The sequence below is a fragment of the Carya illinoinensis genome, chromosome 6 (genome assembly GCF_018687715.1).
Source record: "Carya illinoinensis cultivar Pawnee chromosome 6, C.illinoinensisPawnee_v1, whole genome shotgun sequence".
Taxonomy (NCBI): Eukaryota; Viridiplantae; Streptophyta; class Magnoliopsida; order Fagales; family Juglandaceae; genus Carya; species Carya illinoinensis.
Genome location: NC_056757.1, coordinates 3,959,527 through 4,247,884, shown reverse-complemented (window position 1 = coordinate 4,247,884; position 288,358 = coordinate 3,959,527). Strand labels below are relative to the sequence as shown.

The following is a 288,358-nucleotide window of genomic DNA, read 5'->3' as shown; positions in this document are numbered from 1 at the left end:
GAGGAAGAAAAAAATTTAACATTTCACTCTTTCTCTTTTTGTATTTACCAAAACTTTAAAATACAAATAAATAAGAGGGAGAAAAAAAATTTAACATTTCACTCTTTCTCTTTTTGTATTTACCAAAACTTTAAAATACAAATAAATAAGAAGGAGAAAAAAAATTTAACATTTCACTCTTTCTCTTTTTGTATTTACCAAAACTTTAAAATACAAATAAATAAGAGGGAGAAAAAAAATTTAACATTTCACTCTTTCTCTTTTTGTATTTACCAAAACTTTAAAATACAAATAAATAAGAGGGAGAAAAAAAATTTAACATTTCACTCTTTCTCTTTTTGTATTTACCAAAACTTTAAAATACAAATAAATAAGAGGGAGAAAAAAATTAAAACTTTAAAATATAAATAAATAAGAGGGAGAAAAAAATTAAAACTTTAAAATACAAATAAATAAGAGGGAGAAAAAAATTTAACATTTCACTCTTTCTCTTTTTGTATTTACCAAAACTTTAAAACACAAATAAATAAGAGGGAGAAAAAAAATTTAACATTTCACTCTTTCTCTTTTTGTATTTACCAAAACTTTAAAATACAAATAAATAAGAGAGAGAAAAAAATTTAACATTTCACTCTTTCTCTTTTTGTATTTACCAAAACTTTAAAATACAAATAAATAAGAGGGAGAAAAAAAAATTTAAACTTTAAAATACAAATAAATAAGAGGGAGAAAAAAATTTAACATTTCAGTCTTTCTCTTTTTGTATTTACCAAAACTTTAAAACACAAATAAATAAGAGGGAGAAAAAAAATTTAAAATTTCACTCTTTCTCTTTTTGTATTTACCAAAACTTTAAAATACAAATAAATAAGAGGGAGGAAAAAATTTAACATTTCACTCTTTCTCTTTTTGTATTTATCAAAACTTTAAAATACAAATAAATAAGATGAAGAAAAAAATTTAACATTTCACTCTTTCTCTTTTTGTATTTACCATTATAGCATTTCTCAAAATACAGAATTGCATGTATTTATCTTTTGTTAAAGATTAGTCAAAAGTCTGGACAAGATTATTAGCTGTTAAAATTTTAGATAAGTGGCAATAAATGCTATAGAATAAAAAATTCTCTTTCACATTAGATTTTCAAATTCGATAATCTTGATTCCATCCTTTAAAATTCTCGAGTAACTGTCGTGAATTTTAGAAAATAAAAAAATGCATATACTAATCTTTTGATAATTGAAAACTACGAACTATATCATTCACAATGACTCTTGTTGGGTGTCCTAATTGGTTATGCAAAATGGTAGAAAAAGTTTTGACTCCAAAAAAAGTAGTGTGTTCATGTTTGGACTGATTGATGAACAAGCCTTTCAGGTGTATCGAGTCTCATAAAAAAACTCAATTAGTTTGATTTTCCTTCACAAAGAATGTACCAACAGTTAAAAAAAAATGATAAGTATTATCATAACATAATTTTTGTATAGATATAAGATTGGTAAAGGCTTGTGGGTATTAAAGGTCATGTTTTAAACGTAAATGTGAACCATTAAAGAGAAGAGTTGAAGAACTAGTGTTTTGAATAGGAAGAGAGGAGCCATTTCCCACAATCATAGTGTCTTGTCCTTGGAATGGTTGCTTGATGTTGAGATTGTCTAGTGTTGTTCTTATGTGCCAACAGTCATAGTGTCTTGTCCTTGGAATGGTTGCTTGATACTGAGATTGTCTAGTGGTGTTGTTATGTGATTGTTGGCAGCATTATCAGCATACCAAGTTTGAGCATCATCTTCAACATAAGTCGCATTTGTTTGAAATATCATGGTTGCAAGGTTGAGTGGGAGGGTGACACTCTTAGCTAAAATCCATTTGATGATAGCTAGTGGGAGGGTTTGATGACTAGTCTTCCCACAAATTTGGTAGGGTACACAACTTGGAAGCTAGTAATGGATTTAGGTTGCTGAGAAGAATATGTCTACTTAGAACAAGGTTGCTGTTGTTGCTTGGGATAGAAAGACTTGAAGGAATTATGAATTTTTTTTTTTAGAAGGATAGGATTTACCCTGCTTATTGGAAAATATGACAAGATGGTTGGTTTAAGATGGAATGGTCTTGTAATGAGACTCATCAAGCAATTAATGCCTCAAAGTTCAATAACTCAAGTTGAAATGCTTCAAAGGTCATGCGTCTATCGAGTGGCAAAGGAAAAATTTGTTACAAAGACAATACAAACTGGATGGAGACCACTAATAATATAGGAGATGAGATCACCATCTTCAAGAGATTTGCCCACGATAGCTCGTTGGTTAGCAAATTTCTTAGCCAGCTGAAGATATGTCATGCATGATTTTGACTCTTGGCAGAGAGTTTGGATTTGCCTTTTGATTTCAGCTATGCGAGAACTTGAATGTTAAGCAAGCCTAGTAGCAAGTGAGGTCCACACTTGCTTTGAAGTGTTGAGACCATAGACAGTGGAAAGGTCACTTTTAGTAAGGGTGGCATCGATCCAACTTAGTATAAATTGATCTTTTTTGGTTCTTAGGACAAAGGTAGGATTTAGTTGGATTGTGGGATTATCTTCGAAAGTATGGGATATTGTGTCGAGGAGCCTCACAGGATTCTGTGCCTTCTACGATACCAAGGAGTTCATAGGTGCGCAAGAGAAATAGAAATTGGGAAACGCAAAGCAAGTAGTTTGAGGTGTCAAGTTTAATGACGATAAACCATGTAAAGTTGGAGATAAAGGAAGAACTAAAGGAGGAAATTTCAACCATGTAGATCAAAATTGGTGTAGACCATGTGGCTCATGATACCATGTAAGAAAACAAGAGAATAATGCCAAGTAAAGCACCAATCTCATTGATATGCTGAAGGTGTTTATATACACAATTTCATGAATAATTACATCAATTGAGTAAATGCAATAATTTATGTACAACTCATTTATCAAGCCATAAATGGAAACAAGGAATTACATACAATCTTGCTATGTAATGGTAGAATCCTTGATAATAGGTTGCTAAGTTGGTTGTGAAGATCTTAAAGATTGAATATGTCATAAGTTAGACTTGTTTGGAGACATGCTCTCACATAAATCATGGTCTTGAGAATCTATAACATTAACATAAAATTGGTGAAGAAAGTCCAAGGAACAAAGTTTTAAATAAGGTGCGAAAAGATTGTTCAATTTAGACTGATTTAGCAGTTTAGTTTGAATAAGTTGAAAATTGAACCGATTTTAGTAATCGCTCTCTAAACTAGTTTAATCAACTAATTCAATCCAACCAATACAAATTTGTGTTTCTTTTTTTAAATGTATTGGAGAATGAGTTTTTTAAAATATGTTGTACAAAAATATTATAAGACTAAATATATATTAACTTTTTGATCTTTGTTAGATAAGAAGCTAGGGTAAGAAAAATTAAACGATAAAATATGAATCTTTTAACTTATTTAGTTGAATAGAAAAAACTAATTGTGTACAAAATACTACCAATTTCATGACCTTGTAACTTAAAGAATATATCTTCTTCATAAATGAGATATTATTTTTTGTTTATAATAACATCAAATTGCATTTATACTATAACAAGTACAAAAGATATTAATACATGAGCATAGCACTTACATAGCAACATCTAAAATAACGCGATTATAAATAAATCCAGCACATTGATGCCATTATTGAACAATATCATCCACAAAATAAACATGTCGTACAAGTAGGTGAGCGCTTCATTCCCTTATTGACACACATGAATAACATCAACCTCTTCAAATATGTGCAAAATACTTTAAATTTCTACAATCACAATCCCTTATTTAGATAAATTGTGATCTTTAGAACAAATAGCTTCAATAACTAATCAAATACAATCAAATGCCATATGAGCTGTAACCCTCGAAATGCAACCAAAACTTCAATGTCATCTAAATCAAAGATGCCACCTTATTCCTTTATACTTGAAGCCAACAAAACTAAACCTTGAAAATCTCGTAAAGTAATCCCTAACACCAACCAGAAGAAATAACACCCCTTAACACCAAATTCTATCTTGTGGGAAGACTTTCCTTATACGCCCTCTATCCAAAATTCTAAACCTTATTTGAACAATTTAGATTTCAAAACTTTCTCCAAAATAATTTCCACTTAGCAACATGTGAACTTTCAGCTTTATCATTTTCAATAAATAAATTCAATGTTGTATGGTAAGTGTTAACTAGACTTAGTAGTATAATAACCATTTTTAGTATCTTTCCAAACAATACGGTCTTCAACATCTTGATGTAACAAAGGAAGTGACAATATTTGCTCAGCCACTAAAGATGGAAAAGTTGTACAAACTAGATCACAATCTCAAGCACGAAAATTTGGATTTAGCAATTGATCAACTGTGTCACTTGGATGAAAAACTAATGAAGATGATAAAGGTGAGATGATCATGTCAATGGGATCCATTTATCATTCATAACACTAACTCGAGTACCCTTCCCAACATGCCAAATACATCTAGCCAGCAAAATAGGCTTGGTTGCAAAGATGCTTCGCCAAACATAAGAAGGCCTACTTCCCAAACTTAAGTGCAAAAAACCTACACTATGAGAATATTTGATACTACAAAATGAGAACAATTGAAATCAAATATATCATATTTTACTCTGATCTTTAATACATAATTTTAAATACTTGAATTGTATTATATTTACTTTTTTTTAATATGTTTTTTTTTTATCAAAACTAAGGTTTAAAATTATCATCAAATATTTCTAGATTCAACAAATTGAATCGCCCAATTTATTGAAATGGTCCTATCCTAATTTTAAATTTGATTCCCATTTTTTTTTAGAGAAATAAACCATTTTATTGATATAAATCTCTACAAGAGAGATTCAATACAATGAAGAGAAGACTCCAAATCAATGATGACATTTGAAATAGTCAATGCATCTTTACCAAGAGCATGAGCTATTGTGTTGAGATCTCTTGTAACATGATTGACAGAGCAGCTAGAATATTTAGAAAGCAAAACTTTAATATCAGAAATTAGCATGCCTTTGTTGTTCCAGTTGTCTTCATCCTTTGATAGTATTGATAACCAGTAAAGCATCCCCTTTAAGAATGATTTTTTGAAAACCAAGTTCAAGTCCAAATTAACTTGGTTGCTTGAAGGACAAAAGACTCTCCTAACAAAGGGTCTGGGAACAATGATCTGTTCATCGTCATAGTTGCCATAACATCTCCCTGCCAGTCTTTAATGATGACTCCAATCCCAACTTTGCATTGTTTTTTTTTTTTTATCAACCACTGCATCCCAGTTGATTTTCTAGATGTCCCTTAGAGGTGCCTTCAATGTACTGCTATTGGGAGATAAAGAAGTATTCTACTTGGTAGGCATATGATGAATGAGTATGAGATCTTGCAACTTTTGAAGTGTTCTTCATACTAGTGTGTCTGGAGGTGTGAATACTTTCTGAAAACCAAACTCGTTCCTTCTCTTCGATGGGTCCCAAGCCATAACTACAAATTCCTTCAATTGTTCTTTGTCCAAAGATCTCATCAAAGACAATAGAGAACCTTTAATATGAGAGATGATGCAACATTTCTGTAGGGTGATGCTACATGTACGTATTCTTTTATGCAAACCGTTTTACGCACTACATGGCAGTGTTACAAGAACATTTTAGCCACAAAAATTCCTTTCTTTTATCCAAAACCCTATCGATTATTTTCGTTCTTCAGACCATTTTTGTTGCTCCATTTTTGTTTTATATCAAGCTATAGACCCATCCAAGCTCCATTTCATCTACATTCAAAACCTAAAGTACAACATCCTAACTCTGTAAAAAAAAAAAGAAAAGAACACAACTACTGGAATAAGAAATGGAATAGATAACACTGGAGGGATTTAGGGACTTGTCAGACTTAGAGAAGGACACATGATACGGTGATAGGGACTTAGGGGGATAGTAATGAGAGTAGTAAAAATGGCTTCCAGAAGAAACTCGTACTTGGGCTCTCATGAACGCCAAATTGCTATTGCTCACTCTTTCTTTTGAATTTGATATCTATTTTCTACTTCTGCTATGTGGATTGAATTTGGATACGATGATGCACATATTTTATGTTTTTATTCTAGCAAAAAGAAATGATAAATGCCCACTTTCTGAGCACTGAGATGGGTTGTATACTTACGCTATTTTGGGTAATGGAGTGATTAAAAATATTTCACTACTATTTAATATTTTATTATTATTATTTATTTACCTTTTATTATTATAATATTATTCATTATTATTCAATATTTTATTATTACTTATTCATCATTTTTTCACTACTATTCATAAATCATATGAGATTACCTCACTATCCTAACATACTCTTAGCAATTTTGTGCCATACTTAAGTGTGCTTTCAAGGCCATTTGATTGTTTTTAGAATACACAAGTTGCATGTAACGAGAACCTCATAAAAAACTATATACAAATAGCATTTTCCTTTTTTGCAGTGGTCTTGAGCATAAACCCCTTACATCTCTTGCTAAAGCACATTCACACAAAACATATGCTGTTGTTTCCTGTACTTGTAAATAAAAGGACATCTGGGGATTATCTACACTTTCTTCCTGAATAAATTCAGTTTAGATGGTAAGGCCTCATGACAAGCCTTCCAAAGGAATAGTTTCTCTGCATTTAGGTTGAGAGTTTCTAGAGCTGTCTCCAATTCTCTTCTTGGTTCATGTTCCTTGATGTTTGCCCTTTGGTTATCTCATATTTCCCCTTAAGAAAGGATGCATCAGACTTCAACTGCACATGAAGCATCAACTTTTGAATCAAAGTGATAGGCCCTTGGTTCTATTAGTTCAATCAGATCTAGGGGATTTCTTGCTTTCCCGCTTCAATCGTGCAACTTTATCAAAGACCGGGCTAATTGCCCTAAGGCAAAGAACGGATGCCACTTGTCCTAAACAGCTAACTGTAATGTCTTTACTGATGCGCCCCTTTCTTGATTTAAGAGTTCGACACCCGGTTAAATACGTCTATAGCAGCAAATCCTTCTCATAGTCTATAGCCTTTTGACCCATGGGTATGAGGCACGAATGGTTGAGCTAGCCTCACTCATAGAGCTGCGGAGTATGAGGCTCCCCGTCGCCCTCAAAAGTAGAGGGGAGCCGTAATTCGTATGCAACTTCTACAGAGTGAGAAACATTCTCCTCCCTGAGGGAGGACGAGCGTAGCAAAGGAGGGGAAGCGTCGGGTGCGCGAGTCCCAAAACTTGAATGCACGACATTCTTTCAAATTTCGCTGTGAGAAAGACGATTCCTTGTTCACAAAGTGTTTTACTAACTGTCTTTCTCACCCGTCCTACCATTCAGTATGAATGGAGTAAGGGACGCCCTTCTTTTTCTAAAAGGAATTGAAGTCCTGAGTGAACGAATTGGGCTATTGATACTGTATGGAGCCATCGTCGAGTATAAGCGTAGCTGTGAAGGGGGCTCAAGCTTATAGAGGTCACCACTCCCTGTCTCGATTCCTTGCACGTCCAAAAAAAAGATATCTTGTTTATCTATCTTTTGTCTATCTATAATTGATTCTATCTATGAATCAAGTCGAAAGAATTCGTTTTTGGGTTCCCCGAAGCCCCAAATGGATTGGATCGTTTCTGCCAACAAAATGAACGCGGAGCCCGTTCCGAATGCTTCTCCTATCTGGAAGTTCTCGCGAAGAGAATAAGACGCTGCTCCCTCTGTCTTGTAAGTGATATGCACTTCTAATTGAAAAGATATCATTGGTGGTACATCTCTATGCTAATTTATCTCCATTGCCACACTAACTTATTGGGATTTTGCTAGTTAAAGTAGCTTCTTTGTTCGAAAAAATAGTATTGAGAAGAGCCACGTTCCATTGTTTAGTGTCATGGTCAATCAGAGCAGCTACCCTTTCTTTTGCATCTTTGGACCTTATAAAAGGAGTGTTGTAGTAACCATTTATCCAACCAGATTTTGATAGATTTTCTATTATCAACTCTTCAAATTAATCATTCTTTAACTAGTAGTTTTGCTGCTAGGAAGCTCGTCCATAGAAATGAAGGTCTTTTTCCCAATTTTGCTTGATGAAAGTCTCCCTTTGTATAGCATTTGTGGGATAAGACTTTTGCAGCAAGTTAAGAGATTGAGGAGTCTGTATGAGTCTCCAACATTGCTTGGCTAACATGGCCAAGTTAAAATCCTCTAAATCTCTGAAGCCTAAACCTCCCTTCAATGTGGACTTGTTTTTTTGTTGCCAATTGGCCCAATGAATATTTTTCTCTCTATCTTTCTATCCCCATTAAAAGTCTTTCAATAGCCTATTGATCTCCTGTAGAATGGCTCTTGGGATTTTAAAAAATCCCCATACAATAAGTTGGGATAGCATGTATCACTAATTTCAGGAGGATATCATTTCTAATTTGTGAAAGAAATTTAGTCTTCCAGTTGCTTAGCGTTGATCTTACTCTATCGAATAAGCTATTAAAGGGTCTAACTAGAGTTCTATCCATTTAGACAAGGAGTCCTAAGTATTTCTCATAGGACTGTGAGGACCTGAAACCAACTATTTGAGTGATAATACTCTTTGATTCTTCTTTTGTATTGCTACTAAAAATAATATTTTGTAACATTATTATAGCTTCAAGTATTGAAATACCTTCATTGCCTTTCAGTAGAGAGTTCATAGTAAGCATGGCCTTGTATGCAACAATCACATAGTTAGTAATAAGCCTATCTAGGACAAAAGCACTCTGAGTAGGTGATATGATGGAGGGAAGGATAGACTTGAATCTAGGGGTGAATTCGGTCCGGTCCGGTCGATCCACAGGGGGATTTACGGACCGGACCGGACCAATTCGGTCCAGGGTTTTCCCACCCTGGACCGGACCGAAATGGACTAAGGATCGGTCCGGTCGGTCCCTTTCGGGGGGGTCCGGTCCGGTCGGTTCGTCGGTCCAAATATGGACCATGTGGCCCATGGGCCCAATCGGCCCAACAGTGAAATCACATTAATTTTTTATCTAATTTTATGTCAAAAAATACCTAAAAATAAAAGAGTTGAATGCAAAATAAAATTAAGCATAAAAAGAAAATTATCTATATATAATAAATTTGAATAAATGATTTTACAAGGAAAAAAAAATAAAGAAAATTGAAAAAGACCCATAAATTACAAAAAATCCATGACTTAATGTCTAAATTAATGATTTGCAAAGGACCTATGATTTCATTAAAACTTAAAGAGCACCACTTTTACATCCAAAAATAAAAAATCCAAAAATTCATGTCAAATCCTCACATAATTGCAATATTTTATATCAAATGAAATTTAATACATCTAAATTCTAATTCTATGCCAACTAAACCTCCATATTTCAAAAGAAAAGGAAAAAAGTTGAAAAGTACATCTAATTCTTAACTAAACATCCAACTAAACATGCCAACTAAACATCCAAAAGTCCAAATAAAAGGGAAAAAAAATAAGAAACCAAAAAAAGTTAAGCAAAGGACATAAAAAAAATTACAATTTACAATCCATGCATCTAGGCTGCTAGCCATAATAACTAATAAAGTGATATTACGAATTACAAGTGACTAAATAATAACTAATACAAATAACAAATAACTAAGATATGATCTCTAAACGGCAAACACTTGATCCCGTCAAAGCTTTCACCACCAAACGAAATGCTGCCAAATAGGACACAAAAATTCAATGAGTGACAATACAAAAGTAAAACTAAATTGGACAAGTCACAATTGAAGAAAATAATCTGAAATTTTAAAGAAAACAATTTAAGTTCTCACCTCATGAATTTGCATTAGATGTAGACATTGTATTTGACGCCTCCATAGAATTTTCACCCTCCTGAGCAAGTGCTATACAATAAAGGAAAAAAAAAAACAATTTATATAAATTTTCACTACATATATAAATCATAAAAGTTATAAAATGAAGTAAATAATAAACATACCCATATCCAACTGCCTCTCAAAATCTTCCACATCATCCATTATAGTCCTAAGGCTGATTGGAGTAGATGAAGAACGAAGCCAATTTTGTATACAAATGAGGCCCTCAACCATCATTGGAGATAAACTACTTCGGAAAGGATCAAGAACACGACCCGCTGTGCTAAAGCAAGATTCAAAGGCAACTGTAAAGACTGGTATTGCAAGTACATCGCGTGCAATTTTTGAAAGCACACGATATCTAAATGAGTTAACCTTCCACCAAACTAGAATGTCAAAACTTGCACTGTCTGTCTCACACTTTTCATCTAGATATCTATCAACCTCTGACTTACTTTCAAGAGAGTCCTCCGACTGCAACCGTTGCTTAAATATGGCCATTCTCTGTGCACGAACATCCACGTCTGTACTTGCGCCATCTTCACCAGTAAGATTTACATCTTCACGTGATAAACTTCTAGACTGTTGTTGTTGTTGTAAAGAGTTGCTATTCTCATCATTTGCAAGGTATGCCTCATACATGCGGGTTAAAGTATTCTTCACTGAACAACTCAAATCAACTGCTTTTGTGGGATCATGGGCATACATCACTTCCAACTCAAAGTCAAGATATCGCATCTTGTACCGAGGATCAAGAAGAATTCCAACAAACAACAACATATTCATATTATCCAAGTTGCCCCAATATTTGTTAAATTTTTTTCTTCATATTTGTGGCCATTGATCCCACCACAAGGTTTTGATTTTGACACTCCAAATCAATTGCACCGGATATTGTAGCTAACTCCGGAAAAAAAGAGTTGCAAGTTGCATACAGACCCCCCGAAAAGCGTAAAGTTGCATCATGAAATAGTTTAAGAAACTTTACAAACAACCTTGCCTTCTCCCAATCAATATTATTGGGAGCCCCCAACTTTTTTGACGTTCTCCTATTCACAACTTGCTCTACATCTTCCTCATCATCGTCATCATCATCTCCAATACTAGTAAGGAAAGCCGAATCCTCTTCTTCCAACCGTTCAAACGCTCTTCGAAATTTTATTGCTCTCTCTAACATAAGATAGGTGGAGTTCCACCTAGTTGGTACATCTAAGCAAATGCCACTTTTACACGTAATTTCTTCCAACTGTATACATTTATTAAACATACTCCACATTTGAGGTGATGACTTCACATATTTTACAACACCTCTCGCCTTTGCAATAGACTCATCAAATTCCCTCAACCCCTCACAAACTATTAAGTTTAAGATGTGGGCACAGCATCGAACATGCAAAAATTCATGTTCCAAAATAGTATCCTTCCTATACTTGGTTTTTTTCTTCAAATAAGAAACTGCACCATTATTAGAACTTGCATTATCAAGTGTGATAGCAAGATATTTTGGTCGCCCCCAATCATGCAAACACATCTCAATGGCCTTACCAAGTGTATCCCCTTTGTGATTCTCAACCAAACAAAAAGAAAGAATTCTCTTGTGTAGATTCCAATCATCATCAATAAAGTGTGCAGTAAGACACATATAATTGAGATTTTGCACGGATGTCCATGTATCCGTAGTGAGGGAAACTCGTTGCCCTTGAAGAGCACTTCTCAACTTATTTTTTTCCCTCGTATATACACTAAAGCAATCCTTTGCAACCGTAACACGAGATGGAATCGTTACTCACTTAGGGCAAACAGTAAGCATAAACTTCTTGAAACCCTCTCCCTCAACAAACCTAAAGGGTAGCTCATCAAGAATTATCATCTCTGCTAAGCTTTGTCTACAAGCATCAACACTGAATGCTATAGACACAAGTTCTCCACTACCACTTCCTCCATCCCTCTTCCAAGCTAGGGTAGTTTGAGACTTATCCGTCCTATTAAAAGGACATTTCTTACATTGTTTTTCAATATGATATTTCATGGACTTTGTACCGTTGGTCTTCGTATCACATGCATACGAAGCAGTACAATAATTACATTTAGCCCTAGGTTTACTTGGATCACCGTTTGGTATTCTAGTAAAATGATCCCAAACCATTGACCTATGTCTGCCACTTACATTGGGTGCAAGTGGAGGTAGGGCTGTACCACTTTGGGTAGGCATACTTGACTCTACATCATCTGTAGTAGAGTCTTGAATCTGGTCCATCTACAAAAATATAGATATAAATTCCTATAAAAATCCCAACTTGCAAACTTTTAGGTCTTAAACAGGAGAAAAAAATAACCTAAAAATATCAATCAAAGATAATAAATTCAAGATGATTCTCAAATAATTTATGAATTGATCACTTCAACAAACACACACTGGAAGAAAATATTAAATTAATTTATTGACACACACACTCAACATCATATCAACTGATCAAACTAATGACCATTGGAGAATAAATCCAAGGCTGACTAACTGAGCTACCTCTCAGGATTACCAAGGGGGAACACTTGTAACAATATTGATTATCTTTATTTCGCATTTTTTTAATTGGAAAGAGATGATCTTAGGAGACTCAGACTATTCACAGGAAACCTCAATGCAATAGACATCTGCATCATGTAATTCATAAAAACTATAACCATAGTTATTTGGTAGCCTCTCCAAGTACTACTCGCCTAATTCCAACCTGCACAATTACAACATCCCTGAAGAGGAGGAAAGGGAAATAACTTCTGTTCCTAACTCACTTGTGTTGAATAGGTAGATCTGCCAAATGCATGAAAAAAAACGTAGCTGAAGCATCAAAGCTCAATTGCTATCATTTTTACGAGGTTGAGCCCCAATCAAGGACTTGGGATTTATTTTACCAAGACTGAAATCATTCTATTTTTTTTTTTTTTGGGACAAGTTATATACTACTAGATCATAACAATATGCAAATTACAAAAATCCACAGCCTTGGACACAAACTACCATGCAACACCAGTAACAATTGCTCCCCCTTTCTCCTTTTTTTCTGTTTTTGTCTCCAAGAATACAAAAAAGAATAAAAAGAATGAACATGAAACTCAAACTACCCAACTTTTTAATCATTCGCATAGGATTATTAAAGTGCACACCAAATGTTAACTCTAGTTATTATATATAATTTTATTGTCCTATTCTAAACAACAGATCGGAAATAGAACAAATATAAATTCCAAATGGCAAAAAATAAGGTCGACCAATTCATCTTTGACAGTTTTTTGGATGTGTAGCAGATAATGAAACCAAAACAAGCTTACCCTCTTTCAACATATATAATTTATTATTACCTTTAAATGGACCGGCGAGCTGGGGGGGGGGGGAAACGGTGAGCTGCCGCTGCTCGTTGAACGGACCGGCTGGTTTGTGGGAACCGGAAGGGTGCGACGGAGGGGCTGCGAGCAGCAGGGTGCGACGGAAAGGGTGCGACGCCAAGGGTCTGCTGTGGTCTGAGTAGAGGTCTGATTCGGCTGGGGGGGGGAAGAAGGGTTAGGGCTGATTCGGCTGAAGTAATGGGGGGAAATGGGGAATCGATGAGTTGAGGGGGGGGGGAAGAAGGGTTCGGTCGAATATTAATGGGATAAAACGGCGCCGTTTGGAGTTAAAATAACTCCAAACGGCGCCGTTTCACAGACCGGCTCATTTTAAAAAAATAAACTGGGTTGCATGAAACGGCGCCGTTTCATGCAATCCGGTTTTAATTTTGGTTTCCCCTGGACCTAAACGGCGCCGTTTAGGTCCAAATTTACATTAAACGGCGCCGTTTTCTATAATGCCAACAGTAAGCATCCAATATTATTTATCTTCTTGGCATATAAATTAGAAAATATTTAAATTAATAAAACTAAAGTTAAGTAAACTAATTGATGTAATAATGTGGATTATTTCATTAACTCAAAAAATAATTAATTAAACTTATATTGATGATGTTAAATTGTTAATTACTAAATTATTGATTCATTAATCATTACTAACTTAGAGACATAGACTTATAGTATGTTAATGAATTAATGAGCTATATTAAACTTATAGAGGCAAATTTTTTTATATGATCATGAATCATGATTCATAGATGTAGATGTTAATAAACTATAATTAGTTAATAGTGAATTGGTGATAGGTTAGTTAATTGATATCATATATTAGTTCATTAAAATTTACATTAATATTTATAATTGCTTTATATTTAGTTATAAGTTACAACTTAGGTATTAATTAAAAAATTTATCTACTAACTTTAATTAGATCATAGATGTAGTGTAGTCTTGACTCTTGTATATGTTAATAATTAATAGTAACATAGTTAATGGTGAATTGGTGATAGGTTACTTAATTGATATCATATATTAGTTAATTAAAATTTATACTTGATTTATATTTACAAAGTTACAAGTTACAACTTAGGTATAACTTGTTTATCTAATAACTTTAATTAGATTATAGATAATAATTATATTAGTAATTAGTTAATTCACCTACTAATTAGTTAATGGTGAATTTAATCAATTGATAATAACTACTATAATATTAATTTAAATTTAAAGTTTTATATTGTTAAAATTAATGGTAATATTTTAGATGAAAATTACATAATTATTTATACAATTATTATATAAAATAATATATATAATATATTTTAAAATAACAATTTTCGTTCGGTCCGGTCCGGTCCGGTCCAAAAAAGTCACAGACCGGGATCGGACCGAAAACCGAAAATATTTTTTTTGTTGGACCGAGACCGACCGGCTCTAAGGCCGGTTCGGTCCGGTCCGGACCGAATTAGTCGGTCCGGTCGGTTTTCCCGGTCCGGACCGACCGGCTTTCACCCCTACTTGAATCTATTAGCCATCACCTTAGCTAGTATTTTGTACAGCACATTACATAGGTTGATAGGTATGAACTTAGTGATTGAGTGGGGTTCTTTTTTTACTTTTGGAATCAGAGATATGAGGGTATTATTAATATCAGTGACTCGGTGATTCTTTGCATCTGTTTGATCCCTCATGGCATTCTTCTTTATGTGCCAAGCTAGCCTCATATTTAAAAAGTCTCACCCCATTTCTAGCATCTAGCCTTATTTCTCTTATCTCAATTAGAAGAGGACTGTGGCTTAAGCTTTGAGCAACAAGAGTAGTTACATTGGTATCATCAACATTGTTAAACCATTCATAATTACCAACGCCTCCATCCAGCTCTCTTTCGTGAAAAATCCTCTCTATTATTGCTCCATGTAAACTTAAGGCCTTGGTAACGCAAATCATTTAGTCCACACAATTCAATAGCTTCTCTGAATTCCTCTATTTGTTTATATGGCCTTGGTGTAGCTCCTGCTTTCTCTTACTGGTGTAAGATTTCATTAAAATCACCCATACATAATCATGCTATATTTTTTTAGGGTCGCATTTTCTTCAACAAACTCCAACTTGCATACCTCTTTGAGGTAATTGGATTACCACAGAAACCTGAAAGGAGACACTGTTTGTCTATAATAGGATTAGAGGTATTGAGAGAAATATGGCTCTTTGAGTAAGAGTCAAGTGCTACTGCCATATGATCTTTCCTTAAGAAAGCTAGTCCTCCACTTGAGCCAATACTATCAACAACAAAGCTACTGTTATAACTTAATTTATTTCCAACTTTCTCCACCTTCTTTCTATTACAGTTTGTTTTAATCAGGAAAACAAAATGTGGGCTCTTTGTGTTTGCCAAATGGTGAAGTTCTTGAACTGTACAAGGGTTTCCAAGCCCTCGAGACTTCCTATTGAGGCAAATAATTGTTGTTAGTGGGGCTAAAAAGCAGCCTCCACCAATTGATCCTAAGTTTGCTTCTTACTAGTATGAGTTTTGTTTTCTTAATAGAGGGATCAGAATGAGAAAACACCTACTATATTTGTATTTCTTTTTTTCCCTTTCTATTTTGAACTTATTAATAAAGCATCAGGGAAAGTGGAAACTCATCTAGCATGCCTCTTCCAACTTGTTCTTTTTATTCACCACTTCAACAAGGTGACTAGGACTCAATTCAACTTTTTGGATGCTGACAGTTTTGCTAACATGGGACTCTTTTATAGTAATATGCTCAAAGATATCTATATTAATGATAGATTCTATATCCATATTTGCATGGGAAACCTTACCTGTAGAGATATCAATATCTTGATGCTTAGACCTTTCCACTTGTGCATGTATTTCCTTCCTTAAAAAGTTACCATCATGGATCACTTTATCATTTGGATAATCATTCCCCTTTGTGCTGCTTTTATTAAGGCATGGATTCTGGTTGAGAGTTGACCTTGAGTAACTGCCAAATGTAGTTAAATCCTCAATTTTCTTATTCAACAGAAGGTCCTTTGATTGCACCATAGATTGTTGCACTGATATGTCCTTTCCTTTTTTTGGTTCCTTGCTTCTCCCTGTACCGGAATGTTTCTATCCCCAATTCACCAACTGATCAACTTCCGACATGTCACAATATCTTCTGAAGCCATTGGACTGAGTTTTAGTAGGAGGTGTTCTAAGCCAAGGACCATACTGTGTTGGAGTTTCTGTTAACGATTGTTTGTCTTAGCAATGAACAACCTTTCTCTTGATGTTTTAACACTGCACAATGGAAGCAGAGATTCTGTAATCTCTCATATTTGAATCCAACCCACTTATGATTCCCTCTTACATTCAACCATCTCCCACGAGAAAGCGATTTTGTGATATCTAGAGCAATTCTAACTCAAAGAAATTTGCCCCACCCCACTCATTCTTTGTCTACATGAACCATTACAACCTTGCCTATAGATGAGCCAATTTTTTCTCCCAACTTCTCTTATCATCCCTGTCAATAGCAAGTTATGGATTTGAACCCAAAAAAGTTTTTGGGAGAAAGTAAATTCATTAGGAGAAGTAAAGTCTTCAAAATCTTGTATGACCATTAATGATCTGTCAAAGAACTAGGGTCTGCCTTCCATGATTCTCTCCTTGTTAGTCAACTCCTAGAATTCAATGATGAATTGGTTATTGTCCCACCTCTTTATAATTGATCCATCCTTCTGGTTTCCATACTTAAAACATAGTTGATTGAAATGCTTCATGGTTCACTCCTTTGTCTGATAGTATCTTAACCAAAATGCAATTCTTTCCTCTTGAGATTGCCTCATAAATGGCTTCGTCTAGGAGCTTTATTCCTAGACTTTCATCATCTATAAGTTTTAGGCCTTCCCAAAGAGTGTGAATGTCATTTTCTGCTGGGCTATAAGGAACCCATTACAAACATAAGGTTCGAGAGACTGGAAATCTTTGCCAATGCAAAGATCACTCTTTACGGAAGAGAAGGATTTTGCTTCATAATGTGTTTCCCATTTTTAAGCCTTGATTTAAACATAAAAGTCCCAAAGGTAAGGCCTTCAAAAATGTCAAAAAATAAAGAAAATATAATAAATGATAGGGCAGCAGAGGAGCAATATATTGCCTCAAAACCTCCTCAAGTTATTCCGTTATGAAAGAGTAATTAATTCCATCACAACGTGGTTAGACTTTGACCTATTTGATAGTTTAGCTTCTTCTATTTTTCTTAAATTGAGATTTTTTTTAAATACATTGAAGACTTAGGTGTTATGCCATCAGGTCACAGGTTTTTGACATTTTTCTTAAATTGAGATGATTGGCTTTAACCTTTTAATTATAATTGCATCGCCAATCTGAATGCCTGGACAATTTTGCCATGACAAATATACACTTCATATATATATATATATATATATATATACAATCAAAATTGCCATATACAGCTATAGGATCTACAAGATTTGTACATTCTATTTAAGAAAAAATGGATTTATTATTAAAAAAAATAATTTTTTATGCGGGTCACAAAATTTACCAGCATTTTTAAAAATAATTGTTCAAAACTTGCACATTATAAGACTATAAATATCATTTTTCATCAAAATTATGTGCATCTGTATATAAATATATATAATAAAAATTGTATAATCTCATGATCATGTAATCTTTGTATACCTTATGATTTGACACAATATTATATATCCTTTTACGTTTTTTTTTTTATCAATAAAGTTGATTTTTCATTAAGATTTATTTATTAAGTTGAAAAGAATTTAGAATAGTCTCGACCGAAAATGGCAATATTATTTATTTTCCTTTCTCCGTCACCAACCATTGAACCTTTAATCTTCAAGCCAGATCAGGAGGTTGGTGAATGAAAATGAGGATAAACTCTAATTGAAAATCTCAAATATTACTTCACTGTTTCCATTTGGAGTCTAGCATAAATTTCTGACATTATTTCAGTACTTAAGCTAGAATAGTGTTACAAAATATTCTAATTGTTATAAATTACTATATATTTTAATAATAAAAAATATGGATGATTCATCAGGTCATTACGAATGTAATAGCAATTTTAGGGTTTTGGACTTAACCTAACTAGCTAGCTAGTTGCTTTACTTGGGAAAATGCTAATTTGTTCTATGGTTTTTGTTTCTTATCTTAACTGTTTATATATATTTTTTATTAATAATTAAAAAAGTAACTATTAATAAATTTAGATATTTTTTTAAAAAATATTTAAAAGAAAAAGTTACACTAACATATGCCTAACGTATAGTAAACAAGGATTGCACGAAAAGTCCATCTCCTGCGCTTGAGCTCTTTCGAGTCTGAAGTCGAGTAGGGTTGAGTACCGTCAGTCTTTCGACAGACGGTTTTGGTCTCACTGATTCGTGAGCTTGTTTGTACCCTTCTAATCTCTTTCCCGTAGCCATGGTGGAGGAAGATCTTACTACCCGATGGGAACGTATCCATCTGTCGCATGAAGAAACTGATGTTCTCCAACTGCAATCCAAAAAACAAAGCACAGTAACTGTTATAGGAAAGGTCTGCGTTATTGGACATGTGCTGTCTGAAAAAGGGGTTAACAACGAAACTTTCCGAACAACAATGTCCCAGATTTGACGTTTGGATGGGTGGGTGCGTTTCAAGGATCTAAATGATCAATACTTCTTAATCGAATTCCAATCAATACAAGATAAAGAAAAAATTCTCAATGGTCGCCCGTGGTGCTTTGACAGAAGCTTACTTACTCTTCAGAAAGTAGATGAAAAAATGTCCATAAACTTAGTTCAGTTTTGATATGAACCGTTTTGGGTTCAATGCCACAACCTTCCTTTGGCAGCGATGAATGCAGATATTGGGAAAAAGCTAGGAGCCTGCATTGGCCATGTAATACGAGTGGACGTTGAATCAGATGGTTTGGCATGGGGTCGTTGCCTTCGTGTTAGAACTGCCATTGATCTACACAAGCCTCTGCTAAGGGGAAAATGGCTGAGATATGATGAACAAAGGTATTTGATTTCTTTCAACTATGAGCGTTTACAAATTTTTTGTTTCCATTGTGGTGTTCTGTTCCATAAAGGGAAATCTTGCTCTAGACCACGCTATGGAATCCAAGCAGAGGAAAAACAACCCCAATATGGTCCATGGCTTAGGGCCCAGCCAATGAACACCTCCATCTTTGACAATCGGAAGTACGGGAGTACTCAAACTACTGAGGAATACAAAAAACAAAAACCTGCACCCAATGGAAAAAGTGAGGCCGAGAACACTATGAACTAGGAAAAATACAGGGGTGAATGGAATAAAGTAGGAATAGAGGAGGTGTGTGGAAGAAATGAAGACCTTGGACCCAGGGTTGGTACTAGGACAACAACTACAGCTTTGACAAAACTGGATGAGGAAAATAATAACCCTGAAGCCATCGACAAATTACTTTCACAGGAAGGGGTTTTCAAAAGACAAGATCTAAATGGTGATGATATGATGGGGATTAATGACAAGAAAAAAACAAAACTAGTGGCTTACCTTTGGAGGATCCAGTTCTTAATTGCATGATGAAGATGGATTTAGAAAAGGACCAGAATTATGACAACTATGAAAGGGAATTCATTTCAACTACCAGCACCATACAAGCAACTAGTCAAATGGAGGGGAATTCTCTTACTGAACCTACTGGCCAACCCGAAAATGCACAAGAGCTACAACTACATGTTATCCACTCTCCGTCTGAAAAGGACCCTACAATGACTTGCAATGATAAAGCAGAGAAATTAAAGCGGGCAAATGTAAGAGAAAGGCAAGGGGACCACCCAAGGAATCTAATGCCCTTCAAGACGTCACTAATCTCCAAAACAATGCTGGCTCAAAAAGGAGAGGTCTGAGGTGTGGAAGTGAGCTGTCCCAATTACAAAAAAGACCTAAAAATAGTGGCGATTACTCTGATTCCCAAGAGCAAAAGGTAGTGGCTGGTTTCCAGCACTGCCTACCTAAATGAGTCTCCTAGTGTGGAATTGCTGGGGGCTTGGGAACCCCCGAGCAATTCGAATCCTTAGAAAACTTTCTAAGGAAAAGTGCCCCAAACTAGTTTTTCTAGTGGAAACTAAGTGCAGTAAAGTTAGATTGGATGAAGTAAGAAGAGCTCTAAAATTTGATGATTGTTTTGAGGTAGAAAGAGTGGGCCTAAGCGGGGGTATAGCTCTTCCATAGAAGGAGGAGTGGAAGGTAAAAGTGATTAATTATACCCGGTGGCACATAAGTGCCTTGGTCACTGAGCATAATTCAAATTCCCCTTGGCTATTTTCTGGATTTTATGGTCATCCCGACAAGACAAAAAGGAAACGCAACTGGGAACTACTCACTAGAATTAAGCCCGACCCAATGACCCCGTGGCTGTGTGCAGGAGACTTCAACGAAATTCTACACCAAAAAGGAAAGGTGGGTGGACAAAGTAGACCTTACAAGCAAATAGAAAACTTCAGATTAGCTGCTGAGGTGTGTGGGATCAGAGATATCCCTAGCTTAGGACAGAGATACACCTGGTCAAATAACAAAAGAGGAGTGGGTTTTATAAAAGAGAAAATAGACAGGGCAATGGCAAACAAACCCTGGCTAGACCAGTTCAAATCAGCTACTTGTAGTGTCCTCGCAACCATTAAATCTAATCATTCACCTCTCCATATCAGCATACCAGACCCGATAAGGAAGAAAAGGGGAAAAAATAGAGTTTTTAGGTATGAGGCAGCTTGGGAAGTTAGAGAAGGCAGCAGTGATGTGATAAAAACAGAATGGCATAAAAGAACAGATGGAAAAAACCTTACTGGAACAATAAGGACCAAGCTAGAACAGTGTCAAAAAGGACTTATAGATTGGAAAAAAAGCATTAGATTTGAAAGAACAGCAGCTTCCTAATCAAATATGGTCCATAATCAGTCAGTTACAAGATACAGGAGGGGAGGGCCAAGTAGAATAGATTCAGATACTGCAAAGAAAAGCTGAGACATTCCTTGAGGAAAATGACCTAAAGTGGAAACAACGGGCAAAGCAACACTGGCTGAGGTATGGAGACAGAAATACTAGCTATTTCCACAAGCAAGCAACCCAAAGGAGAAAGGTTAACTCCATCAAAGTCATAACTGGGCCTTCGGGAATCACAATTACTGAGCAAGAGGAAATTGGGGCAATCTTCACATGTTATTTTTCATCTTTATTCACCTCTTCCTTGCCAAGTAATATTGAGGTTTGTTTGTCAGTTTTAAAATCGAAAATTACTGCTGAAATGAAGCTTAGCCTGAACAAACCCTTCACCGAGGATGAAGTAAGGTTTGCAATATTCCAGATGAACCCTCTCGGATCACCTGGCCCCAACGGGTTTCCTGCCCATTTCTACCAGAAAAATTGTGAAGTTGTTGGTAAGGATATTTGTTGTTTTGCCCTGAGTGTCCTAAACCAGCAGGGGTCACTAGATGAGGTGAATGACACCTTCATTACTTTTATCCCTAAAGTCAAATCCTCAAGTAAAGTTGCTGAATATAGGCCAATAAGCCTATGTAATGTACTCTACAAAGTGGTTTCGAAAACACTAGCTAACAAGATGAAAATTGTCCTTCCCCACCTCATCTCGGCTAATCAGAGCGCTTTTGTTCTAGGCTGGCTCATCTCAGATAATACTCTTATAGCCTATGAGGTTCTTCACTCCATGAACTCAAGGATTAAAGGAAAGAAGGGCTTTATGGCACTTAAGCTCGACATGAGCAAGGCCTACGATAGGGTTGAGTGGGTTTTTGTGAAAGAAGTAATGACCAAGATAGGTTTCCCCCCTCTGTGGATTCACCTTGTACAAAAATGCCTCAATTCAGTCACTTATTCCATATTGATCAACAGGGAACCCCAACGGAGTTTCAAACCTACTAGAGATATTCGGCAAGGAGATCCAATATCTCCTTATATTTTTATCCCTTGTGCAGAAGCACTTTCTGCTATGCTACAAAAAGCTGAAGAGAGGGGAACCATAACTATTCCACCAATAGGCCGAGGCCCCACTAAGGTGAGTCACCTCTTTTTTGCAGACGACATCATTCTTTTTTGCCAAGCCTCTTACAAGGAACTCTCCAGTGTGATTGACATTCTGGATACCTATGAACAGGCCTCAGGACAGATGCTAAACAGGGACAAGTCTTCAGTTTTCTTCAACAAAAACACAAAGAAGGAGTTGCAGAAACATGTACTTCAGCTTATTGGTATGAAATCTACAGGAACTTTTGAGAAATACCTTGGCCTATTGGCAATATTGGGAAGATCAAAAGTAGCATCATTTCACTCTCTAGTGGACAGAACCTGGTCTCGGGTTGCAAACTGGAAAACCAACCAACTTTCCTCGGCTGGAAAAGAAATCCTCCTCAAATCTGTGCTCCAAGCCATCCCCCTTTACTCTATGGGTATGTTCCTACTCCCTGATTCAATCACTCATAAGCTGAACCAGCTACTCAGAAAATTTTGATGGGGTTTTAGTGAGGATTCCTCAAAAATTCAGTGGATCCCTTGGGACCAACTCAACTCAGCCAAAGAGAGTGGAGGCCTCGATTTTAGCGATTTCAAGACTTTTAACCTGGCAATGCTGGCCAAACAAAGCTGGAGAGTGATCTAAGACCCTCAATCCCTTGTAGCTAGAGTCCTTAAACAGAAATATTTCAAGGCTGGGAGTCTTTTGGAGGCAAAGCTAGGTTCGGGCCCCTCTTTTGCTTGGAGAAGCATCATAGCTGGTATGCACACCCTCAAGTCAGGACTTATGTGGAGAGTTGGAGATGGATGGGACGTTAATATATGGGTTGATAAATGAATCCCCTCCCTCCCCCTTTTACAAGTAACAACCCCCCGAGAAGCTGATTGTTGATGTGAAAAAGTGAGAGATTTAATTGACTCAGATCAGAAAGTTTGGAGAATGAGCCTTCTAAGGGAGATGTTTTCTGAAGAGGAAGTGTGGGATATATCTTCTATTCCTATCAGCAGTGGAAGTAGGAAAGATAAATTAACCTGGCAGCTAACTCCTAATGGTCAATATTCAGTTAAAAGTGGATACCACCACCAGAAACGGATGCAAGCAGAAGAGGAAGGGGAGAGTTCGAATAGGCAAGTGGAAGCTAGCATGTGGAAAAGTCTTTGGAAGATGTAGGTGATCCCTGCAGTCAAACATTTTATTTGGAGAGCATGCAAAGAAGCCCTTCCTACCCTTGCAAATTTGAAAATGAGGAAAATAGTAGAGAAGAGTAAGTGCCCCATCTGTAACCTTGAACATGAAACTTCAGGCCATGTTCTTTGGGGCTGTCCAGCAGCTAAAGATGTCTGGAGTCAGGGTTGAGTTAAAATCCAAAAGATGTCGTACCATGATGACCTCTTCTCAAAAATCTGGTCTAGGCTGATTCATAAGCTTGATAAAACTGAACTCGATGAATGTGCAATTATGATGAGGGGGTTGTGGTCCAGGAGAAATGAATTAGTACATGGAAAAGGATTTAAGCATCCAAGGGAACTTTTACAGGGAGCTAAGTCAGAAGCTAGCGCTTACAAAGAAGCCAAACTGTCCCAACAAGGCTGTTAACAGAATGCAAACCCAACTACACAGACTTGGCAACACCCAGCTCAAGGAGTATACAAAGTCAACAGGGATACAACATTAAACAAGGAAACAGGGCACGTGGGATTGGGAATTCTTGTCCGAGACTACCAAGGCAGAGTTGTTGGAGCGCAAAGAGCAAGAAGATCTAGTGCAGGAAGTCCTTTTGATGCAAAAGCACTTGGTCAAGTAACTGCAGCCATTTTTTGCAGGGAGTTGGGGCTGAACCAGATTATCCTAGAAGGTGACTCCATGAAAGTCATCAACCTACTTCTTGGGAAGGAGGAGAATTGGAGCCTGGATGGTCTACTAGTGAAAGATGCAAGGGACGTGTTGGCATGCAAATCACACTTACCGTGGTGCAAACAGAGCTGCCCATGAACTAGCAAAGTCTGTTCTATCTTTAGTTAGTGATGTATACAATGTTGAAGAATGTCCAGTATGCATTCATTCGATTGTAATCTCTGAGCTGTTATCAGCATGATTAATGAAAGTACCAATTTCATTTTCCAAAAAAAAAAAAATCGTATAGTAAACGATGGACGGCCCATATGCAGTATGACCTATTCATTAAGGAGATATATACTTCCCCAAATCCTCACATGCATTCAGAATTAAGAATCATAACCTTATCCGCGTACGTAGGGTTGACTCCGCCCTATCCGGGTATCATCATTATATGCATGGCCAACCTGCTGTACATATTAATAATTAGGAAAATAATTTGTGTTTGGGTCTGGCAATGGTTCCAACTCTTTTATTTATTTATTTAATAATTAAGTATTTTTTTTAATAATATTATAAATTAAAAAAATAAAAAAAAAATATGAAAAAAAATATTGTTTGTGACTTTTCAAATGCTACACCCTCTGTAGCACTGTCCTAATAATTATATCTACTCTTTTTTTCTATTAGAGTATTCACATCCAGTCTCTCAAAGTATTAAATTTTTCATAATTTAAAAAAATATTTAGAGATTTTATCCCAAACCATCTCCCATCCCATTTCCCATTTTGGAGTGAATGGATGGGGTTGTTACAGAGAATCTCCTAATATGGAGATTTACTGTTTGTCCCCAAACCATTATTTTAAATTTATAAAATTATTTGTAGTTAAGTTTATAAAGGAAGGTGAGAGAAAAATGTAATAAAGAAAGAGAGAGAAATATTATTTTAATAGAATAGAGAAATAATAGGGATTGAGATATAGGAAGTTTTTAAAAGATGAGTAAAATTAAAAAAAAAAAAATTTAAAAATGTACTTTTTAACTAATTATAAAATTTTTTATAGGTGTGAATGCTCTTACACTCCATGTGGACTGCAGGATTTTTTATTCTCGATGCCCTAGCTCTTTGATCATGAGTTATAAAAAAATGGGGACCCATTATCACGCGCGCGCACAAAAAGGTCCCTGTATATAAGCTGTCTGTAACTTTGGTATCACCTTTGTAATTAACCTATTATTGGAGGGATGGTCGACATTTGATCGTTAGGGATAAAATGTTTAAGGCCCAGACTGGATGACATCATCAAAAGTCGAAGAGAAAAGAAGGAAAATGCAAGACAAAACAAGAGCTGATCAAGCAAGGTAAAACCAAACACATAATTAAGAAGAAAGGTAGAAGGGATATAAAGTTGACATCTTAGAGCATTCATATTGGTTTCTTTAAATTACTTTTCATATTCAAATTTAACACATTTTATAAAAAGTTAGCCTATATATTTTGAGATTATTATATTTAATTTATAGATGTGGGATTTTTATAGATTGTACATATGAAATTTTTATTTACGTATGACATTTTATCATGATCTATGTATATATGAGATTATTATATTATAGTGTGAGATTTTTATGAATTGTACATATGAAATTTTTATTTACATATGAGATTTTATCATCTATGTATATATGATATTATTATTATATTATAGATTGTTGGATTGTGAAAATGAAAATGAATATGATTGTTGGAGGTTATTGAAGATTAGGAAAATAAAATAAAAAAGTAATTAAAAAATAAAAATTTATTAAAGAAATATAAATAATAAAAAATAATAACATTTTATTATTATAGAGAATGTGATGGTTAATCTAATGTAAATTTGAAGTATTAAGTGATTAGCTAAAAGTTAAAAAGTGATATATTATTCAAATTTTAAATATTGAGATAGTCAATCCAATGCCAATGGCTTAATGCTCTTAGCGACTACACTTAGAAGGCTTCAATAAAAGGGATTTCCTACCAAAAATAAAAGGGCTCTTGGAATGCTTTTTCTACCTTTATCATGGACCCCAAATATCAAAGCTTCTTCCTCTAGGCAATAGGGTTATCGACCTCTAAAACCAAACCGAAACATATATAGCTTGAATACAGTCCTACGTACTAAGGACACGTACATAATGATATAGAAGGGCTAAGCATAATAACATTATAGATTAACTATCACTTATTCCGCATTATAAATTAAGATCCAGACCCATTCACCGAATTAAGCTTGTCGGATTCATGAATCGTAATTGAAACTTCACTAACCATTTCCAAAATATTAGTATTTATTTAAGAAGTGTAAGTAGTTCTACCTAGAAATCTTATGTAAGAAAGTTTATGCACGGCGTGTAAAATTAATGTAAACTTCTTGTAATGGCTTAAATTTTTAATAATAATAATAGTTTAATGTAATACATTAAATCTACTTTATAATAAAAAAAAATTTTATAAACTGATGGATGATATTAAACAATGTCAGTGTGTAAAGTTTTTGTGTTAAATTTATACATAGATCAACCGTTTCTCATAATGTAATGTGATGCCTCCGAACATGAGTTTGCGCCCCAAAAACCCACAAACACTGCATGCATCTCATGATCATGATTTGGACACGTGATTGGTCCAGATTGGATCTAAATAATTGGCTAGCAATCTGCTTGTTCATTGGAATTGATTTATTTCGGTTAACATTGGCCCAGGTGACAATAGAGCTCGGACCAAGACTATGAACTCGTGTCCATGTCGGCAGTAATTCCCAACAACCAAAAAAATAATTTCCAAGTGTCGGCAGTTTGCTGGTCAATGTACAGACACGAAAATCTTAATTAGCCTATGTCGCTTATTTCATCTCTCTTTACTTTGGTGATCTTTATTTTTGTACATCTCTTCCGATTTCAGATAAGAGAAGCGCTACGCACGTAAAAGAAATATATAAAAATAAATTTATAAATTAATATAATTTTATGTAACTTATTTAATTAAATATTATAACAAAAGTGATTTTTTTGGACGAAAATTTTCACCTCAAAAAACTGTGATTTCGTTCCAAACTATTACTTAGAATGAAAAAAATTATCTCAAGATCATTTCAATAACAGTGTCTCAAAAGTTATTTTAGGATGAAAATATCAATTTCATATAAAAGAAATATCTTTTGATACAAACTTGAGCAAAATTATTCGATCGCGTTTGAGCGGAACTTTTTTTTTTTGGACCATTGAATTTTTTCCTAAAATCACATTTGAATATTACAAACATGACATTCGAATGTCAATCCTGTTCGAACGCATCATTCGTGAGTGATTGATCAATACCAGTTAGTTCAACTAAATAGATATGTGAAAATGTTTGGACAAATAATTTAATGATCGAACAGTAAAATATGTTTAAATGTATTAAATAAAAGGTTTGATTAAAGCACGATACGATTGAATGATTTGTTATGAGATGGCGTTTGAACGTTTATTTCATATTCAATGTTATTGTTCGAACGTTTAACAAAGAATATTTCTGTATCAATGTTGGAATGGTTTTACTTATTTTATTCGAACGGTAACTATTTCATTTTATCTAATAATAAAATACCAAATAAATGTACATATTAATATTTAAAAAAATATATATTACAATTTGTTAGTAAGATAATTTGTGAATTATAGTAAAATAGTTTGAGTTGAGTATTTTTTAGTTTTAAAAAATGAGAGAGAATAAGTTAAATAAAAAATATTATAAAATCAAAATATTGTTAAAATATAGTTTTATAATATTATTTTTATTTGTAGATTTGAAAAAATTGATTTATTTATTTATTTATTAAAGTTTGGGAAAGTTATAAAAATTAGTTTGAAAATATTTATATTTTAATTATGTTTGAGAATGAAATAAGATGATATAGAAATTTTGGAATGAGATCTACTTTTAAACAAGCACTTAAAAGGCTTCAACAAAAGGGACTTTCCTACCAAAAACAAAAGGGCCCTCGATATGTTTTTTCTACCTTCACCATGGACTCCAAAGATGATATCTTCTTCCTCTAGGCTAGAGGGTTATCGATCTCAACTATGGAATATTACATGATCAGACTATGAGGAACTGTACAAATCATCCATTATACTAGATTTGTCTTCCAAACATCCCGTAAACGTCGTAGACTTCATACCACAAACCACGTAAATACGTGTTATCTCATATTTATACTTCATTTGTTATTTACTGCCATAGACGAACAGAAAAACGCCGTATGGATGTGCCATACACCCACTATCGTGGGCCGAAAGATGGCTTCTTCTCCCTTTCCAGTCAGTGCAAAATTCGGCATCAACATAGCTGTCCTCATGTTCATAGTAAAAGGGACAGTCTAGCTGCCTAGCTAGCTAGGAAACTTGCCAAGTTGGCAAAAAGAAAGCAGCAGGCCGATCCTAATGTTTTACACGATACGGCCTCCTTGTTCATAACTCCAAAAATTCATCAAGGCACTGAAATTTTAGTATTATATATCTATACAGCAGGCAGATATCTAAATATCATTTAAATACAAATAATTTAATTTATTTTTTATATAAATGATAATTATTGAAAGAAAAGAAGCCTAGCTCGGCAAGTAGCTTTACCAAATATCAGAACACTCTACTTAATTAGGTGCTACTATATATTTTACATGTTAGATGTATTAATTTCTAAAAACAAGCCCAAGCATATATAGCTTGAATACAGTACTCCTACTAAGGACACGTACATAAAGATAGAGAAGGGCTAAGAATAACATTATACGTTAACCATCAGTCTCATGTAGCATTATACATTTATAAGATTCAAGCCCAGTCACCAAAGCTTGTAGGATTGATGAATTGTCATTAATACTTCACTTACCAATTCCGTAGTAATAGTATTTAAAAAGTGTAAATTCTCCACAGAAATCTTATACAAGAAAGTTTACGTACTAGTGTGTACATGATCAGCTTCATCTCGCTTTACTTTCTGGCATGCACAGTAATAATCTCGATTCGGTTTGGCGTTGAGAAAGTAAATAGAGAGAGAAAGTGTGGATTTATAAATGGAAGCGGAAGGCGCTACTGATGCAATGAATGAGTTTGGGGAAATCAGAGATCAGATAGTCCATAACTTCGGGTAGAAAGCAAATGCTATTTGATCTGGGTCTGGTCCTCATGTTCTGCTTCGCTTTCCATTACACCGGACAACATAAGGTGGCAGGGGGGGTTCACGCAGCTTTTAAGAGAACTCTGAAACTTTCACGACAGAGTTCCATTACGCTTGGATGGCAGGTGGGTGAAATTCTTTTATTCACATTGGATTATCGTTTAACAGGGGAGTTTGGTGGGAAGAAATTATGGTCGTGTTTATGTAATCAGCATGTTTTTGTAATGAATCTCTTTGGAAAATTTCCCCTTCAGTTTGGTGGTAAGCTTAGAGCCTGATCATGTCCAGCGCACTCTCCTATGTATGGTTTAGTAACAAGAACTAAGCTAGACTGTTGTGCTCACTCTATTTCATTGATCATTGTCAGCTCTTAAAAACTCAAGTTGTAGAGGACGCTGCATGGGAAGTGATTTTCCATTATAGCCATGAACCGATGAACGTAAACAATTAACCGTTCCTATATGAAATGATTTACATTAATTTCATATCGGGGCTCATTTTTTTCAGCAGAAGTGGTGATATTGAGACATGCGTTTGACATTAATTATTGAGTCCTTTCACTTGGTTTTGTTGGAAATATATTCATAATACTTTAGCATGTATAATAATATAATTTATTATATAAATTAATTAATATCAATTTGTATCATTAATTTATTATATTTTCGTTTTTTCTCCGATCTCATTCATCTATAAATAAAAATATATATTATTTATTCAATCACAATTAAAAACAGTAAAGACGTGTGCTTCAAAATCTCCCGTTCCTTCGCCCTTTCCGTCGATCTCTCGCTCTATTTTATTTTTATTTTTATTTTCTACCCTTTCAAGCAGTTATACTAGTAGAAGTTCTCTTTACCGTATTCTGGGTTTGCCTCGAGGAGACCAGGGGGCTTGTTGTAAATCATTTTAGGAGTGCTTTTTCGTTCTGATTGCATATACTTAGAGCACTTGCAAAATGCAAAATGCAAAATGAAACGGACTTTTGCCTTTTACTTAAAGTAATACTAAATCAAATTAGAGGAAACTGCTTATAATTTGTATATGCATCTCATTCAACTTGACTTTTTCAGGCTCAGTTTCAAGTAATGAACCAAAATGGCTACAACTTAGTGTTATAGCAGTTATTGTTCATAATCGAGTACCTCAATTTCAAATGGAGCTAGAAACCGGGTACTCTTCATCACCTACAACCAAGAAATATAGTCTTGGTTCAACCACCATCAAGCCAACTTCATTGGCTCTAGAAAGGTGTTCATAGGGACCTAACACAAATCCAACTTCAAAACTTTCCCCAGCATTTAGCTATACACTCTGGAAACCAACCAGCTGTTTAACTTGACTTCTATGGCTAGGTTTTTCCTTCCTTGCAAATAGCAATATCGGGTGCTTTCCAGCCATCTTTCCATTATTTTTTATGCCAATGGCCGGTGATCGAGAACTTCTTCCTCTCACATAGTTTCTCTCCTAGCTCTAAAACCAACTTAGCTTCTAGTGTCTGTGTAGCCTTTGATGGTTGATTCAACTGCAAGTGAAACTTGCTTTGTGTGACAGACGAGAAGTTGTAAGCATAATTTGAGTAGCTGTATAAGAAAAATAGGTCTAAAGATAAAAATATCACATAGATAGAGTGCAAAGCTTTTGGACAGAAATTCTAATTATATTGATTCTCTTGTATATCGTTGTCTATACAAAATACAAGGCTAGTAGGTGAAAAAACTTCCTACAACTAGCATCAAAGAATAAAACAAAAGACAAAGCATTATGTACAATCTGCACAAACACAACGGAATGTCCTCATCCCTTCGTCTACAGGGTATTCACGCTACTGCTAAATGTATGGGTCTTGCAGTTGTGCTTCTCCTTCCTCTATTTAAGTTAGCCGCTCTTCATTTCTCAATAGCTCCCTGCAAGATTGAGAGTAGATGTCTGCTACTCTCATCTTGGAAAAATGTTGATAAAAGTTAGGTGAACTTAAAGCTTTAGTCAAAACATCAGCAAACCACTGCTAACATGTTTAGTTGTGATGTTCCCTTCCAAAATTTTATCTCTAATCAAATGGCAATCAAGTTTTATATGTTTTGGTCTTTCATGAAAAACTGGATTTGTGGCTATATGAATTGTAGATTTGCTATCATAGAACAACATTGCCACTTGAGGATGTTAAACATTTAAATCCTTGAAAACATATCTCAGACAAGTCAATTCACAACTAAGGTTAGTCATTGCTCTATACTCAGCCTCAGTCAAAGACCTTGAAGCCACATTTTGTTTCTTTGATTTCCAAGACACCAAAGAAGAACCAATGAACACACAACAATCTATTATTGATCTCCTTGTGTTTGGGCAGGCCCCCAATCCGAGTCACAATAATCCTGAAGTTGCGACTCAAATTTTGTGGAATAGAACAATCCTTGGCCCGGTGCCCTTTCAATATGCCTTAACACTTTGTGAGTAGCATATAGATGAGGAATTATAAGGTTGTCCATCAATTGACTCAAAAATTGGGTAGAATATGCAAGGTCTGGTCTAGTTATAGTCAAGTAAAGCAACCGACCAATTAACCTTCTGTAAAGAATAGGATCAGCAAGCAATTCTCCTTGATCCTTAGATAACTTGAGGTTTTGATCTAAAGGAATTCTAGCCAGGGCTGAACCTATTGTATTGGAATCCTTTAGTATGTCAAATGCATACTTTCTTTGGCATACATAGATGCCTTCTTTTGACATTGCTACCTCAAGACCAATGAAGTATTTCAATTTTCCAAGGTCTTTAATTTAAAATTTATCATTGAGAGTAGCTTTAAGAGTATTGATAGTATCCACAAAATTACTTGCAACTATAATGTCATTAACATATACAAGAATGGCTATGAATGAGTTACATTCTGATTTTGTAAACAAGTTGTAATCAGCCTTAGACTGGTTAAATCCTTGTTGGGTGATGAAATTAGACAGCTTGGAATACCATTGCCTTGACGCTTGCTTCAACCCATAACTTTTCTTAAGTTTGCATAATTTTCTCTCATTTCCATCACCATAACCAGGTGGTGCTTGCATGTAGACTTCTTCTTCTAAGTTCCAAGGCCTTCTTGTTGTGTGTACCTCTTTGCCACATCAGGAGGTAAGTCAACAATATCCCAAGTGTCATTTAACTCAAGTGTTTTTATCTCATCTTGCATGACAGCACACCATTGAGGGGATTGGGAAGCTTTCTGATAGTTTCTAGGTTCGGTTTGGTTGGTTATGGATGTCACAAAAGTTTTGTGTAGAATGGACAATTTTTCATAGGACATACAATACTAAGAGGAAAAGGCTTACGTGGAAAAACATCACTTCCTTCCTTGTCCAACTTCTGAAATGGGTAAGATAAAGTAGCTTGTTGGCATATGTAATCTTGCAAATGAGGAGGAGCTATTCTTATTCTAGTGGATTTTTGTGGCAAGTGATGGACAGTTTTGGTTGGTTGTGTTTGTAGTAATGGAAGGGTTGGAATGATTAACTTCGTCATTGATCTGTGGATTAGAAATCTTGGTATCTATTGAATAATCTGTAGAATCAAGAGGTATTACACTTGGATTTTTTGTTTCAGTAGAACCATTTTGTATGGAAATATTTGGGATAGATGTGGTGGTTATTTGAGGAAATGAAAGTTGAATAAGATTTGGTAGACTACCAGATTCTTTGGTGGTGCAATCTTTGGTATTGACTTTGAATGGAAAAATAATTTAATGAAAGACAACATTACGAAAAATGAAAATTTTCTTAGTTTCTAAGTCTAACAATTTATAACCCTTATTCCAAAGGAATATCCCAAGAAAATACCATTTATGGCTCTAGAGTTGAATTTGTGCCTCCCATTCACAAGGGTAGTGGCAAAAGCTAAATACCCAAAAACTTTGAATTGAGAATAGACAGGTTTGGTCTTGAAAAGAATTTTAAAAAGATTTTTTTGTTATTAACCAACTTGTATTGTATGACCATATTTAGCCGTTATTATTGACCAGGTCTTAGCCGTCAATTAAAACTTTTGTAACCCTATATATATGGGTATATTTATAAGTTGAGATATGAATAACAATTCTCACTCGCTCATTATGTCTCTCATTCTCTCTCAATCTTTGAAGCATTCTATCTTTTCATTTAGTTTACAACACGTTATCAGCACGATGCGAAAAAAAAAAGTCTTCCTTCTGCCGCATGATTCTCGATTTTCTCTCTCCCTCCCACCAACCTCTAACTCGAGCCCGGAACAGAGCCCATGGCTGCAACACGAAAACAATCTCTTCTCTCCGCCTCCTTCTCTCACTTTCGAAGCGACGAAACAACCTCGTTGGCTCACCACGTCATTGAGAGGGCCTCTTCGCCTTCCACCGGCGTTAACCTGGACAGTTCCTCCTAAGATCTTCACCGTCAAAGACCTCCGATCTCGAGGAGGACGCCATCGCACCCCACCAAGAAGATGAGGAGGCAGACAGGTTCTCTTTCTTTTCCCCTTCGCTCTCTCTACAATTTCTTTGATCTTTCCTAGTAGGTTCCCGATAAACACGAACGGAAGCAAGGGCAAACCTAAGGGCTAAGTTTCCACTTTATCTCCATAATTTATTTCTCCGCAACCAAACGAAGTTTTGGACTTCAATAAATCTTTGTTTCGAGAAATCTTTCATGGCCTGCGCCGCCTCCGGGAAAGTCGCATGTTTCCTCGAGCTTGACTGGTGCGACGGTGGGCCAGTCTTCGCCCTGGCTCAGGCCAGCTTCGATCTCCACCGTTTGCTTGCGCAGGAACTTGACAGGCCACGATCCTATGGGTACAGACCCCTCACTACTCTCAGTGTCTTCATTACCGAATCACCAGACCCTCCATCAGGCTCCAAACCCTTCTGGTCAACATGACTTCCAAGCACCTCCATGAGAGCAAAGTTCAGCATGGTGGAGGTCAAGGAAAGAAGGCAGACACACACAGAAATGGCGTGCCTTAGTACAAATCTAAATACAGATCTAGAGAACAAGGCCTAACAGTAGCAGAGAAAACCAGCTCTTGCCCCTTGAAGATGAACTCGAAACAGGGATAGTCCAGTGTTGTCCTCACCTGGTTCGCCAGGGTCCACCCCAAAACAAGACCTCGGTGTTCACAATGACCCCGTCTACGGTCCTTCCAGATATCTGCCTCTCATTGCTTTCACTTTCTCATTATTAATCTGTTTATGATCCTGTAATTTACTATGATTCTCACAGCCTTTTAATTACGGTATCCTCATTGGTCGGTTTGATACGGATTCATGGGGTTTATATCTGTTCTAGGGGCTGATATCTCCAACAAAAGCTGAAAGCTCGGGTTTGATTTCGATAAGGATATTTAGCGAATTTTAGTGCCTTTTTGTTTCCATTTTAGGTTTTATTTAACAAGAAAGGAAAATTAGAGAGACTCAAAGACAAAGACGAAGAGGAGAAGATCAACGGGAGTAGGAGCAGTACGGTGGGAAAGGAGGACTTTGTTGATGTTCTACTGGTGGGCGATAGCACTTTAATATAATAATATAGCACAAGAAAAATATATACATGGGCCCACTCTCAACATGTGCCACTATCCAATTCTTCTGGTGGGCTACACTACCCGATGAAGACTTTGACAAAGTTTTGCATTGGAGAGTAGGAAGAGTTATTGTGTAAGGTTGTGGGACCCCCTTTTGGAATTTACTTACTATTTCCCACCAAAGATTACCCAAGACAAGTCAAGTAAGTTTATTGAAATTTACTCACTATTGATTATGTTAGTGTTCTTCTACTTCAAGTAAATTTTTCAATATATTATTTATAATCTTCAAGGTAAGTATTAAAGATTATATTCATTATTATTATTTGATAAAATTTTATATTTATTGACATAATTTACATCTCAGTTATATCTATGGTGAATTAAAATTTTCATAATTTACATTTTAGTTATATCTGTAGTCAATTTTTATTCACATAGTTTATATACAAGTTTTATTTATCTTTTATACTTGTTATGAATTATTAATTTTAAGATTCATCTTAGAATAGAAATTGAGTATTCCTGAATGATCGCTCTAAATTAATAATTTTATTGTGTATCTCATAGTTTAAATGAGTGATATATATATACCAAAAGCTCATTATGATTAATGCACCTGAAATTGCATAATTGAAATTGCGTAGATAAAATCTACTAAAAAATATATGTTTAAAATGAATATCTCGAATATGCTCCTGAAGTAGCAATATCGAGTTCTTTAAAATGAATACCTCAAATGTGCTCCGGAAGTAGCAATATCAAGTGCGAAAGTTTACAAGATATTCTAAATTTATATATTGTTTTCTAGTCGCTAAGCAAAATAATGAACTTTTGTTAAGAAATCATTAGTCACATCCTAATATATCCACATCATTCCCTGAAATGAATGATATTGGATTTATATCATTTTATTCTCTGAAATGAAGAGAATGATGCATTTTATTTAAAAAAACAAGAGATTAGACGTGATAATGAATATCTTTATACTTTTATAATTTCGGGCCAAAATGTCATATTGGAAAAACTACCAGCTTTCTTTTTGAGATGATATTATACAATTATAAAATCAAATATTATAATGCATCAAAAGTGATATGATTCAAAATATTTATATCTTTTCATGATTATCTTGATCATCCAAAATCAATTACGATAAGTTGAATAAATTTTTATATGGACGTCCATAAAAGAATCAGAAGATTTTTTTACTTTAAAGTCTTACCACCATGAGTGAAAAGAAAAATTTGTTAGAAGCAAATAAAATGAAATAATTCGATGTTATCTTGATTATCATTTGTGAACTAGAAGTTCAGATGATAATGAAATTATGGATGCAATAAAATAAAAATGTTTCATATTCTACCTGCTAAAATCCCAGCGAGGATTGAAGTCTTCGTGGGACAATTAAGAAATTTAGCAGTCTAATGAATATAAAATATGTCTAAAAACATGTGAGACCTATTGATACAAAAGATAAAACATCTCGAAAGAGAAAAATACAAATAATTTGGTATTCCTAAAGAGGTCGTACCCACAAAACAAGTAATAAGATCAATCCAAATTTTTGTATAAAATTCTCCTATATGAACTCTTGAAGAGTAAATCTCCTAAAGAGTGCCTCCTGAAGAGGTTTTTCATGAAATATCATCTCTTGAAGAGAGACGAGTACCTAAAAATAACGAGATCTTGATACATTTCATGAATATTGGAGAAATTTTGGATAGAAATAAAACCGTTGTCGACAATATATTTTCATATAAGATGGCAATTGACATTACCAGAAGTAATGAAGAAAGTGAATTAAGAACCGTCGAAGAATACTGACATAAAAATATTGGCCAAATTTGAAAGAAACAATTCCTGCAAGATTGATATCACTAATAAAATATGATACATAGAGACTTGTAGTCCAAACACTTAAAGAGGTGATACTTGTTGAATATTAGTGGATATTTGTATAAAAGAAATGAAAATGTGATATATAAGTCATGAATCAGTTTCTCGCAGACAAATCCTACAGAATTAATATCACTAGTAAAATATAATACATATGGACTCGAAGTCCAAACACCTAAAGAGGTGATATTTGTTAAATATCAGTGGATATTTATATAAATGATATAAAATGTCTGAAACTTCTAATCTGAAAATTTGATATATAAATCAGGAGTCGATTTCTCGTAGAAATAATATTGATATGCTTTTAAAGTGGTTGAAATTATATTGACCTTTTTATTAGCTTGAAAGTTATCGAGAGTTTGGATATACATGATTAATTGCATATTTATATGGATCATTGGATCATGACATATATATGAAAATTCCTGAAGGACATAAAATGTCTGAAATTTCTAATCTGAATATATCCAGAAATATGTATTATATCAAGTTTCAAAAATCCTTATATAATCTAAAACAATCCAAAAACACATGAAACAAGCTATTGTCAATGTATTTTCAGTATCTATATTAATTTTTATTACAGATTATATAGATAATTTAAATATCATTGAGACTCCAGAAGAGCTCATGAAAACTGCACATATTTGAAATATAAATCTGAAATCATTGCGGCTTCAAGGAGGAGATAAATAAAATTATTAGTTCTGAAATACCATCTCTTAAATACAATTAGTATTTCAGATTCATATTACGGTTTTGTAAGAAGTGTGCATGATTAAATAAGAAATAAAATAGAGCACACAGAACATCTACTAGAAGATAAAGACACAAATATGAATATTTATGAAATATTATTTTATTATCTTGAAACAAAATTACAAAAATTTAAAGCTCTTCGCCTCATTCTTTAAACGCTATTGTTCTCCAAGAATTTGCATGGCATCCTCATCTAAAGGAGTAGGCAATCAAAAAAAAAAGATTTAAATAAGGATTTTAAATTCCTATTCTCTTACTTTATTGCTCCTATCCTCATGTTGGACTCCAGAAGAAGTCGCTGAAGAATAGAAATATTCTCGTGGAGTTTGTCAACCCCACAAGTTTTGGATTATAGTCGCTGAGAAAATGCGATAATGGATGATGAGTATCGGGTACCGAGACTCACAAGTTTGTAGATAACTTCATTATTTGACTTATTAGTCAGATTATTATTGTATTGAATTATAGTACTTGTGGTAGAAGCAGAAACAACCGATAAAAGAGGTGCAGAATATCTCATACATTCGCCATGAGAAGATTGCTGAGCCATTGCAGAGTAAAAATGCAGAAAGAGATTGCAGAGTAAGAATACAGTATAATTATATAAAAGTGAAGAAGATTAGACGCCAATGAAGATGAACTGAATATCTCTTTTATAGAGAAAATTATGACAAAACATCTCTATTGCTTCACAGCATCTCTCATGAAGCATCTCTCATGAAGCATCTCTCTACGAGAGACAAGAGATGTAGAATCATAGTTTTGTGGCACCTGACAGCTATAGAAGAACTAAAAAATCCTGTGGTGCTTGTCTGGTCTAAAAAGCTAGCCACCGTTTTTGTTGAAAAGTGAGGTTAGCGGCTTAATTTTGATGAATTTTTCATTAGCTGTGTTATTTACAAGAACTCCAGAAAGGCACAACTCTAGAAGAATAGTGAATTTAATGTTAAAATGATCTTGAATCAATATGGTGAATTTCACTATAAAATCTTGAATCAATTTTGTATACTTATCCCATGAGTACTTAAATGGTTGCTCGATTATTTAATGAGCAGAAAGATCTATTTCGTCCTTGTGAAGACAATGAAGAAATTCTTGATCCTGAAGTACCTTATCTCAGTGCAATTGAAGCCCTCAATATGGGATTATTTTATCAACATAGATCAAGTCCATAATTAGTTGGATATACGGATGCGAGTTATCTTTCAGATCCATACAAGAAGATCATTGCAATTCATGAGAAGAAATGTAAAATTGATATCAAGAAGATACGATCAAGTAATAATATGGCAAATTTATTCACTAAACCATTACCAACTGCAACATTTAAGAAGATTGTGCAGAATATTGGAATGCGGAGACTTAAAGACCTATTATCATGTACTTTTCAGGGGAAGTAATATCTTGAAGACTTATGCTGATTGTACTCTTTTTCTTTTGCTAAAATTTTATCCCACTGGGTTTTCCTTTGCAAGGTTTTAATGAGACAATTTTAAAGCACTTGGTTGTACACATGAATACTGTACTCTTTTTCCTTCGTCATTGATTTTTTTCTACAGAGTTTTTCCTTGGCAAGGTTTTAACGAGACATATTCTTTAAATATGGTCATCCAAAGAGAAAGTGTTATAAACCAACTTGTATTGTATGACCATATTTAACCGTTATTATTGATCAGATCTTAGCCGTCAATTAAGACTTTTGTAATCCTATATATATGGGTATATTTATAAGTTGAGATATGAATAACAATTCTCTCTCGCTCATTATCTCTCTCATTCTCTCTCAATCTTTGAAGCATTCTATCTTTTCATTTAGTTTACAATATTTTGTACTTTAACAAAGGAGATGGAGTTCTATTTATAAGATGTACAGCAGGAAGAACACAATCATTCTAATATCTCAATGGAATGGAACTTTGAAATTTTAATACCCTGGCAACATTCAAAATATGCTAGTGTTTCCTCTCTATTATGATATTTTGTTAAGGTGTTTTAACATAAATTTTTTGATGTATAATCTCTTTTTCAAGATAAAATTCTTTCATGGCAATCTTTCCCCCATTGTCGTTTTGCATAATTTTGATTTTGATCTCAAATTAGGTATCAATCATAACATAAAAGCTTTGCAGTGCACTGGTTGCATTTGATTTTATTTTTAACATGTATGCCCAAATACATACACTAAAATCATCTATAAGAGTAAAAAAATATCTACAACCATCATAACTCATCTGATTATAAGAGCCCTAAACATCACAATGCATTAAATAAAAGTATCTTTCAGATTTGTGTACACTCGAAGGAAAAGATAATTTGTGTAACTTAGCCAAATGGCATATAAGACAAGGCTTCTTGTTAGGGTGTTTGGATCTATGGAAGTAAGTATCTAAACCCACAAGCACATGCATCTGATCGAAATTTGGACACGTGATTGGGCCAGATTGGATCTAAATATTTAGCTAGCTAGCTGCTTAATTGTCCATTGAAATTGATTTATTTGGGTTAATATTAGCGCAGTTGACCGTAGAGTTTGGACCAAGACTATTGATTAAGGAACCCATTAACTTATGTAAGTGTCGGCAGTAATTTCGAACACACCCAAAATAATAATTTCCAAGTGTCGGCAGTTTGCTGAATATACAGACCACGAAAATCTTAATTAGCCCATGTCGTTTTTTTCATCTCTGGTCACTTTGGTGATCTTAAATTTTGTAAGTCTCTTCAGATTTCAGAAGTGTTATAGAAATAAAATAAAAAATATATATAAAAATAAATTTATAAATTGATAATAATTTTATGTGATCAATTTAATTAAAATAAATATAACTTTACAATAAGTTGATATATCACATCAAATTATGTTAACTCTTAAATTTAAATTTATGTGATCAGCATACAAATGGGCTCAATATTACAAACTTCATGCAATTATTATCACAAATTAATCATAGCAAACAATATGTGATCATCCATCCAAGCGTATCTATCCAAATACCAAAGACTCATTAAACCTAGAATAATTAAGGAATAAAAATTATATTCTCAAGTCGTATATAGAGCAAATATAGTAAAGTGCATGCAGCTTACATGACATAAATATTTAATTCGAAATATAATTTTTAAAATTTAAATTTTACAAATTAAATCTTATAATATAAGTAATGTCGATAGTGTGTTCGATCTATACACCTGCTTGAGAATAGAATAAAACATGCAACAATATATTCTCAGCTGGTATATAACGTCCTTGAAAATAGTACTTTTGGATATATTAAGAATATTTTGAGGTAGACACAAGAAAAAGGAAAAAATATATATTATAAAATGTAAAAAAGAAAACAAAAAACAAATTAAAAGATAATAAAAAACTGTATCGGATGCTTACATTTACCCAACATTCCAACTTAGGGCCTTATAATAATATTATTTTATTTTAAAGATTATAGTTGGTAACCATGGCAATTAGAAATATGAAGTAACCCCCTCCTCCCCGGCAAGAACAGCAAAAAGAAACTTAAAGGGTGGGAAAATATGCTATAGGCCGGGAGTCATGTGAAAATGTCGTCAAAAGGTTAACCAAGAGATCACCCCAAATCACACCAAATATCTTCAACGATAATTGACATGCAGCTAACAAGCTAGGAACTTCTCTAAAAATGACAAAACAATGTCTCTTTGCTTGTCGCCCCAGATTTCCTCACTCTATTTTGGAAAACTTAAAATTTTAAAATTATTATTTATTCTACAAGTTTAAAGAAAAGATATAAATTTTATTATTTATTTTATATTTAAACATTTCTTTCTTTACGTATGGCTCAAATTCGTCCTTAATAAGTGAGCCAACGAGTGGAGTGTTTAATTAAAGAGTTTCGCGACATATAATTATTTTTATACTCTTTATCTATTTTATTGATGTGGTTGATCAAAATAGTTATTTTATATTAAAAAATAACACAGTTAATCATATTAGTAAAGAGCATAAAAAATACGTAAAAGTGATTATATAAAGAATTTTTTTTAATTAAATATAATAGAATATAGAGTCAGAACTCAAACTCAAAATTTTTATTTCGATATTATGAAAAATCATTACTTATCTAAAAAACTTAAACTTATAAAAAAATTTAAATTTTATTATTTATTTTATATCTTATCAAAAATCATCGTTCATCATTAACCACCATCATACATGCATATTACGTGCCATTCCAACTAATTTCCAGCTAAGTTCGGGATTAATGAAATTGGGAATTAACAAGAGATAGGCCAATATTTATTCATGTTAATTAGTTGTGAGATCGAGCATGTCCCTATAATTACGTAGCTGCGATTAGGTTTAAGAGATCGATATATTATAAAATGTAGTCTACATACTGTCTCTATTAGGAGATTGCTCATATAAATCTATATATTTATGTTTAAAAAAATTTTAAAATTACCGTAATATCTTTTATTTAAATGGTGTTTTTTTTCTCTAATCTTTTATCTCCATTCATCAATGAGATTACACATATAATCACTTATTTAAAATTATAAATAGAATTTCTCGTATTATAATTACCAAAAGAATTCACGAATATATAATTCATCAACGTCATGGTCCCGATCCATAAATATCGAAATATGTGATTGAATATGACATGGGAAAGAAAATATTGATCACTTTGATGACCCGTTAGGTTTCAGACAAATCAATCGTTCTTGGTCATCTGCCTAGTGCTTGTGGGTTCAGGTGGCGGCCGCCCCAATTGTACCCTCATATATATAAATATATATAATATAATTTCAATGATCAGCTGGCATGCATGTTTTGAATATGGTCAAGAAATTTTGGCCAAACTTTTCCTATGAAATTTGTCAGCGTTACAAGAAAAATAATTATTTATGATTATTTATATATAATGAAAATAATTATTTACGATTAAAATAAATTTATTTTTATAAAAAATAACTAGTCACAATTGAATAATTTTCTTATAATGAAGTTGATATGTGCCCATGAAGTACGTGACACTAGAGCTTGAAAGCTAGCCCTAGGTCGATTCTTATGACTTGATCATGAACAATCGAGGTGTGATAACAAAAATACAAGAATTATGTAACTTTTGTTTTCAATTTAGTTTCCTTATGGTTAATTTACATGTAGCATCGTTAGCATGCATATTTAATATTGACAGGAGATTTCTCATAATTTCTTATCTATTAAAAATTATTCAGAAGGTTGATCTGTTAATTATGAGTTTTTATTTTTTTATTTTTTTTTAGCTTTGCAAAAAAATACATGAAATTGTCAAAAATTTACAAAGAATATTGTGATGAAACGGAAGGTATAAGTAATTAATTCATATATATCAAAATTAGTTGATATAACTTTATGGGTCTTGATCTTTCACCTTCCTTTGTACAATGGTCTTTTTTTTCTTTTTTTCTTTTTTCTATATGAGTGGGACCTAATGAACATGACATGACCTTGGGACCCTAACTTACCCTTTACCCTCTGTAAAGTGATCTTGTTACTTGTTTTTTTTTCTTTTAATCTGTTTTGCATGTTGCTGAGTTTCTTGGTGAAAGCATATTTTCATCCATGTTTTTAACCCAATGGTGAAATTCTTTTCTAGTACCTCACTCTTTTTAGTTCAAATAAGGCTTAGTTTGGATACATTAACAGTTTTATCTCATTTCATCATTACAATTTTATCGAATTTTCAAATAAAATATAATAAACAATTCAATTTTTTTAAATTATAAAATAATAATAATAATATTTAAAAATAATATTTTATTCAACTTTCAATTAAAATTATATCATTTCATATTACTATCCAAACTACACTAGTGTTATTTTACGCTTTGAATTTATCATTCTTAATCACATCCTTATATAATATACTTTAAATATATTTTTATTCAAACAATTGATATTAAAATATGTTGTATCAATCAATATAATTAAGAATAATAAAATGTTTTATTACATAGCTACTGCTTAGTTCACTAAAATATGTTTCAATTATATAAAATGAATCTTATAATATTTTGAAAATTTAATATTTTTTAATATATTCACATGAGTAACAATAAATACTATAATAAAATTCATTTATCATAAAGATCTCTTATATTATTTTAATTGATTTTTCCCTCCATTTAATTCTTTTTATCCACAGTTATCTTAGTTGATTTTGTGTATTTTTAATAAATTGATATGTCAATTCTTTGAGTAATATTATATTATATACTCTCATTTTATTTTTATCTTAATATATATGATGTTGCATATTTATCATTATTAAATAATAAAAAATTATTAATAATAATAAATATAATTCATCTTACATGATAAGATAAAAATAAAATAATAAAATAATACATAAAATTGTCTAAAAGGTAATATTTATGTTTCTAGACATTAGAGTCGGATACAAAAATCAGAAACCATGACGGGAATTATGCGCCACAAGTCGAGCAAAGTAGTGGAGGGTGACCATCGCTGTCGCAACGGTCACTATAAGGACACGTGCCGGAATTCCATCGTTTGCCGGAATGAAAGAAAAACGGCCGCGTGAAAGAGGAGAGAGTGACTGAAACCGCGTGAAAACTATAAAAAATATGCTTTTTTTCATTTTCTGGAAGGGATGGGTCCCCATCAAACATTCCGGCCAGCCACCTGTTTTGTTCGGTCAATGCCGATCCTAGTTTTTTTAATTTTGACACTTTTTTTAATCTAATGCTATATACTTTGTGCAAATTTTGTGAATTTTTTTAAAAATAAAGTTTATTATTAAAAAATAGATTTTTTAAGATAAATTTTAGATTTATCCAGATTTATTTAAAAAAAATATCAAAATTACACAGTATAAGATTATATATAATATTAGTCAAACTAATAAAACATTCTTTCATTTATATATTTGAAATCATAATGATATTTTTATAATAATTATATTCAAAATAATTCCTAGTGAGATTTGACAAAATAAACTAATCTTTTAAATAGAAATTTAATATAATAAAAATACATGTGATTTATTATTTTTATTTATATATATATATAATGATGTATAAGATATGTATAATTAAATAAAAAATAAAAATAATAAATTATATATTGATGTATAATTTAAAAATAATAAATAACATTTTTCTCATAATAATAAAAGACTCGAGTTTGTGAATCTGTGATAGTTTGCGACCCTGACTGAAATTTGGATCGAGGACCAAGTCATAAGAATGAGACGTGTCAGTGTGGAGTCCGTAGTCAATGTGCAGACGAATGGCATTTAGCTCGTGGGCACTTATATTGACTTAGAAAGGGCATCCGTAGAGATCAATGGCTATGGAGTGGGGAGCATCAGGCGCCGCGATAGTAGAACCCCATTCCCCCACTCCCAAGTGTCCACCACTTGACTCCGCTCTGTCTTTGCTACGGTGCTACTTACCTTACGCCGTAAACCCCGCCGTAACCCAACTAGGGTTGACTTAAATCTAACCTTGGTTATTTCTTTCCAGATTTCTTCAACGAGTTTTGTTACATACAAACACAGTCGCGCACTAATCTGTGTATCAATACTGATTTATTTATATTTAAAATTTAAATTAACATTATTTTTAATAAAATCTATTTTTTGACCAATCACATCATATTGATGTACAGATTAATACATAATTATATTTGCAATTATATTTTTCCTTATTCAACTGCCCATCCTCACCTTCCCTAGGGTTATTGCCAGCTATGTCTTACCTGGCTCCTCCTAGATAGGGACCATCTCCGACGTTGGATCTATGAAGGTGACGTCATATCTTGGCTCTAGGCGGGCCTCTTCTCCATTCTACGGCTGCTATAGTTAATATTTGGTGATCGATCACAAGACCATAGGACTTTGTTCAATTATTAAACAACCAATTGACTTGTGAATTAAGTATTGTTATTTCTTTTGAATGATGCATCTAGATGGTGGAGAGGTTAGTATATCGTGGGCCGTGGCTGATATCATCATGCAACTTGATTGTAGTTATCAATTTCAATTTTGATGGAATAATTATGATATTTAGACCTCGTTTGATTATGCAATTTAGATAAAATGAGATGAAAATTTTTATTAAAAATTAAATAAAAAATATACATTTTTTTTATCTCTAATAAGCGACATTACCCGTAATTATTAGATTTACTATTTTTACCTCTCTTTTTATTTCTAGAAAGAAGGAGCTCCTATGTTAAACTTAGGACTAAAGCCTCCCGTTTTATTACTATAAAGAAAAAACATACTTATTGAATTAAAATGTCAACTGATAACGTATTCTTAATATTGAAAAGAGAAGCAATAATGCTAAGAATAATCTAGAGAAAATAATAACGTGACAAAAGATATCGAAAAATGAAGTGCCTTGATTAACTCTTTTTTCTCCCTCACATTTGGAGACTTCATTATGTAGCTGTTTTTGTCGCTGCAAGTTGCCTCATAAGCTAGAAAAGTACTTTTGACATCAACGGATTAATTCTATGAGTTTTGTCAAAGTTGCGTATTAATTTGTGTATTAATATTAATTCATTCATATTTAAAATTTAAATTAGTACTGTTTTCAATAAAATCTATTTTTTGACTAATCACATTAGATTAATATACATATTAGTATGTAATTGTGTTTGTAACTAGATTTTTTTCTAATTCTATATGCCACATAGTTATTTTACTTTTCTTCATTTTATAAATGAAAAAACTAAAGATTGATAGGCTATGTAATGAGAGTACAATAAATAGAATTTCTCTAAGAAAATATTGATGTATTATGGTAATTTATAATATTGTATTCATTGGTCAAATAATTTAAGTTTATATGGATGGGGTTGATAACGCCAATCAAAACTAATAAAACTCTATTAATATAAACGTTCAATTTGAATAATGAAAGTATTTTATTTCATTTTATTATTATAATTTTTTTAAAATTTTTATATAAAATATAATAAATAATTTAATCTTTTCTAATCTTAAAATAATAATAATATTAAAAATACTTCTAATAATATTTTATTCAAATTTTAATTTTTATCTAAAACTATCTCATCTCATTTCATTATCCAAACTGCACTATAATTTAAAAAAAGAAAAAAAGAAAAAGAGAGAGTTGACAAATCATTCATCGATCAGAAGCAGTCCATCAACTTTCTATTCACCACCTCAACATGCGGATAGAGTAATATTATATACAGTCGTGAAGTGCATAAATATCATATAATCATTTTGAAAAAAAAGTAATGCTACTCATTATCTAAATTCTCTTCATCTTATCATCATCTCATGATATGAAATTAGATAATTAGAGACTATTTATTATATTTTACTTATAAATGTATTATCTAATATCATATCATGAAATAATAAGATGATGATAAAAAAATAAATCGTGAATAAATTTATTATTAAAAAAGAATAAAGTCTATTATTAAAAATTAATTTTTCTTTTATATAAATTTTATATTTATTTATTTATTTATTTTAAAATAAATTACATGACACTTACTATCTCAACAATTATAAGTATCATTTTCCAAATTTTTATATCATACTTACATTCAAACCAGAAAATTTGTACTTAATAGACGGGCGTGTGAACACACCCACAAAATGTAGTCAAACATGCTCTGGACAGACTGGAAACAATTAATTTACGGACATCTGGCTGTTATTTAAGGGCAGGTGTCCATCCGTACTATACGTGTCAGATATTTATTGGTCATGAGTGAGCGTTGATCAAAGGATGCTCACGTCATAAATACAAGCTGGATCCTGGAAAGAGGCGGTTACAATTAAAGAAAGTAAAATGAGCTTGGAGTGAGATAATTAAGATTTAGATGTGTGGTTCAGGGAGAGAATCAAGGCCCTGGGGCTCTTATATAAAGGGGTAGGAGAAGGGGGTTCAGGGGACAAAACAAAGTGAGTCTCTTACACATAGTTATTCACAAAAAGTTCTAAGAAAAAAGCGAGTGAGAGCGTCTGCTGTACTCTGATTGTTCATCTTCTTCTCTGAATCTCTTTTCCCCCCTCCCCCACTGTAACTCCCCGCTTCTCTGAATCCCTTTCTGTTAATCATCTGTCTTTCAAGTTCTGATTTTTGGGTTTGTTTTAAAATTTACAAGAAGCAAACTTAGACGGATTTTCCGGAAGCCAGGTGTTTTCAGAATCGAGATCCAGGTTTTTTTGTTTTTTGAAAAGAAAAACCTTTTTTTCCTTGTAAGTCTAGTAGATTTTAGTCGTTTTCTTTTCATTTTTTTTTTTTTTTGGATAGGCTTGGAGGGTTATTTTTTATCCCTCAAGGTCGGTTTTTTAGGCTTATGGATTAGAAGAGGTTGTCTATTTTAAACCTCTTTGATCTTTCTTTGAAGATAATTTCTTTTTTTTCCCAATTATCTTGTTTTTTGCTTGTCTTAAGAACCGAAACCTGTTCTTTAGTTTTGTTAAGAACCAGGTTCTCGCTTCTTCTCCTTTGGTTTGAAAAATCTGTAATTTTTAAGTAGAGTGTTTTTAAGGCATATATGGCAGCTACGATGGGTTTTTATAGTAGCAGACAACTTGAGTCAGCCACCTATGGCTATGGGGGTGAGCTGATGGAAGCACTTGAACCTTTTATGAAAAGTGCTTCCTCGGTCAGCTCCCCCTCAACAACCCAGTATCCATCTTCAACCTCTTCTCCTTATAATTTCGATAATTACCACCTTTCTTTCTCCCCCTCCATCCAAACCCAGCCGGGTTTCTACCCTGATGGTTGCTCAACCTCGAACTCGACGACCACGCTGGTGTTTTCCGACGCATTCTCGAGCCAAAACCCAGTTGCTTTTGAGCAACCGGGGTCACTTGGCCTGAACCAGCTGACACCATCTCAGATCCACCAGATCCAAGCACAGATCCAGTCCCAAAACCAGCACTTTTGCCATCAATCACCATCAGCACATCAGCAACATGGTGGCAGTACCCTTAGCTTTTTGGGTCCTAAACCCATCCCAATGAAACATGTTGGGTCTCCTTCAAAGCCCACCAAGCTTTACAGGGGAGTCAGGCAGCGACATTGGGGAAAATGGGTCGCCGAGATCCGGCTTCCGAAGAACCGCACACGGCTCTGGCTCGGCACTTTCGACACCGCCGAAGAAGCTGCCTTGGCTTACGACAGGGCTGCCTACAAGCTCCGCGGAGACTTCGCCAGGCTCAATTTCCCCAATCTCCGCCACCACAGCGATTACCAGCCTCTGCATTCCTCGGTGGACGCGAAGCTCCATGCCATTTGTGAAAGCTTGGCCAACTCGCAGAAACAAGGCAAAGCAGAGAAGCCGGTCCGATCGAGCAGGAAATCGAAGCAACTCATGTCGACTATTGTTGGCGAGGCGGAATCGAAGAGTTCGGAGAACTGTCATAAGGTGGAGACATCCTCGTCGCCGGTGATGACCGAGAGCGACGTGTCAGCAGGGTCTTCCCCTTTGTCGGATCTTACGTTCCACGACTCCGATGAGCCACAGTGGGATGTTGCTTCGGAGAATTTCAAGTTGCAAACGTACCCTTCGTACGAGATTGACTGGGAGTCTATTCTTTCTTAATTTCCATCTCCATTTGTATATGGGTGCTCTAATTGTACCTTTTTTTCTTGGTTAATTAGTCTCCTTTGTCCATGGTAGTGGGTTAGATAGTTGTGTCTCGGGTGGCTGCTGCAATAGAGTTTTAGGCAGTTGCAGGGCTACTCTTTAAGATTTGTAATCTTTTTAGGTGTTCTAAATATTTCATTATGTAAATCTCCGCCATGTTCAGCTGGTCGTTTTCTTTTCCTTGCTGGACCGGGGAGAGTACTAAGATTTGTGTCTCTACATGAGTAGTTGTGTTAGTTGCAATTCAGTACTGTAATTGAATATTTTATTAATATGAACAAGTATGTTATGTTTGTCTGTAAATAGAACTTTGTGTTTTTGGAATCAAGATCCCAGCAGCTTCAAACTCTTTCTGTGCTAAATATATCTTTGCTGGATCATATGCTTCGTGGGTTAAACTGTTGGTGAAGCTTGGACATGGCAGAAAGAGTAGTTTACACCACCTAGTTTATGTGGAGTACTACTTCATAATTATGCCTCAAAGACTAATGATGGGTCTCAGTCGCAGGGATCTTTAGATACGGAGGGTGCTGTTCATGAAGATCAATACGCTAGCTTTTCGGCTTTCAATATGGAGGGAAAAAATGGAGAGCCAGGGACCCCATTGCGCAAGCTTTTCCCTGTATTTCACGTATAAAATTGTCCTCATTTTCTCTATTATCTTCACTAACACGCATCGCTATTCCTCGTGCTTATTTTAATCATTCTCATATAAATTTCTTCATGTATTCGTCGGACTTTTCAAGCTCGATCGGTTTCATTACAAAAAAAAAAAAAAAAAAAGACTTGGAAGATGCGTAGTGCTCGGGAATGATGACATAACTTTGAAAAGTTAAATTACAGGCATGTTCAATGGATCTGCGAGTGAATACAGAAACAGTCGAAAACAATATTCTCGAGAGAAATTAAGGTCTGTGAAGAATGGGCGGGGCATCCATATCAAAGTAATAGGACTGTGGACATCCACGCGCGAGAGAGGTTCAGATCTGAATTCTTTCGACGTTTCCATTGCTACTTCAAGTGCATGCACAAGAAGCCTTTACATCGAAGTTATGATCCTTATGTATGAATCGATTGAGAAAGCAAAAGGTGCACAGTTTTACGTATAATCTATTCTCACAAGATCAAATACGTACAGAATATATCTACAAAATTCTTAATTTCAAAAATATTTTTCACAAATTATTGATTTTTTTTTTTTACACTTATCAAACATCTTTATTCCCAATTTAAGGGCAGAAAAAAACTTGGTTTTTTTTCTTCTGTAGTTTTCTAATTCCACTTTTAACATGATCATGAAGATCATGATTATAAACTACGTACAACGAAAGAGGAATATATCAATATCGGGGGGTCTTTTAATGGATTCGGATGCATGATCACATCGTGGATCGATATTGAAGATAGATGCGAATGATTTTTTCGATCTTAATGGAATCTATATATATAGATATATGTTCCATGCAGCATGACTCCAATAATCTTCGCTCGCTCTTTCGATGGTGAAAGGCCGGACTTCAAATGAGAAAAATCATTTAAATTATATATATATTGTCATATCACAGACATTTAAGATAAGATTTCTGATGAGGCCTGCATGCATCTCGCTCTTTATTCTTATTCTATATTCCTATAAAACAAAGGCAAGTTCACACAGACACAACCATGAGAAAGAAAGAACCAAGAAACTCCAAACTAGCTAGGCCACATATAAGAAGTTAGTATCTTGCTAAAGCTAGCTCAGGGAAGCTGCCTGTTGGTTTGGAGGGTAAAGTATTCTTATAATAATATTTCACTATTATTTATTATTTTATCATTATTTTTTATCTATTTTTTACTCTTTTGTATTATTATTCACTATTATTCAATACTTTTTTTACTGCTATACATAGAATATCTGAAATTTTCTCACTACTTAAATATAACCTTAATCAATCTATATTTGGTATAGTCTATGGGCTCTTATCTCGACAATAGAATTAAATCTGATCAATGCTTATCCCAAAAGCTAAAGCATATTGGTATTGGCATCATCTTACTTTTAAGAAATAGATACTTGATATAATTAGTTTACTTAATTGGGCTAATATATATGCATATCACATCCATTTTAATTATAAAAATGGGTGATTGTGATGTACACTAAAGACCTCAGTACCCAATGAGAAGATGGAGATCATCGGAATCCAATTCTTAGTGAGAGACAGCTAGCTAGCTAGCATGGCTTTCATTGCATATGCACGTGGTGAGAATTTAATTGCCTTAGCTGCAAGTTGTTGATCATCATGGCTGCTTAATAATTGTTTAGTGCCCACTGCATTAAACGTCGAGGTCATGTGATTGCTTTGACTATGGTACATAAGCTAGAATTAAGCAGGATTAATCAAGATTTGTCCAAGAAGACAGACCCCTCTTGGTCTTGCCAATTTTCTTTTTCAGACAAAGTCTTGGCTCAGTTTTCTACGCAATTGTCGCATTATATATATATATATATATACACACGAGAGTAATATTACACGTCATATTATCATTTTATTTATATTTTATTATATATAATATAGTATATTTATCATTAGTTAATAATAAAGAAACATATAATAAATAATCATTCAATAATAATAAATATATCACATCTTACTTAATAAGATGTAAGTGAGACGGTAATATGATTTATAGAATTTTTTGTATATATATACTAGGTCAAAGTAACGTATAAACCACGTTTGTCTAGTTAGATCAAACGTGATTTTTACTGTATTATTTTATGATTTTTAAATTGTAAAATTTAAATAATGTACTTTCTTGATATTAATAATTATTTTTATATTTGAATTAAACTCTAGTTTAAATTATTTTATTGTTGGAGGTTTTGATTATTTTATTTTATTAATATTTACTTGTAATGTTTTTATTTGATTTTTCTTGACTTTTATTGTGCATTTTTACCTTGTTGGATTTCTAATTTTGGGTGGAATTTGTTCTAGTGGATTTTTCTTTATTTTTGGACCAAATTCCTTCAATTTTTGAGCCCAGCCCGTGTGCCTTAAGCCTAGCCCCATTTCTCCCCCAAAACGACGCCTTTTGCTCTCTAGCCCTTAGGGCTTTGTTTCTTCTTTCTTTCATTTTGCTGGTGCCGTTGCTTCCTCTTTCTTCCTCAGGAAGTTGTAGATGGATATCGCAATTACAAAGAGAGCTGTTTGTATTTACTGGACTTGGTTCGGTTAAGTTATCTCCCACGCGAACAAGAGCAGCAACAGAAGAAGGGTAGTGGACGGGACCTCCGAATTATTCCCTACGTCTCGAAGCTCCTCCACTAGGGAATTAAGGTCAACCTGGTCAAAGAGAGCAGTTTCTTATCGCTGAGATTCAAACTCAAAGTGATTGAGATGCCTGGCATAAGCATCGACGATTTCATGGTCAATTTCTTGATTAACTGCATCGTATTCGAGGAGGAACGCAACACCACCACCAAGCACTTCATGTCGTATGCTCATTTCTTGAATGGTGGAATACAAAGCACTGGAAGATCAAAAGCCCCTAAATGGTTTGGCACAATTTTTTTTGCAGATTTTAAGTTATAATTAGATAATGGAATTACACAAATAGCCACAAATGGTGGCTTAACTGTTGCTTAACGACAAGAATAAAACTAACGGTAAAACAATATTTTCTGTTAAAATAAGAAATTCCGTTTCATACACTTTTTATATATACAATATATGTTTCATATAGTCATTGTTTTTGTGCAGCAATAATACTCATCTTCATCTTATACTTTATCGTTCTTGATCAAATAATGCGTTATATTTTAAGCAGTTTTGTAAATGAGTATTGTCGGTAAAAATTACTTACTATGTAATACATCAACGTTAAAGATAACAATATTTAAGATTTAAGATGAAAAACAACATGTAACTACAACCTTTTTACTAATTCATTTTAAAGAAAACCTGGCCATCATTATACGCATGTCCAGCTTAAAAAAAAAATTTGAGAAATGATATTTACTGTCATAAAGTGTGTGTATTACTCTTAAAATAATTGAGTAAATATGTGATCTATATAAAGAAATGCTCTCAAAAGAGAACTTCATTGAATCTTGTATTTTAAAGACACTTTACATTTTGCTACAGTGATCTCGTTACATGTAGAGGATCATGATGTTCATCATTGTAAATGTTTTTAATTAAGTTCTCTTTCCTCTTCGTGCTGATTTTCTCCATTTCTTTAAGTTACCTTTATTTTCATTTGAGACCCCCTCTCTCTCGTTTCCACACTCTCTTTGCTTGGCGCCAAAGATAGAACCAGAGCCTTCAGGCCAACTTCCTTGACTTCGCTCATCGACTTCATCATCGATCATCCATTGTCTTCTGCTTCAATGTCTACTCTCACTACTGAGGTAAACATTAGAATTTTTTTTTTTTCCTTTGGTATATACCAATTCATGAAATATATGGGTAAAAACTAATAGATGATAATGGAATTACGCACAGCAATTCCTCCGTGATCAAGGCTGTGCACCATTTCTGGAGTTGATTGAGTCTTTTATTTACCTATCTTAGCTCGTGTAATATTCTGTACAACCAAGCAACATTAATATGTTCTTTCCTTTTATGATTGTATTAGCTGTGTATTTATATATTCTTCACATATGCAATACAATGTGACAGTTTTACAATACACACAACTGTGTCTCAAATCCTTATATGGTATCACGAGCCCTTCTCTCTCAACCGAGTTGATCCTCTGTTTCTTCCCTTCCGCTATGGCTCAAACACCTCCTTCTGTCACCAACTCTTGAGAGAGTTGATCCTCTGTTTCTTCCTTTCCGCTATGGCTCAAACACCTCCTTCTGTCACCAACTCAAATTCCCCCCCTCATCTTCCCGAAACTCATCTTATAGCCATCAACGCCAATGCTCAGCTTCCCTACAAGCTGACCTCCTCAAATTTTCCTGCATGGCGTGCTCAACTTGACATCCTTGTCATTGGCTATGATCTCCAAGGTTTCATCACTGGTACACACCCTTGTCCCCTGCTCGGGAGTTCACCCACTGCAGAAGTTAGTGCTGCTCGCAATCGCTGGATTCGCCAAGACAAACTTCTTCTCAATGGCATTTTTGCTTCAGTTTCTGAAGCCATTATGCTCCTTATTGCTACTTCTAGTACGTCTAGAGAAGCTTGGCTCAAACTAACTCGGCTCTATGCCAATCGTTCCAGAACAAGGGTTATGCAACTCAAGGATACCTTAGCGTCCTTGAATCGTGGTGCCAAAAGTGTCACTGATTATCTCCAGCAAGTAAAATCCACTGCTGATGAACTAGCACTAGTGGATTCACCCCTCACTAATGATGATCTCACCCTCTACATTCTAAATGGCCTGGGATCTGAATACCGTGATATTGCAGGGTCCATTCGCACACGTGAAAACCCTCTCACGTTTGAAGAGTTGCATGACTTACTGGTCAGTCATGAGACCTATCTTTATCGCCTTGAAACACTGCAACAAGCCACCATTGCTACTGCAAACTATCACCAGAAGAAAGGACCTTCTTCTTCTTCTTCATCATCTCATCGAGGCAAATTCAACAAAAGCAACTCGCGGTCTACTCAGCGATCATCACAACAACATCACTCAAAATCTTCCTCCAACAGGTCCTCCACAGTGTGTCAGTTCTGTGCTACACCTGGTCACACAGCACACCAATGCAGAAAATTTTGGAATCCCCCTTCTCCGACTGCAAATTGTGCTGCTGCTGGCTCCCCTGACAAGTCTTGGGTGGTTGATTCTGGAGCATCCCATCATATCACATCTGATTTGTCTAAACTTTCTATACATTAAGAGTATGATGGCACTGATGAGATTATCATAGGTGATGGATCAGGTTTGCAAATTTCCCATGTTAGCAATGTTAAACTTCAGTTACTACTCGTAGTGTTGTTCTTAACAATATTCTTTGTGTTCCTGACATTCATAAAAATATGATCTCAGTGCATGAGTTTACTAAAACCAATAACCTTGTTCTTGAATTTCATCCTTATCACTTCTTTGTGAAGGATCCGACGTCGGGGGCGACACTCATAGGACCATGTGACAACGGTATCTACACATTGCCAGCCTCTTCCTCTCCTGTTAAAAATCCAAAGGCAGTCTTCACTACTGAACGTGTCTCATCTGAACTTTGGCACAATCGTTTAGGACATCCCTCTCGGCAACTTGTTACCCATTTAATCAAAGCTTTTCAATTACCATCCAATAATCGTGTTTCTCACTCATTATGTACTTCATGCTCTATTAATAAAAGTCAGAAGTTACCTTTTCATGCCTCTAGTATCTCGAGTTCTTTGCCTCTTGAATATTTATTCACTGATGTTTGGGGTCCTGCCCCTCACATCTCCATTGAAGGCTACCGATACTATGTTTTATTTGTTGATCATCACACCAAATATTGCTGGTACTTTCCCATGAAACTAAAATCTGAGGTTTCAACGATCTTTCCTCAACTTAAAGCCATACTTGAAAAACAATTCTCTCTTCCCATCAAACATCTCTACTCTGATAATGGAGGAGAGTTTGTTGCCCTTCGGAGCTATCTCAATCACAATGGCATTAGTCACCTCACGACTGCCCCTCACACTCCTGAACAAAATGGAGTGGTTGAGCGCCGTCATCTGCATGTTGTTGAAACTGGCATGACTTTACTTCATCAAGCACATCTTCCACCCACTTACTGGAACTTGGCATTCCAAGCTGCTGTCTATCTCATAAATAGACTGCCCAAACCTTTACACTCTCTCAAATCTTCCTTCGAAATCCTGTTCAATTCCCCTCCAAATTACCTTAAACTCCGGGTGTTTGGTTGTTTATGTTTTCCATGGCTTAAACCATACTCTCAACATAAACTGGAACCCAAGTCTCGTTCCTGTATCTTTGTTGGTTACTCTACCTCTCAAAGTGCCTACAAGTGTCTCGATCCCCTCACTAATAGAATTTTCCTCTCACGTCATGTGCGCTTTGATGAGTCTGTCTTCCCTCATTCTTTGCCCTTCCAAAATCCACCATCACTTCCCTTTGTGTCTCCACCTCCACCTCTCCTCACACTTGATCATTCTGTGTCTCCAAGTTCCCCTGCCACGGATCTTACTCTGGAAAATTCTGGCTCCCAACACCTGTCGTCCGTACCTTGCATCAGTGTCACCCCTGGGATGTCTTCCTCTGAAAGTGCCACCTCATGCACGGCTCCATCTCTTTCTCCTGCTGATCCAGTTGTTGACACACGGCCTCCTCCACCCAACCGAATGGTTACACGCTCTATGAATAACATTCATAAACCAAAGAGGTTTTATCTTGCTACCAAGCATCCTATTCCATCTATTTTGGAACCAATTGGTGTCCAGCAAGCTCTTAAGGATCCTCATTGGCGTCAAGCCATGAGTGAGGAGTTCATTGCCCTTGTTCGTCATGGTACTTGGAAATTAGTCCCTGGTAACCCCCGTCAAAACTTAGTTGGTTCAAAATGGGTTTTCCGAATCAAACGTAACTCAGATGGCTCTATTGATCGATATAAAGCGCGCCTCGTCGCGAAGGGCTTTCACCAACGTCCTGGTCTTGACTACAAGGACACGTTCTCCCCAGTTGTAAAGCCTGCCACAATCAAAATTATTTTGTCTCTCGCTATCATGAATGGTTGTTCTCTACGTCAACTGGACGTGAACAACGCATTCCTTCATTGCAATTTAACTGAGGATGTCTTTATGGCCCAACCTGCTGGATTTATTGATCCGGCCTCTCCTAATCATGTCTGTCATATTCAAATGTCCATCTATGGACTAAAACAGGCACCGAGAGCCTGGTATCGTACTCTGCATGACTGTCTCTGTGGGCTTGGCTTTGTCAAATCTGCCTCGGATCCCTCCTTATTTATCTATCATCATCATAGCATTATCGCTTACTTTCTTGTATATGTTGATGACTTGATCCTTACAGGAAATGATTCTGGCTTCCTTACCACCATCATTGCGAAGCTTGGTGCTCAATTCTCTCTGAAGGATCTCGGGCAGCTTCATTTTTTTTTGGGTGTTGAAGTTATTCCAACTTCTGATGGTCTGTTTCTTTCTCAGCACAAATACGTGCATGATCTTTTGTATAAAACAGGCATGGAAGGTGCTAAGGATGTCACTACACCTCTGGCCACCTCCAGTCGACTTCAACTCAACGATGGTTCCAGCCCAGCTGTTAGCACTACTTACAGAAGTGTCATTGGTGCCCTTCAGTACCTTGCTCTAACTCGCCCAGACATTACTTTTCCTGTCAATAAGCTGGCGCAATTCATGCACTCCCCTTCTGAAGTTCACTGGATAGCCGTCAAGAGGCTATTACGCTATCTGAAACATACCATTTATCATGGGATCCAGCTTCGTTGCTCGTCTACACCTCAACTTCTCGCCTACTCAGATGCTGACTGGGCAGGGAGTCTTGATGATAGAACCTCTACCTCAGCATACATTATTTTTCTTGGAGCTAATCCTATCTCCTAGTGCACTCGAAAACAACGCGCTGTGGCTCGTTCATCTACTGAAGCCGAATCCCGAGCTCTCGCCAGTACAACCTCTGAACTTGCTTGGCTTCAATCTCTTTTTCATGAGCTTGGGGTTCCCTTGAAGACACCTCCAAAAATTCTCTGTGATAACATTGGTGCTACGCAGCTGAGTCTTAAGCCTGTTCTTCATTCCAAGATGAAGCACATTGCCATTGACTTACACTTTGTCCGGGACTATGTTAGCAAAAGTCTTCTGCAAGTCGCTCATGTCTCTACTCATGACCAGCTTGCTGATTTTTTAACCAAAGCCTTATCACGGCCACGTTTTCAACTTCTACAGTCCAAGATTGGTGTCACTGATGGGAGCACCATCTTGAGGGGGTGTAATAGATGATAATGGAATTACGCATAGCAATTCCTCCATGATCAAGGCTGTGCACCATTCCTGGAGTTGATTGAGTCTTTTACTTACCTATCTTAGCTCGTATAATATTCTTTACAGCCAAGCAACATTAATATGTTCTTTCCTTTTATGATTGTATTAGCTGTGTATTTATATATTCTTCACATATGCAATACAAGTGTGACAGTTTTACAATACACACAACTTTGTCTCAAATCCTTATAAAAACTTTCTTGGAATCTCTGTGTGTGTCTCACTCTCTCCAAAATGCATGAAAGCACAATTTTTTTCTTCTTAGATATGGGTCTAGGAGTTTGCGTGGTATGTGATTGTGGGATTTTACAACATATGGAGAGAGTTTGCATCTAGGGATGTATGTTATTTAACAAGGAAGAAAGATCATGAATCGGTGCCCAGATTTTACAAAAAAGTGACAAGTAGTTGTTGCAGTAAAGTGAATGTAATATTAGGGTGAATGGATGCTTATATCTTGGTTTTTGGTGTAAAATTAATTATATATATATATGTATATGAAAATATTTGGTTAAACCACACATTTTACAGGAGGATGGCTATTCCAATTACAAGAACTGTCCCTTGCATGCATTTTTTGTCACTAGTTTTTGATAAAAAGTATATTGATTTTGGTTTAATAACATTTGCACGATCATTTTGTGTCAACTTGTTGAGTAACGTAGTGAAGCTGTCAAATGTAAGGAATTTCCCTTGGGTTGCGAATAAGACACGTTTTGCAAAAGTTGATGATTCGGACTTGTGGTTCTATTCTTACACGATTTGTTGATTTCATTGAGATTCCATATTCTAGTCTGTTTTCATAATGATTTGTTGGTTTCATTGAGTTTCTATATATTGATGATCGATCTTTTTTTTTTGTATGCGAAAAATATTCTGTTTCATTTGGGATTCTATTTCCTCAGTGTGGTGGGTTTGCTGGATATTCAAAGATCTCAAGTATTATTATAACTAGTTATTTTTTAAAAATTTCCTAATTTTCTTTTTTCTTCCTTTGTAACTGTCATCTTCTTTCTATTCTCTCTTCGTTTTTAAAAACTCATCCTGTTCAAAACGACCAAGGAAAGATTATATAAAAAAAAAAAATAGTAAAAGAGCCTATATGCCCAATTTGCTAATGGGGAGAAGAAACCATACTACAAGTGGGAGCTCCTATTTTCATTGTGTGGCTCAAAGGATTTTATTGGAAGCTCTGTATTAGCTGAAGCTGCTATTTTATGGAGGGCTATGGAACTAGCGGTAGAATTGGATGCCAAGAATGTGAAGGGGATGCCCAAAGAGTAATTAAAGAGATATATGACAAGGAAGCTCCATGTGCATGGATGGGGTAGCTAGTTGAAGACATAAGATATGGAGTATCTCATAGACCAGACTGGACGGTGGGATTTATCTATAGTGAAGGAAACTATGTGGCTTATGAGTATGCAAAAAGGGCATTGAGGATGGAAGGTGAATGCTATTGGATTGGAGAGGGACCTGCAGATGTTTATCCTATTATTAGTAGATAAATGCTTTGTAATATCCATGAATTATAGTTTGATGGGCGTATTGATGCATTGTATTTTTGAATGAATGAGAAGTAATTGTTGATGATTAAAAAAAAAAGTTATAAATAATTATGTATTACCTTTGCTATTTTGTCCTTTTTACTCTTTTATGATAATGGAAGTGGTTGGTTCAACTTTGGCATATATTACTCCATATATTGATTACCTCTTTGGCATTTATTTTCTTGTTATCTGGTAGGGACGAGCCTCTAAGGTGATCATGACGAACTCTCTTTTTTCACAAACTTTTTATTATGCAAATGAACAGAATTTATATAAAAGCAAGCATGTTTGAATGTTTCTTGCTATGCTATGGGTTGCTGTGTTGGTTGGGGTGACTCCAATCGATCTATATATCTAAAAGAAAGCATATGACCCCAATCGATTTGTATATACTTGCAAATGTGCAAGAACTCCGTTGTATATATGCTTAGAGAATATTTTTCTTATATAATATTTTCTTTTTATTTTTTGAATTAATTTATATTTTAGTTTAGCTTATAAATTTAGATTAATTTAAAATAAGAAATAATTATGTGACATTATATATGAAGAGATATTGCAAATATCAAAAGATATGAGGATCGGATATCATTAGTAATTAGATAACATATTTGAAATAAATAAAAAATATTAAAAAGTATAATGTTTAAATGATATAAAGAAAAAATAAATAAGTTGATAGAAGATATATTGAAAAAGTCAGTATAATAAAAAAAAGTAAATTTTAATAATATTTTTTAAAAGATAGGATAAAAAATTTATTGAGAATGCCCTTAGCCATAGCGCATGGGCCTTCTTTAAACCCTAAACAACAGAAGTTTGAGATCAAGAGAATCCCATGACTGTTTTATATCTTTTGGGCCGACAAGTCGACAGTACTATTGTTTATGGTTGCATTCGGATTAATTTGTCAACTTATCTTTGAGGGATCATGAGGACTATAGGAAACGAATTTTATTAAGCTTATGAATAAATAATATCTCACACGAGTTCCAGTTCTATATGTTAGAATTACAGTTATTTTAGTTACAGTAGTAAGGGTAATATTGTGATCTAAATACATGAAGTGATGACAATTCTGTCATGGTGTCATTACATCTTATTTGTGAATCATATATGTGTTACCCACGTGCTTCTTATTCCTTCATTCCTCTCACTTTGATTCATCTCAATTACTTCTCATTTCTTCTTATGTTCTCTTACTCACAACCTGTAACATCCTGCTCTCCACGGTTAATAATAAAGTCATTTTTAGAATTCTTAGGAAATCGAAATGCTATTATTGAACTTGACTTAAAAAGATAATTTGTTTTTTATTTTTAAATTTTGAATGAAGCGTCAAGTACATAGATTCCTTATAATAAATAGAGTCGTTTTGTATTAAAACATTGATATCATAAATGAGAGTGCGTAGAAGCATTTATCAAATGTTTTCAAAATCTGTACCATAAATATCATAACTTAAAATCTTTTTATATGATTTAGGCCACTGTCACGTCTTCTTGGACTAAATCTTGTCCTGCAGCATTTCTTTCATAAATATTTTGACCTAGGATGGTTTAAAAACATAAAAACAAATCCATTATAACGTAAACATACTTAATATAAGGTTTTGATAAATTATTTCATGCTGAAAATTAAAATCATGACTATTTATAAATATGCTAATAACATGCCTACCTTTTTTTTTTTTTTTTTTTCGTAAGACAACCTGCTTTTATTCCTCCTCACTTAAGGTGGAGGGAAACACCTTATTACAAAGAACTTCATGCTAATAAAATCAAGAACAAAAAAAAGACAACATTATAACCTTTTAACCAAGACAAAAAATAAACAGCCAAACTACACTCCCTTCATGATATACAAAATGCCCATCTTATCAGTACGAATCATCCAAAGACTACCAGGGATATGATCAGTCGACTGCCATGAAGCATTTCACTTCTATGAACCCAATCTTGCAAGGCAATATGCAGGAGAATTCCCTTCTCTATACACATGCCTAATGGTGAATGTCATGTCTTGTAGCAGAATCAACAACTCATCACAGTAATCTTCAAGGTACTAGACCAGGCAATAATTCCTTTTGATCTAGTTTACCACTATGCTAGAATCCAATTCCATCTCCACTTATGAAAAGCCTAACTGATGAAGATGTCTCACATCATGAAGCAGTGCCATGGACTTTGCAACATTACTAGATTTGTGACCAATAAAATCAAAAAAAGCATATACCAGATTGCTTGAGTGGTTCCCAATGAGTTCACTGACCCCTGCTTTACCTAGATTACTTCTACTACTCCCATCAACATTTAACTTAACCCAACCCTCCTTTAGTCTCTGCCATTTCACAATCTGCCACTGCTTGCTTCTTCTCTCCTTATAAGTCACTAGTAGGTCTTTTAGGATTTGTTCATCATGCCAAGACAAAGGCTTCTTGGCAAAGATTTTCTCACTCAGCTTAATGATTCAAAATTTAATACTCTGCCAAACCTCGCCTATCGTTTCACATTTACATTCCATCCAAGCTTTGCAGCACCGAGACTAGAGCTTCCATGTGACAATTGATGGTATAATACCCATCAGCTGCCCCTTTGTTAATGATTTAGATGCTCGATGAAACCAAGCTTGAATTTTTTCTTTCCATGTGACATAATGGTGTTGAAGTAAGCCAATATGAACTGCACAGAGTGACCATATCTTTTGAGCGAGCTCTCCTGGAGCCAAAACATGGTCTAAGTCCTCATAAGCCTCTTGCTCACAACAATTACATTTAGAAACAAGTGGAATGCCATTTCTACATACTCTATCATCCACACTAAGAGCATTAGGGAAACTTTTCCACACAATGCTTACCATATTTTTTGGAATAATAGGATACCACACCCAGTCCACCCAACAAACTTTTGGTGCCCGTACTCTTACACATTCCCAAGCACTTCTAATGTTGAACTTGCCATCTTATTTTGCTATCCAGATCAACATGTTAATCCCTTCCTTTATGCTGCTCATTTCTCTCATAATCTCTTCTACCTTTTGAGTATCCACTAGCCTAACCAATAGCTCCATATCTCACCCTTCCTCCAAATGGCTATCTTTCACTTTAAGCATAGGCCGGGAGATGTTACGAATAACAACAAGAGGTTCCTCACCGAACCATTTATCATGCCAAAATGAGGTCTTCCTTGCTTTTGGCCTCCATTTTGAATTTTCCACCATCCCTGAAAGGCACTTCAGAATATTTTTTCAGAAACGTGACCTTTGCTCCTAACTATTAAGGAAATGTAACTTCTTTTAACACATTTGGCCTTAAAGAAATTAGACCATAAGGAGTTTTCCGTTAAAAGCTTCAATGCAAGCTTTATATGAAGTGCCTTTTCCACACCTAGGAGATTCCGAAGACTAATTCCTTCTTCTTGAATCAGTATGCACATGCATGATTTATTTTGGCTAGTTTGACTTATTTTAGCTATCATACTAGTCTACACACTTAATTCTGTGTGCAAAATTGTGCACCGACCCCACATCCAATGATAGCAAAGGGAGCCGCTTATAGTATTTTAGTATACTATGGTGGACCACTCTTAGCTCATGGTACGCACATCTACCCATAAATTGCATTGGTATAATACATCCTAATAACATTTGATTAACTGTTCTAAACTTATCTTCCACCTAGATTTTATGTAAGTTTACGTGTCTTATGCAATGTAAGATACATGATATGAATAATACATATATAACTATAATATGTGGAATGAAACGTGATGAATGACGTACTTGCAAATATCATCACATACGTGATATATAAACTCTAGCTTCCAAAGAATTGACTTTAATAATAATATATATTACTAGCTAATGTATGCTAATCTTAGTTTATGATCAAGCTATTTACCTTGCAGTGTTGTTTCATAAAATGTTTGACACAAAATCAATCATGGTGCTAGACTGGGAGGTTTATGATTTTTTTTTCCAAATAACACGCAAAAGTGAGATATTTATAGAGAGATTTGGGAGAGAGTGACGACCAATTTGAGTTAGACTCAGTTAATATATGTAGTAATACTAATTTGCTGAACACTCAGTCGTGATCATTTAAAAAGAGAGTTTGAATTTAAAAACATAATCTAGTAATGGTTGATCTTTAAGTTCTAAAAGGAGTCTTACTCGTTCAATAAATGATTAATGTGATTTAACCTAATTATTGAGTCTAATTAAAACTCCTAATCAATTTCAATAATTTATTACTCATGGGCTTATCCAATTTGGCTCATTAAATCAAATTTAGGTCTAATAAAAATTATTAATATCTCGACCTTAAAATTATTGGGCCGAGTCGTTACACAACCATAACATTATTTCTCATACAATTAATTAATCGTGTATAGAATCCATAGATTAGAGGTTGAAGTTTTCTTTTTCCTTGATCGAACATGCATGGTCAAAAGAGATCATTAGTTATTCTTCTCAAAGAATATAAAGCGAAATAAGGACATACAATATCTACCCAATTATATAAATATAAAGAGATCATATCTTTGAGATTCTTTTTTTTTTTTTTTTTCTAATCAAGCTTGCATATATATTAATGAACTGAAGAGGAAACAGGAGGGTCTTTGCCACTATCTATAGATACAATATTGGAAGGTAAAATAGCTACTGGAATGCAACCAACAATACCGTTGGTTGCTGCCCATTGCGCCACAAAATGCGCAAATCGATTTTGAGATCGATTAATTTTTTTAAAGGACCATCCTTGATGAAGATCTAACAGAGAAACAATATCATCCAGAATTGGGGATATTTGCCAGCGAGAGGATGAGCCTTGGATGGCTGAGATAACAATGAGAGAGTCACCTTCAAATGAGATGTTCGGAAACCTGGAGACATTTGCTCTTTTGATAGCAAGTTTGGCTACAAGTGCTTCAGCTACTACTGGAATTGATGTTCCTACTTTTTCTACCCATACTTCTAATACTTTTCCTTGTGAGTCTCGGCATATCGCTGAAATCCATGAAAAAGAGTTTCTAACTGCGGCATCAAATGAGATACTTATTACATTGGGTTCGGGCTGCTCCCAAGGTTGATTGATCTGATGAGTACTCTTCATTTCCCAGGCCTTTAGATTTTCCTGATAGGAGGAATTTAGTAGTTCTGCTGCTTTCTGCAAAGGTATGGCTTTTTGACTGTGGACTACCTCATTTCTCATTCGCCATGTGAAATCCATAATGAGAGCCGCAAAAATTTGAAAGGGATGAACATCATGGGGGTTTAGTCCCAGTTTCTGATTTGGATTGAGAATAAGAGTAATCCATTCCTGAGTAGTGTTGGTGACCACTGAGGAAAGATTTAAAGGCCATCTACTTTGCCTCCACAAGATTCTTGAGATTGGGCACTCTATGAAGAGATGGAACAAAGTTTCTTCTTGCTCATTGCATAAAGGACAAAGGAGAGTTGGCATGGACGATAAGAATCTCTTCATAATTCCTCTCGTGGGTAATATATCCCATGCAATTTTCCACAGAATGAGCTTATGGCGATCATGAATTTTTAACTTCCAAATCTTTTCAAAAGCAGTAGTATCCATATTTGAGGTGCTTACGTGGATAACATTGACACTTTTTGCTGCCAGATGATAAGCTGTTTTGACTGAGAATTTCCCATTGTGGTTTTTGATCCATATGCGGCAATCCTCTCTTAATCTTGTGCTAGGAAGTGGTATCTTCAAGATTTCTTGTATGCTTTCGTGTCTGAAGAAGAGTTTCAGTTTTGGCAGATTCCAATTGTGGGATTCTTGGATGATGAAATCTGAAACTTTGAGAGATGGAGATAAAACCGTTATATGACTTAGTGCATTCGGTCTGAAATTTTCAAGGGATGGTATCCAAGGATCTATCCAAACACTCACTGTTGTTCCATTGGAGATTTGATAACACATACCTTGTTCCAGCAGTTTACGAGTTTTGAGCAAGTTTTTCCAGAAGATAGAATCCACTGCCTTTGGGGTTACCTGCCAGAAAGTGTTTGTCTTCAGATATTTTTTTGTGAGGAGCGAGTGCCATATGTTGGTGTTTGCTTGGCTTATTTCCCATCCTATCTTGGCCAGCAGTGCCAAGTTCATATTTTCCATCAATCTCAACCCTAAGCCACCTTCCTTTTTCGGCTGGCAGATCGACTTCCATGATTTTAGATAGAGCTTGTGCTTTTGATCTGTCTTTGTGCCCCATCAAAAATTTTTGAAGCTCGTATTCATTGACTTACACACCGAATGTGGTAAAAGATGAGTCGACATTTGGTATGTGGGAATGGTACTAGTCACTGTTCGAATAAGCATCGTTCTTCCTGCTTGTGAAAGTAACTTTGATCTCCATCCTTCTAACTTGGAATTTATGTTATCCAATAGCCCCTTGTAGCTTTCTCTTTTGGATCTTCCGAAGGAGGTTTGGATGCCAAGATATTTCATTTTAAGCTTTGTTTCTCTGTATTCCAGTTGCTCAATTATAGCCCTTCTTACTGCTGGATTTGTATTGCCTGTGATTAGAATTAACATATCTTTGAGATTCTAATCACTAGCTACGCGGACACTATTAAAGCGAAGTCACATTTCTTAGATAATATAATTTTCCTTTATTTTGATCTTCGGTGAGGTTTTTGGGCTTTTTTTTTTTTTTTTTTGTTGAACAGGGCTTCTTAGGGTCTGTGCTCCAATTTCGACATAGCCCAATTTCATGGTGAGCCCCTTTATGCATGGCATGTTTTGAAGGGTTTGCTCGACGGTAGACACTCGCCCTGATGCGATGATATCAAATATCCGTCCGGTGGCTTTTCCAGGCCTTTGAATTCCGCCCACACTTTCCGTAGCCTTATCTTCACCATTTCTTATCAGTGAGTTTAATTTTATAATCCTTCTCTTTCATTTACTCGTTTTTCCGTTCTTGTTCTATTTTGTGTTTTGCTTTTAGTAGAAATTTCCTCGAAGTTTTGAGAAGATAAGTGCTAGGGAGCAGCCATAGTTTAACACGCTGCGTGGGATGAAGTGGATTGTCCTTTGACCAGATAAAACGGAATTTAAAATGAATTTATATTTCTCTTCCCCTGACCGACGTCCCACAGTACTTCCAGCTTCCACCATCCACAATATTGCCGCCGACGAAGACTGGGGATGTTTTTTTCAGCTTCAGTGTTAATTTAATCAATTTCGTTCACTACTGAGCATGCTCTCCCGATTGTATTTTCTTGAAGAAAAAATTGAGAGGGAGAGGGGGAGAGAGAGAGACAGAGGGAGTCGTGTAACGTTTTTGTCTTCATTGGATAGTTTGGGTACTTCGAAGGGGAATTCAAAAGTTTTCCTCTTTCAAACGCATGATACGGAGCTTTTTCCTGGGTTATTGCTTGCCCTTTAGAACTTGTTTTTATTATCTTAGACAGCTGCGCACATCCTTCTACCAATTTTCACCGCTCACTAAGACCTGAAAGGAAAAAGAAGAGACTACGTAGAAACTTCGGCTATTCAAGCGCTACGTCGCCCAATCCGATCAGCAACCCAACCACTGAGAAGTGATCCAACAAAGGCACCACCATTACGGGTACTCACAGCCAGACCTTCCCTTAAAATAATTGACAAAACCTCTTAAATAAGAGAGCTAGATGCAGAAAACTCAAACAAAAGATTAGAGCAAGGAAGAGCAACAGAGAGGAAGCAAAATTAGGTCACAGGAAGGGGGAAGGAGGTCACGGGAATAGGATTTTTGCAGGTTGAGAAACCTCCTGGTTCAGTTCTCTGATCTGATTCTTATCTTAAGTGATTTCTTTGTTACAGAAGTATAAGGACGTAATATGGGTATCCAGATGCAATCCATCTTCTGTCCAAAGTTACTTTCACTATCATCCATTCGTGTTGTCACTTCTTTCCTCTTGTGTCCAAATTGTCTCACCGGTCATTTGAAATACAAGTTCTTTAGTTCCTCAAATTATTCGATGAGAAATAAGGTTGTCAAAGAAGTTAGTTTAAGAGCAGTTGCCAATAAGAGATTGATTACCGAGTGTCCAAATGGTCCTGAAAATGGAAAGGAGCTATCTGGTGAGCTATACAACCAGATAATATGTGCTTGTTGCAGAGCAGGAGATATTGATAGGGCTATGGCTCTTCTTTCTCAAATGGAGGCTCTGGGCTTTCATCCAAACTTGATATCCTACACTCGTTTAATTGAAGCTCTTGGAAATATTGGTCGGACTTCAGAAGCTGAAGCAGTATTTCAAGAAATTGTATGTTATGGGTTTAAACCAAGAGTGAAAATGTACAATGTTTTGCTTAGAATTTTCTTAAAGAAGGGCCTCCTAGGAGTTGCTGTTAAGGTATTAGACAAAATGGACAATTTGGGTATTGAAAGGAATCAAGAAACATATGAGGTTCTTGTGGCTTACTATGTAAATGCTGGGCGGTTGGAAGATACCTGGGCAATAATTAATGAAATGAAGCGCAGGAGGTTTCAACTGAGCTCATTTGTGTATAGCAAGGTTATTAGTCTTTACAGGGATAATGGGATGTGGAAGAAAGCAGTGGGCATTATGGAAGAGATTAGGGAGATGGGGATGTCATTAGATAAGCAGATATGTAATAGCATTATAGATACCTTTGGGAAATATGGTGAGTTAGATGAAGCGTTGGAAGTTTTTGAGAAAATGCAACAAGAAGGTGTAAGACCTGATATAACAACATGGAACTCTTTAATTCGTTGGCATTGTAAGGCTGGGGATCTACCTAAGGCCCTTGAGTTTTTCACTGAAATGCAAGAACAGGGGCTATATCCTGATCCAAAGGTCTTCCTTAGGATTATTAGCTGCTTGGGAGAGCAGGGAAAGTGGGATGTGATGAAGAAGATTTTTGAGACAATGAAATACAGAGGACACAAAAAAAGTGGTGCCATTTATGCAGTTTTAGTTGATATTTATGGGCAATATGGGAGATTTCAAGAAGCTGAGCAGTGCATATCTGCTCTGAAGTCGGAAGGTGTTCAACTTTCTGCAAGCGTGTTTTGTATCTTAGCAAATGCTTATGCTCAGCAGGTTGGCTGTTCCACTCACCCTTTGTTTCTTGCTTCCTTTCATTTTAATGTCTCGTTGTATAATTATTATTTCTTTGTTTTTTTTTTGAGCTGGCCAGGGGTTTTTTTGGGGGGCAGGGAGTGCTCCATTTCTGTAGTCTTTTTGGGGGCGAGGATCGGGGGGCCTGAAAATGTATATAGTTTGAGATGATACTATTCTTTCTATATTATCTGGGTCCACCAGATCAGATGCCATAAAATATGTCATGATAGTATAGCATCAGATCTGGCAGTTTCTGCAATTTTTGGAGTTATATTTTCGTTTTCCATGGACCATTATATGTAGCAAGTCTTGAAACCGTTCTCTTTTAGTTGGAGCCTGAAGACACCCACAGAAGAGCATTGCTGGAATATTCATTTGTTTACTCTAACCATTACACTTGTGCTTTATTCACTGCTTTGGTTTGCTATAACGAGCTTGCCATTTTCAGGCATTTGTAGTGCTTCACAGCGCAATGTTCGTGTCCTAATGAAAAGTATTCAATCTGAAATGTTTAATCTCTTTGCTTTTGAATTCCTTGGTTGATATTTTTTAAAACATTTAGGGGCAATGGCTAACAAATACGTTGGAATCTATTTAACTGAGATGATAATGAAACCCAGATTGAGGTTTAGAATTTTGCAACTTGTTTATGGTAGAGAGAATGAGGAAGCAAAGTGACCTGAAGACAACCTACAATGCTATTTGCTACCTCATAAAATGGAAAATCCTTAATGTTTATTTCCATTTATGTGGTGATAGTTATCTCTCAAAGCTTACAAGCTTTTGAGGGCGACTCATTTACTTCTAGAATAATATCTGTATCTCTATGTTATTGGCTTGTATCCTTTGCAAAAATGGGTCATACATGCAAGTTTCTTGGAGGGATCTGAGAAAAGTAAAGTCAATTATAGAAAGCATTTATGCCAAGGGAGAAAAAAAAACTAGGCATGGACTTCTGGCTCATACGTATTCAATAAAATATAGCAGCGTTAACAATATCTTAAAACTTGAGTGTACAATACAAATGAAGTTTTGCAACTTTTTCAAGATCATTTCATGATATTTTCTCAAATATAAATACATTAAAAAATTTTCCACATCAATTATGACTTTTGTTTGGGGCAGGGATTATGTGAACAGACGCTAAAGGTGCTTGAAGTCATGGAAGCGGAGGGAATTGAGCCAAATATGATAATGCTGAATGTGTTGATCAATGCATTTGGTGTTGCTGGGAGACACATGGAGGCATTATCCATTTATGATTATATGAGAGAAAGTGTAAGCCTTATTCTTTTGCATTACATTATATGGTTAGACATGATGTACGCTGGGGACTATTGTACTTTGTTTGTCCACTGCATTCCTTCTTATTTGGCTTTTAATGATTAAATTCATATTGTTTCTGAAGGGTATTAATCCTGATGTCATTACTTATAGTACGCTTATGAAGGCATGCATTAGAGCAAGGAAATTTGACGAGGTAAGATACTCTGCATCCTTCAGGCAGTTCCAACTAATCTTCTTATCCATATAACATATAAATGGCAGCCACACATTGTCTAGCTATGCTTGTTCTCAATCTTCTAGTTAAGTGCAAATTTGAGTGGGATATCCTTGAGCCCAGTTTGATAATCCTAATGCATGTTCCTTCTCTTTCTTTCTCTAAATATTTTTACCTAATTCACGTGATAATTTGTTGGCCAGGTTCCTGAAATATACAAGGAAATGGAATATGCTGGATGTACTCCGGATAGGAAGGCTAGAGAGATGTTACAAGCTGCTCTAATGGTCCTTGAACAGAGACACTACACGTACTAGATCAGTCTGGAATTTAGGGTGGTTCATTGTGCTGATGTTTGGTAAGTTGTGGATAACTATGATAATCGAGATGGCAAGGGATACTCCTTGTAATCATAATCCTTGCGCAAAAGGAATAAATATTGCCTGAGCTGAGGTGAGCTCTTCTCTTGTCCCTCTAACTGTAGAGGTTGCATGTCATAGATATGCTATTCGTTCATGATACGTTTGGCTTTTCTATTATGTGTTTTAACTTGCAGTTATTGTGACTTTGTGTACCTGCATGGCCCTGCTTTTACATTTTCCCCTCAAACTTTCATTATATTTCTTCAGATGGACTGGGGGTTTTGACGCTTGGTACGGTAAACTTCAAATATTGACTCTGGGAGATCAAGGCTTTTTGCACAGTTGGGCTTGTTCTGAATCTCTTTCTTAGTAGCGGAAACAACTGGCAAAGGATGCTCCAGGCAGCAGCAGGAATTTTTGAGGCGGAAGGTCTTTGGATGAATTGTTCCATCTCTGGAGTTATCATATTTGCCGGCGGTCAAGGGCCTTCTCTCGACCATCCATATATCACCTTGCAATTTTTAGTCAGAAACCTTGGGGCTTAAGCCAACACCATTGTTCTTTTTTTTTTTTTTGGCCCCTGCAGAATTAGAGTATGAGAACTATTATGATGCATATGCATGGTCATATATGTTTGTCTGCGATTATATGGGGCAAATTTGCAGACACAGTGCAGATTGAAATGTTAGATGGTCTAGATTGATTATTTCAAAAACAGAGAATTGGGAGTGTCCAAAAGATCAGATTGAGGAGGTGAGTGATAGACTAGCGCATGTTCTAGGCTATAAACTGTTTTCAAGTTTTCAATTGAAGAGCTATAAATAATGTTGGATATGATCCATAGGAAACTGGAGAAATAATGTTCTTCCTCAATGAAGTTAGAAAAAGTTTACTTAACAAAAAAAAGTTAGAAAAAGCTTAGGCTCATCACATTTTAAGTAGTTTTTCATTTAAGTGATTGACTTACAAAAACACTTAAAATGTGTAATATCAACTGGTGTAACAGAAAGTAATAAGATTCAAAATGAAATGTATCAGTACTCATAAAACACAGAAACAAAAGAGCAAGGGAGAGAAGATCACAGCCACTTAAACATAACCAAGACTTTGATAACACGCAAGTATGGTGCATACATAAGCTGCCACAACCACATAGATATCGAGATTCCCTTATGTAATATGTATCACTCCCAGCTCCACTACTTGCCATACTAGGGAAATAAAAACCAGTCTTGTTTGTTAGACCAAAATACTGCATGATGGGCCACAGGCGCCTCATCTATACTAGACTTATTCAGCTATTTATATAAATCAACTCCTCCTCAACCGTGCGGGTAGTGGTTAGAGTGCATGAGGCTTCTCCAAGTCCTCGACACCGGTATGGCGGAACCAAGCCTTCTCCTCGAGCACAGATCCCTCACCACCATCCACAGTTGAGGAGTAGAAGCCACGATCTCCAGCTGTAGTCGAGGTATGTTTAGCAGAGGGTCCAAATATTCCAGTTTGAGGGTGCGGAGTCCAGTAGGTTTCAGGTTGAGGCGGGATTAGATGGTCTGGAACCACAGTCGGAGTGTGGTCTTCCGGATTCTTGTCATACACTGAGGTGTGCACAGCCCTGCTGTCATCATGGTTTTAGCATGCAGTTGGTATTTTGAAGGTATCTATAGAGAACTAATGATAAGTAGGCAGCATGTTTGACACATAGGAAAGAAGAAAGAAACTTAAATATAATATACATATAAAAGGAATTAAAACTAAAATACACTTTAGAAAATCATGATGGAGATGGAAATAGGGAGTGTTGCCCGTTAACCTTTGTCATGTTATGCATTGTTGTTACCTCCAACTCCGTGGCTTTCCCTCTACTACCCAGTCTACCCTACAAAAAAATATTACAAATGTACACATCTAAAGACTTGCCCTTCAGCCTTCACACTCATCTACCATTTATTGACTCTGTTAAGGTGTCTTCAGACGATGATTTCAAGATGCATGCATTCATGCAAATTGCTCCGTCAAAATAGCATCATAATCACGTGATTGGCACATGACCCTTAAAGATAGCAACTACCTCGGGCAACTGACCCTCCCAACTACTTTTTGGTATTTAAAATATTGCTTTCCCTCGTTGCTTACACATTTTGTCTCCCTTTTAGTTATTTATATTTTCTTAACTACTTTTGTTATCTTATCTTGTTATTCAATAAGTTAAAAGTTTGATGGTTGGCATATCATCTGATTCTTCAAATAAAAAAGTTAGGTTCGAAATCACCTATCCTTGTAATTTTGTAAAATTAAACCTTGTTATCAAATAATTAAAAAAAGAGATAACCAAACCAAATAATTAATATTTTAGCACATTCAAGCCACGAAATTATATATATATATATATATATATATATATATAATGGTATCTTCAAATAATTCCATTAGCATATTCCATCATGGTGCTGTAATTTGGTTGCTTATTTAATCCAAAAGCATATAGTTTTGTACCACAAATAAAGCAAATATTACTCAAACATAAATTCTTTTTAATTTTAAATATTCAACTTTTACATCTAATTATTATAATTTTTTCAAACTTTCAAACAAAATATAAAAAATAATTCAATTTTCTCAAATTCTAAAATTAAAATAATATTATAATAATATTTTATTTTTATTCAAATTTTTTTTTTCTCATTTCTTAAAATCTAATAAAACATCTTAACTGATCAAATCATTTCACTACTATTTACAAATTAATCATTTCACTACTATTAATATATTTCTCTTCTTATCTCATTCCCAAAGGACCATGACTTTGATAATAGAGGGCACTAATTAAAAAATAAAAAAACAATGTTAAAAAACCCTTGAGAACTACTTAGAAACCGTACTCGAACCTAATAAGATTTGATACAAAATCAAATAAGTTAATGAGATTTTATTCACTTACCATAAAAATAAAAAAATAAAAAATAAAAAAAAAGAAAAGAAAAAGAAAGAAAAAAAGAAAAGAAAAGAAATTGATCATTTCCCAATATTTATATTAGTCTGTTTATGCAAATAAGTTTTATAAAGACAACTTCTTAAAAGCTTAGAAAAATAGAAAAAAAAAAAAAATCGCTTAGAAAAGACAACTTCTGAAAAGCCGCCTTCGATATGGCCGCCACCGATCGAAAACCACCTATCCAAAAGTGGTAACCAGCAGAAAAGTTGCTTAGTTTTCTAGGCTAAAAAAAACAAGAAAGAAAGTTGAAGGATTCCGTACTAAAAGGTTACCCACTAAAAATTATTGGCAAAGATTCTAAAATGAGTCCTGTGTATGTCCACCTCGTACAAGAAACTCAGCTTCCATAAGAACTTAATTTCGGATCATCTTGGAAGATCAGCCATATATGCAAGTCGGAAATTTTCACAAGAAAAAATCAACGAAAACACAAACAAAATTCTCCACTCAGAAAATTAAGAAAATGACATGCAGATGAGAGAGAGAGAGAGAGAGAGAGAGAAGTGAAAAAGAACCTGAGAGTGAGAGTAGTAGAGAGAGGAGAGGGGAGAGAGGGATGGCGGGGTTTGGAGGCCGCCCAGATGAGGTTGATGAAACGCTTGCCGAAGCTAAGAGCAACCACCTGGGTCTTGGTATTGGCTGCCATACAATGATGCACCGTACACGTACAGCTAGTTCGCTGGTGAAGAAGAAAGAAAAGCGGTACCTAGTATGTATCGAGAGAGCTTTGTGTATGAGGGAAATGGCCCCAACCCAACCTCCTATTTATATATAGTTAGGACTCTCGGATTCTGCAAAATGGCTGTTGTTTAGTGCCCAACACCACCAACAACGATACTGAAATTTTTGTATGAAATTTAAGGTTTTAACTTTTAATTAATTAGATAATGCAAGTTTTTTTAATATTTAATAATTATTATTTGTATAAATATTTTGTGATAACAAATATAAATTGATAATAACTGTCTCTTATATATGTTTATCTATCTCTTCTCTTTAAAATCTCAAAAAATAAATGCTACCGTCGTAAAAATTTTTATCAAAATAAATTTATAAATTCACATAATTTTATAAAATATATTAAATTTATTTTATAATAATAATAATTTTATAATTTAATCTATCACATCAAATAATATAAATTTATAAATTTATTTTTATAAAATTTTGATGAATAAAAAGTCTTCTCAATCTTAAATTAAGATAAAACTTTTCAGGGCATCAGTCCCCAGTCCGCACCCATACTCGGAAAATCTTTGAAGGAATATCTTTGCTTACTTTAATTTAGTCTCGTCAGTCGTCACTGTCCGGGTAGTGGCTGCGCGTTTCTTTATTTCTTTATTTTTTTTACACATTCTTATTATATTCACTTATTATTTAAGTTTAAAGATTTCACGATATATAGATAGCTGCATGCATGCATGTATGTATAGTATGATTAATTATTTAATTTCTCATATGCTGAAACTTAATTATTGTCTCTTATATATTGAAAAATTAGTAGTACGTACTTATTCTAAAATTTTAAATTGATAAAAAGTTATAGATTTTTATTATTTAATATATATTTTAATACTCTTATTTATATGAACTTTACTACATACAAACAAAGTCGCGTACTAATATTAATTCATTCATAGTTAAAATTTTAATTAATACTGTTTTTAATAAAATCTATTTTTTGATCAATCACAATAAATTGATACACATATTAATACACAATTATACTTATAACTAGATTTTTTCAAGCCAAACTTTTTATCAATTAGTAATTGAAACTACGAGTATAATATTTAATTAAATGAAATAGAATAGAGAAATAAGATTCTAACTTAGAATTTTTGCTATAATATCGTGATAAATCGTCACTTATTCTAAAAGATTAAAAGAATGAAAAGTGAAAAAAAATTATTATTTAATTTATATATTAACACGTATATATATATACACACTAGTTTCATTGGAATTTCAGACATTAATTCTGGGATAGTAGGGAGTGAATAGCTGAGTAATTAGCCCACGGCATGCATGCACGTTGAATGGTCATCAATAGCGGCTTCATATTGAATATGTACGCGTTCGAGACACGTATCGAATTACAGCCATCATGAGCCTTTACCCAACTACGGTCTATATTTGAAAGGATCGAATAATACTCGTGAGTCGTGAGAAAGAAAAAAGAAAGAAATATAAACATTTTTTTTGTCATGATACCGGTTTTCATAGATTTTTCCTACAAAATTAGGTCCCTATGCCATAGAAATGACCATAATATTTACAAGTATTTTTGTGTATATATGGACCGCTACTACTTTAATAATAATAATAAGAAGAAGATTAATATTAATTGTAGACTGCGCTCATGCCCAAAAGTTAGTCATTAGGTTGTGTAATACTGCCCATTATATATAACATCAAATTCAACTATTAATTTATTTTCTACCCACCGTTCTTGAATGCATGCATGGTTTTGAATTTCTTGCACAGATCTTTAATTAATTAAGTATATTTTTTCAAGTCAAATTAAGACCATATATATAAATATATATATATATATAAATAGATAGATAAAATCATAATTGTGTATATATATAATATGTAAGTAGCTAGTTAATGAGTTTTAAGCATCTCTCTCTCTCTCTCTCTCTCTCTCTCTCTCTCTCTGGTTTGACTAGAAGTGAATTCTAGCTTGTTTCAATATAATTACAAATGTTTGATTAATTTGGGTTTGGACCAAATTAATATGCAGGCCGACTTTAACTTGTAATATACTTACAACTCATAATTAATTAGGTCATTTAATTTAATTAAAGTCAAGATAATTAGTGGGATTGCACCCTACTGTCCCAACCTACCTAGCTATACCATGTTAACATATATATAATAATTAGCCACTTGCTAAAAACTAAAACTCACCAACATTAATATATACATATATATATATATATATATAAATGGATCAAATTCTCCGATGCTTTACAATTAATTTATGAGTAATGTTATATACCACACTACCATCTTATTTTTATTCTACTAAATAAGATGTGACATAGTCATTACTATTAGATGATAAAAAAGTATACAATAAATTATTATTCAATGGTGATAAATGTGCCACATCTTATTTATAAGTGAGATGAAAATAAAATAGTAGTGTAGTGTATATTACCGTTGCCGGATTTTTCTTTTTCAAATTATATCTTGAAGCGCACTCTGATAATTCTTTCTAAGTAACTATATAATTTCATAGAATAATTTTTTTTGTTGGTAAGTACTTCATGTAATTCACTTTAATACTTATTTTCCCCATTTTCTAAAAAATGGTGGCTATTATCAAATTAGTGATTCTACCTACAGTCGTTGAACGTATAAGTAACGTAAAATTATTTTAAAAAATGTGAGATTTATTATTAAAAAATTAATTTTTTTTCATATAATTCTCTTATTTATTCATTTTTTTAAAAGGTTTGTGTGACACTTGTACAGTTCACAACTGTAAATATAATTTCTTTTATCAAATTCCTGATCAGGAAAATCTATCTGCTTGAGACTTGATGTTTCCAATACTAGTATTGCCACCAAGTTTATTGATAAAATTCAAAGTTATTTAGAAGAACATAATCTATTAACTTGCGCATGATTACAAAAAAAAAAAAAAAATTTATTTATGGTAGTATAGTTGTTAATTATGAAAATGATTATTTATTGTGAAGATAATAAATATGAAGCACTACAAGAAATTAGATTTTTTTCAGCGCTTAAAATTATATGAGCGCTTAAAATTATATGAGAAGGCTTCAGGCCAAGTACTCAATAAAGAAAAGTCTACTATTTTCTTTAGCAAAAATACCAAACAAGATGATAAGCACCAAATTTTGAAGCTGGAAGGGGTCAATTCTTGCAGCAATTTTGAAAGATATCTAGGGTTACGGGTACTTGTGGGCAGAAGAAAAGTTGCAGAATTCCAAAGCCTTATTGATAGAACATGGGCCTGTGTGACTAATTGGAAATCAAAATTCCTATCTGCAGCAGGCAAAGAAGTTCTCCTCAAAGTAGTGCTGCAGGCCATACCTACCTATTCCATGGGGACTTTTTTGCTTCTAAGTTCCATAACAAGAAGGCTGAACCTACTCAGGAAGTTCTAGTGGGGCTACAATGAGGAAACCTCGAAGATTCAATGGGTCAAGTGAAAACAGATTAGTCATAGCAAAGATAATTGAGGACTTGGCTTAAGAGACTTCAGGAGTTTCAACTTACCTTTACTTTCAAAACAAGGGTGAACAGGTAAGTGACCTCATTGATGCAAAGCTCAAAATTTGGAAGGATCCACTCCTACAGCAGCTATTCTCAGCAAGGGAGATTGAAGCTATCAAAGTCATACTAATAAGCATAGGAGGGAGAGAAGACAGGCTGGTATGGCCATATACTACTAATGGACAATACTTAATGAAAAGTGGATACTATTTCCATTGACAATTGGAGGATGAATTGGAAGAAAAACCATCAAGTAGAGTTCGGGACAAGCAAATGTGAAAGAGCATTTGGAAGATGAGAATTCCCCCAAATGTCAAGATGTTCATATGGAGAAAAAGCCCTCAAAATTGTCACTTTTGCTCAAAGCAGCGATAGAAAAAAAATCGTCACTAAAAATTCTATTAGCAGTGATTTTTTCCACTGCTAATGCTAAAAACATCGCTGAAAATGTCCTGATCCTTTTAAAGATAAATCGTTGAAAATGATCAATTGTAACAATTTACATCATCGCAAAACAGTATAAATCACTGAAATAGATTCTTGCTTATTTCCAAAAAATGTAGAAAAATTGTTGCAAAATTTTTTTTCAGCATAATTGTAACGCTACAAAAATCCAAAATCGCTGCAAATACTCAATATCAGAAGCAGCGCTTGCTTCTTTTGTTGCATTTAAAGTTTTTCCTAATGTGCAAAAATCGTTGGAAAAGAGCAATTGCAACGATTTTAGAGCTATTTCCGGCGACTAAAAATCGTCGAAAGATCATGAATTTTTTTCACTTGTGTTAGAAGATCATGAATTGTATTAAAGTTTGGCATAAGTTGTTTGACCTAAATTATAAAATGAATCGACATGTATCATCCAAAACATAAACCATGAGGTATTAAGAAAAAAAAATATATAGAAAATATCCTATAGTTGGGAAAACACCATCAAGGAGATGGGTGTCACAATAAATCAAACCGTGTAGAAAAAACTATAGAACTTATATTTCTAGCATATTCAATTATTTATTATTGTGTAATAGATTATGTAACATATTACTATATTATGGAACTTATATGATGATTGTAAGAACAGTGTAGAAAAAACAGGAAAACTCTACCTTAATACACCTTCAGGTAGTTCTTTTTTTCTTGGTTCTCCTCCCTCTTCAAGGCTTTTGGAAATTAGATCAAAATCCGTGTAGAAAAAACCAGATTGTAGCGTATAGAACACCAAGTCTCCTGAGCAAAGTCCAAGCATATAGAATCCCTTCAGCATCTGTTATTGATCTGCAACAACTTTAACCAATTAAAATGCAGCAATTGAAGACAACTGATAAGTCCATAAATGCCAAAGGCAAGCGTCTCCATTCTAACAGTTTACGTCTGACCATGGTTTACTTCATATGGAGTGCATGTATGTACAACTCTAGCTCATATTGGACTTGATATATTTTGGACTATTTATTCTGACAGACAGTTTATGTCATGACTCTCTTTCAATCATCTTCAATGACTATAGAAATAGCAAAGACTTGGGGACGCTTGGATAATTTCCTTTGCTAAGTTAAATGGGTGGTCACTAGACCTATGTGATTATAATAATCTACAACCTAAGGAATATATATGTGCCCCTTTGTAACTTTTCTTAACTGCAATCCATGAACAAGTGGTTGTACACAGTGCATGTCTCACGTACAAATAAAAAAGTTTAAGCTATGTGAAAAGGAACAATAAAAATTAATTTCAAACATCCAACCCAAAATTGTGAAGATATGATAAAGTGATTGTACCCAAGAACTTTTCCATAACCGTAATGCACAACTTGTGAAACCAACCCCATTAGCCCAATGCTCCCACCTCCATACACAAGGTCCAGCATCCTTAATACATTTACATGCACAACTTGTAATTATTCATCTTTCCAATTGTTTTCAACCATGCCATTTACAACTCCATGAATGTGATCATTTATAATCATCCAGTGCAGAAAAGTGAGCCCTTGGTGACATAAGCAAATGCAATAGGCCTCATTTAGTTAAAAGTGACGCTTCGCTTAACACATTATTGGTCTTTCTTTTGCCACAATGAGTAACCAAATTGATTGCTGTGGTTTTTTCCTTATTTTATCTGTAAGGAATTGTGACAATTTTGACTCAATGCTATCAGCTATACCCATGAGTTCATGGCTTATAAGAATGGGAAAGAAATTGTGACACCTAGTTCAAGTAGTTGATGCCATCTAATTTTATGGATATGCAGAGTGTGATGCTAGGTAAGACAAAAGTGATGATATTTTGTGTGCAGAAATGATGGAATTAGATTCCATTATTTTCATTCCTTTATTACTTTGAATCCCTAACTTGAAAGAAATGAGTCTTAATTTTTAGTATAACATTTTAGTATTTTTCAGATAATGAGTTCATGCACCTATTTGCCCCACAAAAATGGCATGACAACATTGCTAGTGTATGGTGTTAAGAAAGAACCAAAAAACTCAGTCCCTAACTAATGCAGGGTTAAACATATACACAAGGGATAATGAAAAATATTAGGTGAACTTCAAGTCATAAAAAGCATGTTGCTGATATACACAGATTAAATTTAATTGAAGAGAATTTTGCAGTACAATTTACATTCTCTTGAAATACAAAAAGAACTAGAAATACATTATAAATGAATTGGTTCGCACGCATAGAATATAATTTCTTTATAAAAATGTAGTTTCTTCTCACAAGATTTGCATAAACAAAAGCAAACAATTCATATATACCTTATGCTTGACTGAACATTGACATAGAATTGCAGAGCATTGACTGCTGAAGGAATATCTTGCATGGATAAGAGCCTGCAAGCATGGAAGGCATAAAAATATATCAGACCCAAGATTTATCTCAAGTTATTAAACAAAAAAAGAAAAAAGAAAAGGCAAACAAACGCCGCTATCGTAGTGGCTAATTCACGACCTGATGTCTTTCCACTAAACATCACAAGCTTAGTAATAACTCCAAATGGTTGGAATAACTAAAACTATTCATTTATAGACAAATACTAAAAAAGATGTGTCAAAAAAGGTATTGGATAGAAATAGGAAAAAACATGAAAAAAACATATGGCTAATAACAGGGAAGGTGAAACCTTTTTTGGATGTATTATCCATACATCAATGTATTTCAATTCCAGGTATATGAAATTCAGGGAACACAAATATATAGAATACTTACTTTTGGTGCATGATTGGTGTGAGCGTTTCGAGTAGGTTTCTTTAACTTCCCTGCTGTAGAGATTAGGCACATAAAACCATGTTACAAAAGTTTTAGAAGTTCAAGAACAAACACGTAAAAATATGGCTTTCAATCATTTGACAAATGAACTTAGTCTTCTTACAAAAGAAATTAAAGCCAAAGTTTCAGTCTTGTAGAGTGAAGATATAAGCTAAATATGAAGCGGAAACTGCTGTAACACAAATAGAAAATATCACAAATTCCTGATGTATTTTGAGCTCTAGCAGGTGGGTTTAATCCTATTTACAGATCCTATTTTCCTTCATTATGATTATCTACTCAAATACATGATGATATAGAAGAAAGATGTAAGAAAAGGAAGGTGAAACTCAGAACATAAATTCTGTTTTAAAGGTGGTGGGTGATAGACAACACTGTGTTAAAATTTCTGACAAGTTGAATAAAAGAAAAGAAGTGTGAAAATCTGATTTCAACTACATATTTAAGCAGTGAATCCACATTAAAAAAGCATGAGACTCTTGCAAAACATAGTGATCTTAGCTCACTCCAAACACTTCGTTGGAGAAAATTTACCTGAGATGCAATTGTTTGATTTCTTCAGGATTTTCATGTAGCTTTGACAACCATATAGCACTTAATACCAATGCAAGATCATTATAATCCACTTCTCAAATGTACTACTTAAATCAATGCTTTCACAGTCCAGATTATCCAAGAAGCTTGACATATGAAAATAGAAAATATGGGCTTTTATTTCAGTCATTTGAATTTAAAAAAAAAAAAAGAAAAGGTGTTCTAAGTCTTACAGTCTTCTCAAGTGGCTCAAATTACGCAAAATTTCACTCATCAAAACCATGGACAATACTAGAGAATGTCATTGCACAACTAATTCTAGCCAACAAGAAACTTTGCTTAGCTACAGCGCATCGATTTGTTCTAGGATGCTTATGGATAATGAAAAACCACATTAAAACCTAAAACAGTTCCTCAAAGCAAATAGTTTACCGCACGATTCTTAATAGGCATACACTGCAATTGCCATTGAAGTAAAGGACACACTAATAAACTTTTATCCATTGAACATTAACTGCATGCATTGTCTTTGATTTTTTATAATATGACTTAGTTCCAGAGCTATATATATATATGTATGTATATATAGATATAAATATATAAGACTCTATCCCAAGGAACTGCCAACAAGCAACATAGACACTTAAATATGTAAAATCAGTTGACTCATTATAAAGGCCACATTTGGTTATACTTCATAAGCAATCGTTCACAAGCTTCGGCTCAAAAAACTTTAAGAAATCAGTGTATAAGTCTGCCCTGTTTCTACCATAACAAAACAAAGTGTTTTAAAAAGAATCATTTAAGGAAGTACAACCAAATGCTGCCTTACCTTCACTTTACTTAGAGAAAACTTCTGGATTTTTTTTAAAAAGTAAATTGCATGTTGGTGGATCACAAAATGGAAATTAAAACTGGTAAAAATATGTGAAAAAAGATGTAGCAGCAGACAAAAAGCTTATAATTCTTAGTGAGTTGTAGTCATAATAATGATATATTAGCAAAAACACCAAGACAACAAATTGGACAGTATATAAAATGTGGCACTACAAACAGCTAATGAAAAAAAAAAAAGAATCATAAAGGAAGAAACATATATCTGTACCCAAAGGACACTTTTCCTTGCACACTTCATGCATTCAATCCCTCCTCGATCCAAGAAACTAAATGTGTGAATCGAAACAATACATCGACAATAAACTTGCTGCAAAAGAAGACTAATTATTAAAAAGTATCAATAAGAAACTTCATAATTTTTGTTTCACGAATGTAATATACCAATGTGATATCCACCGCAACACTAACGAATAATAATAAAATAGGAAAAATTGCAAGCAAGCATCATGATTTCATAGAGTATTTATGTTACAATGTGACAGATCAATATAAGAATGTTTCAAGTATCAATACAAAAGAAGGAAAATTTTCATTTTGAATAAGTAATACATAATCGGAGTATTTGTCATTTACATTCTAAATAAGATAAAAACTCTGTAAACAAAATAATGAAGCTGATATAGTTGCTAAAGGCAGCAAAAATACACACTAAATTTCAAATTAGGCTGTTAGTAAAGATTCCACATGTCATGAAACTCAATCAAAGTTAAAGAAATAAAACCCCATAAAAATTACGGACTATTTTCTTACCTAATCAAGTACAAGAATTTCACAAGGTGATTGTTGGATGCTGATAGAAGTAGACCAGTTGGCAAGCATTTTGGTATACTAATAATTCGAAATCAGGGAAGAACAAAAAATATATAAATAGGAAAATGAATCTAATAGTGAGTATAAACATCTGAAAAACCAAAATAGCAGTTAGATTAATGAGTTATATTCACAATTATCTACCAAACCCACCATCAAGGCGCTAAGAATTTTGCTTAATTGGAGATAAAATCTACTTTCCTATATGTTGGTAAACAAAAACAGAGGGTTACTCTGTTCTGGGTTGGCTTAAGGCGTTAAAGGGGAGGCGGTGGAGCATGGGGGTGGCGTTGCGGCCATGTGGAAGGCTGACTTGCAGTTGTGCTATGCTGTGGAGGAAGACAGTGCAGGGCTTGTACTAGGCGCTTGAGCGAGATCCGTTCAAGGGAGAGCAGATTGATGGTGAGAGAGAGGGAGAGCTTGTGGAGGGGTTGGGGACCTTTGGGGGGTAGTTACGCCCATAGTTGGAGGTGGTGCGGCGGCTGAGGATGTGGTGGCACTGGAAACCCAAGAGAGAAAGCTTCGAAGGTGAAGAGAGAGGGAGATATGCGGGAGAAAGAGAAACCGCAAGGACTTTGAATGTGATTTTTTTTTTTTACAAAATTAAATAAATTTATTTTTATTTTTACATTACATTTTTATTTAAAAATAACATCTATAGTTTTGCAAAATAAAATTACTGATTAAGATTTTATACCACATTTTTAACTGATAACTAACTTTAATAAAAAAAATTTGATTTAGAGAAGATTTTATCAAATTTAGTCTCTTAGGGCCATTTAGGAATACAACTCATCTTAGGTATTCTCAACTATTCTCAAACTTAACTTTTTCTCTCTCATTTTATAAAATTCAATAAAACATCTTAACTCAAACTATTTCACTACTATTCACAGATATTTTGAAATATTCTTAGTATCCAAACAAGCTCTAAAAGCAATTATAATCATTATTATCAATAAAGTTATATAAATAACCTATACATTTAGAAAAAAGTTAGCCCTTGCCTCTTTAAAGGATTATACAAAAACTTTTATGAATATTCAAAAATTAGATTTTGCTATTTATAATTTTTACATTATATATAAAATTACTAATGACAAAAGATAAGTAAATTCTTAGAAAGAGAGTAACTGAAATAATTATTATGTGGGATACTATTAAAACTAATAATGACGTAAAATCTATTTATTACTTTTGATATTTTCTCATTGAATTAATTAATTTTTTTAATTAAGTAGTTTTTTCTTCTTAAAAAATTATATTTAAATTACTTTTTTTTTACCTTCTTTTATTAGGAGCCTTAAGCAATTGCCTAACTTGCCTAATAGAAGAGTTGGCCTGGTCAATATATAGGGACAAGGGGATGGTTACGGCGGTGCGTGGTGGCCTATTGTGTGTGGGGCCCACATTGCTCATGGTGGTTCGGGTAGGAGTACTGGCTGTTGCGGAGGACAAGGAGGAGTCGAGGTTGGAGTATGGAGGGTGGTGGCGCAAGAGTGCAGTATATTTGGTGGACGAAGATCATTACCCTCTGAAGGCATGGAAAATAACAAGTGCAAAATGAAGAGAGCAACCGAATGGTTTTTCGGCTTTCAGTTTAAGCTGAGCCATGTCTGGCTGAACTGGCCCAAATATCAATATTAAAGGTTACCTCTTACCAGAACTTGTAAGGGAAACAATAGGCCCAGTTCACATGGACTTCATCGGCGCGAGAATGTATTGATTCAAAAAAGAAAAGGCCCAAAATGAGGGCAAGAAAAGAAAAAGAAAAAGAGAGGTGGAGAATGGTAAATTCGACTTCGAAGTTCATTTTACGAGGCTGTCATAATTTGTGGCTGGATGGTACAGAGGGCGTGTGGCTCTCTTCGTCTGTTTTATCTTCCACTGCCTATCAAGTGTTATCTATTCAACTGCGCTTCTATCCTCAACAATGACAGCCAAATCCAAAACTGCCTGTTTAATTCTCTCTCCCTACCCTTCTCTCTCGCTCAAGTCACACACATAAACACTGTTAAATTCACTGCTAGCAAATATGTCAACAGCTGTGGTTGCAGGCTCTTCTTCTTGCACTGCTACCTTCCCCAGGAACAACTCCATCACTACTTCTTCAACAACACCAACAAAGCCTTTCCTACAATCTAAATTCCAGGTATTACTTCTTGAAAACCAAATTTCATCACTGCCAGATTTCTTTTACTGAAAACTAGTCTTTTTGTTTCTCACTAGAAAACCACCTTCCAAGGCCTCTCAATTCAAGAAGCCAAAAGGGGTATCTCGAATTCCTTCATATCTGAGAGTAGAAGCAGTTTCACCAATGTAAGAAGAGGGTTTCATATCACAGCAAAAACTGCTGGGGCTACAAAGACCTTTGAGGCTGAGGTTGATAAGCCACTAGGCCTCACTCTGGGTCAAAAGCCTGGTGGTGGTGTTGTCATTACTGTGAGTTTTCCTATTCCTATGTTTTCTATCTTCAAATGCAGAATTCCTTATGCATAAAAAAAGTAGAATGACGTTGGTTTGTATGCATTTTTGCTTAATTGATGAGGTTGTTTTTGGCACCTGGTTTTTTGATTTAGGCTGTGGATGGGGGCGGGAATGCAGCAAGAGCAGGGCTAAAGTCAGGTGACCAGGTACTCTACACTAGCAGTTTCTTTGGTGATGAGCTATGGCCAGCTGATAAGCTGGGATTTACAAAAACTGCCATCCAAGCAAAGCCAGACTCTGTCTACTTCGTTGTCAATAGGTTATCTTTCCTTTCCTTTGTTTTTATTTTGTTGTCAACAGGTTATCTTTCCTTTCCTTTGTTTTTATTCTCTTGCTTTTCAATTTATATTATTTTTACAATGTCATTGGGAATTGCTAGGAAAATACAAATACAAAGAAAGTCGAGGAAAATAGATTCAATAGCTTTGTTAATTACATGGTGTCAGTAGTTTAGGAGACGATATTAAACGGTAAGCCAAGGTGCCGAGGTTATTAGCATGGAGAACCAATCACCATTGAGTATTGATATAGATACAACCCCTTTATAACCTTTTTAAAACTCTGTTTTGAAGGGGGCATTTTTATAAAATAACAATACTCCTAATACTATTTTGCAACTCATTTTACAAAAATTCTTATTATTTAAAAAGTGATGAAAAGTGTGGTAAAAAGGTTGCATCTTAATCATTTTCCAGGGAAGATGGATAAAAGTGTGAAAAGGTGCCATTCAAAGAGTACATATGGAATCAGAACTGTGTGCTACTTCCATATGATAAGATTGAGGGTATGTGGTGTATGAGATTCCACATTACTTGGGAATGAGACGTTCTTGTTCTTTATAAGGTTCCAATCGAGCTCCAATTGTATTATTGACTAGTCCTTTTGGAGTATAGACCATGTGGTTTGGGCCTTCCATTGAGGCGTTACAAATGGTATAAGAGCTTATCCCAACCAGAAATGTGGGACTTGAGCCATGCCACCCATAACAGACAGGCCCGACAAGGACATCGGAAATTTAAGGGGGGTAGATTGTGATACCTCCATATGATAAGATTGATGGTAGGTGATGTATGAGATCTCACATTATTTGGGAAGGAGAAGTTCTTGCTCTTTATAAGGTTCAAATGGGGCTCCAATTGTATGATTGACCAGTCATTTTGAAGTATAGGTCATGTGGTTTGGGCCTTCCATTAGGGTGTTACAAACTGTGTGCCCAAGCATGAGAGCAAATAACCAAAGAAGGTTGATAAGGGCAACCAAATAGTACAATGGATGAGGCTGCATTCAACTGACTTGAATAAATGAATTTCATACTCTATGAGACAGACATCCTATCCCAAATTGTTGCAGCATTATCTTTTGTTGGAATTTAGCCACTCTAAGAATCTACTTTTGGTAGATAGTTCAGTTTGTGATGATTTTGATACCAGATGCAGGGGACCAATTAGTATCCTACCCTCAATTAACTTGAGGACAATTGCATTCAATAGAGCATTTGGTGATTCAATGCAATAGGTTTCAAATATGATAAAGAATTTCCAAAGTGATTAAAACAACTAAAGGAAGTTATTAGTATCAGTGTGATAGTAGAGTACTTCCACATTCGATCCCATAGAGATGATAAATCCTCTACCTGTAAATTCAATATTCCATGGGATGAGTACATCTCGATGATATCACATTGGAGCATTAATATCACGAATAACAACATTCAAGCTATCAAATCGATTCATCATCAATAATTCAAGAGAGTAACATAGGGAGATCTTTTATCCATACCCCCATGAGTTCAACATGATCAATTTTAAATGCTCGATATCTGCTTCTGTAGGACTGGACATGCATATTTTCTACACACACACATATATATTACAGGATGAACAAACATAATATAAAGGGAAAAACCATAGAGTAAATTGTAACTATACTGTTGAATCTATATACGTAGTGGAATTTGTTTCAGTTAATCTGTGTTATTTTCAGTTCCAGCTGTTACATTCATATTTGTAAACAATTAGTCCATGTAAAAAGAAAATTGCACAAGAGAACTGATGGCGCTGAGGCTTTCTTAGTATTTTTTAACTCTTTTTGAGGAGATTTGTGGCTTGATTAGGTTCCATTTATGCATCTGTGATACAGAGGTGCTGAGGTAGATGTTAAGCGACTACCAAAGCGACCAGCTCCTCCCCGCTTTGGAAGGAAATTAACTGAGGCTCAAAAGGCAAGCGACACTTCAGCATAATGAGCTTCAATCTGCTATTAATTTACTTTTTAATCTTCTGGATTCAAGATAGCATCTAAATGGCTTTTTGATACCCAATAATTAAAAGAGGCACCTTCTTGCAGGCTAGAGCCACTCACATATGCCTTGATTGTGGATTCATATACTTTCTACAGAAACCTTTTGATGAGCAGGTAAGCTTAATTCCTGAATTGCATCTACTTAAATCTTTCCCTTTAGAGTAATGCTACCATTCACCCTGGATATTATCATTTTTAGTCATACCGGTTGAAATGGCTCAATTTTAGTGGTTTTATAAGTCAACTATTTTCTTTTTTATAAGTCAACTATTTAATGGAAAGCTGCTCAAAATGTGGCACGTCAACCAATGTAATTGGGGTTGTTCGCATTAATTAGATCAGGGAATGAACTGCTCTCGGCTTAAGCATTTCGTAACATCACGAGTTCATTTAACATGGCAGCAATTGCTTTCTCTTGTTCTTTATTCTATTTTTCTGTCTTCTATCGACAGCAAAGAGTTTAACTCAAAAGACTTCTTTGATCCTCCTTGATGCCTTCAGTGCTGCATTATCACAGCATTGGCAACAATGTTGCCATGCCATTTAAGCCACTGTTTTACTAAATAGAGTTAATTTTCCAAAAGCATTGTCTTGTGATTCTTTTGGTAAATCATCAATATCTTCTTAGTTCTTAGTAGGTGACTACTAATTGAGAAACATGGACTTTTTGTTTCCCTGTTCTGCAGCCGGATTCATACACATGCCCTCAATGTAGAGCACCAAAGAAGAGGTTTGTAGAGTATGATGTGAGCACTGGGAGAGCAGTAGGTGGAGGGTTGCCTCCAATTGGGGTCATCATTGGACTGCTGGCTGGTATTGGAGGAGTTGGAGCACTGCTTGTTTATGGTCTTCAATGATTAATCTTTTCTCTCTATATAGATTGCAATCAGATAATGGATCGTATATAATTCTTCTCCTCAATTAATGTCTGGTCTCTATGACCCTACATACTGAAAACATGCTGCCAAAGGCGAATTGGATCTTCACTATTCAGTATCGCAAAGTTCCACTCTTTTGAGCTTTTCTGTGTTGTGAAATGGTGTAAATCTGAAAACGATGTACTTGGAATTAAGAGAGGCCGCCAACAGTACTTTCGGTCAGTAGAATTTAATCAAGATCCGCTCAAGCTATTGTATTAAGTAGCTAGGAAAGAGACAGGCACGAGAAGTGAGTCTACAATATTTATTAAGCAGTTATAAATATTAAATGAGAAATAATATTTATAATTATAGAATATGTAAATACGTACTTTTAAAAAAATAAATAAATATGAAATCGTAAATTAATTTTTAACGATAACTCTTATTTTTTTTTAAAAAGACTATATATTTGTACAACTAATAATTATATCCAACACCAAATTATATCTATCTAAAAGTAATAACCAACGCATTGTCTTATTTTCAGAATCGTGTCCTATTTCGTCTTTTCCTTGCATGAATTCCATTTCCGGGTGAGTGAATGCTAGACATTTCTAGAGCTGCCATTTGCAGATCGGAAGGAGCTGGGCGTCGTAAGGGTCAGTCAGCCGTATGTATAATATCGACCAGTGAGGTTTTTCGTACTCACGTGCATGGCAGCAGCTGGTAATATATCAAAGACTCGCCGGAGCAGAATGGTCCGTAACTGGAAATATGATCATCACCGGTGGCCGTCGAGTTCTGTGGCAGGTCGGAGACCGGCGCACTTCTTCAAAATAATGCTCCCCTCTGCCATGGCCCAAAAAAAACTGGTAATTAATGCTATGCACCCATATTAATTACAAATATATAAACTACTGATCTAGTACCTCACCGATCGATATACATACATTGCAAGCTAGCTAGGGCTTGCTTGTTTCTACTGTCAAACCCATTTTTTGTTTTTTTATCAAATATATATATTTCTGCAGTGCAATAGCCAGTTCAATAAATCCAACGCGTAACATCGTTCATTAATCGTTAAAAGCGCTTTGTTTATTTTGGCATATGGCTATAAAAGTACCAGGACTACTATGGCGTCTTGACTCTTAATTCCAGCTCTTCCTTTTTGTTTTTATTTTTAATTTCTGTTTGATCTTTTTTTGAAAAAAAAAAACAAAATTAAAATAATTAGTTATTTTATAATACTTTAGTTGATCATGTTGCATGTTGATTGACCATGATATTTTTTAATTTATAAAATTTGATAGTACTGCATGCTATTCCATAATATTTTTGGTGATCATGATCATGTATATTTTGAGTAGTGTTACATGTAATTAAATTTTTACTTACAAGATTCATTTTGTTAATTTTCTTTAAAATTCAAACTTTAAATTTCATGATTTTCAGTATTAAAAATTTATGTGCAGTCACTTTTGTATACTCTTTTGTACATTCCACTTATGTGATTGGTTGTATATTAAAAAAACTGATACAGCCAATCACATAAGTGGAGTGTATAGAGAGTAATTTATTCTATGATGCTTAATACAACCACAAGATCAGTAGGTTTGTCTACGAAATTCCCACCGCTTGGATCAATTTGAAATTCGTTAATCAAACTCCAAAGTCGACCAATATAAGATTATTTTTTGTGCAGAGGATCCCCGTAAAGTTTGTAAGATTATTTGGGGATGAATTGCCAAGTACCGTTGTAACACTCATTCTTCCCAACGGTTGTAGTTGGCAAGTGGGGTTGGAGAGAGCTAAAGACAAGGAGATTTGGTTTCATGATGGCTGGCATGATTTTGTAGAATATCACTCTATAGATAATGGCTACTTTTTAGTCTTCAGGTATGAAGGAAATTCAAATTTCCATGTTCTTGTATTTGACAAGACTGCTACTGAGATCCAGTATCCATTGAAAAATTACTTGGACAACGATGATCATCAAGTAGTAGTGGACATTATGGTATCAGATGAAGCTGTAGAAAAATCAAGCCATGACAAGTCGAAAGAAACTCAAGAAATTATGTCTAAACATGAAGATGGAGAAACATCTCATCATGATAGGGAAAGACCAGTACTTTCTAGCACATCCACGAAAGAAAGATGTCTCTGGATGTCCAGACTAGTAGTAGGAAGAGAGAGAGCAATCCAAGCAGCCATAACTTTCAAGCCTAAAAATCCTTCGTTCATGCGTGTCATGCGGTCATCTGCACTTTATCATATGGTACTGAGCCTTTTTACATGCATGATATATATGTGATCACAAGTTCTTTAAATTGAAATGTATTATATATATGGTGCTCATGATCATCATGATGAGTTGCACGCATTACTAGATTAATATTGTTCTTTGTTGCTGCAGCATGTGCCTAATGGATTTGCTACCAGCTATCTTTCTCTGAATCAAAGTGTCAAACTTCAGACTTCCGATGATGATGATGGACAACATGAATGGGATGTCATATGCCGTTGCCACCATAAGCACCCGAGGTTGTCACTTAAACTAGGAAGCGGGTGGAAAGTCTTTGCAAGGGACAATAATTTGAAAGAAGGAGATGCCTTTGTCTTTGAGCTCATCCAGAGGAACCCTATTGTCTTTAAAGTCTCCATATTTCGCGTAGTTGACTATGTTTGAACTCAGTACGTACTCTACTAAGTTGACTTGTCTATATATGGTACTCAGGGCCAATGTTCATGTTAATTTGATGCAGTCTGTATTTTCTTTGTTTTGTTCTCTTGAAGAAGGATACTTTTAAAGATTATTAACTACTAGCTTTTGTTTTGGTTCCTTTCAACTTTGACCGGGTCTGATGCTAGAGAAATGGTATTCATCCAATTTTCATAATTAAGGCTCTAGATTGAATCTAGTTTCGGTTGAAATTAGACTCGTTGGATGAGATGATGATGTTGTCCATCAACTTTTTATTTATTTTTTCCTTTGTAAATAGACAAAAACAAGATACTAATATAATTTGTAATATTCTTGGAAACAGAGACTAAACCAAGTGACTTAAATTTATGTCATCTGACGATTAATTTTGTTAGTGTATATGGTAGTGTTAGTGTATGTGTTTTGTGAGTCCCACATTGGTTGAGTAGGGCTTTTGTCTAGCCTTTGAGCTCCTATATAAGGTAACTTTGTATACCACAATGATACATATAGAATTGATCATTAATACAATTCTAACATGGCATCAGATATACTACTCTAATCCTTTAAGTACTAGTAGTTTTCATCATTTTCAGCATTCTTTCATTACCTCCGTCTTCTGTAGTTGAGCCATTCAAGTGTTGCTCACTGCTGTTAGATAGTTGCAATCTCTATAAGGACTACTACAAAATTTTGAAATTCTTGTGCCTGAAGTTGTTTCGATCACGCGACATACATGTGAGAAAATCTCATTGAGATTGACTTAACGTCATCAAAATCAATCAGCCACGTGCCTTCCAAAGTTTCTGCTACGTCGCATGAGCTCTGAAGCTTCAAATCCACGCACCACACATGCACATCTCATTGTTGATGTTAGCCCTAGTCTTGTCAGCAACCACATCACCACACTGCCATACCATCCTGTCACATCAATAGCCAGGTGCCACGTTAGCACTGTTGATCATTGACTTTGACCAATGCGTTGATTTTTTCAATCCATGTGTTTTCCATATATTTTCACATGATGATCTCATTTTTGCAGTCTATTTTTACATATATGATCTCATAATGGCTCAAAACAATGAGATTCTTTGTCCTATTCATGTGATATTAGTTGATAAAACTATTTGGTGTGGTCTCAGTTTTTTCATAGTTTTCTTAAAGGTTGTGAACTTTGGTTCTATTGCATGAATGATTGGACCAAGCCAGTGCAAAAAGGAGATGAACAAATAGAAAAATTTCAATAGTGCATTCTCAAATGGGATAGCCATAATTAGCAGATCCTTACTTGGGTGTGCAACATCTCCATTCTGACTATCTCTAACGTACTTGGTAGTTATGACGATGCTCTATCTGCTTGGACCATGTTAGCCAGATGTTTTGCTACTACTCCTTATGGGTGGGTCCAGAGAGTATCAACTTATGGTCGAGTTGTATTAGCTCAGTCAGGAGCTTGGTCAATCCATTAATGACTTCATTGATCATCTTTGTCACATTTGGAATCAAATTAATCTCTCTGACCCACTAATGTTGACATGTATGCTATTTGTTGTGATCAATATTGTCTCTATCAACTTCTCATGGCCCTACAGGATGACTTTGACCTGATCTGTGGTCAACTACTTAATCGCACTCTGAATCCTTCCCTAGATATTGTTATCAATGATCTAATTCGTGAGGAAACTCATCTGCAAATATTACAAACTCAAAACAAGCTTAGTGTCTTGGCTACCACTCCATCAGTTTCCTCCTTTGACCAACCTCAGTAATCTGGTTCTAGAAAGCATGGTCCTAGCAACCGCCACTCCAATCGGTTCTTTTGTCATTATTGTAAATGTCATGCTATGTCATCGAGACCTGTTACCGTCATAGCAAGAAAAGAATTTCTATTGGTTCTATTGCTAGTTCAGACACTCCTCAAGTCTCTAAAACCATTAGAGATGCATCTCAGTCTTAGGGATGTACTATTACTGTCTCCACAGTTGACTTGGAGAACCTCCTTAATCGGGTACTAATATGGTCTGGTAATGCATCATCCTCCTCTACTCTTTTTGTTCTGCCTGGTAAATCACTCTCTTGGCTTATGGATTATGTCTGTTACAATCATATGACACCCTTTTCGTTCTTATTCTCTAAAATGCATTCTCCACATCTACCACTTGCTATACGCACTGCCAATGTATCCACTATGCTTGCTCCTAGTATAGGCTCTATTCCTACATCTAACATTTTCATTTCTGAAGTGCTTCATATTCTTAAACTTTCTTATAACTTGGTGTTTGCGGGGCAATTGGCTCAACTTGGCTATCATGTTATTTCTAACTACTCTGGTTGTACTATGTAGGATCCACGAACAGGATAGACACTTGGAACAGGCCCTAGAGTGGAGCGTATGTTTCTAATGATCACTTTGCATCTTCCCTCAGTTCTTCCCGGTCCAACCGCTGGTGTTTCTACAGTCACATCTGTTTCTCCTACCTTCGCTCTCTAGCACTCTCGACTTGGTCATGCATCATTTTCTCGTATATAACAATTAGTTTCTTTAGGTCTTTTAGGTTCTTTGTCTTAAGGTACATTTGATTGTATTTCTTTTCAGTTAGAGAAACAACTTGTTTTGCCTTTTAACAATAGTGAGTCATTGTCTACTAGCAGTTTTGATATAATACACTCCGATGTTTGGGGACCTGCCCTCATAACAAATATCGGTGGATTCTGTTACTTTGTTATATTTATTGATGATTTCATTCGTTATAGTTGGATTTATCTTAAGCATTGTTTAGATACAAAAACCATCTCAACTCGTCTCATTAATCATTACAACGTTTTTCAAATTTTCAAACAAAATGTAAAAAATAATTCAACTTTTTCAAATCCCAAAATAAAAATAATATTTTAACAATATTTTATTCAACTTTCAACTTTTATTTAAACTCATCTCATCTCAACTCATTATCCAAACCTCCCCTTATACATTCTCGTATACACTCTCATTATAAACTATTCCATATTTATTTTAATTTTGCAAAAATGATTGAAACTCATTTTTCTAAACATATCAAAATTTTTCGATCTAACAATGCACTTGAATACAAACAATCTACTTTTCAAAGTATCTTGCAAATATTTGACACTATCCATGAAACCTCTTGTCTAGGCACCTCTCAGTAGAATGGATGAGTCGAACAAAAATTTTGTCATATCCTTGACATAGCTCATTATGGGGTGAAGCTGCCCTTACTACAATTCATACTAACCACCTTCCAAGTCCGGTTATCTCAAATTAGTCTCCATATAAGCATTTGTTTGGATCTCTCCTTGGTTATTACCACATTCTAAGGCTGTATAAGAACCGTCGGAACTGGTCGATAGCCAATCAAACCTGCTATTGGAGCATGGAACCGATTGGTGGGCAAGAGAATAATTGAGAAAATCGATATCAATGGTTTGGCACCTGTTTAAACCCTTGGGAAACCGCTAAACTGGTCTATCCTATTTAATTTCTTTTTCAAATATATGTATATAAAACGAGGTTGTTTCATTTAAATGAGTGAATGGCCTCTTTTTAGGGCTGGGAGGTTAAAAAAAAAACATATAGAATGGCGCCATTTGGCGTAAGTCGTTTTGAAATAAGTTTAATAACCCCCCATCTTCTTCTTCCTCGAGTCGTCTTCTTCCTTGTGCCGCTTCTGAATCATCTGCAACCCTTCTTTACAGAGACACTGTTCTTCTTCTTCGCAGCATTCCTTTGTCACAAAGACACCTACGGTAGACTGAAGACAGTGCTAACGCACGTCACGACCGATGGGATTGGTTTCTCTCCCACAGTCAACTGGTTTCAGCCGGTTCTAAACAGCTTTCTTTCACGTTTGTGGGGTCTCAGTTTTACACTGAAACTGACGCCAATACTTTGGTGTATAGCCCTACCACATTCGTTCCTTTGGTACTATTTGCTTTGTTCTGCTTCGGTATCATGAACATACAAAGTTGGAGCCACGTTCTCGTCTTTACTGCTTTCTTGGCTACGATGAGACACAGAAGGGCTATTAGTGTTATGATCCTATTGTTCATTGCCTCCGCATTTCCTGTCATGTTGTGTTTTGGAAACATCCCCTATTTACTACAGTATCCACTTTTAGTCCCTCTATTTCGCAATCTTCTGTCTTAGAACTTTTTCCATATGAGCAATCCAATCATTCTCCTCATATGTCCATATTTGATGTTGCATACATTCCACCTAGTCACTTTTTGGACACTCTTAGACCAGGATCTCCATCTCTCGAGTTGCCTCCCTCTCCAACTGCAGTTCTTGTTCCTACCCTGCCTGCGGATCACACAGTCGACCTTTTCCTTTGCTACTTTTCTTAGGTAAGATCTCTTCCTACTCATCTGCATGATTTCAATTGTTACACTACACTTGCTACTTTACACGAGCCTCACTTCTATTGTGAGGCCTCCACTAATCTTTTATAATAGGATGCACTGATTGAGGAACTTGATGCATTATCTAAGAGTCATACATGGGATCTAGTTGATTTGCCTCCTGAAACTGTGATTGGTTGTAAGTGGATCTATAAAATCAAGACTTGCTCAGATGGTTTTATTGATAGGTATAAAACTCAACTTGTTGTCAAAGGTTTCACATAGGAATATGCATTAACTATGAAGAGACTTTTGCCCCAGTTGCCCGTCTCTCCTCTGTTAGCACTCTCTTGGCTGTTGCGGTCTCTTGTCAATAGAAACTCTTTGAGATGGATATAAAAAATGCCTTCTTGAATAGTGATTTGTGTGAAAAGGTATATATGCAACCACCGCTTGGTCTCTCTCATTCACCAGCCAAGGTTTGCCGCCTCTACCATGCTCTCTATGCCCTTAAACAAGCCATTCGTGCCTGGTTTGCAAAATTCACCTTTACAAATTCTCGCTTGGGCTACTCCTTTAGTTCCTATGACTCGGCCCTCTTCATTCATCATTTCGATAAAGATCTCATTTTGCTACCACTATATGTAGATGACATGATTATTATTGGTGATAATCTTAATGGCATTTAGGAACTTAAGGACTTCCTCTATCAGCAATTTGAGATGAAAGATCTTGATCACCTCAGTTATTTTCTCGGCTTGGAGATCACTTCCTCAATAGATGGATTCAACCTCACCCAAACCAATTATGTCTCTAATCTTCTGTCTTGAGTTGGCCTTACTGACAGCAATGTTGATGATACTTCCATCAAGCATCATGCACATTTGACTCCCTCGTGTGGGGAATTACTTTCTGACTTCACATGTTATTGATAGTTGGTTGGCAGCCTAATTTACCTTACAGTCACTCGTCTATACATTTCTTATGTTGTGTACTAGGTGACCTAGTTCATGTATACCCCTCAAATAGCCCATTATACTGCTTTCCTATGCATTCTTTGGTATCTTAAGGGCACTCTCTTCCTTAGTCTGCACTTCTCTAATCAATCTCCACTAGTTCTTTGAGTAGACTCTGATGCTGACTGGGTAGGTGATCCCATTGATCGCCACTCCTCCACAAGTTACTGCTTCCTTCTCGATTCCTCATTGATCTCTTAGCATGGTTGAACTCTTTTGGCTCCAATGGTTACTATCGGATTTAGGTGTACTTCTCACCTCTACCACTCCTCTATATTGTGACAATTGCAGCACCATTTAGATTGCTCATAATGATGTTTTTCATGAGCAGACCAAGTGCGTTGAGATTGATTGTTATCTCGTTTGTCATAATTTTCTTTAGAGTTCTTTTCAATTGCTTTCTCTCTCCTCTTAAGATCGGTTTGCCAACATCTTTACAAAGTCTCATCTTATGACTCAGTTTGTTATTTGGTTGACAACCTCCAGATAATTTCTCATATACCTTGAGTTTGAGGGGGCCATTAGTGTATATGTTAGTGTCAGTGTACATGTGTTATATATGTGAGTCTCGCATTGGTTCAGTCTCTTGTCTAACCTTTGGTCTCCTATATATAGACTACCTTGTATAGCACAATGATATATATATAAAACTATCTATAGTACTCAGGCCCATGTTCATGTTGATTTGGTGTCATCTGTCTTTTTTTTTGTTTTTTTTCCCTTGAAGAAGGGTCTGATGCCAGAGAAATGACATTCATCCAAATTTCATAAGGCTGTAGATTTGGATACAAGACTCAATGGACTCATTGGATGAGATGATGATGTTATCCATTAATTTTTTTTATCTTTCTAAATAGAAAAAATAATAGAACGGATTTTTGTTTTAGAGAACTAGTCGCAAATAGTCATTTGTCATGATTAAAAAGGTCATTTGCGTCGAAAAAATTGGTGGCAAAAATGCTATCTGATGAAATTTTCTCGCAGGAAATAGGATTTGTGATCAAAAGTGCCAATTGTAGCAAACAGATCTCCCAGCAAATACTTTTATGTAAAATTAAAAAACTTAAAATGATTTGTTTCCTCCACCTAGTTGCAAATAGTCATATAAAATCAGAAAAAGTAACATAAAAGTTGCAAAAAAATATTCATTATAAAATCCTCTCAAAGTCTTAACTATGACAAATTGGTTGAGAAATACACAATCAATTATGTAACAGCCCGCTAGAAATTCAATTGTGAAATTTCTATTAACTTTAGGAACCTCGTGAAAACCCCATAAGTTTTCACGAATCCATTAATCATATATGTTTTTGTCTAACTACATAGTTAGTGTTATTATTTACTATGGTATCAGAAGTGTGTTTTTGATTATTGGAGATAGTTAGAAGTGTCAAAATGTATTATGGTTTGTGCCATTAGACTCGGAGGGTTATTTAAAGTCTTATGGCGCAATAACATTTTTTCATATTTTCGGTCAAAACGTCTGTTTAAAACTGTAGATATTATTGGATAAAAAGAAATATCTTGAGATAATTTTCATGAATATTATTGGGTAAAAATATTTTGAGTTGATTTTTATAGATATTATTAGATAAAAATATCTTAAGTTGATTTTTTGTAGATACTATTGGATAGAATATTATGAGATAATCTTTTATAGATATTTTGGGTAGGAGAAAACTACACTCAACTCTCAACTCCAGCCTCATCTCTTCCATATCTCATCCATAATTATCTCCAGCCACCTCTCCCCACGAAATTATCTTCAATTACACCTTCCAATAAAAGATTATCAAACACTCTCTCTCGGACAGCTTTTAGGAGGTATTTTGCACGCCAATTTCGAAGCTGTTGTAAGTGTTTTATCATAAAGTCTCCTCCATATAAGTTGTTCCTTTTTTAGTCTAGTTTACATGGATATCTTATTTTCCCCATTTGAAGATCATTTGGTCAGTCAAATATTGTATAAACTATAGAAAGGTAATTCTGGGAGGTAAACTGGAGAATATGTTATAGTTTGGAGTTTTTGACCAAGCTAATGGATAGATATTGGTCCGAAATTTTTATGGAGTATTGTTAACATGTATATATGACTATTGGTTGAGGATTTTTACATGATTAAAGGTTTTGATGAAAGATGTTCTTAGATTTAGAAACTTAGAAACTGGAAGAGGAAAAACAGTTTCTGTTTTGAGAAAGTTTAACTCTTTGGTGGTCTAAACCTATTCTAATGACTTTGATAATTTTATTGGAGGATCCTAAACATCTTATATACATCTTATATTATTATTTTGAAGATATTTGATGTTAGTTTCAAGGATATGAAATTTTATGTAAAGAGATATTCAGATAAGCCAAAGTGTGGATATTCTTGGCTAAATTTATGTTTTGGTTAATTTCTAACCATGTGATCTTGAATTAGAAGCTTGTATATGTTTTAGGACATCTTTTTAAACCATGTAATGGTTTGGTTTGAAGATCATATATTTATAAGTCATAGATCAAGAGATTTATCAAAACTAGTTGAGGAAAAAGTTTATGTTTTTGGACTAAGTGTAAAACCAAAAACTCCAAATGTTATTTTGTGATTTTGGTGACTTTAGTTTGATGATTTAAAGCATGGTTGATGTTAGGATGATATTATGAATATGTTAGAAGTAAGATTTGATTTTTGAAATTCTTGGAGATGTTTTGATTTAAGGTCAAAACTTGTGATTCAAGTGCTTGGATCTTTTTACAAAAAAAGTTTGGTGTTAATTATTAGCTTTTTCTAAATGGATGTTTTAAGTATGATTTTGAACTTAGGATTGGAAGATGTTTGTTGCAAAATTTTGGTTTAAGCATGAGTTTTGAAATTGGAAGAAATTGCAACAAAAATCAAGGGAAATGGCCTATGGATGTTTCGGTCATAATGTGTTCTTCATAGTTGTGTTTTGTTTTAAATTTTTCTGAGTTGATATTTAAGTTTAGGACAAAATTTACATGAGGAATGTAAATTTTGGAAACTTTTGGAGTTAGTATGCAAAATCCTTAAGTTATGGGTAAAACGGTCATTTTTCCACATGTAGAGAGTAAAATGAAAATTTTACTCTTTAAGTTAGTATTTTCCATATTTCAAATTATTAGTGATTTAGTTCTAACTTTTAGAATCACTAATTACAGTTCCTCGTGATCGCACTTGAAGTTTTATAAGAAAAGCGGAGATCGAGGTAAGTTAGCTTTTAACTTACTAGCAATCTACTGTGTATGTGTGCTAAGTAAAGGAACTACAGTGTATGTATGTATGTTATCATATATGTCATGCCATGCCAAGTTATCACGTAATTGTCTATTATACAGAATTTATTCTGTCATCAATTTTTATCTGTTACATAATATATTCTGTCATGTATTACTGTACATTACAAGTATGTCATGTTAAATATGTTGTCTATTATATGTTATGCCATGGTATAAAATGTTTCTATCTCAATTTGGTCATGTATTTCAAGTTATGTTCAAGTCAAGTTTGTGTAAAATACATGGGGCCACAACAACTGTGGAGTATGTATTTTTCATGTTAAATCAATTTTGTGTAAAATACATAGGGCCACAACAACTGTGGAGTATGTATTTACACGTAGAATACATGGGGCCACAACAACTGTGGAGTATGTATTTTTCATGTTAAGTCAAGTTTATGTAGAATACATGGGGCCACAACAACTGTGGAGTATGTATTTACACATAGAATACATGAGGCCACAACAACTGTGGAGTATGTATTTTTCATGTTAAGTCAAGTTTATGTAGAATACATGGGGCCACAACAATTGTGGAGTATGTATTTAACTGCATTGTAATGTGTAGAATACATGGGGCCACAACAACTGTGGAGTATGTATTTTTCATGTTAATTCTAGTTTCAGAGTAAGTTCATGCTAAGTCAAGTTTCAGATCAAGTTCATGTCAAGTCAAGTTCAGTTCATGTTTCAATTTAAGTTATGTCAATTATGCTATGTTGTACGCCAAGTTATGCTTTAATTACTTATGAATTTGATTATGCATTTATGCTTTTACTGTCATGCATGCATCATTAGCTTGTGTGGAAGTTTTTTTGTTAACTTACTGAGATTTGTAATCAAATCTCACTTTGGTAGTCCCAACTACCATTCCCCCCGAATGGTAGATCTTGTTACAGGACCTGAAGGAGAATCAGGAGCTGATCAACTAGACACAGTTGACTAAGCGATGGTGCGACGTCAATGTTAATATAATAGTTAACGTAAATTACTACTTGTACAATGGAGTTGCATCTTTAGTATTTTTTGGATCATAACCATTTTGGACTAGTATTGTGATCTACTCAATGGGTCTTTATGTATGAAGTATGTTTTAAGCATTTGGGATATTTTCAATTTGGTGCATAGTATTGATAAAGAAAAAAATTATCCGCTGCGAATATTGCATAATGTTATATGCATGTTAGGAACATTGCATCTTATATGCCATGAACGGGGGCAGGTAACCTTGTGTTGCATGTCTCGACGCTTCAAATGTCCGTCCGATCCCAAACGGAATTTGGGGGCGTCACAAATTACATACCCTTGAACATGCGGAATGTATGAAACCAACCACATTTGAACCTTTAGTACTTTTGTTCTTCCCAAATTTGTTCAACTAAAGGATATTCAAGTCTTGAACTTTTTATGTTCCCTTGTAGCTAAGAGCAATCCCTAAAAATTCGCATAAACACGAGGCAATTAGTAAATAATTAAATGAACAATTTATATTAAACCAGACTATTCATAAAGAACCTTTTCTTCTAATTAGAAAAGCACAAAGACCCACACAACTTTTGTCAAAGGAAACACTTCCAATTTTGCATCAAATCACTTCAATCATCTTAACCAACAAAGATCAAATTCATACAAAAGGGATCATCACCTCAAATGTGTCTACAACTTGGATATATAGCCTTATAGGCATATATGAAAAGTAGTCCTCTACAAATAGCAAATACATGATCTATGCTAATAAACATAGAATTCAATCAATACCAACTTTCTCTTTGAACTAGCAATTCAAGCATCTAATGATCATTCTAGCTGAGACATCATTGAATAAAAATATTCCATAGCAAAATTGGCTAAAGATATACTTCTTACAACACCCAACAACATTTATTATTGTGGGTCTACAACTCCTTACACTTAAATCTCTTGCACATATATTTCAGCCCAATTAGTTGCAAGATTTTCTTAATTAGAGATGATATGTTTCATTCCCAAAATATAACATTCAAACTTTATTATATCTAAACACCATCTTACATATTTTGCTAGAATCACATACTATTTTCAAACTAAATAATAATATTGGCCTAAAAAATATATATTTCCAAGAACAAAACCTACAAAATATAAACACCAAGCATCTAGAATTTGTAATAAATAATATTATAAAAATAAAGAACATCTTAAGGTACCAAAAAATCAAAAACAACATTTATAGAAAACAACAAGCTTTTATATATTTAAAAAAATTTTGAAAACAAGAATAAAATCTATGTAAGAATACCTCAAATACAAACCAAAAAAGTGATTTCTAAGCACCAAGTATTCCTAAGAACAAAAAAGAGAAATTAGTAGAGTATAGAAAACATGCATATAAAAAAAAAAAAAATCTCATTTGTTTAAAAGAAAAAGGAAAAATATAGTTGTAAGCACAATTGTGCACTAATCTATGCACCAATGTGATGTGATTGGTCAGAAAGTAGATTTTATTGAAAACAGTGTTAATTTAAATTTTAAGTATGAATAAACCAGTATTGGTACACAGATTAATGCGCGACTGTGCTTGTATGTAGCAAAACTCAAAGAAAAAATAAGTCTTCTAATTCCTTACTTCATAAGAATATCCCCTAAAGTTCTCTTTCTGCTAAAAAATATCTCAAACTTCTTAAAGTCTGGGGCGCTTTATATTTTTTAGGATATTGTTGACTGTTCGAACAAGCTAAAAAGCGTTGGAATCGTAAAATCTCAAAAAATTAGTGTTCCACTCCCGACCAAATTTTACTAATTCTGCTTGGCAACTGAGATTTTTCAAATGAGAATTTTGAGTTTTAAGATTAAATATTAAAATATTATATTTTAATATTATTATTGTATTGAGATTTGAAAAAGTTAAGAAAAAGTTAAATTGTTTATTATATTTTGTATATGGATTTGAAAAAGTTGTAATGATGAGATGAGAATTTTATGTTTGAGATGAAAAATCTAAAAAACCAAACCGAACCATTTAACCATTCGAACTAAAACGATTTCTATTCAAACGGAAACTATTTTCATTTGAAAAGAAACTGTTCTAGTTTAAACAAATTATTATTGTTTGAATGGATTTGGTACCATTCAGACGGAATTAACACAATTAGAATGGATATAATAAACTGTTCGAATGATAAATTTTCAAAAAAGTAAATCATTTCAAATATCAGCCAAATTTTACCGAAATTTAAACGTTTGAGCTAAAACTTTTGAATGGACACTATTTTCGTTTGAACAGACATTATTCTTGTTCGAACAAGTTATTACCGTTTGAATGAGTTTGGTACTGTGCAAATGGAAGAAAAAAATCTAATTACAAGAATAATTGTGTACTAATATGTTCACCAATCTATTGTGATTGGATAAAAAGTAAATTTTATTGAAAATAGTGTTAATTTAAAATTTAAGTACGAAGAAATCAGTATTAATATACAGATTAATATGCAATTTTACTTATATATAATAAAACTCGAATAGAAGTAACTCACCCTTGTTATATTTTTATTGTATTACGTAAGATATAATAAATTTATTATTATTATATAATAAAAAATTATTTAATTATTATAAACGTGTTAGATTTTATATAATAAAATAAAAGATATCGATATAATGTAAAGAATTTTTCATATAACTCCGGTCTGTACTGACAGTCTGACATCGATTTAACGTTACAAATTACAAGGTCCGAAGTCCGAACCTCAGAATGAAGGAAACGTACGTCAAGAGTCAAGACTCAAGACAACGATTGCACGCGCGATCTCCATTATCCAACACCTGTTTTTTAGTATGCACATGTCCTTAAAAGCATCAATTTCTTGTCGATAGGTCTTGTGACTTTTCTATGCATCGTGATACCCCTCTTTTTTATTATTGTCATTATCCTTATTATCATTATTCATCATGTTCTTCTTTCTAATCGCAATCAACCCTTAATCTATGTTCAATTTTCAACCACCGTCGACGGCCATTGTGATCTGAGTTGGATTTTTTGTACTTTGCATGCATGTCAGCTAATAATATACTAATGACTGGCCGGAGTAGATCAGCACTGGTCCCCAACTGGAAATATGATCATCATCACCGGCGGCCGTCGAGTTCTGTGGTGAGTAGGAGATCACCGGCGCACTTCTTCAAGATAATACTCCCTTCTTCCATGGCCGACAAAAAACTGGTAATTAATGCATATATATATATATATATCGCAAGGACTTGCTTGTTTAGTTCTAGTCTAACATGCATGCGCCCTGTTTCCGATCTATCAAGTGTTAATTTTGACCTTCGGATCAAGACGGTAGGACTGGAAATAAAGCATGATCATGAGGACGGAATCTTTTCTATTAATTATACGATCTTGCAGGGTTTATTTAATTTAAATTCACATTTCTTGATTATGAACTGATTAATTTTGTGATATGCAGCATTAATATATATAGCAATGGATTGCTTGGTTCTTGAGTATTCTCTCTCTCTAAATTTTTGGTTGGTTTAAAAAATCTTTTTAAAATTATTTTTTAACTAATACTACGTACAGTCGTGTGTGTAAATACCGTGTAGTTACTTTAAAAAATAATAAGGATATTTTTAAAAAGTTAATATTTTTTATATGGGTCATGTAATTCTTCTTTTTTTTAAGTGACTGTACGATATTTGTAAACATATGACTGTAACTATCATTTTTCTTTTTTTTTTTAAATATTTTAGTTTGGATAGTGCTTAGTCTTCCAAAGGAAGAAACCCAACTGATTCAATTTTTTTATTTTTATTTAATGATTAGGAAAATACTTTTTTTAAAATGTTGTGATTTTTTTTAAAATTAAAAATATAAAACAACGTATAAAAAAAAATCAATAAAAAAAGCCATTTATCATTGTCGGTAGCATCTCTCGTGCTAAGTGGATGTAGCAGGATCCTTTTAGTTTACATTGCATGGTGATAAATTATGTTTTTAATTTTTAAAAGCTGACAGTGCATTTATATACTTTAAGTTTATTGATAATGATCTATCAAGATCACAGTAATCTTTTCAAGTTTACTTTAGCTGAGAATTAATGAATGGTGGGACCACTTTGTCATATGATGCTTAATTTCCTTATTTTCTATTACTTGATCTATAAATGTAGATAAACCATATTCAATTTATACACACATCTTATATAACTTGTATGATGATAGGAAAAATCTAGTTGTAAACATAACTGTGTATTAATATATGTACCAATTTAATGTGGTTGGTCAAAAAGTAAATTTTATTGAAAATAGTGCTAATTTAAAATTTAAATATAAAAGAATCAGTATTGGTACGCAGATTCGTACACGACTTTACTTGTATATAGCAAAACTCATAATGATAATTTAGTATATTCAAACTAGTTTTGAACTTCCTTTATTATATTAGAAGGAGTATTTCTCCTCATGTTTTCAAATATGAGTGCTGCTGAGTAACACTGCTCCATTTGATTGCTAGTTCATTTTTCAACTTTTTTATTTTTCTTTTTCTTTTTACAATTTTTGAATATATTTAAATATTTTTAAAAATAAAAAATATATCAATATACTACAAATTACTTCCTTAATCATTAAGAAAAAAAATATTTTTTTGGACGAGCGGTTAAATAGAGTGGTCACTTTTGGGAGACAAAGTAGTGTTTTCCTTCAAATATTTATGTGTTCTTAATTATTATGTAGTTAAAAATAATAAAAACATAAAGAAAACAATCAATTTATATGGGCTTATACAAATTTATATGAGTGGAGTCAATTTTATTCCAATTTGAATTGTTTAATAAACAAATCAAACCGAAATAAGTTTAATCGAATCAAGCTCGGTTTAAATTTCATGAACATCTTAGTTTGTTTATATGTATCTTTACAAATTAGTTATAAAGATAAGAACTTAGACAAGTTTATATAAGTGGAGAAGTTATTACTCTTTATAATATTACTCTCAATGGATCTTTACTTGTATCATTGACTAATTCTTTTGGATTACTAAAACTCAGATGTCACTTTGGCTTCCTTTAGGATGTTACAACTAACATTACAGAATGAGATAATAGTGAGATAATACAAGATGCTTAGGGAATAAGAGGAAATGAGAAATATGTAAATAATAGTAAAATTGTTTGTGAATACTAATGAAATAATTTGAGTTATAATGTTTTATTGGGTTTTAGAAGATGATAGAGAAAAATTTGAATAAAATATTATAAAGTTAAAATATTTTTAAAATATCATTTTTTAATATTATTTTTATTTTGGGAGTTGAAAAAGTCGATTTTGATTTTTTTTTTTTTTTGAAGGTTTGAAAAAGTTGTAATTATTAGATGAAAAAGTTGAAAATTTAAAATAAAAAAATATTTATATTTGAATGATATTTGGAAAGGAGATGAGATGAAAACTACTCGCAAACAACCCCTAAGTGGCTTCTAGCATTAAGCATTAATAATGCTATCAAACCATGTCAAATCACCTATATTTCGTGCATAGTTAGTATTTTAACAAGAAATTATTTTAAAAATTCAATTTGTATGCCAACCCCTTTTGTGTAAGATAGGGATACATCTTTTGTTATATAAATTAAATGATAAATTGGATGCAAAAGTTTGCAATGTGATTATGAAATCATAACTTCATTTGATCTTTGCAGAGAATCCCTAAAAAATTTGTAAAGTTGTTTGGGTATGAACTTGCAAGCGTTGTTACACTCACACTTCCCAACGGTTGTAGTTGGCAAGTGGGGTTGGAGAAAGCTGAGAAGAAGATTTGGTTTCATGAAGGTTGGCATGATTTTGTAGAGCATCATTTTATAGATAATGGCTACTTTTTAGTCTTCAGATATGAAGGAAATTCAACTTTCCATCTTCTCGTATTTGACAAGACTGCTACTGAGATCCAGTATCCATCAAGAAAAGCGGATGATGAAATGGACATTATGGTACTGGATGATGAAGAAAAATCAAGCCACGAAAAGCTGCAAGGAAATGAAATGTCTAACAAAGTAGTGCTTTCCATAAAACATGAAGATGCAGAAACATTTGACTGTGAAAGAGTTTCTGACACTTCCGAGAAACAAAGATTCAGGATTTGTAGAGGAAGAGAGAGAGCGATCCAAGCAGCCAGAACATTGAAGCCTAAAAATCCTTCGTTCGTGCGTTTCTTGCGACCCCATAATATACGAAAAAGTTTTATGGTGAGCCTACACATGATGCAATGCAAGTTGTTCAAATACTTTCTTGAAATATGCTGATGAGTTGCAGTTCTTTGCTATGCAGTATGTGCCTGCTAAATTTGCTGCAAAATATCTCTCACTGAATCAAAGTGTAAAACTTCAGACATCTGATAATGGAAGACAATGGCATGCCATGTGTTGTTACCATAACAAGACCAGTTCGTCAATGAAAATAGCAAAGGGATGGAGTGCATTTGTCAGGGGCAACAATTTGAAAGAAGGAGATGCCTTTGTCTTTGAGCTTATCAACATGATGCCTACTGTGCTTAAGGTCTCCATATTTCGCGTAGCTGACTATGTTTGAACTAACTTTTATAGTCTAAGATCAAGAAGTACTTGTCTAAACTGATCATCAGGGAGGTTCATGCATGTTTGAAATCGATCTAGTCTTTTTCTTTTTCTTTTTTGGAACTGGTTCAGTACTTGATCCATCTCGTTTTGTTGACTGTTCGAAAAATCTGTAGGAACCTCGCCATTCAGAGACTCTGTACGCTAGTAGAAGATCGACTGAAATACTATTAATTAGTAGTCCTCCAGCTCATTGATTAGAATTATAACAATATTATAGCGGCTTTTCTGATCATTATGTTTGAGTTTAGATAATCGGAATCACAAATCACAAGTGAATGGTGGTGATGGTTGTCTGTTGATCATTTTTATGGGATTTTGATGAGATATCTGTTCATCAATATAAATTAAGAATACGGAGAAGAGAGAGTTTGCCAATGGGAATTGGTTCCTCCAGTTTCTGTTTAGCCTCTTAATTTGTTTGATTACTAAGAAAAAGGAAGAAAATTATAAAGAGTACTACGATCTTTTGTTTAATTTTTTCCGTTTCTAAAATCTTTTAGAATTGATTTTAGAGAATGGTGAATCCCTCCAAATATAGAGTTTGGAACCGAGTGCTTCTCTTCATGGAATTCTGTCTTTTTGCGCGAAAATAAATGAAGTCATGAAAGAGATCAAAGAACGGATAAAATTTGTTTGATAGAGACACATCTCTGAACCGGACGATACCTGAAGATGGAAACTTTTTCTTTCGCCTTTTTGTCTTTTTCTGAGCAAGCCACGCTGCACGGTCTTCATTTTTTAGACCAAAAAGGGAACGAGACTTGGAAAAGTGCAGGCCGTGAGAGAGATCTGAGAGTGGCGAGGCTGAAGAGGGTGTACGAGTCCTGAAGAGGGAACGATCTTGATCCGATATAATCTTCCCATGGAAGTTAAATCGAGGGCTCGCCGGGCTGGAGTTGTCTTTGACAAGGATCGTCAGCGGCCGTCAAGTTCTCGGTCGAGGTCATGTGATAGAGCCCGGCCACACTTCTTCAAGATAATACTCCCCCATTCCATGGATGACATGAAACTGGTAACGTACATCACTACCTCAGCTTTTATCCTTTTAATAATGATTCTTAATCTTCTGTTTGGTTGCCGAGAAACGGAAATCCCACACTAAAGTACTACGCTGCTACCAAAACCCACAAGAAAATCCGCAATAAAAACCAAAGAAATATGATGAAATGTAGCTTAAACGAAAGTTGAGCCCACAACCAAATTAGCTTTAGAATTCAATTTGAGTTTTTTGCAGCAAAAAGGAAATACAGAACAAATTACCTAAGGGCTCATATTTCTATAAATCGAAGTGAATGAAAATCTCAGGAGGAGGAGGAATTAGGGAAATGAAATGGGGCTGGGTGAAAAGGGGCTAGGAGTAAAGAGTTATGTGGTTCGATGTAAAGTTGTTATTACTAAGTTTATGCACCTGCATGCAGGGGCTCCCATCAAAATTTGTTAGGGAATTTGGTGATGAACTGTCCACTGTTGCAGTACTCACTGTTCCCAATGGTTGCAGTTGGAAAGTGGGATTGGAGAAAGCTGAAAACAAGATTTGGTTTCATGATGGCTGGGAGGATTTTGTACATCAGCATTCTATCCAGAAAGGCTACTTTTTAGTCTTCAAATACGAAGGGGATTCAAACTTCCATGTTATTATCTTTGATCTGACTGCTACGGAGATCATGTATCCCTCTAATGGAGATGGAAAAATGACCCAAAATCCAAAATTGGAAAACCAGGTTGAAATCATTGAAGCAGATAGTTCAGAAGAATCAGGGCAGCGCAATTTGGACAAAAATGAAATGTCTACTGAATTACATGATCATGAGTTGTTCACAAAACAAGAAGAAGACAGAGAAATGGGAAATTTTTCTGATATATCTTCAAGAAGAAGAATGATAAGGTCCAGAGTAAAAGAAAAGGCAAAGCAAGCAGCCACAATGTTCAAGCCTACAAATCCTCATTTCATCTCGATCCTTCGGCAATATAATTTCACCAACGCTTTTGTGGTGAGCCTCTATGATGATTTTTTTCATTTCTAATTTTTTAAACAAGGGGTGGAAGGTTTCAAATGCAGGTTTTTCATTTGAAAAACTGGGTCATATGCTATCAACCTCTTGGTATTGGTGGGTTATACTTGGTAATAAGCAATGTGAATGAAAATAAAAGTTGCATCATGAAGTATGATTAGTTGGTATTCTTTGTTTACTGTGCAGTCATTGCCGAGGAGATTTGCTACGAAGTATCTAAGCGGGAAAAGAGCTATCGAACTTGAGGATTGTGAAGGAAAGCAATGGCATTGCGTGTGCCGTCGCACCAATGGTACAAACGCGCCCTCAAGAATCGGGAAGGGATGGAATGCATTTTGTAAAACCCATAATTTAAAAATAGGAGATGCTTGTGTCTTTGAGCTGATCAAGAAGAATGGCGTTGTGCTGAAAGTTTCAATACTTCCAGTTGCCTGAAAGTGTAAATTGTGTACTTATTAGCTACTTTCGGAATATGGACGCTTGCTACTTATTTCATGTTATCAACAGCCTAATAATAAGAAGTTTAGGAACAATTACATGATACAAAATAGTGCGAAATTTCCGGCAAGCATTCACAAAATGCAATGCAATTATGCGAGTAGCAAATTATGTTCACCAGTACAAAGTAGGGAAATTCCAACACCCCTTCACGACAGAAAACAATGTAAATGAAGGAAAAATCCTAACAACACAACTCGGTACTTACAAGAATTAAAACAGGAGACTTGGAGATGTTTGGAAAAGTTTTTCATCTCATCCTATCTCATTTCCTTTCTAAACATAATTCGAACACAAATACTTTCAAACTAATCATTATGGTTGCGTTTGGAGAAGTGGGGTAGCTTCAGGTTGACTGAGGCAGAACAAAAAGAGATTTCTATTGACATCACTACTAATGCAGTGGTGAGGAGGCATGGGCAACAAAGTTTGATTGGCTTGGTTATTTCTGAGAGATTCATCAACAGGGAAGCATTTAAGGCCACGATGGTGAAGGTATGGAAGTCGAATGGTGGTGTGGTTTTCAATGAGGTGGGTGATAATATGTTTCTAATTGAGTTTCAGAATGATGAGGATCTACAAAAAGTTCAAAAAGGCATACCATGGTTTTTTGATCAAAATCTACTATGGCTTAATACTTTTGATGGTAAATCTGCTCCAAAAGATGTAGAGTTCAATAAGGAATTCTTTTGGATTCAACTCCACAATATTCCTCTTGGTTGCATGACAAGAGATGTTGGGGTGCATATTGGTAGCATGGTGGGTGAGGTGGTAGAAGTTGATATAGATGAAGAAGGTATTGGATGGGGGCCCTCATCTAAGGGTAAAAGTAGCTATCATTATTCACCATCCTCTTATGAGAGGCATTCATCATTCACCTCACTTTCATATCATTACATGTCATAATTTGAAAGCATTTAGCTACAATTTATAAAATAATTTAATTTTATGTTTTTTACAAATCAAATTATGACATGTAATAATATGAAAGTGTATCCTATATATTGACTTGTATATATAATTTTTTGAAGAAATTAGTAGTAAGTCTCTGATTGTTATATCATAATTTATTTTGAGATAATCCTAAGTTGGCTATCCACGACCTACAAGGATTGTCTATTTTTTGAGTAGTGCTGCATGTTCTTACAAGATTTATTTTGCCGGTTTTCTTTGAAATTCAAATTTTATGGTTTTCAACCTATCAATAATTGATACGTGAAGAAGTAAATTTTTCTTAATTACATGTTGCATTTTCCCTATTTGTTTAGGTTTCCAAAAACTTTATTACAATTGAGCCTAAACTCTTAACATGTTATTATAAACAAAAGTATTGCTACTCATCAACCTTACACATCACACTTTTTTATTATTATTTAAAAAAAATAGTTTTATTATTTTTAAACTAGTTGAATTCTATTACTCATCATATATATACCACTTTTTGTGTGTGTGTGTGGGAGGAGGACAGAACCTTCAAGCTTTATTGAATACCCTCACTTTTGGTAGAGGAATACCGTGGTTACAGGACATTCCAATAAGATAACCTTATTTCTAAGCTTATTGCATAAAAATTGAAAGAATAAAACCAAGCAAAAAAGCACAACAAAACCTTGTAACTAGCACCAACGTCAAAGCAGAATTAATCCATTATCAAATTCGGCAAGCCACTTCTATTAGCTCTCAAGATTCCTTTCAGCAAATGAGGAATATTTTCATGCGAAAACTCATCAGTGCATCCTCTACTACCCAATCGTGCAAGCCAATTTGCTGCAGAGTTGCCTTCCCTAAAGACATGTTGATACCGCACATTCAAGTCTCTTAGAAGGCTGCAAATCTTCTCCCAAAAATCCTCCTAGTACCAAACATTACATCGACCTTCTTTCAGCTTGTTAAGTATAAAAAGTGAATCCAGTTCAAGGATAACATTATTAAAACCATACAATTTATAGCGTCGTAAACCAAATAAGAGCACCATTGGCTCTGCCCTATTATTCAAACCAATACCAGTATATTCTACAAATGCAAATTGCAGCATTCCATCATGATTTCTTAAAACGCCACCTGCACCAAATTCTCTAGTATTATTTAGGCTACTCTAATTTGTATTCAATTTAAACCATCTTGGACTTGGCTTATGCCAAGAAATTGTACGCACTTGCTTTGAATAAGAAGGAGCAATTGACAACTTCAGTTCTTGCAAAATAGAAATATCCCTCTTATCCAAACGGTCAGAAGCTCTCAATCGACTGGCAACCCAGCTCATCCTGTATTTAACTTTACACCATAAAACATCAAACGGCTCTTTATGCCCTTCCATTCAAGCATAACACCTTCAGGACCACAAACTCTAGCCAGAACCAAGCCGAACAGACTTCCCACCTAGGAGGGTTTCTTTGTTCTTCGAAACCAATCTTCCACTGATTGAGCCCAAGGACAATTTGATACAAAAGGAAGACCCAAAAAATTTGAGCAAGCCTACAATAATTTAGAGGCAATTCTACCTCCATATAAAATATGATTTAAATCTTCAATTGCTCTCTCTTCACAACATTCATACCTAGAGACAACAGGAATACTAATGCGTTGTAATTGATCATCCACACTCAAGCTATGTGAAAAAACTTTCACATTGCAATGGAAAATTTCTTTGGTAAAACTATATGCCATATCCATTCGGACCACTGCCATTTTGGAGCAACGACAAGCACCAAATTCGAAGCAAAGGAAGCGGAGAACCTGCTATCTGACTTACCCAACCAAATTAAAATATCAGAACTAGTTTTTGTGCCCCCTAATTTGGTTAAAATCTTGTCCATAAGTTCCTGACCCACAAGTTGTACTAAGAAATCCGCATCCCAACTATTCTCTACCATGCATTCCTTTATTTTCATAGTTGGAACATCAACAATATTGAGCTCCTCACATATCAGTCCTAACTCTAATCATTTGTCCCTCCAAAAGGAAATATTTCCTTCTCTTGCAATCCATGTGGATCGGCCAAGCACAAATGGAATTGAAGCCAAAATTTTCTTCTAGAACTGAGTCCCCCTCAAAGGATTCACTAATGAAATATGTTGATCCCTCACATACTTGGTCATGAAAAAAATTTGCCCACAAAGAATTTTCAGTAAGCAATTTCTAAGCAAATTTAAAAAGTAAAAACTTTTGTACATGCAGGAGATTCCGTAGGCCAACACCTCCCTCATCAACTAGTTTATATAACGACTCCCAATTCACCTTTTTTTTTTTTTTTTGGTTTCCCCTCAACTGAACCCTAAAAGAAAGTGCTAAACAGCCGATTAATCATAGCCAAAACTAACTTCAGAGCTTGTAAAATAGCTAACAAATGAATTGGCAGGCTTGATAATACATGCTTTAAAAGAACTAACCAAGCCCCTGAAGATAAAACGAACCTTCCATCCCTCCATTTTCTTCCAAATTTTCATCAACAAATCCTCTAAATATATAATCTTCATACAATCAAAAATAATAGGAACACCCAAATATTTTATCGAAAAGCTTCCAGCAGTGAAACCTGTAATGCTCAAAATTTCTCTTCGTCTAGAAGACAAAATTATGGAAGAGAAAAAAATGGAAGACTTTGCTTTGTTGACTACCTGACCAGACCAATGAGCATAGATATTGAGAGTTTCTTTAGTCATCTTAACAGATCTCTTACCACCATTAGCAAAAATCATCATATCATCTGCATAAAGCAAGTGAGAGATTAATGGGCTATTACGGGGCTAGGAAAATAAACTAATATCACCATCCTGAAACTTGCACCGCAAAAGACGCATGAATACTTCCTCAACAAGAATATATAAATAAGACAATATAGGATCCCCTTGAAGAATACCCCTCCCACCCTTAAAGAATCCTTTAGTCATGTCATTCATGACCACTGAATACCAAGGAGTAATGACACATTGATAAATAAGATTAGAAACCTCAACTGAAAATCCAAAAGCATGCCAAACTTGGAATAAAAAATTCCAATCAATCGTATCATAGGTATTGGCCATATCAATCTTCATCATAATATTTCCACCTCTAACTGACTTATTGATAGCATGCACCAATTCTTGGACAATGCTAACATTTTTTAAAATACTTTTTCTCGGCAAAAAATTAATCTACTTAATACTGACATAAGTCAACCCACCAGCAACTTAGAACAAATCTTATAAACAACTTAGCATAGGCTTATGTGTCTAAATTTACCAAATGATGAGAGATTTAGAACCTTAGGAGTTAACATGATGAAAGAAGAAGTATAGTATCTAGGAAGAGAATAACCCAAGAAAATTCACACACGGCGTCCAGTAACGTAGCCTTCACCAAAGTCCAACAATGACAAAAAAACCCTAAACCGAAACCATCTGAACCTAGATTACTATTCATAGGTATAGAGAACAAATCATCTTTAATTTCTTGTTCTGATGGGGCCTTGAAAATATTCTGATTCTCCGCTTCTGAAACCTCAGGATCAATAAGGTGCGAGATATTTGGGACATGGGCACTTGGACAAGCCTGAAGGAAGTCCTCAAAATAAATCACGACTTCATTATGAATGGCTTCAGGTGATGATAATACCCACCCATCACTAAGATTCATATTATGAATGACGGTACGTTTCCTCACCTGTAGTGCCAGAAAAATAGATGAAGCAACCTCCCCATGATCAATCCATGTTTTCTTGATCTTTTGAGCAATCTTGGCCTCTTTTCTTTTAACCAAGCGTAAGCTCAATTTTTTACGCCAAGACATCATTTTCAACGTCTTCTAAAAATTGTTCCTAGAGTCTCTTCTCTCCGTCTTCAACTCTCTCCTCTAGTTGTTTAATATGAGCCCTAGTCCATCCAAACATGTCTTTATTCCAATGTCTAAGCGCTGCTTTCAACCGTTTAAGTTTAAAAGAAAGTTTCGACAAACCGCATCCACTAAAATCCTCCTACCAAACAGATGATACCAACCTCCAAAAGTCATCATGTGTTGTCCACATATGTTAGAACTTGAAGGCACTGTGGCCATAGCACACTGAAATATCAGCCAAACCAAGGAGCAAAGGAGAATGGTTAGATGACCTTCGAACCAAATACTAAAGAGAACCCGATGGATATAGTTCCAACCACCTGGTATTACCAAGAGCTCTATCCAGACATGCCCAACTTCTCGCTAACTCACCTTGACCATTGCACCAAGAAAGATAATTCCCAGTGAATAGTATTTCAATTAGTCCACCAGCATCAATAAAATAAGAAAAATCTTCCATGGCACAAGGCAATCTTGGATGTCCACCCTTTTGCTTACCATCACACCTAATAACATTAAAATCCACAATAATAACCCACGGCAAGGCCGAAGAGCCAAAACTGACCAATTCAGACCAAAGAGATCTTCTATCCAAGTATCTACATTTGACACACATAGCTGAGATCATCACGGTCGAATTAATCAACAACGTAACTTGTTGACTTGATGCACCAAGAGCATTAACCTGTATATCATCTTGCTAGAAAACCATAGTTTCCCATCATGGACTCCATTAGAGAATAACGCATCAAATCATAAAATATTTTGCCAACATAAAAGTTTATTATCACTTCGAAAATGTTCCGCCACAATAAGAATTTTTGGTTTATGAATTTTTAACAAAGACTGAAGTCTTTTTTTCGAGGTTCCAAGACGTTGAGCATTCCAAAACAATATCTTACCAATTATAAATCCAGTCGAGAGGGCCTGCTCATAACCCTAGTAGAACTATGCAAAAGACAACCTATAGGCACCTTCTTCTTTCCAATTTCTGAATCCGAAGCACCATCTCTTTCTTTCCCCAAATGAGGAAGCTCTCTTTCTCCCTCAGAATCTGATAAGATTCTGGGATTAGCCTCTTTGATAGCCAACTCCTGCGCATCTTCCAGTCCTGGCAAATGGCCAACTACATTCCCCTCAAAAGAAGCTCATGGTAGCAAATCTTCTCCATCAAGTCCCAACTCCTCTACTACAGGTACATCATCACATGGGGTCTATATGGCTTGGGTCCCAGTAGACTCCCCCTCCACTAATCCGCCCTTTTCACATGTGAAACTATGCACCTGATCCTGAACTCCATTCAAATCCAGGGTGTTCCCATGGTCAATAACAGGGTTTTGGACTAAAACTTGAGACTCCTTTGCTATTACCAACATCCTGAAATCTTCACCCCCCTTTGACTTATTATTCTCACCATCATGAATCTTATCCTTCATGCCGTCGCCCTGATCTTCCTAAACAGCCTCATCTGGTTTATTTAAACACGACTTAGTTTTTTCTTCTTTCCATCTTTATCCATCTAAAAAGACCCTTTACACGTCAACTGATTATGTCCCTGCACCTTGCATCCTACACAAAAAGCCGGCAAAGTTTCATAAACCACTTCTTGAAAAATACTCGTAGGTTTTTTTGGAGTCTCAATCCAAAGAATTGGATTGGCTTCTGAGCAACATTCATCAATACATAAACACAAGCTTCATCTATGCGCATAGCACAACTGGTAGCATTATCTCTTTGCAAATAGGTCCCAATCAGTGCTATAACATTCTTGAGCATGGCCTCATGATAAAAATTTGGTGGGAGGCTCAGAAACATGATCCAAATAGGAGCCATATCTGGTCCTAAATATTCAGTAAAATCAAGAGACCATTGAAATACTCTGCACAGAACACCATCAACATCACAAATCTCCCTTGTCATTGTCTTAAGAAAATCTTCTTCGTTGGAGAATCGAACAAAAACATGTCTCAACTTCCTCATTGCATATACCATCGGTTGAGACATCAGACCCCATCTCCCATAAATGAAACTTCTAATCCGATCCAAGGACGGTCTCTGACACAGGAACTTTATAACGATAGCAAAATGGAAAGGCTTAGCAAACTTATCAAGTTCTTCTTTAGAAAATTGCACAAAAGCATCTACATCCAAAACCTTTGGGTGTCGAAAATGGCCTGAGGCGTTTATGACACCAAATCAGCAAAAGATCTTGATCTCCCAACCAACGCCAAGGGGCCTTGAGGGGCCCCCGATGGTAGCCATAACATAGTCTCGAAAACCAAACCCTGCAAATTTTTATCTTGCCACATCAGCATTATTAATTGTAAAACACCACTATATTTAATCTATATATCACATATTTGATAAGAAAAAAAATTAAAAAATATATAATATATATTATACGAAGATAATGAATAAAATTTTTCTACGATAAAAGCTTTTCGTTTACAACGTTGCTTTCAATCCTTGGAATCTCTTCGTCGTTAAGAGTAAGACCACAAAGTTATTGCAGGCCTCCTCCCCTATTTAACCTCACCATTTTAGCCGTATTACAACAATACCATTAAAGCTAGCCAACTCACTGTTTTGCAATATTGCTCTCCTCGTGATTTCAGTAGTTTCTTTGTTGGCCATGATTTTAGACATCATAATAACACAAAGCTCCGCAACAGTACTACACCAACTTTACGCTAACTCTCAAATAAAGAGGCGAAAATACTTTTATGAAGAAGTGAGAGAGATCGAGAGCAAGAGAGAGAGAGAGAGAGAGAGGAGATGATGGAGAGAAAGACTCTAATGATGTGCAGTGTTGTGGGATTCTTGGGTCTACTATCAGCTGCTACTGGTTTTGGTGCAGAGGCTACAAGGATTAAGGTAAACAAAAAGACTATATATGGTGTGTGTGTGTGTGTGTGTGTTTGCTTGCTTTTTATTGGGCTTATCCTTTAATGGGTTCATTTATGATCTTCGTTTTGTTGCTTCTTCTTTATCTTATATGGCCTTAGCCCTCTGATTGATTTTGGGAAACCTGAGGAAATGTGAAAAGAAAAGCAGAAAAAAATTTCTCTGCTTTCCCGTTTTGAATTCTTGCATTTCCTTCTAATCAGATAGACGATAGATGATGGCTACCCAAACAATCTTACACAGTGTACTCTTAAAGCCCTTACCTTTTAACTAGTTAACCGCCCAATCAAGCTCATCATCTCAGCTTCCAACATTTTTCTAATCAAACATTCCCTTTAGCACCTCTTTCCAAACTCCCTTTGTGAAAGAGCATTTAGAATACAGATGATCTATAGCTTCCAAATTGCTCGTGCCAAAAATGCGTGAAATATCTCCAGTGTAGCCCCGGTTTGCCAATCTATCCCTAGTTGTAAGTACAACTTGAACATTTAAACAGCTAATAAATGCATGATTAGGGATAGCTTTTGCAAACTGAAGAAGTTATCATCGATGGACCATTGGAAATTTAGCTCAGACTACCTCCCAACTCGGGTAAAGATATACTCCAGTAACCAAAAGAATGAAATACCCGCCTCATCTTGTCTAGTCTGACTTCATGGAGTGTCATTTAAATCAACATCAATTCTTCGGATCTTGCTAGAGGCCAGAACCAATGACCATTCTGTTTAACACAGCGTCATAAGCTTTCCATCAAACTTTTGAGTAAGCAACACATTTTCTGCAATCTATCTACTAGAAATGAAAGATGTTTGAGGAGCTTAAGAACTTAATTCAACAAACCTTTCAACCTGTAGCTAGGATTTATAGATGCGTTTATAAATATACCACACTTGATTACTTACAGCAACCATCACCAGATCTCTGAGATTTGACACCCGTCAGTAAATCATCCACCCCATAGCACTCCACAATTGAAAGAATTGCGTCAATAGAAATCCTTTCCACATCTAATTACCAGAAATAGAAACCCTTTCCACATCTATGAAATTGCGATGCATGCTGCAGCAACTGCCTCCTATATTGGGTTCAGATTGTTTATGCATAAGAACTATTATTCTTTACAACAGTGGCCTTCGGTTTTACGATGGAAGCAATGCAGAAATGTTACAGTACTCTTATATCCACAGGGTTCTCAGGTTCAGTCTCCTTCACCTTCTGAATGTATATACCCTCATAGTCCGGCCATGGCGCTTGGGTTAACTGCAGCACTGGCTCTTATGATAGCTCAAATAATTATAAACGTCTCAACTGGGTGTATTTGTTGCCAAAAAAGTCCTCATCCTTCTGACTCTAATTGGAAAGTAGCATTGGTCTGCTTTGTTTTTTCCTGGTAAGTTCTCAGAGCACCAAATGCTAGTAAGAGTTATTCCTGTTTGATTGGTTTTTTGTTTTTTGTATGTAATCATTCTGGTTTGATTTTCTTAGTCTTATCCCATGTGAAATTTTAATTGATGAAGATCCTTTGTGTTGGAATTTAAGGGATTCTTCAATAGATGACCTGTCTTTTGACAAAATATAAAACCCAGATTGGTGAGAGACTGTTTCTATTTTTGTTTTCCTGAGCAACACTATTTCATGTAACTGTTTTGTAGTAAATGACTATATCTTAATGGCTTCAAATATACCATCCATCAAAGGGGAAACTATACATGCCACCTCTAGCTAACATTTGTTTTTGCATTGTGTACCCCAAAACTACCAAAATTAATACATTGCACCCTCCAAATACCACCAACTACCAATAGCACTGTCATCCAACCCTGGCTGTTAAGGTAGATGAAAATAGGTGAAAAAGCAGAATTTTGATACTCGGATTAATGAAGAGTACATATTATAACTTTTTGACGGTTGGAGGGCGCAATGTATTAGTTTTGGTAGTTTGGGATGCGCATTGCAAAATGTGTGTTAGCTAGAATGTCGATAGTATTTTTCCACTTCCATCAAATTTTCAGTTTGACAAGATACCAATATTCTGGTTTCTCATTAAATTGTAGCTGTCCCTGTCAGGAAATTTCTTCTTGCTTATATGTCGTTTAGTTGCTCCCCACTTAATGGGTTTTCTTTTTTTTGTTTTTTTGTTTTCACTTGCTGAATCCATACTTTGGCCATAGGTCTTGTAAATGTAAGAGTTGGTAAGACCTTGTTTACTGTCGTCTGTATTTTTTCTACCTTAAGCAAGCTTGGGTGCCCTTCAACTCGTACATGCTCCTTTCATGACCAACCCGTTAATATAGAGGTATAAGGAAATGACTGTAGTTTTTTTCCCCTTTAACAGATTGACTCGAAAAGCTATGATTTTTTTATTTTTTATTTTTTATTTTTAACTTGCTCAGGCTCATCCCCTTTGGTAATACCGTAGTGATAATAACTGCATTCCCTATGCCCGAGCTTCAATACCCTCTAGAATTACTGGTGATTTCATTTTGTTGATTCCCAAATACAGAATAGTTTCTCTACATTAAATAGGGTGCTTGTATATGGTTCCCTGTCTTCGACAATCACATAATGGAGAAAATAGTCATACTGATAATACAGCACACAGGAAGAGCATTTCCACACTGCACTGCTGTTTTCTTTTCTTCTTCGTCCCGTCCCCCCAACAGGGGGGAGTTGGAAATGTTTTTGGCTTCAGTTGAACTTTTCTATTTCACTCTTGAGCAGGTTCGCATTTGTCATAGCCTTTCTTTTGTTGCTGACTGGTGCTGCACTCAATAATCAACATAGTGAAGTTATGTACTTTGGCAACTACTATTGCTATGTTGTGAAACCTGGAGTCTTTGCTGGAGGTTCTTTGTTGTCCCTTGCAAGTGTGATTCTTGGTATTATCTATTATCTCACCTTAACATCGGCAAATAACAGTAACAATCCATGGGGCAATTCTTCAGTTCCTAACCGAGGAGGGATAGCTATGGGACAACCTCAGTTCCCACCACAGAGCACTCAAGAACCTGTTTTTGTACATGAAGACACTTATATCAGACGACAATTTACGTGATCAGTAATTTGATGTTCAGACAGCATTTATTGAGTTAATGTTTCCTATCATCAGATTACAATATGCTCCATGGATGATCTTGTTGGCTCACTGCGGGAAGTGAGGTTTTCTTCGATCTCACTATCTCAAGATGATCTTTTAACTAATTTCTTTTCAGTAGTGGGCTTGCTTAGGCGTATACGTACATATACAACACAGTATATATATTTCCATATGAATTTGTTAGGATCACTTAAAAGGTAAGAAATATGCTTTTTGGTCCATGGTTGTAATAATTTTCCCAATCTGGCATGCTACATGTATTCTGTTACAATTAAATTTTGGTTTGAGTTTTTCGTGAAGAGATGGTAAACATGCTCAATATCATTTGATTGAATAGTTGATTTTGGATTCTGAAAAACAAGTAGTTTTGCGCAGGCCAAATTTGTGAGGCATGCCCCATATATTCAGTTGGGGAAGAATGGTGGAAATGACCATTGGGATGAATGATTCATAAACTTTCTTGCTGAGAAAAAGAAAGTTTATGATGCCCTTCAACCATTTTTTAAAATCTCCAATCTCCCCTTGAACGTCCATTCAAAGTACTAAAGCATGCATGAAGTGTTGAAAATTTTCACTGATAATTGAGTCGAAATCTCAGAATTACTCCTGTTCCAATTTATATTGTCTTGAATTGAACATGTAGCTCCTTACAAATATTCACTGATAATTGAGTTGAAATCTCAGAATTACTCCTGTTCCAATTTATATTGTCTTGAATTGAAAATGTAGCTCCTTATAAATATTCTATGATCTCTCTCTCTCTCTCTCTCTCTCTCTCTCTCTCTCTCTCTCTCTCTCTGTTTTTTTTCCCTGGAGATTTTGCTACTTGTCAGGCTAAAATAAAAATAAAAAATTCCCCTGTGCATAACAGTATACAGGAAAAATAGGAAGATGCTTACTAATTTACAAACCTCACTTCATGACACCTCTAGCATATTATAAATGGAAAGTAATAAAATATTATAGACTATTAAACTTATGATCATGCAACAATATTATCCTTAATTATCAACAAAGGTCAACACAAAGAAGGTATTGACAATGTAGAAAACGACAAATTAATTCCACCATTAATGTATAAAAGAAAACCTAATCAATACTGTTTTTTTTTTTAATTCGGAATATTTGACTTTTGTTGCAGAAAAATACGATAAAAAAACAGCTTTGCTACATACAGTTGCCACATGCAGTTGACATGTAGTCAGCTGTACGGAATGAATAAAAAAAATTATAAAAAAATTTTTTTATATTCAAGGGGACCTACATAAATTATAAAAAATTATAAAAATAATTTTTTTTTTCATGTAGGTCCCGTATTAATTTTTTTTTTACAGCCGACTGCACGCCGACTGCATCTGCCGACTGCAAAAAGTATTTCTCTAAAAAAAACATGTTGAAAAGTTTGTAAGAAAACAGGCTGTCATGATAATATAAATTATAATTGATAAAGTACCTTAAAAAGAACATGCAGGTCTCACAACAATCTTCTCCGATGCGAATTTTCAGGCCAAATGCTTGAATAGAATTTAAGTAATATTGTTGATAGAAGTGATAAACCTTTAAAATAAACAAATAGAACTACGTGATTTCACGACAATTCAGACCTATCCCTATCGGTACCGTTGTATACAATTCAGACCTCTTCGATCATTTTGGAACACAAATAATTTATCCACGGCTAAGCTCAAACTGCAGTAGCTTTGACCAACCTTCCTGCTAGACCTCTCTTCAAACAAAGAATCAGAAGCAATTCCAATTTCAAAAGATCATATCAGAGATGACGGAGACAAAGGCTGTGGTGAAATACAGTATCCTCACTGTGGTGGGATTCTTGGGGATGGTATCGTTTGCTGCTGGTTTTGCTGCAGAGTTTACTAGAGTTAAGGTAAACAAAAATACCACACAAGTTATATATATATGCAGAAGAGGGTTCAGTTTTGTTAGAATTATAAATCTCTTACCATGATCAGTATAATTAGAATCAAGGTTTTGAGTTTCGAATTCTATCTCCATATTTTATATATCCTATTTGTAAAGGAGATCTGTATATGAATTAAGAGCAATGCTACATACAGTTGTGGAATTACAAATATCGCGCAATCGCTTTGAAAAAGAGTGGAGTCCACGGTTAAAAAGTTAATTTTTTTTTCATGTGAGTCCCATATTAATTCATTTTTTTCAAAACGACTGCACGCCGCTTGCACAACCACGACTGCAAATATCATTTCTCATGAATTAAAGCCTATAAATAGATCTTTTTTTGTAAGTCAAGTCAAGTCAAGATGTGGCAGATGATAGCTCGGTACTGTTCCAATTAGCAAGCCATAAACAGTAGCCATTAATTAATTAATTTATTTATTTATTTTAACTGCCCAAGTAAGCCATCATCGATCCTCTACTTCCAGTACTCATCAACTCGTTTATAAATAAAGAAAGTTACATTCCTCCCAAATGGCAGAACAATTATAAATGCCTCGGATATATATCCCCTGGCTTCATTAACATTACGGTCTACCCTACCCAAGCGGATATCGGCCCCTAGCTAGCTAGCTTGTTACATAAGTCTCATGATTCTAATTGCGAATCAGCTATAATATGTGTTAAAGATATATGTCCCGAAAAGTTTGCTAACAAACCAACAGATGAGGATAAGCTCAAGAAATACAAAACTACTGCTGTTACTTAACTTATCCTTTGTTATGTTCTTTTATCTTCTGTTATTTATTCAAATATTTAGTTACACGTAGCCATCTTCATTTATCTGTTTGATGTAATTCAAAACTGTGTAATCATCTATATATACAATCAATACACGATGCCTGGTATCAATTGAACCAGCTTTATATTTCAAAGTTTAACTTGGTATCAGAGCCAGGTATTAGAAATATTATTAGGGATATGCTAATTAGGGCCCTCTCATTGATGCTGACCAGATAATTGCTAGCTAGCCTTAGTACACGTGAACAATTTAGAAGATTAGCTAAAACCAAGATAACGGGCCGGGGCCATGCATTCAGCAGTACCATGCATGTTGTGTCTGCAACATGATTAATCAGTACGTGATCGAAGAACTAAAGCTGTAAGAAAGTGGGCTGACAACGTAAGTTCATGAGCTTATAAGAAACACAGTACTGATGGTAACAACGGAGAGATAAAAGAGATGCAGAAGTCTTAGGAAATCATTAGAACAGTCATATGCAAGTGTTTGGAAACTTAAATACTATAGCTGATGATTTCCTAGCTAGCTAGTTTGGGTCATTGATCCCACATTCCTTATTTTATTTTTGCTTTCGTGAGTACCTAGAAATATACAGGCCAATTATTGTGGAATCAAAAAAGTTAAAAAAGAAGTTAAAAGTCAATTATATATATAAATATATATATTATAAGCTGATATTGCATACTTGTATATTAATAATATATTTGATATTTTATATGGAAAAATGTACATTTTAGTCATGAAGAGATTCTATAAAATGAAACCTATAAATTAACATGGCTTAATGTGGTACATTAAATTATAAAACTATTTTTATTCTAAAATAGACCTAACGTATCATATGAAATAATATTGTTAGTTTAAAGTTTTACGTAAACATGATCTCTTTTATAACTCTAACATTTCTACATATCATACAAATATTGCCAAAGTTGTCTTTCTCTTAGATCTCGACGCATTGTGATCTCCATTCCAACACATGCATGCATAATTCATATAGTTGGATCTTACTAATATATTGCTTATTTTCACAGGCTTCTCAGGTACGAATTACTCGTTTTTCTGGGTGTGTATACCCTTCAAGTCCAGCTATGGTTCTTGGTTTGGTTGCAGCAGTGGCTCTTTTGATGGCTCAAATAATTATAAATGTTTCAGCCGGGTGTGGCTGCTGCAAAAGAAGCCCTCGTTCTTCTAACTCTACATCCACAAAACATGTGGCTCTCTGTGTTTTTTCCTGGTAAGTTTCATACACATGAGATTCCAGATAAAACTCTTTGGTTCCAGTTTGATTATCGATTGCCCCTTACTAAATATTTACGCATAAAAACCGGCTAGGTAATTTTTATGAACACTGCTGCAAAGAAGTGCCTGGTTGCTTGTTTTTTCTATCACATCATTAATTCCCCTTATATCTGTAGCCTGAGTTATTAATTACCTCCACTCTTTTAGTTTTCTTTTATTGTTTAGACCCAGGAAGATCGCTCAAGATCTTGTCCGAATGTAAAGGCTTTACGACTGGGAGAAGCATTATAAACAAATGAAATGAACCTTATAAGCTTCGAGCAACATTAATTATGTGCTCATCAATAAATATTGTAGAGTTTTTCAATTGATCCCTGTGTTTCAAATTCGATCGAGCATGCAGGATCACATTTGTGGCTGCGTTTATTTTGTTGCTGGCTGGTGCTGCACTAAATAACAAACGTGATGCAGGAGAAAGCTCGTACTCTGGCTATTACTCTTGCTATGTAGTGAAACCTGGAGTCTTTGCAGGAGGTGCCATTTTGTCCATTGTGACTTTGATTCTTGGCATTAACTATTATCTCGCCTTAATTTCGGCAAACATGAGCAGTAACATTAACAATCCATCCGGCAATTCTTATGCTACTTATCAAGGAGGCCAAGGTGAGATATCATTAATACCAATGGGACAACCTCAGTTCCCACCAAAGAGTACTCAAGAACCTGTTGGCCCATGAAGAAACGTGCATCAGACATTAATCAGGAGTAGTTTCATGTCCAAACACCAACTGGTTAATTAATTTATGTGCATGTTCCTTTCGTGCTTCAAATAAGGATTTTGTTCTTTGGCTCAATGGGAAAATGGGGGGGCTTTCTTCAGTCCCATCATTTTGCTGTTAATTTGTCAGCATGATCGGTAAAATCTATTGAATTTTCTTTCAGTTACAAATATGGTTTCTTAAGTTGTGTTTTGTTTTAAAGAAGCAATCTATATATTTATACCTTTTGGCCCATGATTATTACAACTAGCTAGTTGCAGAAACGGGCGATGTGTGAGAATAGTACTTAAATTATTAAATAAAAATATATATAATAAAAAATAGAAATATATATAATGAAAATTAAAAATGCATATATTGAAGTTTGACATGTACCTACTTTGAACAATTATGCAATAAATAAATCTTTTACAAGACTCGACTTTTAACACTTTGATCTCCAACATTTATTTAAGTATCTTGATTTTCTCCCTCTTTAATATTGTTTTAATTACGTTTGTACATAATTATTTGAAAACCTCACCAACTTCATTTGAGTGGAAACAATAATCATTAGTTTATAATTCTTTTTTTTTTTTAACTTATAGTGACAAACTTTTAAAGCATGCATTAAGAGAATCAAAAGACATCATGATTAAATCGGTATTGCAATAGATTGTATAGCAAAAACATTCAATGAAACAATAGTATTTAATGATGAGCATCTAAAATATAGTCACCAACCAATGAAATGACCTTAACCAAAAAAAAAACCAACAAAATTGAAATTGTCTAAGTACCCTTGTATATGCACGAAAATATCTACCAATTCATATTAATAAAATTGGTTAGATCTCATTTTGGTAATTATTTAATAAAATAAACATATAAAATAAATAAATAAATAAATTGAATAACACAACGATTGGTAACGAAGGAAAACCCTTTAAAAAACTCTTTAAAGGTAAAACTCCTATAAGGCAACCAAATCCAGAAAAGTCAATTTTATTATTTAAAAATCAAGTTACAAGTAAGCTCTCAGTTATAAAACCTTTACTAATTGACTCTCTTACTTGACCCAACAAATGAGTCATTTACCTCTACCTCGTTCACAACTAGAACCTCTGATGATTTTCAAATATTAACTTTTCTCTTAAAACTCTAGTAGCTGAATCTCAACCAATTAGTTCTCTAACATGAAGCATGATCACACTCAAAGAAAGAGATAAAAAAAAAAAAAAAAAAGAAAATTCTCAAATGAATTTCCTCACACAAGTATACAGAATGTACTTACAATAATTATTGGCAAAAATCTCTTATAAGTTATCCAACCAAATCTCTTTAAATATTCAATCTGGAAGAAGTTCTAGCTTCAACAGGACTCTGTTAACGGAGAGAATCTATAACAAAGAATTTTCCTGATAGGATGCTGACACTTTGCGATAAATCCTCTCTGTAGTAACATATTCCAATTCAACCTCTTCTATGGATAAGTGCAGATTCCTTGAAATTCAATTTTCACATATATGACTTATCTAAAACAATCTCTAATACTCCTAAATAAACTTAATATTGTTATAGATAAAGTTAAAAATAATTTATATTAATCCAAAATACAAACTTAATGATAGGATATACTCTATCATTTTAGTCACCTAGTCCTAGCCAAATTCTTGTATTTACAATCTTTCTCTTTGGGGGATTGGTGACAAAACCAACTTGATGGATGTAAACAAACATGTCAACAACACAAACAGCAGACCAAGAAAATCAAGTAGAGGATACTAGAAAAAAATAATAATCCAAACAAAAACATACTGACTTAGGAACTAGTCTACAATATTAGAGTCAGAGTCAAACATATTCTGAGTATAGTAATGTTCTAATCGCTTTCAATAGAATCAGAAACATGCAAATAGAAGAAAGAAACAAAAACACATTGTTCTGATTACATTTCAAAAAAACATTAACTAGAATTAAAACAAGATTAGATTGTTGGATCTCTACTGCTGCTGTTGCTGCCCCCCCTATTTGGCTACTCCTGCTGCTACTCCCCCTTAGCTGACTACTTTCCCTTTTTGTCAACAATCAGTCTAGAGACTTCTACTCCTCCGCATCGGAGTCCATGACATTCTCCATTACTTGTTGCATATCCAAGGAGAGTTGGACAAGGCGATCATTTGCTTGTACGCAATCGGAACATACAACATCTATTTGTTGCTCTAGCTTGGATTGACTAGCCTCCCATTTGGCTGTAAACGTGTCAATCTTCTGGGAAAGAAGAGTGATCTACTCGAGGACTTGACAAATGGGAATGGAAGGCTCAGGAGGAGAAAAGGCAGACTCTGTTGTTTGGGGTCTCTTTTTGGTTAAAACTGCCTCTGACTTGACTACTGTGAGGACTGAAATGGACCCAGCTATCTTCATTGTTGTCTCATTGTCCCAAAGAGGGACTTTGGCTTTCATAGCCAGTTTGGTTATTAAACTACCAAATTTAATCACCAAACTGGTAGATTTAACTCCTTTTCCACATGGGAGCGATGAAATGTGTCTATAATATGTCGTGGAAAATCAATGGAGACCCCTGTGGCCAAAGCATACATAAAATAAGCCTTTTCTAATGGAATTTCAGTATGGCAGCTTATTGGCCAGAGGTTAGACGATACTATTTTAGCAAGTAATTTGAACTGTGGGAGAATAACATGGAGTGGAAGACAGTTGACTTTGGCAGTCTATTTCAAGCCTTAAGGGCCAACAAAGATATTGCACATTCTTGTCTTTGTTGGGGTCCCCATGCACTTATAGGGATATAGTGGTGCTTCCACCTCAGGGAGATCATATAAGCCTCTAAGAATGGTAGGGGAGATCTCTATAAATGTTCCCCCTACACTAGATATGATGTTGTGGTCATCAAGATTAGTGAGCTATATTGGAATAAAACTCACGCACCACCTCAACACAAACATGAAGTAAAATCATCTTCTGTCTCACTAACTTTAGGCTTAGGTGAGAGATTTTGCCAAATACATGCCCACAATCAATGTTCTCCTAAAAAAAATCCATATGTTGGGCCCATACATTATAGTTGGGCCCATTTAAAATAGAATCAATCAGACGAACAATATTTTCTAAATTAGAAGAACTTTGAGAAATTGAGAGTAGTCCAATGCAAAAACAAACAAAAATATGAACCGGTGCAAAAAATAGAGTAGAAAGCAACTAGTCAACAATCAAAGTCAACAATTGACACGGCATTGCTAGTGTGGACCAATGATAGAGTAACACGTGTCGCACACTATTGTCTTGCTCATGAAGAAGGGTTGCTAGCGCGTGGATGGCAAAATAGATTTCTTGGTGGCCTATGTGGGCAAGTGTTGCATCTTCTAGTGTTGAGCTTGGTCTTTTTGAACTCGACGATGGTTGTTCTATCAAGATATGTTGCTAAAAATATGAAAAAATAAAATACTTTTAGCTGACCGTGGTGTTGAGGTCCAAATCATGTGGTGGGCCATGGTGGCACGTGTGAAGGTGGATGTGATCAAGTGCTTCACAAATCAGAAAATCTGTCCCTCACGAACTTGATTCCAAAATATGATTTGCAGAATAAGCAGTGATGAATGTTGGAAAGCACCAAGCGGCAACAAGCTCATCGAAAAAATTACGCAAAGTGTCCACATGGAACATGGCTCTAATACCATGTAGAAATTAAGTAAAATTAAATTTGATTGAAACTTCTAATTTTAAAATGAATGACTACTCTATACAATAAGAGAGTTTATTTATAGGAATAAAGGCCAACTGAAATATGGAAGTAAATAAATACAAATTCCCTAATCAAGGTTGATGTATTCTAATCAATGTAATATACATCAACGGAAGTTGCATCAATCATGAATAAAAAAAAACTAAAAAGATTAGACCTATGAAGCCTATCCCGAGTTAGAGCCCAAAACCCTTAGAAGAAGCCCAGCCCACCCCCTAAAAAAGGCGTTGTTTTGCCATTCACCCCCAAAATCCTAAATTCCCTTCCCCACTCTCTCTCTCTCTCTCTCTCTCTCTCTCTCTCTCTCTCTCTCTCTCTCTCTCTCTCTCTCTCTCTCTCTCTCTCTCTCTCTCTCTCTCCAGTGACCTCCTGCACACCTCCTCTACACAACAACCCCACACACATGTACGCCACCATTGACAATATCGTTCTGACCTCCGCCCACCCCTACGAACCAAAGCCAAGAATTATGTCGTCCATGAAGGGGCTTTCCGTCTTATAATAGGTCATGAAGGTCCGGTGATGTAGCACCTAGCCCAAAGCTTAGGGCCCGTATAGAACAAAAAAATACAGGTGCTAAACAAACTTACCGTTTAGTCCTGTGAAGGATTTCCTATCCCCCTCCCCAATAGTTTCATTTTATTTTTGGAAAATACTTTAGTCACAAAAGGATTATACAAAAATAAATTCACAAATTGATGTAGCTTGATGTAGTACGTTAGATTGTAAAGTTATTTTTATTATAAAGTAGATCTAATGGATTCTATGAAGTCGCATCAATTTGTAGGTTTATTTTGTGTAATCTCTTTGTATCTATAGCAATTATCTTTATTTTTTGCCTTCCATTTTTTTCTCCACCCTGTTCACCTCACTCCCCATAACTACTCTCCCACCCCCTTTCCCTCTCTCTATGCCTCACTCCCCAACGCAAAACGAGTGGCCCTTATTTTACACCATAGAAAAAGCACACATATCTTCGCCTTACTCCTTATTCTCACGTCATCGTTGCCTCTAGGCCACGACAACAATCCCAATAGCTTTTCTCATCATGGCCCAATGCCACTACACTGCGATTGGAATAGTCCCAATGTAAATTCCACTAGCGTGGTCGCTGCCACTCAGCCATGTAAACGCAGCACCACCGCCCTGCAACCCATGGTTTTGCAACACCAAATGCCTATGTTTTAAGCAACTCGAAACAAAGCACTCTCAGCCACGACTGTAGCACACTCGGAGAACCACTGTGAAGCCAGCTACTGCTCAGCCATACTCAGTCATAAGCCACCCACCATCCAACACCAAGTCTACAAGCCTCCACACAAACACAGCAACCTGCACGTTGGAAACGAACCTGTCTGCACCAACCACTTAGTAGATGCACCCACCATGAGCCACTACTCCCTGTCCGTAGCATCATTCATGCCCCACCGAGGATAATGCCGGGCCGTGAACATCCTCTCTTTCTCTTCACCTACGTAAGGTCTCTCTCCCCACATGAGAATCTCTCTCTTTCTACCTCTCTCTTGCTGGACATAGAACTAGATTATAAGATTATATATGGTAAATGTAGGTCACAGGTCAAAGGTGGATTAATTGTTAAAGGCCGAATGAATATTACATGTCAAGACTTTAGCCATATGGGTCATGCAAGGTTTGCATGAATTATTTAGGGTTGATGATATTTTATGATAAAACTATGAGAAAATTGATGTTTAGATGAAAAAATATTTTAGGGTTTAATCAATTTGAGAGATTATTGGATAATAATGATTTGGGGAGCGATGTATTCATGTTGGGTTATGATGATTTTATGCTTTACGAATCATAGGTTATTTAAGAATTTCCAATTTTAATTACAAAATACGTGCTTAATTAGAGACTTACACGCGATTGGAAATTGATGCAAGTTACGTGCCTATTTTATAGGTAACAATCAATATTCACTTAGTTCTTTTGTGAGAAAATTCATAAATGTTAAAAAGTTTATATAAGCAGCACTCATATGCTAGACATGCATAAAAAGAATGGACTAAAGTTGATTTTATGAAATCATGTATTTTGTCTATTATGAAAAAACTTGAAAACAATTTGTCATTTTATCTGCATTATTCATAATATCCGTATAAGAGAAAAAATTTTCTATCATGATTGGTGTAGACACAGGCAATTGTTGACATTATGTTCTCAGTTGTATAAAAAGAGAGATTATGAAAATCTAAAATTTTGTACAATATGATTATGTAAAGATTATATGTTTTTGTTTAGTACTCTATTATGATATGATGTTGCATCTGAAAACCTCTAGCATGACTTTTCGTTTCTGCTTCCATCCCGACCTTACCACAGGTATAAAACTTTGACCTTTGTAATAATATTGATACCAACATCTTTATTTCTGATGCAGCCACTTTGGAAACAAAGCGATGCATGATCTTTCCTGTGTATACACTCGGGGCTCAGAGAATAATAAAGAAAAGATTTCATATTCTGTTTATACTCAGTTGGCCCTAGGGTTTGCACAACTCTACCACTAGGGTTACATATGGAATACATTATGTTTTAATGTTGTTGCCTCATTTTAAAAAATTTATGGAAGTTTATGAAACTTTATGAAATTTGGTAATTATTTCATTGTAAGTTGAGTTCTATCTCCTCTTGTTTTTCATTGAACTTTTAAACTTATCAAATGTAAATCATAACTTTTGTGACGTTCCTCCTTTGTAATTTAGGTTCTTGAGATAGATTTTTCAATGGGTCTAGATTTTAATATAATCTAGGTTCTTGAAATAAGTTCCTCAACGGGTCTAAATTTTTCCATCCATTGACTTGATTTTGGCTTTCTTATGTGAGTTTTCAAATTGATTGTGGGTTCAAGAGATTCCTATTCCGCGAGTTCATATCAGAAAAGTTCTAGTGGAAAGAGAGGATAGAAAATTGTTAAGCATAGAGATTTTGGCGGTGCACCATATCAATATGATAAACAAAATCAATATGGAAGATGGTATTCTGGTGCATCTCTTACAGAAGGTAGTCTCTTGAATCAAGATAATCCAATTTTGATTAACCCACCTCTCAACCAATCTGTCTTAGGTTTTTGAAGCCAGAATCTCCAGAGGGGTGAGTTTTGATCTTAGTTTTGCATTCAAATTGTCATTTATAAGAATTTGTCCTCAATTAATATGATAGGTGGCGTGCTGATGAATGTTCAGTTGCTCCTATCATTTTCTTTGGTGAATGCATCAGCCTTTTCACTGTGCTTTTGCAACAATTTAAGTTAGGACAAAGGTTAATGAAAGTCCAGCAAGAGTAGAAGGAACAAAGAAAAAATGCAAGAGAAAGGCAGACATAGCTGCTTGGACATTATCTTTTACCTGTTACAGCATATAGCTGAAATGCTTTGCCAAAATCCAAGCTTATCATCCAACTCTTTGTCTAGACCTTAGATTTCTAACATTTTCAGAAGATAGATTGAATGGCTGATATTTTATACTTGATGTGAAATCTGTCAAGATCCTTTTTATGCCTCTAGCCCTGCCTCCACTTTTTTGGATGCTGATAATGCTATTGTTCTGGTCAGGGTTTATATATATATATATATATATATATATATATATATAGAGTGGGCAAGTCTTGTGCTTGGTTTTGAGCAAGTAATTAACTTCCCTCATCATTATTTACTTCTCGCACCACTTCTTGCTATATCCAATTTGCTGCTTCTAGAGATGTAGCTTGTTGTAGCTTTTTGAATTCGTGCTTAAGAATCTCTTTGCCTTAACATCCTTTTGACGATCTAAACACTAGTTCTTCCTTTGGGGTATGACCATGGCTTAACAATGGGTGGCAATCGTGTGTGGCCAAAAAACAGTAGATCAATACATCTCCATGCTATGGTCCAAAAACAAATAAAAATTTGGAAAAAAAAACCAGTGGACAATTCCAAGATGAGCCGAACGGGAGGAGGGTGGTTGGAGCTCAAGATAGAGATGAGGAGATTTTTTAGGTTTTGGTGAGAGGGTTTTTGCCTAGAGAGAGAGAGAGAGCATATGACTCAAGGAGATAAATTAGTATTCAATAACACTTTTGTTTATATAGTACCTATAGCAAGTTTTATCTATATATACCATGTACACAAGTGTTGGGATGCCACAATTTTTGGGTAAAGAAAAAAACGGAGAAAGTCATAATCCCCACTAACGTTTTAAATTTTATTTTAGTGATCATTTCGGTTAAGTACTGAAACAAAATATTTTGATACCGACGCGTTCTGGTATATCATTTCTAAATTTTATATATATATACACATTTATATATATATATATAAGACTTGAATATTTCTAAATTAAATATACATTGAAAATATTAAAAAAAATGGAAATATTGGGGTCAAAAGATAATATTAAAAAAATCACAAACTTAAATTGAGACAAAAGCAAAACAAAATAAAAAGCTAAGAAATTATTAAAAATAATAAGGTTTGAGAGAGAGAGAGAGAGAGAGAGAGAGAGAGAGGATATATTTAAAGTTACAAAAAAATTAAATTATATAAATCTATTTTAGATTTTAAAATTACATTATTGTCATCTAAAGTTGAAATTTACAAATATATCATTTAAATTCAAGAAAATTACAAAGTTGCTACTAAAAGTTAAAATAGTCCGCAATGTAATCTAGAATTGGTCGAAATTGGCCGGAATGGCCAAAGTTTGGAGCAAAATGAAATTCAAATGTATAGTATACTAAATTCTACACCAAAATGTAAAATTCCAACCGTTACTACTGGAACGAAATTCAAAACTATGATCCTAACATCACTCTTGTAAGGAAAAGGGGAAAAGAGAATGATGTTTAAAAAAGATGGATTAATATTCCAACATCAGGGGCTGGGTGTGAGAGGAAAGAACACATGCAGTACATATATTCCAAATTTATAACCATATTTTTTTTCTCAGAAAGTATGACATTTATAGTAAACTATCGGATACAAGATACAAATTTGATGGGGTGGCAGTTCCCTACAATCTTTCCAAAACCAACACGCATTACAACACAAAAAGAAAAAACAAAGGGGGTGATTGGAACCAAACAAATGGCTCCCACCCAATTTCCGCAAGGGGAAGACCGCTTGGTGACAATTTTAACATAGTCTGATAAATAGACTATACAATTGCGGCTGAAAGTTGCAGTACAGAGGGGTTTGCTGCAACGTGTTGGTTTGGACTGGCTGGAAGGAACTATCACATCCATTTTCACTCAATCCTGGATTAGAGAAAACTGGAACATAGCGTAGCAACCAATCACTATGTCGAATCGCCGGCAAAGGGCCAAAACTGGCAGTAGCGGCGTGTGCAGGCCACGCCCCACATCTGGAGAGTGAAAAACAATCGAATCTGGAAGATCCGAAAGCATTGATCCAGGAACTGTCACGCGTGGCGGCAAAAGACTCCCTAAAACACAGAGGTGCGTGAATCTCACTAGCAACATAGGCTGTGCGTGAGCCATACGTGCCGCACGAAATATCTTATTTCTGCCGCTAACAAGACAATCAACACCTGGGGAAGCTGCTGGAGTGGCGCATCTCGGCCTTTGATCACCGAAAGGTAGTAGATCAGCAAGTGATGGTGCTACCGGAAAAACACATAAAAAACCAACCAGAAAAGGACAGAACTAAACGGAATAGACAATGCATTGGCCAGCAAGAAGGGGAGGTGGGTGGAGCTAAAGCACCAACCCTCCTCCCCCCGGCAAACAGTAACAAATACTTGGTAGTGCAATTTGCAATTTACTCACACAGAAAGAGTGAGAGAGAGTGAATCAATATTATAGGGACACAAGTGTCGAATTTACAACCAATTACAAGTATCGATATCCTCATTATATGCATTGTTAAACCCTACAGACAACATTTCTTTCTTGCTTTTTTTTTTTTTTTTATGTTGAGGAACCTCTCTAGGGTATGGCCCTTTGGATCCACCCTACAGAATAAATCTCATTCTCGTGCACTGCACCCTCAAAAATTTTCCTATGCAAAACTGGTTAAATATCTAATTTTTCTCCAGGAGTGTGGTCCCAAAAGATTATTTGCACCCATCAAGTGTTTAACCTTAGACCTTAAAAGAAGTGGTACTCCAAGACCAAGACCATCACCACTTGAGCCAAGTTATGAAGCCCCTATAGACGAACTAAGAGTTCTGAAAGTTAAGATATGTACCCCCTAAATAACTACTTAAGATGAGCATAAAAGTTCAAACAGCTGACCATATCTCTCGCTGCAATGAATTGCTCAACACAACTGCTGATTCGACAACGAATCTAAATTGATCCCCACTATTCCTGATTTTCCATATATTTTTTTAAAAATAAAAAATGTACATAAATAAGCTTGTACAGAAATAAAAATATACATGCGTCAACATAAATTTCAAAGTACCTACTTTGGACATAAGTTCTAATTACCTTGTTTCTGGCTACCACAAGTTATGTTTCTCTAATTCCAACCCAGTTCCTACAAATGTGCAGTTAATGTCCCTTAAAAATAATAATCTATGGTTTCTCTCTCTATTACCTGCTTTATCTCATTATTCGAAAAGGCAGCAGAATCTTCACCTTCACAATGCTGATAAGCAATAACTGTTGTGCTAGCAGTATAATATTTTATTGTTTCCCATTTGAAAATGTACAAGTAACCTATGACTGATTTCTCTCCACATCACCATTCAACAAAACCGCTTTACTAGCTGCTTTTGATGGCGGCCTATTGATCTTCTCGAGTAACCTACTGAATACTAATTTAACGGGTATGCAAGCAACTGTAGTGTGCCCAGATGACTCTGGCTTTATCAGCCCATCCATGAGACCACTATTGCCATCTTGTATTGGCTTGATACTAAAATTCTGTTCAGTTGCTATTGAAGACAGAGTTCTAGTTTTCTGACTTGATGATAAGCTTACTTTCTTTGGTGGCTTTTTCAAAATCTTCAGGTCAGTTTGAGGCCGAGGAACGAGAGGGAGGTTACTCCTATCTGGGCATGGCTTATAACTGAAACTCCCTACATTTAATTTCTTTAACGGGGGTTTCATTTCTTGACCTAAGAAGGGAATATCATGCGCAGCTTCATCACCTTCCAGCACTGAAGATAAATGAGGACGTGGGACCCGAAAGTTTGCCGTTCTCCTTGCAGTCCTCCAAGCTGGCTGAAGTGCTGTATTTTCATTGTTAAACACCTCATTACCAAAATCGACTGTAGAAAGAAGAGTTTCAGCTGAACCATCCTCTAGGGCTTCAATTTGAATTGGGTGCCCTATAATTGCCTTCCCATTTAACTTGCTCATCAGAGATACAATAGGGACAGGCTCTTTTTGATAGCTTGCTTGAACCTTCAAATCCACATTGACCAGCATGGACCTTGGCCTCCCACCAAAACGACGATGAGCATTAAAATATGGATCAAAACGCTCCGCTTTAACCCCCCAGTATCCTCTCAAAGCAGACTGATCCTCCCAAGTCAAGTCCTCCCAATCAGCCATATTACGTGCAACACTATTTCGACCCCTGGATGCAGCTCTCGATGCCAAGGAATATCTACTGTCCATTTTTACTTTCTGACTGCCAAAATCCCTTTCACTTATATTATCATCATCATCCTCATCCTCAGCATCATCATCATCATCAACACTATAATCGAAATCATCATTTCTATGGAAACTCAAATTCTGCCTCAATGTTCTTTGCCTCAAACCACTTCCCTTTTCTTCAGAATACGTTCCATGAATGGAACCTTTTCCATCACTTGCATTCACAGACCTTTTTGTAATATTGCGAATATTCCTTTTACCTTTCAATCGCCATTTGGACATAGCATCATTAGCAGAAACATGGTCATGAAGATAAAGGTGAGATGTGTCTCCCAAAAATGTTAAACCATCATGCTCCTCAATGTTCATGCTTCCATGTTCTTGTGCTTCAGATCTTCCCAGCGCATTCCATTCTGCTACTGTAGATACAGCAACATCCAAACAGCAGATAGATTAGAGGTTGATGAGGGGAAAATACACATCAATATAGCCAAGCCAAGCCATTGCAGGCACTCAAAATCAAATAATTACAAAAAAGGGATGAAGTCAAACATCATATGCATCAAAAGCTTAAAAAAGTTTGGAAAAAAAGGGATACTTCCACACCATAGGAGCCTGCAGACATGCTGATAAAAACCAAATAGCCATGCATAACTCCCAGGACCAACATCAGATCAGTCATTTGGACAGTAACTCCCAGCCAAGCATACCTATAAGGCGGAAGTCCCCACCTTCAGACCATTTTTTAATTTCAAAATCTAGATTATGAAATCGTATTCATAAGATCTGCCATTTCTTAAAAGAGAAGAACAAATGGCTCCAGTTGGACCTACATCAAGTGCTATGGTTCCAAAAATATCTATGCCTTCAGATATTACCAAAAAGTGTCTTCTCTACCGTAAAGTCACACACCAATGCTTGAATTGGGAGATCCTTGGGTAAAGTTGTTCAGGTCAAAGCAGTTTCACTCAAGAAGAAACAATGAAGCAAATATATCCAAAAAATACAAAACTAACCAAAAGGTAGGGAGGTTAGCACTATGCACAGACATACATAAGGGGGGAGGGGAAGGGCAGCTGATCAGAGTACTCAGGTAGAACATTAGTTACATCCAGTATTCACTACTTCTCGAAACATGTGTAGAACATTAGTTAATTGCTTTTCCATGCGGCAATGACAGTGAAATAAATGGAATGGGATCCTATGCAATAATAAGACAACAAGAACTACTAAACCAGATAGATCAAATTCTCACTCTTTTGAAGAACTCAAAACTGCTTGTCATACAACAATGTGGCAAAATATGAGGTATTATAATAAGTGATCCTATGACTTCAACAACTAGGCGCATCAGATAAGCAATCTTTTATTTGTAACACGTCTACCTGATCATGGTTAGTTACAACAGAAAAATATTCCAAATTTCCAACGTGGAGAGATCATCAGCAAGCATCAGATTAGCAATCTTTTACAAATTACAGAGAATAGAACCACATAGATTAATCAAGTTTTAATAGGTAGATATTACTCATGGCAAACGAGATAAAAAAAATTTACAAAAAGTTAAGACTGAACCTGATAGTAAAGTTGTCTCTTCATCGATTTCTGGTTCTGTCTCGGAAGAATCAGACGCGGAGTCCGAAGAATTGGTTTCGGAAGAATCATCAACTTCTTCTGTAAAAGCAGAAGAGTTTTCTTCAATCAAAGAACCAGGATGAGGAAGACAGTTAACTCGAAATTGGGAAGTGGACATCACAATATGGCTTTGAGAAGTTTCACCACAATCAAAAGAATCACCATGCTCAGCTGTCAAGTAGAGACTTCTGCTCCTCTTTGCTCGGGAAGTGACTCCCATCTGCTCCACTCCTGAAATAGATGTAGAAACAGCACTATAGTCAGGTAGCAAGGAATGAGGGACTCCTAATTTTGTACAACTCTGCAAACCTTGAATAAGAGGGCAGTGCATATCACATCTATTGACCAAAAGTCCCTTAGTCAACCCCTTATGCCATGAAAGCTTACCATTTGCCTGACTTGCATTTCCCATACTAAGGACACCACCACCAGGAAGAGCATCAGCATGATGCTCAACTGTAGATTTCCGAGAACCATTCGAAGCAACAGAAGATAAAAGCCTTTGTTTGGAAGGGGTGATCCTGAGACCAAAATCCTGCAAGCCTCTCATCCGAGGTACAATTTCAGAATGATCTTCATCCCCACTAAGTTGATTTCCATCTATGGCTTTCTTTGAAGAGAGACCACCACCTATGGACTTATCATTATGATATGTTTCAAGTCTGCTAGGAAATTGATGTGAATTGGAATTTCCATGTTTTCCATTATCATCTCCATGACTTTCTGAACAACTAACTAAACTCTTTTTCAAACCACCAGATAATTTCTTGCTTGTGCGATCAGAATCTATACCAAAATTTCCTTGTTTTTCCAGAAGTTGCTTCTCAAGTTCAAGAGCATGCAGAATAGCATCTTCTCGACGTGCATATTTCTCTCTTTTCTTTATAGGCATGCCCTGGGAGGATTCAGCTTTTTCAATGCATTCATCAAACTCACCACATCTAAATGCCTTCACACGTTTGGATTTCTCTAAATTGTACCAATCGCTGAGAAGGAAAAAAAAACCAAGAGTTTTATGAATACCAGAGTATGTGCAGTAAAAACAGCCATGAATACCAAAGAAGTAGCTCAAAACATCTGTGAAGAATAAGACACAACATATTAGTTTTCCAAACAACCATATAACAACACAGGCAGTGAAAATAATATGTCAAATAATTTATTAAAGAAACGTTCCACTTTGTCGTCTTCTTTTCTGTGCAAATATATATCAAAACACTTCAAACTCTTCATTAAAATAATTAACCAGCATATCAAAGCGTAATCCATTGGGAGTTTTCTTTGATAAATTAAATAAAATATATTAATGATCAAGAAAAGAAGCATAGGATTTATCAAGGTATCTAGAGAGCATACTTTATATAAAGCTAATGAGATAATTTATTTGATAGGTGAGAAATCACCACAAAATTTTCTTTTGAGGCTGATTGCGTAACCTGTGGAAAAATGTAACTAGAAGGAGATTTTGCATGCTTACCGCTAAAGAAAATTTTAAAGAATTTAAGCAAAGAACAAGAAGGAAGAAACATAGGGGGGAAATGCCAGGTATGAGCTCACCGTGATGCAGAAGGGGGGGCGCGGGGAAGGGAAAAACCATGGAAAACCAGATTTATATGAGATTTTTTCTACAACTCGCGTCCATGCACCTTGAAGGCACTTCCAGCAAGATCCATATACACACAAGGGGCAGGTGGTTGAAGACGAGGATTAGTAGTCATTACATAGAGTAAGAACAAAATACAACTGGCCCATTGAAGAAGCATAGGCAGCCACTATAAACTGAATCCAAGTAATTTAACCATACAAAAATACAAAAGCTTTATGATTTGAAAAGAAACAGACATCGCCCACCTCTTCATTTTTTTTGTAAGTAACATCACCCACCTCTTCATAAACTCGATATATTCATTGAAAGCAAAAAACAGTAATGAAAAATACATAAATGTAAAGCCACTAGGGATAAAAATATACACCGAAATATTCCATAATTCAACCATACCTGTCGCCATCCTACCTATAGAATGCCAAAGACATTTTTTTTTTTTTCATAACTAGAATGCCAAAGACATCTAGTAATGAAGTTTGGATCTCGTCTTTGGAAAGACCCAAAAGTAAGGTTCCTCTTTTTTAATTGATAAGACAAAATCTACTTAGTATTATCAATAACTAAAATGTACCGGGAGAGGAAAGTAAATGATGGGATTTCAGTTCAAGGTTTGTAGTAATTCTTCAATTTCCATCTAGCTTTTCATATCACTCACTGTAGACTAGCCGAAAGATCACATATTGCAGGGTCATGCATCGAATTTCTTTGCACATTATCTCCTCAAGTTGTTAGGCCCATCATCATGCCTCTCCTCTCATCATATAGAGTCATAAAAGCATGAAGATGGGCTACCTTTGCAACCTAAATTACTCTGCCAAATCTAGTTCTTCAGTGAGGTTATTTGAGCTGGCTCCAACATGTGCTGCTTTTTTTTCCAGGAAGAACACTAATGATTTCATGAAACAAAAGATGATGCACTCCTACCAGATTTATGTTTGTGTTCTCAGTTCTGCACAATGCACACATGTATATGTACATATATCAAGCCAATGAGCTCTGCTCAAATGGCACGTCTTCCCTTGATACATATATAACAAATTAGTAAAACCACCGGCAATGACCATTTCTTGAGTAAATAGTTCTCGACAATTTCACAATCGCCATTACATTTCCTACCAACCTAAAAGAGCATCATCATTCACCCGATAATATAATATGAAATGCAAAACATACCATGATAAACAACATAATCAGCCAAACATATATATATATTCGTGAACTCATGGATCTATTTGAGATTATGAAAAATAAAACGTCGAAAAAGGTGTATGGGGCTGAAAAGTTAGGTATTAACTGAAAGGGATTAAACGGTGCATTTGCTGAGTAAGTGAAGCTGTGTGTTTTGATTAATGAAGGGAATTTGTCATGAAGGGATTAAACGGTGGGTGCTGAGTAAGTGAAGCTGTGCCTTTTGAGGAAGCCAACGGTATTAACTGTAAGGAAGTCGATACGGGGAGTTTTGTGGTAATGGGAATAATAAAACGTTTAAGTGTTTCATTTCAGTAACTAGTATAAAAGGCTGAACTCATTGTATTTGTAGTTGTTCAGAAAGATTAATCAGAATTCATCTTGGACGATGGAGGTTCCTCGAAAGCCTCTTCCAAGAATCAAGAAAGTGATTCTTGGGTTTTGTTCATTCTGTGTTCATTGCTCTGTGATTGTTCTTCATTTTCTGGATAAACTGAATTATACCCATTACAATTGGTATCAGCAGTAGTCGATCCTGTGATGGTAGAAGACATGTGAGGAACTCTAAAAGGTCAGCAAGATGGGTCACAAAAGCAACAAGAAATGGTTCAAAGGCAACTGGAGAGTCACCAATCGGCCATTACAGGTATGTCAGAAAGGTTAGAGCAAGTTTCTGATATGCTACGTTTATTGGTTGAGTCTTTTTTTTTATAAGTAATAATCTTTATTGAATATAACGAAGCTAGGCAATACCCAAGTACACAGGAAGTATACAAAGTGAGACACCTAGTTACATTCTAGTAGGCTATAAAGAAAATAGAAACTCATGAACATTCCTGCCCTTTAGAACAATAGCAAAAAAGCCATTGAAACAGAGAGAATACAAAAAGGTTCCAGATTTGCCCTACTCCACGCTCCTTATCATTAAAGCACCTCTCATTCCTTTCCGACCATAGACACCACATTAAGCACAAAGGTATTATCCGCCACACTGCTGCCAGTTGAGCACTATTGCGAGATCTATTCAAGCACACAAGTACCTCCACCACACTCCTAGGCATAACCCATTTCAGCCCGGCTCTACTAAGGATTCCAGCCCATAACTCCCCAGCCACCTCACAATGTAAAAGCAAGTGATCTATTGATTCCCCACTCTTTTTACACATATAGCATCACTCCATGACAACCATAACTCACTTTCTAAGGTTATCAATCGTTAAAATCTTCCCCCGTGCGACTGTCCAGATAAAGAAAGCAACTTTAGAAGGTACTAACACCTTCCATATACTCTTCCACGGAAAGAAAGTAGGCTGTTGGATTGTCAGGGCCTTATAAAAAGATTTAACAATAAACTTTTTGCTCTCCGTGTGAGTCCACAACAGACAGTCACCCCCATTGATGCCTAGATTTACTGAATACAAATAGCTGTAAAAATCTACCAGCTCTTCAAGTTCCCAATCCTGAGCATTTCTTGTAAAAGTGATATTCCAAGTTACCGTCTCATTGGCACGACATAGTATTTCAGAAATTGAGGCCTGCTGGTTTCCAACCAAATTAAAGACTGCTGGAAATGTAGTACAAAGAGGACTCTCACCAATCCATACATCTAACCAAAAGCGGGTTTGTGCTCCATCACCCACCTCAAACTTTAAATGTTTTTCAAAAGCATTCCATCCCTTTCTTATGAATTTCCATAGGCTTACTCCATATGACCCCCCCTACCCTCTAAAGAACACCATTCCCCCCACGCACAACCATACTTGTGATCAAAGACCTCCCTCCACAGCAAGTTCCCCTCCATTTGGTATCTCCACAACCACTTCCCTAATAATGCCTTGTTGAACACACACAAATTTCGCACACCTAACCCCCCATTCGCAATCGGCTAGCTCACTCTTGCCAACTCAAGGGTGAAATTTGAATTCCTCCCCCATGCCCCCCCACAAGAAAGCTCTAAACAACTTCTCTATCCAGTTTGCCACCTTCACCGGTAATGGAAAAAGAGAAAGATGGTAGGTGGGGAGATTGGACAGGGTGCTTTTAATGAGTTAATCTCCCCCCTTTTGATAGGTATAACCGCTTCCAACCCGATAATCTTTTCTCAATCTTCTCTACTTCTCCATCCCAAATGCTCTTTGCTTTATATGATGCCCCCAAGGGAAGTCCTAAGTATTTTATAGGAAGGGAAGCAATTTTACAACCCAATAGCTCCGCTAAAGAGACTATATTGCTCACATCCCCCACCAGGACCAACTCCGACTTCTCCAAGTTCACCTTGAGCCCCGATACAGCTTCAAAACACAACAACAACGCCCTTAGGGCTTGAATCTGGCCACTAGCTGCATCACAAAGAATGAGGGTATGATCCGCAAAAAGTAAATGAGAAATGGAGCTAACGTTACTGTTGCTACCCACTGAAAAATCAGTGAGAAAGCCCCCCCTTACATCAGCCTCCACCATACGACTCAAAGCCTCCATCACAATAACAAACAGGAAATGGGATAGCGGGTCTCCTTGTTTCAAACCCCTAGAAGATTGAAAAAAGCCACATGATCTTCCATTCACTAAAACTGAAAATCAAGCGGTCGATACACAATGCTTAATCCATTCCCACCACTTATCCCCAAAACCACATCTTCTAAGCATATAGAAAAGAAAATCCCAGCTCACATGGTCATAGGCCTTTTCCATGTCTAGCTTACAAAGGACCCCCAGGATGCCTTCTCTTATCCGACTGTCCAAACACTCATTTGCTATCAAAACTGAGTCTAAAATTTGCCGATCCCGAACAAAAGTATTTTGAGGTTTGGATATGAGACTATCCATCACCACGCTCATGCAATTGGCTAACACCTTAGAGATGATTTAATAAATCCCACCTACCAAACTAATAGGCCAGAAATCTTTCAAGTCATTAGCACCCACTATCTTCAGGATGAGAGCAATGAAGGTAGCGTTTTGTGACTTTTCAAACTTATGACTAGTATGAAAATCATGAAAATTCTACATCACTTCCTCCTTCACTATGTCCCAACATTCTTGAAAAAAAGCCATGGAAAAGCCATCCGGGTCCAGGGCTGTGTCTTTACACATACCTTTCACCACAAGATGCACCTCCTCTTCCTCAAACGGCCTCTCTAACCATCCTGCTACCTCCGAACCCAGCTAGTCAAAACTTAAACCATCAAGTTTGGGGCGACAATCTACTTTTTCAGCAAGGAGTTCCTCATAATACTGCACCGTGTGGTCTTGAATTTCTTCAGTAGAATGCAACATGTGAGCTGGAATGGAGGACTTCAATAGCATTGTTGTGTCTATGTGAATTGGCCACCTTGTAAAAGAACTTGGTGCACTTATCCCCCTCCTTCAACCAAAGCGCCCTAGATTTTTGCCTCCAAGATCTCTCTTCCATCAACAAAACTTTCTCAATTTCAATCACAACCGCATTCTTCCTTGACAAAGAAACCTCATTAACATTGCACCTGTCGACGTAGATGCCCCCTCCCTTTCACTAGGGAACCTAACTATATTAAAATCTCCACAAAAAACCCGAGTTAGGTCCCAAACGGAATGTAACCCAGCCAGCTCCTCCCACAAAAAACTTCTCTCTCTATCCGCATTGGGCCCATACACACTCGCTAGAGCCCACATCCACCCATCCTCAATGTTCTTAAAAGATATGGCCAATGAAAACATCCCGATACATTCCTCAACCATCTCCACCACTCGTTTATCCCACAATACCAACACACCTCCCGAAGCCCCTAATGAAGCTAAATAACATCACCCCACAAAGGAGCAGCCCCACAAACTACGAATTATGTGTCTGTCAGTACTACACAACTTGGTCTCTTGAAGGCAAACAATGTCCACCTTCCAGATATGGAGAAGAGATCTAATGTGAAGGCGCTTATTCACATCATTGATCCCCCTTACATTCCACGAAAGGATTTTAGGCATTAATAAAAGACGCTGGCCCCCTTCCCTTCACCCTCTCCCTCCCCACACTTCCTTATTATCATAGTTAATAGAACTCTTGAAGCATGTTTCACAGCTGATTTCAGAACTGTAGTTCTCCCTGCCTCTATCGCAATTAGAAGAGCCTTGAACTGATCTTCAAATCCAGGACACAAAATCCCCACACATTCATGAAGTTTCTCAACTTCTTTTAGCACCCAGTCCGAAGAAAATCTGAACACCGGCTTTGGAGATAGAGTACATAGCAGGATAGGGCTATCCATATCTCCCTCAGCCCCACTAGTCTCAATATCCCTCAACTCAACCTCCTCCATACCTTCTGGTAATATCCGAATGTCCCCCTCTGGCCCCCCTTCCATTTCCAGCAACCACATCTCCTTATTAATGTCCCCCTCTGATACAGACTTATTCACCTTCCCTTCCTCTAGCAATTGGGAGTCTTCACATGTTAATTCTCATAGAGAGATGTCTAATGAGCCTAGAAGTCATGAGGATTAAGCTGTTCAAAGGGGTTTTCGTTTGGATTTCCCATGTTTTAATGGTAGTGATCCTGCTGGATGGATCTTTAAAGTCAATCAATACTTTGATTTTTATCAAACACCATTTCATCAGAAATTGACGGCAGCATCTTATCACATGGAGGGTGAGGCATTGGTTTGGTACCAAACTGCCTTAGACTCGGGTCAGTTCAATTCTTGGGAGTCTTTGGTTATGGCAATGCAAATTAGGTTTGGGCAATCAGCATACAATGACCCAATCTAGGCATTAACCAAGTTAAATCAGACCACTTCTATAACTGTGTATAAATCACAGCTTGAAGCCTTGTCGAATAGGTTAAAAGGCTTATCTGAGAGGAATCTGCTCAGTTGTTATGTGAGTGTTTGAAAGATGAAAACAGGTTGCCAATGAAGATGTTTAATCCAGTGAATCTTGGGGTTGCTTTTGGATTAGCAAAAATCCAAGAAGAGTACCTATTAGCTGTTAAGAAACCATGGATAGGTGTTTCAGTACCAAGTGAGTCTATAGTGGAGGATAATAGAATGCAGAAACCTCCTTTAGCAGTCAAGAAAGTTTTTTCTTCACAAATGGATGAAAAAATAAAGAAGGGCCTATGCTACCATTGTGATGAAAAATGGAATCCTGCACATGTATGTAAGTCCCCTAAAGTGTATCTGTTGCAAGTTGATAACACTGTTAATAAGGCCTTAGAAGTTGCGGAGGTCATGGATCAGCCTCTAGTTACCAGAGAACAGTTGGTGACAGAAGATGGAGAAGGGGTGGAAGTATCCATTCATGCAATTTCTAGCTGTTCTAATAATAATGCCATGAGGTTGTTGGGAAGGGTAGGAAGTTGTGTGGTGGTGATCTTGGTGGATTCAAGAAGTATACATAATTTTTTTGATCCACTAGTGGTGCAGGCAGCAAGCTAAAGGTGCATGATGATTCAAAGCTGCAAGTGAGAGTGGCTAATGGTGACAGATTGGTTAGTAGTGGTAAATGCGAAGAAGTCATAAAAATTCAAGACTCAAAGTTTAGAATTCCTTTTCATGTTCTGACTTTGGGTGGATGTGACATTGTCTTGGGAGTTCAATGGCTAAAGACTTTGGGGCCAATCAATTGGGATTTTAATTCCATCTCTATGAGTTTTACAGTGGGAAAGTCCAAGGTCACTTTACATGGGCTGAAGTCTGATGGCATAAGGTAATGGGGAAGGCAGCTTGAAATCTTCTTTGGTGAGACAGCAAGGTTGGTTTTTACAGTTAAGGGCAGAGGATCAGACAGAAAAACCTAGAAGTCAGGTGAAAGAGGTGGAAGAATTGTTGCAAGAATTTAAACAGGTGTTTGCAGAACCTGTGGGGTTACCTCCCACCAGGTCTTTCGATCATCACATTCCTCTTAAGAAGGGAACTGGTCCTGTTTCAATCAGGCCTTATAGATATCCTCATTATCAGAAAATTGAGATTGAGAACACTGTTCAAGATTTGTTGAAATCTGGAGTGGTTAGACTCAGTCAGAGTCTACTTTCATCACTAGTGCTTTTTGTAAAAAAAATCAGATGGTTAATGGAAAATGTGTGTGGACTATTGAGCACTAAATCAAGTAACCATCAAGGAAAAGTTTCTCATTCCTGTTATTGATGAGCTACTTGATAAATTATTAGGAGCAACAATATTTTCCAAGCTTGATTTGAAATCTGGGTATCACCAAATTAGAGTAAAAGATGCAGACATTGAGAAAACAACCTTTAGAACTCATGAGGGCCACTATTAGTTCTTAGTAATGCCTTTTGGGCTTTACTGATGCCCCTGCCACATTTCTTTTTTTTTGATAAGTGATGCCCCTGCCACATTTCAAGGCTTAATGAATGATGTGTTTAAACCTTTTTCAGGAAGGTTTGTCTTGGTTTTTTTTATGACATTTTGGTTTATAGCAGAACTTTGGTGGATCATGTTTCACATCTAAGATCAGTTCTAGAAGTACTGAAGCAGCATAGTCTATATTCAAAGATGTCAAAGTGTGAGTTTGCCATGCATGAAGTTGATTACTTGGGCCATATCATTTATGGTTGTGATATCAAAGCTGATCCTTCCACGATTGTGTCCATGGTTTAATGGCCCATTCCAATCCTTAAAAGCTTTGAGAGGGTTCCTAGACCTCACTGGCTATTACACAAAATTCATCAAGGATTATGGATCCGTTGCTGCCCCATTAACAATTTTATTGAAGAAAAATTATTTCCATTGGACTGAGGCATTTCAGGCTTTCCAACAGTTGAAGAAGGCTGTTACTAATCCACCAGTACTTCGATTGCCTGATTTCTCTAAGAGCTTCACCATTGAGTGTGATACTTCTGGTGTTGAATTGGGAGTTGTCCTCATGTAGGAGGGTCAACCTATTGCCTTTTATAGCAAGGCATTGAAAGGTAAGGCAATGCTCTTGTCTACCTATAAAAAAAGTGTTATTAGCTCTTGTTTTTGTTGTAGCTAAATGGAGACCTTATCTCTTGGGGGGTGGCTTTAAAGTGAAGACTGATCAGCAAGCATTTTACTTTACAACAAGGCTTGTTGTTAAGGAAGGGAAAGATCGTAGCGGTTTCAGACTCACCATTCAAGACCAAAGTCTTGCATCACATTCACCATAGTCAACAAGCTGGTCATGTGGGCAACCACAGGACATTGCATAGGGCTAAACTAGATTTCTACTGGAAAGGAATGCGCAGGGATATAAAGGCATTAGTCAGGGAATGTGAGGTATGTCAGACATGCAAGCATGAAAATGTACATCCAACTAGCCTCTTGCAGCCATTACTTGTTCTTTCTTCACCATGGGCAGATATTTCTATGGATTTTATTGAGGGTTTACCTCTCTCAGGTGGCTACACTGTGATCTTTAACGTGGTGGATAGATTTACTGAGTTTGGACATTTCTTCCCTTTGGCACATCCCTATTCAGCAAGTAAAGTGGCGCAGATTTTTTTCTCTAGTGTCTTTAAGTTCCATGGATTACCTAAATCCATTGGATCAGATCGAAATGCCATCCTCACTAGTAACTTTTGGAAGGAGCTATTTAGAATGCAAGGGACTTCTCTCAATTTCAGTTCTGCTTATCACCCACAATCGGATGGGCATACTGAGGCTTTGAATAAGACTGTTGAAGGGTATTTGAGATGCTATACAAGTGACAAACCTAAGGAGTGGAATTTATGGATTCCTTTGGCTGAATGGTGTTACAACACCACTTGTCATTCTTCAATTAGAGTCTATCCCTTTGAAGCACTTTATGGTTACTTACCTCCCAAATTAGCTTCTTATGTAGCACGTACTTCTATTAATCCTGCAATAGACCAGCAACTCAAATCCAAGGAGCAGCTTTGGTTGATGTTGAGGGAGAATTTGTTGAAGTCTTAGAACAGAATGAAAGAGATTGCAGATAGAAGAAGGACTGAGAGGGAATTTTAAGTGGGAGATTGGGTGTTTCTTAGATTGCAGCCATATAGACAGAAAACTCTCTTTACGCCACAATCTGAAACCATGTGTCATGTCTGAAGAAGAAGCTAGGTCAGAATGATATGCCACTTCCTACACTACCTCCTTTAGACTCTCAGGGACAAGTTCAGCCTGAACCTGAGTTGATTTTGCAAAGAAGAATGGAGAAGATCAGAAACCATGCTGTTACAAGTTTTGGTGAAGTGGTTAGGGGCTTCTGTTAAGGACAGTACTTGGGAACTCCTCTGGACATTACGTGACCAATACTCACCTTATGGGCAAGGTCCTTTAGAGGAGATGGGTGTTAAGTCCTTGTGGTCAAGGACCTTTTAAGGAGAAGGGAATGTAAGGGGCTGCAAAGTTAGGTATTAACTGAAAGGGGATTAAACGGTGCATTTGTTCAGTAAGTGAAGCTGTGCATTTTGATTAATGAAGAGAATCTATCATGAAGGGATTTAACGGTGCACGCTGAGTAAGTGAACCTGTGCATTTTAAGGAAGCCAACGGTATTAACTGTAAGGAAGCCGATACGGGGAGTTTTGTTGTAATGGGAATAATAATTCGCTAGCGTTTCATTTCAGTAACCAGTATAAAAGGCTGAATTCATTGTATTTGTAGTTGTTCAGAAAGATTAATAAGAATTCGCCTCGGAGGTTGGAGGTTCCTCGAAAGCCTCTTCAAGAATCAAGAAAGTGATTCTTGGGTTTTGTTCATTCTGTGTTCATTATTCTGTGAATGCTTGTTCATTGTTCTGTGATTGTTCTTCATTTTCTGGGTAAACTGAAGTATACCCATTACAAAAGGACCCAATAGTCAAGTGTAAAGCCCCACAGTAGTGCACAAACTTCACTGACAGACTCGAGATCTTTCATTTTACAGAACAATCCAATCCTAATATGTAATTTTGAGTAAATAAAAATGAGGAAGAAAGACACTCACACGCTAGCGTCTTCCCTTCCGAGAAGCTTGACAGGAGTCCCAGACCGTGGAGAAGTGAGATGAGAAGCCCCGAGCTCTTCGGGCCCCAGTATCTTCCCGGGCCACCATGACCCGTTCCTCCTCCTCACCCAAACAATCGATCCCGGGCTGCAACCTGCCGGACCTGATCCCTCACCATCCATAAGCCTGACTCTCTGTATCTGTCTCTCTTTCTCTCTGTTTCTGTCTCTGTCTCTCTATCTCAGTCCGAGTTCGGGTCAGCCACCAGCAAAGAAGAAATGGAAGGTCCCAGAAGTGACGAACAAGGCGGATCCGATATGGGGAATACGGGATAGGTGTAGGGATTCCATGCAAATCAGAATTGGGGATTTGACCTAGTTTCCATTTCTAGGGTTTTCAGTTTTCAATTTTTTGGTGGTTTGGGAAAAATATTGCAAGGAATGGGTTGAATCACTCCGTGTTCTACGGGGCTGCGGGTTCGGGCGACTCCGTGGGCAGATATCCGATCCGTGGGCAAACTCTGAATAAAATAAAATGTCACACTATTAAAAAATAGTAATTCCGACACAATTCTAAAATGGATATATTTTCGTAGAGTTATTACATTCAATTGCATTAATTTTTACTGATTGCAATATTTTCTTAACATTTCCTTTAATAAAATGTCAGATTCATTATTAAGAAAATAAATTTTTTAATTGGATACAAGATTTATCTATTTTGTCTAAAAAAAAAGTACATAATCTCTTAAATTTAAAATAAATTATATTTTATTCCCGAAATCACACAAGATTTATAAATTATAAGCTCCAAATATTGCATCAAAACCATTTTAGTTATTAAAATTAAAAATTTCTATTTTTGAGAAGACATCTAAAGCATACTTAATAAAATACTTATGTGACATAATTTTAATATAATTTAAATTGAAAAATAAATTCTAAAATTTAAATCTTACAAATCAAATCTTATTATTTAAGTTATGTAAATAATATATTGTACATACCAATTCTAAAATAGAACAACTCTTTAAAATTATAGCAAAGTTAACCAAATTTTAAAAAGTCAAAAGCATTTCCATTCTCATATGTACAATGAAATCCACTCTTTTTCAAATCTCAAAACATATATATATATAAGATTTAAATTTTTTTTTTTAATTCCACCAACCCTACTTAATATTGTGTTTTAAAAAATTCAAAACTATTTTGAAAAAATATTTCAATCTTGATATATTTCAAGATTGAAATATTTAAAAAGTCAAAAAATATTTCAAACATAATAAAGTAGAGTAGAAGGATGACTAATTGGAGGACCAGATAACTGGAAGTGAAATGTCAAAAGCAATAAGATAAAAGTAAATAGTATCAAATGACTAGAGGACCAGATAACATGTCTTTAGGTACTGGCAAATGACACTTTTTTTACCATTCATCGAGACAAAATGTCTTTTGGTACTGGCAAATGACAAACTTTTCAGCTGAAAATATGGAGTCTGTTTTGTCTTCTTGTTCTGAAAGCAACATAATAGAAGTGTCTGTAAGTAGAGTCAAGAGACCAGTAGTCTTGTGAAACTTTGTGAAATATTTGGCAGTTTACTTTGATGAATTAATCATTTGAAAGTTTTGGCGTGCCTTCAGAATCATGGCCAAAGAAGTTGTTGTATGAGTCATTATCAGCAAATGGAGCCTTAGAGGATGCATCTGAGTTAAATTTAGAATCTTCTTCGACTTCATCTTCATCAACTTCAAGGGAGGCTTTTAATATTTTAATTAAATATTTCTTCTTTAGTCCATCAAGAATGGTCTTCTTTTTAGACTTACATAATTTCTCTGAAGTATTTGAAGTACTATCCTAAGCAAGTGGATATTCAGGCAAAACAGGTGCCTTCACCGTAGGGAAATCCTTCAGGTTTAGAATATCTGGAGCAATCTGAGGATAGTCTCTAACTATGGAGGAAATAATGTCTTCTGTGTGTGGAAATTTATCCCACCATTTAACAAAATAGTATATGAGTAAAATATCACCATTCTTTTCATAACTCCATTTTAAAATCCAATGGACCTTGTACATCTTACATAAATGGAGTAAGGAGGGAAATTTGGCATTATGGCAGTCCATCTTTGGGAGGGCCACAGAGGAAAAATATTTTATGACTATTTGAAATCTTTCAGGGAAGATTTCAAAAATAGAACCAAATTAGTTCCACCAATGATGAAACTAAAGCAGGAAAGTATGCTTGACTTTCTTGTTAAAATTGAAAAACCAAGAGTGTAATTGGTTTGGGATTTGAAACATTGTGAATTTAAACCAAACGTCAATATAGTCAAAGTAACAATAAATTATATCTGATTGTGGTAATTTTTTGGAAGTATAGGGATGGGTTTCCTATTCTTCTTCAGTAATTACTTTTAGAATATAAGCACTGTGAAAAATAATATTGGTTTTATCAATTTTGTCGAAAATAGGTTTAATGGTAAGAGATTCTGTTTGAAACAAATCTCAGAGTAAAATTGGAGATTTTTCCCTAAACTCTGAGGAATCCAATAGAAATTGGGGGAAAAATAAGTAGAAGCAATTTTGAATGGATCTGTATATATAGACCGGTGTGGTTCAATGTAAAACAGATTTTGGAAATATGTCTTTTTGATATAATCTGTTTTTGAAGTAGGAAAATATTGGGTTGGCTTAACCGTAGAAATAGGTTTAGTATACGGTCATAAGAAGTTGAAATAGCGGAGGAAAATGAAATAGGTCGGATGGTAGGAATACTACCAAGTGTAGTAAACCTATTAGCAATATTTAATAGGGAAGCAGATTCATAATTTAGAAGTAATTTATGTGGAATTGGGGGAGGAGACTTTAGTTTTTTTTCCTTTGTCCTTTTTCTTACTCATGGTTTCTACAAAAATTCACGGGTAAGAAAATCAAGAATGGAATTATCATATCCCTTTATATATTCAATATTAAAATAAAAAACACTTAAACTAGCTTGCCACCGTGCAAAAATATGCTTTGATGAAATGTTTTCAACATCTTTTTCTAAAACATATTTAGCATTTTTGCAATTAATGCGTAATAAAAAAATTTTGTTTAATAAATCACTCTGAAATTTAGAAATGCATAATATTATAGATAATATTTCTTTTTTAATAGAATTATAATTAAGTTGTGCACTATTCCAAACTTCAGAATGGAATCAAATAATTTGTTCAAGCGAGTCTAGTGAAACTATATGTTTCAGAATGCCACCATAACCAATGTCAAGGCATCTGTTTCAACTATTTTGAAAGAATCAAAAGTAAGGATTCTGAGACACAGAAGAATTTTAACATGTGTCTTAATTTGTTTAACAAGATTAGTATGAATATTTGTCCAAAGAGGACGATTGGAATGAAGTCTTTCAAAAAGTGGACAACATTGCTTTCGCATATCCTTATAGGATTTAGTAACATAGTTGAGGGAACCAAAAAATGTTTGCAACTGGTTTTCGTCAAGAATAACATCAAGAAATTTGTCAGGAAATTCGATGGCTCTATTGATGGGTCGAATTTTACTTTCAGAAATATCATAACCAAGGAACCTAATCTTGATTTGAAATAGTTTAATCTTTTTGGCTGAAATAATAAGACCATTTTTTCTAATGATATCTAGAAACAAGGACAAATATTTCCAGTGCTCACTGCTTATTAATAGATTTTGAAAATATAAGAATATTATCAATGTAAACAATAGTGAAATGGGTGTATGAATTGAAGGTATCATTCATAATATTTTGGAATTCACTAGGGGCGTATTTTAGGCGAAAAGGCATCACGTTCTACTCATAGTGACCAAATGGGATAGTAAATGCAATATTATATCTGTCTGACTCGCTAATTCGGATTTGCCAAAACCCGGATTTTACGTCAAATTTTGAAAATACCACTACATCACACAACTTATGAATCAAGTCATTTTTGTTGGGAATTGGTACCTAATCCACTCTAAAATTTTGTTAAAGAGTTTGTAATTAATAACTAGACGGGGTGTCCCTCTCTCAATTTATACATTTTTCTAAAAATAAAAAGTAGCATAAGATCAAGAAAACTTATTATGCCTGATAATATTTTTAGAAAGTAAATCATTAATTTCATTTTTGTAAAATTTTAAAGTCTTAATATTCATTTGAATAGGTCCAATTTTAGTTGAAACATTTCTTTCAGAAAAATCTTTAATATAAGGTAAAGAAATAACATGTTTCTTCCTATACCAAAAGACATTTGAAAGATTAGAACAAATATCAACAATCAATTTTTTGTTAAAATCATCAATTTTTTATTGAAGTAATTTACTGGACAATTGTTCAAAAATCTTTTTGAATCTAATTTCCTGTTGAAAGAAATTCAAATGCTTGGTTTTTGCAGAAAATAAAGATTTCAAACTTTTGTCAAAATCAATTTTAAATTTTGAAACAAATTTAAACTTAACTTTCTGAATAAAATGATCAGTGGTAATATCATCATTTCCATAAAGAAATGGATATAAAGCGAAAATAAAGGAAATGCCTAATATGACTTTGTTAGTCATATTTTTGACAAGCACAGGAAGAATTTTAAAACAAACATTATCTTGACAAACATGAGCAGTATTAAGCTCATACTTGATCTTCATATGAGATCCATTCGGCGAAAACAATCTTTCAGTAGATTTTTTGTAATATTTATTAGGAATTATTTCTTCTTGGATACAATTCATTTCCGAGTCAGAATCAATCATAGCAATCACAGAAAATTCAAATTCATGACAAACAATGATAGTAACTTTAGAAAACCATTTGGGATGAATAGTATGACGTATTAAACAAATTTGGTTGTCGGTAGGATTATCTTCCTTTTGACTAGAATCAGAATCATTTAAATACTCATTATCAGAAGGAATTTTCTGATCAAATTGTTTATCAATCTTTAAACATAATAATTCTTGTTCAAAAGAGTAATTTTCAGATTTGAGATTATTGATCTCTGTTTTGAGTTCAATAATTTCTTTTTTAATAAAACTAACATCACGTTGTAAATCATTGGAAGAAATCTCTTTAGATTTTTTCTTTTCAAATCTTCACAAAGTTTCTTGAAAACTAATTTTTTTTGTTTAGAAGTCTCTAGTTGTTGATGAACCATCATCTTCTTGAGCTTGTGAAGATATTCTTCTTTAAACTCAGGGTTTGTAATTTGGAAAATCAAAATTAATAAAAGATTTTCTTGTTCCTTAGATTTGGATAACACATTAATTGTTTTATCCAAAGGTTTGCAACAAGAATCATTACAACCAACCTTAATATTGGGCGAATCAGATGAATTTGTTTCTAAGTAATATTCTGAATCATTAGAACTAAATTCATTGTTGTCAAATGATGCAGAGGATTTTGATTCGATGAGCGAATCAGATCTTCTTGATCACTGGCATTAAGATTCAACTGGTTAAGCTTGTTTTTTTACCTTATTAGACTTTTGAGGACATTTATCAGCAAAATGCCCAAATTTGCCCTAGTTAAAATACTTTCCTTTTGTATGAGTTTTAAAACTCTTTTCTTTATAAAAGATTTTTTTCTTGTAAAATTTTGAAGGTTTTTTATAAAAATTATCACGGTTCTTTCTTTTTTTGTCCCCATTATTTTTGAAATATTTTGTTGAAATATTCTTCTGTTTTGGTGGAGCAATAAGAGGAAGGTCAAATTGTTCAAAGAAATTTTTCATTTCATATTTGGCTTTTTACTATTCTTTATCTGTTGACAAAACATTATTTGATCATTACACATACTAATACCAAGCTTCTTAATTGAACTAATAATATCACCATAGGTGTAATTATCATAATTAAGGAGTCCTGAGACATCAGTAAGTTCATTCTTAACTTTGTGAGCAAATAAGTGAGGTAAACCATCAATAAATTTTCTTTCCAATATGGCCTATCACTATCATCTCTAAGCAAAACTTTAGATATAAAAACATCTTGGTACCATCTATAATCAAACATTTGACGGCATCTTAAATTATTCAAATAATCACTAATATGATTAGTAATATTGGAAGGTATTCCAACAAAATGTTTAATAATAGTGTAAATCAAAGGATTGACACATTAGGAATTCTTATTCCTATGATTTCATCAAAAATAGGTAACCCTTCATCATTATGTTTGACAGCATTCTGAATGGTTTCCTTTGCTTCTATGGTGAGATGTTTGTCCCACCAATGTCTAAGCATACCCAAAAACTAATAGTTAAAATATTAACAATCTCAGGTTGTTTATGATCATTAGTAGTATAAACATTTGCAACCATTAACATTTTACTCATAGTATTAAGAATATGTTGTTCAGATAGTCCATCAATACTTCATTCATAAAATTTGTTTACTGAAACAGAAAACTGGATTTCAAAAATCTTTTCTTCAAATTGTAAATCAATGGGAGTTGGCCTGGAATACAAATTTTTCTTCAAACTCATTGGTTTGGGTCCTTTCAAAGAAAAACTGACAATTTAGGTTTACTTTGTAAATCAATATTTTGAAAATTCTTTTCAATTAAAACAAGATCTTTAATAGTAGAAGAATAACTGTCAGATGATTCATCCATAACATGAAGTGAGAAATTATCATTTCCATTGTTGTTTAAAGTACTGGTAGAGGGTTTTTCTTTTTTAATGTTATTAAGCATTTGGTCAATTTTATCAAGAGTTTTGGCCTGCTTAGTTTTGAAATCAATATTTGGCCTATTCTCTAGTAAAATAATCAAAAGTTTTTCAACAAGTTTTGAAATATTTGAGGATGAAGTAGAAAGAGGTTTTCCTACTTTATCTTCAATCCGATCCAATTGTTGACCAATAATGTTGAGACTTTGGTTAATAAAATTATTTTGTTGAATGATTTTTTTTGTCTCCGTATAAGTGGTAGCATCTGGACTAGGATCAGGAATTTTAATAGGATAGGCTTTTATTTGTTCTCCAAAGTAAGAAATAATAATGGTCTCCACAAGAGGGTGGCTAGATTTAACCACAGCATTGTCTTTGTCATTAACAAAACTAATTTTAACAACATTTAAACTAAGTTTTGAAAGATAATAATTTTCAAGAAAAATCAAAGAAAAGTATATACTTTTGTAGCGCATACATTTTCTCTTTCTATTTTCTTTTAACACGTAATTTCTCAGAATTAGAAAAAGTAGCATAGTAAATTTTTCTCTTATCACGGTTTCAATAGAGTTGTATTCATTAAAAAAAGAAATTAAATCAATTTCAAAAGCTTTGTTTATCATAGTCAGCTAGCTGTAATAAGTAAGTGCAATATGAGCAATCATATCTGAAGTTGTTGGAGACAAAAATGAAGCATCTTCTTCCTTTATGGATTTATCCTTAGATGTTTCACCATCCTTGGTAGTTTAGAAGGAAGAAGTAACCTGAGATGAGGTAGACTCCATTTAATTTTAAATCAGGGTTGACAGGTTTAACAGTTTTGACTGAATCTTCCAAAATTTTTTTGAAATTTTGATCTCTTCTTTTTGGGGTTTCAAAGGTAAAAGAAGATCTAGCACCGACGAAAGAATTTCTTCTTTCATTGATAACTAGGGATTGATCAAAACTAATTTTTACAATGCCATCAAAATACTGCTGAATATAATCAAGGTTGAGCTCATCAGCCAAAATTTTAGTAGAAAAACTTCATGTTTTAAAGTTCATTCATTTGGAAGGACAATATCTTTCCAATATATCATTTTGGAAAGTTGGACATTTGCATAAGGAGTACAACTCTAGATTAATACAGTTTTATTTCCTGAAGATTTTAAAATAGCTTTAGGATTTAAATTAATCTTTAAAACTCTGTAATAAATACGATAAACTATGGCAAGAGGTTTACTACCTTCTTCCTTATCATAACCAGAGGTCAAAATATTCAAAGTTAAAGCTTTTAAAATATTTGGATCATATAAAACAAGAGTTAAATTGAAAAAACAGTCAAAATAGACAATGCCACTAAATAAAGAAGATTGAATCATACTAAATATACTAGTTTCAAATTTCTTAAATATAGCATCTCGTTAATAAAGAAGTACCGAAACATTGATGTCTTACTTCGTTAAACGTTTAACAGCAACTTGAACAAAACCAATGTGTAAGAATTTGTTACCTTTTACCAAAAAGTTTTGAATCGATTTTTTGTTAAAAATGCAACATTTTTCATGAGTTTTAGAAAGAGCATAGGTTTGTTCAACAGTTTTTACATTGAACTCAGTCTTAAAAGCAGACTGAACCCAAGTAGTTTTGTAAATAGATTTGGCATCAATCTTTGGAATACTCCATTGATTGAAATCAATAGAATCAATTTCTTAAACAAAAAAAATCTTCCTCATTAATAATATCAAGCGGTATACTAGATCTGGAACTCATAGATGAATTACTTCTAAATATCCTATTCATTATGATACCAATTAAAACAAGACTTAATACTCGCTAACTCTACCCTCACTCATATTTGTGTTGCATTTCATAACACATACCCTTAGTCCAACCTCATACCTACCATGCCCTACACGTTATCCCAACTTCAACGGGCCTCACAGATGGTTTAAGATGTCAATTACAGACAGGGTGACACCAACACAAACAAGAACTTAAGCAAAAAAATAAAGAGTACAAATCAATGATGTGAAAGATTAGCACAAGGAATAAGCCGAATAGAAATATATCACCTAAACTCTAAATTATGCCTAATTTGTTTTTACAAAACTTCTCAACTCATCTCATCTCATATAATCATTGTAATTTTTTCAACTTTTTATACAAAATAAAATAAACAATTCAACTTTTTTAAATCTTAAAATAAAAATAATATTAAAAAATATATTCTAACAATATTTTATTTAATTTTTAATTTTTATCTCAACTCATCTCATTTATTCTACGAAAACAAAAATAGCCCTTCATTAACGTGTAAAAAAATTAAAAACAGAATACAAGTCCAATAGATTATTTAAAGACTCACTAAATAAACGCTAGATTAATCAATTTATAAGGAATAAAAAAATAAATAAATTTCCAAAAAATTCAAAACAGAGGGCGGCCTATGTTGGTCGCTAGGAGGGCCACCACCCATGGTAACACTTGATTTTTTTTTTTTATATAGCTTTGTATCAAAAAAATTGCCATATATGTTTTAATTTTAAGTTATTTATTACATATAAACATAGACAAAGAACTAATAATATTGATCGAGTAATGACCCTAAAGCTTTCTGAAAAGGGCTAATTAAATTATAGTGTGTGAGTTCCACCATGAAATACGTAATTACCGTGGTGGAAGGCAAATGGCCTAAAATTTTCTCCAAGAAACTTTCTATAAGTTATATGGCCAAAAAAGAAAAGAATTTACAACAAATAATACACGAGCCATGATCCAAAGCAATGGCTTAGGGCAAAATATTAAAGTGGTAACGCTTGAAAATTTAAGAACACCCTATACTTCCTTGTGGTTGCAAATTTCTTCTCTTTTTTGATTTTTTTTTTTTAAGGCCCCATCACCTAGGAGTAAGTTCAGATGCTTGACCACTTGGAGAAGGATTTGATGAATTAGAAGGTATTGACCCGTTATCTTGACAGGATTGGCCACCCCACTTCTGCTCTACGTCTAATGGCTCCACCACATGTACGGCGCCATCACTCATGCCAAGTGCAATCTGGTTAGGCTCAGATGGATGAGCAGCTATGACCAAAGGATAGACTGGGTTGGTGCTGCAGAAGATTTTTGACAATGAGAAATTCAAGATCGTACATAAAAGAACATGGAGATCACAGAGAAACATTGAAACTGATATATACTCGAATCACTAACTGGCAAGCTTCCAACAATAGTACCATTTGCTCACCTGGCAGCAGAGAATGGTATGTAAGCAGAAGGTACTATTCGACACCTGATCCTTAAGCTATCCGCATCAAAAACTCCAACAGCACCATCATAAAATGAAGCATAAACCAGTATACCATCACATGAATATATTGCACTTGAGATGGGAGCTATATTTGTGTCTTTCGCAGACCAAGACCACTGCAAGAGCAAGGATTAGCGAACCAGCCATAAAAAGCATACCATGTTGACTGCAATTTAAATTTACTATCGACCCCTAAAGTTATAACCTCACATGGTAAATGTTAAAACTTTGCATAGCCCTAAATTCTTTTGAAATCAACGGAAAATTTGTCCAAATGAGAGCATCGGACCATATCTGGTCCCAATCTGTAGGAGTGGACCATATCTTTTGTAAAGTGATTGTTGGGGGCCCCATCCCCACGTCCTATATTAATACATCCTTTTGTTAATGTAACGCTTACTGGGGGGCCAACAATCACTTCACAAAAAGGACTGCTCCCCTGTGCATGTCGGAATGAAAAATAAGAGAGGACTGAGGGGAAGGGGCTCTGCTACCAAGCTTCCACACTCCTAAAACACCCCTCCCTACATTACTAGCCTATTTTAAGTTGTTCTGCTTCCAATCAATTAACAATTGAATTAGTAATCGACTGCAGGTTCCGGACACTCGGTGCCAATAAAAAACAAAGTAATCGACTGCTGAAATAGTAAAACCAATGAAAACAACCCTATGCTGCCAAATGTTTGTGCACTAGTTTAGACCGGCTAGGAAGGCATAAATGCTGGTAAGGCTCTAAGGCCTATGCCTCCCTCAAGCCCATTTTTTACCACCTGCATCAGACTTGTTACTTGGAAATTTTATTAGCTTACCAAAAATGATAAAAAGGCAACTACTGAGTGGAAGGTGAAAAACTTACTGAGTGCAGACATTCGAGCTTGCTGTCATAGACGGAGATTTGACTTTCGTGTACAACTAATAGATGTGCCTGATCATTATGGAACTGAACTTTAGTTTCTCCAACAAGTGGGGATTGACGACCAGCTGGTGCCTGAATGAACCTTGATTTCTTCTTCTCCCACCCATCAATGCTCCAGACACATAACTGCGACGCAATTGACCAATGTTACAAACTATCAAGTAAATATAATGCGAAGGAGAGTACTATCGTCTTCTCATCCTAACGACTCGAATCCAAAATCATTTAATATGATAATAGGCCATGTTTTAGTTTGATCAGCAAAAATACTCTGCACTTGTGATTTTCCATGTTTTACAAATAAAGGCCTATTTTTTAGGGGAATTTACTGTTCTCCCTATTGTACTTATTTCTTTCTTTGCCCCAAAATTTTTGTTACCAAGTAAAAAAACCCAGTATGTTGTGGCAAATATACAGCAATGTACCTCAGCAGCACACTGGAGAGACTTTTTGAGGAGGATGAAGTTTTTCAAGTGATTCATGGGATGGCTAAGGATAAAGCACCGGTCCGGATGGGTTCTCTATGGCTTTCTATCATGATTGTTGGGATGTGGTTGGTGAGGATATTATGAAGGTCTTTTACAAATTTCATTCTGTTGGAAAATTCAGAAAGAGCCTCAATGCGACTTTTATTGCCCTTATTCCTAAGAAAGTGGGGGCAGTGGAGGTGAAGGATTTTCGACCCAGCAACCTTGTTAATGGGGCATACAAGATACTCACAAGGTACTTGCTAACCAAATGTCCATTGCGTGAGCTTTGTTGCGTGACCTGAGCTACGTAATTGTTCCGTTGTGGGTGAGTCTCTAGAGGAAGGAGATGGGAGAAAGGAGATAGTTCTTCAACCGTGGGTGAGAAGGCAAGTGAAAAAGGAAGTCTGTGATTTAAATGAGGGTAAAATAGACCTTTCACAAAGGCTGCTGTGGAGGGTGTGTGGGGTGTGCTTTATAACAGGGCTTTTAGTAGAATTTTTGTTTGGAGAAAGATGGATTTCATGGATTAGGCATTGTATCTCTACTATTCTTTTTTCAGTTTTGGTGAATGGTGCACTGGAGGGGTTTTTTCACACCTCTAGGGGATTAAGGCCTCTTTTGGATGTTTAGATTAGATGGAAAATCTGTGAATAGTAGTGAAATGGTTTGAGGTAAGATATTTTATGGGATTTTAGGAAAGGAGAAAAAAAGTTGAATAAAAATATTATAAAGTTAAAATATTGTTAGAATATTATTTTTTAATATTATTTTTGTTTTGGGATTTGAAAATGTTGAATTGTTTTGTGTTTTGTTTGAAAGTTTGGGAAAGTTGTAAATGTTAAGTAATGATTAGATGAAAAGTTAAAGATTTGAAATTGAAAAGTGTGTGTTTGAGTAATGTTTGGATATTGAGAGGGATGAGATTTCTCATCTCATTTCAACATCCAAACGGTGCCTTAAAAGGGGATCCTCTTTCCCCTTTCCTATTTGTCATTGTGATGGATGCACTTAGTTGCATGTTGAGTCCTGCTGTTGATGGAGGTTTTCTTGCTGGTTTTTCCATGGGAGGTGTTCGTATTTCTCATCTTCTCTTTGAAGATGATACTTTACTTTTTTGTGAGCCGGACCGTGGTCTTATTCAATATTTGAGGGCTCTTTTGCTTTGTTTTGAAGCTGTTTCAGGCTTGAAGTTGAATCTTTCAAAGTCTAAAATGGTTCCCGTGGGTACAGAATTTAATGTTCGGGCATTGGCAAACATCCTGGGCTGTAAGGTATCATCACTAGAAGGTTATCAGGATGGAAAAGAATTTAAGGGTGGTAGATTAACTCTTATCAAAAGCACTGGGTGGTAGATTAACTCTTATCAAAAGCACTGTATCCAATCTCCCTACATATGTTCTGTCTTTATTTCCACTACCCGCAGGTGTGGCATCTCATATTGAGAAAACTTTTCGTAGTTTCATTTGGGGAGGAAGCCAAATTTCATCTTGTTGGGTGGGATAAATTATGTTCTCTGGTAACTTGTGGTGGTTTGGGGGTGTGCAACTTGAGGACCTTTAATAAAGCACTTTTGGGAAAATGGTTATAGAGATATCATCGGGAAAGGGAAGGCTTGTGAAGAGTTGTTATAGATTCAAAATACGGGAGTTTTTTTTTTTTTGGGGGGGGGGGGGGGGGGGGTTGTTGTTTAATGAAGTTAGGGGGGCATATTGTGTGGATTTGTGGAAACATATTCATTCCGGATGGGAGGGGTTCTCCAACTTTTTCGGGTTGGCGGTTGGAAATGGTCATGGTGTTTGCTTTTGGCACGATGCTTGGTGTGGTGCAAGCGCTCTTAAGTATGTGTTTCCATCTCTTTACCAGATTTCTAGTGATAAAGAGGCTGTGGTGGTTTGATGTGTTGGTGTGTTCTTTTTTTTTTTTTTTTTTCTTTTTTGACAAATAAGAAGATATTTTATTGATATAGAGACGGTGTTCTAATGGTTCTGGAGAATTGGGATATCAGTTTTTTAAGAGCGGCTCATGACTGGGAACTTGGAATTTTTGCTGACTTTTTCAGTTCCTTGTATGCTATGTCATTCGGAAATGTGATGGGATGATTTGGATTCCTGTTGGTAGTAATAGGTTCTTGATGCGTTCCTATTACAAGGCTCTCTGGATTCTCTAATGATCATTGTTTTCCTTGGAAGGCTATTTGGAAGTGTAAGGTCCCTCCAAAGATTACTTTCTATGTATTCTCTTGGGAGATTGCGCACTACTGATAATTTGAGGAAACATGGTCTCATCATTATGGATTGGCATTTCTTGTGTAAGAAAAATGGGGAATATGTGGATCATCTTTTGTTACATTATGAGGTGGCTCGGTTCTTGTGGAATTTTATCTTTAACTGGATCGGCGTGGTATGTAGGTTATGCCTGGAAGAGTCAAGGATATTCTTAGGTGCTGGAAAGATATTTTATGTGGTGTTTGTGCATGGAGAGAAATAAGAGGTGTTTTGAAGATCGGGAGCATTCCTCGGATGAGCTAAAGAGATTATTTTATAATACTTTATTTTCTTGGGCTTCAGTCATTAGTTGTAATAAGGACAATTTTCATGATCTGTTTGTACTTTGTACCCCTCACTAGTGCTTAATGGTACTTAGGCAATTTCGCCGTTTGGTTACACAGTTTAGATAAAATGAGATGAGATATTTTAAATAGTAGTGAGATTTTTGAGTTGAGATAAGATTAGATAATTTGTAAAAAGTTTGTTTGGATAATGAGATGAGATAAGATAGTTTTTATTCTTTGAGATTTGATAAAAGAATGGACCCCACCAATGATTGAAAATCATTTAATAATTATTGGATAATAGTTATAAATATTTAAAATCCCAATTTTATATATTAAAAGGGATCTTATATCAGGTCAAGATAAGGCATATATGCAATATAATGGCATTAATTGTGTGGGTGTAAGAAGGGGAAGGGTAGGCGTGAAGGAGATGAGATGGGTGTCAGAAGGGGGTTTTCGAATTGTCTGGGTAAATATGTACAATGTAGAGATAAAGCAAGATGAGTTAAAAACATGGTTTTAACCATTTGGATACACATAAAAAAAAAAATTGTACAGCTCAAATGAGATGGTTTGTGTTTTATCTGTGTATCCAAACAGGCCCGAAAGTGTATACTTCTTGTGTACTTGGACTATGCCTATTCCCATTAATAAAATTTTACTTTTACCAATCAAAAAAAATTAATAATGAGCAGATATCGTACCAGATACTTGCCTTACACTTCAAATATATACTACATATGCATTAGGCTTGCCACTATTTATGAAACCAGTAATCATTCATAAGAAATGAACTTATTTCTTTCAACCAACACATAACAAGTGATTTTTCTCCATCCTTTCTAGACTATCTTCAATCTTTCTCTCGCTCTTTCTACACCATTTTTCCCATGACCACAACTTTGAAGAAAAACAATGAGTTTTTGGTTGAATATTGAAAATCACTAGAATGTATGATATTGCACTATCATAGACACACCCTCGTATCCCTACATCAATTAACATGTTCATAATATTTTTCATATCTTGAATTGCATTTATAATATCTTTTTGTATTAGAATAAATAACAAAATATGTCATGTCAAAAATATATTTAAACTTTTACACTATTGGCCGGCCCCTACAAGATGAACTCTTGGTTCAGCCACTGGTGCCCTCTCAAGGCCAGGGCTTTGAAGAGACAGACTGGATAATGGCCTTCAATTGAATAAAAAGTTGTACATTTTTGCAGCTGGATTTAAACGACAAGGGGGATCATCTTACTAAGCTGATGTTTCTATTGTCCAAAACAGAGTGCTAGGTTGGTCCAGCTATATGTTTAGGATAAGAAAGGTCATTGCCCAACACTGCAAAGGTCACACCGAAGTAGAGGGCCCTGAAGCTGAGATATGGACAAGGTACTACCTTTTTTTTTATCAGTATCGAAAGTGTGTATATAAGGCCCTACCTTTTAATAACAACATTAAAACTTAATGCCTGTTTGGATACTTAGAATATTCAATATATCTGTGAATAGTGATGAAATGGTTTGAATTAAGATGTTTTATTGGGTTTTGGGAAATGAAAGAGAAAATTTTGAATAAAAAATATTATAAAGTTAAAAAATTATTTGAATATAAGTTTTTAATATTATTTTTGTTTTGAAATTTGAAAAGACAGTATTGATTTTTGTGCTTTGTTTGGGAGTTTGGGAAAGTTGTAATGTAAGTGTTTTGTGCTTGAGTGATATTTGGGAAGGAAATATCTGATAATACTTTAGAACGATTGTGTTGCCAAATAGACCATTAAACTTCATCAGACAGCATGTTATAAATTATAATATTCAAATTTTAATAGTGATACGCTAACCTGTGCGTCAGCTCCTGAAGAAACCAAAGCATTTAAGGTTTGGGAAAATGCAAGCCCCGTAATCCGATTCTGGTGACCCTTGAGCTTGGTTTTGACCTGCAAACCATACTCAAGCTTGAATTGCATTTCCATAACTAGACGCCATGCAAGAAAGCTTAAGGTCATCAAGAGGTGGATACTTAGATGATTAATTCAGTTTGGATAGAATGCATTAAAATCTTGACTCACTGATAAAAGAACAATACAAGACTTCACCTTTTCATAATATGTAATGTTTCTGAAAAACAATTTGAAATTCCAAAATGACCTTATACCACGCATAAATCATCTGACAACTCAATTATGTCCTGTACTTGTGAGAACTGCCGTCAATGACATTAACATAAAGTAACACGTAATTGGTTGGTCAAAAAAATTCCAAAACGCAAAATAATAATACCATGACTTTGTGAAGATGAGTATGCATTAACACTAGCAACGACAAGACAATACGATTATTCTCCACAGCTAAATGATAGGATTTTAATTAATTGAAAATGCATTATTGAAAAAGAAAAAAGGAGCTTACAGAAAGAATGAATCAAGCATACAAGATGCCTCACCTCATCAACCCTGACATTATAGATTTGGATAGAAGAATCTTCCATTCCAACAGCAATAATGTTATTATCTTGCGGGTGGAATGCCAGAAAAGTCGCTGCAGGAGGTGGGGACATAAATGTTGTCATGACCTGAATAGCAGTTACCAGGTTAATGCAGTCAATGTCAACTTAGTATAAGAACTTAATTACATAGGATCCAGTTAATTAACACTGAGTTTTCCCATCACAAAACAAGCAAAAGCAACAACAACAAACCTTAAATGTCATCATGTTGAACAAAGAGACCTTCCCACCTGATGCAGACATGACATAAGAATCGTTTTTAGATAGAGCAATACATGCAGCACACTCTTCAGCTGGTTTGCTGTCATTTACATCATTACTCATCAGAGTTCCATTGGGGGGCTGCCACAACTGTGGTACTACATGCGCGGTAGCCTGAGTATTTTCAAGGTGAAGCCATTAGAAACTCCATAAACGTATCAGGAATACCTATGCATAGGTAGAAAGCTAACCTTTCCCACTGGATTCCTTTCACTACGTTGCCATTTCCAAAGTTTATGAACAGCATTGGAAGCAAGGGCCAGTAGAGATAGGCCATTGTTAGTGTAGATCAGTCGTACAACCTGCAATTTGTGATTCATTACATTTGAATTATAAAATATTTTTTTTATAAGTAAATTATAAAATATTCTGATATAGGAAACACAAATAGAACTGTGTTCTCTTGTAAAACTAATGTCTATGATTTGTGTCAACTATATATATATATATTGTTTGATAATTAATAAAAGGTTTATTACCATAAATAGGCATAGCCCAAGTACATGGGAAGTATACAAGAGGAAATACCTACATATAGTGACTAAAAAGATAGAAAAAACTAGAAAAACTCAAACACATCATCACTATTCATTACATTAGCCTTAGCCCAAAGAGACAGTTTTAAACAAAAATTCCTTAATTTCATCCAACGATCGTTCTGTCTTCAAAACATCTCCCATTCCTTCCTAGCAATAGACACCACGCCAAGCATGAAGGAATCATTTTCCCAATGGCTGCAAAAGGTTGACTCCGCCCAGCACCTCCAACAAGCTAGTAAATTCACCACATGCTTTGGCATCACCTAAGAAATACCCACCATTCCAAAAATGGCATTCCACAAACTTTTAGCCACCTCACAACAGAGGAACAAGTGATTAACTGATTCACCATCTTTCTTGCACATAGAACACCAATCAACAATATAAAGACCACACTTTCTTAGATTTTCAGTGGTCAGAATTTTATCATGAGACACCGGCCAATAGAAGAAAGCTACCTTATTCGGCACTTTAACTTTCCAAATACTTTTCCAGGTGTAATCACATACACCTTGGCAGGTTAAAGCATGATAGAAGGAGTGAACTGAGAAGCTGAAATTTCTTTCATGAATCCACAACAATCTTTCTACACTTGGACAATTTTCAACTCATATAATCTGCAGAAAAAATCTGACGTTACATTAACTTCCCAATCATTTACATTTCTCACGAAGTCAACAGTCCATTGAATGCTATTATCCAAAAAAGAGAATGAGTCAGCCACAGTTGCATCTTGCAAACTGAAAAAGTGAAGGAAATTCATCCTTGAGAGTTAACTCTCCACACCAATTATCATGCCAAAAGTGTATTCTTGATCCATCCCCCACCTTAAATTTGACATGTTTGACAAACTCCCCCCAACCCATTCGAATTGACTTCCATAATCCTTTCCCATAAGCTCCTTTTACTTCATTTGAACACCAACTACCCCACATACCCCCATATTTAACATCAAATTTTTCCATAATGCATCTCTTTCTAGACGATATCTCCATAACCATTTCCCACAAAGAGCTTTATTAAAAAGCCTCAAGTTACACACACCCAAACTACCATTTGAAATCGGTTGACATACCTTGTCCCAACTCATCAAATGAAATTTATTTTCCTCCCCTTTACCTCTCCACAAGAAATTCCTATAGATCTTCTCGATTTTCATAGAAACCCCAACCAGTAGAGGAAAGAGAGAGAGGAAATATGTTGGAAGATTGGACAACGTACTCTTTGATTAAAGTGATTCTACCCCCTTTAGACAAATATAATTTTTTCCGGCTGGCTAACCTTCTCTCAATCTTCTCAATCACTTGTTCCCAAATCGAAACAGATTTATGTGAGGCACCCAAGGGAACACCAAGATATGTCATAGGCAGCGAAGATATTTTACACCCCAAAATATTAGCCAGATCTGAAATATTTGACACTCAGCCCACGGAACTATTTCAGACTTGGTTAAGTTAATTCTCAATCCCAACACAGCTTCAAAACATAGTGCAAGAGCTTTTAAGGACCGATGTTGTTCTTAATGGTTTCACTGAAAATTAATGTTTCATCAGCAAAACGTAGATGAGAAACAATCACACTACTCCAAGAATCACAGCCCACTTCAGAACCTGGCAAAAAACTACCTCCAACCGCCGCTTCAATCATTCTAATCAATGCATTCATGACAAGAATAAAGAGGAAAGGAGATATCAGATCTCCTTATCTCAAACCACGTGAACTATTGAAGAAACCAACCGGGTTACCATTCACCAAAATGGAGAATCTTGGCATAGAAATACAATGCTTAATCCACGTACACCACCTCTCACCAAAATCATATCGACCAAGCAAATACAAAAGAAACACCCAGCAAACATGATCAAACGCCTTTTCCATATCCAGTTTAACCAAAACTCCAGATTCGCCCAATTTAATTCTGTGAACCAAACATTCATTAGATTTTAAAACTGAATCTAATATTTGTCTTCCTCTCACAAAAGCATTTTGTGACTTTAATATAATTCTTCCCATTACTGCACTCATCCAATTGGCCAATACCTTAGAAATTATCTTATAAACCCCGTTAAACATACTAATTGGCCTGAAATCCCACATAGTTGCTGCCCCCACCTTTTTAGGAATCAATGCTATAAAAGTAGCATTGATACTTTTCTTGAATTTCATAAAAGCATGAAATTCCAGAAAACCTTCAAAATATCTTCCTTCACAATGTCCCAACATGCTTGGAAAAAAGCCATAGAAAACCAGTCTGGACCCGGAGCCTTATCTTTAGCCATTCCTTTGACAACATCAAGCACTTCTTTTTCTTCAAAAACTCTCTCCATCCATGCTGCACTGTCTTGATCAATTGCGTCAAAAGACAAACCATCTAGCTTTGGTCTCCACGAATATTCTTCCTTTAACAGCTTTTCATAAAAATTGACAGCATGTTCCTAGATGGCCTCTTGATCGGAAAGTATGTTTTTGCATCCTGAATAACATCTATAGCATTGTTCCTCCTATGAGAGTTCGCCATTTAATGAAAAAATTTTGTGCAATTATAACCTTCTTTCAACCATTGAACCCTAGATTTTTGCCTCCATGAAATCTCCTCCATTAATGTGATCTTTTCCAATTCAGCAACCACCCCTTTTTTCCTATCCAAATCCTCACCTGTTGCATCAACCGACATCTCCCTTACCTCCAAACATTGCAGCTGTTGAAGCAGAAACTCTCTTTTCTTTTCAACATTCCCAAACTCCTCAGTGTTCCATTTTCTCAGATCTTGTTTAAGAGCTTTAAATTTGCTAGCCAATACAAAACTTGGGGTACCAAAGAATGAATATGAAGACCACCATTGCCTCACCCTTTCCACAAAACTCTCATCCTCTAGCCACATGTTTTCAAATTTAAAGTATCTACAGCCTCCACTAATGCCACCACAATCCAACATAATAGGATAGTGTTCAGAACTATATATATTATAAACAAAGAGAATAAATTATTCTGTAATCTAAATACCCCTCTTACATTGTTGCCTTAAAAAAGGATTAATTTACTGATTTTTTAACACAGCCAACATCTCAAAACGCATAACAACCATGTTTAAATTTATTATGCAGAGACAAAACACCATTGTCAGAAGTGTAATCATATAGGTCCTGCTCTCTTTCCCCCGTCTGAGGTTAATGATTTTCCTGAACAGATTTGTCTACTTACTCTTTCATTAATATCTCCATTTACCCATTAATAACAAGATTTATAAAACTTGGGAACCAAAAAGATCAGAACATATGTAAATAATCATTATTGTCACTAGAAGTTTGCACTAAAGTTGTTAGTTAAAGAATTAAAGAACCTGGTTACATGTCAAAACTTTGTTGGCAAAGAGGGAAACATACATTACAAAATCAGTAACCCCAGTTGATCGTGCTCATTGTATTTTTCTACATGGAAAGATTTGATTGTATATAGTAGTCATAAATTCAAAGCAAAATACCCCGGACATAAGAAATGAACAAGAATTTACCAGGCACACGGCTGTCATCAAAGTAGTCTTTTCAAAGAAGTCTACCATAATCTAGTCATGAACAAGAACTTCTAGCCTTACAATTGTGTTTATTAAATTAAAATTGACTTTTTTTTATCATGTAAATAATAAATAAAATTATCATTTTGGGGTTTAAAAAATTACATTTCACAATTTAAGAACGGACAAATATAATTGGACACTCCTATGAGGGACTGTGAACTATTATTATGGACAAACTGAAGATTGTTTTCATTCATATCAAGATTCAAACTCCAAAGTCATCAGGACCCATGAGATTATAAACATCCCCTTCCATATCTTCAGTTATGTCTTCACTAACCCTCTCATATAATTTCTTTTAATCACTAACCTTCTCGTATAATTAGCCAGTGAATTTCACCAATCACACCAACTATATATTATTAAATATTCCCACATCATACGGGTACATGGCTGGAGGGAGTAGTAGATTGACCATTCTATGGGCACTATTTAGTTTGATAACAAGTATTTATTAGGACTCCATAGTAATGAACAAGAGTGCACAAGGCTTTCAACAAAAGTTTTCAGTAACTGACAAGCATCAACATTCTTGAGTTCCCTTCCATGACATGTCCTCAAGAATGTAGTTGACTTGTAAAATGAAATGCCTTAACCGTCATAAGATGAGAAGCTCTAAAGAACGTTTTTTTTTTTTTTATAGGTAATAGAGAAGCTATAAAGAACTTACCATGCCAAGTTGTCAGATACCAGCATAAGGACAATCAATAAAATAACAAGAATAATAATTATAATAAAAACCATCCATACCAGCACAAGCTTTCAAGTCTTTTCATTTGAGAATATAAAAATATATTTTCTTCCCTTCCCAATATAAAGCGAATTGGACCAAGCAACTTGTGACCAGTCACATGCTCAAACTGCCTACCTTCCCTGCTGTTACGGAGTCGGGCAATCGTAGAACCTTGAGCTGAGATTTTTCCACAATATCAGATCCTTTCCAGCTCAAATTCTTGTCTGCATCATCTGAGATCCGTGGTTTGACATCCAGAAGTCTGCTACTGTCCCCCTGTGGTAAAGTGCTATGAAAACTTCGAAACTAGGTATCACAAACAACTTTACGCAAACAAGATAAACTTACAAGACTGCTGACGGATACAGCAGGAGTTCTATCAGGTCGTTCCAGTGTTGGAGCAGCAGCTGGAGAAACATTTGTAAATGGGCCCAAGGAGTTACCAAGCAGAGGCTGCAAAATACATATAAATATGCTAAGAGACTGAATCAAGAAACCTCCATGGAAAAATTTAAAAAAAAAAAAAAAAAAAAAAAAATATCTTTTTTTTATGAATAAATAAGAAGAGTAAATCTATGAAGAAATCATACTAGAGAAATAATTAAAAAGGGAGAGGATACCACAGATGTCTATTGAAAAACCAGCTACATAGATTAATACATTTTATATTGACTGAATCAATTGGGCATCCTAAAGGCACAAAAAAAATAAAACAAAAAAATACAGGGTAACAAACAAACCACCTTCAGTACAGAACTTAGTCTTCAAATCTGACAATACTGGTATAGGATTCCCCAGCAAAATTGGTAACAAAACTAGGCTTGGGGAAGGTTACATATACAAATATACATACACCTAAATATATATATCCCAAAGATCCAACAAAGTACCATTAAATGTGCCTTAAGTGAAGGCACAAATGCTTGTATCCAATATTTTTTTTTTTTTTTTATGACAAGGAACCCCAGAGACCATGCAAACACAACATGTCTTTTATCCGGTTAAACCCCAGACACATGCCACCAACTGATATGGTTTCATGGGATCCGTTAGATTTACTTTACAATAAAAATAACTTCACAATCTGACGTACCACATCAAACCAAATCAGTTTGTGGGTTTAATTTTGTTTAATCCCTTTATGTCTTAAGTATTTTCCATTCTTTAATTCTCAAGTACCAAAAAGAAACTTCACTTCTTTAAGCGGCTATTCTTTCAGAACAGCATTACATTCTGAATCTTGTATTCCTGGATGAGACTTGATCAACATCAAATAATATTACCTCCTAAAAGTATTTCTATACTACCAACCCCTAGGGGTTGGCTCAAGTGGTAAAGGCCTTGGTCTTGGTGGTATGCTTCCTCCAGGTCTAAGGTTCGAATTCTTTTGGGTGCAAACAATTTCTAGGAGTCATCAAACTAAGGGAACTTCCCCTTGAATTACCCAAAGTACACATGCGGAAAACTCCTTGCCAAGAGCTTGTGCACCCCCGGGATTAGTCAGGACTTTGTTCTTAAACACCCAGAGCCAATCAAAAAAAATATTTATATACTACTTCAACAACTAGTGATTGAGTCAAGTTTTTATTATGGAATACAAATCGCAAAAGAGATTGATGTCGACAGTATGGGACAGTAATCACCAGTAACATTTTGTTGAATACTTGTGTTCAACTCTAACCTTTTCCCCAAACAAATGTAATATATTAACTGTGACATTTTTTGTAAGAGGGAAAACCATATTATTGAAAAAAAGGTTTGATATTATGTGTTTTCTTTGGTTAAGAGATATATCAAGGTTCACGTATGAGCCAACTCAAACTCGTTTCTGTTCCACATAACCTTTTTTTTTTTTTTGTAAGTTCACGCTCCTGTTGAATCATAACCTTAACTCAAGTAAACTACAGAATTATATTTCATCTTAGTGTAGGCTTCTCTTATTAGACTTGCGTCTTTAAGCAGGTCTGAGTCATCTGACTTACATAAGAGATAAAGGTTTTCTTGACAACATTACTTTGTAACGGGCTACATGAAATTGTTTGAAGATGCTAAATGCAACTCAAAAAATCGAAGCAGTGGAGTCTGTACTACCTTAGAGTTAATGGGTTCAGAAGGGCCTCGACTTTTATCGGTGGCCCTGCTCTCCAACATCCTTATCAAGCGCACACCATCATTGTTGGCTAAAATCTTGATACCATTGTCACTAGTTGTGACTGCCAACAACGACCCCTCTTTGTTAAATCTCAGTCTAGAACTAGCCTGCAAGAAAGAGTAGAATGAGCTTGGGCTTCACTATTCAATTTGAATACCAGTGATTAAATGAGATGGCAAAAGAATACTAACAGGCAATCCACCATCTGCATCAACAGCTATCAACATATTCGTATTATCCATTTCCCAGAACTTGATTTGGAAGTCATCACCAGCAGCCAAGAACCTGTTCCTGGTTGTGTCAAACTGGACAACACCCAAGGAGCGGTTTCTAAATCCAGAATATGTCCGTTTTATTGCACCTTCACTCTCATTCCACTCAACTAGATGAGACTCGCCTTCTTTACTTGTTCCACATGAGAAGAGCCTGCAAGACAGATAAAAGTACCAATGCTACTAGTTATTGCAAATGGTAATCAACGCAAATGATCAATTAAACCAAAATAGAACAAAATGAGCTCAAAAATAAGCTGCATACTAATGTGCATCCTATACAAGGAAACTAAACTGAAACAGTTTTCCTGGGTAGTTTATGCCGTCAGATATTTTTTTTATAGGTAATAAGAGATTTTATTCCAAGTAAATAGACATAACCCCAGTACACAGGAAGTATACAAGATAATACACCTAAGTACAAGCTAAAGCAAAACAGTACTAAAATAAAGCATTACAAATATCCATATCCCTCACAAGATTGTTCACCCAAAAAATTAAAGTTATAAAGAAAAAATCCCTAATTCCCCCATTGTGTGTTCACAATCCTTGAAACACCTCCCATTTCTCTCAAGCCATAAACACCAAAACAAACACAAAGGAATCACCCTCCACTAAGTTGCACTACCTCCACATCCTGCTGCACCTTGCCAGCTAGCCAAGAAATCCACCACATGCATCACCCAAGTAATGTCTACCAGTGTAAATAACTCATTCCACAAGATGGTCACCATTTCGCAACGAAGAAACAGGTGGTTAACAAATTCGCCATCTTTTTTACACATGGAGCACCAATCCATCACATATAACCTTTTCCTCAAATTATCAGTAGTTAAAACTTTCTCAAGCGACACCAACTAGCAAAAAAATGCAACTTTACTGGGCACTCTTCCAAATGCATTTCCAGGGGTAAGTTATATTACCATGACTATTTAACACCTTGTAATAGGATTTCACAAAGAATCTGGACTTATTATCATGAACCCACTGCATCCTATCCTCCCTGATCTGATCAATCTTCGAATCATAAAGTTTTACATAGAAATCAATAGCTTCACTTACTTCTCAGTCCTGTAGATCTCTAGTAAATCTCACATTCCGATTCAACATATTGGTAGAAAACAAATATGAATCAGCCACAGTAGCCCCTTTGTTTTTAGCAATCCTGAAAAGTCTAGAAAATGCATTTTTTTTTTCACAAATAATAAGATATTTCATTGATATAAAGATAGGCATAGCCCAAGTACACTAGAGGTATACGAAAGCATACACTTATTTAAGAAATAGAAACCGTTACAAGGAAATCATGGAGGCTGAGACCATTTAGATCTAAAGCAATGGCCCACAAAGACAAAGTCTTCAAAAAAAACTGCTAAACTCTTATGAGGAACGTTCATAATCCTCAAAAAGTCTCTCGTTACGTTCACTCCAAATATACCAAAGAATACAAATAGGGGTCATCTTCCATACAGCTGCAATTTGTGGTGTCCCAGTAAGTCCTCTCCAACATGCCAAAAGTTCAGCCACCCTGCCCGGCATCACCCATGCTATTCCCATCTTGCTGAAAAAATAATTCTAGATATCTCTAGCAAACTCACAATGTAAAAGTAGATGATCTGCCGTTTCCCCACTCTTATGACACAAACAGCACCAATCCATTATTATAAGGCCCCGTCTTCTAAGATTATCATTAGTCAATATCTTCCCTAGGGCTGCTGTCTAGGCAAAGAAAACGACCTTGGTGGGTGCTTTACTCCTCCAAATATTCTTCCAAGGGAAAGAATACCCTTGTTGCCAGGTAATAGTCATAAAAAGAGCGTAGCGTAAATTTCCCTTTCCCAGAGGGTCTCCAAATCATCTCATCTTCAGTTGTGGCAGCAAAAGGAATGTTATACAGCAAGTTAAAAAAATCCACCAGAATATTCACTTCCCAGTCATGTGCATCCCGAGTAAGGTTGACATTCCACTCTCATGAACCTTGGAGAATTACCCGCAAATCAACCACCATGGCTTCTAGTTCCCTTGCAATGCTGAAAATTGAGGGGTAAGCATCCATCAAAGCCGTGTCTCCCACCCACGTATCCTTCCAAAAGCTAATCCTCCTTCCATCCCCCAAGCACAATTGAGTATTACTAGCAAAAGAGTCCCAACCTTTCCGTATGAACTTCCATAACCCCACTCCATAGGACCCCTTCCCTATTTTGAACACCAACCCCACCGTAAGTCAATCACCCATTTCCATAAAGCTCCCCTCTCATAGTTATAACGCCACAACCATTTACCTAGTAATGCCCTATTGAGAGTCCTCACATTCCAAAACCCCAAACCACCATCTCCCATGGGGGTGCAAACCATATCCGATCCCACTCAATGAAACTTAAAACTCCTCTACTATTCCACTATATAAAAAGTCACGTTGTCTATTTGCAATGCCAACGGGGAGGGGGAATAAGGACAAGCAATATTTGGGAAGATTTGATGGAGTACTCTTAATAAGGATGATCCGCCTTCCTTCTGATAAATTCAACCTCACCTGGCCAACCTACCCTCAAATTTTTCCAAAACTCCCTTCCAAATGGACTTAGCTTTGGAAGAAGCCCCCTACGGAAGCCCAAGATACTTCAATGGCAAGGAAAAAACCACACACCCCAATATGTTAGCCCCAACCTACTTATGTTACTTACATCCCCAACCGCGATCATCTCTGTCTTAACAAGATTAATCTTCAACCCAAAAACAGCTTCAAAACAAAGTAAGATGACCTTCAGGGATTGAATATGTCCTGCATTTGCCTCACATAACAGAAAGGTATCATCTGCAAACAAAATGTGAGAAATAGTGGTACGGCCGTGTGAATCTCCCACTGAAAAGCCAGAAAAAAAAAATCCTCCCCCTAGTGCCGCCGACACCATTCTACTCAGAGCCTCCATTACTAATACGAATAAGAGTGGTGATAATGGATCTCCTTGTCATAATCCCCATGAGCTATTAAAGAAGCCCACAAGATCTCCGTTTACCAAGATTGAGAAACAGGCCGTGGACACACAATGCCTTATCCACTTCCTCCATCTTTCCACAAACCCACATCTACTCAACATATATATCAAAAAATCCCAACTAACATGATTGTATGCCTTCTTCACATCTAGTTTGCAAAGAACACTTGGAATTCCCGACCTGATTCTACTATCCAAGCATTCATTGGCGATGAGAACCAAATCTAGTATTTGTCTACGCCTCGCAAAAGCATTTTAGGATTTAGAGATAATTTTTTTCCATCACCATGCTCATCCTATTAGCCAGAACCTTATAGACAATAACTTATACACTGCCCACAAGGCTGATCGGTCTAAAATCTTGTACCTCTATCGCACCAACCTTTTTAGGGACTAAAGCGATAAAGGTAGCATTTAAGCTTTTTTCACCATGCACAAAGTTTGGTGTGGTGATTTAGGCATTGTGTGCCACAAAATGCTAATTTAAGAGCTAAATCACCACACCAAACATTGTGCCAGAAGAAAATATTAGTCTCAGTCCCCACTTTGAAATTAATATTTTTGACAAAATCCCCCCATCCCAACCAAAGGGACTTCCATAATCCCACCCCAAACACCCCTTTTACTTCATTAGTACACCAATTCCCCCACATCCTTCTATATTTAACATCTACAATCTGTCTACACAATGCATTACTCTCATTGTTGTACCTCCATAGCCACTTCCCAATGAGAGCTTTATTAAAAAGTTTTAAATTCCGCACACCCAAACCTCCACAAGACACTGGAGTACAAACCTTATTCCAACTCACCAAGTGATATTTACGTTCCTCCCAAATACCATCCCACAAGAAATTTCTAAAATCCTCTCAATTTTTTTTTACCACCCCCACTAGAATAGGGAAAAGAGAGGAAATAAGTGTGCAAATTAGACAAGGTGCTTTTAATCAATGTAACTCTGCCCACTTTGGACAAATATATCTTTTTCCAACCAGCTAATCTCCTCTTGATCCTCTAAATCACCCCATCCCAAATATACACAGTTTGTGAGGAGCCCCCAAAGGTAACCCAAGATATTTCATTGGTAAAAAAGACACTTTACAGCCCAGAATATTGGCCAAATCATAAATATTGCTGACTAAACCCACTGGGCTAATTTTAGATTTAGTTAAATTGATTCTAAGCCAGAAGACAGCTTCAAAACATAACAATAAAGCTCTTAAAACTCGAAGATGATCCTAGTTGGCATCACTGAAAATTATAGTATCATCCGCAAAGAGAAGATGAGAAACAGTGATGCAGCCCCTTGAAACATCTCCACCTTGAAGCCCGACACAAAACCTCCTTCAACTGCCACTTCAATCATATGACTCAAGGCATCCATAGCTAAGACAAAAAGGAAAGGAGATAAGGTGTCTCCTTGCCTTATCCACAAGAACTGCTGAAAAAACCAGTCGGAGAGCAATTCACCAAAATGGAGAACTTGGCCATCGACATGCAATATCTTATCCACGAGCACCACTTCTCCCCATATCCAAATCTCCCCAACAAGTAAAGAAGAAAATCCCAATTGACATGGTCAAAAGCCTTTTCCATGTCCAATTTGACTAAAATTCCATATTGTCCCATCCTTTTTCTACTTTCCAAACACTCATGAGCAATTAATATCGAATCAAGGATTTGTCTTCCCTTTACGAATGCATTTTGAGACTTTGTTATAATCTTATCCATAACCACACAAAGACAGTTAGCTAACACCTTTGAAATGATCTTATAAACCCCATTAACCAAGCTAACAGGGCGAAAATCCTTCATTTCTACAGAACCCGCCTTTTTAGGAATAAGAGCTATAAAGTTGAATTAAAACTCTTTTCAAATTTCCAGAAGGAGTGAAATCCTTCAAAAACTTTCATAATGTCATCATTCACAATATCCCAGCAAGCTTGGAAGAATGCCATGGAAAACCATCAGGACCCGGAGGTTTTTCCTTAGACATGCCCCTAACTACATCAAGACTTCATCTTCCTCAAAAGGCCATTCTAACCAAACTGCAGTAAGATGATCAATGGAGTCAAAAGCCAGCCCATCTAACTTGGGCCTCCATGAAAATTCTTCCCGAAAAAGTTTCTCATAAAAATTCACGATATGATCTTCAATCTCCTCCTTATTACAAATCACATTGTCACATACATGAAGGACTTCAATGGCATGATTTCTACAATAAGAATTAGCCATTTTATGGAAGAATTTCATACATTTGTCTCCTTCCTTAAGCCATAAAATTCTGGATTTTTGCCTTCATGAAATTTCTTCCATAGCATAAATTTGTCAATATTTTCCAGCACCCTTTTCTTCAACTCATTTTCTTCACTAGAAATTGTAACCCTCAGTTCCTTATACTCCAAACTGTTTAGCTGTTCCATAAGGAGTAATCTATTATTTTTAACATTCCCAAAAGTCTCTACATTCCATTTCTTCAAATCTTTGTTGAGCTCCTTAAATTTTCCTGCCAAGATGAAACTAGGAGTGCCATTAAAGTGATAAGAGGGCCACCACCTTCTCACTCTTTCAAAGAAACCTTCTTCCTTCAACCACATAGTTTCAAATTTAAAGTGTCTTTTTCCACTAACAATGCCCCCACAGTCCAACAAAATAGGATAATGGTTAGAAACTACTTGTTGTAACCTTTTCTGATTTAACTTTGGAAAGGGAGCTTCCCAAGATGCTGAAACCAAAAATCTGTCAATACGGACCAAGCTCTCCCATTTGACCATGTGTAATCTCCTCCCGCCTTAAGCAAATCAATCAACTGCAACTCAGAAATGATTTCTGAAAATTCAAACATAGCTTTAGAAATAACCGAGTCCCTAACTCGCTCACAAGGAAAACAAGTAATGTTAAAATCCCCTCCAAAACACCATGGAAGATCCCACCAACTGCAAAGTCCCACGATTTCTTCCCACAATAAACTCCTACTAGAATCTGAATTTGGCCAGTAAACACCACCAAAAGCCCATTTGACACCATCAACTACACGTAAGGCATATGTAATCTTTTGATAGAAATGCTTTACCTGGTTCCATCCGCACTATATGCCATCATGGTGCACCAAAGTCCAGGTGCATCATAATCCACTCTAGATCTCAAGCAATCATACAGCCAAGCTTTGATTTTCCCATCAATGGCAGTAGAGAAAATAAACTGCACATAAGGACAAAATGGGTTGGAAAATTAACAGTACAGAGGATAAAGCCAGTTGAGAAATAGAAGATTTTTTAGTAACAAGAAGCTATCAGATCTTTCCAAGAGGCCCATGTTTTACAGAAAAGGATATTGCACTGCCAACAAAGTCAACATGTCAAAACAATACCCAAGTATAAAGCTTGTAATTAACTTCTAAATGAAATTACTTGGATATTTTCTTTGTAGTGAGGACAGACAGAATATACAGGAGCTTCATGGCCTTCAAAAGTGTACTGTCTACGTCCAGTTACAGCATCCCATACCTGTCACATAGAATACAATAATGAGGAACCTCAACTTTCTTATTTATTAGAAAACCTCCAGATCTTAGTTGATACCTTAATCATTTTATCATCGCCGCATGTGACAATACACAGTTGCTTGTTGGGATGAGCAAACGCGATATCATTAACACCGCCAACATGAGCATCAATCTAAAAGATAAGATTATCAATTACCAGCACCTTGCCATTACCAGGGAAAATTATAATATACAGGACAGAAGGCATACCTCCAAATGCTGTCTCAGTTCTCCAGTTGGATTGTATGTATATATTTGAACAATATGTTTTGAAAATGCAACGCCTAAACCATGCAGATAAAATTAAAGCCCGAAAATTGTGATCTAATAATGAGAATATAAACTAGTCAAAAAAGTTGTGTACAAACCAAGCTTAAGTCCATCTGGCCCCCAAACACATCTATTCACCGATATTGCAGCATCATTGAGTAAAGCTGTCTGGTAGCATAAAGAAGATTAATTTGAAAGGACAATCACTTACAATTTCTAATATTCAATACTCATGTTTTCACTAGTAGATAAGGTGTGCTAAATTGCCTGGTGCTAAAACCACTTGATTATTGCACCAGAACGTTTGAGATTAAACTCCAACTTCATTAGTATTAGGGAGTTTATAGGCATAGGGAAGGTCCGTCATTGTTAAATCTGACCAGAAGAATCACAAGCAGCGAAACTAGAAGTCTATGCATAACTCTAGCAGAATTGTAACTAACAATACCTGCAATGGCATAGAAGCAGCTGAGAGATCCCAAACCTTGAAAGGCTTGTGTGCCAATCTTTCCCGGGACCCAACTTCCCATACACTAATGTCACCAACATTTGTCCCAACTACAAAAAATATTTGAAACTTTGATAAATGTACACAAAAAAATTTTGGTGACGAAAAAATATATATTATAAACCTAGAAGAATTGTTTGTTGTTGTTGTTGTGGATGAAAGTCCATGCTCATGACATTAGATCCTTGACTGAGGTTACGCACAACAGCTTTAGGAAGGTCATCATGCGAACAGATGTTAGGAGTATGCATTACACCAGAAAAGGACACCTACAGAGACCATAAGCAAGCATAAACTTTCCATAAGCGAGAAAGAATAGAGAATAATGTCCTAAAGACCAAGCAATTAAAAACATGAAAATTGAGCTTGAAAAAAAAATACTGTCTTGTTCATCCACACCTCATCAGACTGGCCAATTCGAATTCGCTTCAAGTGCTCCGAATCAGCAGATTGATAATCTAGGCCTGTTACACCTGTGGGATTCCTTGGGTGTTTCAAGAATGCAGCTGTACATATCAGAAAATTATCAGTAAAGCCAAATTAGTAGAGAGTTTAAAGCACTAAGACACATCACAAACATCCTCACCTGCACTAGAAGGCTGCACAAGACCAGGTGAGCCGGCTGCCACCGCAGCATGAGGTAAAGAAGGATTGGTGCCTGACATCCACCCAGCAATAGCACCAGGAGAATGTGAAACAACAGGCTGAAAAGGCTGCACATAAGAGGCATCCAAGAATTATGCTATAATACTTTTTTTTCCTTCCTTTTGGCAGGTAACAGACGGAAAATACATACACCATGGGCACCAATAGGTGGAAACGCCCCAGCCTTAGGAATTGGCCCCATTAGGGGGCTGTTTGTAGGAGGAGGACGTGCTCCATTAGTCGTTGGAGTGCAAGAATGATCCATGAACAGTGTCTTAATATCAGGATTTGGCCGAGGATTCTTGCAAAGTTGATGCTGCCAGTTTAGACTGAAAATTGAAAGAAACATATCAGTCTCCAAGAAACAACCATGACCAGAATAAGTCAAGGCACAAGTCTTCAGTTGATTTTATTTTACTTTTTTAAAACTAACCGGTTGAGAAATAACCAAAGTGGCAAAGTGCTTATACAGATATACACATGCACATATATATTTATAAGAGAAAACCCAATAAAAAGATAACCAAGCTACTCCTGACAACACTGGTCAATAACAAGAATTTTTAACTGAGTCCATGACCACAAATTTGCAGGTTATATCTAACTTGTGGAAAATGTAGGAATCACCTCTGGTTAATTAAGGTCCTTAGTCGCGAACTTTTGAAGGATGGAAGCACAAGCTTATCACGAAACAGTGGGTTTGCCTCAATCAGCTTTTTGAGTTCTATAAGCATGATGTTTCTAGCCGATTTTGTGTCTCCATACTTGGAAAGCTGCTCATTTTGCCTGATGATACAAAACAACAGGAGGTATAAATTAGGAAAGATCACAAGGCAGTGCATTCAAATTAACAGAGAAGAAAAGGTAGATACCTAAAGTTTTCGAGAGTAAGCAAATGAGTAATCTCCTTGAAAAGTTCCTCATTAAAGGATGCAAAAACCTTAAGGTCTTTCACAAGAATCTCAACAGCCTTTGCTCGATCCTGCCTGAGCAGAAAAGACATTAAACTGAGCTATACTTTGCAAACTGGAAACCAGTAAAGATTTCAAGGGGCTCCTAGAAATTCATACGGTGTTTGTTGACAGAAATAATGTTGAATACTCACCTATCAAGAGCTTCCAAGTACTTCTGCTTCCTAATTTCAAAGAAAATCTTCATTGAATATCGGTTGTCCTCTACCTTTGTGAAGCCACACAAATAGCGCTCAACTTCATCCCATTCACCCGCCTGGACCTGATCCTCGAAATGCTTCATGTTGAAGAAAAAGCCAGACTCTTGTTCTAACCTGAAATTTCAGAAGCCAATTATTAGCATACAACAAAAAAGCAATGTCGTGCATCTGTTTTAGCCAAATTTTCTCATGCTCCATTTCACTGCCTGAGGAAAGGCAGAAAAATAAGAGAACCTAAGGCCACTGGTAGCGAGCTCAATGCAGAAATGGGCTACAACACGCAAAAGAAGTACTTATATGATCTGAATAATCAATTCCCCAAATTACATCTAACACTCCATTTTATATTAATTTTCCTTTTTCCACACTAAATAAAGTTGGCTTGGTTTACTAAAACATTAGCTCAGTTTTTAAGGAAACATGAGCTTTTTTTGTTGTTTTTTCCTTAGGCTAAACAGTGGTCGAGATATTAAACGATACTTAAAATTTTAGCATTCTTTTTTTTTCCCCAAGTTAATCATGGTAACCAACTAGATGCTAGGATGTGAAAAAATTTAAATAATAAATACAGGACTTACTTGTGAACTGTTTCCCTGAATTTCTCCTCATCCAAGAACTGCAAAATCAAAAACACCAACTCCCTACTTAAGGAAGACATAGTGCCCGGTACTCCTAACCGCTCCAGCGCAAAGATCCAATGTCAAACTGAAGCGTCTAAATTCCCCGCAAAAAGTTACAGGCTGTCCCAAAATCCTCTTTTAACCGGTAAAGGTCGATATTTGGACAAAAATTACAATACCCAGAAACTATTTCTTCTTCGATTTTCTTTTGCCACACAATTTTGCTTCAAATCATTCATGCAGTACCTCACCCAGGGCCCCAACTTACACTATCACCCCTCCAATTTCTTAACCTTCAGATCAGTACGAAGTAATGTCTTCATTCAAACATCACAAAACCCAAATTTTAATACAGCAGAAGAAGCACGATAAAATACACAAATATCCAATAAAGAAGCTCTTTTTTCTTATAAACCCCCACGTGACAAAAACCCCAAATAAACCCTAAGTTTTAGCACCCTGCGCAAAGATCTAACCCTATAACAGCTTTATCTAAATGCAGGTGAATGTGAGACAAAAAAAAGCACTACAGCTTAATTTTCTACAACGTCATGGAATTTTCTTCGTTCATTTCCAAATCAAAAAAAAAAAGAGAGGAAAACACATAGCCTTACTGGTCTTCAGAGAATGGCAAAATGAACCAATTGTAGGACTAGGGTTTTCCAGCCTCTCTTACTTCTTCACCTTCTTCTTTTTCCTCTGAATGTGCTTTGCAGATAACCCCGCAACAACCCTCACGTCCTCTCTGTCTAAAATGTCCTACTTTATTTTCACCTCTCTATATATATATCTTTATTTATTACTTTCGTTTCTCTTTCTCTCCCTCCCGGACAAGGACAAAGGTTCTGCTGTTTGCGCTCTGATCGCTTTTCTCTCTCTCTCTCTCCCCCTTTCTATATCTATATATATAATATAACCACACTCCGTACCTGTAGAACTTTGAACTTTTGCTCTCTCTCTCTCTCACACTCACTCTCTGTGCAATTACTGTGTCACTTTCTTTCTCTGTCTGATTTCCTTTTCCCTACTCGCGAGTTGGACTACAGTTTGCTGTTGCCTGCTGTGTTTCAAAATAACACCTACGAAGTGGGGAAAATCTAGGCATGCTGTAATCCCCACCTCTTTCTTTCCAGTATTGCACATTTGCACTGCACGAGCTACTGTTGGATATATCTTGTACTTCTGTCTCCTGCCATCGGCTTGCAATTACGGCTACATTTGGACCATATGTACTTTATATTTTTATTTATAAGATTTATTTTTAAAATTCAAAATTTTAAATTTCATAATTTTATTTTTTTAAGTATATTTAACATTTTCTTTTAAATATTGAGTTGATTTTAAATAATTTATAAATAATAAAATAATAATAAATAATTTATAAATAATAATAAAATAATCTAACACAACTCAATGACCAAACATAATCAAATTAATGGTTATTTAAATGATAATATTAGTTAAGAGAACCATCATTATAATTACAACTGAAGCTTTTGAATTAATCAACAAAAAAGGTAAAAAATGATTAAAAAATATTATGAAAATATCACCTTTATAAGATGGAAAATGAATATATTATATAGCATTACTTATTTACAAAATACTTGTATAAAAAATTTATATGAAAAAGAGTTCAAAAATTATAAAATCATGATGTTTTATCTATTTGCAATCGTATTTTTTACATACCTAACAAATCGATGAAATGAGTTCCACTATCATAACCATAATAATTAGTATCATAATAAGTGTTGTATTCTATAATTTACTAAGTTGATAGGAGTTAGAAGAGTTATCAAAACTTAGATTTTATAATCTTTAATCACAATTTAAAATAATAATAATTTGAAATGAAAAGCATTATTAGTTGTTAAAAATTAAAACATGGACGATAAACTATGTTTAGTCTTGGAAGGCTCCATTTAGTTATATAGATAAGATGAGATGAAAAATATATTAATAGTAGTAAGATAGTTTAGTAATACTAAATAAAGTCATGAGTTGTGCAAGTGTCGTACACTCCTTTAAAAAATGAGTAGGGTTCATTACTAAAAAATTTATTTTTCATGTACATCTCATATTTATTCACTTTTTTAAAAATATGTGCGCGACACTTACGTACTTCATGACCATATCATTTCTCCGTATTTAAATGCATCACTTAAATAAAAATAACAATTTCAAGACATTTGTTTTTATTGCTTATAAAACCATCCCTTCCTTCCCGGTGAGCAAGTATAGAATCTCATTATCTTGTCCAATCGGTAAAAAATGAACTCAACATGTTTAGATTTAGTAGAATCACAATCTATATATATATATATATATATATATATATATGTAATAAGTGTTCACAAAAATACTTTACAAAAATAAATCCATAACTGACATAATTTCAATTTAAAAATTTATTTTTATGAGATCTATTTGTGATTAAAGCATTTATATATATATGTGTGTGTGTATTAAGACTTTCATAACATTCCCCAACAGCACATAGTTCATTGATTCTATCACACACAAATCAAAGGGTAAGGGTTTGTTTGAGGAGGGAGATGAAATGAGAATTTTGTTAATAATAGTAAAATAGTTTGTGATTAGTAGTGAGATAATTTGATATGAGCATCTTTTTAGTTTTAGAAAATAAAAGAGAAAAAGTTGAATAAAAACTATTATAAAATAAAAATATTATTAGAATATAATTTTATAATATAATTTTTATTTAAGGATTTAAAAAAGTTGAATTGTTTTTTATTTTTTGTTTTGAAAGTTTGAGAAAGTTATAATGATATAAATTATGTTTGAAAATAAGATGGAATAAAATGAGATGAGAATTTTAGGATGAGATGCATTTCCCACCATTTTTTTACTTTGATTTGATTTTAAAATCATCACATTAATTTTTGTCAAATTGAAAGGAATATGAACCATTATATGAAGGAAGTAGGAGTTTTCCTATGATAGCTTCTTCCTCTCTTGGTAAATGATTTTCCTTATCTTAGGTTCAATCAATATTACTGTCCAAGAAAAAATGATGCAAAAAGAAAAGAAACCATTATCTTCTCAAACAAGTAGTCTCTTTTTCTCTTTTTCGCCGTTTACCCAATTGTGTACAATCTTTTAAAGTTGTATTTAAATATTGAGTTGAGTTTTTTATAAATAGTAGTGAATTAAAATAATAAAATAATTTTTGTAAATCTTATTTAAAATAAGTTTAAATATGTTTAAATATTAATATAAATTTATATTTATTTATGAAAAATTAAAAAAATACGTAAATCTTGTGCGTAAAAAGATATTAAGTTAAAAAGATTGTAAATCTCACTTATAATAAAATTTTAAGTTAAGATAAATTTAATAATTTAATAATTATATATTTAAATATTAAACTTAACTTATAATTAAATTAGACTGATTTGATATGAATACACTCCAACAACCAAACGGATAACATTATTACAATAGAGTACAGCTGATTCCCCACTTGATCAGAAAAATGTGCTATCCTTTTTGGACAAGTAAGCTTGTGTATCGTAATCTCACTAATAAAAATAAAATAAAATAAAATAATAAAAGAGGATGGGGCCAGGTAGTCACCTCATTGCCTCCACCAACCCTATCTGGCACCATTAATGAATTGGCAACTTATGCACATTAAATTTTCTCTATGATTCATAAATAAATATATATATATAAAAGGACATGGCAACTGTATGATAGTGATTGCCACTTAGAGTGTGACATGGTACAAATATCTTGTTCTTTACAGTCATTGGAATAATCTGGTGCTTCACATGATAGTATGGTTGAGCCTCGTTGAGAGATTTTATTTTTTTTTTATTTTTTTTATTTTTTGAGACAGAGAGAGGGGGGAGGGAGCGGATTTAGGGGTTTTAATTGGTTAGAAAAATATTATCTTCACTTCTGATTATGCTCTCAGAATTGAAGGAAAGGCTTGACAAGATTTCATTGATCTTCTGCATGTAGAGAGTTCCTTCAATGTCCAAATCAGTAGTTGAAGAAAAATCTAAGGCTATGTTTGGTAAGGAAAAATTACTTCATTTATATTCATTATTATTTGCAAACTATTCGTTATTTTTTATTAATATTTTTTTAATTTTCTTATTATTTATAGATCATCTCAAACCTCAACATTCAAATAAAACCTAAGTCCATGGCTTTGTTCTTTGTGCTAGCATGCTTACCTTGGGGGTAGGATCCACCTTTCATATCCGAAGGAGAAAAACCTGCAGCAAAACCCGAAGAATTCTTATGGGTTCACTCCATAAGAATTCCTTTTGGTTTTCATTTTCAGGATTGACACGAATTTCCTCTTACAAGGAATTATAGTGCAAAGACATGCAGCCACATCCAAGGTACCTACTTTGGTTCACGTTATGCTTTGATAAAAAATGCAAGTGCAAAAACGAGCGGGCAAAACATAGGCTTGATCATGCTCCCTAATCTTAATTTGCTCGTATTATTTTCCTGCTTGTTCGTCTTTGCCGTAAATATTTTGATTTTTGACTCTTAAACTAGGCACCTTTTATGACAAGGTATAGAGACGAGCAGCTCTTTTAATACAATGATAACAAGTAAGAGGAGTGTATTAAATGAAAGAGAACAGGTGACTCGTTTTCTCTCTCTCCAGTGAAAATGCTCTCTAGAGAAGTTTAAAATATGGAAAAATTTTCTTGTCATCTTCACACTTCACACACCATATTTATTTTAATTTTTTTTTTCATTTTTTCTATAATAAATATGTAATGTGTGGATGATAAATAGAATAATTTAATTAGTTTAATAAGAATAAAAAAAATAAAAATATTTTAATATATAAAGTGTGTGGTGTGGGATGATGTGTAGTATTTCTCTTAAAATATCTTACATTTTCTGTCCAGACGTGGTTGAAGCATTTCACTCATCGGTATAGTCTAAATAATATTCTACTATGTTTTTTTTTTTTTTTTTTCTAAATTTTTCTACCATAGTGCATAGAAGTGTTGATCTACTATTTTCCAGCCACCCAAGACCATCACGCGCCGCACTACGAGACTTGCTAGCCGTCGATCCATTCGAATGGTAGAAGAAAAACGTCGAAAATAATGACACGTAGTCTTCACGTGCGGCCCAAACCGTGCGTAGATCTCACTTGCCGCCACACCACAACAAGTCTGCCGCCAACACACATGGCATTTTTTGAGCTAACGACCTCAGATCTTTTAGATCCAACTAACATTCAGCCTCCTAGTGTGGCACGTGGTCCACTACAATTCCTGGCGATCTCCTGCTAGCGATTCGAAGCTTCTTCAACTTGCTATTTTCTTATTCTATTGCTCATCCTAATCAAGGATCCTAGGAAAAAAGTAGTGAAAGTCTTATTCAGTCAATCCAAACTAGCAACATGTAGCACAAATCCCTGTATTATAATTCATTTATTGAACTGTATTAAAACTGTTCCAAGCGTAGAAAAGTGTTGATCTACTATTTTCCAGCTACCCAAGACCATCACGCGCCGCACTACAAGACTTGCTAGCTGCCGATCTTTCGAATGGTAGAAGAAAAACGTCGAAAATAATGACACGTAGTCTTCACGTGCGGCCCAAACCATACGTAGATCTCACTTGCCGCCACACCACAACGAGTCAGCCGCTAACACACATGGCATTTTTTGAGCCAACGACCTCAGATCTTTTAGATCCAACTAACATTCAGTCTCCAAGTGTGGCACGTGGTCCGCTACAATACCTGGCGGTCTTCTGCCAGCGATTCGAAGCTTCTCCAACTTGCTATCTTCTTATTTTATTGCTCATCCTAATCAAGGATCCTAGGAAAAAGGTAGTGAAAGTCTTATTCAGTCAGTCCAAACTAGCAACATGTAGCACAAATCCCTGTATTATAGTCCGTTTATTGAACTGTATCAAAATCATTCCAAGTGACTTCCTTTTCCGAAAAATGGGTGGGGTCAAGTCTTTGACCTCGAATCTTTTGTTTTATTGTGTTGTACCAGTTAGTTTGAGATGAATGTTAGGGCATCCCACCCTATTATATCTTATATTCTATAATTGTTTTATATATTTATAATATGCTTGATTAAAAAAAAAAAAAAAAAGATCGAGACTACATTAAAGGAAAAGAAATATGAGATATCTATTTAATTTTACAAGATCAAGACTAGGCATTAAGCTATTGAGATGCTCGACCATTGAAATCCGAGTAATGTTATGTACAGTCTCTATTTAGGAACTATAATACAAATCTAAGTAATTTTATCTTTAAAATTTTTTAAAATTATAAAAATATATTTTCTAAAATGATATTTTTTTTATTTAATAAATGGCTTGCACATATAGTCTCCAAGTAAAGACTACAAATAAAATTTCTCTTAAAATCCATATGTATATATACAATTATAGATAATGTCCAATCAGAGAAGGGCGACCACTTGACCCGTGTTAAATAAAACCATATATGTAAAAACAAATAATTTAATCTTAAAGAAATTTTTTAAAATAAATTTACAAATTGAATTAAATTTAATATAATATGTTAGATTATAAATTTATTTTTATCATAAAATATATCAAATATATTAGATAATTAGTTTATAAATTTACTTTCTGTAAATTTTTTGTAACTGCAATATTTCTATATATGAGTACTTATCTCCCGGAAAGTAACAAGGGCTCTGCTGTAAATAACCAAAATGGTTGATTTCATAAGATATTATTATGCTTATTTATATCCCTAATTTAAGCATTGAAACCTTTACACGTCGAGCCTTCTGACCAAACTCTTTGTTCTTGTACGTTGTAGCCGAAGCAATCAGAGAAGGTTTGGTCTTGGGGTTGGAACTGTCTTATTTTAATAAAAAAAATTAAAAAATAGTTTCCATGTAATTGTATGAAGTATTTGTCTTGTCTAGGAAGACAACAGATACAATGTATCTTTGTATATTATTCTATTTTTATTTTAATGTTGTCCTACTCTTCTGTCTTGCATAATGGCAAAGTAGTTTTTGAAAATGCACAAAGCATTACTGTTTTCGAACATTATACAAAGAGAAACGCTTCAGACCAGCCTATTTGAATATGTGAAAAAAACATCCCTCCATTTATATATAAACACGTAAGAAATTTGAGTAAATAACAATTACAAAAGACACACTTGATTAAAACCCATCTAAACAAAAACCTTCAAGCGAACAAACTCCTTCTACCCCTATAACTTGCGAAACCGGATATATATGACTTGCTCCATCCCCCGATTCTCAAAACGGATCATATTTGCATCATATATTCCTCCACCCATTTCGGAATTTTCGGACCTGGGCATGTCGAATAATCGCTCCGGGGATGAGCTCGATGGCGAAGATGAGTTTCTCCTACCACGATCGACTGTGACATTGCTCCTGTGGACCCCAGACTCGTGTCCAAGCTTTTGCATGGAAAATACGAGGACGACATGGTCGATTTCTTGCTCACGAATCACCTACCGAGATTGACCATTTCGACCACCAATGGTGGTTCGTATTACATTACAGCCCATCTCAGGCCCTTGCCCACCTCTGGGCCACCTCTCAGAACCTTCATCGGCGAGCTCCCTCTCAACCTTTGTCTTCCATGACCATTCTTACCCAGGTTTGGAGCATTTGATTGGGGAGCATTAGCAATTTGGCCGCCACCTTCAAATAGTTGAGAGGATAGGTCTATTTTCTCTTCTTTAAATCATGATTTATACTGATAATTTCTTTAAAGAGAAACTCACAAATCTGAAATATCAAAAATCTCTTTCTAGTCCCTTACGTTCTTAGTGTGCCCAGTTTCGTAATAACCCAAGACCTCATTCTCATTCCTTCTAACCTTCATCTTGTCCTATAAACTATGTGCAAAGAACTTCCTTGCTATTGTCATCTTCTCTGCTGTTGAGGATGAGTGGGGTGCCGTCGAGTTTGGATTGGGATGTAGTGGGGTGACTGGTGAGGATGGGTTTGGGTTCGAATAGGAAGAAAGTGAGATACGGGTTGCTATTTGGGTGCAGGCAAATGCATGGTAATGGTGAGAAAAATGCTTACGTGGCAAGTTCCTATTGGGGGGCTGGTTTTCTTTTGAAAATAGATGGACTGGTTTCCAAGTTTTCTCTTATACAAAAATACAATGGTCTCCACTCATTTATACAAGTTTTAAGTAGATAAATTTCATATAAATTTTGATTTATTTTTACAAATTATTATAACTTATCTCATCATTAAAAACTTTTCAATTCATCACATAAAATAAAATAAATAATTTAATTTTTTTAAATTATAAAATAAAAATAATATTAAAAAATATATATTCTAATAATATTTATTTCAACTTTCAATTTCAATTTTAATTCATCTCTTCTCATTTGTGAAAATAAACAAGGCGAGTAGACCATACGTTAAAAAAGTATAAAAAAAACTATTTTTATTAGTAAGATCTACTTTTTTTATAAGAGTAATCTTACATATAGTCGTGAAGTGTGCAAACACCACGCAATCGCTTTAAAAAAGAGTTGGGTTTACGATTAAAAAAGTTAATTTTTTTTATATAGATTTCGTATTAATTCACTTTTTTCAAAAAAACTACACAGCACTTCTACAACTATAATTATAAATATCATTTCTATTTTTATAAATAGTTTGCATATAATTTATGTATTCAGAGCTTGAACCGGGCATTAATCCTCCACCCACATCTCTCTCAAATGTTAATGCAAGTGTGGAAGAGCATGTCCCTTCTCAACCACCAAGTTAGTAAGGTGCTTTTCACGTAAATGTAAATGCGTGGGACTATAAGGTTGATCCATCCATTAATTTCAACATCAAATAACCAATTAATGTACCATTTTGCACTGTTTATGAGTCACGAAAGAGGTTTGATTGGATAACTCATGAAGACGATGCTGACATCAAACTCAACTTTAAGGAAATAATTACACCAAATTTGGTCCGGAGAATTTTCAAAAAATTAGAGTTTGGAAGCGAAAATCATTTGTATTCTATAATTATTCTATATGAAAAGGGATGAAAAGGAGAAAGCCCTTGCCTGCTTCTATATGCCTAAAGTTAATATTTGCAATCCAATAGTTGCCGAGTTATAAGTATTGTAGTGAGCTGTTGATATATGTATTGAGTTGTGTTTTACAAATATCGTATTTGAGGGTGATGCCCGGACCATAGTACATACTGTAAATAACATAAATGAAAGCTGAGTATGATATGGATAGTTGACAGAAGACTTAAAAAGTATGTTTTCAGTACAAATAGATGGAAGTTACAACATATTTATAGAGAAGGAAATAAAGTGGAACATAGGTTGGCCAAAAAAGTAATTGGCTTAGAAGATAAATTAGTTTGGATGGAAGATTATCCAAAAGATATATTTTCTCTTGTATTCTTTGACAAGTTTGTAACATGTGGTTATAGTGAATAAAATGAAGATACGAGATTTTATTCAAAAAAATCCTACGTTCAAACATTTTCTTATAATAATAAGAAAAAAAATGAATTTAATATCAATTTTAATACACCTTAATTTGATGTTTGGTAAATATGAAAATAAAAGAAAATGGAAGAGAAAGTTGACCAGATTTATGGTCTTACCTCCAAAAAATAGTGAAAACAGATTGAATTTGTATTGAATAAACTCATTATAAACTCATTAAAATATGGATTTTTTTTTTTTTTTTGCAGATTATCTAAATATCGTAAGTATATTATAATGAGATTGTAGATAATATGCAATAAATTCAAAAAGTAAAATTATAGCAACTGTATTCTAAAGATCCAAAATAAAGAAAGAATTTTAGAAAGAGTATTGCTACACAGCAGCCCCAAATTCAACACATCAGTGTAAAATAGTAGAAGATAAAATAGTAAATTTATATTTTTTAATGGCGTGAAAAAGTGTGAGACTGCTGTGTAGATTTATTTTTTTAGAAAATGCTAAGTGCCGAATGGTGGGTCACCATAATAATGGGTCTCGATATTTATTTATTTATTAGTTAAAAAAGTAATTTATTGTGATTTTTTTATTAAGTTTAAAATTAGTAAAAATATATATTTAGGGGTGCTACCCGTACCATACGGTGCGGGGTAGACCCCCCCGCCCCCCGCATGGGGCGGATGAGAAAATTTTTTCCCGTCCCGCATGACGGGGTACAGATTGAGGGGACAATCCGTTCCCCCCATCTAGGCCTTGGGTCTAGAAGTAATTTTTGTGCCAAAAATGGCTCAGAAACGTCAGCAATGGGTCAAAAATGGCCCACAAGTTTGTATTTTTGGTCTAAAAAAAGCTTGTAAGCCATTTTCAGTCCATAAAATTATAAGTAAAAAGAAAAAAAATTTAAAAACCAGAATAAAAAAAAGTATTATGGATGGTAATTGATTTTATGGCTAATAAAAGTTACTAGTCTAATACCTAATAAACTAATAATAATAACTAAGCTATTACAAAATTGAAAGGCTAAACAATTACAAAATTACAAACATAAAAGTGTCCAAGCGATATTGTATCAACATTACAAATCATTGAATACAAAATATGAACAAATAATTAAAAATTGAATATTCTAAAGAAGTTTGTCAGCTGTGACTTGTCTTTGACTGTGAGTCTGTGACACTTGGGGCGGCCCGGGCTTGAGTACATTTTTATGTTACAGAGGTGTTAGACGTCTCATGTGTTATTAAAAAAATTAATATTAAAATTAATAACGATGAAATCGAAATGAATATAAATAAATTAAAATAAAAAAATAAAAAACAATTATCAGGTGGTCCAAATCCAGACTGATTACTACCCTCATTGGTCTTCTTAAAATCTAAAATATCCAGAACATGAATATCCTTTTCTATTGTCCAGTTCTGCGTGTATATCAATGCCTCTACAGTTGTAGGAGACAATGAATTACGAAAAGGATCCAATATACGACCTCCGGTATTAAAGGCTGACTCTGAGGCAACGGTACTAATAGGGATGGCAAAAATACAACAGGCAATCTAAAAAATGATGGGATATTTTTTTGAAGCATTCTTCCACCATTCTAATATATCGAAATTATCATCATCATCTTGGACCATATCTGCTGACAAATAGTTGTCTAACTCGGAAACCACCTCCGTAGATTGATGGATTAGTGTGGGATTCTATGCGAGGGTCTTAGTCCACGGTATTCTGCACTTCTTTGTAGGAGACCCGGTCACGGTGTTTGTAGAAGGCGTTGGAGTAGGTGTATGTGTCTTGAATATAGTACCACCCTTAATTGCATTAAACTCATCATATAATTTTTTCAGGGTATCTCGGGTCAATTTACCAATAAGTTCAGTCCATACCTGATCGTGAACAAGTCTCAACCCATATAACAAGCCTAAAACTTTCAGATGAGGATCAATAATAACAGCCACATATAACAAAATATTCATTCTAGTCAAATCTCTCAAATACTTATCATATTTTAGCATCATGGTCACTGTCATCCCCCTCATCCTTCTATTGGAACCCCTATGCATATTTTCTAATTCTTCTCTTACCCTACATATTTGTTGACAAAATACATGGGATGAAGGGTACAAAGAATCAGATATATTCAATGTGACATCGTAAAATAATCCGAGAAAATCAATGAAAGTAGAAACTACCACCCAATCATCATCATTAGGCTTTCGTAATCCCCTGTGGGCCTTCAGTTGGGATGTACAATGTTTCCTATAGTGACATCCATACATTTTTCCACAGTGATTACATTTAACTTGTAGGTTGTTAGGGTCACCACCCTTTAGTTTGGTAAAGTGTTGTCAAACTATGGACACAGATTTCTTGCCCTATATGGGCTTCGGGGCAGGGCAAGGTGTATTCCTTGTAGGGGTAGGAGTAGGGTTAGGTTCTGGGGTAGGGGTATTGGCTGGGGCAGGCGAGCTATCACTGAAATTCGAAGACATTCCTGATTCTCCAACAAAAAAAAAAAAAAAATTCAAAGTGCAATCCAACACAATCATAAAAAACTGCATACAAATAGTAGACCCACACATCTTTTTAAATTTTTTTTTAGGGGTTTCATTCAATGAAACCTCTAAAGCCCTTTAGGGGTTTCAATCAATGAAACCCCTCAATTAACATGCATGCATAAAATTATTAAAAATCATATATAATGTCATTCAAGTATTTAATATCATGTATAAAAGAGTATAAAATATAAAATAATAAATAAATAAATTAGGGTTGATAGTAACCATTTCATCTTATAGACACGCACATAAGTGATTGTATATTATATGAAAAGGTTTATATGCAATCCAAATGAAATTAAGTACGGTTTATATATAGAAAAATACTTTAACAAAATTTACGAACTTAAATAAATTTATAAAATACATTAGATTATAATAAATGTTCCTCTAATTTACTTTAACAAAAGACCCTAATTTTTTTGTTTTCAATTAATTTAAGGTTTTGGCACTAAATTGTATTCTCAAACCCAAAAAAAATTAGGGTTGAAACCCTAATTTAATTTAGGATTCCAATGGTTCCAATTAATGAAACCCCTAAATTGATTTAGGGTTTCAATCAATGAAATCCGAAAAAAAAATTAGGGGTTCCTTTGATGAACCCTAATTCAAAGGAACCCTAATTTAATTTAGGGTTCCAATCCGAACCCTAAATCAAGAAACTCCTAAATTGATTTAGGGGTTTCAATCAATAAAATTCAAAAAAAAAAATTAGGGTTTCGGATTGGAACCCTAATTAAATTTGGGGTTCCAATCCGAACCCTAAATCAATTTAGGGGTTTCAATCATGAAATCCCAAAAAAAGTTAGGGTTTAATTTAGGGTTCCAATTCGAAACCCTAAAATAATTGAGGGGTTTCATTGATTGAAACCCCTAAATCACCCCTAAATTGATTTAGGGGTTTTCAATACAATGAAATTTACAAAAAAACAATCAATTTAGATAGAATCCGAAACAATCACAGCAAGAAAACCCTAACACTGAATACACATGCACAATGATCACGAATCCACAGCACACAAGTCACAAATCACATCCTCCATCTCCGATTCAACCCATCCTTCCTTCAATCTATGATTAAAACTCAAAAAAAAATAAAAAAATAAAAAACAACGGAGAAAGGAGAGAGATGAGAGAACGAGCTAACTTATCGTGTACCGTGCGGCGTGCGTCCGGCATCGTGCGTTGTGCGAGAGAGAGGAGAGAACGAGAGCGACTCCAAGGACTCTCCAACCGAGACTGTGAGAGGCAGGAGAGAACGGGGTGTTGGGGTAAGAGAGAGAAAGATTTCGAGAAGTCACTGTCGGAGGGAGGGGGTGACGCGGGGGGGGGGGGGAGGGGGTTTAACCCGTTAGTGTTAAAACTAAATGAAACGGCGCCGTTTTGTAATGGACAAAACGGTGCCGTTTCATTTAGTGGGTTAATCAATGAAATCAATTTATAGATGAAACGGTGTCGTTTTGTCATGTAGAAAAAGGCGTCGTTACATCTATAAACTGTATTTATTATATATATATATACGTAAAACGGGGCGGGTGGGGGAAAACCGGACCGGGGTCGCGGCGTATCCATCCCCCGCCTCTGCTGGGGGCATCCCATACGGGTGGGAGCCCCCGTACCCTGCCCTTGCGGTGCGGATGCCCCGCCCCGCATATGCGGGGGTGGGGCGAACTGGGCGAAGCAGCGGGTTCTGGGGCCCCGCTACCCACCCCTATATATATTTAAATACGATTTTCGAAAGAAATTTTTGATGACTATAGTGCCACCTAAACGTTTTTACAAAACTTTCCTCCATGAAATTTATCTTAAAAAAAAATTAAATTAGAAAAGACAAAACAAAAACTATTTACTTTTAAGAGTTTGCTAGTCTGATGTCTACAAGTCCTAATTAGGAGTGTAAGAGTATCGGTTCAAACTGAAAAATTTCACCGCATCGATAATCTTATTGATTAGTTACGGAGTGTATCTTTTTTTATCGAACTGGACAGAGACTGATCAAATGTATATGTATTTAAATAATTTATATATAATATATTATTTTATATAGTAATTGTATAAGTTAATTATATAATTCACATCCAATAGATCACCATTGACCATATATATAATGAAATTATTTAGTATTTATTAACCATATATAAAATGTTAAAGTAATCACTTAATTTTAATTTTACTAATTTAATTAATTTTTTGTGTTAATTTTTCTATCAAAAAATAAAAAAAGAGGAAAAAATTTTCGTGAATCGAATTGAACCGGCAAAAAAATGATGGACCGAAATTTTCAATCCGTGACCCAGACCAGACCGATTACACTCCTAGTCCTAATCCTATTTATTGCATTTCTTCTCAACTTGGAAACAACCAACATTGCCATTTAATACTAATAAGCCCATGACATTTGTTTGTTTTGATCTAGTTCATTTTAATGTTTGGAGACCTTCTCCCATTTCTAGTATGAGTGGCTCAAGATATTTTGTATTCTTTTTAGATGATTTCTCATTATACTTAGATTTTCTTATTGAATCGCATTCTGACTTATTAGATTTTTATCACAACTTTGCCTAAATGATTAAAACTCAGTTCTCAAAACGCATTCAAATCTTTTGTTCTGATAATACTTGAGTATACACAACGTGCCTTTGAGGATATCCTCAAATAGTATGGCACTATATTCTTCACCTTTCATGTCTAGATACCTTGCAACAAAATGGAAGGCCGAACTTAGATTTAGATACATTCTAGTTACCACTTGTGCTCTCTTCCTATCATCATTTGTGCCTACCCTATTTTGGAGTGAAGCCCCTCTCACGTTGGTCTATCTCATCAATCGATTGCCTTATCCTATAATTAATAATGATACTCCTTATGAGAGATTTTTTGGCTCCACTCCTGCATATTATAATCACCTATGAATTTTTTGTTCGACCTATTTCGTTTTACTTCAACCACACGAGTGCACCAAACTCAAGCCCCACTTTTGATTGTGTTCCTTTCTTGGATATGGGATCCACATCAAAGGCTATGGGTATTATGATATTGTGTTACGTCTTATTCAAAATTTTTGTCATGTGGTTTTTTGGGAACATCGATTGTTCCATGAGGTCAAGAAATTCCATATGCCATCATTTCAACATTTTTTATTTGACATCCCAACTAAGACATGCACCTTTGCTTCAACCCCATGATGGTCTCTTCCCATAATCAGGCTCACCCAAACCACACACATCAGATGGTTTTAATGTTACTCCAATCAAGTCCCCAAGTACTATCTAGTTCGAGGATCATGTCGACGACCCAACTTCAAACCTTTGCCGTTCCACCAGGGTAAGATCTCTATCATCACATCTCTATGCTTTTCATTGTTTTCATGCTTCAGTTGCCTTGTATGAACCTCACTAGTATTGTTAGGCTTCTACTAACCCCCTTTGGTATACTACAATAAAAGAGGAACTTGATGCATTATCTAAAATCATATCTAGGATTTGTTTGAGTTGCTTTGTCTCTAGGAATGTCTAAGTGGTCTTCAAAATTAAGACTCGCTCAGATGATACTATTTATAGATAAAAGACTCGACTTGTGGCTAGGGGATTTACTCAAGAATATGATATTGATTATCAAGAGACTTTTACTCATGTTGCTCATCTCTCTTATGTCTGTGCTCTTATGGCTATTGCTACATCTCATCGTTGATCTCTATTTCAGATGGATGTCAAAAATACCTTTCTTAATGATGTCTTGAATAAAAAGTCAAAATTATGGCAAAACACCAAGAAGTATCCATTCTTAGCATGAAGTTTATAAAGCAGCACCTCGTAGATTTCCGTATCCTCCATACAAGGTTCTTCGTCTTCTTCGAGCCCTGTATGGTCAAGCAAGTTCCTAGGATTTGGTTTGCTAAACTTAGCATCACCATGTCTATCTAGTCTTGGCTACCCGACAACTCTTATGATTCAACCTTGTTTATTTGTCGCACAGATTGAGTCACCATTCTTCTTCTATTATATGTAGATGACATGATTATTGCTAGAAATGACTTTATTGGCATTTAGGAACTCAAATAATATCTTCACCAACATTTTCAGATGAAGGATCTTAGCCCTCTTAGTTATTTTCAGATGAAGGATCTTAGCCCTCTTAGTTATTTTATTGGTCTTGAGATTTTTTCTTATTCTGCAAACTACTATTTGATTTAAGCCAAATACAAATTTGATTTACTTTCACGTGCTAATTTGATCGATTGTAAGGTTACTGACACATTGACTAAACTCAATGCTCTTCTCAATTATAAAATAAAAATATTATTAGAATATAATTTTATAATATAATTTTTATTTAAGGATTTAAAAAAGTTGAATTATTTTTTTATTTTTTGTTTTGAAAATTTGAGAAAGTTATAATGATATAAATTATGTTTGAAAATAAGATAGAATAAAATGAGATGATAATTTTGAGATGAGATGCATTTCCCACCATTTTTTTACTTTGGTTTGATTTTAAAATCATCACATTAATTTTTGTCAAATTGAAAGGAATATGAACCATTATATGAAGCAAATAGGAGTTTTCCTATGATAGCTTCTTCCTCTCTTGGTAAATGATTTTCCTTATCTTAGGTTCAATCAATATTATTGTCCAAGAAAAGATGATGGAAAAAGGAAAAAAATTATTTTCTTCTCAAACACGTGAGTCCCACATGTAAAAAGATATTGAGTTAAAAAAAATCAAAAATTATAAATCTCACGTATATTAAAATTTTAAATTAAAATAAATTTAAAAATTTAAAAATTAAATATTTAAATATTAAACTTGACTTATAATTAAATTAGACTGATTTGATATCAACACAATCCAACAACCAAAAGGATAACATTATTACAATAGAGTACAGCTGATCCCCCACTTGATCAGAAAAATGTGCTATCCTTTTTGGACAAGTAAGCTTGTGTACGGTAATCTAACTAATAAAAATAAATAAAATAAAATAATAAAAGAGGATGGGCCAGGTAGTCACCTCATTGCCTCCACCAACCCATCTGGCACCATTAATGAGTTGGCAACTTATGCACATTAAATTATCTCTATGATTCATAAATAAATAAATAAATATATATATATATATATATATATATCCACAAAAGAACATGGAAACTGTATGATAGTGATTGCCACTTAGAGTGTGACATGGTACAAATATCTTTTTCTTTACTGTCATTGGAATTAGGGCTGTTCATACGGGCCGGAACCCGGATAACCGGGTGTCCCGTTATGGTTTTCGGCCCGGATTTGATCCGGGCCGAAATCCGTATTTTAAAAACCGGCCCAATCCGGGCCGGTTATGGATATTACACCCGGGTACCGGATCTTAACCCCGGTACCCGGTTTTTAGGGTTTTGATTGTGAATGTAATTTATTTGACACCTCTCTCTCCCTTTCTCGCGTCCGACCCAACGAAATGTAACCTCTCTCTCTCTCTCTCTTTCTCGCGTCTAAGCTCGACGAATGTAACCCTAGGCTTTGCCTTTTGCTGCCGTCTATCTCTCTCTCGCCGCTGCCGGACTTTAGATCGGTAGTCTCTCTCTTCTCTCTCTCTCTCTCTCTCAATCGATCGATCGATCGACCCAAGTATATTAAACACAGGGTATTTTTTATTAACGAGTTGGGCTCATAGCAGATCAAGAACAGAAGAAGGTAGATCTGCTATTTTTTTGTTAAACATAGGGCTTTTTTTTCAAGTTTATTAGTCTTTACGTTTGGTTCTTCTGTTTCTCTTTTTTGTATTCTTTTATTTTATTTTCTGTTGGATGAATGCAGTGAGTAGCTATATAATTTTCTGGGATGCCCTATATATTTCGTTTCTATCTTCTCTTCTGTTTTTTGCTTTGTTTTTATTCAGCTTGTTGTGGGTTTCTTTGTTTGTTGCTTTGTTTTTAATAAATTAACGGATTGGAAATAATTTTCTTAGTTATTTCTATACTGATTGGCACTATATTTTTAGCTTGAGTGTTTCCCATCCCATCGCTAGGTGAGCCGTGCGCTTTTAAAGTCCTCCAGATACTTATAATGCAATGATTACAATCTTCTCTTCTGCGATTTGGCCAGATATTAGTTAATCAACTTGATAGCTGTTATTGATATATTCTTCAAAGTTTTAGTTAAAAGGGTCTGCTTTTCTACTTTTAACAAGAACAAAAACTGGGCATTATATATCATTTTCTCGGAAAGCAAATAATTTGTTGTGGTTGGATATTATTTCTCGGGTAGAAACATCCTCTGCAAGGATCATAAATTACTTGTTAGTTTTTTTTCTTGTCACTAATGAAAATTAATTAATTTAAAAGTATGCTTTTAATAATTATATTTTTGACATAATTTTTTTTTCATCATATAGAGATGATCATCATATAGAGATGATTTTGAATAATGGTTTGAATATAGACAGTTGAAGAATGTTTGAGGAGAGGGTTCTCTCTTTGTTGATTTTGGGTTTGTTTTGATGAGATTGTTTGAGGAGTATTGACCTCATATTTGGAAAGTCAGTTTCGTTTGGGATCCATGATTTTTTGTTTGAAGGTTGTGTTGATAAAAGACAATAGATTAGAGATGGTATCTGATAGGATGTGGAAAAGATGTTTGAATGAAAAATCTACAACATTGAGATAATTTCTGGTACTAAAGCCATGTTATTTGATTACAAAGCTCTGATTGCTATGTGATATGGATAATCTTGGCAGTCATCATTTGCTTTATTAATCAACCCTCTAGCTTGTTCTATTATAAGTGAAAGAAATAATTTGTGTTTTTGTGAAACTGCAATAGATTTGGCAGAATATGATGAGGTATTGTGAAATGAGGGGCAAGGACCTTTTGGGATGCAGGTGTAATTACACCAGCAGATCTCTATGAATGGATGAAGGCAAAGAATACTGATGAATCAGCCATTGTTGGCGTTGGCTTGTCTTGTTATTAATAGATATGTAATTTTCATATATTGTAGTTGTGTTTTGTAATGTAATATATAAATATCAAATAATGTAATTAGTTAAAAAGGTAATTAGTTTTATTTTATTTTATTTTTGAAAGGAAACACTTCATATAACATTAACCAGAAATATTTTTTGTTTTATATATAAAAAAGGATGCTTTTCAACATTTTTTCTTGAAAAAGTTGTATAGAATATAGGCTTTTAGATTAAAAAAAAAAAGAATATAGGCTTTTAGATTAAAAAAAAAAATTATGCTTTTCAACACTATCATTTTCTTGAAAAAAAAAATTAACAAGTAAGATTTCGTTATTTAAAAAAAAAAAAAAAAAGACCCGGGTATAGTCCGGAACCCGGATTCCGGGTTGTAAAAACCCGAATTCATCCGGGTTTCGGCCCGGGTCATAATCCGCACTAATCCGGTCCGGAATCCGGACCGGATTTGGAATCCGGATTCCGGGCCGGGTATACCCGGATTCCCGGTCCGGAACCCAGATGAACAGTCCTAATTGGAATAATCTGGTGCTTCACATGCTAGTTGGGTTGAGCCTCATTGAGAGATTTTATTTTATTTTATTTTTTATTTTTATTTTTTTAGACAGAGAGAAGGGGGGAGGGGGCAGATTTAGGGGTTTTAATTCATTGGGTTAGAAAAATATATCTTCACTTCTGAGTATGCTCTCAGAATTGAAGGAAAGGCTTGAAAACATTTCGTTCATCTTCTGCACGTAGAGAGTTCCTTCAATGCCCAAATCAGTAGTTGAAGATAAACAATAGATGCATCTAAGACTATGTTTGGTAAGAAAAAACTACTTCATTTATATTCATTATTATTTACAAACTATTTATTATTTTTTATTAATATTTTTTTAATTTTCTTATTATTTATAGATCATCTCAAACCTCAACATTCAAACAAAACCTAAGTCCATGGCTTTGTTCTTTGTGCTAGCATGCTTACCTTGGGGGTAGGATCCACCTTTCATATCCGAAGGAGAAAAACCTGCAGCAAAACCCGAAGAATTCTTATGGGTTCACTCCATAAGAATTCCTTTTGGTTTTCATTTTTTCAGGATTGAGACGAATTTCCTCTTACAAGGAATTATAGTGCAAAGACATGCAGCCACATCCAAGGTACTACTTTGGTTCACGTTATGCTTTGATAAAAAATGCAAGTGCAAAAACGAGCGGGCAAAACATAGGCTTGATCATGCTCCCTAATCTTAATTTGCTCGTTTTATTTTCCTGCTTGCTCGTCTTTGCCGAAAATATTTTGACTCTTAGACCTTTTATGACAAGGTATAGAGACGAGCAGCTCTTTTAATACAATGATAACAAGTAAGAGGAGTGTATTAAATATTTAATACACTCCTCTTACTTGTTATCATTGTATTAAATATTTAATACACTCCTCTTACTTGTTATCATTAATGAAATAGAACAGGTGACTCGTTTTCTCTCTCTCCACTGAAAATGCTCTCTAGAGAGGTTTAAAATATCGAAAAATCTTCTTGTCATCCTCATACTTCACACATCACACTTATTTTAATTTTTTTTCATTTTTTCTATAATAAATATATAATGTGTGGATGATAAATAGAATAATTTAATTAGTTTAATAAGAATAAAAAAAATAAAAAATAATATTTTAATATATAAAGTATGTGGTGTGGGATGATGTGTAGCATTTTTCTTAAAATATCTTACGTTTTCTGTCCAGAGGTGGTTGGAGCGTTTCACTCATCGGTATAGTCTAAATAATATTCTACTATGTTTTTTTTTTTTTTCTAAATTTTCCGACCATAGTGCATAGAAGTGTTGATCTACTATTTTCCAGCCACTCAAGACCATCACGCGCCGCACTACAAGACTTGCTAGCCGTCGATCCTTCGAATGGTAGAAGAAAAACGTCGAAAATAATGACACGTAGTCTTCACATGGGGCCCAAACCGTGCGTAGATCTCACCTGCCGCCACACCACAACAAGTCTGCCGCCAACACACATGGCATTTTTTGAGCTAGAGACCTCAGATCTTTTAGATCCAACTAACATTCAGCCTCCTAGTGTGGCAGGTGGTCCACTACAATTCCTGGCGGTCTCCTGCTAGCGATTCAAAGCTTCTTCAACTTGCTATCTTCTTATTCTATTGCTCATCCTAATCAAGGATCCTAGGAAAAAAGTAGTGAAAGTCTTATTCAGTCAATCCAAACTAGCAACATGTAGCACAAATCCCTGTATTATAATTCGTTTATTGAACTGTATTAAAACTGTTCCAAGCGTAGAGAAGTGTTGATCTACTATTTTCCAGCTACCCAAGACCATCACGCGCCGCACTACAAGACTTGCTAGCTGCCGATCTTTCGAATGGTAGAAGAAAAACGTCGAAAATAATGACACGTAGTCTTCACGTGCGGCCCAAACCATACGTAGATCTCACTTGCCGCCACACCACAACGAGTCTGCCGCTAACACACATGGCATTTTTTGAGCCAACGACCTCAGATCTTTTAGATCCAACTAACATTCAGTCTCCAAGTGTGGCATGTGGTCCACTACAATACCTGGCGGTCTTCTGCCAGCGATTCGAAGCTTCTCTAACTTGCTATCTTCTTATTTTATTGCTCATCCTAATCAAGGATCCTAGGAAAAAGGTAGTGAAAGTCTTATTCAATCAGTCCAAACTAGCAACATGTAGCACAAATCCCTGTATTATAGTCCGTTTATTGAACTGTATCAAAATCATTCCAAGCGACTTCCTTTTGCGAAAAATGGGTGGGGTCAAGTCCTTGACCTCGAATCTTTTGTTTTATTGTGTTGTACCAGTTAGTTTGAGATGAATGTTAGGGCATCCCACCCTATTATATCTTATATTCTATAATTGTTTTATATATTTATAATATGCTTGATTAAAAAAACAAAAAGAGCGAGACTGCATTAAAGGAAAAGAAATATGAGATATCTATTTAATTTTACAAGATCGAGACTAGGCATTAAGCTATTGAGATGCTCGACCATTGAAATCCGAGTAATGTTATGTACATTCTCTATTTAGGAACTATAATACAAATCTAAGTAATTTTATCTTTAAAATTTTTTAAAATTATAAAAATATATTTTCTAAAATGATATTTTTTTTATTTAATAAATGGCTTGTACATATAGTCTCCAAGTAAAGACTACAAATAAAATTTCTCTTAAAATCCACATGCATATATACAATTATAGATAGTGTCCAATCAGAGAAGGGCGACCACTTGACCCGTGTTAAATAAAACCATATATGTAAAAACAAATAATTTAATCTTAAAGAAATTTTTTAAAAATAAATTTATAAATTGAATTAAATTTAATATAATATGTTAGATTATAAATTTATTTTTATTATAAAATATATCAAATATATTAGATAATTAGTTTATAAATTTACTTTCTGTAAATTTTTTATAACTGCAATATTTCTATATATAAGTACTTATCTCCCGGAAAGTAACAAGGGCTCTGCTGTAAATAACCAAAATGGTTGATTTCATAAGATATTATTATGCTTATTTATATCCCTAATTTAAGCATTGAAACCTTTACACGTCGAGCCTTCTGACCAAGCTCTTTGTTCTTGTACGTTGTAGCCGAAGCAATCAGAGAAGGTTTGGTCTTGGGGTTGGAACTGTCTTATTTTAATAAAAAAAATTAAAAAATAGTTTCCATGTAATTGTATGAAGTATTTGTCTTGTCTAGGAAGACAACAGATACAATGTATCTTTGTATATTATTCTATTTTTATTTTAATGTTGTACTACTCTTCTGTCTTGCATAATGGCAAAGTAGTTTTTGAAAATGCACAAAGCATTACTGTTTTCGAACATTATACAAAGAGAAACGCTTCAGACCAGCCCATTTGAATATGTTAAAAAAACAACCCTCCACCTATATATAGACACGTAAGAAATTTGAGTAAATAACAATTACAAAAGACACATTTGATTAAAACCCATCTAAACAAAAACCTTCAAGCGAACAAATCCCTTCTACCCCTATAACTTGCGAAACCGAATATATATGACTCGCTCCATCCCCCGATTCTCAAAACGGATCCTATTTGCATCATATATCCCTCCACCCATTTCGGAATTTTCGGACATGGGCATGTCGAATAATCGCTCCAGGGATGAGCTCGATGGCAAAGATGAGTTTCTCCTACGACGATCGACTGTGACGTTGCTCCTGTGGACCCCAGACTCGTGTCCAAGCTTTTGCATGGAAAATATGAGGACGACACAGTCGATTTCTTGCTCACGAATCACCTACCGAGATTGACCATTTCGACCACCAATGGTGGTTCGTATTACATTACAGCCCATCTCAGGCCCTTGCCCACCTCTGGGCCACCTCTCAGAACCTTCATCGACGAGCTCCCTCTCAACCTTTGTCTTCCATGACCATTCTTACCCAGGTTTGGAGCATTTGATTGGGGAGCATTAGCAACTTGGCCGCCACCTTCAAATAGTTGAGAGGATAGGTCTATTTTCTTTTCTTTAAATCATGATTTATACTGATCATTTCTTTAAAGAGAAACTCACAAATCTGAAATATCAAAAATCTTTTTATGGTCCCTTACGTTCTTGGTGTGCTCAGTTTCGTAATAACCCAAAACCTCCTTCTCATTCGTTCTAACCTTCCTCTTGTCCTATAAACTATGTGCAAAGAACTTCCTTGCTATTGTCATCTTCTATGCTGTTAATGATGAGTGGGGTGCCGTCGAGTTTGGATTGGGATGTAGTGGGGTGATTGGTGAGGATGGGTTTGGGTTCGAATAGGAAGAAAGTGAGATACGGGTTGCTGTTTGGGTGCAGGCAAATGCATGGTAATGGTGATAAAAAATGCTTACGTGGTAGGTTCCTATTGGGGGGCTGGTTTTCTTTTGAAAATAGATGGACTGGTTTCCAAGTTTTCTCTTATACAAAAATACAATGGTCTCCACTCATTTATACAAGTTTTAAATAGATAAATTTCATATAAATTTTGATTTATTTTTACAAATTATTATAACTTATCTTATCATTAAAAACTTTTCAATTCATCACATAAAATAAAATAAATAATTTAATTTTTTAAATTATAAAATAAAAATAATATTAAAAAATATATATTCTAATAATATTTATTTCAATTTTCAATTTCAATTTTAATTCATCTCTTCTCATTTGTGAAAATAAACAAGGCGAGTAGACCATACGTTAAAAAAGTATAAAAAAAACTATTTTTATTAGTAAGATCTACTTTTTTTATAAGAGTAATCTTACATGTAATCGTGAAGTGTGCAAACACCACGCAATCGCTTTAAAAAAGAGTTTGGTTTACGATTAAAAAAGTTATTTTTTTTATATGGATTTCGTATTAATTTATTTTTTTCAAAAAAACTACACAACACTTCCACAACCATAATTATAAATATCATTTCTATTTTTATAAATAATTTGCATATAATTTATGTATTCAGAGCTTGAACCGGGCATTAATCCTCCACCCACATCTCTCTCAAATGTTAATGCAAGTGTGGAGAGCATGTCCCTTCTCAACCACCAAGTTAGTAAGGTGCTTTTCACGTAAATGTAAATGCGTGGGACTATAAGGTTGATCCATCCATTAATTTCAACATCAAATAACCAATTAATGTACCATTTTGCACTGTTTATGAGTCACGAAAGAGGTTTGATTGGATAACTCATGAAGCCGATGCTGACATCAAACTCAACTTTAAGGAAATAATTACCCGAAATTTGGTCCGGGGAATTTTCAAAAAATTAGAGTTTGGAAGCGAAAATCATTTGTATTCTATAATTATTCTAGATTTTTGTTATCTTTATAAATTAACCACTTTTCCAGGAAATGTGGATGATTTCATATTTAATTATGAGATCAAAATATACAGAGAAGATTAAAAAATATAGTTATTTTATTTTCAAGTTAGTAAGTATATAATATTAGAGTTTATTTTTAATTTTAATATATAGATATATATTTAAATAGAAGAATAAAAATAATAATTTACTGTATAAGTAGATAAATATAATTTTTACTTCGGAGATAAAGAGAAAAAAAAAAGGTGTAATTTTAATTTCGGTTCTATTTAATTCTTTTTTTTAAGGGAAAAAAGGGGCACGAAAGTGACATGACATTCTACTGTGTTTGAGACTGTGCGGTCCATAAAATCTGCGGTCCGTCAGCATCTACATGTGGTTTCAGAATTGATAGACCCAAGGCAGATTTTGGCCAAAATATAAGGGGCATTTATGTCATCTCGTTGAAATGCCTGATTTCTCAGCTCGACACGTCACCTTTACTACCTCGTACGCATTTACTCCCCTCCCCAAGGCCCTGTTTCCTTAATCCCAAATACTTTATTCGGTTAATCTGTTTATTTTTCCTTGAACAAGAATTCCTACGTTCCTCACATGGCTAACATCCACACTCCTGTGAAAATGAATTGAGATGCAGCTTTTATTAAATGAATTTATTATATATCAATCACTATTCAGCTTGCACACTACATATTTATAGCCTTTTATAAAATATAAATATTCTTTTTATAAAATATATAGATTTTTTTATAAGATGTGTGGTGTGTAATGGTGAATAGTGATTGTTCTCAATATTTTTTTGTTTATTAAAAATCTTTAAAGATGAAGACTGGTGTTGTGATAAGAGATGAAAAGGAGAAAGTCCTTGTCTGCTTCTATATGCCTAAAATTAATATTTGCAATCCAATAGTTGCTAAGTTATAAGTATTGTAGCGAGCTGTTGATGTCCTGACCATAGTACATACTGTAAATAACATAGATGAAAGCTAAGTATGATATGGACAATTGACAGAAGACTTAAAAAGTATGTTTTCAATACAAATAAATGGAAGTTACAACACATTTATAGAGAATGAAATAAGGTGGCACATAGGTTGGCCAAGAAAGTAATTGGTTTAGAAGATGAATTAGTTTGGATGGAAGATTATCTAGAAGATGTATTTTCTCTTGTATTTTTTGACAAGTCTATAACATGTGGTTATAGTGAATGAAATGAAGATACGAGGTTTTATTCAAAAAATAAATAAAAATCCTACGTTCAAACATTTTCTTATAATAATAAGAAAAAAATAAGAATTTAATATCAATTTTAATACACCTTAATTTGATGTTTGGCAGAAATGAAAATAAAAGAAAATGGAAGAGATAGTTAACCAGATTTATGGTCTTACCTCCAAAAAAGGGTGAAAACGGATTGAATTTGTATTGAATAAACTCATTATAAAATCATTAAAATATGGAAGCATTTTTTTTTTTTTTTTTTTGCAGATTATCAAAATATCGTAAGTATATTATAATGAGATTGTAGATAATATGCAATAAATTCAAAAAATAAAATTATAGCAACTGTATACTAAAATATCCAAAATAAAGAGAAAATTTTAGAAAATGCTAAGTGCCTAATAGTGGGTCTCCATAATAATGGGCCTCGATATTTTTTTATTTATTAGTTAAAAGAGTAATTTATTGTGATTTTTTTATTAAGTTTAAAATTAGTAGAAATATATATTAAAAAAATACGCTTTTCGAAAGAAATTCTTGATGACTATAGTGCCACCTAAAAGTTTTTACAAAACTTTCCTCCATGAAATTTATCTTAAAAAAAAATTAAATTAGGAAAGAAAACACAAAAACTATTGACTTTTTAAGAGTTTGCTGGTCCGATGTCCACAAGTTCTAATTAGGGGTGTAAGGGTATCAGTTCAAACTGAAAAATTTGACCGGATCGATAATCTTATTGATTAGTTACGGAGTGTATCTGTTTTTATTGAACTGGATTGAGACTAATCAAATGTATATGTATTTAAATAATTTATATATAATATATTATTTTATATAGTAATTATATAAGTTAATTATATAATTCACATCCAATAAATCACCATTGACCATATATATAATGAAATTATTTAGTATTTATTAACCATATATAAAATGTTAAAGTAATCACTTAATTTTAATTTTACTAATTTAATTAATTTTTTGTGTTAATTTTTTTTATCAAAAAAGAAAAAAGAGGAAAAAATGTTCATGAATCAAATTGAACCGACAAAAAATGATGGACCGAAATTTTCAATCCGTGACCCAGACCAAACTGATTACACCCCTAGTCCTAATCCTTTTTATTGCATTTTTTCTCAACTTGGAAACAACCAACATTGCCATTTAATACTAATAAGCCCATGACATTTGTTTGTTTTGATCTAATTCATTTTAATGTTTGGGGACCTTCTCCCATTCCTAGTATGAGTGGCTTAAGATATTTTGTATTCTTTGTAGATGATTTCTCATTAGACTTAGATTTTCTTATTGAATCGCATTCTGACTTATTAGATTTTTATCACAACTTTGCCTAAATGATTAAAACTCAGTTCTCAAAACGCATTCAAATCTTTTGTTTTGATAATAGTTGAGTATACACAACGTGCCTTTGAGGATATCCTCAAATAGTATGGCACTATATTATTCACCTTTCATGTCTAGATACCTTGCAACAAAATGGAAGGCCGAACTTAGACTTAGATACATTCTAGTTACCACTTGTGCTCTCTTCCTATCATCATTTGTGCCTACCCTATTTTGGGGTGAAGCCTCTCTCACGTTGGTCTATCTCATCAATCGATTGCCTTATCCTATAATTAATAATGATACTCCTTATGAGAGATTGTTTGGCTCCACTCTTGCATATCATCGTCACCTATGAATTTTTTGTTCGACCTATTTCGTTTTACTTCAACCACACGAGCACACCAAACTCAAGCCCCACTTTTGATTGTGTTGTTTTCTTGGATATGGGATCCACATCAAAGGCTATGGGTATTATGATCTTGTGTTACGTCTTATTCAAAATTTTTGTCATGTGGTTTATTGGGAACATCGATTGTTCCATGAGGTCAAGAAATTTTCGATGCCATCATTTCCACATTTTTTCATTGACATCCCAACTAAGACATGCACCTTTGCTTCAACCCCATGATGGTCTCTTTCCATAATCAGGCTCACCCAAACCACACACATCTGATGGTTTTAATGTTACTCCAGTCAAGTCCCCAAGTACCATATAGTTTGTGGATCATGTCGACGATCCACCTTCAAACCTTTGCCGTTCCACCAGGGTCATCACATCTCTATATTTTTCATTGTTTTCATGCTTCATTTGCCTTGCATGAACCTCACTCATATTGTTAGGCTTCCACTAACCCCCTTTGGTATACTGCAATAAAAGAGGAACTTGATGCATCATCTAAAATCATATATAGGATTTGGTTGATTTGCTTTGTCTCTAGGAATGTCTAAGTGGGTCTTCAAAATTAAGACTCGCTCAGATGATACTATTGATAGATAAAAGACTCGACTTGTGGCTACTCAAGAATATAATATTGATTATCAAGAGACTTTTATTCCTGTTGCTTGTCTCTCTTGTGTTTGTGTTCTTCTGGCTATTTTGCATCTCATCGTTGATTTCTATTTCAGATAGATGTCAAAAATACCTTCCTTAATAGTGTCTTGATGAAAAGTCAAAATTATGGCAAAACACCAAGAAGTATCCATTCTTAGCATGAAGTTTATAAAGCAGCACCTCCTAGATTTCCCTATCCTCCATACAAGGTTCTTCGTCTTAATCGAGCCCTGTATGGTCAAGCAAGTTCCTAGGATTTGGTTTGCTAAATTTAGCATCACCATGTCTATCTAGTCTTGGTTACCCGACAACTCTTATGACTCAACCTTGTTTTATTTGTCGCACAGACTGAGTCACCATTCTTCTTCTATTATATGTAGATGACATGATTATCACTAGAGATGCCTTTATTGGCATTTAGGAACTCAAATAATATCTTCACCAACCTTTTCAGATGAAGGATCTTAGCCCTCTTAGTTATTTTATCGGTCTTGGGATTTTTTCTTATTCTGCAAGCTACTATTTGACTTAAGCCAAATACACATTTGATTTACTTTCACGTGCTAATTTGATTGATTGTAAGGTTACTGACACATTGACTAAACTCAATGCTCTTCTCAATTTGAATGATGGTGATCATCCTTGTGATCTCACATTGTATTGACATTTGGTTGGTAGTCTTATCTATTCTACTATCACTTGGTATGAAATCTCATATACTATTCATCAAGTAAGTCAATTCATAGTTGCTACATGATGCACACATTTTTCTGTTGTGCTTCGCATTCTTCAATGCCTCGAGGGGACAATGTTTCATGGTCTACATTTCTCTTCCTAGTCACCTTTTTAGTTAATTGCCTATACAAATGTAGATTGGGTAGGTAACTCCACAAATTGACATTCTACTACTGGTTATTGTTTCCTATTGGGCACATCTCTTATTTCTTGGCATAGTTAAAAACAAACCATAGTTGCACGTTCAGCATAGAGGCAAAATACCGTGCTCTTGCTGACACCACATCTAAGTTCTTTTGGTTACGGTGGCTACAACAAGACATGAGCATACCTATCTCCCATGCCACTCCTGTAAACTATGATAACGTGAGCACTTCTCAAATAGCTCGCAATGACATTTTTCATGAATAGACAAAACATATCGAGATTGATTGTTATTTTTGTTCGACATCATCTTCTTCATTATTTGTTGCAACTTATTTTAGTCACTTCCCATGAGTAGATTGTAGATATCTTTACCAAGTCACATCCATCGGGTAGGTTTATTGATCTTGTTAACGAACTCAAGTTAGTTTCTCATACTCCACCTTGAGGTTGAGAGGAGTTGTTAGAATAGTGAAGTGTTAGAATCACACATTGTTTGACAATGTCTCTTGTATAGCCTTTGATTTCCTATATATAGGCCACATTGTATAGCATATTGTGTGTGTAATTAATAAAACATATTGATTCCAACATTGATAACATGAATTCTAGAAAAATTTTAGATTTTTTAAATTCATGCAAAGATAAAAATGAAGTCAAGGAAAGTGAGAAGGGGAAAAAAGAGAAGCCTACTTTTGTTTTAATGCCCGTAAGGGCGCATTTAGATTTGGATTTTGGGCTTCTTTGTTTTAAGGGCCTACTTTTAATCCAAGCACGCCTACTCCTTTTTTATTTTTATTTTTATTTTTTTAAATTCTTTTGACCGGATTGCGCATTATTTCGATCTGCCGCTCTCATCTCGTCGACGCCGCTTCTCCGCTATCGACACTGCTATCCTTCTTTCGCGTATAAAGATCTTTGTCGGTCGGGATTAGTTTTCCAAACCACAGTGGCTAGTTGCATTACTGCACTGCTTCTTTAACTCTAATCTTTATCATCTTGAGCAGGTGGATGATCTTGATGGAGAAGCCGGCGGATGAAAATTCGCAGCACTTAATAGCCTCTTCCAATGATGCTGTTCACGACCAGGATAACATGGCCCCTGCTTCTATAAATCACGGGTATATACCGCTTTTCCTACATACGGTTGATTCACAGTTCTCTACCCTATGCTGTTTTATTTTTTGTAAATTTTCCTTGCCGAAATTACTGGAAAAGTAGTTTCCGAAGTATGAAGTTTTCAATACCTGGGAGCTAAGAGAGTGGAGTGATTCATCCAATGAACTTGATACAACTATTTGTCTTCACTAAGTATCATCACCTTCCTGGCGAGGTAGCCCCTTAATCACCAGCAAGTTTTGTGTAAAAAATGATCCGGACTATCCTCGTAAAAATATCCCTCCAAATTCTATTATGTTTCCGTGGTTAATAATGCTGATGGATCATATTAGGTGCATTCTCTTGTATACTGTATTTGTGCTATGCTATTTTAGTATCAATAAAATTTCTTTTACTTACAAAAAAGGATGCTGAGGGATCATTTAAATCAGAAGCTCCATCGCATGACTCAAATAACAACCCTAAGAAAGTCCAAGGCGTGAGCTTATACTACTGGTCAAGTTGCGATCGGAGCTCATCCAGATTGTTATTAACACAGAAGCTTATTCCTCTTAGAAAATGTAGGATCTCATTCACAACCGTTCCTATACTCAATTCGGTGTTTTTTCATTGAGGGCTTCGAGAAACTCTAGTTCAATTGAATGAGGATGTAACCTCAATCGAAGTAACTGTTATCTCAATAAAGACTTCTGTAGACATTTTTATTTTTATGGTTGGTGTCTTAGGATGAAAGATGATGGGATACGAAAGAGTACTGCAAAATTTTCATCTTCCTCAGGCTATTAAGTTATAGGAGGTTACTAAAAAAAGCACTACAAGGTTCCTCGACTAGCTTGCTGTTTTTTAATTGGGGAGTGGTTCTAATATTGATGTTTGGTATGCATTTTGAGATATGTATCTTTTATTATTTGTTAAGTCTCTTAGGGTGTAACATAGTGGTCAAAGGGTGAATTGGAATTTGGGATGAGCTGTAACTCAGACATCTTGGGTTCGATTCCTCGCTAGGAGTTCTCTTGGATTACCAGGTTTTCGATTTTGGTAGATGGTTCATGGATTTGGGCTTTGCTCCCTACCTTGGTGAATAAGAAGTGAAAGGCACGCCATCATAAAAAATATGTATCTTCTATGATTTTCCTTTTATTAAAGCTGTGTTGAAATTGTGATTATAGAGGCACGAAATTGGAGTGTGAGTTTGCAGAAGAAGAAGTGAAAGGCATACTTGAAGTTATTGCATCCACCGGGAGATTCTGGTATGATTTCATATCAAATTTTCCTTCTTCAAGTCTTGTATGGTTAGATGTAGTGCTTAATGTGTATTTTGATGTTGGTGTGTTCAATGCAACTAAGAAGCAACAACATATATGCAACACCCCAGTCCCACATTGGGAAAAGGGATAGTCCACATGGTGGTGGTTGTTGGTGTTGGGGGGGGGGGGGGGGGGGGGTGGGGAGGCATGGGTGCTAAACCTCATATTGGCTGGCTTATTAGTTGAAATTGAGCTTTATAAGTGAGTCTAGGAAAACTTCAAGTTGGGGGGTTATGGCACATATATGACTAGTGCTTTTCTTGGATCGTTACATACATTTGTTTCTTAGTCATAATCATTTGTTTTTTTATATTTTATACCTCAGGCATGATTGGTACAAATTGAAGAGCGTGCTATCCTTTCAGCTGAAGCAGGTATGGGGAGGTATACCCGTTGTGGGTCTCTTTTTCACAGTAATCATTTATGGTTTTTAATTATTGTATGTGCATCATTGCATCCTTATCTTCACTTCCCAGAATGTCCTTTACCTTTTTCTCTCTGATTTATAATAAAGGTCTTGTTGGAGTATCCTGAGTCAAAAATGACTAGTGAGCAGCAAAATGTTTCTTTAGGAGAAACCTACCCCGAGCTTGCAAAAAGGTTGGATGAAGGTATCTGCCTAGTCATGTCTGGTCGTGCGCTTGTATAGTTTTATTATCTGTCTCATATTGGAGATCAATATTGTTCTGCTGCTGTATAATTTTATGTTATCAAATTCATTTAGGTGTGTGCTTTAATATTTTTGTTGGATGGAACTTGTTTCCAAATAATAAAATGTTTTGTTTTGGGATCATCAAAATTATTGGGATAGAAGAAGTGAAGAGAATTTATGCTTTTCCCTAAAAGGGAACTCAAACGAATACTCACCCCGCTCTCGAAGTGGACCCAAAAAGTTACTTTTACTACTTAACCAAAGTGAGTGGTTGAGAAGCTCAAGTGATCAAAATATTTTTCAATAGTATAATCAGTTTTATACATCACGGTCTTACATCTTGAAGCTTTAAAACTGTGATAATTTCGGAGATTAATTAGAGTGTGGAAACTGGATTGAGTTGATTTAGTTGCTGTGTCTCTCTGATGCCCTGTATTTGTATTAATGGTTCTAAACAGAAATCTTCCTCATAATTGAGGAGAAATATGAAGTTAGTATTCCCTTCAAAAGTGGAAAATCAGGGAAGTAATACTTTCTACTCACCCGCCCTGGAGGGGGAGGGGGCAATTTCAACCTGATTTTGTGAGAAAGAAATAAATTTCAGTCTTATTGAACCCACAAATGGTTGAGGTGAATATTTTGATTGAAGTTTTTGTTAAGGCCTCTTGTTCAGTTGGCCCCTGAATAATGATAATACTCACTTAGCAGTGCTTAGCAGCTTTGTAAGCCGCAAGCAAGATGGCCAAAACCAGTGCCTTCGTTATCATTTCTTTGTTTCATGATTCTTGTTTTTTATTTGGAAAAGAACTAACAATTTTGAATTTAATTTTGTTTGTAATCCTCAGATTTTCTTAGTTCATTTTTAGAAATATTTGAGTCCCGATAGCAGCCACTTCATGCAAAAAATAAGAAGAGTTTTTGTGACTAATTTTCTATGTGATGCAGCTCTTCTTAGCTTTGTTGAAGGTCCACCATTTACCCTGCAGAGGCTCTGTGAGGTGATGATTACTTCATTTCGTGTCTTACATAATATGTTGTTCTATTAATACTTTCCTGAGTTTTTGGTTTTTAAAAAAGAAAAGAAAAGAAAGGAAGAGAACAAAATGGTGGATATCTTTGGTGCTGGGACGATAGGGATAAATGCACATCTTTAGTTAATTTCTGACATGTTCTTTGCTGGGTAGAGCACATTAATTTTATCTCATAGCTGTTGCAATTTAGTTTTCTCTCCGTGTATCTTATTTTATTTTTTATTTGCATTGGACAGATTCTATTGGAAGGGAAGAGTATTTATCCAAGTCTCTCAAAGCTTGCTTTAGCACTAGAGAAGGTATGCTACTCATACTCTTGCTAACATCATGTCCTTCCTTTTTGGGTTGTCGAGCACAAGTGTATGGCTTCCAGTCTTGAGAGTGGGAATTCAATGCAATAAGAGTGTTGAAGACTCAAGAGTAGGATCACATCCAAGCCTCCTGTGCCAGGATCCCACTTACGTGTTAGCACTGGGTAATGAACCCATTTATGGGATGATTTATCAAGCACATACAAGCTCTCAAGGTCTTGCTAGTTTGTTGTTCTGGTTTTGTCTACTTTCTAATTGGACTTTTGGATGGGTGATGCTACATTATGTGTCCTAAGTTTTTGGGTTTGGGTGTCTTTGTGCTAGATTCACCGAATCACCAGATCTTGGGATCCTGGGACTTGGCTGATCTGTCACATCTAAGTGCATTATATCTCGGTCAAAATTGTTTATTTTTCCTTTTTTTTTTTGTTTGTTATGTTTGGCATGGGTACTCCACACACTTGGAGGTGCTTGACTCTTGACATTTTCGCCATGAAGACTTGTTCCTAACCATAAAGCTTAATGTATTACCACATTGAGATTTTAGCATTCAACAAATACTTCTGGTTCAATATAGTTTGTTGGTTTTTATTTATTTATTTTATTTTTAATTAATAAATTATGACTATTTTTTATGCTTATTATTACAACCATATTTTACCTTGGCGTGTTTGTAGAATTTGTTGGTGACGTCTATGATTACCATCTCTACTGATCGGTATCCACAATCAACAATGCAAAAGCCAGATGAGCCAGAGAAAGCAAGCGAGGAAACCGAGGGTCATACTGATTCAGCGCAAAATGGGGCTGAACCTGTGGGAGGAGACAAGGATGAAGTAATGACAGATGTAGAAGAGGCTGATATAGATGATGAAATGACCATTGACATGGAAGCCTTTGAAGAAATAGTTGGAGAGGCAGAAGCAAAATCCGAAGCAACTGCATCCGAAGCAACTGCTAATTCTTAGCATATAGGGGTTTTATTTTGCTTTATCGAATGCCAGAGTTTCTACGGAGCTCATGGCTCCATCTGTTTTTCTGATTCAGTAGCGCTGCTTAGGTTCCTGAATTTGAGGTGGACTGTGGTCGGCCGAGCGTATTCTGGTTCTTAGGGGATTACTTTCCTTCAATTAAATGCCAAAGTTTTCCTGAGCTATTGATCCACAGGTCTTCTCCGTTGTTGGTCAATAGCGATGCTGCCGATCTTCGCCTTGAATTCTATACTCGTGTCATATTTTAGGTGATTTTTTATTCACCTATTAACCCATTGAGATGTGTCCCATCGTGAAAATTATGGTCTCAAAACCTAAAAATGGCAAACCATACAGCCTGAATGAAAATGATAATTTTACAATTTTATTTCAAATGAAGGGTACTTATAAAGTGTTTTCATCATTATTATTATTATCTTTTTTGAAATTTTGAAGTGACTTACATCAAAAGATTTTCATAAAACAACTAATTATTTAAAGAGAAATTAGGGGCCCCACGGTCCCTACCCGAGTCCTTTAGCTTAATTCCGTTCAAAACAATTATTAATCATATTAATGATCTTTATCTATATGAATGGGACGAACAAGTAATGACAAAACACGATCCTTAGTGTCACCATCTTGAACGCCATGTCCATCTCCATGCTGGTATGTGCATTGGGCCATTCTTGCAAGGTTTATAGCACTTTCAACATATATTTTAGGTAAGGGAGAAGTAAAGAGTTGTTCTTTATTCATCTTCTTCCATGTTGCACTAATCAAAGATCTTATGTATTCACGAGCATCATCTTCATCAACATCAACACCGGTTTCGTTCATATAACATTGGATTGATTTAGGAACATCGCCCCTTTTTAGCTCATCCTGTGTTTCAACATACACATAAGAATGTTACGTTCCGTCAATGACAAAGCCATGATCTTTAAACAAGGGACACATATAACTTTAAATAAAATCTCTAAAAAATATATATTTTATACTTTAAATAACGATTATTCTCAATTTAGATTTTGTCATTCTTAATTACATCTGCTGTGGTGACACATTTTAAGCGACTTCATATGTCTACTACTTAAATAGACAGGTACTTAAATATGCCACGTCAACATATATGACTAGAAATTACAAAATCTAGAATATGGAACAACATTTCTTTTTACGACTAAATTAAATTATTTAATTCTAATGATAGATAAACACATCTTTTTTAATGCTGTTCGTGTGGGGTTCACAATAACTAAGTCGCCTGTTTTTTTTTTTTAAAATTTTTTTTTCCTTCAATAATGCAATTTGGAAGATATATATATATATGTCTTAATTTGGAGCTGGCCGCAAATCGGCCGCAAATCTGCATCTGCTTGTTTTCAAACAGGCCGGGGATCAGGGCATTAGATGTGTATATATATTTTGGTGTAATCATGTATTGGATGCATGCATGAGATGATGCAATTTGCAGCACACGTACCTTTGAGGTTCCAAGATCATCGGTCAGCCTTACTATCAGTGATGACCAACGGATTATATATATCTGGGTACCCTTCCAGACACTCCAAAGCTTCTTTAGTTATTGGATTCGTGACAAGAAAATATGCATGCACCAATACAACTGGTGCTGCAATTGAGATCCACGCATTCTCTATGTATTCTTGAAAGCTTGGTTTATATCCGGTGTAGAACCACTTGGCTTCCAACATAAAAGATCTACACAAATCTACCATCTGAAACATTTATAATGGAGCAAGCAATCAAGAAAAGAGTGAGTATATATATATTAAAAACGTGACCAATATTTAAGAAAGTAAAGAGTTTGAACTACATATATTAGTACTCATGAGTATATATAGAAGCCAATTCAATACCACTTTCTTAAGGTATCGAATGATGTGGAGTTTTTTTTCCTTTAGCACGTCGAAAGCCATTTCGTTGACGGCGTTGTGGAGAGTAAGGAAACATATCTTCATGTAATATGGGAGTTGATCCATTGCATTGGTATCCCATCTGGAAAGCAAACAGAAGTACTTCCTATGTCAAAGATGGCCTTATATATAATAGTTAGCACTAATTGTTTATTTCCATTTAGTGCATATATACCTCTCAATGGCATCTGTGAAGAGCTCCAGTTCTTCCAAAGAACCATATACATCATAAACATCATCTATTGTTGTCATTAGTGTGATGAGCTTTGTCAACATTCTCCTACAATATCCAAACTTAGGCTGAAATATTACTCCCACTGTCCAGAAGAAATTCTCCATCAGCCTATCCCTCGCAAAGGTCAACGTCTCTTCCAACCCAGTACTCTTCCACCACCTTAATGGGAATCAAATAAGGGATTATCTATATTAGAGGAATAACAGTGTTTTCTTTAGAATATTTTGAATGAAAAACATGCTTTTTTACCTTGATGCTTGTTTTAGATCTTCTTGATGGGCTGCTTGTACCACGTTGAAATCTAGTTCTGCAAGCTTTAGCAAGAGAGGGTTCATGCCTTCTTTGCTCCTATATACATCTATATACGACCTTGTCTCCAACCTTAGCATCCTCCAATGGAGTGGGAGCTCTAGAGCGTGGCTCACCATAGCAGAAAGATTTTGGTCTTTGCTTTTCTCCAAGTAGACTCTAAGATTCTTGATTGCAAAATCTCTTGCTTCTTCCAAGATACCTTCACCATCTATTAAAAGGAATGAGGCTTCATACAAACCCAACATTCCCTCAATATCGTCACAAAGGGATGTCACGAAACTTCCCTTTTCATCCTTGAAACTATTGAAAATCTCTGCAATTAACAAAGCTCACAAGTTTTAGCTATAAAAAATGGATTATCACTCACAATTATTAATTTTTGTTGTGTCGTTTACCTTGAGGCACATTATATCCATTTTGTCTTAGCAGTCTAAACCCAAGAGATGTGGCATATAAACTCTCCTTGCGCATATCACCACCACATGGTGCACCATGACTGGTATTGTATATACTTTCCAAAATGCTCTTTATTTCGTCCTCAAAGTGGTAAGATAATCCAAGCCTTTGCAAGACATCAATCAGCTCCAATTTCTTTAAAGGATCAACAACTTCCATAAACACCATCCTCACTTCTTGCTTCAGCTTTTCAATTTGTTTGGTGCATGACTCCCCCTGGCAATTCAATTTTCTCATTATTAATCACGCCACTAAATCCAACAATAATTACTGACAGTGGTACTACTACTAAAACCAGCAATAAGAAACACAAGTAATTAACAAATGCATGTACCACATACATATTCACTTCTCAGTGATTGAATATAATCATAGGACCAAATGGTAGGTCGGTAATCTGCTGATCGTCGAACAGTAATGGAGTCGGTGCTCGAGTCGTTTAGGATTGTCGTGCTTTGGAAAGGAAGCTGAGAAACATCGCCAGTTCCTGATGGTATAGGTGAGATGGGATGTTTAGATGGGAGCAATCCTCTAGTTGGATTGCAAGTTCGGACTGAATCAAGAATTTGAAGAGACATTAAGAAGAATTGCAGGCCTTTAATTAGCTTGGTTTTTCGATTGAATGGATGAGTATGGTGTTGTGGCTCCAGAAATCAAACAAAAAATAGAGAGAGACAGTATTTAAGTGGTTCGGCAATTTGCCTACGTCCACTGAAGCTGAAACACTATATTCAATGTGTTTGTACACGATTACAAACACGCTCAAAACAATTCTCTATCTCAAATGACACTACACACTGTCTTCAGCTTCCTTCTCTTCTAGGGGATGATTTTTCCTTCGGATGACCTTTCCTATTTATAGGAGAGGTTGAGCTCCTCTTCCTCCACATTACATGAGCTGGATATGTGCTGGAGATGCTTAATGCCCAATTCACATGAAAGCACATGGGAGAAACACAATCATACGGATGGACATCATCAACACATGGGCAACACATGGGGTGGACCCTCAACATATGGAACATATATTTACTTCAAAGATATACGTTTACATAGACCTCCATGGCTGGCTATCGAGTCTGTCCTGGAAAATCTCTAGAATTGCGTTATAATGTAGACAAGGGAGGCTAAGGCCTAAGGGTGTCTAGTTGGCTGGCTAAGATCAGAGATCAGACGTAAGAACCTCTTAACTCAGAAGTCATGACTCATGCTAATAATTCAGGACACACCTAGATGGTACATATCCCCTAAGGTTGACAAACCACATCATGAAATGACATGCTCGTTGGTACATATTTGAATCTTATCATGTCCTCTTGGCTTGCTTCCTAGCGCAGACTGCAGGCAGCCCCACCCCGTATCTGGTCCTACGACGTTCCTAACAACTAATTATCAATGTCAAAGCCAGTAGCCCCCATGCAGTAGATCGAGGCAAAGCCAAGTGGAAGGGAAGATCAGGCAGCTGACTTTGTAATATTAAGAAAAAGAAAAATTGGTCCCTATCTTATACTCTTATATTTTTAAATACTCTTATATTTTTAATGTATTTTAACGGTAAATTACATTATCGAAAAATCAGCTATTCCACACAAACATGCATGCATTTCTTCCACTAGACGTGTTGTAGGGGTGTGTATCCGGATCCGGATCCGGATTTCCGGCCAAAACCGGATTTGGATCCGGATTTCTAAACCCCGGGCGGTTATCCGTTCGGATTGAATCCGGACTCAATCCAGGCGGATAACTGGATTCAATCCGAATATCCGGATTTTAACTGGATATCCGGATTGTTTGTTTCTTTTTTAAGATAAAAGCCGGATCCGGGTTATAACCGGATTCAATCCTGGTAAAAAAAAGAAAAAAAACTAATATCATGTTCAAATTGCCTAGATTTTTTAAAATAAAATAATTTAAACACTTTTAAAAAGTGTTTTTAAAAAATAAATTGAAGAACAAAATTAAAAAAACATGCAAAATAAGTAATATTGTTGTTTCATCACAATGCAAAACATAAATTTACAAAAAATAAAAGAAATAAATAATAATACATCACAACTAATTAAACTAATACAATGTCACTAATTTTAGTCCCAAAAAAAAAAAACCGGGTGTATAATCCGGTTACGGATAACTAGGTTGTAAAATCGGATCTGCAACCGGATCCGGGTTTTTCTAAACCACCCAAGTGTAATCCGGGCGGTTATCCGACCGGATTCACCCGGATTCCGGATTTCCGGACCGGACCGGAAAAAAATCCGATCCGGATGAACACCCCGAACGTGTTAGGTGCATTAGTAGCCTACCATCCACAGTGAACAAAGATGGCTGATAAAATGATGCAGGGGATTTGAATCCGATTATGCTGAACTGCCAGATTTTATGTCAATGGCAGTGAACTACCTCGAGACGGCAGGTCAACGCAAGTACAATAAGAAACAATGATTTTTCCTTGATTTGGGACGGTTTTGAGCATATATATTTGTATTTTGGCCATAATTTTGGTTACAGGTATTAGATTCGCATATATGATCCCAATTCGAAAAGTTATTTTGGCTTGCTTGCCGTGGACATCTAGAATATTGTTTTCGAGCCCAAATTCAGCTGTTTACACATTCAAATCTCCAATTTTAGATATTTTTTTTACTTTTTATGGTAATATTTCCTTTCTTGACTAGGAAGTGTTTCTATCCCTATTTTGGCTAGATTTTTGATAAATTGCTTATTTATTTATGTATTTATTTTAGTATGTTTATTGAGATTTTACTATTTTTAGTAAATCCTGATATTTTTAAATTTATAGCTATTTCAGCATGGCTTGCGGGCTTGGTTAGACATTTTGGAATTTTGGTAATTTTCAATTAAAAACAATTGTTTTCTCTATGTTTTGAGCAAATATCTTGTCTTGTTTGTTTCAATTATTTGTTGAAATTAGTTGTCAAAATTAATCTAAATTCTGCCCGGCTTCATAATATCACAACTTGGAAGGTTTTTATTTATATTTACTTCTACTAATTAATGGTAATAAATTATATATTATACAAATAAATTTTTTAATAGTAAAAAAATTAGTTTTTGATATTTAAACAAAAATCTATTTTCTTAAACGGTTTTTTTTTACCCCGCCCCCCCGCGGGGGGATCCAAGCATGTTTTGAATATCAAAAAATGTTTCAGCCTAAAAAAACTCATCTTGCAAAGACAAAATCTCTTGATCTAAAAATTGGCACCCTTGTTTTTCGAAAAGAAAACACAAAAAACCACAATCACTTTTATGTAAATAAAAAAAGATAACATGTCTCATAATTTTATTTTCTCAGACGATAGGAAAAAAACATAAAATTGTAATTATTTACATATAAATATGATGGACCATATCTCTATAGAGGCATGCAGAACCTAAGCTTTCATGACCTTAATCTAGAGGTTGAATCGAATTTAGAAGTCAATCTCTAATCTCTCATTCATTGAATCAGTCACTATTGACTAATTACCTCTACTTATATGTTAATTAATTGAACTTTGGTACTCATTATCTCCATATACCATACACTATAATATTATTATTATTTTTTATTAATTTTTTATAATCTTTTATTTTATTTTTCTTAAACTAATTAAATTTTATTACTCATCATTCATATAGCACATATTTAGTAAGGGAAATAAAAAATTAAAACATTGTCTGTGGTGTGAAAATGATGGGTAGAATTTTTTTAATTGTAATCATGTTGACTCAAAGCACTACAAGAAAATGCCTTTTTTGGAATGAAAAATTTCATCCCAAAAGAGATTTACAGATGAAAAATTTTCGTCTTTATTCTATCCTAGAAGATCCGTCTCAAAAGGTTTTTGGAAATGAAATTTGAATTTCATTCCAAAAAATACTTTTAGGGACAATCTGGCCGAACCAGTTGAAAGCGTTCAAAATGAGAATATTTTTTTCATACTTTTCGTCCCAGAAAACCGTTCGACTAGAACATATTTATTCGAACTTATCAAAAATTGATTAAAATAACGTGAATTTATTTGATCTTGTTCGAATGGAGCAAGTGTTCAAATAGTTTATTTGTGTTCAAACATATATATTTAAGTTTGAACAACAAGAATTTGACCAAACATGATTGAAAAAGTTCGAATTGAAAACATCTGTTCGAAAGGCTCGTTCAATATTTTTGTTCGAATAGTTTATGTTACATTTGCATGATGACCAATGTGTTTGAACCAATAATGTTGGAATGTTCAAATATGTAGCCTGTTCGAACAGACAATTAATTTGTTTGAACAGGGTTGATGGTTCTCAATTCATTCAAATGACTTTTGATTGGTCGTTTGAATGGAAGCTAAAATGTGTTTGAATGGTAATAAATTGTCAATTACTATTCAAGCTGGATATTTTACGTTCGAATGATACTTATGATATAGTAAGCTATAAATTCAAAACATAAAACTAATATTAAATATTGCAATTAAAACATCACAATGGTTCAAATGTTACATCAAGTCAAAATAATGAAAAGACATAACTAAAGAAATAAGTTCTAGGATGGTGATGTCATAGAGTTTTGGAACATCATTAATTGCCACTGTTCGAACATTTTCTAGGATTGAATCTTCAACATCTTTAGCATATACAATGTGTGATCTTGAGCTTTACTTTCTCTAATTCCCGAGAGTTGTTATTCGATTTGACTTGAAAAGATGATGATATTGAGGAATACTTCACATAACTTCTTAAGTCCCTCAAATATTTAGAACGTAGTCTAAAAACCTGAAAAAAGATCTGAACATCGTTCATAGATGATTTATCAAATAGAGCTGCAACTGTTTCTATAAGTGATACCATCTTGTCCTATAAAAAAATTATTAGAGATAGTATAAATAACGAAAATATTATTAGACAATACAAATATAAAACTTAAATTTACATAATTTATTTCTGCTTTGGGATTGGTCCAAACACCATCACGATTTATATGTGATTTAGCATACAATTGGGCCACGTTAATATTTAATGGGGATTAATATAATGTTACCTATTTTTTTAATAGTTGATGAAAAGATTTAGAACGCATGATAGTGTATCGTTAAATATGCTTTGTTGAAAGTACTCCGTTGTTACAAAATACATTATTACTATATTTGTTTAATGCATCTATCATATACCATAAAGAAATATAGCAACGAAATTACCTGATACGCAGGATCTTCAAATATATCAAAAACTTCTCCCATTCATTTGGTGGCATGTCTAGGAATGGATTTTGACACATATCTGTTACACTAGTTAACTTCTGATAGTGTGCATAACATCCACCTTTATACTTTTAAAATGCATTGGACATCAGCTCATCAACTATTAGTCGATCATCTCGTTAGCCAAAATTAAGTTCAAACTCATCATTGAAATAATTATAAATTATTAATCTAAATACAAACTAATTATAAATTAAGTAATAAGTTATACTTAATTATTTTCTAATTAACTTATTATTAGACAATAATTTTTACTGTAGTCTTTCACATCTTATAAAACTTTAGTTTAGGAGGATGTAGCTATCGGTGTATATGTAAGAGTGGCACTAACATAAGAAGCAAGCCAAACTGTCAAATCTCCAGAGTCACCAGCATGATCATCGGGAACATCAACTTTAATTTTTTTCACTTTCCTTACTTTCTTTATGCAGACACCTCTAATAGCACCTCGACTTTAGCGACAACTTGCAACAACTATATAGTAATTAAAGCATATAATATAAAAAAAAAAATTATTTTTAAAACATTATTACTTAAATCATCATATAAAATCAAGTTTTCATATAACATATATTGTTCTGAGTCTAATGATGTTGGCCCACCATTCATAGCAACCAAACCAATTGGGGAGTCGATAATGAATGAAGATGGCACACGAGTTGATTTGCATTTGAGAGACATATATATGTTTTAAACTGTAATAAATTATTATTCATAAAAATGTTATTATATTTATAACAATGATACTTACACAGAGACATCTATTATTTACTATCAACTTTGTTGGACTAGTCACCCTCATCCTCATTAGACACTTCAATTGACTCATGTTCAAATGAACTATTACATCAAAAAATGAAGGTGGATCCAAATTCTCCAATTTGTATAATATCACTACAATTTAAGCTTCCATCTTTACTAATACATGAACTTTTAATATTTTACTGTAAATATTTCTGAAAAATTCCTCTAATTTTGTCAGAGCTGCATGAACATCTAGAGTAAACTTTTCACGCACACCAACTGGCAACAAACTCTGTAAAAATATATGACATTTGTGACTTTAAACCAGTTATCTTCCAATCATGGGTTTGCACACATCTTGATATGTTTGAAGTATAGCTATCATATAATTTGATTGTCATGAACCATTCACAGAATTTTTTTCTCTCATCATTTGACAATATATACCTATACCAAGCTAATGATCCATTATCTTATAAATACAACTCTCTTCTTATCCCCAACTCCCTTACATCTTTATGACAGTTCAATGTATCTTTTGTCTTTCATTCTATTGACATCAGAGTGTCCAATATATTTTTGCTTATATTTTTCATAATGTGCATAAAATCTAGATTATGGTGCAGTTTCAAGGTAGACTAATATGAAAACTCAAAGAATATGCACTTTTTTTTTTCTTTTTTGTCTAATTCAACTATACTGCTTGTTGTTTCTTACGAGCTCTTGCTTCTTTCCCAAATCTATTTTTTGAAACGTCCATTAATTGTGTGATAATATCTAGCCCAAACAACTCTAAAGGTGACGACCTATGCTCAACCTTTCTATTAAACATCATTCTATTTGAACGCCATCAATTCGAATGGTTTATAACTCTGTTCGAACGTAAAAGTACCATTTGAATGTTATAGCAACTATTCTTGCCAGATTTATTTATAACTTCTCACCGAAAAATTCGTTTGAATGATTAAATATAGCATTCGAACATGATCTTACTTTCTCTAGGCACAATTGTTATACATTCCTGCCATGACTATTATTTGAACAGTCATGTCATCATTCAAACATGAATTAAAATACTGTTCCAACTTGTATGAGAATGTTCGAATAGTATAGCAACTATTCCTGCCAGATTTATTTATAACTTCCTATCAAAATATTAGTTTGAATGATTAAATATCTCGTTTTAACAGTTTCGACCTTTTCCCATCACAATTGGCTACACTATCCCGTCATGATTATTATTTGAACAATCATGTAACCATTCAAACGTGAATTAGAATATTGTTTGCACGTGTTTGTGAATGTTCGAATGGTTTTTTTAGATGCTATATTTCACCTCATAAAGTCTAGTTTGAACACATATTTATATGTTTGAATGAAGCTAAAACCGCTTCCATATTTTGAGACGAAATTTAATTTTTGTTCCAAATAAGTATTTTTAGGGATGAAATATAATTCGTCTTTAAAAATCATATTTCTTGTAGTGAAGATAGCTGGGGTGACTGGCCAATGACCATGGAGCACCTTGATTTTGAAATTATTTTTTTGAATTTGTTTTGTCTAATATTATTACAAAAAATTAATAAACATTATATGTATGAGAAATACTTAAGCTACAAATAGATCTTACAGAAATAAATTCACAAATTGAGATTATTTAATTAATGTGGTACACAAAAAATAACTTTTTTGTGTTGCCTAAAATTGTTGCAAAATGCTTGATCAGCATCATAATTACTTTTTAGCGTCACTTACGAATCAACGCTACATGGTCGGTAATACCAATTTCAAAAAACTTTTCCGTTGAAATGAAATGTCATCGCAAAAATGTGGACATTTATAGTGAAATTAGTTGACACCAATGGAGAATAGGAGCAATGCAAAAGATATTTTAAACGGTAAGAAAAGCCCAATTTGCAGTGATCTATATCAATACAAATAGTCTCAATGTTGTTGCAAAAAAAATCAACCATGGTTAACTATTGCCCATAGAATTTTTTTTGAAAATTTTTTCTTGTCGAAAAAAGTTATTTATAATACGTTTTTTGGTCACAATTATTTTACGCAACGATTATATCTCCCTAAAAAATATGTTCCATCGTGATGGTTGAACAAATTTGATTTGATCATAAATACTTATTTACATTTATCACGATTGATGTAAATAAGTATTTGTGACAAAAAATTTATTTCCAACAAACATATAGCGCCAGAAATAGTATGTTACATACTAAAAAAAATAGTATTGAAAAAGAACACATTAAAACAATACACATCTTACATTAAATTACAATCCATAAAGAAATTACACAAAGTACTTGCTTTATATTTTAAGCAATTACATTATATTAAAATCCATAAAAGCAATTATATACATTATATTTCAATCCATAAACCAATTACATTATATTCTTAAGTGTGCAACTTTAGACCTCTCAAGACATCAAAGTACAAAACCTGTAAGCACGTATTATCAAGTATAGCATACTAGTAGAAATCTTTGTATCGGGTTTCTACAAAAATATTCGATGTCATGAAATGAAAGGGGAAAGATAGGAAACATGTATATGAAATGTTCATCTAAACTTAGGAAGCATAAAACACTTAATAGTATAAATATATATGTATACATGATGTTAGACTAAAAACTAACAAAAAATCTCATTTGCATATAATCCATGCACAAGTGATTTTATTTTCTCATTTTTCTCTTCAAAGTTATACTTTTACAAAGATGATGATCCAATTCTACATAAACTCATATAAACATGAAGGAGCAGTTCCTTGACTACATAGGCAACAAATTGATGAAAGAGAGTAGAGAGAAACAATTAAAACAGTTGGCATATTCATGTAGTGCCAACATGTTTGCATTTATGAATCTATTCTTGGTTTTTAAGAGCAAATCAGCCAACAAGGAAAAGCATTTTGTTTTCTGGATGTGGAGGAATAGTAGGGAGGCATAACAACTTGTAGCAGCAACATCTTGTCCCTTTCCTTAGGCCAAGGAGTCAAGCATGTGCTGTCAACATAGAGTTCTATTAGTTGCGGTTGATTTAACCTACTAGATGGTATCAATCTTTATCACTAGCGCAAATGCATACAACTATAAGTACATGATTCTATGACTAATGCTATGGTCTCTTCATGGACTAGGGATTGCTTTTAGCATGTGGACAAGTATTTGTTGGAACATATTTAATTACTCACCAAAAAACATTACACATGATCGTCATTCATTATAGTTTAGCTTGCATGAGTGTGCTAGTGTTGATTATTTTCTATTAATAATTCTCTAGATTGTCGTCTGATCATGACACAATTTTGAGAATTTAATTTGATGCAAGACTTGGTTTTGCTATAGTCAGATAGAAAAAAGTACAAGAAACTTAAAATTACACTCGAGACTTGGCTTTGCTATACTCGAGACTTGAGGTGATCATTGCAACCGATTATGCAAAAAATACAATTAGTATTTTGAAGAAAACTATCAAAAGGTTTTTAACCTAGCATAACACACTTCACAAACTACACAACCATCTCATCACTTCACAAAGTACAACCATATCACAAACTTCACATTAGTTTCATCATTTCACATTCACAGTTCACAACACAGAGCACAATGAATATTAGTCATATGAATATTATTTTTTTTAATGAATTATTATAGAAAATAAGATGAAGATAATAGCTAGTTTTTTTTTTCTAAATAATATTATATAGGAATAATAACAATATTTTTAAATCTAAAAAGAAACATGAAAACTGGTTTTTATGAGTTATTGTGTATAGAGTGCTCGCATCAAGGTGAGCAAAAACATCTCATATTGCGGCAAGCAAAGAGTATTTGCAATCCAGGGCAAGCACCCTGACTAGTAATAATACTCTTCCTAAGGCAAGCACTGCAGGAGAAGTGTGTAGCTTGCCCCCAAGAAAGAGAAAATGATGCCCAAAGTGAGCAAAGAGTGCTCGTACCAGATGAGTAATGAGTGCTCACAACCCGAAAGAGAAGACATTTAGGATTTAGGAGAGCAAAAGTGCTTGCATATAGGCCTACATCTTTGAACAATTAACATGATAGGCACTCTGCACACCCCATCACAGGTGAGCAATGAAGCTCATCTCAAGCAAGGGTTATTTTTTTCTTCTGGTCAGTTATCCTGAGTAGTTTATTGTTTAGACTAGCCTTAGGGTTATTTTCTAGCTTTGTTTGATCATCTTAAGCAGTGTTTTGCCTGGATTGGCCTTGTTCAATGATCTTCGTGAGCAAGAGTTATTTTCTTTCATTGATAAGTTATCTCGAATAGTGTTTTGATCAAACTAGCATGCTCAGTGATTCCAAGCAAGGCTGATTTTCTTACTTTGCTTAGTTATCCCTAGTAGTGTCTTGGCCGGACTAACCTTGATGGTGATCCTGAGTAAGGTTGTTCTCTTGCGTTGCTTGGTTATCTAGAGCCATATGTTAGTTGAATTGAACTTATTTGGTGATTCTGAGCAAGAGTTATTTTCTTGCACTGCTCAGTAATACTAATCATTGTGTCAGCCATACTAGCTTTGCTCGATAATTTCGAGTAAGGCTAGTTTTCTTGCACTGCTTATGGAGTAAAGTAAGAAAATAAACATTGTTTGAGATCACCAAGCATTACCAGTCCAGTCAACACACTGCTTGGGATCATTCAACAAAGAAAGAAAAATAAGCCTAGTTTAGTCAACACACTACTTAGGATCATTGAGCATGTCAATTTGATCCAAATATTACTTGGGATAACTGAAAAGTCCAAGAATATAACTTCGGCTTGGGCAAGGTTAGTTCGGTAAACATTGCTTGTGATAAATGAGTAGAGCAACAAAATAATTTGAGAGAGAAGAAATTTATGCCCAAGGTGAGCATAAATGCTAGCACCCGAAACGATCAAAGACTGGTTGCCTGAGGGTGAGCAACACCATCTCACATCGAGTGAGAGAAGAGTGCTCACGACTCAGGCCTAGCACCTTGAAGAGCAATTGCACTAGCCCTAAGGCGAGCATTTGTCAAATACACATGTTGACCCAACAACAACATCCTAATGATAAAGATTTCAAAGGCTTTTTCACCACTGGAGTTGTTTTTCCAATATTGTGTCAAAGTTTTAGAGTTCAATGAGAAATAGATACAACTAGACCTAGTGGTACTTGTGTGGCAGACGTGGTGTTGTCATCATCCATAAAGACTAAGAAACTCACACTCATACTAGAAAAAAAAAATAAAAAATAAAAAAGAGGAAAGGCAAACAATGGATTTGTTTCAAATACAAAGACCAATTTGAGATTCTATGGAGAGGAAAATGTCTCATAATTGAGAGAGCTAAGAATTTTATGGAATGAAATAAAAACAGAGGAAGAAGAGAAGCATCATATAGAGAATAGTAGAAGAGACGATTTTGGACAGAAAAGTAAAAAGTAGTGTAAAGGCACTAAAAAGAAGGCACTGAGGTCCTTGAACATAGGGCTAGCAAAATGACCAATAAGAGCCTCAAAGGCACATTTCCTATTGCACAACTAATAATATTTTAGACAAAAGAATATGTTTTTTCACATTCGACAAAGATAATCATGCAATTTCAAATCCACAGTCAAAGGGATACCATCAGACAAAGCAAACACAGGCACGCATTAATCATAGGGATATCAAAGCTTCTCCCTAAAACTTCAAGGGTAAAAATGTAATATAGTCATCCAACACAAATTATTATTTATAAACGAATGAAAACTTTTATAACAGAGGTAGATATGAAAAAGCAACATTGCTAACTCGAATAATTTTTTTGATTTTGGGGTAAGATCAATCAAAACTTTTTCCATAAAATAATCAATTTAAAAAAGTAATTCGATTAAGAAAAATAAATTATAAATTGTTAAGTAGCCCTGCAATGCCTACTCAACGGGTCCGCATAAAGAATAAATCCAGATTGTGCTTTAATTTTGTAAGAAAGGGCACCCATAGTGGGCACCCCTTCCGCTTCTCTTGGGGGTTATGGAGTGGCTCTTAAGCTTTCAAAATAGAAAAATCTCCCTCTCAAAGAATTCTTTCTAGTCCCGACATTTAGGTTGTGGAATATGTGGGTGTTGCTTTGATATTATCATGTAGCACACTCCACCATCGATATGTGAAGATTGGATGAAGAACGATGACAAAGAATCCGTGGAACAACTGCACTAGATTCAAGATATTTCTGACGAGATAATATTGCTTCCGCTGTGTACTTTGATATAGTATTTCTAACAAATTCGATGCACAATCAAGCTAGAACAAATAACAAACATCATGTACGTATATATAGTTGAATCCATCATTTTGAACTTACCTCTGTTTATAAGTTCGTTAATTACGTCCAATCATATTTGTTGTTTCAAAGATGAACCAAGGCTTGGCTTCTTTTAAATTAGGCAGCCGCTTAGCCAAACTCAAACTCATTTGTTTTTATAGGGTCCACATGAGTTCATTTAACCAACCGAAAGGGTAATTAACAATCAAGAGGACTTGCCCCATAGCCTTTTTTTATAAGAGATCCCATTCTATTTTCTCATCATTCATACTTGGTCTCCTTAAAAATGGTTACATTCTTAATTTGATCTCTATTTAGAGGAATGGGATGTATAAGTAAAGATAAGACGTGGTCCTTATTGTCACAGTCTTGAACCCCATGCCCATCTCCGTGTTGGTATGTGCATTGGGCCATTCTCGCGAGATTCATAATGACTTCAAGGTACATTTTAGAGAAGGGAGAGTTTGAAATTCGTTCTTCATTCATCTTCTTCCATGTTGCACTAATAAGAGGGCTTATGTATTCACGAGCATCTTCTTCACTAGCGCCAGTCTCCTTCATGTAACATTGGATTGATTTAGAAACATCGCCTCTCTTTAACTCGTCCTGTATAACAAAACATATAATATGAGAGACAGAGAGAGAGTTACAATGTTTACATATAAGCATGAAGACAAGATTTTTATAAAGGAGTCGATATAACTGATCTAGATAATCTATGTTGACTCCAAAGTAGTTGAAAAAAAAAAGGGAAGAAAGAACCCATGAAATATTAAGTTCACGGTGATTAGGTGGCCGACAAGTCGATCGAAAAGAACATAATAGATGACTTAAGCTGTACATGCAATTTGCAGGACTTTATTAGATCAGATGGACAATTTGCACATAGCAAATGGTTGGCAATTAAGGACATAAGTGAACTCTTTTGTTCTTTTAGAAAAAGTCTTTGGTGGCGGCCACGAATTAGCCAAATTAGTTGTTATTTTAGGAAATACAAAATCTTGGGAGGAGACCACCTCAACTCCAAGAAATCAAGTCTTTTGCAGCTGCCAAAGACTCATGAAGTCTATGTATATTTTTCTGTGAAGAATTCAAAGCCACTAAATAAACTCATAATTAAGATAGTGTGGTACTTTTCATACCTTAGAGGTTCCAAGATCATCTGCAAGCCTTAGGATCATTGAAGACCAGCGGATTATGTTCGGGTACTCTTCCAAGCAGTCCAAGGCTTCTTCAGTCATTGGATTTGTGACAAAAATATAAGCATGCACTAGTGCGACAGGTGCTGCAATTGAGATCCATGCATTCTCGAGATATTCTTGAAGGCTTGTATATCCATTGTAGTCATTGTTTTTAAAATCGTACTATACTGGCCGGTATGGCCGGTATATTCCGTACCGGCCACCGGACCGGTACAGAAATTCTACATATTTCGTACCGGTTCAAATACCGACCGTACCGGCCGGTACCGGCCGATATTTCGGTCTCGATTTTTTTTTTCATTTTTCAAACTACAAATTCATTTTTTTACCCTCAATTTAGACTAAACTATTTATAATTTATATAGATATATGCATTTATGTATAATTTATTTATATATAAATTATTATTTTGAAATATAATTAATATATATATTTATATTTATAATTTATTTATATATCGACTATTCCGAAACGGTACACGAAACGGTACCGGTACCGAAATATTTCATTCTAGTGCCTTGACCGGTATGGTATTCAAAACATTGATTGTAGTATCACTTTGCTTCTAATAAAAAAGATCTGCATGAATCTACCAACTAAAACATTTTACAATGGAACAATATTGAATTAGATCGAGAGGATAATACATCACATATTGTAGAAGTAAAATCGTTTGAAGAATATAATCATGAATTTAGATCAAGTCAATTCAGGTACCACTTTTTTGAGACATCCAATGATGTCCAATCCTTGTTCCTTAAGGGCGTCAAATGCCATTTCATTGGTGGAATTGTGGAGAACAAGGAAATAAATCTTCATGTAATATGGGAGTCCATCCGTTGCATTTGTGTCCCATCTGCAGCACATAGAATACATTTATTGATTGATCAGTCATATGCCAAAGATAACCATATATTAATTAGCACAAATCGTACATGGTGCCATTAGTATGTATGAACCTCTCAACAGCATTCGTGAATAGCTCAAGTTTGTCTAAAGAGCCATATATATCATAAACATCATCTATTGTTGTCATCAGTGCGATCACCTTTGTCAGCATTCTCCTGCAATATCCAAACTAAGGCTCACTGCCATTCCAACTGTCCATAAGAAATTCTCCATCAACCTATCCCTTGCAAAGGTCAACTTTTCTCCCATGCCAGTGCTCTTCCACCACCTTAATATATAGGAACCGAAAAAGGCTGATCAGTTTTAGAATTATAGCAAGGTGTTTTCTTAATCTTTCAAATAAATATATATTTACCTTGATGCTTGTTTTAGATCTTCTTGATGGGCTGCTTGTACCATATTGAAGTCCAATTCTGCAAACTCTAGCAAGAGAGGATTCATGCCTTCTTTGTCCCTATATACATCAATAAACCGGCCACTTTGTTTCCAACCTTGGCATTCTCCAATGAAGTGGAAGCTCTAAGGCATGGCTTACTTTTGCAGAAAGTTTTTCATCTTTGCTTTGCTTCACTCAGTCTTTCAGATGTTTCGTTGCGAACTCCCTTGCTTCCTCCAAGATGGTTTCACCTTCTATCAAAAGGAATGAGGCTTCATATAAACACAGCAATCCCTTAGTATCGTCACAAAGGCATGTCTTGAAGTTCCCCTTTTCATTCTTGAAAGTATTGAAAATGTCTGCAACAAAAAAAACTCACCAGTAATTAATATAACATATATATGGGTCATGCTTCCCACGTTTACTTATTTTTTCAACATTACTGTAAACAATATTGTTAACTTGTTTACCTTGAGACACATTATGTCCATTTTTTCTTAAGAGTCTAAATCTAAGAGCTATGGCGTATAAACTCTCATTCTTGCACATATGATCACCACCATGATTAGCACTGTATATACTTTCCAATATGTTCTCTATCTCGTCCTCAAAATGGTAAGATAATCCAAGTCTTTGTCAGATATCAATCAGCTCCAGTTATTCTAAAGGATTCACTACTGTGTACAACATCCTTCTCATGACTTCTCCCTTCATCTTATGAACCTGTCTGGTGCATGTGTCTCCCTGGAAACTCAATTTCTTTTGATTAATTCATGAGCACCAATAAATCCAAGACTTGTTACAAACGCTAGCTACCAGGAACATTTAATAGGGAAAAAACCAATTACAAAACGTATACCTCATATTCCCTTCTCAATGATTGAATGTAATCATAGTGCCAAATGGGCGGTTGGTAATTTGCCGATCTCGGAACAATATTAGGTTGGCTTGATATTTCGTTGATGGCCTTGCATTAAAAATGATACCCTGCCAATACTTTTGGATGTTAAGAGTGAGATGGGAAGTTTAGATGGGAGGAAACTGGTGAATTGTAAGTAGGAAGTGAAGAAAGAAGATGAAGATCCATGGAGCAATGCCTAATGTAGTTAAGCCCCAGTGTACGGTTTTTAAGGTTGAATAGATTTCTTGGGATCATGTTTGATGATCATAAGCTTCAAATATCTGTATTTATATATGAGGTTTGGCTTGAGATCATCATGTCGAGTTGTTATCCAGCTCGTTATTAAACTATGATAACAGATTTGGATGATATTGTAGAGATGTAAGATGTGACACACCAACAATGATGGCTTTCATACATACTGACCCAAAAAAGAAAAAGAAAAAGAAAAAGGTAGCTTACATACTTTGACCAGGAGAAAATAATTATATCAATAAAGATCAGTAGAAGCAAGTTCCTTCTCAAATAAAAAGGTGTCGGTGTCCTAACTAAGTAAATACGACAATTTGACCAAAAAAAGTGGCTACTCTTATTATTTAATTAGACTTTACTTACTTTTCTTTTAAGTAAATAGTATTCAAAGCCATGCAAGGAAACCCCAACAACCACTTCAATTAATTAAGATATATTACAATGCAAGAAAATGACTGGATCAACTACATATCGATGGTACCTTTTAATAAATCATTGGCCATTTCAGCGAAGATGGACACCAATTAAAAGTCTTCCGATGTTAACGAAAATTGAGGTAATTGGTAATTGGCCAGATCGATTAGACACAATAAGTACTAGTACTCTTCTAGTTGATGAGGCGGGTGCATATATAGTAATTTTGGGTGGATACGCTTAGATGTTGATCTCCTCGATCCACCTTCCAAAGAAAACACATGTATAATATAGTTCTAAAAAAATATGAAAATGAAACTATAAGTATCCTCCCACGTGAGCTAATAATATTTGGGGAAAACTCTCATTTCCTCGTCCCATCCGATTCTTTATTTTAGGGTTTGAATTTACGCTTGATACAACCATTCTTCATCTATGGGGAACTAGATAGGGAACCACTATACATCCTCTTTTCTATTTTTAATTATTTTCAAGTGTCCCTCTCTCTCTTCCCCTTCTACGGCTTCGATGTCCCTCACGCCTTGAACAACTATGTCTCTCTTGCACTCTACAATCCATACCATCTCCTTTGCCATATTTCATGAAATAGGTAAAGTTTTCTTGAACAAATAGCACACAAATCTCACGATTTTGGTTTCATCTCTCACAAACTCACATACATAGTCTCTGTCTCTCATGCCGTCAGCTCTGAGAGAAATTTTGTTGTCCATTTTATTTATGCTCTACCAATTTAGGTCTTTGTAACTCCATTGTTGAATGTTGAGATTGATCTCGAAAACCCTAGCCCACAGACCAAAATGGTTTCTGTGTATGCTTCTCTAGGGTTTCTATAATGGCAATTTTTGTATACGTTTTGGATTTTTTTTTGTAAAATCAATGACCCAATTTTGGTTGTTTGATTTGTGTTTTGTGAAATTGATGTGTTCCGCTATTCAATCTACTTTTTCCATTTCAGTGTGCTACGGATTTTGCATGCCCCTTTGTTTCACTATTAGTGATGAATCCATACAGATTTTGGTTCTTTTTTATTTATGTTTTGTGAAATTTATGAGTTCTGCTATTTAATCTACCTTTGCCATTTCATTGAGCTACAAAGTTGGCATGCTGCTTTTTTTCATTGGGGTTGAGCATTCCATATAGGTTCACTACTTGTTTGATTTGTGTTTTTTGAAATTTATGCCTTATGCTATTCAATCTAGTTTTGCCATTTCATTGTGCCTTTCTGTTGACATGCTTATGCTTTATTTCACTGTTAGTGAGCAACCCATACAGATTCACTGCTTGTTTGATATTTGTTTAGTGAAATTGTGAAACTTCTACTATTCATCTAGCTTTGCCATTTCAATATGCCTAGAATTTGATATAGTGGATGCTATGTTTCACTGTCTATGACCAACCCATACAGATTCACTACTTCCTTTCCTTTCTTTTTTGTGAAACTTATGTCATTAATTGAATCGAGCTTGCCATTTGATTTTTGTGAAGAATTTCACATGTAACTCTAATGTGCTTTTTTTACTGCCAATTACCTTTCCTTAGACATTGTACTGCTTGTTTGATTTTTCTCTTTAATTGTTGTGTAATTTATTCAATCTAGGTTGCTATTTCATTCTGTGTAATTTAAGATACTCACTGTCGTAATTAAAATCAATGAGCTTGCCATTTTCGAGGAACTACTTCTGAAATTCATGTTTTGTTAAATTTCTTGGGTTTATTCAATCTAGCTTTACATGTATGATTCTATCAACATTTTCACATGCTAAGGTACTTGGATTTTCACATGAAAGTATTTTCTGTTTGGATAAATGTTATGTTTGCTTGCCATTTTTTTTAATACTTTTTGTAACTTTTTCTACTTTTAGAATACAAAATCGTGGGCAACCTGACACTTTGTTTTTTTGGGCAACTTGACACTTTGTTTTTTGTTTGGGCAACTGACACTTTGTTTTGCTCTCCTATCGCTATGTTGGTTGGCTTCACCAATTGTTAGCTTTCTGGTTCCTGCTGTTGATTCCTTATTTGCTTATTCTCACTATCATTACTGTGTTCTTTACAGTTTTAATTATTTACTTCAATGAGATTATCGTTGGGGTTGTATCTGTAATTAGGCTGTGATGATAGTTAGGTTGTGGTTAGGCTGTGATGATGGTTAAATTGAATATGATAAATGTGTAAAATCACAACTTTTGTAAAATGTGTGAAATAGTTGTTCGTGTCATTCAATATGATCACGCCGAATATACTTACGATGTTGGTTATTGTGACAATGAGTCGATGTTGATCTGCCATCATCATTAAGAGCAACCTCCAACTCATTTTCAAAGGATAAGTATAGCAGCAATTTACGAAAGAACGAATGTGCCATTTTTTAATCAATGGAAAATGAGGTTGAAATGAAATTTCTTTGAAGATGAAATGAGATTTAGGTTGCTGAAGATGTGAATGGAAGCAATGGAAGTCCTCTTATTTATACATGAAAAGGAAACCGTTTGAAAAAATATGGGAATTAGAAAAAAGTTCAAAAAATATTACTGTTACATATAGGATAAAAAATATTACCGTTATACAAAGGATAAAAATATTACTGTATACGTAGACAAAATGTGTTACTATTGAAAAAAATATAAAAAATGTTATCGTTGGAAGTCGTAGAAGAAGTGTTACTGTTGGACAAATGACAAAAAATATAATCGTTGCATTTGTACAGAAGATGTGTTATCGTTAGATAAAAGACCAAAAATATTATCATTATATATGAATCAAAATGTTATTAACAGAGAAAGGATAAAAAATATTACCATTACATCTCGAACAAAATCATAATCTTCATTTTTATTTATCCGTCACAAATACCATTGTCTTAGAAAATGTAAATATTTAAAAAATCTATATATATTATTTTTAATACTTAATAATAACAAACTATTATTGTAGTCGAGAAAAAAATCGAATTTCTTTTCTCAAAATTAGGTTGAAGGTGATAGTTGAAAATACATGGAAAAAGATAAAAGAGTTAGTAGTTAAGTTTAGAAATAGAAATGAGAGAAAAAAGTATTAAATAAAGAAGAAATAAATATTATTTTAATATAATAGAGAAATGATAGGGAATTAGATGTAAAAGGCCTTTGAAATATAAGGAAAATTTAAGATAAAATTTTAGGAAGTGTGGATTTTAACCAAATTATAGGAAACTTATAGGAAAGCAGATGCTGATGCTCTTAGATTGATGAAATTGCAAATCGGGAGTGAAGCTAATTAGGGGATCAAAAGAGCCTTTTAACTCATACGTAGTTTTCGCCGTTTTTGTTCTTCTTTGTACATTTTTATTAGGGTAGATGAGCGGATTATCTTTCTCCGAATTGCAGATAATTGGAATAGCTACAAACTTTTAAAAAAATCAGAACATATTTATCTTTCTTACTATTATTATTATTATTAAAAGTTGCTTACCCAACTAAAAAAAATAAGAGAAAAATCAATAGGAAAAATATAATTATAAGTATAATTATGTACTAATCTGTGTATTAATGTGATGTGATTAGTCAAAAAGTAAATTTTATTAAAAATAATATTAATTTAAATTTTAAGTATGAATGAATCAGTATTAATACACAGATTAATATGCACTGTAGTTATATATAACAAAACTCAAATCAATAATGATGCTCTTGGTCGTTGAAACAGTGATTGATGTGCTGTCCCACGACAAGTTGTCTGAAATTGGAAAAAAAAATAAAAAAAGGTCAATAAAGTTGTCCTCGGTCCTCGTATTTATATACGAGCCATGTTAGGCATAATCAATAAATAAATATGTACGTGTTGAACATTTATTTTGAAAAAAAGTCAATTTTATTATTAAAAAATTAATTTTTTTATATAAATCACATATTTATTTTTTAAATAATTATACAATATTTACATATTCACACTACAAATATCATTTCTCTTTATATATTTATTACAAATAGCTAGCAACAGAAAATATAAACCCTTGAAAAGATTTGGAACTTGAAATTAGTCAAATTTGGCCAAATCAGAGTTGGAAGTCAGTTTTGTGGGAGCGCCTCCCTCCCTCCCGTGTTATTTCATCTGAGTTCTACTGCATATAAATCAATGTGTCAAGTTGTAAATACTATCATCCCAATTTTTATCATTTCATAATGTGACATTAAATGATTAGAAATTATTTATTATATTTAAGTTGTTAACCTATCATCTAATGCCACATCATAAAATGATGAGAAAAAAAATGATAAATAGATTTTTTCATTCACATAATACATGAATAAGCACATACCACCAAGCATTCCTGGATTGCCTCAGTGTGTGCGTGTGTGTGTGTGAGAGAGAGAGACAGAGAGAGAGAGGAGAAACGTCATGAACTATCTATATGGTTTTAAGAATATACGCAGACAGTATTCTAGGGGACATTCAAACAATACATAGATCCCCTGATTCCAATCACATTTATCAATGGCGAGACCTGTATTTGCAATTTACATTGGAGGAAAACCACATGTTTTCGAATGTCACGACCAGAAGTAAGAACCTACTAAACTTCATTTGCTTTAGAACAGCCCAAAATCTGATACAGGTCAGGATCTTCCATGTCCAAAAGGCGTACGCTTCAGCTTTATCAACAAAACCGAGGCAACGCAATACCCTGCTGAAAAAGGGGGATGAGAACCGAATATAAAATTGATGCTTCGCCTCTTTAAAAGAGTAAGTTGAGAATTTAACCTCGAGAATTAGAAAGAGGATGTGCCGACTGAAGAGTATCCAGCAGCTTTCATCTCCTTTAGAGTTTCAGCCAACCAGTCCAAGCCCTCATAAAGCCCATCTCCCCTAAGCGCACAAGTCCCTTGTATGTGCCATTTTCTGTTCTTTAGACCGAAGAGACCTAGTCCTTCACTTACTTCCATCGGTGTCATTGCTCCTTTCTGAACAGGAAAAAGGGAGATCATCAAGAAAAGATTATGTATAACTGCTATTTTTCTCCTTTATTTATTTTTTGGGTCCGTACAAGGAAATTTCTATGCTAGTAAAAATCAATGCATCAGAAGATAAGGCTGAGGATAATGCCTGCAGCTATGGAAGTCTGAAACAGGCTTCATTATTATATATTTATATTATATATCTATATTTTGTGGCCGGCATTAGTGACAAAGTTATTGAAGAATGAAGTCTAAAAAAAGCACCAATTTATTTTATTTTATTAACAAAATGAAATTGCTAGGTCAGCTCAAACAATCATCACCTCTTCTTAATTCTTTACTCTCTTTTTTTGTTGTTTTTGGGGGGGGGGGGGGATTGGACACTGAATCAGTACATTTGAGGAAGACGGAATTAAAATGGCATCATCAATTGAAAAAGAAAGGTGATGGCAATGGAGAAAGCATCTGTCCAGTGTTATTCAAGTTGTGATTGAGAGATGACAAGAATGAGAGGTTGAGACTCAATAAGACAAGTCAACAGGATCAATTCAATACACATGACAAAGTAAGGAAAACCAGTTCTACCTATTATGAATTATGAACATCGACCTCATTTGGCTCTCCGTTTTGGCTTATAGTTTCTGAAACTAGAGAAACCTAAACATACCATCGCTGGGGTGATTGTAGCAATATGTAATATTTAGTTTTCAATTCAGTTGCAGGGCCATGAAACCTAAATTCTTTATATAAAAAGAAACCAAGAAATGAGACAGACCTCTTACTCAGAGAAAATGATTGCTTTAGAAAATATTCCAAACACTTCCTGCAAGGCACTGACTAGCAGGTATGTCTTTAATTAATACATACAAGCACAAGCCAAGCAAACATGTAATCTTATATCATTCAAGTACAAGAAATATCAGATATCAATAATAAAACCTACCATGTCTTGTTTATTGGCAAACACCAAAATAACACTGTTGAGCATAAATGGATCCTTGATGATGGCCTGAAAAGAAAATTATCAGATCAACTGAGAATCCATCACCCCAAAATTTTTGTTGTATTATATCATTCTGAATGTATAACCTGAAATTCTGCCTTTGCTTTTCCAATTCTCTCTCGGTCTAAAGAATCAACGACATAGATCTGCAAAGAGATATGAATTTCATCAATGTATAAGCAAAAATGTGTAAATCTGTGTGTGTGTGTGTGTGTATATATGGGGGGATTAATGACAAATTTTATTTAGTTAACGAAGTAATAGTTCATTAGAACAACTAGTTCACCTAACCCCAAAACAGAATTCACTAAGACCAGACAGAAAAACTGAGTAAAAGAAGCAGAAGATAACTATATCATTCCATGTGCCTTCAGCTTGAATACGTAGTTGAAACTACTGACTAATAACTAGAATAACATATAAAAGTGAACATAATGAGGGTATCAGAAATTAAGTTGAAGCAGAAACATGTTCCTTAGTTGCATGGTGCAAAAAGAAAAAAGAATGGGGGAAGGGAGTGATTACCCCCAAAAACTAAGAGAAATGATATTTGTAGTCCTAGGGTGTGCATACCCCCCCCCCCCCCCCCCCCCCCCCCCCCCCCCCCCCTTCTATGGAAAAAGTGGGTAAATTTGGGACCCACGTAAAAGAATCATTTTTTAACGGTGGATCCCACTTTTTTCAAAGGGCGTACACGCTAGGATTGCATCTAGCATTACTCCAAAACTAATCATAATCCAGGAAAAGATCACAGAAATTAATCATTACCAGCCCATCAGTATTGTTAAAGTAATGCCTCCAGAGTGGCCTCAACTTCTCTTGTCCACCAACATCCCAAACGGTGAATATTACATTCTTATACTGAACTTTCTCCACATTGAAACCTACAATAAACCAGGAAAATCAAACTGTATATCCACCTTAACATGATAGTCATCATATGAGTTTGAAATGGAAAAACAGATGAGAAAGTGTTAGAAATCACATAAGCAAAACAATTTCCAAGATGAAAAGCCAACAGCCGCCTACTTATTTAAAAATTAAAAAACATTAGAGCCCACAAGAGCATGTCAGGGTGGCAGCTTTTCCCGCAGCAATGGTGGCCCGTAACAGGGTATTCTGTTTGGTGCAGAAGAGGCTGCCTCCCTCAATTAGCTACAACTTGTTAGTATTGTTACCAAATAATGTATTCAAAGGAAAAACATGAAATCCTCAGAATGATGGTAACACCAACCAGGCAGGAGTGGTGGGAAGAAAGCATGATACTACTCATCTGAAGGGATACATGCTGTAAAAAACTAAAACGTATGTTACAGATGACACCAGCAAAGCATAAGCCTACTATCAAGCCATGACCACACATTACACAAATCCATTCCCATGGAAGAGTATTTGGAAGACAAAAGCACCCGTGAAGGCAATTTTTTTTTTATGGGCAGCTTCTTTAGGGAAGATCCTCACAACAGACAATCTACGAAAAAGCCACATCATAGTCATGGATTAGTGTTGTATGTACAAAAAGAATGGAGAGTACGTAGATCGTCTATTACTTCAATGTGAGATTGCTACGACCTTGTGGAATGGCTTCTTTGCTCGAATGGGCTTAGCTCGGGGTGATCCTGAAAAGGGTAATCGACCTCCAAACTTCTTGCAAGGCATCTAGGGCAACCCTCAGATTGCAAGACTCTGGAAGATGGTTCCAATTTGTCTATGGTGGTGTATTTGGAGGGAGAGGAATGCAAGAAGCATTGAAGATTGAGAGCAGTCAATAAATAGCTTAGAAGTTTATTTTTCAGTACTTTACTCCATTGGTCGATTGTAATTGATTTTAGTGGCATGTCTTTCCTGACTTCCTTGTATCTTTAAACTCGCATGCGTAGGCAATGCTCTTGTATATGTCCTGTATACTCAGGCTTTTGTCTATTTTCTGCTCAACAAAATTTTGTTTTCCAATAAAAAAACAAAAATAAAAAACCAGTAAAGCATCAAGCCTCATATAAAAGTATCACCAATTCATATTTTCAGGAACAACATGACGTACCAATCGTAGGAACAGTTGATAAAACTTCTCCAATGTGCAACTTGTACAGTATAGTTGTTTTGCCAGCAGCATCCAGGCCGAGCATCACAACCTATGCCATCTCAAATAATTACTAAAAATAAGAAGAGAGGCTCAAAGTATGCCACATAATAAATGTGTTCATATCATGCAATTGACCACAAAATAAACACCTAGAATTCAGGCATACAGGATAGACATACTAAAATAAATTTTCTATACTTTTTAAGCCTATATTCAGGGTATGGCAAGTTGTCCTTCAAGACAAGAGCAGATTTAATGGAAAATGATTTTGTAAGAGAAGTAATCATTTAAAAGAGAAGGGGGGGAAAAGACAGCACACATATAACCAGGGATTCAAGAGTTAAAATGTGGTTGCGACAGAGAAATATATTCGTATCGACAAGGAAAATATTAGCAAAGACAAATCTACAAAACCATTCTACAGTAAATTGCACTATTCCCACCCTTTACCCCAGGCTATAGACTGAACAATCAAAATATATTAGAGGTAACTTCAAAAAGTTACCAAAATATTCAACTTTCATAACAAAGAAATCTGAACAGGAACAGACAAATTGCCATGGCATGTGATCTATTTAACAGATAGCTGTCTCATTCTGATCTAGGTATACCACAAAAGCCTGTCTATACTGACAATTGTCAGTACCCTCGTATAAAAAAATGCTCCCATGCAGAAGCTGGACCTCTTTTGGAGCTAAAAGGTTCTTTTGGCGGGATTAGAAACAAAGACTCAAACAAGGAACACTTTGCTTACCTATCAAAAAAAAAAAAAAAAAAACAAGGAACACTTTGCTCAACATTCAGTATGATACTTCCCTCCATGATACCATCATATATTGCTCAAATTGAGCTATGTATGCACAAAATGTCTACCAAGCCTACCCAAACACGTTGGCCCATCCCTCTAAAACTAAAAACATTCTGTCTACTCTACTATCCTGATCATTTATTGTGATTAGCTCATTATTATCAAACTCGTACAAGTATGTCAGTGAATGCTACCCTGTGTCCAACCTGTGTTAACTGCTCTCAGAGCCTCCTGCTGATATCCTGCTCCCAAAATTTGCATTCTACAAGCACTCTTTACCCAATGGATCTCAGATGATATCCCCCCCGCCCCCAAAAAAAAAAAAAAAAGAGAAAGCAAACAACAGAAACAACTGTGACGTTTCATAAGTGCATAAAAAATAAGAGCTCATATACTTCTTGAGTACATATGGGAACATACAGCAGTCACATTTTAACCATGTAAGCCCAGATTTTTTTTTATTGGTAAATAAAATCTTATTGATCATATGAATAGGCAAAGCCCAAGTACATGGGTCATATACAAGAGCAACACCTAGGAGTGATGTTCTAGTGATACAAGAACCATTTAGGCCCAGATTATAGGCAGTGCACACTTGATATTTAGCAAACACAGATACATCCAAAGAGTAGCAGCTTGGCTCTCTTTTCCTACCAAAAAAAGAAACAACTTTCTTTTGAGTTGTGTGGAAAAAAAAAAAATTGAAGCTGAATCTAAGAGAACTAGAATTCCCCATCCAAATCAGATCTTGGAAAGTTAATGAAAGAGTAAAACTCTGACTCAACAAATAACTAATCTCTCTGACTCAACAAATAACTAATCTCATGTAAATTTCTTAAAACAAAAACCATCAAGTTCAAGAACTGGACTAATAAGGATTCTACAGGAGGTGCTCAAGTAAGTCAAACATGATTAAGAATACTTGCCATTGCCCTTGATGTAACAAAATTGTTACTTGTTACTTGTAAGCAGTGCATATAAGTAGCTACTGATGGAAAATGGGAAACCTCAAAAACCAATTTTGTTTTCATTTCTAAAAAAATAAAAAGCATTTTGGAAGTAAAAACTGCACTTAAAATCAAGGGGTCATTAGCAAATATAAATCAGATTAATTAATATGACAATATATTTTGGGTGTAATCTCTGATAAGATTGTGCTTTATTTTTTATAAGTAAGAATGTGATTTATTTTCTAATTACTTATCTACTATAATATATACAAGAGAATATTGTTTGCCTTTCATGCTAATTTGGAGGGAGCATACCACCAAAACCAAGACCTTTACCACTTGAGTCAACCCCTAGGGGTTGTTTTTTTATTTACAAGAATTTTACTAAGAATGAAAGTCTAGGCGGCATGGATGTTTTTAATTGGCGGACTAGATTATCCATTCTAAAAACTTCAAAACATCATACTCCAACCTAGCATGGATGAAAGCAGATGTGTCACGTCTACGATCTTCTTTTCTTGGGAGTTCAGTCCTTTTGTCCACAGTTTCTGCATCATAATTATTTGCGTGTTGCATGATTTTCAGAGCATTCAGTCATGTGCTTTACAAAAGATTGATGTAAAAACATTAGATAAGATTATTTTATTAAATTTCTGAGTCTAGTTTTGTTATTAATATATTGTTCTAAGCCCTAGGCAAAGCATGTGCACACTAGTCCTAGACTGAAATTGTTGGGAAGTAAACTATTGATTAATCCATTCATAAAACACGAAGAAACTAATTAAAAAAGATAATGCCTAAATATGGCAATAATTTCAATCCCTGAAACCAAAAGGCAAAAACCATAAGAACCCAACTATCATTAGGTCAAGAAACGCAAGACTACTAGCCAATCACAGCAATCCCATGATAATAAAAATCTTTAATTCAATAAAAAGATGTATAAACGGAAAAAATCGAAATAAAAGCAACCCTACAGATAACAAAGGAAGGCAAAAAGAGCGTAATCCACCCCCCTGCTCGTAAGATTCTCATGTCCAAATCACAAAAACAATTGAAATCGAAACCAAAATGCAAAAGAGAAGAGGAAGAAAGAGAGGGAGGGAGTTTGTGTACCCGCATCTCGGTATTGCCGAAGAAGGTATCGAAGAGCTTGCGAAAAGCTTGGCCCATTAGAAACTTCAATCTACCCTCTGTCTCTCGCCCTCTCTCTGTGTGTGAGTCTCCCTTTTAGTTGTCCCAAAGCTTGAAAGCTCTCGTCGATCACAAAGAAACGTCTACCTTTGATTTGGTTGGATGAAGGTTCGTTTGCTTTTTCCTCTATTACTCGGTCTTCTCTCTCTGTCTGCTAGTCATTTGTAATTTGTTTTTATTTTCTCCTCTCTCTTTACGCTGTTTCTAAGAAAAATTGCGTCGACTCTCCTCCAATTCCGTCGTATCGCATTATGTTTTTCTTTTTGATAATACGAAAAATTATATACACCGTACTTTTATCTTACTTATATTTTATTTAAGTAAAATATAATATATTTATTATTATTAAATAATTTTTTATTATATAATTTTTTATCATTATATTATAATAAATATATAATATTATATATAATAAAATATAAATGAGATAGTTATATAACATCACACGTAAAGATTGATTCCATAGTCATATGTTATCAGTGTTGAACATTGCTGTTATACCATTTTGTTTTTTTTAAGGGAGGTCAAAGTCACTGTGTGATTTAAGTTTGAGATGAAAACATTGCAGACTTCTCAAGTCTTTTGTCTTGGTGTCAAATGGAACTACCGATGTTATCTTCTCTTATTTTTGTTTTAATCTTGAGAGTAGTTCAATTGATCAGACTTTAAATTTACTTTTAATGATTACTAATTCGAGTTTTTTCAGGACCACTAGAAGTTTATCTGGTCATTAACTTCAAGATCTCATTAGATTAATCGATGTGCGCATAAGCTGACACGGATACCCATGAATAAAAAAACAAAAAAATTGAGATGAAAACATGGTAACAACTCATCACTCTCTAGGCCTCCTACGAAAATTTCCTATTAATATAAACCTCTTATCATCCTTTAATAAACATTGTGCATGCAGCATAGAAAGAAATCCAAATGAGGCTGGAACAAAAAAATAAATGACTGAAAAAATGACACTTGTTCCTTTGGTAAACGAGTAATGCATTATTAATTTTAAACGTTGTATTTTTTTATTTTTTATTTATTTTTTGTTCTGTTTCTTTGAACAAACATTGACAGTTTTCGCAAACAAAGTATCTAAACCATATTATGGTTGGAACTTTGTACCATTTAGTTTAGCTGATTTTGCACTTGCACAAGCTTTCAAACCTGTAGGTGATGTACATCATGTGAGTAAATTGATGTAGATTTCTTACTCCACATGTAAAATCAAAAATTTTTGTAGGTGATCTACATCATGTGAGGAAATTGAAGAAAGAATGGCAAGCTCTGAGAGGATGCGTCGATACTTCACATAGAAGTGGCAATATTATGAACATATCCACATGTAACGCTCACGTGCCACCCACATGTGCACGCACGTGGGACTCACGTGCCTCCTCTTCTTAGAATCTTTCTCACCACCTACATCGGATTAAAAGATGAGTTTTCTTATATATAAATAAAGTCGCGTATTAATCTGTGTACTAATATTGATTTATTCATATTTAAAATTTAAATTAATACTGTTTTCAATAAAATCTACTTTTTAACCAATCACATCAAATTGGTACGCAGATTAGTGCACAATTGTGCTTGTAATTATATTTTTCATTAAAAGATTAGCCACCATCAAATCCTCCAAATTTGATTGTTGTGGTTGAATGGAACGTGGGTCCCATGAGCCGTCTCAAATTCTAGTTTCTCCTAGAATTAGTCCAAATTGCAATTAGTCTAAAAATTGAAAAAGTTGTATTAATGATTTTTGTGTTTTGTTTAGAATGTTAGAAAAATTGTAATGATTAGATGAAAAAGTTGAACATTTAAAATTGAAATATATTTTGTGTTTTGTTTAGAAAATTAGAAAAATTGTAATGATTAGATGAAAAATGTGATCATTTAAAATTAAAATGTATTTTATGTTTTGTTTAGAAGGTTAGAAAAATTGTAATGATTATATAACTATTAAATGAAAAAGTTAAATGTTTAAAATTAAAATATATTTTATATTTAAGTAATATTTAGAAAAGAAAATATCTGAGAGTACATGGGAATACTTGATTATCCAAACCAACCTGAATGTATTTTAGAACTATTCATAGAAAGGTTTTGGAATAATTCTTTGAAAAGGCAACAACTCACATTTTTTTTACAAGTAGATGGTCATTTATAGAATTTTATTGACCCTAATAGATATAATTGCTTGTAAAAAAAAATCTGCAAAATTAAATTTGATAAAATCCTACCTGGGTGGACAATGTCTGAATTGAGATGGTGCATAAAACCTTAATTATTATTTTTGCTTAGCAATTACGATAGAGATAATTTTTAAATAAAAATATAATATAGAGATTACATTTATGATAATTAATTTTTAAATATAAAAAAGGACCTACTCAGAATTTTCACCTAAGACTAGTATACAATCTATTGAGCCAACCCAGTTTCTCGTGCTTAAACTACCACTGGTTTCATTTAAGAGAAGTATTACAGCTATAAATATATTTTACAATAATAAATAGATAAACTGATATGATTTTATATAATATATTAGATAGACTTTATAATAAAAATAGTTTTACAATCTGACGTGAAATTTCAACCTATATTAGTTTATGAGTTTATTTTTATGAATTTGATATTACATTGGTTTGTGAGTTTTTATTTTTTATTTTTTGGTGTCTAAATCAGTTGTTTTTCTTTTTTTAGGAATAAAGATTGCTTCATTCAATAGCAGTAACCAAATACAAAGAACAAATGTGTCCATTAGAATATTCATATATGACTAAATAATTTACATAATAGAAAGGCCTTCAGCATCCATTTCCAAACTACTTAGAATAAAATCCAGAGGATTGTGCCACCATTGAATAATATCATCCACCCATCGTGCATTTCTAGCCAATTGATGTGCTGCCTCATTTCCCTACCTGGCAACATGAAAAATATCAAATGAATGGAAGTGTGATAACAAAGCTTGAATCTCTCTCATCAGAGGGCTGTAACTGCATTCTTCTTCACAACTTGATCTAATCGCTTCCACAACAGTTAGTGAATCTCCTTCAAGGATCACATGAGGTATTCCCATGTGGACGAGGATCATTTGTAATCCCTTCAAAGCAGCAAGAGCCTCTTATCTCCTCCACCATATAGGTACCTGCTTCCCTTATCCAAATTTCCATAATCATACTTCATAAATCATCCCGCAAGATAGCTCCAATCCCCGACAGATTTTGTAGGGTGAAGACAGCGCCATCAAAATTCAGCTTCCATTTTCCAATTGGTGGAGGTTTCCAGACGAATATAAATGGCTGCTTATTAACTTGCTGATGACTAAGAGGTCAGAACCCCCCATAGCCACACGTTTGCCACGAGGCAATTGCTGGCTTATACCCAATGAAATAAGAACCCTCACAAATTCATCCCACCCAGGCCTTAAATCATGCAGGTCGACATCTTCTACATATCCCACGATTTCAGCAATTTTCCTTACTGCCCTCGAATTCATCCCATCTATAGGAAGATCATAAATTTGGACCCAAAATGAAGCAAAAGACATCGAAACTTGCAGATAGCCATCATGATAAGAAAGTATCACCAAAATATTGTTTCCAAACGTCCACGGGCCATTGTTCACAATATGTTCTTTTTTGCCTGGTTTTGAGAGAGCCGCCAAGAACGAATTACCAGTATTTGGAGACCACAAATTCGTCATAATCGTCTTAAACGCCTCTTTGTTGTAGTACTTCACTATAAGGAGTTTGAATAGCAGGCACTGCTGGGTGTCGTATTGTTTGTTAGATTCCAAATGATCAGATAAACATATTTTTGGAAAGGGATAACGTCTCCCAATGTTCTAAAATATCTTCAACCATTATGAAATCTTCAGCAACCCTCAGAGAACTAATTCCCATCGATAAAACTAGACTCTCATTTGGAGAGAGAGACACCATAGAAGCACTAGAATCCAAACTTGTATGTTAAAACAAGACAAGAAACCTCCCAAGTAAGACTCGCCGAAGGGTTTTTACTGAGAGACACCTTTTGCCCTTTTTAAATCAGTCGTCTTAAACTGTTTTGTACGCAATTGTGGACCATAAATATGATCACACAACTCGATACTTGTTTATTTGGAGAATGACGCGTCATGCTATTTTTAATATTATCATCTACCTCTAATCTTTCTTCCACCCCCACTAATACGTTGACGTGAAAACTAGAGAGCCAAGACTCGCCTCTTTGTCTGTCTATTTTATTTTCCTTTTCTCAATTTTTGGTTGGTAATTTCCAGTATCAACTTTATATCAATGGTGGAAGAGCGAAACCTCCAGGAAAGAATTCCTTCAAAACGTTTGGAATTTTCTAAGGTTTTAAAGAGTCAAGTCGTCAGTCTTCCCAGTTCCTAGTGCAGATAAATGCAGAACATGATTAGTTGGAAACATCCTTACTTGATTCTGTACCATATAAGTAATCTAGTGAGAGGAGGACAATGCTAGATCGACAGAAACTATTGTCCAAAGAAAGGTATGGGATACACAAATCCATTCATGATACGGCCCCCAAAAAAAATTCTGTTTTATTAATTTTTTTATTGTAGTTATTCCTAATACACGTGCTAGTACTGTGTTCGTACCATGCCAAACTATATATAGCTCGGTACTCCCCCCCCCCCCCCTTTTTCTCTGTCTGAAGATGTTAGTATGTCTTCTGAATTTGCTCTTTTATTTTTTGACTTAATGATTAAAGAAGTAATTTTTAGTATATTAGTATATTTTTTTATTTTTTAAAAATATTAAAATATGTTAAAAAAATATAAAAAAAGAAAAGAAAAAGAAAAATAAAAAATTTATACTAGTAGGCCCTCCCAATGGTTAAAGCTGGGCGGCACGCTAGCATGCACCACCCTATATATAGATAGCTGATTGATTGGGATTAGTTTTGAATTTAGATGATGGAGATCATCAAATATTAGAACATTGTTTAAATTAGTACCATCACGTTTATATATATTAAACTAATGTGAAAAATATATGTGGTTGAAAATCCTAGTACTACCTCCTACTACAATCTTTATTTCTTTGTATTCTGTGAAATATTTATTTCTTGCTTTGCTAATGCCCTCATAAAATTGCTTCTATTTCTATTCCACGATCAAGTACTCTTCAGCAGCTCGGCAGGATGACTAGCTGAATCAGATTAACTCCTTTTATATTATTTACATGCGCTCTTGTCTCGTCTTGTTCTATGTTATGTTCTACTGAGATTTGAAAAATTGTCAATTAAATAATGTTAATTTGTTGCTTCAACTAAAACCAACATTTTTTTTTTTGGCAGGCAGTCGCAAATCAAAAGTGATGATAATAGCATTGGGTAAGATACCTCTTCAAACCAAATTTCTTGGGATTAATACACAAATGGTCAGTCTATTGTGTCAATTTTCTCCATTTCTATAATTCTAGGGCATGTACCATATAAGTATTAATCTAGTGAGAGACTTCCTACGTACATACTTAACTCATTCTTTAGTTGGGGCTTCAACTCATCTACCTGATAGCCAGTTAATTCACGTACTGGTTAAGATGGTAGAAGCAGAATATCTTTATAATTTTTGCTTCATTTTTACTATGGTATTATCGAAAGAAAAGGCAATTTTGTTTAGTTTCATGATTGCCTAAATACATTGTTTGAGTTACTCTAGTCTATGTGCCAATTCATAATACTTTTTCTTTTGTTACAGTCACTTTATCTGTTGCCATTAGAGTTTTGATAGTCATTGGCCTCAGCTTTAGGCAAAAGTTTAGATCCATTAATGTTATAATCTATTGAAGAATGAAAGTCCAACAAGTCAGAGTGTTGAGACCTGTCTAAAGAATAATGAAGTACCATTTGGTATAAGAAGATACAATTACTCGAATATAAAGAAAATGACCAACTGCTTTAGAGATAAATTAGGCAAGGAGGTTATGGTAGTGTCTACAAGGGGAAGTTACAAGGTGGTCTTTGGTGGTAGTGAAAGTTTCGAAAGGATCAATAGGAAATGGAGAGAAATTCATAAACGAGGTTGCAAGTATTAGTAGGACCTCACATGTCAACATTGTCACTCTTAGGGACTTTTGTTTTGAAGGTTCCAGAAGAGCTCTCGTCTATGAATTTATGCCTAATGGATCTTTGGAGAAGTTCATATATAAAAAAGATCCACGGTCTAATCATCAATTATAATAGGAAACATTGTATAAGATCGCAATTGGCATAGCTTGAGGATTAGAGTACTTGCATAGAGGTTTTAGCAGTCGAATCTTGCATTTTGATATAAAGCCTCACAACGTTCTTTTAGATGAGAACTTCTGTCCAAAGATCTCAGATTTTGGCCTTGCAAAAGTATGCCCCAGAGAACAAAGTATCAAATCAATGTCGGACGCAAGAGGAACTGCAGGATATATAGCTCCAGAAGTAGTTTGTAGAAATTTCAGAGGGGTCTCTCACAAATCAAATGTTTACAGCTATAGAATGATGATTTTGGAAATAGTTGGAAGTAGAAATGAAGTTGATCGTACTAGTGAAATATTCTTTCCACATTGGATTTACAAGCGCCTTGAACTTGATGAAGAACTAATATTGCTTGGTCTCAAGACTGAAAATGATCGACAAAATTCAAAGAAGATGACAATAGTGAGCTTGTGGTGCATACAGATAGACCCGTCAAACCGGCCGACAATGAGTAGAGTTGTCGAAATGTTGGAAATGAGCCTCAACTCCTTGCAAAGTCCTCCTAAACCTTTCTTGTCTTCCCCATCAAGATCAAATTCGACTATAGTGATTCTATCTCATTCTAGTTCTATAGTGCCCTAAAAAGAATCTTTTTCTTGAATACGAAATCTTAATTCTTGAAAGCAGCAGTCTGTGCTTTTTAGTTTTATCAAGCATTTGCTTGTTGATGCACCTTCAATTGAAGACTTGCCTAAAATATGCAGTATTATCTGACTTCATGGCTCACTCCCATCATATTATCTAGTATTATCTAGCTTCATCCCATGTCTTGGTTATCAAGCTCATCTAAGGGTTGATCAAGAACAAAACAAATATGTTTCATAATCGCTAGAATTATCACTAGAATTATTTTCCTCACTCTTTTTTGGAATCTTGCGCTGACTCTAGTTTGTTTATGCACTTTCATAAGGAGAGACTAAAGGTTGATTTGAGTTGATCTATTTGCATAAGGATTATATTACTTGGAACATAGATATTGCTAATAAGTAAACTGGTCAAACATTTTTTACAATGCTAAAATTTATCCTAAGAATTCAACCCAAGCAATATTGGAGCTATTTTTAGCAAAGGCTCTAGGGTGTTTGGTTAAAACTTCCTCGAGAAAAGAAAGCAAACCGTTGTCATGCTACCATTAAGTACAATTAAATCCATGTCTCACCCGATTAAAAAACGCTTTGAACACATCCTTCCTCACAAACCTTGTTGGGTGTGACCCACCTTTGGACCAATCAACCTAAGTGATGTCCTATTTGAGTCGATGTCCAAGTGAGTTTTGGTCAAGAGGGTTGCCAAGTAGTGCTCATCCATGTAACATTTTTGACATTTCTCGTTTAAAATCTTTTGGGCTGGTCTTCAACTATAAGTCTAGATCGGTTCCATGCACTCAATTAAAAATCCTTCGCGCCGAAAGTTAGAAAGTAGGGTCATTAATATTGTCATGAGTTGTTTTCCCACATTCTATATTCTATATTGTATATATTTAAGTTCAATTTGTTTAGTAACATGGAACTAAAGATACGTACGTAAAATCCTGACGAACGACGCTCAAGTGACTCGGGGCCCTTGTTTGATGAAAGAAGTTACACACACACACACACACAGATATATATATATATATATATATATTGAAAAGGCAAAAGAAAAATATAAGGACTGCATGCATTCATATATAGGGTGCTCCAAAGAGGCACGCCTGCCTTTGAGGGCCGGAATATGTGCATTACGCTGCGTGGCCAACAAATACTAGAAGACCACGCGTACGTGTTCCATTAATTGTAAATCTTCCACTGGTCCGTCATTAAAACAATTAGCTAGCACGCACGACTAGTTGAGTACTAGATCTGCACATATACAGCTACTTTTAATAGCTGATGAGATGATGGGGACGACCCAACTCATTAATTAATGGCATTATATTATATGCTCATGATCTTAAACGAGTATTAGGAGTAATAGTACTGCATTTACCATAAAAAGATTCATGCATTAATCGGTGATAGTGCAAGTCAACCAGAAGTGAGCTCCCTACCTGGAGACGGTAACCCGCAAGAATTCCCTCGAGTTAGATTTGAGCCTTAACCTAGAGCTTAGCCCCCACTAGGAAATTCAAAAATTTCTTAAATGGCTAATATTAGTAGTTGAAGACAAGTCCCTATTCGGATTCACGCCGAGGACCTAATACATGCCAAAGCACATGAGAACAACCCATGAACCATTGAATCACAAAAGAGACAGTAATGCAGAAAACGGTAGCCAGCAGATTACAAACCAGAGTAAGTATGACAAATAGACAGAAGCGAACACCGTGTATTAACAGCAAGCAGTGCTTAAATTTCACTAATAGCTATAGGGTTGGAAAGACGAACAGTCCTTTTTACCAAACACAAAAAACATATCACATTCTATGAACCGAAGGAGTTTCTGCACAAGCCTCCACGGTCGGTATAAGTTACACCTAAGATGAATCATCAATACTTCAAGATGAGTCATTTAAACAGTATGCATCTCATCCCGCAAATACAATATCAAGCTGGACCAGAAAAACCCGTACTATGATTCAATTCATCCCTACATTAGAAACTAGATAATCTACACCCAGCCAATGGACATATATAGGCAGTATCGCCAGCAGCCTAACCTTTGCGCCTGAGCACCTTAGAGATATACCATTTTTGACAAGAAAAATCTGGGGAACAGAAGGGACACGTAGGGGAAAATTGCGCACTTTCTTTGTTCACATCTACAGAATCTGGTACAGAAATCAAGGTGCCCATTGCAACTGAGTTATAAAATTCTAAGAGATTAGATCCCACATCATCTTCTATGAGTCCAGCATCTCATCTTGTATCTCATTGGGTGCAATAAGCCCAGGAATAGAAAGCATCCGTTGCCGCTCTCTTTCTCTCTGAGCAGCAGCTTCCTCTGCATAAAGGTCTTTATTGTCCTGTAGAAGATTTTGAGCATTCACAGTACATGCACAAATTGTCAATACAATTTAAAACTAAAAAAAATGTTAAGACGAGTGAGACAGTTTGTACACTTCAAAACATTCCAGGGAAGCCGACCAGGATTTCAAACACCATGTAAACTACAACCCTAAATACGCCTAACAGCCTTAATCTTGAATTGAAAAATTAATATAGGATGAATAAAACCCAGTATGACCCTTCAATTAAGCGTTTCCATTTAACCACATAGATGTTCATTCACTTAGCAAGTGTCACTATGTGCAATGGTTAGGTTACAAAAACTCAATAGAGAAGACACAAAAAAAAAAAAATCATACGTATCTGTACCCACAAACTGACAAACAGTCCCTAATTTAGTAATGAGCAATGCTTGTACGCACAAAAAACGTACAGAAGACTTGCACATCCACGTGGCTTTCTCACATGTATAAAACTTTCCTAAAAAAGGGTGAAAAGCCACATGGATATGTAAGTTTTTTGTGCGTATAGTTAGCATTTCTCTTTGGTAATGCATCAACAGTTGTAACACATACCATTTTCCCAGTTCCATCATCCTTGGAATGAGAACACAGTATACACAAAATAATACTCAATTGAAAATGAAAACCTACTTTTCCCTTTGATGGGTACAAAAATGCAAACATACGTAAAACAAGTTAACTACAAGTTAAATACATAAAACTTTATCCTATCCTTAAAAACCCCAAACAAGCACAACTTCAACTGAGCAAGACTTGCCCACAACGCGTAACAATAAATTATTAATTCAACAAGTGTTGGAAGTTTGACCTTTAAATTGGACCGAAAAAACATATTAGGGAAGAAGATAATAATTATTCTAACAAGTCATCTTATGTGACACTGCCTCAAGAGTTACCTGGGCTGAAAATTCTTTTGACTGCACTAGAAAGTCTCTTATGTGATTCTTAAACGCAGAGAGCTCATTTCTCGACTCAAATAGTCCATTCACAAATTGAGTGACCTGAAAGTTCCCTTAAAATTAGTACCCAACCTAGGAAGGGAGAGAAAGGGACAGGAATGAAATTTAATTTCATTCTTGAAATACCTCTGCCGCAGTCATGTTAGGGAATGATGTACTCAATAGTTTTATGGTGTTCTCACGAACAAATACGGTGTTATTTGGATATTGATAAGGAATTGTAGCAACATCCCATAAAGGCTCTGTCAATGCACCAGACTCAACCTGCAGAAAGAAAAAGGAAATGCCAATCAATAGGAATAGTATGTTTCCCAACAAGTGAAGGGGCTATAAGATACATTACCAGGCAAAACAAGTGTTGTAGCACTAAGACATGCAACTTGAACCCAGGTTTATGAAAGGTGTCCGTCAAGACAGCAAATATTTCTTGCTCAATTGATAGGAAGTATGTCCGGTAGAATTGATTACAGAACTCAGAACTCTGTCATTGTATAAAAAATACTGTTAGAATCCTATCATTGTAACCTTGACAATCTGACCAATAAAACAAATGAATTACACCTGGAAGTTTTTCAACATCTCCAATAAAAGGTTGAGCCCAGTCTCAGCAATATTCCTTTCTGTATGCCGAAATGCCCATATAATGGAATCCATGATAAGCTTTAGTTGCTGCAAGAAAAAATACAGGAGAACCCAGAACAAACAGTAAGCCCACTGGAATGACTATAAACAACAGAATACCATTGAATATAAACAAAACCTGCTTTTATGAAAAAATATATTAAATAAAACCAAACATACTATGCTGTGTCTTTGGAAAAAGAACATGAAACGACAGGTGTAAAAAGAGGGATTTCTTTTAACACAAACCTGACTTGATAAACGAATTAATGCAGGAAAACAATGTGTAGCAATTGCACGGAGTAAGGAGAAAAACTTGAGGCGATGCTCTGGGTAATCTTCAAAGTTTTTTGTAATCATCTGCAGTGCAAAACCAAGCTGTACATTTTAGCCAAAAAACTAAAGCAATACATGCATGGTTTAAAATCACCTTATACTCAGAAAATAAACGAGACTTCAAGTAGTCTGCATTATTATACATATCGTCAAAGCACACAACACAGGCTTCTTCCTTATCTCATTTGGTTATTAAGGGGTAAACATCAAGGCTTTTACAAACAATATTAATACATATCCACTCACAACCTAAACTAGCGTGAACAGAACATGCAAAGCAACGTCCAGTGCTATTGAAACACATTTGACACCAAGGTTACAAAAACTCAAGCATAGATAGATAGATAGATAGATAGATAGATAGATAGATAGATATAACTTGTCAGAAATAGCTAGATATATAAATCGATCAATCTTCAATCAGTTAATACCCAGAGTGGAAAATATATAGTTCTACAGAAAATTTCATACACGCTAATTATTTATATTTTGTAATGGCTAATTTCTACACATTCGTTTAATCAAATGTTAAAAAAACAAAATATTAGCTAAATCCCCACCTCCAATGTGCATTGAAAAACCGCTTCGAATATACGAGCCACATCATCTATCATTGCAACTTTGTACCTACAAAATGACAGGAAAAATGAAACATTAAGAAAAGATGCTTTGCCAAATAATCTATTTTACTCCACCAAATGGGGCATTGAAGTGGAATGGATGTTTGCCTCTGAGTAACAAGGGGCCCCAAAAGAGTGACATGATTCCAAGGGTGATTGGAATTCACTTCTATATAAGATGGGGGAGGGGGTGTTAAACTTAATGTTGGCTATTCGAATGGGATGGAAGGACTTTGTCAGAAGGTTTATGGGATGGTATTGGGGAGGAAAGAAACCTTCACTTGGCGAATTGGAAGAAGGTTTGTACTCCGGTGACTTGTGGAGGTTTGGGTGTGCAGAATCTGAAACTTTTTAATAAAGCTCTTCTTGGGAAGTGGCTTTGGAGGTATAACAATGAGAATACTGCTTTGTGGAAACAGATTGTTGATGCTAAATATGGCAGGATTTGGGGGAACTGGTGTACTAATGAAATAAAAGGGGTGTTTGGGGTGGGTCTATGGAAGTCTATTCGAATGGGATGGGGGGACTTTGTCAGAACCACTAATCTCAAAGTGGGGACGGGATCTAACATCTCTTTTTGGCATGATGTTTGGTGTGGTGATTTAGCTCTTAAATTAACATTTCCTCGCCCTTTCAGGATTGCTACATGTAAAGGGGCTGCTGTGGCGGATTCTTACTTGTTTTCTAATAACATGTTAAACTGGAATGTGGAATTCTCTAGAGACTTACAGGACTGGGAAGTGAGTGAAGCTGCTGATTTCTATGCTATCCTTTATGCTTCTAAGATTGATCAGACCAGGGATGATATGTTGCAGTGGACTCATGATTCTAAAAGCAGATTTTCTGTGAAATCCTATTACAAGATCTTAACTAGTCTTGGTAATATAACATTTACCTGGAAATTTATTTGGAAAGCTACTAAAGTGCCCAGTAAAGTTGCATTTTTTGGCTGGTTGGTGTCGCTTGAGAAAGTTTTAACCACCGATAATTTGAGGAAAAGGGGCTTTTATGTGATGGACTGGTGCACCATGTGTAAAAATGATGGTGAATCTGTCAACCATTTGTTTCTTCATTGTGAAATGGCAACGGCTTTGTGGAATGAGTTATTTGTCAAGGTAGGTATCGATTGGGTCATGCCTTTTCATGTGGTGGATTTTTTGGCTTGCTGGCAAGGAGCAGCTGGAAGTGGACGAAGTATAGAGGAGTGGAGAATGATCCCCCTGTGCTTATTCTGGTGTCTATGGCTTGAGAGAAATGGGAGGTGTTTTGAAGATCGTGAACGCACAAGGATGGAATTTAGGGACTTTTTCTTCAACACTTTTGGGTGAATAATCTTTTGAGGGATATCAACATTTGTAATGCTTTTCCTTAGTACTGTTTCTGCCTTAGATTGTACTTAGCTTTATTCTCTTGTATACTACCTGTGTACTTGGGCTATGCCTATTTACTATGAATAAAGTCTCTATTATCTATCAAAAAAAAAAAAAAAACTTAATGTTGGCTAGGTAAGCATCCTGTAGTAAGGGGAGTAGTTATGAACCCTGTAGACCATCCCCATGGGGGTAGAGGGAGGCCCAAATAGGTAGATAAAAACCCTCAACCCCTTGGGGTTATCCTGCACTTGGAAGAAGAATATTTTTCCCACCAAAAATAAAAAAGAAAAAAAAAAAATATATATATATATATATATATATACACGGCATCATCTGGTGTGGGTCTAATAGAGTAGAAGGTTTTCATTTGTAACAGCATGAAATTTGCCTCTTGCTAACAATATAAAAGAAAAAGGTGGAAGACCAACATAATAAAAGAAGATACAATACTTGTTTATTATTGTGGCAAAAAGTGACAGAACTTCCGACTCTCTAGCATCAGGCAAATTCCTGGCATAGTCACCAAGAACGGGATCCATCATCGGTGGAACAAATTGTTTTCCAATCTGTGGTTGATCTTCAGCCTTGTCCAAGAATGTCTCAATGAGCTTAAGAGTCTCTCTTTTAACTGACCTGATTCATGGATCATATTAAAGACAAAATAATTAGAATTATATGGCATAACTGAAGGACAATCCACACGTTATTTATGTTTACCGTAATAGTTTTACATAGGATGTTTTAGATGCAAAGGGTCCTCCTTCTGCAATGCTACTTGATATAAGCTCACTGTACATTCTGTTACAAAATATCAAAGAGTGGATAACTCGTACCAGTTCATAAGAAGGGCAATATAACTTACATTTATAAACATAAATTTAGGGAACAATACCTGTACACATTAAGCATGTCCAAAAATATCAGAGAAATTTGAGATAAGAAATGTGTTCCAAGTGAAGTGGCAACGCTGGTATTCGTCTGAAAAAATACATGATCACTTCTTCAAAACACATTTCATCCTTCAAGAGGCACATATATCAACAGATATAACCAAACAGACAATTGTCACCACCAGAGCAAATTTAGAACTCACTGAAAGAACATGAAACATTCCATAGAGAAGGCTCATAGCAGAAATCATAGTTTTGTGCATAAATCTGATGGTCTCATAGAGGCCCTTGAAATTTGAAACGTATGAATCCACACACAACATCCATCAGACAATAGAACTTATATCATTAAACAATCACGTAAAACAGGGAGAACAACTTTGTGATACACCGTATTGATTGATAAGGGTAGGCTGTGTATAAAATCCCACATTGCTTGGTAAGAAGAAGTTCTTACTCTTTATAATGGTTCAAATGGGGCTCCAATTGTATTATTGACTAGTCATTTTGAAGTATACGCCCAAGTGTGGCTTGTCCTCCTTTGGAGTGTTACAAATGGTATCTGAGCCTATCCCAACCAGAAATATGAGACTTAAGCCGTGCTACTTACGACGAACTGGCCCGATGAGGACATCGGGAACTGAAGTGGGGAGATCGTGATACCCCATATTGATCGATAAGGGTAGGTGGTATATAAAATCCCACATTGCTTGGAAAAGTCTCCTTAATCTTTATAATGGTTCCAATGGCGTTCCAATTGTATTAACAAGTCTTTTTAGAGTATAGGCCTAGATGTAGCTTGGGCCTCCCTCGGGGCGTTACAAACTTAATAATGGAACAACAAACGTGGCTTCAAGGGAAGATACAATAATACTTCAGGAATGAAAGGAACATCCTCCAAGAAAAGTTAGCCTGTTCCATCGAGATGAAGACCTACACTATATTACTAATAAGTCTTTCCAAGCAAACATGCCACTTCTCACAGCATTTCCACTCTCTTTATAAACACAAACAACTTGAAGATTCTAAAAAAAAAAGAAAAGAGGAATTTTTTCATTTCTAGTGTAGAGAATCTATAAAAGTACTATCACTAATACCACAACCATCGTTTCAAAAAATCATAAAAATAAAAAACCATGTCAAACAAATGATTTTGTTATTTCTCGCTTTTCATGGGTAGCCAAGTTCCTTAATTGATACAATGTGAAAATAAGAATTACTAAGTTCAAGAGCATGAGAGAACGGGGCAGACATCCACAGCCCCAACCACTCATGCTTTTGATCTGGCTTTCACGCCTGTACTGGCCCAATGCCTGATTAAGAATTTTTTCCTTTACAAGTAATGCCTTATTAAGAATACCCCACCTAGTTAGCATGAAGCACAGTACCATGGCCTCAGTTAAATTGGACTGTACATTCTAGACTTTACAACTGGAGCTCCACAGAGCCATTTAAAACAATCATAAATTCATGTATGCATAAAAAATCAAATCCCTCACTTCACAAGTGCATTAGATGGAAAATACCACATCAGCTACTATTCAAATAGATCCAATGGAAGTTTCTAAGTGTATTAGAAAGCAATACCTGCAAAATATTAAGCACAGTCCGGATTACTTCTTGATCCTTCAGAAAATCAACACTCTGGCGTGCCTGCCCTATGATCTCACTCCATTTCTGCACCCAAAAAATAAATGGGGAGGGCAAACCATAAGCCAGAGACTCCAAAATGACTTGTGCGCAACATATGCATGAATGAAAACCAGTCAGACATTTCTATTAAACAGTCAAATTCCAATTCCAAACAAACCTGATTTGGAAGCTCCATCAACCTCTGAAGGTATTCTTCCCGTTTCTGGGGATCAGATTCTGCTTGTATCATTTGACCAACCTGAACAGAAAGAAGTGGGGGGTGTTAAAACACAGCTTAAGTTCACTCTAAACAGAATTACTAGAGACAAAAATACGCACTGATTCATAAAATGTATGGATCTGGTGAGGTTCAAGATCAACAATGGTTGTTGCAAGGCCTGCCAGAAGTTCAGATACAAATGGTTCATTCTCTCCAACCTGAGAATAGGAGAAGTACATCATTGTGCAGGAAGCTTTTGCACACCCTTTCCTCTTGTTGGGGTAGCATGGGGGAACATGCCGTATCAATATATAATATTCAATATAAAAATATTATACGAGGTTCTTACTGCCAATTGAAATAGAAAAAATTTGAAACAAAGCGTACCTGTTTTTTTTTATAAATAAAAATTTTATTAATCAAAAGAATGGCAAAACGCCTGTGTTACAACTCTAATGCCCCGCCTAAGTGGGTGCATTAGAGGCTATAAAGTCCCGAAGGGCCAACAAAGCGTACCTGTACAATTACAAATTTACGCCTGCACTTCTGAACGATTTTCAAGAATGTGTCACAGGCCATATCCTGAAATAGATTTGACATGAAGGTAAAATACAGCATGACCAAGCAAAATAAAACACATGAAATAAGATTTTAGGACATAGGAAAGAATGCACATTGGACAGACATTTGGCATGTCCAAAATAAATTTCATTTTCTTGAAAAACACTCCTTCCCCCTTAAAAAACTGAAAATTTAAAAAATAAAGTCAGTTTTTTTCTAAAACATCTTGGCAACATCTCCTTAATGGTTTTTAAAGATCAAGTGAAAGTATGTACAGGATCCATTTTGGTTATTTCTAGGCCTTGGCTTAGCATCTGATACCACAACATGAATCTCTACACTAGAAAAACTCATAGTCAATCTCATCATAAGAATATTTCAATGCAACTCTCTAGAGAGTGAGTCGCTGATAAAAATGCCTGCCTTGACTAGGATCTCCAGTAGTCGGTTGTAGTTGGGCATGAATAAAAGTATGCTGGATGAGACTGCCAAGACTTGTTTTAATCATTTTCCTATTAGGTTAAATTGTGGTAAATAAGGGGGCAAACACTATTCTAAGTCTAGAAACATCCACCTACATTCAGAAGGTTTTGCAGACAAGGTGAATGAAAGGTGGTTACAAATGATATGAGTCAATTCGAGTGTGAGACTTGAACTGCGTCACTTATAAACCTTTAGGGGTTGGCTCACGCGGTAAAGGTCTTGGGGGATTTTCCCCTTGAATTAACCAAGGTGCACTTACAGGAAACTCATTGCCGAGGGCCTATGCACCCCGGGATTAGTCAGGACACTATTTCCAGACACCCAGTGCCAAAAAAAAAACTTAAACAGTATGACTTAATGAGGACGTCCGGGATTTAAGGAGGTAGTAATGCCCCAAATTTAGTATGAAAGGGAGCCAAATCAGTTGCCACGTTACTCGTACGGGAGAAATTCTTATCCAAAAGACTCCAAGTGTAACATGGACTAGACTTTTGGGGTAAAAGCCCAAATGTGGGTTAAGCTTTCCTTTGGGATGTTACATGAGGGGAAATTGGAATGATGATAGGCTTCCAATCCCACCCTTTCTATTTGCAGATTATACACTGATTGTTTAATGAAGTAAATCCTAAGCATGTGTTCTGGTGAGCTTTGCAGAGGACGTAGATAGCATAATAGACAACCTTAGCTGTAAGCCTGTAAAGTTGCTACTTTTGTCCCCAGGGGCTGCTTATCTTAAGACCAAGTATGTTTAAGAGTGAACACAAAAGATGGAAAGGAGATTGGCATGGTGGAAGGAGCAAAACTCCTTCGCATTTGGAGGAGCAAAGCTCCACTTTTTATTTATCAGTAAAGGAGAAAAACTCCACTAAAAGTGGCATTCTTTGCTTGCATGGCCACTTTAGAGGAAAATCCACGCACTGGAAAACTTAAGCCACAGATAAATGGTTCCTAGTTCTTCATATGGTGTATTTGAAGCAAAATAAATTATAGAAATTCTAAGGACGGTAAAAGGTAGCTGGATGAGCTAAAAACTTTTATCAGAAATCTCTACCTTTGGACAGCTTCTAGACTTTAATGATGTTCTGGCATCTTTTTTCCCTTCTAGATAAGTATATAACTTCATATATCTCCCATGTACTTGGGTTGCACCTTTTGTGCTTTTTAATAAATTCTTATAAAAAAAGTTTGTCATATATAAAAGAACTGATGATCCATAATACCAGCCTACAAACTCTAGAAGGTTTAAATTTAAAATTGGGATGCGACATTTACAAAGTATCTCTCAATCCCAACTAAATTAAATGTCTTACTATCCATTTTAGGATGTTTAAAATAGATGTCCATTTGACAAAGGAAAATGATTTACACAACATTTGCCACAACATATTTTACAACAAGAAGTTAAATGAGGGATATTTTTGTAAAACACCTTATAAAAGTAACATTATTTTACAAAAATACCCCCATCTTACAACATTGTTGTGAAATGTGTTGTGAAAATGTGGTGTGTGTGTGTGTATTATTACTCAAGATTTAACAAAACATAGTTCTATCATTAGGTGCAATAACATCTAACCTGAACTCCTGGGTGAGTCTCATGCATGAACTCAAACAACTTGTTCACAACAGTTTTCAAGAATTTCCAATGTGCTCTTAAAAACCTTGGATACTGTCCCACAACATACCTGCCAAAAAACAACAATTACAAATTTGAGAAATAGGGAAATAGCTATTTTAACAATATATAAAATGTCCCTACAATCAGGTTAACTTAGGCTTCTCAATTTCCAATTGAGGCAAGCATACCATGTGGATGTACTCAGACACTGTACCATTAACTAATAAAAAGGTGAGTCATAAAGAAGTTTTTCTCTTCTAGAAAACAGGGAGGAGGACTTGACATTCGAATATCACCCCCAAGATACACGGTGAGTACTATTGCACCAAAGGCCATAGCAAGCTTTAAAGAAATTATTCCCTAGAATATTTTATTAAAATTTGAAAGCACAAAAAATGTGGCATGCTCGATTGGTAAATGTAGGACTAGGTATGAGCCAGTAGCCATGCACCCATAACCTTTTTACATTGGGGATATTTTTTTTCATAACCTTGACATTGGGGATACTTACATAATGTTACTTGCAATAACAGCTTTATTATCTTTCCCTTTAGTAATTTCACATAAATTTAGTAAATCCCGAATCACCATCACCAAGAATCTGTTTTCCTGCCAAAAAATGAAGGTAAGATATTTAAAGACATAATGCAGCACCAATCAAACAATTGTAGAAGCAAAGAGGTGGATAAATTCATCTTCAAAATGGACACACATGTTAGAAAAATTATGAAGTTTGTATTAATGTTATTCTAGTACTGTAAAAACTTTATTGTTTTTTATAACAAGGAACCCCAGAGACCGTGCAAACACATGTCTTTTACTGGTTAAACCTTGGACCCGTAACAGGCTTATTTGTTATATATGCCAACCCCAAAGTAAGATTACAAGGCTCCATGCTCTCTTCATGCCACTAGTCAAACAACAACTTCAACATGTACTAGGAGAATCTCAACCATAAAGTGTCATGCGTTTATACTATTCTTGGAAAAATAGTATGCTATTATGGGTTGAAAAGTTTTCTTTTATCTAAGTACGACTATGGCTTGAAAGTTACAAGATGCTGATCAATGATATACCCAATGCATAATGGAATTGAGTACACATAATCCAATGACAGCGTTGACAAAAAAGTTAAGTCACGTAGATGTAATGATCATGTTGAAGATAACAAATTATTAGCCAAATGAACCAGGTCAAGGATCACAAAACATGGTAAACATTTGTTCCAACACAACACAAATTTTGGCAACCCCAACATTTCTACATTTTCCTTCTCCTACTTATCCTTTTGAAAGAAATTTAAAGCATTCCTGATATGTCCAAAAAAGAATTAGCGCACAGGCTACAATTGTAAAAGTTTGATTTATATGAATGTATATAAATGTATTCATGTATTGTTCCACCACCTTCCAGGTAAATATCCTACCATGTACAACCATAACTGTCGTACCTGAAGGTATAACTACACCGTTTCATTCCGTTTAGAATTTGATCACACACAAAGATATGACATAGGGACTCATATAATTAGGAAGAGAGGAGTGAGCAAAAGTTCATAAAAAGCCACATCGTCACTTCAATACTCCCCAACCTCTGCTCTATCAGAAATCATAAAAATTGTCAGAGCAACTCTGTTCTTTTCTTGGAATATGAAGTTAAATATACCTGATCTTCCATCATGGAGCCAGAGATAGATCCTATTGCCCAGCATAACGTGTTCAAGTTGTTCCATGTCCAATCCTCGCCACTTAGTTGTTTACTTAATTTTTTCAACATCTATGTAAACAGAAGAAAGACAGAGCACGAGCTTTAGAATATCATATAGGAGGTGATTCATGGTCAAATGTACACAAGTTTATTGGGGCACATCTCAACCAGTAGACCAAGGGTATTTTTCTATCTTGTGTGCCAGATAGATGGAAGAAACAAAAAACTTTTACACAGTTATAAAACCTGATGCACCCAGTTTATGGTCCATCTATCATTTTTTAAACTATGGATTGCAAACAAATATCTATTCAATAATATGACAAACTAAACAAGCTTGAACATGGTTTGTGCTTCCTTTTTTTTAGTTCATGCTAAGCATAGAAACAAAAACAAAAACAAACCAGCATTTGAGCACACAGCTTCATTATCAGTGCAACCATAGTATAGATGTATCAAAAAGTATCTTGAGGAGGGCAGGGCATCACAGTATATTTCACTTATTGTTCAGATAAACACAGAAAGAACATCTGCCAAACTGATACTTTACCTGTTTTTCAGTATCCTCATGATCAAGATGTGACAAATATATAAGTGTCTCCCTCATGATCTGCACCAGTGAACTTTCATTAACCATAGAAGCTTGGAAAGAGAAAAATAAATCTTCTTGTTATAAGTAAAGATACAACATTTTATTAAAAAGCACTAGGGGTGTAACCCAAGTACACTGGACATATATACTTAGGCGAACGCCTAGTTTAAGGGACGGAGAGCAAGCACTAGTAAAATATACAAAAGATGAAAGGGGGGCAGTGTTTTACAAAAACTTTTATTAATATTAATAGGCGTAGCCAAGTACTGAGTGTATACAAGAGAAAATGCCTAGTGCAAAGGCCTTATTGTTATGTTCTGTAGTTCACTTATGCAGAAATTTAAGCATAGAAATTTTTAACTCCAGTAACATTCTCTCACAATCTTCAAAGTTGTAGGTGTTGTGCTTCTTCCAAAAACTCCGCATTGAGCATAAAAGAACAAAACCTATCTTGAGTTTAAATGCACCTCACAGAAGCCAACCAATAACAAATAGGCAAATCCCATAATTAGTTAACATTCCAAGAAGTCAAATTGGTTGTGTTAAAAAATATCAACAGTTTCATGGGTAGTACGTAGAAACTATACTCCACATCCTGCTAAATGCACCTCACATAAGAATAAAGATGCCATTCATCCAAATGGCATCATGACAATAATGCATATTAATTTTAATTTTAATTCTTTTAAGGTTGGATGGGGAAGGATGGCCCAGCAACCAGGCAATTGTGATACATGGAACTCGAATTAAAAAAAAAAACCCCACATATATTTCAAAGCCCAGAAATTAATGTTACATTGATAACCAAAAACAGGTTTGTTACCTTATATTGAACAAGAACATCATTGTCCTTCATGGTTTCACGAACAATATTCCCATTTTCATCTTCAACTATGAGAACCTCCTCAGGCTTAGCCATTCGACAGATCATAAGCATTCTCAGCTTAGACATTGGACCAGCATATAACTGCCGCCTCTGCAGAAGCTGTGGACCAAGGCCATCAACCATACCAGGGAGCAATGGCATCTGCTCAATTTATCACAAATAACATAATTATCAAGTTCAATATAAACTAACAAATCAAAGAGACAGAAATAAATAAATAGTACAAAAGTTCATTGGCACAAACATGCATGCAGTTGTTCATAGCATATGGGTAAATTGAAATCACAAGCAGATAAAAACTGCAACAACAAATGTAGTGCAAAGCAAAAAAACCAACTACGAAAGAAAATTCAACATCCTCTCTTTTTTTTCATGCAAGAATTGTTTTGTAGCCACATTGAAGCTAAGAAACTGCAACTATTTTTAGTAGGTACCTAGAATACAAAATTATTCAATGGATTATAATGACCCATTATTATGAGTCATGATCGATTACCCTAAATGCAAAATCTCAGCTTAAAATATCAAGAGAGTTTCAACTTATAGAGATTTGTTGTGCGTACATCCCTATGAAAAAAAGGGTATCTGCATAAACATGCATGTTACATACAATAATCACAACCCTCTGCCAAAGGCCTATGGCCTGATTGGCATTACCTCCAACCTCCAAATGTTGGAGGTCTGGAGTTCGAAAGCCCCCTCCCCCAATGTATCAAAAAAATAATAATCACAACCCTCTTAGAAGCATTTGAAGTTTAACAAGGCAGAATTATACACTATGGATGGCACATCCATTAGTAATTACAATCAGGATAAAGAAGAAAACATCTACTAATGTTTGCATCACTTCCAAAATGGCAATACTCCATTCCTGAAATGCTGGTGAAACACATTAAAAGGAGAAACTTCAACTAGGATCAAGAAAGTAGTTCTCCCAAATTTAGAAGCAGAACCTCAGATGCCAAAGTGGAAAAATTCATCTGTGCATATCTACAAATACCTGCAGCCCCATCATATTTGCAGCAACAACTGCAGGATTCTCAGCAAGATTATGGTGTGCCTCAAACAATTCCAAAACCAAGGAGTTCCAGTAGTCCAAGCAAACCTGATCAAACCATACAGAGAAGTAGAAAGGATGTTATAATTCTGGAAATTCAGTGTGCATACGGATATAAATGTCTGATTGTGTATATTAGAGAGAGGGGGAGGCGGGGGAGGCTGATAGAGAAATATACCTTAAAAACCTCTGTGTCATCCACATATGAGATGTTGATAAGATACTCAAGACCCATTAGCAAGGCAGCTATATTCTCTTGAGTGGCTTCCAGCACTCGAATATGAAACTGCATAGAGGTTGTAAGCAACATACTTATCAAAGGCTCTAGGTGCAATTTGTATGAGAAAAGGCACACCTCATGCAACACACCAATGTTATCAATCTAACTAGAAAAATTTTTAACAAAAGAATCATTAGAATAGGCTGATGACTCGATCATATAAGCAGTTGAAGTCCAAGTATGGTTACAGGCTCATCACAATATGATACCAAATCAGGGCATATCAAACGAGATGACATGAAACGCACCCAAAAAAATGACCCTTATAAAAGTAATTAACACTAGCATTTAAATACATACAAGCACACAATTATAAAAAATAAAAATAAAAAAAAGTTACAGTTGACAGTTGAAATCAATTCCTTTCTTAATAGGTAAAAGAAATTTCATTAATAAAGATGAAAATAAGCATTGCCCGAGTACACATGACATATACAAGAGATCTAGTCAAGAACTAGAAAAAGATACAAGAAAATCATAAAAATTGAGCCTGTTGAAACCAGTTCTATCGGAAACTATATGATTTTTTTTATAAGTAAAGGGGGTTGTGTGTGGCCCTGCGCCTCTCCAAATTACATAAGAGTTAATGCAAGTCATTCATGACTGCCTCATCCACAGTAATAAATGTCAAGTCATTCATGATTGCCTCATCCCGACCAAGAGGGAAGAACTGCAAAGGTACCCAAAACAAACTATGTCCATTATCACCATTGGTTTTTCAAATTACCATCACACATCTATCCAGTTTAATCATTGTATAGTATTATTCCCAGTGACTAGGGAAGACACTTGCCTTGTAGAAAGAGGTGAAAAACAGTGCCAAGTTCTGAATAAATGCCTGAAGTAACAACAAAAATACAAACCCAGTTATAAGCACAATGAAGCATTAAGCTTTTACTCCTAACAAGTGTTCGAAACACTCACCTGTTCCTCACTAGATCCAAGTGCATAAGCTTCAGGGATGTTTGTTGCAGGGGGGAGAATGGCCTGTAATATCACAAAAATCCCAAGAAAATAAAAGTCTAATTAAGTGAAATTCAAAATTCAAAATTAAAAATTAAAAACTTAGAAGAGTGAAATGATTAGGAATAATCTTAAGAATATATCTACAAGCTCAAACAATTTGTTTTATAAATCTTAAGAATCTCTCTTTCTATGATGAGGAAACACACCAAGCCAGAGCCCTATGGACCCACTACTAGGGAGCAAACCCCAGATACACAACCCCACCCGCCATAACTGTATATTAGGTAATCCAGGGGAAGTCCTAGTGACTAATTGAACCCAAGACAGCACACCTAAGTCCTCAGCTCATCCCAAATCAGCCCTTTGGCCACTAGGTAGCACAATCTGACAGGTGATAATCAACTTAATATTCATTCCTGGGATCCAGGCGGTCTGGGGGGACCCCCACCGCATAATGTTCATTATTTAAACTTATTTTGTTTTATAAGTAACCTAACAGCCGATAATCATAAAAATATATCTACAAAGCTCCAACATAAAAAAACTCAATTGCAAATAAAATCGTAGTGGTTATGCTCTGAAAGACCTGTAATTGCCCCATGAATATATTGTACATCTTAACATACTGCACATTGTAAAAGTCCCCAAAATTAAGGGCTGCAACCTGCAAAAACCAAAATAAACAGTAATCACTCAACAATTTAATCTTTTTTTAATTGGTAAAAAAAATTTTATTCATCAAAAGCACTCAACAATTTAATCTTAAAAGCAACATTTGATACAATAGAAGAATGGCGTACCTCTGTTAAACATTGAAGGGTAAGATTCCGATATGATGGCACAGGAAAAAGTTTTAAGAGTGTCTCAAGCTAATACAAATAGTGTAAATAATGTAAGTACAAATCTAATTTCTTATATGGGAAAGCATCAACAAGGCTAGAAGATTTTACATACCAATGGAGACTCAAAAATATAACCCAAGGGAATCCATGAAAGAAAAGCATGCAGTGTGGCCAATGTAGCACGTATAAGCTCAGCTCTTTGAGATGCTGATAGTACATACAAGCATAACTCATGAATAAGTTGAAACTCGCTGTAAACAACCAAAACATAGGTGTTAGAAAGAGATTCTCATCTAGTGAGCTGCAAGTTTAAGGTATCATATAAATCACAAAAAAGGATGGACAAGTGGAGCACCCTAATGGCGCTTTCATTAAAAATCCTCTTCATGCAGTATTAAGCCGATTTAAAAAGAAAGTAAATCATCTTCATATGGTATTAAACAGAAATCCCGCACTGGAATGTAAGCATTATCAAAGCTACCGTAGACTGGGAGGTAGATGCCATCGCTGCATTCTTTAATCAGCCGTATTTCACTAGTTTGGGCTGAGGAGGTGAACCTATCTTACTCCATTGTGAGACAATCAGTGCTTAGTGGAGTGGCTTCTTCAGTTGGCTTGGGTCGTGACCAGAAAAGTGGTGGACCTTTTCTATTCTTGGGGAATAGTTAAAAAAAACCAACAAATTGTAGCAATGCAGAAGATGGTTCCTACTTGTCTGGTATGGTGTATTTACAAAGAAGGGAACAACAGGAATATTGAGGGTTGCGAGCAGATGATTGAGGAGCTCAAAACTTCATTTTTTAATATTTTCTACCTTTGGACAGCCTTTATGGACTTTAATGGACTAACTTCTCGTTATTTTCTTGTATCTTTTTCAGCTTCTAGATGGGCTGCATACACCATGTGTACTTGGAATCTTGGATCTATCTCTAGTAGTCTCATAAAGTTTTAATAGTTATAAAAACAAACAAAAAATTAGAAAGAAAAATTACCCTACAAACTTTTTTTTATAAGTAAAAATACTATATATATATATATATATATATATATCAATAGGAGAAACCAAGTACTATGGACGTATACAAGAAAACACCTAGCCATACTAGAGAGCTCTTAATGACCCAAAAGCCCGTGAAAATTAGAAATCTATTTGAAATACACCAAGCACGAATTGGAAGAGAACACACCTCCCCATCCCCAACCCCTTGCTTCCCTTAAGACTAATACTCCTCCCAAAACTCTCTCTACAAGGACATCTTCATAAAGCCCTCCTTTTAGGGTACGTTTAGGTAGTGAGAAGTGTTGAGAAGAATTATTAATAGTAGTAAAAAAGTAATAATAGAATATTAAATAGTAGTGAAAAAGTAATGAATAGTAGTAAAAAGTAGATAAAAAGTAATAATAAAGTAATGAATAGTAGTGAAGTATTCTGAGAATACCTGAGGTATTCTTGGTACCCAAACCTAGTGTCTTCCCTCAACTTGAACTACCTCCCTTAGCGTCGTAGTTGATTGCCCAAGAAAGACGCTTCGAGCAAGTGGCCCGCCTCAATCATAGTGAGTAGTGCTTTAAATTTTTCTTCACATCCTCCATGTGAAAGCCCCACAATATGTTTAATCTTGTTAACCTTATGCAGAACCCAATCTGATGGTGAACCCGCTATATTGTTTATTGGAGGAAAAAAAAACTAGGAGAACAACATTATCCCCGGACACAATTCCCAACTGCACTCCCAACCTTAGACATTCCTCCTCACAATGCACCAACGACAAACCCATAATTTCCTCCCCGCCATATCCTGCATTCAAATCCCGAACCTCTTCAACAACTATATTGTTGTTGTCACCATTAAAGGTTCCTTCACCCCCATCATAAGTGGCATCGTTCCATCGACGAGGACATTGCTTATAGGTGCCCCACCCCCCAACGATCCTTTCTGTGCCCAAACCCTACTGCTCCCTCAGAAGGGTATAGAATAGGTCGGGGAAGCACTACCTTTTGTTACCCTATTGTCATCTTCTAAAAGAGGCTCGTCTGCTTCTTCCAAAGTACTCAAAACCCTAAAAGGACCTCCATTTTCAACTGAAAGTGAACCTTGCAAAAAGATACCAACCCATTTTGCAACTAGCGACTGAGGGCAATCAGATGGCAAGCTGCCGATGTCCCGAGTGATACGGCGTGAACTGTGATGCCGGCATCCAACGACCCTAACTATAACAGCGTCGAAATGCCATGTGCCAGCGCACTGAGCCCTTCAAACCCATAGGATCTACCCCCCACCCCCCTTGTCCATTTTCGACCCACCACCCAAACCCGTGACCGAGTCCAGCCCCTTATCCCCTTTATGTGTCATTTAGATAGTAAATTGAAATGAGATGAAAATTGAATAAAATATTGTTAGAATATTATTTTTTAATATTATTATTGTTTTGAAAATTAAAAAAGTTGAATTTGTATTTTGTGTGGAAATTTGAAAAATTATAATGATAAAATGAGATGAAATAAAACACTTTCACTATCTAAACAGGGCCTTAATCATAAGATCTCTTGCATACTCCATAACTCCCGTTAATCAAGCTCTTATAGCCCACAAGACCCCTCCACTTCTCCCACCCTCAAACACCCGACAGAGGCAGCCATTCCACTATGAACACATGGTGCTTACCTTCCACTTCTCCCAATGTCACCTGACAGTATTTGTCTCCTCCAAGTGTCTTACCCTTTCCTTCCGCCACAGAGCTATTCTCTATCGAACTACTCGTCGGTGACCTTAACACAGAGGCATACGAGGCACCTTTGACTAAGGGAGGCCTTCCCACTATTTTCCATCTACAAACTTCCCTTTGTTTGCATGCTTCATAACGACGACTTTGAACCCAATGATGCTTCGAATGTAATGCAAAAAACCTTTCCATTCGATGCCATTTGCACCATCCGGGATCACCAACAAACTTTTCCTTGTTCCATTCTAAAAATCTGAGAGTTGCAAAAAACTGCCCCTTGCATTAATATGATGTTGAATGATGATAACTTTATTACCCATCCTTAGCTCCCTGAAGAATCCCTCATGACAGATGAGTTATAAGCAATCCTCTATCCCTTAGCCACCCATAAAGTTGTCGTCCCACATAGACACATGAACGTAGCCATCCTTTTACTATGTTCAGAGATGCAAAAACTATTTCCTCCCTCTTTTGTAAAAACAAAAGTTTTTTATTCCACCTCTCACCATCCATCTGAGACAAATCTGCATCATACGTCGTCATCCTTTGATCCCAAATCACAGGACCATCCATCCGCCTTCTATACAAGAATAGAAAGCAGATCACCCTCCATCAAACAGCTCTAGAAAATACCATAACAGCATGCAACATTTACATGCACAAGCCTTCTGTGCATCTCTAAGAAAACCGAGGAATACGGCTGAAGAAGAAGGATCTACGAAAATGAAATCCCCTCCACATAAAGTTCTCAGATATGGCATGGGAGTGTCACTGGAGCTGCATCAACGAAGCCTAAAGGAAGGCTTTCTATGAGGATCCGTCGCCGAAGGGAGGGCCGTCGCCAGGGTGTCCTCCAAGGGGTTGCTGGAGCCCATCGGTTTTTTTTTACCCTACAAACTTATGATTCCATACAAGGAAAAATTATCCTACAAATTCATGATGCCAGAAATAGTGATGTGATGTTCACAATTGTATCTTTAAATTGCTTTTTTATATAGGTAAAAAGAAAATTGTATCTTGAAATTGTCTGGTAAGATTTAGCATCAAATTTTAATTACTTGGGGACTTTTTTATGGGTTATTACTCTTAGGGACTTTGAGAGCATATCAATTCCACTTTTGTTTCAAATTACCATGCATAGGTCATCGATGCTCTTGCACATGTCCCACGTACTTGGGCTCTTGCATCTCTTGCCTATTCTTATTCTCAATAAAAATTTGTTTGCCGTTCAAAAAAAAACTTTTGTGGTCAATAGCACGGTCAAGCCACCAAAGTGTAGTATTTGGATTTCCTTTACGGTGCAATAGCCTTTGTGGCAAAATAATCTTTATAATTTTTTAATCTACTCTTCTTACAATCTTCCCAGTAAAGATTGTTTTATGACGCACTTAAGCCATCTAGGACATCTTATATTGGAAGATGCACAACAGATAGGAACCCTGTGAAACAACCACCTAGTAGCAAATAATCACATGAAGTCAAGCTCTAACCATTACCTGTTCAATGACTGTTTAAGATCCTTGATCTTCTGTTGAGTCATCTCCCCCCTTGAGAAATCAAAAACTTCTTCGCTTAGAAGCTGAAAAGCAACATACTATGTTACCTACATATCCCAAACACAAACTAAATGAGTACGATAGAACAATAAACTTACTTTCAATATAGTCATGCAATTCTCACAAATTGTTTCACTAGTTTTAGCTGCAGCAACAAGATCAGGAATAAAGCTTCGCCATCTAACCGGCCATTCATGCTTTAATATCTGTACATTGAGTACACACTGTTAAAAGAACATAAACCATGCCCAACTTTTTTCAAATAAAAAAACTACAACTAATTAGAAAGAAAGTTTTTTTTATATAAGTAAACTAATTAAAGAAAACATTTGTAAAAGGAAAAGTTATAATTCAAGAAGGTCAAAACATCTACAACCCAATTAGAAGGTAACAGCATGGGAGCTGCAGCCAGTATTGTTCAGCTTCAGATACAAACTTGCAAAACAAGTCCAATCAGACAAAACCCAGAAAAAGAAATAGAAATCCATAAGCATCCCTTGCTAGTCATGAAACCTCATTCACAATACTACAAAATAGAAACATTAACGACAACAGTAATCAACTCCTTCAAACATTATGTTGACAATATAAAAAAGGGTTTACCTGAACCAATATAATGTTGAGTTTGTTGACATACAGCCTTTCCACTCGAAAAGATGCCTCATTACTTGAGAGCTATACCAAAAACAACAAACAAAGCTAATAGAATATGTAGTAATGAAAGCGTCGAATACCAACAAAAGCTATAATGCCAACTAAACTACCCTTCTAAAAACAGCACTGCATAAGTTATACCTGCACAATAACTTCAGAAATGTAATTTTTCATTCCATCTCGCTGTTCAACGGGCAATGCATTCCACCGATACTTTATAACACCTTCAAGGACCTATGTGGAAGCCCAAAATACATAAAGATCAGCACCCAAAATTATCATTCAAAGCGTCAAAGCAAAAGAAAAATAGACCCAGTAAAGCATCCAGAACACCTTATTTTCAATATAATTTTTTTTTATAAAAGGCCTGTAATTTTAAAAACATAAATTCACAACATAATTTAGCCAGTTGAAGGCACATGCATCAAAGTAAAACCATTAATACACTAGTAGCAAGAGTCTAATTTAATGGCCTTAATATGAAACGTGGGAACTGCTCCTAAATCATCAGCATGAACAATTAAACCTGTATGGGCTCAATAGAGGCATTTCTAAGGGATCATTTCGCCCCATGTGCTCAAGCTTGCAAGTACAATCTGAATGTGTCAGAGGGCGTTTGACCAAGGGAAGAAGAAAATCTTGCATCCAAGGCAAGCATTTTGAACATTTCAGATGCCTTTTAAAGTCCAATCACAAGGTCTATGGAATATTTTTTATATTTTTGGCTTCATGCAAGACTCTATGCCAATTCAGCTACATACATAAATAATTTGAAATTCGCATGCACACAACTGGCAAACCTATAGGAAAATTTCTATCTTGCAGAAAACTTCCATGTCAGTGAAATTCGCATACAGCTTGACCAGTCAAATAAATGCTCTAATTTTCCTGGACATGTAAATATGGCTCACGCACATGCACATGATAGACCCATGGTCTCATCCTCAAGCCCTTAATTAAGAGGGGAGATGCCATTTGGTCCAAAGACAATTGGCCACATCACATATATGCTCTCATAAGCTGTACAATTCAACATATAGGGAACTTGGAATTCTGAGTTCTACAAAAGTAAAAATAACAAACCACACTCCATATGCATTAGTTGTCGAGTGATACAGGGCTGGGGAAAGCTTGAACCCAATTCCAACATTGATAAATATAAGTACATTTGCATCAAAAAAAGGGGTTCAACTGTCTGTCTTAGTGCTATATATTATGAAAGGAAATTTACAGATACTTCAAAATCATAGCAGTTTGATATCTATCTCCAGCCTACATGAAATGGCCAATCAATAAAAATACCATTCACACCACTTTTTTCATGAATCATGTACTGACAACACATACATAGTACATTCCTCAGATATAAGGTTCAACTCTGGAAATAGGAATGAGATTTGGCCGGTTCAGACCAGAAAAACTGACCAGACCAGCCATTTGTGGACTGGACCGATCCAAGTCCAGGGGTTATTCGCCCAGGACCGAACTGGACTGAACGAAAATTAAAAATTAAATAAAATTATTTTATTATTTATATATTATTTATATAAATAATTGTATATAATTAATTATTAATACATCACAATATTACATAAGTATTATATTCTTTAATGTATAACTATAATATATGGTACTAGTACATATTAATATATTAACATATTATAAAAATTATAGTATATATATAAATTTATAATAGTATTAGTATAGTTAATTTAATATGTTAGTATTAAATCACTATAACTACATAGAGTATTATTTAATATAGTATTACTTTTTTTTTTAAGTAATAAAAGATTTTATTCCCAAGAAATAAGCATAAGCCCAAGTACACAGGACGTATACAAAGGAAATACCTACTACTTTCCAAGAACAAAAGGAAAACTAAAACAGAAAGTGGAAAATGTCTTCCGTTACAATAACTTTAGCCCACATTCTCAAAGGACTAAAGAAGAAATCCCTAAGATCTCCCAATGATCGTTCTTTGTCTTCGAAGCATCTCCCATTCCTTTCAAGCCATAGACACTACATGAGACAAGAAGGAATCATCTTCCAAACATGAACAGCATTCTTACTACCCTACAAACCTTTCCGCCCTACCAATAAATCCACCACTTCCTTGGGCATTACCCAAAAAAAACCAGCCCGATTCAAAACCTCATTCCACAAGAACCTAACCACTTCACAATGAAGAAAGAGGTGATTTACAAATTCCCCATCCTTCTTACACGTAAAACACCAATCAGCAATGAACATACCTCTCCTTCTAAGACTTTTAGTGGTCAACACTTTGCCTAAGGAAGCCACCCAACAGAAAAAAGCAACCTTGGAAGGAACTTTCACTTTCCAAATGTTTTTCCAGGGAAATTCACATCTCCTGTGACAGGTTAATAATCTGTAAATAGGAAAACTGAGAACTTAGCATTTCCTGCAGGAATCCACAGCATGCTGTCCTCCCTACCAAGCATCAACTTTGAACTATAAATTCTTTCCAGAAAAGCCTTTACATCATCCACTTCCCAGTCATTAACATCCCTGCTAAAGAAGACATTCCACTGAATATTACTGTCAATGCCACAAAAAGACTTTCCTACAGCTGCATTTTGATCCCTAGCAATTCTGAAAAAGAGAGGGAAAGTCCTGCTTTAGTGGAGAATCCCCACACCACAAGTCATGCCATTAAAGAGTCATCTTCCCATCTCCCACCTTCAATCTAATCTGATCTGAAAAAACCCCCCATCCTTTTCTAATGAACTTCCACAAACTCACCCCGTACGCTCCACTAGAATCTTTAGAACACCAACCTCCCCACATACTACCATATTTTATATCAATAACATTTTTCCAAAAGGCATTACTTTCCAAATGGTATCTCCAAAGCCATTTAATGCTCCATTAAACAATCTTAAATTTTTAATCCCCAACCCTCCACAGTCAATTGGTTGACAACCTTCTTCCAACTAACCAAATGAAACTTTTTTTCATCTCCTTTGCCATCCCTTAAAAAATTCCAAAATGAACTCTCAATTATTTTTTCAACCCTTAACGGCAACGGGAAAAGAGATCAGAAATAAGTTGGAAGATTAGACAAAGTACTTTTTATTAGAGTTAATCTCCCCCCCTTAGACAAGTAGATCATTTTCCAACCAGGTAGCCTCCTTTATATTTTCTCAACCACCCCATCCCATATTTTAACAGATTTAAAAGAAGCCCCCAAAGGTAGCCCCAGGTACCTCATAGGGAGTGAAGAAATTCTGCACCCTAGAATGTTAGCTAAATCTGAAATATTCTGAACAGAACCCACAGGAACAACTTCAGATTTCGAAAACTTAACTCTCAACCCCGATACAGCTTCAAAACATAGCAGAAGTGCTCTCAAAACACAAAGATTCTCAGAGTCAGGCTCACTAAAGATCAAAGTATCATCTGCAATACTAAATGTGAGACCTTAAAGCTGCTCCAAACCTCATTACCCACCACAAAACTGGACAGAAAATTACCAACCACGGCCTTCTCAATCATTCTACTCAAGGCATCCATAGTCATAATGGGATCACCTTGCCTCAAACCACGTTAGCTACTAAAGAAGCCAACCAGTTCTCCATTCACCAAAATAGAAAATTTTTAAGTCAACACACAATGCTTCATCCACGAATGCCATTTATCACCAAATCCATATCTCTTCATCAAATAATCAAGGAAATCCCAGCACACATGGTCGGAAGCCTTTTCCATGTCCCATTTGATTAAAATACCAGCCTTCTCCATTTTAATTCTACCGTCCAAGCATTCATTAGCAATTAAAACAGCATCTAAAATCTGTCTTCCCCTCACAAAAGCGTTTTGTGATTTTAAAATTAACCACTCCATCACTCTACTCAAACGGTTGGCCAACACCTTAGAAATGATGTTATAAACTCCATTCACCAAACCAACAGGCCGAAAATCTCTCATCTCTACAGCCCCTGCCTTTTTTGGAATAAGTGCAATGAAAGTTGCATTAAAACTCTTCTCAAACCTCATATATGAATGAAACTCAGCAAACGCCTTCAGAATATCTTCTCTAACTATATCCCAGCAATCTTGAAAAAAGGCCAAAGAGAACCCATCCGGACCCGGAGCCTTATCCCTATCCATACCTTTAACCACATTAAGCACTTCATCTTCTTCAAACTCTCTTTCCAACCAATCAGCTTCAGCCTGATCAATAGAGTCAAAACCAAGTCTGTCCAGTTTTGGTCTCCAAGAAAAATCTTCTGAAAACAGCTTCTCATAAATTAGTATTACCAATTTATCACTAACATATAGTATATTAGGAATGCTACTAGTATAGTTAGCATTATTATATTCTTTAATGTATAAACATAATAGATAGTATTAGTATATATTAATAATTATACAATTTATTATGTAATTTTCATTTAATAAGTCACTTAATTTTAATTTAGTATTTTAAATAAATTTTTTTATTAATCGATTTATAAAAAAGAAAAGAAAAAGAAAAAGGCTGGACCAGACCGTTCTCACCTCTATCTGGGAATAACATTCAAAAATAAGAAACATAAAGGGGCATTACATTTCGACAAAAGACCCCACCCATGTTCCATAGCAGTCCACCCAATCATTATTATCCTCTCACCACGGAAAAGGCACTTCCCTACTCAGCCCATTCAAACAAAATAAATAAAAAGAAGAAGCTTATTTCTTCTGAAAAATTAAAATTAGGCAACTGAAATAAATGTCTGTTTAAACCAATATCAATCCAGCAATTAATTACGCATCAAAATATCTTCTTTCCACTCGCATGAGTCAATCACATTTGACTTTCCAAGACAAAAACTAGCATCAACCAACATTTTACTAAAGTTGATTTATAGAGATTTACAGGACTAAGAAGTGAGTGAAGCTGCTGATTTTTACCTAACACTTTATAACTCGAAGATTGATCTGATCAGGGAGGATAGGATGCTGTGGGTTAATGATAATAAGTCTAGATTCTCTGTGAATTCCTATTATAAGGTTTTAAATAGTCATGGTAATAATACATACCCCTGGAAATGCATTTGGAAAGCTAGAGTGCCCGGTAAAGTTGCATTTTTCTGCTGGTTGGTGTTGCTGGAGAAGGTTTTAACTACTGATAATTTGAGGAAAAGAAGTTTATATGTGATGGAATGGTACTTCATGTGTAAAAAAGATGGTGAATCTGTTATCCACCTGTTTCTTCATTGCGAAATGGCGACTGCTTTGTGGAATGAGTTATTCGCAAGGGTAGGCATTGCTTGGGTGATGCTTTTTCATGTGGTGGATTTCTTGGCTAGTTGGGAAGGTGCTGCAGGTTGTGGAGGCAATAAAGTTGAGTGGAGGATGATTCCTTTGTGTTTGTTTTGGTGTTTATGGCTTGAGAGAAATGGGAGGTGTTTCCAAGATTGTGAACACACTATGGGGGAATTTAGGGATTTTTTCTTTAACACTCAAAATGTTTGGGTGAACAATCTTGTGAGGGATATGAATATTTGTAATGCTGTTCCTTTTTTTTTTTTTTTTTTTTTTTTTGCTTTAGTTTGTATTTAGGTGTATTCTCTTGTTACCTTCCCATGTACTTGGGCTATGCCTATTTACTTGGAATAAAATTTCTTATTACCTATCAAAAAATAAAAAACTAGCATCAATCAATTGCTCAAAATGAAGGTTCTCACAGCCCCATCTTTGCACAAATTCAAGTATATGTAGCACCAAGCAGCATGCCAACCAACGTTTGAACAATATCATGTTAGTTTTGAAACAGAAGACCATCTTGTCAGTCTACATAAGCAGGGAAAATGATATACAACTTCTGTGTATAAGATGGACGGTCTAGGATAAATTCTGTCCATATAAACAGTGCAAGAAGCTCCTCGATAACCAGAAAAATTTTTCATTTTAAAAATCTAAATAAGATTAGTTGCATTGCAAAAATCTTAGGTGTTAATTGATTACCACAAAAGTTTGTTTGATGATACCAACTCTGTTTTGGCCACAGAGACAAAAAGGAGTGCCAACCCACCCACCCAATCTCGCATGTCATAGACAGGATGACCATATTTAGATTATTCTGGAATCAAGAGGTTTATCATTTCCAACACTTTCACATGAAGAATATTTGGCTTGGCATGCACAGGAAGAGAACTCGCTCCACCTATAAGTACCATTTTCTATAAAGACATAGCTCTATATGTGCAGAAAAGTGCACACAGCTACCATCCTAGTATACTATTGAGGCTAGAATTAAACAGGTACTCAATTTATCTACCATGATAAGTTTTTCAGAAGTCTATGCAGGCATTTTCAGAAGAGGCATTTGTGGCTAAACAATCCAAACATATAACTATCTTGATGATTTTGTATTGGCCAGGGTTGTGGATATTATAAAACATCATTCATGGTTTCCAAAAGACAACTTTGCATCAGTGAACCATTTTGGTAGATAAAATAAATTTAATCCCAACCATAGAATGGGTATTCCATTTAATGCCCTTGTTCAACAATAATATTGTTTGTGATTTTAAAAATTCAAAAGCAAATTTGATGAATTAAAAAGGATTGTCTTTACTCTTATATATGGTGAATGAAAACCACTTTCTCATATCACAGGAGCTGCTATAACCAATATCAACTTCTAGTAGAGGTTGTTATGCAAAAAGGCACCCAACCTGCAAGGCAAAGAACTTGGAGTTGAGGTTCTTTGTATTTTGAAGGATGTGCATAACTTGGAGCCACATATCCGGATTGTTTTGCAAATCCCGCAATATCTGGTCTGCTGCTGTCCTCTGCATCATCAACATACAGGCAGCCAGGTTAAAGACAAGCGTGCAATCAAAAATAACAGTCTGGATTTTATTTTATTTTTATAAGTATGAAATTTATTAAAACCATGCAATTAGGCATAGCCCAAGTAAACAGGAAGTATACAAGAGAAAACACCTAATTACAAACTAAAGCTGAAAAACAGCACAAAAGTCATTGAAGCTAAACCCATCTATTACAATAACCGAAGCCCAAAACGTATGAAAAAAGAAAGTCCTAATCCCATTCACCGATTGTTCTCTATTGTTGAATACACCACATAAGACAGAGGAATCATCTTCCAAACAGCCGCTATTTGACGATTTCCTTGAATCCCTCTCCAACAGGCCAAAAGATTCCCCACACTCTTAGGCATCACCCAAGAAATACCAAGCTTGACAAAGACCTCATCCCACAAAGCCCTCGACCCATCACAATGAAGAAGTTGATCCGCCAAAATAATTGCAAGAAATAACAGTCAGATTTAAGCAAGTGCTAGTTTACAATAATTGCAACGGAAGAAAATGTGACTTGTGGACTGTGGAACTGAGGTCAAGATGCTATATTTATGTTAAAAGTAAATAACTTTCGAGTAAACTTTTTGTTTCACTTTTGTCAATTAGAGAACCAACACGAGGTTAAAGGAGAACTAGTAAATACCCAAGGATAATATTCGTGGAAATTGAACAAAAGAAGCCCAGATCATAATGCCTCACTGTCCTAAAGCCCAAAATTGTCACCCGAGAAAACCAACTGAAAATAAACACTGAATACACGTATAAAAAAAAACCCAACACGACCAAAAGTTCGAAGGCATTAAACCCTAAAAATAGAAAAGTCTTAATTTTACTCCCTCCACGTTCCCACATTCCAGGGAGCCAAACAGGTAGTAGTGTGTGTGTGAGCGTGCGCGCGTGTGAGAGAGAGAGAAGCGACTGTATAAAGGTAAGTAGTCGCGTCGCTCCTTGAAGTACACTCTAACTTGGTCGCTAACGCGGGTTAAACCCTAGTGTAAAGCTTCAGTTTAATTTCTCTGGAACCAAACAGAAAGCTAAGCGGGAAAGGAATAACAAATCTCTCACCTCTTCCTTAGATCCGGTGCCGTAGAAGGCCGCCACGGTGGCATCGAGCAAGGCCACATCGATCGGCTGGCTCAAATCCCTAAGCTTCTCGGCAGCCATCGCCCCTTAGCAAAACCACACAACACAGACACTTCCCTCGCTCGCCGATAAACCCTAGGGACTTTACGCAGCTAAAACGAACCGAGACCCCCGAAACGAAAACCCTAGGATAGAGAAAGATTCTAGAATGAAAGTGCGGAGAGAGAAGAGATTCTAGAGGATTTAGTTTAGAGAGAGAGACAGAGAGAGAGGGTGGGGTTTTATAGAGAGAGAGAGAGAGAGAGAGAGAGAGAGACGTAGGATAGCTTGAGAATGAAGCAGAGTTTTAAGAGGGGGAGGGGAGGGGAATTGAAAATGGAAAATGCTACTCCTACAGCTTCAGTCCCGTATAAGTTTGCTGTCGTTTTCATAAGCAATGACCTAAGGTTTAAAAACTGTCTTGCCGTTTTGGATAGTGTTTCGTGGGGATTGGCAAGGTGGGAGAGGAAAAACAAAGGTTATAAAAATTTTAAAAATATTTGAAAATGCTTTTGAGATTAATTTTTGAAATAAAGTTTAAAATATTATTTTTTAATATTATTATTATTTTAAAATTTAAAAAAATTAATTGAGAGCTAAAAAAATTGAATTATTTATTATATTTTATATAAAAATTTAAAAAAATTATAATAATAATTTGATATGAGAATTTTTAATTTAAAAAAACTTCCAAACTTCACCTTAAAAAGTGAAATGACTGGGTAATTTGATTAAAAAATTATTTTAAAAGATAGTTTTGTATTAAAGTTTATGAATGCTAAAAAGTATAGTTGAGATTGAATATAATTTTTTAAAAGTCTTTTATTTTGAGGTTCTTAACATTTGAATTGATTTTGTATTTAGATAATGATTGAGTTTTTATTAGATAAAAATCTAAAACTTTTAAATAATAATTTTTAAAAAAAATTTAAAGATGTTTAGTGTATATTTAGGATTATGGTGGGAAATATAACTTATAGTTTTAAGACTTATAATTTAATACTTAAGTAATAAGTTCTATTATTAAAAAGTTATTTATTATTTGATAAATATATATTTAAATTACTTTCAAACATGTTATGTTTATTTAGAAATAAATTAAAAAAATACTTTCTGATATAGAAATTACGATTATTTAAATTTGTAAAGATT

At 35.0% G+C, this 288,358-nt stretch overlaps 15 protein-coding genes, 1 long non-coding RNA gene and 2 pseudogenes across 36 annotated transcripts; 9 read left to right on the top strand and 9 right to left on the bottom strand.

The window, feature by feature from the left end:
* Window positions 1-9,431: 9,431 nt before the first annotated feature.
* LOC122312344 lies at window positions 9,432-10,120 on the bottom strand. Its single transcript, XR_006243168.1, has 3 exons — window positions 9,998-10,120; window positions 9,831-9,902; window positions 9,432-9,713 (listed from the first exon to the last, which is right to left on the bottom strand). It is a non-coding gene; the product is annotated as an uncharacterized LOC122312344 (long non-coding RNA).
* Window positions 10,121-11,661: 1,541 nt separating this feature from the next.
* Window positions 11,662-12,132, bottom strand: LOC122312560. Its single transcript, XM_043127202.1, has one exon. The coding sequence runs from the start codon at window positions 12,130-12,132 to the stop codon at window positions 11,662-11,664; it is 471 nt and encodes a 156-aa protein (XP_042983136.1).
* A 35,303-nt stretch (window positions 12,133-47,435) lies between these two features.
* On the top strand, window positions 47,436-49,459 carry LOC122313844 (ethylene-responsive transcription factor RAP2-4-like). Its single transcript, XM_043129118.1, has one exon. It carries the CDS (start codon window positions 48,059-48,061, stop codon window positions 49,109-49,111), a length of 1,053 nt encoding a protein of 350 aa, XP_042985052.1. The 5' UTR covers window positions 47,436-48,058; the 3' UTR covers window positions 49,112-49,459.
* Window positions 49,460-66,365: 16,906 nt separating this feature from the next.
* Window positions 66,366-71,482, top strand: LOC122313333 (pentatricopeptide repeat-containing protein At5g42310, chloroplastic-like). 4 transcript variants are annotated; one of them, XR_006243357.1, is made up of 6 exons: window positions 66,372-66,541; window positions 66,650-68,750; window positions 69,897-70,049; window positions 70,180-70,251; window positions 70,476-70,725; window positions 70,902-71,482. XR_006243357.1 is itself a non-coding variant. In XM_043128227.1 (4 exons), exons 1-4 carry the CDS (start codon window positions 67,521-67,523, stop codon window positions 70,587-70,589), a joined length of 1,569 nt encoding a protein of 522 aa, XP_042984161.1. In that variant the 5' UTR covers window positions 66,372-67,520; the 3' UTR covers window positions 70,590-71,482. The 4 variants fall into 4 exon arrangements, 1 of the variants encoding a protein (XP_042984161.1); XR_006243358.1 differs by having other exon boundaries at window positions 66,366-68,750; window positions 70,209-70,251; XR_006243356.1 differs by having other exon boundaries at window positions 66,372-68,750.
* A 165-nt stretch (window positions 71,483-71,647) lies between these two features.
* LOC122313334 (late embryogenesis abundant protein At5g17165) lies at window positions 71,648-74,383 on the bottom strand. Its single transcript, XM_043128228.1, has 2 exons — window positions 74,145-74,383; window positions 71,648-72,249 (listed from the first exon to the last, which is right to left on the bottom strand). The coding sequence occupies exons 1-2, from the start codon at window positions 74,273-74,275 to the stop codon at window positions 71,976-71,978; spliced, it is 405 nt and encodes a 134-aa protein (XP_042984162.1). The 5' UTR covers window positions 74,276-74,383; the 3' UTR covers window positions 71,648-71,975.
* A 10,841-nt stretch (window positions 74,384-85,224) lies between these two features.
* Window positions 85,225-89,201, top strand: LOC122313857. Its single transcript, XM_043129138.1, has 6 exons — window positions 85,225-85,542; window positions 85,620-85,832; window positions 85,970-86,136; window positions 88,017-88,098; window positions 88,224-88,292; window positions 88,865-89,201. Exons 1-6 carry the CDS (start codon window positions 85,426-85,428, stop codon window positions 89,033-89,035), a joined length of 819 nt encoding a protein of 272 aa, XP_042985072.1. The 5' UTR covers window positions 85,225-85,425; the 3' UTR covers window positions 89,036-89,201.
* Window positions 89,202-89,569: 368 nt separating this feature from the next.
* LOC122313856 (B3 domain-containing transcription factor VRN1-like) lies at window positions 89,570-91,884 on the top strand. The gene is made up of 3 exons (XM_043129136.1): window positions 89,570-89,910; window positions 90,741-91,313; window positions 91,452-91,884. The coding sequence occupies exons 1-3, from the start codon at window positions 89,752-89,754 to the stop codon at window positions 91,722-91,724; spliced, it is 1,005 nt and encodes a 334-aa protein (XP_042985070.1). The 5' UTR covers window positions 89,570-89,751; the 3' UTR covers window positions 91,725-91,884.
* A 12,194-nt stretch (window positions 91,885-104,078) lies between these two features.
* LOC122314339 (B3 domain-containing transcription factor VRN1-like) lies at window positions 104,079-108,233 on the top strand. Of its 4 annotated transcripts, none has more exons than XM_043129858.1 (4): window positions 104,079-104,206; window positions 104,433-104,593; window positions 107,069-107,611; window positions 107,679-108,233. In XM_043129858.1, exons 2-4 carry the CDS (start codon window positions 104,447-104,449, stop codon window positions 107,952-107,954), a joined length of 966 nt encoding a protein of 321 aa, XP_042985792.1. In that variant the 5' UTR covers window positions 104,079-104,206; window positions 104,433-104,446; the 3' UTR covers window positions 107,955-108,233. The 4 variants fall into 4 exon arrangements, with proteins under 4 accessions (XP_042985792.1, XP_042985791.1, XP_042985790.1 ...); XM_043129857.1 differs by having other exon boundaries at window positions 104,125-104,247; XM_043129856.1 differs by lacking the exon at window positions 104,079-104,206 and having other exon boundaries at window positions 104,254-104,593; window positions 107,694-108,233.
* Window positions 108,234-108,571: 338 nt separating this feature from the next.
* LOC122314341 (B3 domain-containing protein At4g01580-like) lies at window positions 108,572-110,556 on the top strand. Its single transcript, XM_043129859.1, has 3 exons — window positions 108,572-109,013; window positions 109,420-109,992; window positions 110,200-110,556. The coding sequence occupies exons 1-3, from the start codon at window positions 108,864-108,866 to the stop codon at window positions 110,446-110,448; spliced, it is 972 nt and encodes a 323-aa protein (XP_042985793.1). The 5' UTR covers window positions 108,572-108,863; the 3' UTR covers window positions 110,449-110,556.
* A 7,339-nt stretch (window positions 110,557-117,895) lies between these two features.
* On the top strand, window positions 117,896-121,626 carry LOC122312894 (protein MODIFYING WALL LIGNIN-1-like). Its single transcript, XM_043127564.1, has 3 exons — window positions 117,896-118,200; window positions 119,418-119,620; window positions 120,952-121,626. The coding sequence occupies exons 1-3, from the start codon at window positions 118,102-118,104 to the stop codon at window positions 121,283-121,285; spliced, it is 636 nt and encodes a 211-aa protein (XP_042983498.1). The 5' UTR covers window positions 117,896-118,101; the 3' UTR covers window positions 121,286-121,626.
* Window positions 121,627-122,910: 1,284 nt separating this feature from the next.
* On the top strand, window positions 122,911-126,237 carry LOC122313750 (protein MODIFYING WALL LIGNIN-2-like). Its single transcript, XM_043128962.1, has 3 exons — window positions 122,911-123,212; window positions 125,081-125,283; window positions 125,692-126,237. Exons 1-3 carry the CDS (start codon window positions 123,105-123,107, stop codon window positions 126,023-126,025), a joined length of 645 nt encoding a protein of 214 aa, XP_042984896.1. The 5' UTR covers window positions 122,911-123,104; the 3' UTR covers window positions 126,026-126,237.
* Window positions 126,238-136,102: 9,865 nt separating this feature from the next.
* LOC122312470 (uncharacterized protein At1g51745) lies at window positions 136,103-151,201 on the bottom strand. 7 transcript variants are annotated; one of them, XM_043127089.1, is made up of 5 exons: window positions 150,714-151,199; window positions 139,404-140,002; window positions 139,179-139,247; window positions 138,957-139,055; window positions 136,103-137,794 (listed from the first exon to the last, which is right to left on the bottom strand). In XM_043127089.1, the coding sequence occupies exons 1-5, from the start codon at window positions 150,893-150,895 to the stop codon at window positions 136,494-136,496; spliced, it is 2,250 nt and encodes a 749-aa protein (XP_042983023.1). In that variant the 5' UTR covers window positions 150,896-151,199; the 3' UTR covers window positions 136,103-136,493. The 7 variants fall into 7 exon arrangements, with proteins under 7 accessions (XP_042983023.1, XP_042983020.1, XP_042983022.1 ...); XM_043127086.1 differs by having other exon boundaries at window positions 139,161-139,247; window positions 150,714-151,198; XM_043127088.1 differs by having other exon boundaries at window positions 136,103-137,800; window positions 150,714-151,198.
* Window positions 151,202-159,976: 8,775 nt separating this feature from the next.
* On the bottom strand, window positions 159,977-185,543 carry LOC122312905 (protein TOPLESS-RELATED PROTEIN 2-like). 5 transcript variants are annotated; one of them, XM_043127574.1, is made up of 26 exons: window positions 185,026-185,543; window positions 184,370-184,728; window positions 183,726-183,905; window positions 183,493-183,606; window positions 183,248-183,406; window positions 182,772-182,949; window positions 182,562-182,688; window positions 182,375-182,481; window positions 182,100-182,244; window positions 181,916-182,025; window positions 181,566-181,635; window positions 181,408-181,481; window positions 181,235-181,330; window positions 181,064-181,159; window positions 180,727-180,854; window positions 174,577-174,811; window positions 174,325-174,492; window positions 172,582-172,686; window positions 172,369-172,509; window positions 167,579-167,689; window positions 167,319-167,501; window positions 167,064-167,192; window positions 166,462-166,557; window positions 161,529-161,714; window positions 160,610-160,788; window positions 159,977-160,475 (listed from the first exon to the last, which is right to left on the bottom strand). In XM_043127574.1, the coding sequence occupies exons 2-26, from the start codon at window positions 184,447-184,449 to the stop codon at window positions 160,262-160,264; spliced, it is 3,411 nt and encodes a 1,136-aa protein (XP_042983508.1). In that variant the 5' UTR covers window positions 184,450-184,728; window positions 185,026-185,543; the 3' UTR covers window positions 159,977-160,261. The 5 variants fall into 5 exon arrangements, with proteins under 5 accessions (XP_042983508.1, XP_042983509.1, XP_042983507.1 ...); XM_043127575.1 differs by having other exon boundaries at window positions 184,370-184,704; XM_043127573.1 differs by having other exon boundaries at window positions 184,370-185,543.
* A 28,983-nt stretch (window positions 185,544-214,526) lies between these two features.
* LOC122313929 (serine/threonine-protein phosphatase 4 regulatory subunit 2-like) lies at window positions 214,527-219,351 on the top strand. Of its 2 annotated transcripts, none has more exons than XM_043129253.1 (8): window positions 214,527-214,685; window positions 214,787-214,900; window positions 216,068-216,148; window positions 216,531-216,579; window positions 216,720-216,816; window positions 217,803-217,855; window positions 218,125-218,187; window positions 218,877-219,351. In XM_043129253.1, exons 2-8 carry the CDS (start codon window positions 214,791-214,793, stop codon window positions 219,165-219,167), a joined length of 744 nt encoding a protein of 247 aa, XP_042985187.1. In that variant the 5' UTR covers window positions 214,527-214,685; window positions 214,787-214,790; the 3' UTR covers window positions 219,168-219,351. The 2 variants fall into 2 exon arrangements, with proteins under 2 accessions (XP_042985187.1, XP_042985186.1); XM_043129252.1 differs by having other exon boundaries at window positions 214,545-214,703.
* Window positions 219,352-219,572: 221 nt separating this feature from the next.
* LOC122313928 lies at window positions 219,573-222,947 on the bottom strand (annotated as a pseudogene).
* An 11,728-nt stretch (window positions 222,948-234,675) lies between these two features.
* Window positions 234,676-239,064, bottom strand: LOC122312559 (annotated as a pseudogene).
* Window positions 239,065-242,853: 3,789 nt separating this feature from the next.
* LOC122313636 (ADP-ribosylation factor 1-like 2) lies at window positions 242,854-249,684 on the bottom strand. Of its 3 annotated transcripts, none has more exons than XM_043128797.1 (7): window positions 249,384-249,684; window positions 246,468-246,558; window positions 245,195-245,310; window positions 244,513-244,572; window positions 244,367-244,432; window positions 243,230-243,429; window positions 242,854-243,155 (listed from the first exon to the last, which is right to left on the bottom strand). In XM_043128797.1, exons 1-6 carry the CDS (start codon window positions 249,438-249,440, stop codon window positions 243,238-243,240), a joined length of 582 nt encoding a protein of 193 aa, XP_042984731.1. In that variant the 5' UTR covers window positions 249,441-249,684; the 3' UTR covers window positions 242,854-243,155; window positions 243,230-243,237. The 3 variants fall into 3 exon arrangements, with proteins under 3 accessions (XP_042984731.1, XP_042984729.1, XP_042984732.1); XM_043128795.1 differs by having other exon boundaries at window positions 242,854-243,152; window positions 249,384-249,679; XM_043128798.1 differs by lacking the exon at window positions 249,384-249,684 and adding an exon at window positions 247,524-247,644 and having other exon boundaries at window positions 242,854-243,152.
* Window positions 249,685-258,032: 8,348 nt separating this feature from the next.
* Window positions 258,033-287,527, bottom strand: LOC122313077 (protein EXPORTIN 1A). Of its 2 annotated transcripts, none has more exons than XM_043127803.1 (32): window positions 287,150-287,527; window positions 285,935-286,051; window positions 279,390-279,482; window positions 279,198-279,269; window positions 278,693-278,800; window positions 278,535-278,617; window positions 274,428-274,566; window positions 274,274-274,342; window positions 274,060-274,137; window positions 273,432-273,494; window positions 273,301-273,345; window positions 272,406-272,513; window positions 272,171-272,275; window positions 271,108-271,311; window positions 270,243-270,302; window positions 269,651-269,761; window positions 268,497-268,594; window positions 267,944-268,052; window positions 265,840-265,905; window positions 265,443-265,541; window positions 265,282-265,362; window positions 265,059-265,148; window positions 263,474-263,559; window positions 263,299-263,379; window positions 263,032-263,214; window positions 261,149-261,215; window positions 260,502-260,612; window positions 260,193-260,300; window positions 259,975-260,112; window positions 259,758-259,895; window positions 259,569-259,673; window positions 258,033-258,666 (listed from the first exon to the last, which is right to left on the bottom strand). In XM_043127803.1, exons 1-32 carry the CDS (start codon window positions 287,246-287,248, stop codon window positions 258,544-258,546), a joined length of 3,237 nt encoding a protein of 1,078 aa, XP_042983737.1. In that variant the 5' UTR covers window positions 287,249-287,527; the 3' UTR covers window positions 258,033-258,543. The 2 variants fall into 2 exon arrangements, with proteins under 2 accessions (XP_042983737.1, XP_042983738.1); XM_043127804.1 differs by lacking the exon at window positions 287,150-287,527 and adding an exon at window positions 286,319-287,121.
* Between the last annotated feature and the right edge of the window lie 831 nt (window positions 287,528-288,358).

Coding starts and splice junctions, on each gene's coding strand:
- LOC122312560 (XM_043127202.1), bottom strand. CDS start 12,132: ATGGACCAGATTCAAGACTCTACTACAGATGATGTAGAGTCAAGTATG.
- LOC122313844 (XM_043129118.1), top strand. CDS start 48,059: ATGGCAGCTACGATGGGTTTTTATAGTAGCAGACAACTTGAGTCAGCC.
- LOC122313333 (XM_043128227.1), top strand. CDS start 67,521: ATGGGTATCCAGATGCAATCCATCTTCTGTCCAAAGTTACTTTCACTA. Junction 68,751..69,896: donor CAAATGCTTATGCTCAGCAG/GTTGGCTGTTCC, acceptor TGTTTGGGGCAG/GGATTATGTGAACAGACGCT. Junction 70,050..70,179: donor ATGATTATATGAGAGAAAGT/GTAAGCCTTATT, acceptor TTGTTTCTGAAG/GGTATTAATCCTGATGTCAT.
- LOC122313334 (XM_043128228.1), bottom strand. CDS start 74,275: ATGGCAGCCAATACCAAGACCCAGGTGGTTGCTCTTAGCTTCGGCAAG. Junction 72,250..74,144: donor TCTACTACTCTCACTCTCAG/GTTCTTTTTCAC, acceptor TGATGACAGCAG/GGCTGTGCACACCTCAGTGT.
- LOC122313857 (XM_043129138.1), top strand. CDS start 85,426: ATGTCAACAGCTGTGGTTGCAGGCTCTTCTTCTTGCACTGCTACCTTC. Junction 85,543..85,619: donor TCCTACAATCTAAATTCCAG/GTATTACTTCTT, acceptor GTTTCTCACTAG/AAAACCACCTTCCAAGGCCT. Junction 86,137..88,016: donor GTCTACTTCGTTGTCAATAG/GTTATCTTTCCT, acceptor TCTGTGATACAG/AGGTGCTGAGGTAGATGTTA.
- LOC122313856 (XM_043129136.1), top strand. CDS start 89,752: ATGGCAGCAGCTGGTAATATATCAAAGACTCGCCGGAGCAGAATGGTC. Junction 89,911..90,740: donor CCATGGCCCAAAAAAAACTG/GTAATTAATGCT, acceptor TTTTTTGTGCAG/AGGATCCCCGTAAAGTTTGT. Junction 91,314..91,451: donor CATCTGCACTTTATCATATG/GTACTGAGCCTT, acceptor TTGTTGCTGCAG/CATGTGCCTAATGGATTTGC.
- LOC122314339 (XM_043129855.1), top strand. CDS start 104,426: ATGTCAGCTAATAATATACTAATGACTGGCCGGAGTAGATCAGCACTG. Junction 104,594..107,068: donor CCATGGCCGACAAAAAACTG/GTAATTAATGCA, acceptor TGATCTTTGCAG/AGAATCCCTAAAAAATTTGT. Junction 107,612..107,678: donor ATATACGAAAAAGTTTTATG/GTGAGCCTACAC, acceptor GATGAGTTGCAG/TTCTTTGCTATGCAGTATGT.
- LOC122314341 (XM_043129859.1), top strand. CDS start 108,864: ATGGAAGTTAAATCGAGGGCTCGCCGGGCTGGAGTTGTCTTTGACAAG. Junction 109,014..109,419: donor CCATGGATGACATGAAACTG/GTAACGTACATC, acceptor ACCTGCATGCAG/GGGCTCCCATCAAAATTTGT. Junction 109,993..110,199: donor ATTTCACCAACGCTTTTGTG/GTGAGCCTCTAT, acceptor TTTACTGTGCAG/TCATTGCCGAGGAGATTTGC.
- LOC122312894 (XM_043127564.1), top strand. CDS start 118,102: ATGATGGAGAGAAAGACTCTAATGATGTGCAGTGTTGTGGGATTCTTG. Junction 118,201..119,417: donor CAGAGGCTACAAGGATTAAG/GTAAACAAAAAG, acceptor TTATATCCACAG/GGTTCTCAGGTTCAGTCTCC. Junction 119,621..120,951: donor GTCTGCTTTGTTTTTTCCTG/GTAAGTTCTCAG, acceptor ACTCTTGAGCAG/GTTCGCATTTGTCATAGCCT.
- LOC122313750 (XM_043128962.1), top strand. CDS start 123,105: ATGACGGAGACAAAGGCTGTGGTGAAATACAGTATCCTCACTGTGGTG. Junction 123,213..125,080: donor CAGAGTTTACTAGAGTTAAG/GTAAACAAAAAT, acceptor TTATTTTCACAG/GCTTCTCAGGTACGAATTAC. Junction 125,284..125,691: donor GCTCTCTGTGTTTTTTCCTG/GTAAGTTTCATA, acceptor TCGAGCATGCAG/GATCACATTTGTGGCTGCGT.
- LOC122312470 (XM_043127083.1), bottom strand. CDS start 150,895: ATGGATGGTGAGGGATCAGGTCCGGCAGGTTGCAGCCCGGGATCGATT. Junction 140,003..150,713: donor GGAAGGGAAGACGCTAGCGT/GTGAGTGTCTTT, acceptor TTTCCTTCTCAG/CGATTGGTACAATTTAGAGA. Junction 137,795..138,956: donor AGAGACAACTTTACTATCAG/GTTCAGTCTTAA, acceptor CTACAGTAGCAG/AATGGAATGCGCTGGGAAGA.
- LOC122312905 (XM_043127573.1), bottom strand. CDS start 184,449: ATGTCTTCCTTAAGTAGGGAGTTGGTGTTTTTGATTTTGCAGTTCTTG. Junction 182,950..183,247: donor AGGACCTTAATTAACCAGAG/GTGATTCCTACA, acceptor TTCAATTTTCAG/TCTAAACTGGCAGCATCAAC. Junction 166,558..167,063: donor ATAATGTCAGGGTTGATGAG/GTGAGGCATCTT, acceptor TATGGTTTGCAG/GTCAAAACCAAGCTCAAGGG.
- LOC122313929 (XM_043129253.1), top strand. CDS start 214,791: ATGATCTTGATGGAGAAGCCGGCGGATGAAAATTCGCAGCACTTAATA. Junction 214,901..216,067: donor CCTGCTTCTATAAATCACGG/GTATATACCGCT, acceptor TTGTGATTATAG/AGGCACGAAATTGGAGTGTG. Junction 216,580..216,719: donor TATCCTTTCAGCTGAAGCAG/GTATGGGGAGGT, acceptor TTTATAATAAAG/GTCTTGTTGGAGTATCCTGA.
- LOC122313636 (XM_043128797.1), bottom strand. CDS start 249,440: ATGGGCCAAGCTTTTCGCAAGCTCTTCGATACCTTCTTCGGCAATACC. Junction 245,311..246,467: donor ATCAACTGTTCCTACGATTG/GTACGTCATGTT, acceptor GGTTTATTGTAG/GTTTCAATGTGGAGAAAGTT. Junction 243,430..244,366: donor TTGCCAATAAACAAGACATG/GTAGGTTTTATT, acceptor TTTCCTGTTCAG/AAAGGAGCAATGACACCGAT.
- LOC122313077 (XM_043127803.1), bottom strand. CDS start 287,248: ATGGCTGCCGAGAAGCTTAGGGATTTGAGCCAGCCGATCGATGTGGCC. Junction 272,514..273,300: donor TTTTCACCTCTTTCTACAAG/GCAAGTGTCTTC, acceptor ACCTCTATGCAG/TTTCATATTCGAGTGCTGGA. Junction 260,613..261,148: donor TTTTTCAATGCACATTGGAG/GTGGGGATTTAG, acceptor TTTGCACTGCAG/ATGATTACAAAAAACTTTGA.